This window comes from Lontra canadensis, unplaced genomic scaffold (assembly GCF_010015895.1).
Source record: "Lontra canadensis isolate GAN:19392208 unplaced genomic scaffold, GSC_riverotter_1.0 scaffold1, whole genome shotgun sequence".
In the NCBI taxonomy this organism is placed as follows: Eukaryota; Metazoa; Chordata; class Mammalia; order Carnivora; family Mustelidae; genus Lontra; species Lontra canadensis.
The window spans coordinates 106000297-106221984 of NW_022630995.1; the positions used below are offsets into that span (position 1 = coordinate 106000297).

At 39.3% G+C, this 221688-nt stretch overlaps 4 protein-coding genes across 10 annotated transcripts; 2 read left to right on the top strand and 2 right to left on the bottom strand.

The window, feature by feature from the left end:
• The first annotated feature begins 49931 nt into the window (after positions 1 to 49931).
• Positions 49932 to 66591, top strand: CUNH4orf54 (chromosome unknown C4orf54 homolog). Its single transcript, XM_032861042.1, is given in 4 exon segments — positions 49932 to 51058; positions 51060 to 55322; positions 55324 to 55411; positions 66289 to 66591. Coding segments are annotated over 3 exon segments (5412 nt in total). The 5' UTR covers positions 49932 to 49960; the 3' UTR covers positions 55375 to 55411; positions 66289 to 66591.
• An 18259-nt stretch (positions 66592 to 84850) lies between these two features.
• On the bottom strand, positions 84851 to 140749 carry MTTP (microsomal triglyceride transfer protein). Of its 2 annotated transcripts, none has more exons than XM_032861064.1 (18): positions 140439 to 140749; positions 123288 to 123475; positions 121859 to 122002; positions 115671 to 115778; positions 114377 to 114493; positions 113928 to 114067; positions 111864 to 112014; positions 109586 to 109743; positions 105541 to 105709; positions 104607 to 104714; positions 99029 to 99241; positions 97297 to 97508; positions 94917 to 95014; positions 94671 to 94792; positions 93084 to 93311; positions 89018 to 89142; positions 86668 to 86838; positions 84851 to 85194 (listed from the first exon to the last, which is right to left on the bottom strand). In XM_032861064.1, exons 1-18 carry the CDS (start codon positions 140509 to 140511, stop codon positions 85023 to 85025), a joined length of 2697 nt encoding a protein of 898 aa, XP_032716955.1. In that variant the 5' UTR covers positions 140512 to 140749; the 3' UTR covers positions 84851 to 85022. The 2 variants fall into 2 exon arrangements, with proteins under 2 accessions (XP_032716955.1, XP_032716946.1); XM_032861055.1 differs by lacking the exon at positions 140439 to 140749 and adding an exon at positions 128967 to 129322.
• A 90-nt stretch (positions 140750 to 140839) lies between these two features.
• On the top strand, positions 140840 to 157462 carry TRMT10A (tRNA methyltransferase 10A). Of its 6 annotated transcripts, none has more exons than XM_032861105.1 (8): positions 140840 to 140949; positions 146561 to 146757; positions 147604 to 147766; positions 148932 to 149003; positions 150022 to 150096; positions 152361 to 152510; positions 154192 to 154297; positions 155493 to 157462. In XM_032861105.1, the coding sequence occupies exons 2-8, from the start codon at positions 146573 to 146575 to the stop codon at positions 155759 to 155761; spliced, it is 1020 nt and encodes a 339-aa protein (XP_032716996.1). In that variant the 5' UTR covers positions 140840 to 140949; positions 146561 to 146572; the 3' UTR covers positions 155762 to 157462. The 6 variants fall into 6 exon arrangements, with proteins under 6 accessions (XP_032716996.1, XP_032716986.1, XP_032717014.1 ...); XM_032861095.1 differs by having other exon boundaries at positions 140874 to 140949; positions 146552 to 146757; XM_032861079.1 differs by lacking the exon at positions 140840 to 140949 and adding an exon at positions 141149 to 141307 and having other exon boundaries at positions 146552 to 146757.
• An 8171-nt stretch (positions 157463 to 165633) lies between these two features.
• On the bottom strand, positions 165634 to 198765 carry CUNH4orf17 (chromosome unknown C4orf17 homolog). Its single transcript, XM_032861134.1, has 9 exons — positions 198520 to 198765; positions 191668 to 191887; positions 183676 to 183885; positions 181061 to 181125; positions 175580 to 175723; positions 170495 to 170576; positions 168929 to 169115; positions 167965 to 168008; positions 165634 to 166472 (listed from the first exon to the last, which is right to left on the bottom strand). The coding sequence occupies exons 2-9, from the start codon at positions 191792 to 191794 to the stop codon at positions 166285 to 166287; spliced, it is 1047 nt and encodes a 348-aa protein (XP_032717025.1). The 5' UTR covers positions 191795 to 191887; positions 198520 to 198765; the 3' UTR covers positions 165634 to 166284.
• Between the last annotated feature and the right edge of the window lie 22923 nt (positions 198766 to 221688).

The following is a 221688-nucleotide window of genomic DNA, read 5'->3' on the forward strand; positions in this document are numbered from 1 at the left end:
CCCCCCCCCCCCCCCCCCCCCCCCCCCCCCCGTGGAGGCCTGCCTTGGGCTCAGCGGGGAGTCGGCTTCGTCCTCCCCGCTCCCCGCCCCCCATGATTGCTCAAACTCTCTGAAATGAATAAATAAAATCTTAAGAAAAAAGGAACAAGGTAAAATTTTGCTCTAAGGAAAACTAAATAAAACATAGTATCCATCTTTGGCTTTTTGGGTAGAGTGCTAATTCTACATCTCAAGAAAATCCACTGGCCAGCTTAGAAAAAAGAGTGGTAGGAGGGTCTAAAATAGATATGCTAATAAAGGGGCAGCTTTCTTGAGACCAATGTTTTTCAACCTAGGAAAATAAAGGTTGAGAGGAGATATAATTTCAGTCTTCAATATCCTACAGGACATGGAAAAGTTAAAGAGGAATTGTGCAACTGCTGTCAGGGAGAATGCTTAGGTCTTTAGCAACATGGCCTTTGTGGCAGTCTTGTCTATATTTGGATTAAAAAAAAATGATCCACACCAGGAACTAAACATATTTTTTAATCCTACAGAAGTTGCAGGTTGAAAATATAAGCAGATGATTGTAAAGCTTACAAAATCACAGGCTTCAGGGAAGGTGACCTGTAAAGGTCATAGCCCTTCTCTTAACCAGCTCCCCCCAGTCTCAGTGTACTTGAGGATTTTTAAATTCTTGCAATCGCCTCATCCAAAGCAGCCTTCTAACGAGCGCTCTCACCTTCTCTCATGCCCTTCCCAATCCATTCTCCACAAGGCACCTGGCATGCTCTTTTTCAAATATAAAACCCATCATCTCTCCTATGCTATGCCCTTCAGGGCCCTCTCATTGTCCTTGCCAGAAAGTACGACTCCTTACTGGGACAGCTCAGGCTCCGTTGTCCTCGTCCTGTCACTTCCCCCATGTCACCCCCTGCCTCCTCTCTCTTCTGCAGTATCCCAGCCCTTTTCTATCTTGGGCTTTGGCAGTGGGGGTGTGTCCCATGGCTGACTTACTATTTTCCTTCGGGTTTTCGGTCTAACTCCCACGTCCCAGAAAGGTTTTTCCCAAAAAGCCCTTTGAGTACATGGTTGGTTTCCTTTGCAGCCTTTATCATTATCGGAAAATAATTTTTTTTCTTGCTTGTTTATTGTCTGTTCGTATTACTAAGCCCTAAGTTTCAAAATGTCTTGTTCGCCCTTGTACTACCAACACCTAGCACTGTGACTGGCATCTGTCATCCTCCTCATTATTCGAACAGTCAAGGAGACAAAATAGACAAGCGAACAGCTGGCTCTCTCAGGGCAAATTTCCATAATCAACACCATTTCACACACTCTTCCCTCCTTTTCCCTCCTCCCTCTGTCCTTCCCCCACCAGTCCACCCCCTCTGTCTTGGTTTCCCTATGGCTTGAAACAGGTAAACAGTCTCAGCTTTCTACTTTGCTGCTCCCGGCAAGTGCAAAGCAATTATGTTCTGCTTTTTGCTTCCGACTGAAAGATTGCAAGACTGGAACGGGGGGCTCCCTACCTGCCTGAGTCTCTCTTTCAGGAGAGGGAGCATGCGTTTCCTGTTTGGGAAAGACTTTTGAACATATTTAGCTCAGTGGGGCTTTTCTGTTGAAGTGTATTACTCCTGTGTGACAGAAAGTGTCCAGCGAGTGAAGGAAAGTGCTGTGTGCAGCAGCGCTATTAATAGCAATTTGGAAACCCGACTCCTGCAGGAGAGTAAGCCTCATGTCCAACCGTCCAACCATAGAACTTAGTCTGCGCCAGTCAGGAAGTAGCAGAGCCTCCTGGGAGCATCGTCCTATAAACAGAATTTATTGAAATGTCTTCCTTTTTCATTTTATCATACTGTCTGTGAACATGACCATGATTAACGTAACACAAAGTAAACCATACTACTGTATTTGTTAAGTTTTTTGTGTTTTTTACACATACTTTAGTAAATACTCATTTAGTTACCATTTTCATGAAATTGTGTATATGCTTTTACATTAAAATACAGAAGGAATTCATTTAATTTTCATGTTTGTTCATATTTTTCTCATCACATGTATTACCTGGGATAATCATTTTTGAGTATGATAACAAAATAGCAGAATAAAAATCAAGGCCCAAGGCAATGCCTAGTGTGTTAGCTTTGAAATAGGAAACCAAGAGAATAAATACTAAGAAAAGTCCTCTTACTTTTTTAAACAAAACTCTTATATCCCAAAATGGTTTTAAAAAGTATACCCAAGGCTTATTTAGCAGACTTTACTTCCTTATAACAGGATTTATTAGTGACTTACCAATAATCGAAATTAAGTGCATACTGAGAAATGCATTTCTGCAATTCTGAAGTCTAAAGTGGTCTGAAAACCAAGAATGGTTTCTGTTTGTTGGCTTTTGTGGCAAAAAAAAAAAAAAAAAAAAAAAAAATCGAACCTGAACTGATGCTTTTCTGTTAATTACCTTTAAGTATTTCACGGAGTGTGAACAGCCATACATTTTACTACAGATATATTAATGTTAATGTTAAAAAAGAGCGTAGGCACTTTATTATCTTTGAAAGAATGTGAAAATTCAGTAACATATTCAGTAACATATTCAATCTCCAGGTTTTCACCCAGGGCACTGGGAACCTGGATCACAGAATCATAAATAAATGTTCAACTTGAAGGTACCTAGGAGACAATATATTCCAACCTCTTCGTTTTATGAATGAGGACGCTGAGTCCAGAGAAGTGCAGTGACCTGCCAAAGGTCTTACTCCTCGGTTAGTAGCAGAGATAGAAATAGACTCCACTCCCCAGGTACTCAAGTCACCGGCTCCTTCCACTCACTGCCCTTCAGTGAGCTCCTGCCCTGTGGCTGGGATTTCTAAACAAGGGAAATAGACAGGAGCGTGCCTCCTACCCTAGATCTGCTGCTGCCGTGGGGAGGGAGATCGACACTGTACACATACCTCCTTTTGAAAGAAACCATGTCCCTCTTCTCTTCCTAAATTGATCCCTACAGAATTGTGCTGATTCTACTAACCGGCACAAGGACAGTCACTGTCACAGCCCTCCCCAGTTAGGTAGGCACCGTTCCAAATGCTGAAAAGGCCAAGTCCTTGACTTTATACTCCAATTTAACTTCATCTTCTGATCAGTTTCTATTAAAAACATGCCAGAATGCATATTAGCTTTCCATCACCAGGAATTTACTGGGCTTCGTTTATGTGTCCAGGATTGCCACATGCTAAATCAGTGATTTTCAATCAAGGGCGATTCGCCCTTCAGGGAGAATTTGGCAATGACTGAAGGCATATTGACTTGTCACAACTTGGAACGTGCTATTGGCATTTAATGGGTAGAGACCAGGATTGTTACAGAAACTCTTCAATGCACTGGACAACCCCTGGTCCAAAAGGTCAATAGTGCTAAGGTCGAGAAAATCGGGGACTAAACACATACCATTATTCTCTGTTTTGGAGATTATATACTCTAATTTTGAAATAGGGACTTCGCTAACATTCATGAAGGTACAAAGCATAAATAAATACTAAACTCAGTGCTCTGAGAGATTCAGAAACAGAAGACTGAAGTTCAAGCTCCACCTTGCCATTTCTTTTCCCTTTGATCTTTGGACCATCATTTAAGTGTTTGGTTCCTTAGACTTCTTATCTCTAAAACAAGGCTATTGATAATTCACCTACATATTTTATTGGGCTGTTAAATCCAAAAAGATGGTGTTTTTGAAAAACCTTTGAGAACTGTAAAATATTAAATAACTTGTAAAGCAATAATACCACAATTCTTTACAACATTGTCTTTAACCAAATACAGATAGTGCTGTTATAGACGTGTCCTCTACTGACCTCAGTGAAGACTAGCAGTATCTCCTGGTGGTCCAAGTCAGGAACACCACATCCTCCTTGATCCTTTTCTTTTCTCACTCCCCAATCAGTCAGTGACTCCTGGAGAATGTATATTTTTTTCTTTGTTAAAGGGAGTAAATGCAAGAAAAGAAATCCAAATTAATATTCCGTGCAGGTACCCACTCATGAAATTAACATCGAATCACAGACTAACAGTTCAGCATTATTAAGTTAAGCTAGGTTGCCCTCTTCTTCTTCTTCCATCTTGCCTTCCTACCTTTTGAAATTTCTTCCCTTATTCTTTGGGAGAAAATATCTTCCTCGAGACTCAGTAACAAAGCTATTATTCCTTATATATTGCCACCTTTTTTTTGGGTGTGAGTAGACTTAAGGCCAGGTGGATAGGCATGTTTGGGGTGAAAATCAGGATGTGAGCAAAGGCATGGAAGAGCATCATTTGAGGTCTAGTGAAGGGGCTCAGAGCTTTGGAATCTTTGAGGATCTCTGGGCCATCTTTTTGGCAAGCATGAGCTAACTGACCAAATTGAGAATACCTACCCCATATGTAAAGGGTACCACAATCTACTACTTTGTGTGGAGGCTTTTGTACTATGCACATTTAGTACATGAATTCCTATTTGTGTAAAAGATGTACTACAGTTTAATTATTCACTCTCTAAAAGATGTTTTATCTGTGAAATTATTCCTAATAGTGTAATAAAGACTCTCCCAGTGTGATTAAAACGTATTTTTCATTGAAGTATAATTCACATACAATGTTATATTAGTTTCAGGTGTACAACATAGTGATTCAACAATGCTATACATTATAGCATTCAACAATGTTATACATTACTCACTGCTCTCCGCATGTGCAGTCACCATCTGTCACCACACAACGTTATTACAATATTATTGACTATATTCCCTATGCTGCACTTTTCATCTTCGTGACTTATTTAGTTTATAACTGGAAGCTTGTACCTCTCAATCCCCTTTCTCTATTTCACCGATGCCGCCACCAACCTCCCCCCTGGCACCCACCAGTTTAAAAAAGAATTAAAACATTTTGATTTACAAACAAATGCTTTAAACGCACATCTCTTCTGACTGGTCGAATGATGTACACAGAGTGGAAAAGAAAGGACAAATGGAAAGTCTTTGCATTGATGGAAGAACTGTAGAGGTACAATCAGAAAACAGACAGAAAACGACTGCTTTCAAGAAGTGATTAGTACAGATCAGTTCATAAGGTACCAATTCCCTTTTCAAATCCATAATTTCTTCACTGCTTATTGCATACAAGTCTCACACTATGGTTTCATGGGGGTATAAAGAAACATGGTGAAATGATTTATTTTTATTTTCTTTCTCTTGCTGTTTTGAGCTCTATGGTGGCAGGAGACCTCAGCATGCACAAGTTCTGAAATTAAACATCTTTCACAAATTTTCAGTGTCGCTCAGTGGAATATCCATGAGTATGATTCAGTTAAATAATATTACTAGCTGGCTGTTAACAAAAACTACAGATTTTTTTTTTCTTCTGTGATACTCAGAAGGATTATGTTTTTCCATGACACAGGTTTTCCCTATTACACAGGATCGATCGTGTACATTCTGAGTTGACCCCACCCCTAAAGCAAGGGAACAGTCTTGGCTGGCTGTGGAAATTGGTTCTGTCATCATCACACCACCACACAGGGCCAGACTGGAAACTTCCTTCTGACTCTACACACTAAGTTGCCTTTCTTTTCCCAGACCGTACATCTTTCTGACTTCAGCTCGCTTCATGCCTGAACACCAGAAAGTCTCCTGGTGGCCTGGATGACTGAGGAGCAGAGAGATGGAACAGACTGGATTAGAGTTCGTTCTACACATTGTAGGGAAATCTGAGTTTGCTGGTGTTCTCTAACCTCCCACATGATATAAACTAGATTGTTGGTGGTGACTTTGAGGTCATTTCCTGGGCCCGGATACTTCCCACCTGTCAGTTTCCTCTCTGCCGTTCTCGCAGATGGGTTTGCACGGGTATCACTAATGTCAGAGAGATGTCTGCTGAGCTTATATGGAGTTTTACCCTGTAAAATCATATACCAGAATGAAACGGGCTCCTTTAACAGTGCCAGTAGATTTCCCAGGAGAAAAAACCTTTCCTACCTGGAAAAAGCCTATCTTCTGTTTTTTCTTTCATTGAGCTCCATCTAATGGCAATTTCATGCTTTTCATCAGGGAGGGAAATGCATGATCTCCAGGTAAAGGTAAAACTGCCCCCCTCACCTTCCGGCCTGTCAAACGGAGCTGAGTTTGGCCTTTTTCCAGTAACAGTAGTAAGCCTTGAGCTTTATCATTTGCCGCATCAGGATTTTAGTGATTGGATTGATTTCAGTTCTGGGCACAGAGAAAGTCAACGAAAGAGAAAGCATATGCTTTCACTTAATCATGTCACAAGGCAAGATACCATGCACCCCACCCCCCCCCACCCCCGCCCCACCACCACCACCATACAGCTCCAAGCAACATTTGGCAAGGGCTGGAGCCATCCAGCTGTTCAAAATGCCAAGTCAGATAAGAAAATTGCAGGCTTGAGACCGAAGACCACAGGAGGCCTCTCTCATGGCCCCTTACTGCATTACTTCACAGCACTGAGGCAATGTAGAGAGGGGCAGAACATGTATGCCATGGTGGGGAACAAAGACACAATGCCTCATGGGTCGCTGTGCAGTTCTTGAGCATAGAGACCCACAGTAACTGTTTCCAGGGTGTCATTCAGTAGCTGCTGGAGGCACGCTCTGCTGAGTCACTGGCCTTGGCAAGGCAAGCTGGCCGGGACCTGGGAGGCAGGTGATAGAGGAAGAAAAAACTGCTCTTTAAACCAAGCAGCAAGGCCCTTGCCTAAGACTCCCTTTTCATTTTAGTCCATTCACTTCTCTTCTATGTTTGTCATATTTCAGCTACTCAGAGAGCACTGTCAGTATAATTATTTACAAACGTCTTAGGAATTGCAAATACATCGGTCTTCAGGGAGCAGGAGGCTCTTTCTTCCCACCCCCTTTCCCTTCTCTACAAACATAAGTGTGTTGCACACTCATGCATGTGTACACACACACACACACACAGCTGCAGGAATGGAGCAGTATTTGTGATGATGACTTGGAAAAATCAAACACGTCCACAGCAGCAATGGCATAATAAGGAAAAAAAAACAAGAAGGACCCCATCCTAGGCACCCGGCCCCATGTCTGTGACCCAAGGCGTCAAGACATGCCTGGACCCCCTCTTGCCCTCTGCTTCGACTCAGGCTGCAATTCGAGGCGGGTTCCTCCAGGAGCTCTGCCAGCTGCCACCTTGAGCCTTTGCACCAATTTGCTTAATTGGAGAGATTTTGTATTCTGTGAGTGAGCCGGTAAATATTGCCTCTGAAAGGCTGTGAAAGGTGGGAATGACACATCGGGAAGCAGCTGTTTGAGTCCCAGAACACCCAGCAGGCCAGCTGGAGGTCCCTCGCTATCTCTTTGTTATTGAGATGAGGTTGCTCCCTATGGAGGATGCTGGCTTCTCAAAGGCATTGCATTGCAAGTGTCTTACTATATTTACCCGGGGCCAGTGGCAGTGACTTTGCTTTTCTAGTCAGAGGCGAATGATTTTTACAAAAGATGATCTAAGGGTAAAGGTGACCTCAAAAGAGAGGCGGGAAATGCAATATTATATCTGTTTCAATTCATTTAACATCACCCCTCTCCCCAAAGCAGATACTTACTCCTTGGTGGGTTATTTTGGCTTCTAGCCATAATTTGTTTGCTAATAAGGAAATTCTTGTCTGGATTGCCCTCTCTTCAAGGGCGTAAAGTGGCAGTGTTGGTAAGGAAATCTGGATTTAGAAAACTAGAAAATGGGGCACCTGGGAGGCTCAGTTGGTTAAGCGTCTGCTTTCAGCTCAGGTTATGATCCCAGGGTCCTGGGATCGAGCCCCACATTGGGCTCTCTGCTCAGTGGGAGACTGCTTCTCCCTCTCCCTGCTGCTTTCTCTCCTTGTACTCTTTGTGTGTGTGTGTGTGTGTGTCAAATAAATAAATAAAATCTTAAAAAAAAAAAAAAAAAAGAGAGAGAGAAGAAGAGGAAGACAACGACGACTAGAAAATGCCTCTGAGTCCTCCTATAATGATCATGTTCCCTCCCCTGGAAGGGCCAGACTGTTGCCCAGGGGAGTTTCACTGGACTATGGGTACTGACCCTTCACTTATAACTGTACTTCTTTACCTGTCCGTAGAACACAAGCCCCAGCTGGATTCATTAGTGTGATGCTCCAAACACCCACACTCTATCTCAGGCCTAAGGGTCATACTATGGCCCCATAATCCACTCCCTTCCTTAAAACAGGGGAAGGTGTATTTCTTCAATTCTTTTCATTCAATCCCCCACTAAGAAGATTTCAGAGTAGTCTAGAAATAAAAGCCTCAGGATATGAGATGCCAAATTTAAGCCCTATCATTCTTCTGGCAGAGAAGTGTCACACTTCAACAGTACTTGGATTTGCCTTGCTGTAGCGTCGGAAGTTTATTCAGCTGCAAGTAACAGAGAACCGTCATCCAAAATAACTTAAATTTATAAGGTTGACTTCCTGTAAGCCCTCAGTTGAGATCTCATTGTGTGCAAGTGTGGCTTTGCCACACCCAATTATGACAGTCTAGGAAGCTTGAGATTTTTTTTAGCCAGGCACGTTTTTACCCTGATCAGAATTAATAAGGAAATGGAGGGCGGGCAGGAATTGGATTTGGGGTAGGAACCAGTGGTGATTGCTACAGTCCCAGCGTCTAACACTGTGCCTGGCAAACAGTAAATTATATGTATTTGTTGAATGAGGCCTGAAAACATTAAGATAAAGCATGGTTACATCTTAAAATCCCTACTCCCTTTCAGCGACCCCCTCATATATGTGACTAAGCAAAGACACCTGAGAAAATGTCATGGTCACAGAGATAAGCGTACCAAGCAAAGATTGATTTGCTTCTAAGTTTGATTCTTAACCTTCTTGATGAAATAGAGAGAAAAAGATAGAAGGTCCTTAACATGCTCTAGCCATATTTTATAACCATCATAGTTCTCAGAGTTGCAAGGATCTTGATATCCAGACTTCCTGCAATAGTTTTTTATGAATTCCAAGGTCAATGTTCCTAATAAACATCATGTTACAGATGTGAGACTGTTTTGATAACTTTATAGAAAACCATCCCAAAGATGGGATATCATGTATAAACACTGTCTTGGGATGATCTTCACTTTTTAGCACCTTGATCATGGGTAAATTTTCATAAAACAGAGGTATCTGATGGTGTCTTTGATTTCAATAGAGCCTTAAGTGGATTCAATAAGGATTAATGGAACATTGATGGTATTCCAGGGATTATATGGGGGAATACACAGGCTCTGAGAATACAGAAAAGAATCATGTACTGCTTCTCTCCTAAACAGAGTGTAATCCAGTGTTGAGAGACATTTCTGAGATGGTGAGTGCTGTTCTAGATGGGCATACGTGATGCTGTTGGATATTTAGGCAGGGCGGGATTAGATTATCCATCTGGAGAAGATTCATCATGGTTGTTAGAAGGATTTGAGTTGGGCCTTGGTGGATAGTTGGACTTTACCAAGTAGAAGGATGTGGTTGAAACGCCTATCCTTTTGCATTCGATTTATATTAAAAAAATTACAGTGGCATAAGGCAAAAAAAAAAAAAAAATTAAACAAATATGAAAGAAGTCATCACTTAGGAAGGTTGCAGAAAGTTACAAAACCTGTTTGGCTTAGAGTCATTAAACAATTCACAGTCCTTGGAAATGGAATTTTGTAAACTGATCAAACTTTGCAAAGACAAAAGAGAGAATGTTCCTTTTCTCCTGACCATCCTTTTCAATTGATAGAAAGGAAAGTTGGGAGTTGAGTCACTGGCAAGCTTCCCATAAGTTTAAAATTGTGGTCTGGAAACTGCCATTTGTCTCCTTGGAGAACAACATATTCCCCAAACTAGGGATACGCAGATCATAGCACCATCTAAATGATCTCAAAATACTTAAAAATTAAATCAAAGTTGTAGTTATTTTCTAGAGCAATGCAAAATGCATACAGATGTTTATAGAATTCAAATAGAAAGTTGGAAGAGAGGTAAAAAGCATTGTGACAAAAATCTTCAGATGGAAATTCAGTCCCTGTTAGGAGGGAAGAGCTGCTTACCTGCCAGCCCGAGAAGAAATTCATGCCCCTCCAACCTCCACTCTGCCCCCCCCAACCCCCGGCTACCTTGCAGGGTTGGGGAGAGGTGGGGTAGAAGACAACTGAGCTTAGAAGTCACATGGAGGTTGATGTTACAGGAAACCCAAATATTCAAACTGCTCAGTCAAGTAAAGCATGTGGTATGCTTGCAGATGACTGACTAAATGAGGCCTTAAAATGACAACATTGATGAGGTACTTGGCACTTTGTGTACCCTAGATATTTTCTTCCTTGTTAGATACTCCACTTTGTTGGTTTTTTAAAAACCTGTGTTAGCTTGGATATCTCAGGTTGTGTGTGTGTGTGTGTGTGTGTGTGTGTGTGTGTGTGTGTGTGTGTTTTTCAAAGTTCTTTTGTGTGTTCCACATGGGAGCATCAGAAATGTTGCTCTCTGGAGGGGCTATAAGTACTATTTTTACAGCATATTTGCTGTGGTGTTACTTTGTGTTAGTTGTGGTTGCCACTCAGCATGCCAAGGTTGCCTATCTTATTATTTATTTTTTCCCTTGCACTGTTCCTGTCTTTTTGAAGAAAATTTAAACCTGAACCACGTGGATAGTTGGTTCTTCAATGAGAGCAGCTCCCACTCTGCTCTGGTAGAATAGCAACATAGTACAGTCTGCTAGCTGGTTGATTATTATTTGATTTCATCTCTACCTGAGTCTCATACATAGTCAGAAAATATGCAGAATGTTTCCATCCAAGAGGTGTCCACAGCAAGCAAATATTTGAATGTCTCAGAATTAGTGGCTTTCTAAAGATGTTGACTGAGGTGCACCTGGGTGGCTCAGTTGTTAAGCATCTACCTTCTGCTCAGGTCATGATCCCAGGGTTCTATGATCAAGCCCCGTCTCAGACTCCTTACTCTGAGGGAATCCTGTTTCTCCCTCTCTCACTCCCCCTGCTTGTGTTTCCTGTCTTACTGTGTGTGTGTGTGTGTGTCTCTCTCTCTCTTTCTCTGTTAGATAAATAAAATAAAATCTTAAATAAATAAATAAATAAATAATTATGTTGACTGAAACCACAGTATCTCTGAGCTATATAAAACTTAAAATTACTTGTTGAGAAGCAGATTTCTATTTTTTCATAAATACTCAATTCCTAATATCAACAAATAAGACAATGGGGATTTCAGAGAACTGCCATTCTATCTCAAGTTGTTTATTTAAATTAGGATGTCATCTTTAGAGTTATAGTAGATGGCTAGGAGTCCATAACAAAATACCACAGACCGGGGGGCTTAAACAGCAGGAATTTGCCCATGATTCTGGAGGCTTGAAGTCCGGGATCAAGGTGTCTACAGGGTTGGTTTCTCCTGAGACCTCTTCCCTTGGCTTGTAGATGGCCGTCTTCCTCCTATGTCTTCACCTCATCTTGCCTCTGTGTTTACATGTGTCCTCTTCTTTTTTTTTTTTTTTAAAGATTTTATTTATTTATTTGACAGATAGAGGTTGCAAGTAGGCAGAGAGGCAGGCAGAGAGAGAGGAGGAAGCAGGCTCCCCGCTGAGCAGAGAGCCTGATGCGGGGCTCTATCCCAAGAACCTGGGATCATGACCTGAGCTGAAGGCAGAGGCTTTAACCCACTGAGCCACCCAGGCGCCCCTACATGTGTCCTCTTCTTAAAAGGACACCAGTCATCCTGGATGAGGCTCTACCCTTATTCCCTCATTTCAACTTAGTCACCTTTTCAAAGGCCCCATCTTCAATACAATCTTATTCTGAGGTATGGGGGGAGAGGGTCAGGATTTCAACATATGAATTGGCTGAGGGGGGCACACCTCAGGCCATGGTGGGAGGTATTAGCAAGAAAAATATATTTGCCAAGGGTGCAGATTTACTGAAGCATATTACACGCCAGGCAACAAGATAACTGTTTTATACACATTATTTCATATACTTCTTACAATGACCTTTAAAGTTAAATTATTAGAATTTCTATTTTACAAATGAGAAAATTTGGGCTCCAAAATAAAGTAACTTTCCCAAAGCTACAGAGAACGAATTGTTGAAACCAAGTCTACACACTGTCTCCAGAAAGTGACCATGATGCTTTTCTGTGATTTATGCAAAGGTCACAGCCGGCCGGCAGCAAAGACAGGTCTCCTAATTCCCAGGACAGCATTCTATTACACTCATGCACTTGATCTGAGAGAAATGTAGTGTCCACTACTCCACTTGTTAAAAATAATGATGTCATTTTGCCTTGTGTTTGTTAGGCTGTTCTATATTTCAAGGGATAGAGAGCACCGAACAGGATGAGATGTTAAAATCCATCCATGCTTTGCTTGTGAACTCAGTTAATTGGGACTATTAAAGGGATATTAATAGGTAGGGCCACCGACCATCCTGGTTTGCCTGAACTCAAGGCTTTCCCAGGATATGCGAGTTTTGTGTTAAGGCTCAGACAATCCCAATTTTAAAAACAGAAACACTTTCAGGTTATTTGTTTGTTTGTTTGTTTTTAAGATTGTATTTATTTATTTGAGAGAGAGAGAGTGCTCCAGTAGCAGGGAGGAGCAGAGGGAGAGAAGGGGGGAAAGCATCTCAAGCAAAGCCCAACTGGGGGCTCGATCTCACCACCCTGAGATCACGACCCAAGCCAAAATCAGGAGTGGGGTGCTTAACCAACTGAGCCACTGACATGCACCCAGAAACAGTTTTAAAGCAGAAAATATAGGGAGCGATTTCACCAACTGCAGAGGCAGGCCCTGTGGAGAACTGGACTACCAGCTCAGACACCACAGCTAGAATCCTTAGAGACTGAACATACAAATGGACAAGGGCTAGACCATATATAAAAATAGACCTTTGACCCCCAACCTGCAGTGACCGGCCCAGGCAGACAACCCCTTGCCTGCAATGAACAACCTCCTGTGTCTCACTTTCAAGAAATCAGATTGCTCTTTCTGGGGGCAACCCAGGAAGCTAAACAATAACTTCTACAACACTCAGCCCAAAATGAACAGGGCTTGATTAATGACTTATAGCTGCCCAATTTTTATCCAACTTGCAACTTAGGGCCAATCAGAGAAAGCCAAATAGTCACCCCTAACTAATCACACAGGATGGTCCACTTCCAGTTAGCCCACCAGTAGCTTCCCCTCCCCAATGGTCTCAATTAGCATATACCAGAAAACTTCTCTTTCTGCTACTATAAAGTCTCCTACTCCTCTGCCTGCGTTTGAGTCTCTGTCAAAATGCAAGTGACAGTAGCAGACTCCCTTGCTATAGCACGCATAAATAAATAGCCTTTGCTTGCTGTCATTTGATTGGCCTTTATTTTCACATTCCATCAACAAGACACACTATTGGCCCTCTACTCTAGTGTTCTACCATTTTGGTGACTCAGCACTTTGCCTCTACAGCTCCCACCCGCTGCTACCATTGATAACTGCCTCTGTACCCCCTGTGGTCTCAGGCTTCTGTTTACTGCCTTATAACTGCACCTTCAGATGCGCTTCTTTTCCATTAGCTGCATCTATCTTTGAGTTAAACTTCCTGAGAGGGGGCAGTACACATGGGGTGCCCAGGGAACACCCTTATCCTGGATGGTTATGGCTCTAGCCAATTCATAAGCTGCTGACCAGACTATAAGTGACTGCCTTTGGGTCAAAGGGTTGTCCTTGGCCAAAGGAAAGCTTCACTCATGGTAACACCATCATGTGGTAGAAAGCATGATAATTTATGTATAAAAGATTATTTTATTCAAAAATGGTCTATGATTATGGCTTCACTAGAAGCCATAATGGCTTCACTAGAACTAGAGTGTACATTAACAAAATTGGCCAAGAGTTATGTCTGAAAATGACATTTGGTCCTTACTGAAAAGGTAGACTTATATTTGAACATGTGAGGCACATACAGCAAAGAATCCTACATAATCTTCTTTATTTTTCTTCTTTCCAAGAGCTTCTTTTCCCTTTGTAACTGGAAGAAAGAGAAGCTTTAAGTTAAGTGCTCAATTTGACTTGGCAGATTTTTTATTCCTGCCATGTTACTACTGGACAGAAAGTCTTGCAAATTAGATTCTAAGTGAACAATGTGATATTCCCCCACCTTAATAAGTGGTTCCCTTGCATGTGAAGCATTTCAATAAATGATTTATAAACTGTTATTCATTACTAGTTCTATAAAACACTTTCTCCTCAAAAGAATTAGAAACAAAGAATAGCCACTTTGAGTCAATTTTTCATAAAGTTCTTCAAAGGTTTTTAGTTAATTTTGAATCATTAGTAAATTTGTTTATCATTTAATTTTTCATATTTCCTGAGGACCTTCTACCTTTCAGGCATGGCAGGATTATTTACCTCATATGGATAGTCTGATATCCAAAGCAGAATTATTATGTCTAAATCCCCAATTTCTGTAGAGATGTCAATAGATTAATGCTCAGAGAAACATAATTTCAATATCAAAAGGTCAGAGGCTCAAAGAGTAAGTCATTAGGCATGAAAGCAGCCATTTTAGGATCTGATCTTCATTGTCTATGGAGGTAAGAACTGCTGGTTTGTAGCATTTTCATGGTAAGAACTGCTGGTTTGCAGCATTTTCATTCATCCAGATTACTAGAAAGATGAGTTCTAGAAGCAAAGTCACTAGATTTTTGTCTTATGCTCACAGAATATCCCTTACAAGCCATCCATTCTCTTAAATTTGGGCTCTAACCAAACAAATCATTGACCATGCTTTCAGATGGTTTTTCTAACGGGAAATGCAGCTTGCCAACCAGTTGACATAAACGTTTAGTCTTTTTTTTTTTTTTTTAAATAAAAGCTTAGTTTATTACAGAATTCTGGATTGACTCACTATATCTTCCAGCCTCTGTTGCTCATGATAAGCCTATAGCCAGTCAGAGACTTTCCATTTTTTAGATTCTGTGTTTCCTCCTTATTTTTGCTTTTTATTTTATTTTTTTTAAGATTTTAGTTATTTATTTGACAGAGATCACAGGTAGGCAGAGAGGCAGATAGAGAGAGAGGAGGAAGCAGGCTCCCCACTGAGCAGAAAGCTCAAAGCGGGGCTCGATCCCAGGACCCTGGGATCAATACCTGAGCCAAAGGCAGAGGCTTTAACCCACTGAGCCACCCAGGCACCGCTATTTTTGATTTTTAAATATAGAATGTATTATTTGTTTCAGGGGTACAGATCTGTGATTCATCAGTCTTACCCAATTCACAGCACTCACCATAGCATATACCCTCCCTAATGTCCATCGCCCAGCCACCACCCTCTGCTCCAGCAACCCTCAGTTTGTTTCCTGAGATTAAGAGTCCATTATGGTTTGTCTCCCTCTCTGGTTTCATCCTGTTCCATTTTTTCCTCTCTTAACCCATAATCCTCTGCCTGTTTCTCAAATTCCACATATCAGTGAGATCATATGATAATTATCTTTCTCTGATTGACTTATTTTGCTTAGCATAATACCCTCCAGTTCCATCCATGTCATTGCAAATGGCAAGATTTCATTTTTTGGATGGCTGCATAATAGTCCATTGTATAGATATACAACATCTTCTTTGTCCTTTTACTTGTCAATGAACATCTAGGTTCTTTCCGTAGTTCAGTTATTGTGACATTGCTTCTATAAACATTGAGGTTCATGTGCCCTTTTGGATCACTACATTTTAGAAATTGAGGAAAACACCAAAAAATGGAAAAATGTCCCATGCTCATGGATTGAAGAATGAATATTGCTTAAATGTTTATGTTACTTAGAGTAATCTTTACATTTAATGTAATCCCTATCAAAATACCATAAACTTTTTTCATAGAAATGGAACAAATAATCCTAAAATTTGTATGGAGCTAGAAAAGACCCCAAATAGCCAGAAGAATATTGAAAAAGAAGACCAAAGCTGGTGGCATCACAATTCTGGAGTTCAGTTCTATTACAAAGCTGTAATCATCAAGGCAGTATGGTACTTGCACAAAAACAGATACATAGATCAATGGAACAGAATAGAGAGCCTAGAAAGAGACCCTTAACTCTACGGTCAGCTAATCTTTGACAAAACAGGAAAGAATGTCCAATGGGAAAAAGACCGTCTCTTCAACAAATGGTGTTGGACAGCCACATGCAGAAGAATGAAACTGGGCCACTTCCTTACACCACACACAAAAATAGACTCAAAATGGATGAAAGACTTCAATGTAAGACAAGATTCCATCAAAATCCTTGAGGATAACACAGGCAGCAACCTCTTCGACCTCAGCCACAGCAACTTCTTCCTAGAAACATCGCCGAAGGCAAGGGAAGCAAGGGCAAAAATGAACTATTGGAGCTTCATCAAGATCAAAAGCTTTTGCACAGCAAAGGAAACATCAACAATACCAAAAGACACCAGACAGAATGGGAGAAGATATTTGCAAATGACATATCATATAAAAGGCTAGTATCCAAAATCTATAAAGAACTTATCAAACTCAACACCCAAAGAACAAATAATCCAATCAAGAAGTGGGCAGAAGACATGAACAGACATTTCTGCAAAGAAGACATTCAGATGGCCAACAGACACACGAAAAAATGTTGAACATCACTTGGCATCAGGAAAATACAAACCAAAACCACAATGAGATACCAGCTTACACTAGTCAAAATGGCTAAAATTAACAAGTCAGGAAATGGCAGATGTTGGTGAGGATGTGGAGAAAAGGGAACCCTCCTACACTGTTTGTGGGAATGCAAGCTGGTGCAGCCACTCTGGAAAACAGTATGGAGTTTCCTCAAAAAGTTGAAAATAGAGCTACCCTATGACCCAGCAACTGCACTACTGCCTATTTATCCCAAAGATACAAATGTAGCATTTAATCTTCTTGCCAGTAGATTTCTCACAATGAGATGACAACTGATAATCTTGCTACAAATTCATATTCCTTGGATGCAGTTTGCTTGTTCCAAGTGTTACTCAAACTTGAAGGAAAGTGGTTTTATCATCCTAGATGTCCACTGTGACCAGAGAAAAGACTCTCCAGTGTGGGGTAGACACATTCTTCATGTCTTTCTGTCATACTGAATGCACGTGCTGAGGCATGTAGTCACTATGAACAACAGTGATCAGCAACTCATTCCTGGAAGCAAGTAGTATCATGAGTGTTTTCGAGACTGACCCAGATAAAGCAGGTCTGGGAATCAAAACTGGGCTGAGGCGGTTTGCGATGAGAATCAAGTTGAGTCAAACATTCAGGTAGCAGTGTGAGGCAGAGAAAGAGCATGCATGTATTGGAGAGGTGTTGTGTGGGTGTAGAAAGTAAGAAAGGGGTTGGGGAATGACTGGGAATTGGGAAAGGGGGTTTCACTCTCAAAAGTCGAAACCCAGAGATTGGGCTCAGGAGAGCAGGCCAGGAAAAGCTATTTCTTCCCTCTCAAGGGCTGAGAAGACGCCCTAGCAGGTAGGCAGTTAAGAACGGCCTGCCCTTCCCACTCTATACAAGACATTGTCCTGTATTAGGATCTCAATCGTAAATTCATTATCCACATTTAACGTCTTTACTGGGTGGGCTTAAGAAGCAGAGTATTATTGTGCACCAATGCTGTGTTCACAAAGCAGCCACTTGCATAAATTCCCTTTATCACTGCTAAGTGATAAAGTATCCACTGATAACCTCTGAGAGCTTTAACTTCCTACTAACTGCTGAATATGCAAACATATCAACACATCTACAAGAGAAAATTTCAGGTTGGATGAGGTTAAACATTGTCCAGCTGTTCTGATTATTTCCCTCCTCTATTGCACTTTTCATTTCCTTACACCACCGCCTTTTCCCATCATCCTGAGCTAGAACCGCCCCTGGCATCCATGCACAGTAGCCTTATCCACGTGTTGCTCCCTCTACCCCATCTTCACTGTCACCAAGTTAGGAAAATTGCTTCATCTCTTAGTTCACCTGAGGCAGGGTCAGCGTTTGGCTCAGCATAGAACTGGCTGACACAGAAAGCGTAGATTTCTCAACCTAGTTTTCCTAAACTTAATCACATATATCTTAACTAGCCACGCTACCAGAGCTCCTTGTTATGGACTTGACTCTGTGTATGCTAGACTAAATTAAATAGACCTGGATGAGCACTGTTAAAAACATGGTAACTGTATCACCAAAAGTAGATTCCAAACATCGTCTCTAGGGCTGGCTCCTGGGATGTCCAGTCATTGTGTCCTTAGTCCAGCCCTTAACACTGGTCCCTGGGGAGGAAGACATTTCTCCGTGAGTCTGTGTGTCCTCAGGCATTCTGTCTTGGGGCATCACCATTTTATGAACTTCATTCAGCATGCGCTCCATGACACTAGGGCCTAGATATCTAGACTTAAGCCCTCATCCATTTCTCTACAACTTTTATGATGTATTTGACACATATTCACTAGCTAGTGAGTTGCTAAGGTTCATTTCAACCTCAAAATAAGCCTAGTTTTTTCATCTACTATCCCACGTTAGCACTGGATCCTAATCTTGTTATTTATTTGTCTTTGATGACAGATCCCAGCTATCCCCATTTCAAATCTCTATCAGTTACTTCTAACCATGAGAAACAGAATTTCTGTCTTTTCTTTTGGAAAGTATCCATTTTCATCTGGGTCTCCCACTGAGTTCTTAGGTCATCGTCAGAAGAGAGAAGCTTTTCATGAGTAACAAAACTCATGGAGACAGCTCCACTCCTTGCCCAGGTTCTGCTGGGTGACTCACCTCTGAGGAAACTCTTAGGTGTCATTTTCTGGAATCTTATGCGCGTCACCGTTTTACAACCGCAAAACTATTTTACACTGGCTATAAATGTAACAGATATGGTTTCCCTCAAGGGAAAAGAAGAGTTAGTAACTGACAAATTTAAAGTATCAGTTACCTCTAAGATTAATATTCGAAAAAGCTCACACTCTCTAGTTTAAAAGTGGATTTCTTGCTCACAAAACACATGAATATGGCCTCCATAGGGTACACTGTAGCTACAAGAATTTAAATAATTATCATACCATGATTCAGGAAAAGCAAGAAGTTACTTTTTAATAGTTTAGATCTTTGGCACACATTATTGGCATCATTTAGACATCATACCTCATTAAGTATGTACGGCTTTAATTCACCTTTAAGCATACTCTATAGTTCTAAGACTTATTTTCTACTGGAAAATTTATTTTGATGGTTTCTTATGTATTTGAAATTGTTTTATTCAAAGCACATTCGGTATTGCTGCATTACCTTCTTTAAAAAACTGGAGGATCTATATCCTGATGAGTCAACATAGCCAGTCTGGGCAGTCAGAAATGAGTCCGTGTCCATCAGTGTCAGCTGTGACAAATACTCATGTCAAAGGGCAGCCATAAGCATGTGTGCAGCACCGTATTAATCAAAGGAAATGTGTAGCATGCAAATGGTTAAAGGATGCCTTCTAATGACAAATTTTATGAGTGGTCCTATTATTTCTGCTTCAATATATATACTAGCTCCTTGACACACAATCAAAATAATCCTTTAGTTCTGCTGGAAATGTGATTGCTTACCTTGGTTTAGCATTTGAATTTTTCTCTTAGGAAATATTATGGTAAGACCCAAAATGATTGCAATTGAAGATCAGGACATGTGATCTGTTGAGGCTCACATATGACATAGTCTGAATTTTCTCTTCTGCTCCTCTTCAAACTCAACAACTTTCCCTGTACAGTTAGTTGTAAAAAGTATATTTTGTGAGGAAGAAATACACTGCAATATATGTTATTGGGATAAATATTTTTGCATGTCGTAAAACAACAGTAGTCACAAGCATTAAAAAAAAAAAAGAAGAGGAAAGAAAAAGAAGAAATTGGACCTTCACCACATACACTGTAGTAAAAATCAATACCAAGTAAAGATTTCAACGAAGAAGACAAAACTACAAAGCTTTCAGGGGAACATGTATTTGACTGTCTTTACAAAACTGGAGTAGGGAGGGATTTCTTAGGTAAATGAAATCCAAACCATGAAGGAAAATACTGGTAAATTCAATTATGTAAAATGGAAGAAATTTCTCTCCCTCCCACCTTCCCTCTTTCCCTTCCTTCCTGCCATTTTCTCTCCATCCCCAAACCTGTTGGATCAGAGTCTGAGATAGGAAGGCCTATCTGGTAAAGGGACAGCATCTCCGAGGTATGTTGGGGCTCTTGTGAGGAAAGTGTACCTAGTCCTGGGGCAGCTTGGTGGGGGCAGTCAATTGTTTTCTTATGAGGACTGACCATATAAGTAAGACTATTGAGGATAATGGGAACGAGATTTCTCAAAGTTAGAGAAAGAAGTCACAAATATTAAAAGGGGGAAAGCTAAAATAAAATAAGTCTTGTAGTTTCCAATATAGAAAGGACCTAAACATAGATATAAGTGTATTTGTAACTGTATGTATATGCGTGCATGTTTCTCTCTCAGCAAGCATTCCTGTATTCCCTAGCTCTGGCCACTGAGAAGTTCTGGAAGCAGCAATACCCCAATAGCAATAGGTATACCTGCATCTACAGCTTGGTTTGTAAATGCCATTTACCATGAAGAAGGACTCTGGACCCTAGAAGTGACCAGTTTCTAGGGCTGGGTCAGGAAGACTGCTCTCTTAGTCATATGGTGCCAGGAAGTAACGAAGAACGCAAAGAATGATAAAGGCATGCAAAAAGGACACAGTAGCTAACTTAAAACTTCTCCTATTGGCCAAATCTGGGACAATTCAAGCATCAAAATAAATCATGATACTAACAAGTTATAAACTACTGACTTAAATAGGAATCTCTGAATCCATACTGATGTATATAAATAAATGGGCAGATAAATGAAGAGAAAAGAAAACTTCTTACAATATTTGTAACAATAACATGGCAGGTAATTCATGTAAAAGAAAGGATGAAACTAAAATATATTTTGGCAAACATCATTGTAATTAATTGGGCAAGAAACTTTAATGGAGGTTAACATTTTAGCGGAAGGAAAAGTTTGATGAAAAGCAGGTTGTTTCCATAGCTTCAAAATATCTTTTCACAAAATACGTAGGAGATACAAGGGAAAAAGATTAAATTTATAGTGGACAAAACTGAGAGCTGGTAGACATTACCGTAATCAAATGATCAAAGCTGGCGTAAGTAGAAATGGGACAAATCAGAATCATGTACCAACTAATAGGATGCAGTGAGGAAAGCATAGCATCAATTCAAGGATATATACACCCTAGAATATACATATTATAGGTAGAATTATATATATATATTCTAGTTATATATTATATATATTCTAATTATATATTCTATATAAAAAGAACTAAATATAGGATATATGTTTATAATTTATAATATTATTATATTATAATATATAAAAATTATATAATATAGTATAAATTATAGAATATATAAGTTTAGAATATATACTATATAATTAGAATATATATAATATTATTATAACTCTATAATATATATATTCTAGGATGTATATATCCCTGAATTGATGCTATGCTCTCCTCACTGCATCCTAATAGCTGGCACATGATTAGAGCCTAGATTACTTCTAGGATACATAAGAGTTCCCCTAGAGAAGCATTTCTCAAACTTTTTGGTTTCAGGATCCCTTATATCTTCAAAATTACTGAGGACCTCAAAGAGTTTTGATTTTTGTAGATTGTATCTATTTATGTTTGTAGTATGAAAAAATCCAAACTGAGAAATTTTTTGAAAAACTTCATCAATTTATTTATAGCAATGATAATAAACCCATTATGTTAACATAAATAACATACTTAATGAAAAGCAATTATGTTTTCCAACCAAATGAGTAGCATTATTTTTCATTTTTGAAAATTTTTCTAAATGTCTGGTTTATTAGAAAACAGATTGTCCAGTCTGCTTCTTCATTCAAACAATTGCTTTATGTTATTTTGGTGCAAGTTATATAGGTGCGAGTATATGAACAATGTCTGGTCTAACAAAAATATGTGGTAGGAAAGGAAAGAGTACTTCAATAGCCTTTTCATACAGTTGTGATATTCTTTGATACTGTACCAATATTTGACAAGTGGCAGTTTTCTAAATATGAGTTGCAATGTGGAAACTGAAATTATGTCTTCTTACTCTATTACATTAAAAGACTTTCTCTATCTTGGATTTTCAGTCATCTTTTACCCATTCATAATTTTATAACATGGTGATCGGTCATTGGGAAGAGGTTGGTTCACTGAGACACATGGATCTTCCAAATGTTGGCACTTTCTTATTATACAATATTAAACAAACACATTGGTTTTACCAATCTAATCAGAAAAGTCTTTAAGTATTTGGAAAAACTTTAAGGATTCCAGTAAGAGGAAACTGCCTGTTACTGTGCAGATACAAGTTGTCTAAAATTCTAAATTTTGCTTAAAAGCTTGAAATTGAATTTTATCATTGGCAATAAATGCCTGGTACATAATAGGACAAAGGTTATATTCAGTGAAGAGAAAGACAAAAAGACATTTAGCTTGAAAAAAAACATTATCTCCTTACCATTCTAATACACCTTAAATTTATATCCCAGTTGATTTTGATGCGGGTATCATCTACACCATCTTCTATCCATACTTGATCTACTTGATCCCACAAACTCTGATCCAACTTCCCTGTAGAGTATACCTCCCTGCCCTTCTGGGTGGACAGGGGTATGCACCAGGCTATGAAGGGACATGGCAGCTACCTAGGAGTTGACATGCTCTTGATACATATTTTTCCTATTTCTCTTCTCATTTCTCAGAGTTGCCTTCCAAAGTAACTGGTTACGTCCAATTCTTGAGACTCTCCATGGTTCTGCTAAATGAAACAGTTTGCTTCTTTTCAACATCTTCCTGTGTGTCTCAGATGCTTACATTTTAGCTTTCTCTGCTCTGCTGGAGTCAGTTACCACCAATCCACTGTCTTCCTGGCTTCCAAAAATTTGTTGACAATCCTCATCTCCCTTCATCTATTCTTTTTTTCTTTTATTGTGATTTTAGAACATTTTTATTCCATTATTGTTGTTTTAATGGATTTGGGAGGGAGGGTGTAGAGATAAATATTTGTGCTTAATCATCATGGTTTACCAGAAGTCAAGACTCCTGCATGTAGAACAGAATTTTCAAATTTGTCCTTCTCTTTACTTGGATCAACAACATCCAAGCTTGGAGATTTCATATCTTAGATTTCCCCCCATAGATTAAGCAATATAGCCCATCGTCCTTTGACAGAGAAGTTGTGAGACTTCTTGCTTACAGTAAGCAGTAACAGAGGTAAGGAGTATAAATAGTTATTTTTATGAGTGCTAATTTCTCCTTGGACTAATGCTCATTTTGGGGTGTGAATTGTCTATGCAAATGATTTGCCCATTTTTTAATTGGATTGCTTTTTTGGGTATATATAGTCTGGATACAAGTCCTTTGTTAGAAATATACATATGAATTAATATTTTCTCCTAGTTTATTGTTTGTTCATTTTTTAAAATGGTCTATGACCTTTTTAGGTCTATGACCCATCTTTAATTAATTTTTATGTACAGTGTGAGGTATAGTTGAGGTTCATTTTTTCCCCATATATTCTAGTTTTTCCAGCTCCCTTTGTTTAAAAGGCTTTTCTTTCTTAATGAATTGTCTTAAAACCTTCATAAAAAAATTAACAAATAGTTCTGTATATATGAGTCTATTTTCCAACTTTCTAATCTGTTCCATCAATTTATTTGTCTGTACTTATGATAATTCTACAATATCCTGATTACTGTAACTTTATAATAGATCTGAAAATCACCTTAAAAATTGGCGAGTCCTCCAGATGTTTGTGGAATCATGTTGGATTCATATTGGAGTCAATTTCTACCAAAAAAATCTAATTTTTTAGTTGAGATTGTATTTAATGTACAGGTTTAGGGAGACTTGCTATCTTAACAATATTGTGTCTTTTGATCCAGGAAAATTCAAAGTCTCTCCATTTATTTAGATTTTTTTTATCTTTTCCAACAATGTTTATAGTTTTCAGTGTAGAGGTCTTGCACATCTTTCATTAAATTTATTCTGAAATATTTTATGTATTTGTTCCTATGATTAAAAAGTATTTTCTAGGTGTTTTCTGCAAGTACACAAAAGAAAATTAATTTTTGGTACATTGACTTTGTATCCTGTGACCTTATAAATTAATTTAGTAATCCTCATAGTGGTTTATAGATTCTTTGGGAATTTCTACGTTAACAATCATGTCATCTGAGAATAAAGATGGTTTTACTCTTTTCTTTTCAATTTTTGTTAGTTTCCAAGCCCTGTTGGAGGATTTCCCTCCCTTGGCCCTACTGACACTTTGAGCCTGTCCTATGCATTATAGAATATTTAGCATCATCCCTTCCCCACCAGATGCCAATGGCACTTTCCACCCACTCCCCGCCGCCCTCCACCCTTCTGCCCTTCTAAATAACTTCCAGACAGGGGAGGCTGGTGAAGTCTCCAGGGGGCAGACTGTGCCACAGCAGGAAGGGGGGCAAAAAGAAAACAGCTCGAGCCTGGGAGACTGAAGAAAAACACAGAGTCAAATAGACAAGAAGAGAGTTCCAGAAACAACAATTTGGCCAGTGTGATGGGAGCAGAAATGTTTAAGAACAGGGATTGTAGTTACAGGAGAGATGATGTCTTGGGGTAAGTTTCTGAAGGTCCAAAAATGCCAAAAATAAGAGTTTAGATTTTCTTCCTTAGGCCAATGGCTTTTTTATCTTTTTCTCCCTCCCTCCCTTCCTACTTCAATCCCTTACTCTCTGTTGTTGTTTTTTTTTTCTCATATATCAGAGCAGAGCCCTGAAGAAATCATATTAAATCTTAAATAGATGACTGGTATTGAAAATAGATGAAATCAGAGAAGCTTTATCAAAATGTGCTCTGCAGGAGGAACCTTGGAACCTTCCCCATGACCTTGCCCTTGAGATGGCTCCTGAGGCCCCTCCATGGCACGTCTCCCCTACCCCTAGTGTTCTTTGAAATACGGATACCAACAGCAACTTTAGGTAATGAGAAGTCATTAATGGGTTTTGGAGCTCAGAAGGCAAGCCTTTCCCTAGGTGGGAGCCTTAAGAAAGTTATTTAGCCTCTCTGGGGCTCATTTTCTTTTTTGTAACGTTAATATAATACCTTCTAGAGAGGTTGTAACAATTAGAAACAAAGTACTTGGCACAGTGCCTGGTGTGTAGGTGTTCAAATAAATGTAATTGCAAAGGTAATGATCGTGACGATAATAATGGAAACAGAGGGTGTCACCTGGCACTGAGCTCCAAATTCCCAAAGTCATTATGAGATCTGTGTTCGTGATTGGATTCTCTGCTGACTCCAAAACCAGGTTCAGACGACTGCTCACGCTCTGAGCCACCACCTTAAGGACCTACTGCTTGTACATCTGTGGCTGCTCCCGGGTCTCTCTGGGCAGTGCCATCCGGCCCCAGGCTCTCCTGAGCCGTGAGACACAATGATTGAGCTTGCAGCGGACTCTCTGCAGTGGCTCTGCGTCCCTCGGCATGCCGCCAGCCAGAAGTGCCATTCTGGTAAGAGCCTGGTACGTCTGCGGACGACGCAAGGAACGCCCTCCTCACCACCGAGCATGGCGAGGAGCACATTTCCTACTCCAGACGATCCTTGCTCCAGCTCTGGAGTGCCAGGAAATGCAGCGAGTTACCTTCTTATCCCTTCAGACTCCCCATATGCCCTCTTACGGAGATAATAAACTTAAATTGTGTCCTAGCTGTGTGCATGTTATCTGTGGATATTCACCCTTTATTTATTGATTTGTTTTTGTGACAAAGAGAGAGAGCACAAGCAGGGGGAGCGTCAGGCACAGGGAGGAAACAGGCTCCCGGCTGAGCAGGATGCCAGATGTGGGGCTCCATCCCAGGACCCTGGGATCATGACCCGAACTGAAATCTTACACTTAACTGACTGAGCCACCCAGGCACCCCGATATCCACCCTTTAGAAATCACTTACCATTTGTTTATCATAAATACAACAAACTGATATGGAATGCCCAGCATGTGCCAAGCACTGGGTTAGGTAGGCACTGAAAGTACACTGACAGACCAGCCTGAAAAGTAAAATCATAAAAATGCTAGTGATAGATATACATATGAAATATACCATATATAAGAAATATATATTATATATAAAATATGTAATATATAAAGTATACATATTATATTACTATGTAAGAAATATATATTATATAAATATGTAATATATAAAATCTGTGTATTATATATAGAAAATATATATTTATCAAACTCAACTATATATATGTATGCATATAGACTCAAAAGATATTTAATGTGGAAAGTCAAAGCCCACTTTTCAATGTGTTTGTCTTCCTAGGGTGACTTCAGTAGCCCTGCCAATACCATCTGCTCCAGCACAGAAAGACTACTTAAGAGCCAAAAGCAGCTGCCAGTTCAGGCTTCAATGTGCTCTTTCAGTTCCCTCCAAGATGACCTGAGTTGACCACCCTTCTAGGTAAAGAGGATTCTATCTCCATTTGACAATAAACCCTCCACCTGGGGAAAAAGAGGTCACATCAGCCTGGATGACTTTAAGTCACAGGAGGGTAGGATTTTTACATTGTCCTACCTCTAAAAGGCAAGTGTGTCAATCTCTCAGAGGGTGACTAGGTTTTGGTTTGATTTGGGGTCTGACTGCTTCAGTACCACTGATGCAAGGAAAGATCATATTTCTGAAATTCTAACATAATGGTTTTTCTTCCCCTGATATTTTGAATTGCAGTAGAACACGGTGGCTAATCCCTAGGAAGAGGGTGAAGGCGGGGTAAAGGTGGGGGCGGGCTGGGGAAGAAAAGGGAGTGAAATACATTGGCCTTGAGACTTTTTCCATTCTTAAATTTGAAATACAAATTTGTTTTGTTATAGGGAAAAAAATTAAATCTCCCGCATGCCTGACATTGTGGGGTGAGAGTTTAAGGTGCCTCAGAAACTTTGGGGGAATTTAGTCTGCCAAGAAACCATCCCAGTGGTAACTGCTGTACAGTGGACAACTTTGGCAAACTGCTTAATAAGGAAAGCAAGATCATGGTAAGGAATTTGGGAAATGCTGAAGTGCTCAAGTAAAGAGAAAAAAACGTTCATTTTCTAACATGGGTACCCATTTCCTTTCAATATATTTTTTTCTGCTTTTGACAAAACATCACTGAAATGATACTGTATATAAAATTTATCTTGCTGTCTTATCTGACAATTAACATTGCTTTAAAGAACAATTTTGTCATTAAAAACAATTACATGTATTTTTAAACTAATTATGTTACATCACAAAATTAACCCATGTTCATTGCAGAAAATTTAGAGAATAGAAAAATAGTCCTAACTCGAGAAGATTGCTATTACCGCAGTTGTTAATGTAGTTATGATACTAATATAGAGCCACAGGCAAGTGTTCTCCCTAGAGATGCCTCATTTTCTTTAAGATGGAGATAACAGTGCATGCATAACACGCCATCCCATGTATGTGCTATAATCTGCTAACACTGGGTTGTTGTCTGTTACAATCCAGCTACCTTGGGCCAGGGAAGCCATGTTAACAGTAGTAAAATATATTTCTCTGACTCTTTTCCAACTTTCTCTTGCTGGGAAAGACTCCTTCTCTTCAAAGTCTTTGAAGACTCCTCTTGTCTTTTCTAGGAGTCCCCAAGGGATTCATCTCTTCATTCAACCAACAAATATTGAGCACGTACAATGTACTGGACAGTGCGCAGAAGACATGATCATGAGAAAAAAGACACAGCCGCTGTTCTCTGGATGTTTCCAATCTAAAGGGGGACACCAGACCTTAATCAAATAATCACTCAGGAAATCAAATGCAAGCTACCTTAACTGCTAAGAAGAACGAGTAGAGAGCTTATGAGAACAATGGCAAAGGGACTTGACCTTGGCAGGGGCACAGGGTAGGTCTCTGAAGAAGTTCCTGATTGAGATGAGATCCGGAATGTAGAGAAGCTCCTGGGGTCTGGGTAAAGGGCTTCTGAAGAAAGAAGGCCATTTCTGGCAGAAGGAATGGAAAGGGCACGAGCCCTGCAGCAGGAGGGCGCATGGCGTGCTTGGAGAAAGCACCTGGGGTGTGAATGAACCCATGCCGGGAACAACATGTATGTTCTGCGATGGCAGCATAGCAAGAATGTCTTTTAAAATGTGGGTTTATGGTTTTTCAGGTATGGAGGGGTCAACTGATCAGGAGATGGTTGTCACTGAAAAGGTCATATCCATAAATTCCAGGAGGAAGGGTGCTATGAGGGAGCACGAGGGTCAGTCAAGAAGGTAAGGGTGTGAGGGAAAAATGTGAGCAAGGGTCGCTGTTGTGGTTTCCGTGGGAAGGAATGTGCAAAGCAGGGAACGCACTTTAGAACTGGCAGGTCTGAATTTCAGGGTGCTCTAAGGCAAAGGAGCTGCCTGGAGTTGTCTGGTATCTGGTTCTGGGGGTGACTAAGGCAGGGAAATAGTGGCTCTGAGTGTGAGAGCCTGTAGGGGAGGTGGGTGGTGGTGTGGGCTCTGGGTTGGCTGGTTTGGGTATGAAACTCACACTCACAGGCATGTTGTTCACTAGCTCTAGTAACTGGCTAGTCTTGGGAGAGGAGTCTCTCCAGGGTCAGCAAGCCCTGAGATGTCAAAGGATCCAAAGTACAGAGTAAAAGACACGATTAATCAGTACATTGGAAGAATATCAGGCAGAAGAGTGGCCAGAGTTAGCAAGAGGGACAGATGATGAAGAAGGACACCTTTCTCAGTGTTTCTGCAAAACTTCAGTGAAAACAGAGCTTTCCAGGTTTTGTAATCCTTTTCTCCTTTAGGCACAAACATACAGCTGGACCGGAAGTGTAATCTGGCTAGCAGGAACATCTGTGCTCAGAAGTGTCCCAGCAACTTACCTTCCAATTAGTCTTGATATAAATTACATTTCCTCCAATATGTCTTGGCCACATATTAGGCTAAGCCCAAGTGCTGGGTCTCTTCCTTGGGAATACATTTTTTCTTACATTCTTTGACCAAATAGGCCCTAGGGCAGTGGTTCTCAACTAGGAACAGTTTTGTGGGATATAGGACATTTGGCAACATCTGGAGACATTTTTTGTTGTCACAACTTGGTGGAGAGTCCTACTGGCATTTAGTGTGTGAAAGTCAGGCACGCGGCCAAACACACTAAAAAGCATGGGACACCCCCCCACCCCCAACAGAGCAGCATCTCTCCCAAAATGTCAGTAGTGCTGAGACCGAAAAATACTGCCCTAGATATTTGTATCCTGGAAGTGAATCAGGCCAGAATTTAAGCCTTGGCCCTTTGCAACAGAATTTTTCATTAATGATCACCTGACACTGGATATATTATATTTATTATTTGTATAATTTTTCTTTTAGTCTCAAGAAGTATCTGATTTTCCTCCTCCCTGTTCCTTCCTATGTGTTTTCCTGGAAGAGAAGGCCTGAAGAGCGTATGTGGAAAGAGTTGCTTAATCTACTCTCTTAAAGCACCATTCCAAAGCTCTTTCAGTGATGGTCTCCTATTTGCTTTATTTATTTTTTGAGTGTCCCTGTTGCTTTATGAGATTGAGTCCAGTCAACAAGTCTTTAATGATTGCCTGCCATATACTTAGCATGTGTCATTCTCTGGAAATCTAGCACAGTGCCTGACCCAGCAGTACATATAAGGACCTGGTGCATGGGAAAATACATTATCTTATTTACTTCTCCCAGTTGACCTATAATCAGGGGATTAATATACCTCAGCTTGCATATGAGGCTATAGAGGCTTGGAGAGTCAAATCATGCCTAGATCCCATGGCTAGTATGTAGTAGACTCTGGATTTGAATCCAATCACATGGTCTAACCCCAAAGCTAATGCCCCTCTTGTGGCACTCCATGATTCCTTCCTCTTGATGAAAACTGAGGACCACAACTATTTACCCCATTAAGAACTATCCTCCAATTGGCTCTTTTAATTTAGAGGAATTTAATTGATAAATCTAATTTAATTTAGAAGAATCTGTTCAGCTCATTCAGCTGAAAAAAAGGAAGCACAGTCCTGAACGAAAGGAAAATTATTAACCAAGGGAATAAACAGGCCTCATAATGGCCTGACTCCCATTCCACTAGAAAGTCTGACCTGCAAAAATTCTGACTCCCACCTAATTAGTAGCTTACTTGAGGTGCTATAAACTAGCAAAGATTTGTTAGGGATAATGACGAAGTTGGGGGACACTTCCCGACATTACTCCAGTTTTATTCTACAGATTGTTCCCTGGAAAAGTAAACCAGTTCTCCCAGAGCCCGAGGTGAGCCTTGAATCTGACAGAAGATGGAAAGTCTCATCAGAGCAGGCTTATTCCTGCTCCTGATAGAAACTTCTTATCCTCAGATATTAGCCCCCTCCTAGCCCTCAGATGATCTCTTGTACCTCGCAGACTGTCAGCAGTTTTTCTTTGTAAAAGTTATATCTTTCTGTATTGTTTTAATGGGTTTTTGTTCCCTATTATGTCTATATTACCACTATAAAGTAAGACATGAACTAGTTAGCTAAATAATCTTTAGAAAATACATAGAACTTTACCTTATGGTAGAGCTTTAAAAATAAGATGCATAAAGAAAGTTGCAGAACAGGACATAAGATGTGATTTAAACTGTGTTATAAAAAGAAAATATATTTAAATATATTTTAGATTTTTTATTTTTTTTATTATTCATTTGATGGAGAGATCACCAGTAGGCAGAGAGGCAGGCAGAGGGAGATAGAAGCAGGCTCCCTGCCGAGCAGAGCCTGATGCAGGGCTCCATCCCAGAAGCCTGAGATCATGACCTGAGCTGAAGGCAGAAGCTTAACCCACTGATCCACCCAGGTGCCCCTTTCAATATATTTTAAAAGGTACAAATTTTCTGGACTAAGACAATGGCCGTCACAGGGAAGAGAGTCTGAGGAGGCCAGAGAGAGGACAGACAGCAAACATAGGAGAAGTTTGCTTTACAAAAATGTGAAGACTTAGTCCACCTTCCCAGGTAGAATTATACAGATGACAAGATACATTTTGAAGGCTTATGCCTGATCTGTAATTTAAGGCATTAGGTTCTTGATTTTTACTAAGGGTTGTGCTTAACTACAGATCATAGAGACTCCTGATAAAATACTTAGTCTATCCCAAACTGTTTTGCACCCCAGAGATCCACATTCTGATTTCAGATGGCTATGCCTCCTACCAAAGTAACACATTTTCCTTGCACCAACGTATTACACTCTTTATGTCAATGCCCACCCAGTCAGCACATTTCTGTTGACCCCTAGCAATGTTAATTTAGTTGTATGTCATTTCAGCGACCACTGGGCACAGAGAGATTTGTATTATTGGCATCCAGTCCCTACCCAACAAAAACAGGACAAGTCATTCAGCAACTGATCTCAGCTGAAAGCAGAATCGGTAAATCTCCATAATGGTGGGTTTGCCAAGCAGAGCTCTCTGGCCCTCCGAATGTACAAACCAGGTACAGAGAGATCCTCCAGGTCACACCATTCACTCCGCACCCCTGACTATCCTCCTCCTTCTGGTCCAACCTTTTTTTTTTTTTTTTTTTTTTTTTTTTTTCATGATCATACTGCAGTCTCTGCTGAAATTTAAGAAAGACTTCAAATCAGGGACACCTGTTGTAGTTGGAAATGACCATGTTGTCTGTGTTATAGTGACCATTGAGCCTGACAGCTGCACAAATGCAAAGCCAGTCAGGGTCCCCTTCAGTAGAAGTGACTTCTCTGTTTGGGGGGAAAAAAAGGTGCCAACAGAAGCTCAGAGCCTGGACTGTTGCTATGAGTTTGTTTTTCTTGCTTGTTCTCTTGTTTGTTTTTACAGAAAGAACATTTTCTGGTCTGTCTCAAAGTGGGGAATCATAAAAATAATATGTATGTCTATCTATCTGTCAAAACATTTTATTTTTTCTTAAAACATAAATGTCTATTTTCCAGTGACTACTGTAGGGCCAAGGCTTGATCTGAGTGTGGACACACTGTTTGGAGTGAGGTCATTGCCCCTTTTTAGTGAATCCCACCTTCTGATATGCCACATACAATTTCCAGATTGGATTTCTTTACAGCGGAATAAGAATTCCAAGATACTCGTGAAACAATCTGAGAGTATATTCCATTTAGATTTTTACAATCTTCCCCTACAGTGTTGACTTCCCCATGCATCATTCCACAGCAATATTTTTAGTGACTTATTTTTTATTAAGTTTTCCCAAAGCCTTCTCCTTAGTGTTCATAGAAAAGAGGACTCTCATTTCACTGGCTTATAGAATATGTGATTAAAAGAATGTCATCAATGAGTACAGCTGACATTGAGTGGTTGGCGGACAAAGCCCAACTGATCCTTGACTGGTCAGCAGCCTAGCTGGAAGGAGCAGAGCAGGTAAGTGACAGTGGGAGCAGCCAGAAACAATGCCCCATTACCACTGAAGTATCGTCAACAAGTCTTACTCAACTCCAGGAGAAGGTGAAGCATATGAAGAAGGTTCATGGCATATCTACTGTTTATTAGTCTCCATTAGGATCTTGCAATGCTTTTGAAGCAGCACTGATAGAACTTTATGCAGAAGAACAGAATATCGGACAGAAGTGGAGGTGATCTTGGGGAATTGGGTTCATCGTCTTTCTGCTCCTTCTAGTCCCCTGATGTGGCCCTTGAAAAGCATCTGCAACACCTAGAGCTGCGTGAAGCATGATATGGAAACTTTGGACAGATCATAATGGAATGATCATCAGAGGTCTAAAGACATGGTGGCCAGAATTTGGTTTTTCGGGTTCCCAAGCTTCAACTTTTTCTGCTCCATTTTCTGACTTTTATTTCCCATGCAACTTGAGGCTGCCCCTCCTGGAACCTTTCTGCCATTTGGTCACCTCTGCGTGTTGGCCAGAGACCAGGAAGGAACAGAGTAGAATAGGCTTGGCATGGCCCTTACTCTGTGGATAGCTCTCTGAACTTCTTGCCCCTACCATCTAATCCCCTACAAATCAGGGTGTGCTGGGAGAGGCAGCACTTTCTATCTGACCTTTCTGCAAGACTGTTACTTTTCAACACTCTGCGGGCTGAAGAAGTGTTTTCATGCTAAATACTTGGTCCCACTTCTGCCTTCAAATTACATCCAGAGAAGGTGACATCTGAGCTGGGCTCGTTCAGGAGAAGGGGACAGAAGAGTGGAAGGGCAGTCTAAGCAAAGTGAATATAAAATGCAAAAGCCTTGAGTTGAATGAGCCAGTACATTGTTCCAGAAGCAGAAGATGAGAGCAGGGGCCAGAATGATGAAGTGTCCTATATCCATGCTCTGAAGTGTGGAGTTTGTCCTGAAGGCCATAGAAAGTCATTAAAGGGTTGAAGGCCAGGACATGGCCTGGCCAGCTCTGTGATTTAGATGGCTCGCCCTGTCAACACGAGAAAACTGATAGTGGTGAGAGGTGGAACTGAGAGGAGGGAGACCAGATAGGAGATGGGTGGCTATAGCAATTTTGGGGAAAGATGAAGCAGTCCCCCACTAGGGCTGTGAAAAGATGGATGGAGGGGAGGAGGCAGTTTCCTAGGGATTAAGAAAGCCTATACTTGGAACATTCGCCAATGTTGAGGAGAAACTTAGATTAAAATGACCAAAATAACTTGCTGGAGCATGGGAGAATATGGATGTGATTGAGCTTTGATTCAATTGCAAGGAATATTCCAGAGCTTCTAGTTTTCCTATCAGGGCTACCCCACAGATGGCCGGACAAGCTGTATAGTACCAGACGCTACAGAAGACGCTACTGACACACACTGCCCCGTATTCAGACCACAGCCCCTTCAGGTTGTGCAGTGCTACCATCTTGCTTCCTATGGCTGGGCAAATAAAAATTTCCAGAGGAGGTCTGGAGGAAGCTTCTCGAGAAATGTCATGCGAGGTATTTAAGCCCAACTAAACAGAAGAGATAAGTGTAAGGCAAGATGGCTAATGGTAGCTTTTAGGATCTAATGCAAGACAGAAAGAGTCCTTGCTCCACACGGGCGGGCGTGGGGAGATGAGAAGAGTGTGGATGACAGCAGGACCTCAGGCCGTTGGGGCAGGACACAAAGGAGGTTGTATGGAGCACTAGACATTAGAATGTCCTGAGACAGAACAGCCCACCAATGTGGCGTGGCTCCGGAACCTAGACACCAGCCAGCCCCATAACGGACATACTGCCATGGTGCCCCATTCAAGGCTCTGGGAATGGGCTACAGGGCAACTTGGGAGAGTCTTTCCAATGCCAAGCTCCTCAACAGCATCAGCATCCATGAACATCAGCATCAGCACCCCACACCATGAGGCACTTTCTTTCCCTCCTGTGTGTGGGAAAGGCTGCGGTTTGCACACCGCCCCCCCCCCACAGATACACCGTTTGTGCACCATTCCTAGTGCATCTGAATTCTGCAGTCAACGAATATGTGTGTCATTGTCCCCCAGTTTACCCACTTGATAGAGTTCTAAGAACTTGTGGGTGTACGGCACAGAGACCGAGTTTCAACACAAGCTGGAAGTCCCTAACAGATGAAAATCACAAATGAAGGTGTCCCGCACTGTGTAGAACGCAAGACCGGTGCCGAGCAGTGCCTGGCACGGAGCAGATGCTGCCCGAAAGTTCCCTGAATTCACAAATAAATGGGTTGTGTGAACTAAGCACTTCCACACAAACTACCTCATTTGATCCTAACAAGTCTGTGAAGTAGGTGTTGCTTTGTTTTATAGAAGAGAAAACGGAAGCTCTGAAAATTCACTCACCTCCGTGCTCAAGGTCATGCAGCTACTAAGTGCTGTGGCTGAGACATTAATTGAGATCTTTTGTTTCCTTCCAACGCTGGAGAGCTGTTTGTAAAAGCTTCAGTCTGCACAATCCTGATTTAAAGGAACTTACTGAACATCCTCTGGTAAAGAAGAAAACCATGCCCAAGGCATATGTTGTAAGTCATTTTGGGGGTAGTATTTTGGATTTTCCTGGAGTAGGGCTCTCCATCTTATAAATGCACAAATTCCTAGTTTACACTCATTTTAAAGATTGAGTAACCGAGCACATAAAGGATACACAAATGGCTGGTAACTACAAAAGGAAAAAGGGGGAAAAAAGCACAATGAAAAAAATATAGACTTCTTCCCTTCTTTCGTCCTGTTAGAATCTACTTCTCTTGTATTCAGCTAGCATTACAAAACGTTTTATTTCTTTTTTTCTGTCTGGTTCAAGGCTGAAATATTTGTTTCTAAAATTGGGACCCTAGTTTGTTGGGTTGACTAGATAAACTAATGAAGAAGAAACTGGTGTGTGGAGAGGTGAAAACCTGCTCCTCCAAATCACCGATGCTGAAAACCATAGATGGATGAAGTCCTAAGCTTTCTTCTATGCAAACGTGGAGGCAGCGGAACCCCATGGGGTAGGAAGCTCCTCTCGAAACTGTCTCCGCTCACATGCACCGCAGCGGGTGGGCTCTGCCCACGGGTGTTTATTCAGATCCCCACGCCTCTCCCCCCTGCCTGGGGGCTCAGAAGCCAAAGTCTGTGCAAAACTTTACACCCTCTGGTGGTGACCCCCAGGCCTCCCGTTGAAGACAGTGTTTTCGGTCCCTGTCCCCAACTGCTGTTGAACTTTGCGTGGAGGGTGTGCTTTGTCTCCTGGTCTTTTTTGAGGTGAGAGTGAACAGAAGCCCAAGGATCGGGTGCTGGCTACAGAACAAAGATGTTGACTTCCATCAGGATCAAAGGTAAACATAAACCAAAAATAAGTATCACACCTTGACCATCAGAGTCTTCCAGACGAGAAAACAGAACATGTTCCGGCAATGATATCGGCAGACACCACTCAGGAGAATTTGTCTAAAGCAACGATTATCTTCGCTCCATCTCCCCAGTCCTCATCTGACTGACAGAGGACTCACTTCATGGACACAGGACATGGATCGTGGCAGCCTGACCTAAGGTGGTATTTTTAAGAATGGCCAAGACTTCAGCCTTGTCTGTGGTTAAACTTTGTTCATTCAGCCCTCCCCGATTCGGAACTCTTTTTTTTTTTTTTTTTTTTTTTAATTAATTTACCTAAAGCGCTGAGCAGAAACGATTGAACGTCAAATTTTAAAATAAAGAAGAAAATTCGCTTTGGATTGCAGTCGATCAAAGAGTATCCAGGAAGATCTAAACACACCCAGGCATGCATCAGATTTTGATGGAGGTGGCGATGTATTCTTCAGCGGGCAAACTGCATATTCACAATGGTGTTTATTGACATGCGCTATGTTTAGCAAAGGCAAGTCTGATGGAACTTGGCTTTGAGCGAGCTGTTTGATCCTTCCTTTCATCGCTGCGTGGTGGGGAGGACCTTGGCGAGGCCTGGTGGGGGGAAAAATCACCACCCAGCCTTCCACCGCACGAACCACTGCTCTTGTGACCAAACATAGCCCTGCTGCCTCAGGAAGGTTTGCATAAAAGGGATTGGTTTTCATTTGATTCTGCAAATGAACTCACTGTGAGAGCCTGGCAGAAAGGAAGAGAATAAGAAAGAAAAAAAAAATTTAGGCAGCTCTGGCCAGGTTCCAAATGCTTCAAGCTGACAGCACAAGTGGTTTAATCTGCTTCTTTAGAGCTGAAGACATGCTTCACTTTCAAGGCCACAAACTTGGGCCTTAATGACTGATTGCCTGAAATTCTGAATTTTTTTTTCTGGTAAAACGAAAACAACAAAAACAAAAAACAAGATATGATGTTTGCACGATCCTGCATTAAAATGTTTTTAATTGTAGAAATGGTGGTCCCCCTCCTTAAAAAAAAATTTTTTTTAATTATAAAAATGCATGACTTCTCTGAGAAAGAAACATTTTGCATCTGTTGTTACCATATGATTACATTTGAACTGTTTAGAGCAAAAAGATATCCCTCCTTAAGATGGAATGTATGGAGCTGGATCTAAAATAATTGTTATTTATTGGCTGATCATTTACCATGGGCAGGCATTAGTCTTGGTTTTGTTACAAAGATAAGTAGCAGTGAAACATATTCACTGTTCCAAGGGGCTCAGGACCTACCAGGTGAAGCACAAATTTATGGCTATGAAAAGATACATGTTCAAATTTTCATACAGTGCAATGCGCATTACATGAAAGGTATGGGCAAGATACCGTGGAAACAAGGAGAGGTAGTGAGGAATTCAGCTGGGTGGTTTTGGCTTCACCTGGATATGAACATTGGAGCCAGGCTTTAAAGAGATGCTATCTAACAAGACTTAGGAGTCAGGCCAGGACCAGATGGGGACATATCGTACAGCACTCACTAACGGTGAGGCCAGCTCTGTTCAGATAAGGAGACTGGGCCAGAAACGGGATTACTCAGCTACTACCACCTGTCCAAGTGCCATCAGATCTCACCTGAGCTGGAATGCTAGGCTGCTTGCTGTCTTCTTGCTTCACCTGTCACGCTTCTGTAGAAGTCTTCTCTCTCCAGAGCCTCAAGACTCACCCCTTTAACTCTTTGCATCACGTATTTCTTTAACACGTCCTTATAGATACCTAGCTCATAGCAGACCCTCTGCTAGACCCTTGGAATACATAAGTCAACAAAACAGAGAGGAACCCTGACCTTGTCGAGCTTATTTGCTTACAGTGGAGATAGTCACAGGTGAAAACATAATGGATGAGTGTAAAGGAGTACATTTTATAATATATTAGAAGGTAGTAAGTATGATTTAAAATTTTGAGCAGTGAAAGGACATCCGAGTAGTGGTGTTGGGAGTAGCTTGGAATTTTAAATAGCGTGGCCAGGGTAGACCTCATGAAGAAATTGACCTTAAGCAGGAACTTAAAGAAGTCAAAGGGAGGTCGTGGATAATTAGGGAAGAATGTTACAGGCAGGGGGAATAGCCAGTGTAAATAGCAAAAAGTAGAACAGTACCTCCTGTTTTCTAAAACCATAAAGAGGCCATTATGGCTGGACCAATGAGCAAGGGGGAGAGAAATAAGGATGAAGTCAGAGAAGTAAGGGGGGGGTTATCTCATGTAAGGTCTTTTGAATATTATAAGGAATTTGGCTTTAATTCTGTGGGAAATGGGTTTTGAACAGGAGAATGACATGCTCTGACTTATACTTCCAAGAGGAAACAAATCTGGCTGTCCTGTTGGAGTTAGGCTGTAGGGGAAAGGTTAAAACAGCACAAATGCTTGGGATCCAGCTTTACTAATTGGGACAGAGAAGCCAGAGACTGAGAGCAGAGGAGGGAGTGGAGAAAAGAGATAGGGCTCTAGATGTATTTGGAGGACAGAGCCAATAGGATTTGCTGATGGATTGGACAAGAGGTGAGAGAATGGGGGGTTCAAAGATGACACCAAGGATTTTGGCCTCAGCATCTGGAAGGATGGAGTTCCCATGGGCTGAAATGGGAATAGCTATGAGTAAAAGAGATTTGGGGATAAAATAAGGGGTTCAATTTTGGACATATGAAGTTTGAGGTGTCCATTAAACACCCCAGCAGAGACCTGAATAGGAGTTCATGAGAGAGGTTAGACTAGAGATATTCATTTGGGAATCACCACTATCTAAATTATACAGAAAGTACTGAATATCATGGGTGAAATCACAAAGTGAAAGTGTAAACATGGAGAAGAAAAGAAGACCGTGTGCTAAGAAAAAAAGAACAAACATAAAAGACTGAAGGAACAATTAATGAGGTAGAAGAAGCTCCAAGCAACATAGTTTCCTGGAAGCCAAACGAAGAAACTTACAATCAAGGAAGAAGGTGTCCAATGCTGCTGAAAAAAGTAGAGGACCGAAAACCACTGCTCAATCCAAGGACTCATCTGTAGCTCTTACAAGAGCAGTTTTGTTGGAGTGCTGAGAATAAAGTGTGATTGGGGCAAATCATTCCCAGCCTCTGTTTCAGAGCCCTGTTCCCCTGTCTGCCCTGCATCTTAGCCTTCTATATACTTTGCTGTTTTCTCCTTTCTGTCTTCATATCTGGTTTGGATTTGGTGCTTAGCTCCTTTTCTGTAGTTATAACTTTGAGTCCTTTAAATAATGACTATGTCCCAGCCACAAGGCCTCCAGATGCCGCAAATATAAGTCCTTCCCAGCACTCTTGGGCCCAGAACCTTTCTACTCTGATATTACCCTCATGGTTTATTGCGACTGGACTTAGGTTCAAGCAGAATAGACACAAGTGTCAAAGAGCTTACCACAGATTGGGTTGTTGGCAAAACTTCCTTGGTGCACAGATCTTACCATGCTTCTTCTTCTCTGCAATCCAGGCTTTCAGTTCTCTTGAGGCCTGGATATGACAGTTGGCTCTCCCCTTCTGTGAGGCTGGAAGAGTCTTCATGTCTTGAGCTGACCACATGTCTTGAGATGACCACAAGGCCTAGTTTCTCTTAGAGGGCGTTATGGCTTCCAGAGAGTTCTACTTCCCTCATAGCTTGTCTTCCTCTGAATTCTTTGAAGCTACTTTGGAACTTTCTCTTTCAAAGATCATCAACATTTGCAAATCAATCAGTGTGATAGAAACAAATCAATAAGAGAAGAGAGAAGAACCACTTGGTCCACTCAATTGATACAGAAAAAGCATTTGACAAGATATAGCTTCGTGGGCTTAGCCACATCTCCATAGTAGGATTAATTTAAAAGACTACATAAAGTTTGCTTTCTTTAAAGGAGATTGGGCTGTGTTTCAGTTTCATGGTTAAGTGTGATTTTGGCTTTCCTTTCTCCATGGAAATTGACAAATGAAGGGAAAATACCTAGTGTAGGATAGACCTACTGATGGCGACAAGTATCTGTTATTTTGGTGCATCCCCTGTTCTCCATTTTATTGGCCTTACACCCAGTGGGTTGAACTAAATGACCTACATATTCATTCTTCCTGCAGATCTCTACTCCTCCTCCAACAGGGAAATGACAAGCCCACTGCCTTTCCCCCTGAGGCTATCAAAGACGAAAGGCTTGGCTGAATCTTTGTTTCTAAATGAATATCTTGTATTAAGGATGATCTCTGCTTGCCTTTTGTATATACCTTTGACATATCTTGGGCCAGTAAGTTATGAAAACTTCACGAGATGGTTCCAAAAAGATCGAAACTCGTTCCCAGGGTGCCTGGAGTCATGAGGCCACCCATGGAAGCAGCACCAAAACAGCAGAGGCCTCCCTATATGCTGGACAACATTTTAAGCACTTCACATGTCTTATCTCCCTAACCCTCACCCTGACCCTATTAGCTATTATTACCACGGTTGGAGAGCTGCCTGGTGTCTAATTAAGAGTGCTCTACATTCTCTACTCACCAGACACAGGAGAGAACATTCTTACTCTCTCCATGGAGTCTTCAGTACGGTCCTCTTTGTGCGAGCAGCTGTCGGAGCTGAACTTTGAAAAGTGCAGCTCTGCAAAGTGAGAACTGAGGAAGACACACCCATCCATAGCAAAAGGGTAACTGTGAGGTCTAGAAGTGCATTCTGAGAGGGAAAACACTTTGCTTAGAAGTTGGAACTCCAGGGGCACCTGGGTGGCTCAGTGGGTTAAAGCCTCTGCCTTTGACTCAAGTCATGATCCCAGGGTCCTGGGATTGAGCCCTGCATCGAGCCCTGCATCGGGCTCTCTGCTCAGCAGAGAGCCTGCTTCCTCCTCTCCCTCTCTGCCTACCACTCTGCCTATTTGTGATCTCTGTCTGTCAAATAAATAAAATAAAATAAATCTTTTTTTAAAAAGGAGTTGGGAACTCCAGTCCTCCCCATGCCCACTTGCACTGCAAATATGAATACACACATATGTGAAGTGTTCACTTCAGCCATTTCAAATGGTTTATTTGTACTGCATGCCACAGTACCAGAAATGCAACATATTTTAAATGTCATGGCTTAAAAAAAACTCAAGTACTACTCCAAAAGTCAACCATGTAAATGAATCATTTCATAGAGGAAAGGCAACAAATAACAAATAGAAATTTGAAAAGAACGGGGCTCTGTCTTGGAAAGAAAAACCTGCCAGTCTTTCTAGATAATCAGGTGGGTTTCAGGTGACCATTTGATTTGTCCAGTTAAGGTTGTTGGTATTCATTAAGCTTTTTGCATGGAAACCATATCTAAGGTCTACAACTGGTTCCAAGTGGGCTCGTTTTGAGCCCAGAATGGGGAGCAAGCCCTCAGAATAGAACTCAGAGGCCAAAACGTGTCTCTAATGTCTGAAATACCATTCTTCAACCCAAGTGCACTTGATTTATGCAAATTCAACCACTCTGTGGGGGTGGGAAATAAAATGTTATCAAATCTTATTTTGTATTTATTATATATTGAATACACACATGCACTTTTATATTACATATTTTATGTAATTATGCAGATTCACATATTATCTAAGTTGTGTACTGAAAACCCTGAAATCAGACTTTACGAGCAACTTAAAGGATCTCCAAGGGTAATTTTGATCTTACTTGCTGTCCACCTTGAGCACAGTCCTAGAATCCCAACCAGTCTGTGATTCTTCTGAATTAAATGGGCCTCCAGAAGGCAAGAAGGCCCATGGGATGGGTGTCTTCTGGGCCCAAGAACTCATTAATCCAAATCTGATTGTTACTAAGGTGGGGTCTCTATCTGTCAGACCCTGGAATTCACCAGAAACAGAGAAGGAAATGAGGTTCGAGCGATTCTGGACTATTTTTGATCAGTCTGTTAGGTTTAATCCAGATCATATCCCAAAGTCAGTAAGAGCGTGTTTTGTGAGCTGCTGTGTTAAAAGTATGTTGTGTTGAGTTAGAAATGGTTTTCTTGCCCGTGAGTTGGCTTCTGTAGCCACTATAGGCATACAGAGAGGACAGTTCACCAGAGTTAGCTCCCCGCTATTTCTATTTCTATTCTTAGAGGCCGTGTGTGTGATAATTATACAGAGACCAACTCCAGTCTTATGGAAGGGAGTATATGTTTACAGGGACTAAAATAGTAGCACATTAAAATCAGGCAGGTGTTTGATGGGGGAATGCAAAACCATCTTCTCAGAGAGGCTCTGGAAGTTTTTATTTAAATGTTTTCAGCAAAATAAACTGTTACTAGGAAAACATGTTGTTATAAATATAAGAAGGGTCCACAGGCTTGAAATGTATCTGGCTGATTTCTCCTTCCTTGTAATTCCACTAAGCCTACATGCTCAGCAGTGAAAGTCGGATCTCATCGCGCCCTTGATCACCCTGTCTGCTGGCAGAAAATGGTCACTTTCTGATTACAGCCAACAGTCTTTCTTGATTGATGACCCTCACCTTTTAAAGATTATGTATTCAGAGATCTCATTTGACCCAGGAGTCTCTTGCATGATATAATGGGCCAGTCTCCAGACATCTTACATTCTCCGTGGGAGAAAACACACACACACACACACACACACACACACACACACACACACACACGAAAGTGGGAGTAAACAGCAAAAGAAGAATCAATGTATTTGTCCAGAGAGGAATTAGTGTGGGCACTGAAGTAAGAGTCACTTCATGATGGTGACGGTCGCCCAAGGACCAGAGATGGGGGGCTGGACCAGGATTCAGGGGGATTGTGAAACCTCCAAAACAGGATGATTTGTATATAAGTACATATTTATTTCCAGGATAATTGTCAGATTGAAGGTGTCAGATTCTCAACTGGTTTTGTGAATTAAAAAAGATTAGAAGCATGGCCATAGGAGATCAATTTAGTCAGTCTTAAAAGATTCATGATGTTAAGGAAGGTACAGAGGAGGAAGGCTGTTTCAGATAGTGGGGAGAATGCAAGACAAGCAAAGAAACCCTCTGAGAGAGAAAAGCACAAGGCATAGTGGAAATGGTTTTAGACTTGTAGTGATAGGAACAGGCGATTAATATAGAATAGTGAAGAAACTGAACCCGGAGAATAGGTAGGAACTGAAATGAAACTGAAGAAGATTGGACTTTCTCCTACAGACTGTGGGGAATCACTAGACCCAATTCAACTGAAAAAATGTTGAGCATCTGATACATACAAAGCAATGTGTGGTGTCCTGGTTTGGGGGTTTGGGATGGGAGAGACACATGTGAGGGAGAAGGATTAAAATCTGCTCACAGCCTAACAATAGTTAGCAAACATTAACACTTGTTCCCATGCTTACTATGGGCCAGTCCCTGTACTAAGTGCTCTAAATGGATTATCCCAATCAATTCTCAAACCCCTATTGAGGTATACCCTACTGGTGTAAAAGGAAGTTACATTACTTGTCCTTAGTTATACTTCCAGGAAAGGTGGAGTCATTATTCAAACTCGGACAGTGTAACTCCACTGCCCAAGCTCTGGAACATTCTGTTGACTGTCCCGGAATATCCTGAGCTACTGCCGCATGCCAGAGACAGCCATGACCCAATGCCTGTCATCAATTCCAGGGTATTGACACTTCTAGAGACTCCCAGAGTTTGCCGAGTGCTAGGTAAAGTGGCAAAATGAATACTGCATGTTTCTATAAATAGTCAAGTTTATCTCAAGACTTGAAAAAAATATATATGTCAGCAGATACGAGAATATAATGCATGTAAAAATCACATTAATTTTTAATGAATACTGTGTAACATGCATGCAGAAAAGCGAATGATCATAAGCATACCGCTTGCTATACTTTGCACAGGAGATGTGTCCCAGCAACCAGTAGCCAGATGAAGAAACGGAGCTCTTCCAGAGCCCCCATCTGCCCCTTCTCTGACACTACCCCCAGCAGCAGCCCTCCCTCACTCAATACGTTTCCCCTGCAACTGGCTTCTTATCCTAACGTCGCATTTGTAAGATGTGGCTATATTATTGCATGTAGCAGCAGCTAATGTAAGTTAACATTAGTTTGTAGGATAAAACTTGATGCCACAATGAAGTTATTTGCTTGTTTAGGGAATATTCCCCCATTTTGGGGGGGTATGAGCTTGAGTCTCCCCTTCAACTTGAGCACTCCAGTGACCGGTTTTGAGCAATACAGGAGAAAGCACTACATCTGGCGTCAGGAGAAAGGATTCTAGCCTTCGTCCACTACTCATAGCTGTGTGACCTTGGGCAAGTCACTAAAGTTCTCTGAACTGCCTTCCCTACATTAAAAATTAAAGAAGTTGGTGGGGGGGGAGGGGGGCAATGTCTAGGAGACCACACTGAGAGAGGAGAGAGGGAGGGCAGAAGGCAGTGACCATCTCTTGGTTTATCCCTGTATGAGTTATCTTTGCTTCAGTTGAAAGCTAAATGGGCTTCACTTAAGGAAAGCATATAGAGGAAATAAGTTTTTTCTAAAATGAAATTATTTTTTTCTATTATAAAAGGAAAGCATGTTTGTTGTTTTTATCCAAACAACACCAAGCTGCGTAAAGGAAAATTTGATGATAATTGTTCAATCTTACCTTCCCAGGATACAGAAACAATTTTAGTTTTGTGTTTATGCATCTATATGCCTCCAGTTGCTTCAACTCTATGTTCCCTTAATGAGTTTTCTTATTGTTGCCTTTGAAATGGAATCATGCTAATACATTTTCATCTGTAATTTTCTTTTTGTGGAAATTCGTTCAAGACCGGAACATTGTGGTCCTGTTCATTAAATGTCTGCAGAATTACTGTCTGCACAATGTACCATAGCACGCATGCACTGTAATCAATCAACCATGCCTCTTCTGATGAATATTAGGTGATTTCCAATTTTTTGCTATCACAACGTGTTGCAATAAACATCCCTGCACATATATTATTAAACCCTAATATTCCTATTCTGTGTGATAGATAGAAACCATCAGAAGGTTTTTTAAAAAGTTGCTTAATTTGCATCTCGAGACTTGAGTTTGGAGCAGATTGGAATGTGAGATTTGAAGTGAGGAAAGAAATGAGATCTTAAACAATTTTCATAATATTCTAAGTAGTCATAGAAAACAGAAAGCTGAAAATAAAATATTAAGTGTATCTTTAAAAGCTCATGTTTGAAATCACAGAAGTCTGAAATCAGAAATGTGGGAAGGGGAAATTGTTTCCAAAGGAACACAAAACAGAAAGATGATTTTTGCCCCCAAAATGCCGTATGAAGAATTAAAAGACAAAAAAAAAAAAAAATCCTTTCTAAAATCACAGAAATGTCATTCGTGTCATTCTGTAGACAGGCAGCTGAGCTGATTGGTTATTTCAAGTCTGTTTCAACACCAACCTGGAAAAACTTCCAGCAGCTTTTAAAGCCTAATGATGCATCTTCCCTCACCTGCTGCTATTCTGGATCCTCAGCAGCTCCCCTCTCGGGGACCCTGCCTCCTGCCTCCTAGCATAACGGAGAACCAAGAGCCGAGTCTGGAGAGATGGACAGTGCTAGGCTATTCAAAATTGTCATATTACACAGAGAAAGATTTATTTGTCCCATCAGTGTTTCCCTTTGAGACAGGTCTGGAAAGGATAATTTTCCTGTACCTAGTAAGATCTGAAACACTAAAATCTGCACTATTCCCTAGATGGAAGCTTCTGTCAGGGGCCAGGGGGAAATGGAGGTGGGAAATGGAGGTGGGAAAAGGAGGGCAAAGCCTAGACCACTGAGAGAGGAGGTGGGGGCGGGGGCAGGAGACCAAGGAGAAGCAACTCCTTGACACCGGTCCTGACAGGAGGGGAAACAGTAGGAAATCGCTTCGCACCACCTCTGCTCTCTGTGTGCAGGCTTGAGAGTCAAAGTTTTATTTCTGGCGGTGAACTGTTTCTTCCTGTCCTTCCAAGTTTTAAGGGCATAGCTAAGGGGTTGCCTCTACAATGTGCATGGCACGCTCCTACCACAACGTGCTCTTCTTTGCACAAGTCTGTAGTGCTACTTATTCATCCTCAGGGTACATGCTGTTTTTTTACTCGCAGGGAGAGTTTTACACTAATCCTTCCACTCCGTTTCCTTGGACTTCATGGTGACCAGTTGGTCCCCCATGCAGGCAGCTGCTCGAGGCTGTGGGACAGCGAATAAGGACAGCAATAAGCCTGTGACCTCCGCCTCACACACCGAGGGCTCGATCACCGACGGAACGTGGTGGGCTTGAGACCCTCAGAAACGGGTGGTCAGTGCATAGGCATGATGAGTCATGACAAGTCATGCCTTCCCGTTTTTTCCATAAAATGGGAACAATCGTTGCTCTCTTGTAGTGTTTTTGAGAGGATTAAACAAGCCAAAGCACATACTGACTTCAGTAACGACAGAAATAAACTCTTTCTGGCACCCTCAAGAAAAAATAAATAAATAAATACAAATAAAAATAAAAAATAACGTGATGCCTTTCCTTCCGATGTCATTCTTAGGCGCGCCCACCTAGGCCGGGAAGCGGAAACAGCTGGCCACACTCCAGTATTAAGCAGTGACCAACAGAGAAGCCTCCTTCCCATCAGGGTGTGTGACCAGGTGTGCAGGGGTTTATGGGAAGCCTTACATAGAATTTAAAGTAATCAGAAAATCTCTCCCAGCTTTTGCACGCCCCGAAAATCCTGAGAATGTCTGTGTTTGGTAAATCTTTTGTCTGACTTCTGGTTTGAGCCCACGTCGAAACCTATCTCTAGTTCCTTTCTAGTAGTCTGTATCTGCTAAAGGGTTCTTCCTTTTGAATGATATATTTGTCTGTTGTATTAGGCCACTGTCAGGGACCTGAAATATAACCATAACCTTTTTCCAGCTGGTGGATAGCCTGGTCTTCATTCTCAATTTCTTTAATCATGTTAAAGTTTCTCATACTATGATACATTTCACAAGACTTTCAGGGAATGCTAAGAACTTTCTCTGCAGAGATAAAAATAATGACACTGAGTCATTTCCTTTGTTGCTCTTTGAAATCCCATATAAAGTTACCTACCAAGTATACCTTGCCTGGTCTAGCAAGAATGCTTGCTTAACATGGGTTAATGCTGGTGACATTAGTCACTGTTAATTGCTCAAGAGCTGAGATCAGGTAGGCAATCACTGAGTTCATCTGTAGAAAAAAAAATGACTATAGTCATGTTAAGGAATAAAAGGCTTGACGGCTACCAAATGAGTATTTCTTGGTAACATATACCAACAGAGAAGTGAAAATGCAGGGGGCAGGCAATTTGGAGTTCTTAATTGTGTTGACTTTACCTTAAAATGGGCTATTGTTTTCCATTTATGAGTTTCTTTTTCTTCTCCCTTTTATCCCCATCTTTTAATAGAATCTGTCTTATTCTGAATTCTCTGTTTGTCTGAATTTTAAATAGAATTCATGGTTTGAATGAAACATTACTTTTTGGAAATTGACTTTATTTAAGAAAGATTTTCTTACAACTTTTTCCTCCACTGGTGTTCGTTTAATTAGAAAAGAGAAAAAGAGCTGCACAGAGAATTTAGAGGTAAGTACCTCTTTTAGGATAACCCTTTCTTTTTGTCTCTTGGGGAGTTTGGGCTAGGGCTATGCTCTCTGGAGGGAGCTAGACTCTGGAAGCAGGTTTTCATAACTTCAGGCATCAGGCAATTATACTTTAACCTACACCCAGGGCATCTGACCTTCCAATTTGGTACTTTGCCAACTGCAAGGAGAAACTGCTGAGATACATTGAGTTATCATGACAGACAGGGCCATATGGAAAGTGCTGGAAAATTCCTCCTTAGACTATAATTGTCTTGATGGGCAGACATTCTGCCTCGTATCCTCTTTGGAGTGTGTATGGCCCACAGTGCTTGAGGTAGTGTTCAGAATTTATTGTCCAAGGTCCCCAAGAAAGATTAAAGCGGGGCATTGAAATTACTCTGCTTGCTTGAAGCAACCGATTATATTTTATTTTGTTTTGTGTGTAAGGTCATGTTCCTTAAGCCCTGAGTATATAATGTATACACAGGTTGATAATATTAAAAAAAAAAAAAAAACAGAAACAATTATGTGGTTAGTTTGCAGTCAGGTGGATGGAATTGTCTAATGGACGCCTTACTCTCCTCTAACTGTGCATTTGGTGCCACAGAGAGCATTTGGGCAGAGAAGCCAGCAAGCCTCTGTAGCATCACAGTTCAGGTTCAAGCTCAGGAGCCAGACTGCCTGGGTTTGAGTCCTGCTCCCTAATTTCTTAGCACCTCTGTGCCTCAGCTTTCCTATCTATAAAAATTGTACCTCACTCATCAGGTTGTTATGAGGATTAAATAAAATAATACATACACATGTAAAATTGCTTTGCATTGTGCCTCACACATAAGAAGTGCTATATATCTCTTAGTTGTGATTATCTCTTTTAAATTTTTATTATCATTAAAAATTGATGATTTTGTGCCATTACGTCTGGCTCCCCATAATCAAAAAAGTTGTTCGCAAATTTAGCAAATTCTCTCTTTTCTTCTTGTTCTTTCATTCCCCTTCTCTCCCTCTGTTTCTTTCTGTTTCCTTTTCTCTTTTACTCTCCACCTCACGCTCTGGCTTATATCCACGCTATGATACTTGATATTTCCAGTCTTTCCTTATGTCATGTTTTTAATGGGAATGATGTGGGCAGAAGCAAATTGTCATGGGGAGAGTGGGGCTGTCATCTCCATATCTCAAGTATGGGAAGGTAAATGCTTCAGTTGTTAGGGGCTCCCACTCCATACCTACCCCCACGCCTATCCCGAGGAAGGAACATTTTTCTGTGCGGGGGTGGCATTCATGTTGGAAGGGGATGGGTGATGATGTTATTTTTGTTCCCCACAAATGTGGATGTTTAAAATAGTGCTTTATTCAATCGGCATAAGTGACACATAGACTATGTATAGTGGGGAAATTGGGCCTGGCAGGTGATGAGGGCCAGATCTCACCCAAACCAAGAGTCGTGGTTCTCCACTGATAGCACCCAAGGACCTGTGCTGAGGGTGGCCAGCACAGAACCCCCATCGTGGGGCGCCTGGTAAATCCCCTTGCACAACTACTGAATTATCTGACATGGATGAACCTCAGAGCCAGTGAACTAGGACTTTGGCTTCATGTCCATGGGGCATGCCAGCGGGTCACATTTCCTCTCTGAACCTCCCTCCAAGCCACACTGTACTCATGAAGGGTAAGTGTATTCCTTGTTCTTTTGTGCCTTTTGACTCCACGCCCTGCAGGTCTGGAATTCAGCCAGCCAAAACAAATCATGAGGCTGCAGCTCAGACTGTATTAAACTGAAAGTGTATTGTCTTGCCACAGTTTTAGAAGTTTAAGGAACTTTTCTCGAGATCGATTGGATATGTATGAATTTGAAGCGGTGTTCGTTTTTTGACCCCACGTGCTCCTTTTTAGCAACTATACATAAAGGAGTATTTAAAGTGTTATGTCTTAAGTCTTTGAAAATTGCCCTTTTATACTTCAGGTCAATGCAGTAAGGATTCTATAAGGGATTCTAGTTTCAAACAGATTTTGTTGTATGGAGTATAACTTCGGAGAAAAAGAGGGATGGAATATTTTATTCCTCTGAAGGTTTTATTACCAGAACTGATCTGATTTGAGATGAAGGAAAAAGAAAATGCATAGATTTTTGAGGCAAGCAGAGAGCCTACCATATGTCTAGGAGAGATTTTGAAATCTTTCTGGATCATCCTGAATTCGTTTGAAATGCAATGCAAAATTTGGATTTTGTGTAAGAACAAGGGGACGAACCCGTTTAATCACACTTGGGAGTGAAAGATAGCGGTGAGTAAAGAATCCCTTCACACCAGCTAGACGTCTCTACACCAGATTACACAGAGCATGTGGCTGTTGCCAGTGAGAACCCACATGCCTCCCTCCACACTCAACCTTCCCTTGTCATCTCAGAGCCTCTTCTCTCTCCCCTCAAGTGTGGTTTCAGTATGACTAGGGAATAGACACTAAAAATATTTCTGGAATGACGTGACCCACTCTCGCCCCATCCAGGAAAGGGACAAGGCTTCACAAGAAACAGCACATGCTTTCCTTTCATTTCTGGAAGTCCCTGGGTCGACCTACAGATGCTGCTCCTTCCGTGGCCGATGGCATTCAGACTCCTCGCCGCCGCCGACGGTGCCAGGCAAACAACTGGACAGAACAGCTCAGCCACGGGAAGCTGGCCACGGTCTCGGCCGGAGCAGCAGCCCCCCGGCCCCAGACCACCTCTGCCACCACTGCCGGGAGCCTTCCCCCCGCCCTCAGGCTTGTCCCGGCCCCGCCAGAGGGGCTGAAGAACTGGGAGGTGGTGGCAGCAGCCGCAGTGGTGCCTGTAGCCTTGAGCCCGGTCCAGGCACGTGGGGCCCTGCTTTGGGCCACTCTGCAGCCCCTCCAGGGCCAGCGAGGGACCCGGGCCAGCCCCAGCGGCGCCGCTCACCACTGTCTCCTCCTGTCGCTGCAACTTGGGCGAGGGCTCAAGATGGAAGCCGCCACTCCTGAGCTGAGTCCGCAGGCCAGACTGAGGGAGGTGGGCGACCGGGGGAACAGAGCTCAAGATAGCCAGGAGCCGAAGCAGCAGCTGCCACTGCTGCCCAGGCCACCGGCCTCCTCCCAGCGAGAAGCGAAGTATGTGGAGATGTGTGCTTCTGCCGCAGTCTCAGGGGTGAGTCCCCGCACCGGGAGACTCGCTCTGGAGCACCACCCGGGTGAGCAGAGGACCCCAAGGAGTCCCAGGGAAGAAGCCCAAGAGGAACGGAGCAGTCAAGAGAGGAAGGCTCCGACCCCCCAGAAGAATCCTGCTGCCTCGGAACTCTCCAGATCCCAGCTCTCCCGCACTGATGAGCACAGCAACCTCTCATCTTCCTCCTCCTCCTCCCCAGTGGACAAAGCAGAAGAAGGTGGCGTTTCCAAGATGGATGATACCACCACATCAGCAGGGGCTCTGGCCACCTCGTCTTCGTCTTTAGGCTTTGAGAGTGACAGTGGTGAGAGTGCCCTGAGCTGCCAGCCCAGGGGAGGAGGAGAAGGGGGAAGAGCAGGAGGAGGAGGAGGAGGAGGGGCAGAAAGAGGGGGAGGAGGGGGAGAGGGAGATGGAACAGAGTGCAGGGACATTATTGCCAAGTCTCAGGGCAGCAGGGACCCCCCCCAAAAATGAGGAGGCTCACTACATTACCACCCACGAGATCCAGCTGAGCGAGGTGGAGCAGGACATGGATTTTGATGTGGGACTGGCCTCCCGCTGGGATTTCGAGGACAACAATGTGATCTACTCATTCGTGGACTATGCTTCCTTTGGTGGCAGCGACGAGACCCCAGGGGATGTCACCACCCCGACCGAAGAGGACGACGACAACAGCTGCTACCTCAGCACCACTCCAAGCACCCATGCCACTCAGACTCCGAGCCCCACCAGCAGTGACCCAGCCCGTCCCAGCGCAGACAGCAGTGGTCGCCACACCAGCAGCACGGAGGTGGGCAGCGGCCCCTCTGACAGTGACCCCACTCCCCCACCCACTGGGCCTGGCACTGCCACCCTGAGTGAGCCCTTGCCCGAGCCCCCGGAGGCAGCTTCAGGGGCAGCAGCCGTGGCCGCCAGCAGCTGTGGGAGTGCAGCAAGCCAGATCCTCCTATCAATCAAACCGACTTCCCGGGCTATAAATGAGCCTAGCAACGTGCGTGCAAAGCAAAACATTATTTATGCTGCCAAGCATGAAGGCGACATGAGCCTCCGCGTCTCTACAGCTGCTGAACACAATTCAAGTTCACTGAAGCAAGACCCGGCTGTAGCCGTGGCTCAGGACCATGCAAAGAAATTCATCGCTGTCCCTGCTCGCCTGCAAACCCGGTGCGGGGCCATCCGGGCGAAGGAGCTGGTGGACTACTCCAGCGGGGCCTCCAGTGCTGTGAGTGAACTGGACGATGCAGACAAGGAGGTGCGCAACCTGACCTCCCGGGCCTTCCGGAGCCTTGCCTACCCCTACTTTGAGGCCCTGAACATCAGCTCCCGGGAGTCCTCCACACTCTCTGAGGTCGGCTTTGGGCGGTGGTCCACGTTCCTGGATTTAAAATGTGGGGGTGTCGGAGCCAGGGTGGAGCAGAGCCTCCTGAGGAGTAGTGCGGCCTCCGTGGCTGCGGGTCTGAGGAAGGGCAGTGGGGCCAGGACGACTGCAGACCAGCTCTACATCCAGTCCAGGAAGTCCCAGACCAAAGCCTTGGAGTTCGTGGTCAGCAAAGTCGAGGGGGAAATCAAACACGTGGAGACACCTCTGTGTTTCCAGAAGCAGGTCCAGACGGGGTCCCGCGTGGTCACCCTCCTCGAGCCCCTGAATTTCCGCAGCGAGAGCAAAGCCAGCTCAGCCACTGGGCCCTGCAGAACCGCCAAAGGCTCCGGCAAGGGCCCTGGGTCGGTGTACACAGACGATGGCTCGGAGGCCTCTGAGAGCAGCAAGCCCGCCTCCCGCACCGAAGGCCCCCAGAAGAAGTCCAAGTTTGCTTCCAGTCTGCTCAAAAATGTCATCTCCAAGAAGATGCAGCGGGAACACGAGTTCAAAATGGAGAGGGGAGAAGTCACTGACACGTCCCACCATAACCCCTCCAGCACCTCCAAGGAGACGGAGGGCCCAGCCCGGGGGGAGAAGCTACGGGAGAGGGGCCTGCAGAGGCAGAGTTCTCGCCACTCAGAGGCCGGCTCTGAGTACACGGTGGTCAGCGTGTCCGACGCAGGGGCTGAGGGCTCGGTGGCCGAGTCTAAATCGCCAATTTTCAAAGCCAGTGCTCCTCGGGAGAGCAGTGCTGCCTCGGGTCGAAATTTCGCAGACGGACGCACTGAGGAAGTCTGTGAAATCAAAAAGAGTGCATCCGAGACCGTCAAAGGCATCTTCCTCCGCAGTCAGAACAGTGCATTCCGTTCCTGGAAGGAGAAGGAGGCCGAGAAGCGGGAAGAAAAGGCCCCTGTTGGGAAGCTGAAGCTTCCCAAAGGGGGCGACTGGAGGGCTGATCTTGGAGAGATCTCTGCCAGCAAGTCCACCATCATGTCACGCCTCTTTGTCCCCAACATCCAGCAGACCCCCAAGGACAAGCAGCCGGGGAAGCACGCTACCAAGTACCCTGCCGCCCAAGCCACCTCCACGGCAGTAATCCGGCCCAAGGCTCCCGAAATCAAGATCCGGCTGGGGAGTGTGCAACAGCCGAGCTCGGACTTCAACATTGCCAAACTGCTCACGCCCAAATTGGCCAGTGGCAGCGCCTCTAACCTTTTCAAGACAGTTGAGGACAACAGCAGGGCGCAGCAGAAGCTCTTCCGGGGAGACAACCTGGAAAAAGTGCCCCAGTTCCAGGTGAGAGACGTCAGAGACAAGTCCAAGGCCCAAGGCCCCCTCCATCAGGTGAGAGATGTCAGGAAACTAATCAAAGGGTCCGGGGACAGCAGTGACAAGGGCAGTGTTACCCCAGAGCAGGGGCTGACCGGGCCCAAACCCAGGCAGCTGTCTGCGGCAGGGGGCGGATCCAGATCCCTTTCCCCCATAGTGATTACGTGCCAGGCGGTGGTTAACCCGAGGGAAGAGAGCATGGACGGAGAGCCGAGAGAGAACGTAGGCCCAGGGGGCAGCACCAGGTTCTTGAATTTGTCCTCGCCAGAAGGGACAGTCTTGGTTCACAGGGCGTCTGGCAGGCTGCCTGTGGCCACCATTGCCCCCAATAAGCCTGAGCAAGGCTCCTACCTGCCTGTGCTCAAGATCGTCTCTAAGGCTTCTGCTCAGAAGACCCCAGAGAAGGCCAAAGAGGAGGAGGTCAAGGAGGAAGGGAAAGCCCCAAAGACTTCTCGGAACGCCCTGGAGAAGCTGACCGCAGCCGTGAGGTCCATGGAAGAGCTGTACAGCTTCAACAGGAATGAGTGGAAGCGCAAAAGTGACCCCCTGCCCATGATGATGGACAGCCATGTCCTGTCGCTCATTGCCAGTGAGGAAAGGGAAGGGGCTGCAGGGGCGGAGGGGGACCCAGACAAGCTGGCCAAACGACTGGGTGAGCTGGAGGAGCGGGGCACCGGACACAAGGGAGGCGTGGTGCTGCGGGGGGGCCCGCTGGAGCGTCTGCAGCGGAGGAACTCCAACCCAAGTGCTGAGAGTGTGTCTGCCCGGGCAGCCGCCTTTGAGAACATGGCCAGGGAAAGGCCGCGATCCCTCTATATCCCCCCAGTCCACAAGGATGTGGAGAGAACCCAACCCCTGCAGCCCCTCCCACCACTCCCCAGCAACCGAAACGTGTTCACGGTGAGTACCAGCAGCACCCAGAAAACTGGGGGTGTCGCTGGCAAGTTTCCCCAAGGGCCTTCTCCAGAGAGTCCTTCAGCGGCAAAGGGCATCAAAACCCAGGGACTCCGGTCCCTCAAGATCTCTCCGGCCACTCGGGCACCTCCTGATGAGGTGACCACTAGGAAAAACAGCAGCAATTTGGAAAAGAACAATAGCGACTGTGAGAATTACCTGTCCATCCCCCTTAAAGGAAGCTCTTCAGCGGGAGAACTTCCTGGCAGGCCCGGGGCTGGGAGGGAGGGGCCCCCAGCCCCCTCAGGGGCCACTCTCTGCAGCTTGCCCCCTCTGAGCGCCCGCAGCCAGGTCCCCAGCAATCCCAAAGGCTCTCAGGTCAGTGGAACCAGCCGGCCAGCTTGGCGTACCAAACCTGACAACCCCAGGGAGACAGTAGCTGCCACCACAGGGCCACAGAGCCCGGAGCATCTCCCCACTGCCATCTACCACCAGCAGCCACTGCCTTTTGCCCTGCAGGGAGCCCAGCCCCAGGTCCTGTGCTTCTCCCCACCCAGCATGCCTGCCACAGCACCTGCAGGCCCAGCTTCAGTCCCCACAGACCCCTTCCAGCAGCCACAGCCCCAGCAGACCCAGCGCAAGATGCTCCTGGATGTGACGACCGGCCAGTACTATCTGGTGGACACACCAGTACAGCCCATGACCCGAAGACTGTTTGACCCTGAGACAGGGCAGTATGTGGATGTACCCATGACTTCCCAGCAGCAGGCTGTGGCTCCCATGTCCCTCCCTGTGCCTCCCTTGGCCCTGAGCCCTGGGGCCTATGGACCCACCTACATGATCTACCCTGGGTTTCTCCCCACGGTGCTGCCTGCCAATGCCCTTCAGCCCACGCCGATTGCTCACACTCCAGGGGGAAGCGAGCTCTCCTCCATGGCAGCAGACGCCCCTGGCAAAGAGGCAGCTGCGACATTCACTGAGGCCCCATACTTCATGGCCTCCGGTCAGTCTCCTGCTTCCTCTTCCTCCTCGGCCCCGGCAGCCACATCCCAGCTTGTGGGGGCCAAAGGCTTCACCCAGCTGCACGGCAAGCCCGTCATCAGCATCACTTCGCAACCCCTGGGGCCCAGGATCATTGCCCCCCCCTTCCTTTGATGGCACCACCATGAGCTTTGTAGTAGAACACAGATGATGCGCCATGACCAGAAAGCAGAACGGAGCAGCTGCTGGTGAGTGAATGTTACTTTGATAATCAGTTTTCAGGGATTAACAGCAATCCTATTGCTTTGAGTTTGAAGTGGCGGGGGAGGCGGTATGTAGAAAGGGGCATCTTGGGAGAACAGAACTAAAACCCCATCCAGATGATTAAGGAGCTAATTTTCTTGCCAAGTTTCCTCTTCTTCCCACTCCTCAATCCCCGCAGCCAGCCTCTCCCCCATTGACCTTTTCAAACTGCCTGAGTGTTTTTCCCACCGGTGAGTAGGAGGGAAGTGAACCTCAGATCTGTCAGGTTAGCCTTTGGCGAAGGTTGGCAGGGAAAGGAAAACCCGGTCTGGATTTTGTGGAGTGAGCGTCACTCTGTTCACTCTGTCCCCCTCACATCCCCCGTGACAGGAGGCACGAACATCCAGAGAGATCCCTGGGACACTGCGAATCTGGTTGCTCCTCACAAGGAGGGAGAATGACACGGACATTTTCTTGTTTGGAGGATTTCCAAAATCCATAGAAAGGCTTCTTTCCCCCCACCACATCTTCTTTCTCTTGACTTTTCTTGTTTGAAGGGACTGTATATTTTAAGCTCTTGTTTTTGTTTCCAGACAGTTACCTTCTCCTGGGATGAGGTCAAGGTCTTTAATCTCTCTCTCTGTGTCTGTCTCTGTCTGTCTCTGTCTCTCTCTTTCTTTCTCTCTCTCTCTCTCTCTCTCTCTCACACACACACACACACACACACACACGACATCCACGAAAAACGGGGAGATCCTCCACCTGCAGTGGCTCCTTGGATGGGCTGCTGGGTTTGATCCAGTCTGATCAGACTGGATCCACTGCGCTCAGCGGCTAATCCCTGTAAGATGCTCCTTTTTATCTCTGCATTCTATCCCTTCAGAAAATAATCGACCGCCACTTGCCCCCTCTAAAGAAGTCAGATAAAGTAGATCCCTAACACCTGAATTAATCCACATTCACAGACTGGGATCCTCCCTGTAAATAAAACCATGGAACTTGACAGGAGAAGTGAGCTTGGCTTGTCTGACGGGACGTTTCAGGTCAAACACCTAAGACAGGAGTAGCCTTTACATAGGAGCCCAAGGTGTCAGCAGTGTGGGGACAAATCTGCCCCCTCGTTTTCCTGTTCTTTTCAGATTAGGATGTGTTGGCTTCATATATCCTTCTAGGACTTCACTTTTCAATAAGATTGTACTGAACCAAGAAGGGAGATGGAGTTCTTTTCTGATCTGAAAGGAACAGAAGAACATTGTTTCTTTGTGCAATGAAAGAGCCTTAAATTAGGAAGTGGGGTCACTGGATTAGAGACACAGCTTGGTTTTCTCACCAGTGGTGTGTTCTTGGGCACACACATTCTCTAGCACTCATGACACTTGTGTCGATAGTATCTACTCCTCAAAATTTATCTAAATGTCAGATGACATCAGAATATATTTTAAAGTATAAAACCTTTTCCAAATTCAGGGACTATTACGGTGCATTATGTTTATTAGACTTCTAGACATTAGGCCACTGTTCAAAAATCCCTGGGTTTTGCTCTAGAAATTCAGGTGGGAGCCCAAGCCTCATTTTCCTTGCACTCTAGAAACAGATAATTCGAAATCTTCTTCTCTAAGAGTTTGCAACCGAAATCACAAAGAGGGGTTGTGGGGACTAAAGATATATAATGCATGTTTTATACAATGTAAAAAAAAAAAAAATCCAATATGCATTGAAAGACGCTCAGAATTAGACACTTAGTCCTGCAGGAAGAAAAGAGTAGCCTCTCAACAAAAATATTATAATCTTCCAGACAGGTGGTATGTTTACCTAAAGCTATTTTGGGGTAGCTAATCCTGTGAGGCCTTTGTGTGAGCTGTGGAGGTGCAGAAGCAAGGGGAAGAGAGGACAGGGCACAGAGGAGGGAGCAGCCAGGCACACACTTGTATGCCGTCCCTCTAGCAGCTGCTTTTGGCTTTTCTCCTGTCTGCTGAGTCTGGAGAGATTAAGCATGGAGTTGTTGCCGTCAGACACAAATATAAATCTGAATTTTGAATGTTCAAAATTTGAACAGTAATTTTTTTTTTTAAGTTTTTCCCCTTTGAAAGCATAGTCTTTTATTTTGGTCTATGGCCCTAAAGATAGAAGTACAAAAGCTGGCTTCTCAACTAGGAAGACTGGTCAGGAACTAACAATTAGCATTTTGTGTACAAGCAAAAATCTACCATCCAAACTCAGATAACTAAAATCCTTCAAAACTCACCTTCCTGAGAGTTTGATACTGCTTTCCAAAGAAAGATCATTTTAAAAAAAGTGTGCAGTTCTTTCTCTTGTGGGCAAAAGATTGGAAACATTGCTCGGATATATAAAAAACAATTACACTCTACACACTCATTGATCAACGATACTCTCATATAGATGGTCAGGGTGAGAAGACTTGGGAGCTGGTTTCGGTTCATGATTTCCTTTGAAAACCAGACTGACTTCAGAGATATTCCTTGAGGTAGGGTAGGAGTTTATGTGCCCCTTTCTACTAAGAAGTCACACCAGTGATTTGATGCAATCACAACATTTCACAGAGAAGAAAACTAGGGCTTAGAATGGAATGGCTTTGTCACAATCCCCAGGGAATGAGATAAGCCAGCACCTGCAGAAGGGGCTCTTGGCTCCCGGGCCACACTGCAAGCTCCTTGATAGGAGGCCTGGAGCCAGGGAAGGATGGCAGAGAGCATAATGAGCTCTGCACTGTGACAGCCAGCACACCTGGGCTCCCCTCTGTGTCTCTCTGGACTTGTGTACAAAATTAATGTTCTAACGAAATGCACTCATCCCTCACTCATCCAAAGAACACAAATTACATTTTTACACTCCACCAGTCACAATGTACTCTGCGGCGAGGATGTCAACCCACGTGTGACCTGGTGTCACACACCAAGAGCCCACATGCCAGCAGGAGGCCACACAGACCCGTACGCACAGAACTGCGATCCCAGGATTCAAGTCCTATCTTAACCTTTAAGATTTCTTCCAGCTCAAATAATAAGTATTTCATCGCCTATTTTTAGCTGCACGTTGTAACAGGGAGCTTTGCTTTCTGCCCCTGTCTCCCGGAGCATAACCAGCTGCCGTGCTTGCTCGCTCATGGTTAGGTTATGAATTTCCCTGTGGTTCAGCTCTCACAGGTGGGTCTCGCTGCTTCTTGCCTTCCTGTGGTCCACTTCTCAAACTTGGCCAGATCACAGCCCAGCTAAGAGGATAATTAGCAATATTGCTTCCTTTATCCTTCCTTAGTAATGAAGTCGCACATTGTGGTCAATGGATGGAGCAGTTCACAGCCCGTGACCCAGCGGCCCGGAGTCACAGCAGGAGCCTGGGCATGACACACCAATGTGCTGGGCACACCGGTTTGTCGTTCGTTGACTTCTGCGTTGAAAGTCCCTTTTCCACAGAATCTTTGATGCTTTTTCTGATAAGATTGGTTTTGGTTGAGCTTTCTGTCATTCAATACACGTAGCTGTATTTTTCCTTCCCCAACATATTCACATTCACGATTTTTCCTGCCCACCCACTTTGATAACGTATTTTGGGTTTGTTTGTTTGTTTGTTTTTTTAAGATTTTATTTCTTTATCTGACAGACAGAGATCACAAGCAGGCAGAGAGGCAGGCAGAGACAGAGAAAGGAGGAAGCAGGCTCCCCCGGCTCCCCGAGCAGAGAGCCTGATGCGGGGCTCGATCCCAGGACGCTGGGATCATGACTGTCAGGGCCTATTGAGCCAGAGCGCCTCCACCTCGGGTGAACAGCCATTTTGTTGTTTATGCAGTAAAACTTAAACTGACCCTGCCCCCCCTCCCGCCATGGAACTTATTTAAAAGCAAGTCCGGCAAACCAGTAGAATGTGGTCGACCAGTCCCTGATAACAGAGCCCAAATACGAGGGCGGGTCAGGTCAGGTGGAGATAACAGCCCTAATGCAGGGATGAGTCGGGTCAGGTGGCGACATCCAATCAGTGGGGCACTCGTACTGCCCCAAGTACTAGCGTGGGCCCGGCCTTTTAGGCGCCTTTTGGGCGCCAATTCTGACCAAGGTGATAGGCTAGTTCAAATAGCTACTATGGGGTGAACTGTAATTCACTTGGCCACCCGTGTGGGACCTAGCATGACTGCAGCTTTCTCTGTGTGTTGCAATCTCATTGGCCACCAGTGTGTGGCCAGGCTCAACCACATGGCCTCTGCTCTATAAAAGTTAGTCTGTGAGCCTGGGGGTGGTCGCCCTCTCCGTAAGAGGCGGCCCCTAATGGTCGGTTTGATTCTTGATGCTTGGCGCGAAATAAAGCTTTGCTTGACCTTTGCTTTGTATCAGTCTCACTCCTTTGATTACGGACCCAACAATGACCTGAGCCCAAGGCAGAGGCTTTAACCCACTGAGCCACCCAGGCGCCCCCCCAACCTGTATTTTTGTTTTAAAACATTCATTGAGACTTGATCACCAATGCCATTTGCAGGGCATAAAGATAAAATAAATATGTGATAATAACAAAAGGAAACTTTTTTTTATTTCTTCATTTGAGAGAGAGCATGCCCAAGTAGGGGGAGAGGGAAAGGGAGAAAAAGGTTCCCTTTTGAGCAGGGAACCCGATGCAGGGGCTCGATTCCAGGACCCTGGGATTGTGACCTTAGTCAAAGTCAGCTGCCCAACGGACTGAACCACCCAGGTGCTCCAAAAGAAAACATAAATGGGTACCACTCCTGCACCACAGAGGGTCACACAGTTGTTTCGTTTTACTGAATGTCTGATTTTTTCCCTGTAAGACTTGATCCATTTGTCTTTTCATTTCTGAGTGTGCTTTACATTGCTCCTACACGTTGGTCTCTCTCTCCTCCTCACTTCCACCGGGTTCTTTCTGCCCCTCAATGGAGCCCCACACAGCAGCAGCTGAAGTGGAAAGAGAGTGGGGCTGGGAGCAGAGGCAGCCCTCAAGGACTCCTCAGATCATCAAACCCTGTCCCTTGCATTCAGATTCTGGAAGGGAGGAGGGTGAGCGGCTGGGGTAACTGGGTAATGGACATAAGGAGGGCACGTGATGTGATGATCACTGGGTGTTACGCACAACTGATGAATCATTCACCTCTACATCACACACGAATGATGTACTATATGTTGGCTAATTGAATTTAAATAAAATTAAATTAAAAATAAAATAAAATTTCAGGAGGAAATTGGGGCTCAGAGAGGTTAAGTGACCATTTTTATATCACAGTGTCCCTGAAGGCAGAGTTGGGACTCGAAACCCCAATTATCCTCTACCAGAATCTCTTCCCAGCTAGCTTCCTTCAGGCTCTCCATTTTTGCCTCCTCTTTTTCTCTCTAAGGCCACTCTTCTCTGGTGGCCCTCCCTCCTGGTGTCTGTCTCACCTGTTCACTCCCCATCCCTTTCTTCCCTGACCATTGGCTTAGGAATTTAATTTTCACTGCCCTTTTTTTTTTTTTTTTTTTTTTTTTTTTGCTTCTTTGGTGATTTCAGTCCCTTTCAGGGTCTCCGTTTTCCCATCCACTTTTGCTGCTTTAGTGTGATGCTCCAGCTGCTTCTTCCCGTGTTCACCTTTTCTTTTCCTCGGTGGGTTTTCATCACCCACTGCATGGCCTGAAGGACAGGAGGCTGCGGTCTGCTGCCCCACCTGCACGTTCTCTGCAGCTCTGTGCCGGAGGCGGGGGGTAGGGCTGCCGGCTACAGTGCAGCGTGACTCTTCATTTCTAGTGCATTTGATAATTATATTCCTGAATCACTTTGTTTCTGCTTTTCCCCTCACTTAGCTGTGGCTTCCTCTCTCACTGATTATCTGTGGCTGCTCTTTTATTATCTTCCTAATGTCTTCTTTGCCTTTTCTCTCTTTTTCTTTTCCTGGATTGTAGCTTCCCTCCAGCTTATTCTTTTGTACCTTTCTCTGCCATTGGATTGCCTTTATATTTTCTTCTCTGCCGTCTATAAAATTAATAATAAATGAAAAGTAATAGCTACTGGGGATTAATCACTTATTACCTATCAAGCCTTAATATCACGCCATTTGATTCTTAAAATAAGGTGGTACTATTTCTAATTCCTGTTTGACCCATGAAAAAATCACCTCTCCCAGATGAACAGATCAGCTGCAGTCCAGGCCCTTCCAGCTCCCTGGCCCATGCTCTCCCGGGTGACCCCTCTGTGCCTGCTTTTTTTGCTCTCTGGCCTCCAGGCCTCAGTTTCTTATGGCAAAGTGTCCCTGTTTCCTTCCCTGGGAAAACAGGGAAGAGAATCAGGTAACAAACCGACCCTGAATCTGGCAAGATCTAGCAGATACTAAGTCTCCGTGTTCTCCATCCTTAGTTATTCGAACATCTTATGCCTCAAAGAGAATTCAAGGCAGGTTCAGAGCTTCCAGGGGTGGCTGTGGTGCCCAGTGGGTGGGGGAATGGAGGTAACTGTGATATGTGGCGAGGGGGCGGTGTGGCATGTCCAAGTAAGTGGAATGGCTTCATGCACTGTAGTTGAAGGAGAGCTGTAGGGCTTTGACTAAAGGCCAAGTGTATGCACCTTGAAGTCGGGCAGCTCTGGCTCAAATTCTAATGCTCATATTACTTTGGACAAGTGACTTTTCCTCTCTGGCCTTGGTCTCTTCAACTGTAAAATGGAAATAACTTGCAGGAGTGTTTTGAAGATTGAGTTCTAAAAACATTACAAAGGACATAGCAAACAGCTGTGAACTTCCTAAATGCCTCAGAATCCTTTAAGAATCCTGAGGGGCCCTTACCAGAGAAGAAAATTGGCCCTTATCTAGGCAGATTTCCAGGGTGCCATCAGGGGCCTGCGTCCAGGATTGCTTTATATTTGCTTCAACTGAAGGCTGTGCCCTCAGCCCTGTGGTCCCCTTTGAGCTGGCTTATCTTAAGGGGCAGACCAGTTGGCTGTGGGTCAGGGTACTCTAGGACCAAGACCTTCCAGAATGTTATACAACTCTGGATATCGTTTGCCAGCTGCATGTAGAGATTTTCCTCTGTGTCTGGGCACAGGTCTGTGTGGAGCAAGGGAAAATCTGACCCAGCATCCCTGCTGAGCTCTGTCATGTTCTGGTCCTATAATCATGGGAAGTCATCGAGGCCCAACTGCCTGGTGACACAGTGTCATCACCCCTCTCATCTTTACTGACTTCTTCATGATCCTCGGATAGGTTAAACTGGTGGGTCTTGTTATTTCATCCTTAATAGAAGTCGGGGCAACTTTATTATTTTCAAAATTTCAAGTAAAATTCCTTGGAAGTTAATGTAGACAGAACCCGTGTCCTGTGAATGAAGGAAAAGGCAGTATCCAGACTGTGATTCCCTAAAAATGATCCCAGTAGATTGTATAAACAGATTCGTCCTTCATTTCTCAGACTGTTCTCACCATCCTGTAGTTTACCTCCCAACCCACTCCACCACTGTCTGGAAGCCCCTTCCCCTCCCCCGCCCCCACTACCACCTGTGTCCTTCTCACCCTGCTCAGGGAAGCTTCACAAAATCTTGCCCCGTGATGGACTCAGCCTGAGCTGTTGTCAGATCGTTGGGTCCTTGAATCTGAAATTATTCTTCTTAGTCTTCTATTTTCTTCTTCTCCCCTTGTAGTTATATTTTCCTTTCCTGTTGCTCCTTTATAGGTCCCAAGGTTCAAAAACTTAAATTTAGCAAATGAGACGTCTCCAGACCTACGACAGCCCCTTTTATCTTGAAGGTCATTCCTCAATACATAAAACGTAGAAGAATAAAATAAACGAACATGAGATATATACCCATGAAATCATAATTATTCTTTTTTTTTTTTAGCACTCACCATAGCACATACCCTCCCCAATGTCCATAACCCCACCCCCCAACCCCCCTCCCCCCATCAACCCTCGGTTTGTTTTGTGAGATTAAGAGTCACTTATGGTTTGTCTCCCTCCCAATCCCATCTTGTTTCATTTACTCTTCTCCTACCCCCTTAACCCCCCATGTTGCATCTCCTCTCCCTCATATCAGGGAGATCATATGATAGTTGTCCTTCTCCGACTGACTTATTTCGCTAAGCATGATACCCTCTAGTTCCATCCACGTCATCGCAAATGGCAAGATTTCATTTCTTTTGATGGCTGCATAGTATTCCATTGTGTATATATACCACATCTTCTTTATCCATTCATCTGTTGATGGACATCTAGGTTCTTTCCATAGTTTGGCTATTGTAGACATTGCTGCTATAAACATTCAGGTGCACGTGCCACTTCGGATCACTACGTTTGTATCTTTAGGGTAAATACCCAGTAGTGCAATTGCTGGGTCAGAGGGTAGTTCTATTTTCAACATTTTGAGGAACCTCCATGCTGTTTTCCAGAGTGGTTGCACCAGTTTGCATTCCCACCAACAGTGTAGGAGGGTTCCCCTTTCTCCGCATCCTGGCCAGCATCTGTCATTTCCTGACTTGTTAATTTTAGCCATTCTGACTGGTGTGAGGTGATATCTCATTGTGGTTTTGATTTGTATTTCCCTGATGCCGAGTGATATGGAGCACTTTTTCATGTGTCTGTTGGCCATCTGGATGTCTTCTTGGCAGAAATGTCTGTTCATGTCTTCTGGCCATTTCTCAATTGGATTATTTGTTCTTTGGGTGTTCAGTTTGCTAAGTTCTTTATAGATTTTGGACACTAGCCCTTTATCTGATATGTCGTTTGCAAATATCTTCTCCCATTCTGTCAGTTGTCTTTTGGTTTTGTTAACTGTTTCCTTTGCTATACAAAAGCTTTTGATCTTGATAAAATCCCAATAGTTCATTTTTGCCCTTGCTTCCCTTGCCTTTGGCGATGTTCCTAAGAAGATGTTGCTGCGGCTGAGGTCGAAGAGGTTGCTGCCTGTGTTCTCCTTGAGGATTTTGATGGATTCCTTTCTCACATTGAGGTCCTTCATCCATTTTGAGTCTATTTTCATGTGTGGTGTAAGGAAATGGTCCAATTTCATTTTTCTGCATGTGGCTGTCCAATTTTCCCAACACCATTTATTGAAGAGGCTGTCTTTTTTCCATTGGACATTCTTTCCTGCTTTGTCGAAGATTAGTTGACCATAGAGTTGAGGGTCTATTTCTGGGCTCTCTCTCTATCCATTGACCTATGTGTCTGTTTTTGTGCCAGTATCATGCTGTCTCGATGATGACAGCTTTGTAATAGAGCTTGAAGTCTGGAATTGTGATGCCACCGACTTTGGCTTTCTTTTTCAATATTCCTTTGGCTATTCGAGGTCTTTTCTGGTTCCATATAAATTTTAGGATTATTTGTTCCATTTCTTTGAAAAAAATGGATAGTACTTTGATAAGAATTGCATTAAATTAATTATTCTCTTTTTAAAGATTTTATTTATTTATTTGAGAGAGAGGGCACCTGTCTGAAAGACAGCATGGTGGGGAGGGGCAGAAGGAGAGGGAGAAGCAGGATCCCCACTGAACAAGGAGCCCCAGTGGGGCTCAGGGCTCAATCCCACCACCCTGGGATCATGACCTGAGCTGAAGGCACACAGGTAACTCACTGAGCCTCCCAGGTGTCCCAATAATCAAAATTATTCTTATAGACTTTTTTTCTTATATAGTTAACACAGGTCAATTTTTTAGATGACAGGATTAAAATATCCCTTGCCAAGCTACTCTGATTGCATATGATTGATTAGATAGCTGTTATTTGATACTTCTCAGAAATTATTTTTCACATGATAGAGTCCTCTTAATCCCTAACAAATATTACGTAGGAAAGTCTGTTTCTATCTTCATAATATTGTGTTCAAATATCAACTTTCAAATGTTTTTTAGGCAAAGTGTTAGTAGATATATATAGAGAGAGATCTACAGAAAGGGCTCATTTTCAGGAGGCCTTTGAACTTGTCAATGCTTGTATTAGAATGGATTTAACTAAGTTTTAGGCTCTAATCTGTGTATTTCATTTTTTAAAAAGATTTTATTTATTTATTTGACAGACATCACAAGTAGGCAGAGAGGCAGGCAGAGAGAAAGGAAGAAGCAGGCTTCCTGCCAAGCAGAGAGCCCAATGCGGGGCTCGATCCCAGGACCCTGGGATCATGACTGAGCCAAAGGCAGAGGCTTTAACCCACTGAGCCACCCAGGCGCCCCAGAATATCTCATTTTAATCAAAATGCAGTGTACAAAATCCTACACAATTTAAGTAGTGATCATTCACTTTTAAGAATTCCCAGTATATAGAGGTGCCTGGGTGGCTCAGTGGGTTAAACCTCTACCTTCAGCTCAGGTCATGGTCTCAGGGTCCTGGGATCGAGCCCCACATCTGGCTCTCCTCTCAGCAGGGAATCTGCTTCCCCCTCTGTCTCTGCCTGCTGCTCTGCCTGCTTGTGTTCTCGATCTCTCTCTCTCTCTCTCTGTCAAATAAATAAATTAATTAAATTAAATCTTAAAAAAAAAAAAAAGAATTCCCAGCATAGAGTTTACTCCCTTAACTAGATTACTAACTCATGGTAAATTTCAGATATTTCTCTTTAGCTTAAATATAATTTCTACGTGCTTTAGGAACATATCTATTACACTGTTTTATCTCTGCTAGGGATGATTTCAATGAAACTAAACATTTAACTCTACAATCATTTTCAAGCAGTTGCTTGAATCTAATTCAAGTTCCAAAGAGAGGTTCCACTCTGAGTACTTTCCTAAAGTCAATATAATGTCTAAGCAAGTTCAGAAACACGTTTGCCAAACACATATGAAAATGTGAACATCATTAGTAATGTTGAGATTAGCCAAATAGTTAAATAAAATGTATCTTGACATTTTTCTTGCTTCTTGAAAAGTGCGATTTACTTTTAGAACTAATGATCTTTTCTTTGACTATGTTTGTCTACAGGAGCAAGACAGAAGATGGACTGTTCTATAATCGGAAGGTTGCGTCGTAACAACACTAAGAATTCAGCTGAAAAACTTCCTCTACATGTGTTATTCTTAGGTTTTGCTTCTTATAAACCAAGTGTGTAAGTTTCTATATTTTCCTGAACAACCCTGTTAAGACAGTTTGTGTTATTTTGGTGTTACTAAGCTGAGTGAATTGTTGCAGTTTTTCCCCTGTAAAAGGATTTCTTTTTATACTTTAATACAGAAGACAAACTCTCTTCCTCTTTCCCTCCTGTACTCATGACTAGGCAAATCATCCCTTCAGCATTCTCGTAGTTCAGTCAAAACACACGACAGAATGAGTTTGGTTCTTTTGTAAAGCGCGCCGGCAGTCAATAATTTGGATCACAGTTCTTCTTAGAGCTTCTTGGAATATGTGAGGATTAGATGGCAGAGTTGGAACACATGTTCGATTTTAAATACAAGGGGTCTGCATTTTGAATCCTATACCAGCCAAGCCTAGTCATTCCCTCGGTTACGTTCTACATGTTCTTTTATTGGGTTTAGCATGATTTCAAATGTGATTGTGAAAACTAGTGGTTTTAACACACCTTGTTGCCTTCACACAGAATGGCTCGAAACACTGAAGAGCCAGTGATTGTGTTTAAAATTAAGTTCTTAGTCTCAGAAAGGTATGAAATACCTCTTTTCCTCTAGGAATCCAAACTTTGTTATGAGTAGATAGCCTTTTTTGGTCTTCCCTCCCTCTGTAGTTGCATGTCCCTCTCTCACTGATTATTTGGAGCCCGAGGAGTGGTCTGTTTGGGGCGGGCGGCAGAGTGGAATGCACATTGATTCAGTGGTCCTGATTCTCTCCAGCCCCCGCCATACCGAGAGCAAGGACTAGAACTGTATCACTTGCTCTTTATGGGCTTACGATGCATCGAGAATCCAAATCACAGAATCTTTCAGCGACTTTCAATACTGTCTCAGTTGTAACTCAATTCTGAAGGTTATTTTAGTGAGTGTTCACAGTCTTGAGTTGATTGAACAGATAAATATTTAGATCATCATCATTAATAAGTGTGTCAACATATATTCAACAAATGACACATTAGAATATTTCTTATTTTTAAAGAGAGAATAACTTGAAGGTTCTCCCAGACTTTCTTTAAGGAATCTCATCTTATCTATTTATTTATTCGAAGACAACGCATCCTGGTAAATTTCTTTTAGATCCTTATTTTGATTTTAATGATCATCAGCCTTTGGTTTCTGCTTAAAATTTAAAAAAATTTAAAAAACATTTTTTTTCTCAAAACCACTGCATTTTCTGCTACTCACAACTGAAGATGTGAGTAAAAACCCAAGACTGGTTTTTGTATGATTTATATAATCTCATTACTTTGTAGTTAGGCTTCCTATATCAATCTCCTTTCGGAAAAATAACTTGATTTCACTTTTAGGGCCTTTCTTAAAGGGATCTTGCTCCAAAAAGAAATACTGTTGGGTAGAAGAAAAGGGCCGAGGCAGGCGTAGTCAGCTCTGGTCACAATTCAATTAATGCCCTGATACGTGACGAAATGAAGTGCAAAATATAAAACAGCCTCTGTGCATAGATAAGATGCCCTTGTCCTGTATTGAAAAAAGCCTTAGTCCTTGGCCACAGAGGTCTTCTCACCTAGGTAGAGCAGCAGCTTCACCCCAGAACTGACTTCATTTTTCACCACTGGAGAGCTCTTACAGCATCAGCCGTTCCTCATTTCCTGTAGAGACTGGCTGGGTATAAGGTCACTTAATATTAAACGAAGAAGGTGCGATCAATTTCAAAGATCTCCAACGTGTAATACTCAAAGCAGCACCATGAATTCTCAAGTATTTGAACACATCTGGCAAAACTGACTGAGGAATCGGGTGGAGACAGTACCAGAATTGACAGGACTGTTTTAAAACCATGTGTGATCTTTAGGAAAAGGTTGATCATGCTCATATTGAGGGAATTGTCATCCGTGATCATACTGAGTAGTCAGCTGCTTGCCAGGTCTTCAAAAAGAGACCTTTCTTTCCCTAGCCGATGTGGTAGAGTTCTTACCTACCAAGGGCCTGGGGATCCCAGAAGCTGTTAATCCTTATTTATCACCAGCAGATCTGAGCCTTCAGTTCTCACATTGAGGTAAACTAGTACAGAAACTAGGAGAAACTAGTATAGAAAATACCAGAGAGGCCACATCCTCTAAGAAGCTGTCGAGGACATAGGAAATGTCCAAGGGGTTATAACTCTAACTTTAAAAATAATATTCTAGGAATACCACATTGTTTATTGATAATTTTATGGTTCTCTCTTTCATCAAACCAAAAAACCCAAACAAGCACTGCTGGCCATTTACTACCTCAAGTGATGGGGAGGATCATGTTTAAAGACACAAGGTAAATCTAAATCCTTATTTTCAGTGTTTTATTATTTCCTGAGGTTGCCTTGGTATTTGAATGAAGTGGTTGTACCCTTCCAATTTCAACAGAAGTTAAGTGGAATAAAATAAGAGTCTATGAAGCCTTCTTATCCATCAAGCTATTACCCTGACACTGTCCCTTTAGGTGCTGAACTACGCTTTTTGTTTTGTATACACAAAACCACAGATAACACATGTAGCGTTTCCTAAATAGTGCCTCAAACTGGAGTTGAAACAGAATTGTAGAGTCTGGTTTTGCCATTTCCTCTCAAGGTTATATATCAAGGTTACATGTGCAACTCAGTTTTCCAGAGGAACCGTGGGGCATTGTCTGCAGAAACCTTGACCCATGGCCTCTTTCCCCCTGTTGGTTAAATGGTCAGGTTGAAATGGACTCCATTTGAGTTATTTCTGGTAAACTGAACACATTTGTAACCCGTATGAAAACTTTAATCCCCTGGAATATCTTTTCTTAAGAGCGCTCACTGAAATTGCCCTCAGGATTAAATGAAGCCCAAATACGCCGTTAGTGACTTTATAGTCTATCTGTATGTCTGTATATGTCTTTATACGTTGGCGTATATGCAGCTCTCTACATCCACTGAGTAAAGAAGCTAAACCAAATTACACTTGGACAGCTTTATGACAAATCTCACATGTTAGCGCACGTTTCAAATTCATTCTTATAACACTAAGAACTATCTAGTGATATAAATTTCTTAATTTCAGATTTGACTTCATCATTCTTGCCTCTTAAAGAGATATCATGCATTTTAATGGTTTTCATACTTCATAGAAGTGGGAGTCTGTGTTTGCTATAAACTGAATGCTCATGCTACCTGAAATTATACTTTGGACTGCAGGACAGTGTTAATTCTTAAGTAGATTGACTATAATCTCATGATAAGTATATATATATGTGCACAAAAAAACACATTCAGTAATAGTCTCTGTGTTTAAAAACTATCATGGTATACATTTTCCTACGTGGTGCTGAGGAGTTTCATTCTACAGTTTACAAGGTGTAGGTTTGCACCCCAAATTCTCAGGGTATACTATTTTACCCAAATACTTGAAAGAAAAAGGTGCCCTGTATTTTATCAGTACTGTTGAGGGGAAAAATTATGTGTAGGCTTGTTTTAGAGAACTACTTATAAAAATCAAATTCATAAACTACGTTAGGCTTTTTCATAATTTCTGAGAGGATATACAGATAGCTTTGATATATATATTTTCAAGAGACTGTTTCTATATTCTTACCTAACTTCTGGGTCCTAAGTAGACCTCACAGGTGCATAAAATCATTAATAAAGCATGTAGCATTTGCTAAATTGTACCTTGAGTTTGAATCTAATCAGAATAGCATCCTCTGGTTCTTTGGAAGGAAAGCACATCCAGCTGAGGCTCTTGTGACTACAAGGCCCAGAGGAAGATTCTGCAAATTGGACTCATTTGTATGCCCCGTGTCTCAGAAGAGAACTAAGGGTTCCCAGCAGTGTTTGTAAGCTGTTAACATTCTTGTTTCGTGTTGCCACGAAAGCGTATTATTAGATTTATTCCTATTTACTTCAAAATGGTGCAGAACAACATACACACACACACACACACACACACACACACTCCACATCTAATTTGATTTCTTTTTTTAAGTTTCACAATTGCTTTTTATAAGCTATTGTTAATGGCAGAGTCCTTGCCAGGACCCCTGAAATTACTTATCGTACCTGGATCTCTGTTCTAGCAGGTGGTCCTTTCTTTTTCTCCCTCTTTGAGGTTATAGGTTTCTATATTTACATGTAAGTCATATTATTGTATAGTAAAAGGCCGTGGTGGTGGAAAAGAATGTGAAGACTGTGGAAGTTATGTCCCAAGCAGAGGAGAGGAAATCATGTGGTAAATGATGAAAGACATTGGGTAATGCCGAATTGTACCTCTGCCTATGAAAAAAGCCAGAGGTAAATGGAAAGAATGTGAACATTAAAACTGCTCTCAAGACAGAAGTCTTGGTGGAAATGTTCCTACCTGAGGTCTGATTCAATTAGAAGATACAGTGAGCTTGGCCAATGGGACTGTGAAATCAGCCCAGCAGCTCTGAGAATTACATTCTCGGTGTAATGCTGAAGGAGAAAACTACTTAGAAAAGGACTCTGTGAGACTGGCCTACTTACCTTTAACTGTGGCATTCATAAGTGATTGTGCAATCTTGTGTAATGGTCTTTTATTTTGACTCTTTGGGGAAAAAAATGTTTTGTTGTTGTTGTTTTTCCAGTAAAAGCAACTGCAAAGAAAATATGCACTGTTTGTCTCTATTTTGACTCAAAAAACCAAGCGGTGGACAATTTGACTTTCTTCTGTATTCTAATTTAAATCCTCCACTTAACTAAAATCCTCTGTTGTAATGGTTCACAGCCAGGTTGTATCAGTTTTCCATTGCTGAGGTAAGCAGAAGCATCGTGGCTTCAGACAACACAAATCTGTTATCTTACGGTTGTAGGGCTCGAAAGTCTGGCATGAGTCTTTCCCTGTACCAGGGTATTTCACCTGACCGACCAACTGAAGGACTCGAACTGCTTGCATCATCAAGCAGCATTGTGAGGAGCGCCTGCCAAGGGGTGTGATGTTCTGGTGACACCAGAGACCAACCTAGACAAGTGTCCCTGAGGGCCCACTCAGAGGCCCAGGAAAATAATTGTGCTTATGCCCCTCAAAGCACAAATATTAGAGGCACACTTTTCGGAGACCCGGAGCATGGCGAGAATCAATGCTGTAGCTTGTGTTCCATAAGTCAACCGTTAGTCAACCGAAGTGACTATAAACATTAAGATCAAAGCCCCCCAAAGACTTGAGTCCACATTCCACAAAGAGAGACATTGCGGATCCCTCACATATGTCCAGGGGCTGGGGGTTATGGAGCGAGAACGAGTGGAGGACAGTTACAAACCTTATGTTTTCCTGAGTCACCTCTGGCTTCCGGCACTTGTTTCCAGTGACTTCTCAAATTGCACTGGAGATTTTGCTTCAAGTGTTCAGTGTTACTTGGCACAGCATCGCCGTGTAGGCTTTAAGGCCGTACACTCATTGAATCCTGAGTATTCCAGACTCGAAACTAGTACAGCAGGAACGGGCAGAAGGTTTATGGTGCATGGGATGGAGATTAGCAGATGCTCCCTCTCATGGCAGCCAGCAGCCTTAGCAAATACCTTAAACCTGAACCACGGATATCCCTGTTCTAGATCATCTCTGGCATCTCTGGCGCTAGATAAGTTCACAGGCTTTTGAGTTCATTTGTGCATCAGCCACTCTCCCTGTTGCTACAGCCCTCTCCCTCCCTCCATCCTCTGCCTCCTCTGTTCCTTAGCTTGCTGCCTTAGAATTGTCCAATAGCCTCTTAGTTCTTACACAGAGGCATTTAGCCACCTACAGGAGCCCCACTAATGCAAGCCCACTACAATATGTGCAGAAGACCTCACCCTCATAACTAAGTACATCCATTGTTAAAAAACCATCTCTTAAACTCATGAATCTGTAATTTGGGTGGGGCTCAGCATGGAAGGTCTGGGGGATCTGCTCTACCCAGCAGCTCAACTAAGGACCAGAGAATCTACCTCCCAAATGGCTTACTCACATGACTGGAAAGCTGATGCTATTCAGCCTGCCCTTTCCAGGGGCTGCTTGGGCTTCTTCAAAACATGGTGGCTGAGTTCCAACAATGAGTATCTCAACAGACAGTGGCAGATGTTGCCAGTTCTCGAGGCCTAAATTTACATAGTGACGTGGCATCATTTTCTCCATATTCCATTCGACAGGCAAATACAGAACCCAGGTTCAATGGGCTGGAACACTGATCCCACCTTCCTCGACAGGAAAAGTGTCAAATAATTTGGGGACATGTTTTAAGACCAGCATCCTCATTAAGGTATGTTTTTAAACAGACACTTTCTTTTAAAGGAATCCTAAAGTTGGTTCTCAGGTTAGTATAGGCTCAGTCAAAGATTCTAGAGTGAGAGTAGCCTATACAAGGTTTACTGGGCGTGAATTTTCTGTGTGTGCTCAGTATATGTCGGAGTCTCATATGGCAGAAATCACTGTTGCATTTCTAGTGTGGAGGGAATCAACATTCTTTAAGAATGAATGAACGCCTACCGAATGCCAGGTGTTATGATTCATGAAAAGGTTAGGATTTCAGGAAGCCTTTAAATATGGTGAGAATGCCTGATACTCTGATGAAGCTATCTAGTCTAAGCCTTGTCAAAGGCATGGAGAATGAAAGAGGAAACTGGCTGACAGCCACAAAGAAGAGATCCATGCCAATGACCCAGCATGGGGCGGGCAGGGAGCAGAGGGCTAGGTGTAAAGAGAATCAGGAAAACCAGAGCAATAGCAGGAGACCAAAAGTGAAGGAATTGTGTAGTTGTCCAGGGGGCATGGAGCTACAAAAGAGATAGTATACCTACACTGAAGGAGATAAGGAGAGGCAGCCTGGCCAAAGTCCTTTGATAGGAAGCTTACCCGATAGAAGTGGTGAGAAAAGGTAGTCATCAAAGACATACCCAAAACTAGTATTTCTCTCTGCCCCTTGAAGTTACAACCTTGATCAACAGATTGTCCCTTGAGTGTTGTCTCCCCTGCACCGTTATGTACTTCAGTACCATCAGATACAGAATAAGAACAGGTTTTATTACATACATATGTTTATGCATGCACAAACACACTCTAGAAATAGAGTAGAAATAGAGTGTTTCAGAATAACATTATTGGATTACACATATTATTATAATGTGAGAATTATAAAGAGATACTATGTATTACCTCTAGCATGAGGTTAGCACTCAAGAATTATTAACTGCTACAATATGCATCTCCACGGCAGTGTTTCTGCTTCTGAAAAATTCAAATTCACTGCTTTACAGGTTGCTCAAAAATACTCAAACCATTTATTGGGACACATTCTAGTTATAAAAATAAAGCATGTTCTTTGAAGGAAATTTAGAAAATGTTAGAATATTCTAGAAACTAGTTAGGAAAATTTGTAATCACCCAGAGGTACCCACTACACAAATGGCCCCCTAGAAATAAGTACTTGTAAGTATATGTGATACTTTACATGCTATTTTATGGTCTACTTTTTTGCTTCATGGAATTATAAACTGACCTCCTTATCTTCCTATATTCTTAGATGACTAATTCTTAACAGCTGTATCTTACTTCCTCATATGGCTGTATCACATCATGTTTAATCAATTTTACATTTTTAAGTACTTAGTTTTTAGTTTGGGGCTACGAAAATGACGCTTCAATGAACATCATTGAACACAAATTTTTCCAAGCATCTCTGACTATTTCCTTGAGATAAAGTCCAAGCCCTGTAAGTGGAATTACTAAATAAAAAGGCCATGAATATTGTTAAAACTTGTGACACATGGGATTTTGAGATGTTTTCCTACCTCTTATATTCCCCCCAAACATACATTCATGCTCTCTTGAAACTTCATATTTAAGTATTTGTGTAAAATTATCCTAAATATGAGGGGTGAGAGGCTCCTAATGATTTGCTGAAATACATTTTCATTGTAGAAACTACAAACTCTTACACACACACAGTTTACAAACATTAGGCGAGATCAATATTTTACTTGATGTTAAGTCTCTTCCTCTTTCTCTAGAGCAAGGATCTCAAAGAGTAGCCCCCATACTGACAGCATGGGCTTCAGAGAGCAGACATCACCTGTTCTCAATGCAAATCCTCTGCCTACCTCAGGCCAGGTGAACCTGAAATGGGCAGGAGAGGGCAGCATCTGTGTTTTAACAAGCCCTCCAAGAGAGTCTAGTGCACACCATATTGGGAACCACTGCTCTGGACTCCAGTTCACCAACAACCACAGGCTGACACTTGGAAGGAAGCAAGAAGGTTGATGCCGCTGAGTAGAGAGCTCTGCTCTTAGCATACCAGTTCCCAGTGGAATACTTCCTTCAAGATCTTCATTTTCCTCAATGACTTTTTTTTTCTAGCAGAGCCAATGAACACCTGCTTCAAGGTTTTTGTGAATATTTTTAAAAGATAGTGCTTCAGAAATATTGCTTTCTTTCTTTTTAGGCAAAGTCAATCTAGCCTTTATTTCTTTCTCCTTTGTTTTTTGTGTTGTTGTTGTTTTTGAGGGGAGTGTAAAAGCACTGGGCCATGATGAAAGGGGAGAAATTTGATCTGTTATGGAGGATCTGACTGAAACAGATCTATGTTGAATAACTCTTTGGCTATCCTGAAAGCAGTCTGAACATCCTGAAAGTTACAAATGCACTCACATCCATAGGGAACACCTCAGTACTTACTGACCATCACACACTCTGTGGAGGATACTAAGGACTATATACATAGTCCTGAGCTTGAGAAGCTCATACTGTATTTGGGAAAATAAGATATTTACATAATGAAAGTAATTTTTTAGTAACATGAGACAATGAAGAAGGGTAGTCACTCATGTCGGTATGGTTAATTCCCAAGTGGGTGGTGTATGTAATAAGCATACCTGGGAAGCAGGTGTCCCAGCAGCTGGCAGCCTCCATGTGCAGGAAACGTGGTGGGAGCTGGGCTTGCTAAGATCCCTTTGGGCAGAAGGCAGAGGGAAAAACAAGAACAGAGGAAATGAAATAGTTGAATGCTGGTGTGTTCAGAGTGTGCACACTAAAGGAACAGGAGGCATATTGTTCACGAAGAGCAGCACATATGAGGCTGCAATGAAATGTTGACCTGAGTGTGGAAGGGAATGGATTTCCAGGCTTAGGGACTCAGACTGAACCCCAGGTAGTTAGCAGAGTGCAGTAGATACACACTTGAACTCTAGAGGGAGATTCCTGATTTAAATCCTGGCTCTGCTCTTGACCAGCTGTGAGGTCTTAGACCTGTCACTGAGTCTTTCTGTGCTCCATGCCCCAAGGGTGGATGATAATAGTTCCTACTTTATACGGTTGTTATAAGAATGAAATGATCGGATACCTATGAAGTGCCTAGAACTATCCATGGCACCTAACATAAAACATTTGGTAAGTCATAAAGGGAGAGGGAGACTTTGGTTAGGCATAAATAATTTTAATTTTTAGAAAATTGTTTACTCATCCAATAAATGTTTCGTATTCATGTCCCCCTTGGATTTCTTTAAAGGGCTAATGTCTTCTGAGAAATATATTAGAATACCACTGCTAAGCATGTTTTCATATCTCAATAATTTGAAAGATTCATCTCACACATCTTATTCCATGACTGTGGTTACATGGTTAATCTTCAGGCAAACTAAGTGTGAGAAGTATAAAAAAAGAAGTAGGGCTAGGTACCCCAAAGTAGAATGGTGACTCACTTCTACTAGTGAAAGGAATTGGATAATTTATTCTTTTAAGTTTTCATATAAATTCTGGTTAGTTAATATACAGTGTAGTGTTAGTTTCAGGTGTACAGTATAATAATTCATCACTTCCATACATCACCCTATGCTCATCAGATCAAGTACCCACCTTAATCCCCATCACCTATTTCCCCCATCCCCAACTCACCTTCTTTCTAGTAAACATCAGTTTGTTCTCCACAGTTAAGAGTGTCTCTCAGTTTGGCTCTCACTATTTTTCTTCCCCCTTTGCTTGTTTGTTTTGTTTCTTAAATTCCACATATGAACGAAATCATATGGTATATTTCTTTCTCTGACTGACTTATTTCACTTAGCAGAATACTCTCTAGCTCACCCATGTCATTACAAATGGCACGATTTCATTCTTTTTTATGGCTGAGTAATATTCCTCTGTGTGTGTGTCTGTCTGTCTGTCTGTGTCTGTGTGTGTACCACTTCTTTATCCATTCATCAATCAATGGACCCTTGGGCTATTTCCATAATTTGGCTATTGTAGATAAAGTTGCTATAAATATCAGGGTGTATGTATCTCTTTGAATTGGTATTTTTGTATCCTTTGGGTAAATACCTAGTAGTGTGATTGCTGGATGGTAGGATAGTTCTATTTTTAACTTTTTGAAGAAACTCCATACTGTTTTCCAGAGTGTCTGCACCAGTTTGCATTCCCACCAACAATGCAAGAGAGTTCCCCTTTCTCCATATCCTTGCCAATACCTGTTGTTTCTTGTGTTGTTGATTTTATCCATTTTGACAGGTATGAGGTAGTATATCATGGTAGTTTTGATTTGCATTTCCCTGATGATAAATGATGTTGAACATCTTTTCATGTGTCTGTTAGCCATCTGTATGTCTTCTTTGGAAAAATGTCTATACATGTCTTTTGCCCATTTTTAATTGTATTATTCATTTTGGGGGGTGTTGGGCTTTTTAAATTTTTATATATTTTGGATACTAACTCTGTATCAGGTATGTCATTTGCAAATATCTTCTCCTACTCCATAAGTTGCCTTTTAGTTTTGTTGATTGTTTCCTTCACTGTCCAGAAGCTTTTTATTTTGAGGTAGTCCTAATATTTATTTTTGTTTTTCTTTTTGTTTCCCTTGCCTCAGGAGACATATCTAGAAAAAAGTTGTTATGGTTGACATCACAGAAGTTATTGTCAGGAATCAGGTAGTTTAAACCTAGATAGAACCTATGCTGGAGAGAATACATCCAAACTTTTTTTATTGAAGTATAGTTGACATACAGTGTCATATTAGTTTCAGGTGTACAATATAGTGATTCAACAATTCTATACATCACTCAGCGCTTATTACAACAGGTGAACTCTTAATCCCCTCACCTAGTTCAGCCATCCCCTTACCCACCAACCCTCTGGTAATGACCAGTTTGTTCTCTGTATTTAAAATCTGTTTCTTTGCTTGTCTCTTTTTCCTTTGGTCATTTGTTTTCTTTCTTAAATTTCACATATGGGTGGAATCACATGGTATTTGTCTTTTTCTGACTTATTTCACTTGATATTATACTCTCTTGGTCCACCCATGTTGTTGCTAATGGCAAGATTCTTTTTTATGGCTAAGTAATGTTCCATTATACATACACATATATAATATATATGATTTATATATATACACATGTGTGTGTACACACACACACACACACACACATATATCTATCTCACATCTTCTTTATCCATTCATCTATCCATGGACACTTGGGTTGCTTCCCTATCTTGGCTATTGTAAACAATGCTACAGTAAACAAAGAGGTGCATGAATCTTTTTAAATTAGTGTTTTCATTTTCTTTGGGTAGGTACCCAGTAGTATATGACAATTCTATTTCTAATTTTTTGAGGAACCTCCACACTGTTTTTCACAGTGGCTGTGCCAATTTGTATTCCCACCAACAGGGCAGGAGGGTTCCTTTTTCTCCACATCCTCACCAACACTTCTTATTTCTTTTTTATTCAAACCATTCTGATCCGCGCAAAGTGATATCTCATTGTGGTTTTGATTTGCATTTCCCTGATGATTAGTGATGATAAGCATCTTTTCATTTGCATGGTAAAGGAAACCACAAACAAAATGACAAGGCAACCTACTGAATGGGAGAAGGTATTTGCAAACGACATATCCAATAAGGAGTTAGTATCCAAAATATATAAAGAATTTATACAACTCAACACCAAAAAACCCCAAATAATCCAATCTAAAAATGGGCAGAGGACCTGAGTAGACATCTTTCCAAAGAAGACAAACACATGGCCAAGAGAGAACAAACTTTTACATGTAATCCTAGAAGATTATGGCAGGAATCTTTCTAGTAAAAATAGAAGGATGAAAATAGCTTACAGGTTTTATGTGATGTTCCAAGTCAACTGTGAATAAATTAAACTTTTATTAATAGGAGGGTAGCAAATGATTACAAATTCATTGTAGATTAGCTGTAATCCCATGATGGAAGGTAAATGATGAACTAATGTACCACCAATGATGGACTCGTTATTGATCTAAATTTTTATATTCCTTTATAATCTCATCAATTAGAATATGGAATTACACAGTAGGTTCTCTGAGAGCGAGAATTGTTTACATTCTCTGCACACTCAAACTGAAGGTACACAGAACACACTTCACTTTGGGGTTTCAGATATCGTGGATAGTAAAGGAATCTGATACACAGCCAAAGGAAGAGGCCAATTCTGGTTGACTAGTGGCTGGGATAGAAGTAAAGAAATCATGTAGCTCCGCTCAAATTTAAACTCCTTGGTCTTTCTTCACCTCATCTTTCTTTCTTTATGTTCTCTTAAGATATTGAACACATTTCTTTCACAGCATTTATACTATTGTGCTAAAACTATTTTAGCCATATTAATTCCCTCACCTCACTTATTTTCTTGAAGTAAGGCAACATATTTTACTTTTTTTTTAACCTAGTACATTTCTTGATCCAAATAGACCCACCATGTTGTATAAGATGATGGATTAAATCAATGAATAAATTATATGGTAGGAATTATCATACAAACTTGGGCTGGAATTTTTCCCATTCTTCCTTCCAAACCCCTCTCTACACCTTATACTATTATAGATTGTGTGGATCAATAGGCACTCTTGCCTCTGCTTCTGGTTGGTTTCAGCCAGTGGGTACCACTGACAGAAGATCAGAGGGAGGAAAGAAAGTGAGGTCACAGTGTTTGTTCCCCTGGTTCCTTCTGGGGGAATGTGGTGAGGGCTGCTTGTGTTCCTTAATTTGAAGCCATAGCTCCATAAAGTTTATGTTCTCTGGGTTCCAGTGACCTTGACCTTTCAGGCTTCCTATTGTTATGAGCCTCAGGGTGCTGCACCATCCACTGTGGCTTCCCTTCATCCTCCTCCTATCTTTGTAACATTTATTGAGCTCTTCTCAAATTACCCACTTCAGATGTGCCATCCATTTCACACAGCGACTCTGTGCCTGCATGGTCCCTGACAAAGAAAGAGAACCTGATAGTGGCGGGGTGGGGTGGGTAAGAATAGACAGAAGCTTAGACACAGGACATTCTGTTCAAGTTCCTGAAGAAGGATGAGGATTGAGCTGAGATGCAGTCTTCTTCCCAGTGTTTTCTTCCCTCTCAAAATGCTATCCATCTCATTTATGATGTGGAGTCCTCTTACAGTTTTCTCCAAGAACTCTACTGGAACTTGTTTATTTTATGGCTGAATTTTAGATCCATTCTATGTTTTCTCATGAAAATACTCTTTCTTCTTGGTAATGATCAGTCACACAGAACAAAAGCAAAGCAATTTGGTAAAGAAAGAATCAGTGAAATCTGAAGTCAGCTTGGGCATGTGGAGAAATGGGCAAAAGTCACGTCATAAAATATGAAAATGATTTTTATAATGTGAAACTAGTGATTTCATGATAAGCAAATAAGCAAACCTGGTAATCTTCCTGATCATCCATGATGCCCATGGGTGAAAATACAGAAAATAGATTAGCTCCATGGAGTCAGAATATAAAATGTTGCTTTATTCAGGAGTTCTATAGGACCACATATTAAAAGTTAATATTAGGGAATGCTTACTAAGTGCTTGCTACATGCCAGGCACTAGCCCATTACCTTAACTTCATCTTTACAACATCCTATGAGTGGCTGCTCATTTTACAGATGCAGAAGCTGAGAGGCTGGGAGGTTTGTATAGCAGGAGCACATGGAAAAGGTGAGACTGCAGGTGTGCAGGAGTATCTTACTCCAAATTGCCTTCACTGCTGTACTGCTCTACTTCCTGCCTTTCTGCATGCTCCATAAAAGAGGTTTAGATACCCAAACCATACTGCACTAAGCCCTGAGAGTTAGAGGACCACTGTGCTCCTCAACTAGTTGCAAGGTAAAGGCAAAATAAAGCACCAACGAACCTCGTTGCTAACAAATAATAAGATCAAAGCTGATTGTTAAGTGAGAACATTGCTCACCACCTCTCTAATATTAAAAACAACATTCATGAGAGTAGAAAACATTTATCAAATGCTATTGTATGCTTGGCACATGCATTATCTCAGCTTAAAATAACCCAGTGAAAAAGAGATTATCATACCCATGTTATAGATGACGATTGAGTCACATGCCCAAGATCATTCAAACAGTAGGCGGTGGAACTAGAATTCCAAACCGGGCCTCCTGTCTCACTCCCTGCCATCCCCACTGATCTTTAGTTAACAACTAAACTGATGAAGAGTAGTGAAGCTTCAGTTGATCTGAATCTGGAAGATTCTTGATGCCAGGATAGATGCTTTCCTCCGCCCCATATTTAGGGAGAGCACATAGACTATTTAAATCCTTTAAAGTTTCAAATAAGATTTTATGAATTTTCAAATATATTACTTAGTGAAAATAGAACTAGAGCCGTTCCCAGATGATGTGAGCCTGCCTTTTATGTTCTGTGATCATGACTGTCTGTCTGCCATTACTCCTCATCACCGTCTTTACCGGCACTATTCTCTTGGCTATGACTATTCTCACCACCCTTATTCAGTGGTGTCCTAGAGATTCTAGCCAATGTAGCCATAAGATTAAATTAAAGAAATTCAGATTGGAAAGGCAGAAGTAGAATGATCTCTGTCTCCAGACGGCATGATCTTTTACATAGAAATTCCTAAGTACCTACCAAAATTAGTAAGTTCAGTAGGGTTGCAGGACTCATGATCAATATATAAAAACACTTGCCACAAACAACTTAGATTTGAAAGTAAATTTGAAATTTGAAAATAATTTCATTTATAATAGCATCAAAAGGAATAAAACATGTGGGATAAATTTAACAAAAGAAGTGTAAAACTTAGATCCTGAAAGTCGTAAAACACTGTTGAAATAAAGAACATTTAAGTAAGTAGAAAGATGCTCCATGTTCATGCATTTAAATTTAAAGTGGCAATATTCCTAAAACTGATACACAAGTTCAACACAAGCCCTATCAGATTCCTAGCTAGCTTCCTAGCTAGCTTTGTAGAAATTGATTGGCTGATCCTAAAATCCATATGGAAACTCAAGGGACTCACAACAGCCAAAACAATCTTGAAAAAGAACAAAGGAGGTGAACTCACACTTCCCAATTTCAAAACTTACCACAAAGCAACCGTAATGGAGAGAGTGTGGTATTGGCATAAAGATAGACATACAGATCAATGGAATAAAACTGATATCCAAAAATGATTGTTTATAGTCAATCAATTTTAAGCAAGGGAACTACAAACAATTTAATTGGAAAGAATCAGCTTCCAACAAATGCTGCTGGGACAATTGGATATCCATTTACAAAGGAATAAATTTGGATCCACTACTACACACATTATATACAAATTAACTCAAAATGGAACAAATACCTAAATTTAAAGCTAAAACTGTAATACTCTTCATGGAGGAAAGATTGGTTGGCAAAGAAAATAGAGGTCTCTAAGTATACAAGGACTCCTGGTACTATCAGAGACAGAGACACAAGACCCACAGAGAAAGGGCGCTGGCTCTAGAATTTTGTAATACAGCTTAAAGCCTTATAGTTGCTGTCCCACATTGGCCATTTTCATAACTACTGTCTGGCTTCTTCTAGCAGCAAATTTTTAAAAACCAAAATGATCTGGAAAATATAGTATGAATATAGAATTCACAAAGTCAGAGAGCAGGTCTTGGAAAAGACCACTTATATTTGAACCCTAGTTTTACCATTATTTAGCTGAGAAAATGTCTTCTATGGGGTGAATTGTCCAAATGTCTTCTATGTCCCAGTTTCTCCATTAAATTGTACAGGCCAGTTCAGTAACCACTAGCCCCACAGGGCTATCAAACACTTGAAATGGGGCTAATCCAAATTGAGATGTGCTAGTGTATGCAAATTATATAGCACAACTCAAAGATCTATTCCTCCCCCCCAAAATATCCCATTAGTACTTTTTATATTTATTACATGTTGATACAACACTTTACATATATTGGATTAAAAACATATTATTAAATTCATTCCACTGGTTTCTGCTTATTTTTTTAAAGTCACTGCTTGAAAGTTTAAAGTGCTTCTGTGGCTTGCCTTATAGTTCTATTGGACAGCAATGGTTTATAACATGGAAATAATAATGCTACCTACTCAATATAGTTTTGGTGAGAATTAAATAATCTAATACATATATGATGTTTAAAATACCTGCCACATAACAAGCACTAAATAAGTGTTAGCTTTAAAGATATTTCTGAAGGCGGCCAGGTTCAGAGAAGCAGGGAACAACTTGTTGTGTGCAGAGATCTGATGAGGTACAGGGAATGGCAGTAGGCCCTCCACAGCAGAAATGCAGCCAGACTAAATCCTTCAGGTTTGCAGGAAGAAGCTGACAGGGCAGAGGACTCATGTCCAAGGGTTGTGCGTTTGCCCGGCAGACACCTTTGCCGAGGACAAAGCTGTCTGGACACTGATGTTTGAAACAGGGAATTGTCAGAATTAGAGACAGCAAGCGAGGCTTATAGTGGTATTTTTGGCTCCAGTACGTCATTTCAAAATATGGATTATCACTCCAGCCCTCTTAGACTTCTACCTTGTTCATCCAGAAAGGAGTCAGTGTTTGTCCTATGCTTCAGGTTTCTTATCTCTCTGGAGCAAGTTAGTCAATTCTCCAAAAGGGCGACCGTGTTTGATGGAGCCAGGCAGACAAGGGGTTGGGAAGTAGTATAACACTGATGTCTAGGACACCACACACATCACTCTTGAGTCAATTACTATTTTGCATTTTACAGAAGCAGTTGTGGTGTGTTAAGCATCACCTGGCTGAGGTTCCTTGGCCTATGACATCTTTGGCTTAGTGCCCGAGGTCAACTTGCTTTTGTTGTATGTAGCATGAGTGTCTTTACAGAATGCTTCTCCCAAGACCAATGCCGCCACCCATGACACATGGCCCCTTCTAGGTTTTGATTCCTGTCTTTCTTCTCATAACACCACAATGAAGGTGCCAGTCCAGAGCCTTATGGAAACTGGAATTAGAGCTCGTTTTCAAGTTTGCAGGTCCTGACAAGGTTCTGACTGTTGGTAATCTGTGGCTCATATTCCACAGGGTTCTGACCTCCTATTAGAGAATCCGTCCTGTTCTATAGAGTGTCAGAGGCCTACAGTGTATGTGTCTGAGCTCAGAAAGTGGCAGAAAGAGAGAAATATGGTGTTCAAAGTAATGGAAGACAAAGACAACTCAATAGGATGTCCATATATTTATTTCATCACATATCATTTAAAATTTACAACCAGTGGTGGGCTAGCTAAACTTCCATTGCATGTGTGTATGTGTGTGTGTTTAATGGACAAATGAGCACCTGTTACCTGTTTTGAGTTTATCACTAGCAACACATACATCTTGTTTATTAATAGGTATTTGAAAACGTTTAACATGGCTCTTTTAACTTGTACAAATAAAGACAAACTTTTCTTGATTTCATACTTTAGAAGTCCAAATCCATCAGGTTCTTAAAGCAGTAGTAAATTCTCTTGGCCATTCTGGGTTTTGTACAAACTGTAGTCAAACAGACTAGAACTTCCACCACAAAACACTTGAATGAAAGAAAAACTAATGAACATATGAAAATGTCCCTTATAAAGGACAGTGTCCCACATTGCAGTCTCAAAGAGACACAGCACAAGTACAATCAAATGGAGTTTTTGAAGTTCGTATTTCTAACTCATACTGCTAAGTCCGATATCCTTGCAGGGCAGAAGGCAGAGGGCAAAATGGCGTTCTTCTAGCAATGTGACCATGTGGTCAGTGGAAAGATGATGCTGTGTTTGAATTCTGTGTGCCTTCTACCTCAGTGCTTAGTAAAACTAATGACAGATAAATATCCAACTTTGAAGCTGTGACAAAAGTCTTTATAAAGTCTTATCGCCTCCCCCAACTTCCCCTCAAAAAAAAAAAAAGGTCGTTTTTTGTTTGTTTGTTTGTTTTGTTTTGTTTTTGTTTTTTTCCCCTGATTAGGCAAGATATTTGGTAGAAACAAGCATGTGTAAGGTCCTATAGAGGGCTTCACAAACACTGACTGAAAATCGTTGAAACAAAGTTGGGTTCTCCTGAGGGTATGTGTGTTTTGTTTTGTGTTTTACAGACAATTGTTTCTCCTCGGAATAACACTCTTACCACTGTACCAAATGGGATGGACAGAGGTACCAGAACACTAGGAATGCTGCTGGAAGTGTCACATACGTTGGCTCAAAATGACACTATCAGTACTACACGGAATTGGGCCCATATTTAATCATTTGAGGTTTTTCAGAGGTTTTTACAAAAATCTTAAATACAGGTAAATATGTAAACACTGTGCTCTCAGAGAGCAAGTATATAGGCATGTCACATCGTATCCCTTCTCAGAAGACAGATCCAAGTGAAACCTTACCAATCAGTCTCAAAACCAACCGCCAGAACTACTCTCAGGCTCAGGGGCAAACACCACCTTGCACATGTCAGAGTTCTCTTGGTGGAGCGGGAATTCAGATCCTGCTATGACGCTTTCTTTTCTTCTCCGAGAGACATAACCTCTGCCTGTGGATAGCCTTTCATACTTGGTCTCAAATTGCCTGCATAACGACAGCAACAATAGTAAAATTACACACATATTAAAGGGACCCCACACTCCTCGGAGCCAAGCTACTGAGCGTGTGCACTTGAAGCTTACGTTTCAAAGCAATTTGAGAAAGGACAGTAGTGCCAAAGACTACCAGCTTCCATTCCCATGAATGGGGTGATTGTTTTCTTCCCATTTCTTTCTACACCGACAGATATACTTTGAATGCCTGGAATATGGGAGTCCTGCCATATATTTTTCTAGAATGAAGGACCAAATTCCTCTCAGCTTTTTGGAGATGCTGTTAAGCTTTGCAGGCCTTGCTATGTCTCCCACCCCTCATTCCAGGAGCCCCACCTTGGGAGCACTCCCCTTTTGAGTAAGTAGCTAGTCCAACTGGATGTAGGCTGAGAATGAGGACAGACAAACATTTCTAGAGCTCTGGGCCAAGTGGAATGTGGAATGAAACCAGTTAGTCATGAGCCTGGCTTGGTGGTCACTGTATTTCGACCACTGGAAGGCTGATTTTTTTTTTAATTCATTTATGGAGATTTATTCTAAATATAAGCTAATATAAGACAACAGCTTTTATTCTGTAAAAATATAACCTATTCATATTTGTACTGATATTATTTATACATTCCTCATATGAGTCATGAAATATCAGCACAATAAAGAAGGTGCTCAACTCTGGTCTACTTATTGAAGGAGATGATATAAGATATGCTTGCTATTTTAAATATCCAGTTGCCTTCATGGTTAACAATGTGTGTTGGGGAGACCTCTAGAACTACAGAAGAGTTGATGCTAACCAAAGCTTCTATTTCCATGTGATAGTATTGTTATAAACAACTGTTACAAGATTCAAAGGACACAGTGTAAATGAGAAGCTGTAGGGTAAAAGAGGTGATAGGAAGCTTCAAGAACAATCAGGTGTTTGGTATTTGAGACTCTAAGAATTCTACTGAAAGCATTTTTTTTTTCAATTCCAAGTCCCAAACTCTCAAGCTTAACCCAAAACTTAAACAAGACCAAGTTCCTATTGTATGATTACCTAAGAATTATGAATTAATTTGGGCTCTTAAACCAGGGTAAATGATTGCCAAGTATTTTGTTTTGAATTTTTGGTCTAGGAGATAGTTGTGAAGTTAGCTGATAGTAAGTACACGTCCACTATTTTTGCTGAAACTATGTGGCAACTCTTAGGTTAATTCAAATCCCTTTGTTACCTTGAAAAAATAATTTCTGGACAAGAATACAATATTATCCCCAGAATCAAATGAATTAGTCCTCATATTTTCTTGGTATCCTAGAAACTGAGTTTTAAACCTTATTAATTATTCTTTTATTTATTTAAAGGAAATTTATGTTTCACTGTATTTTTACCATTTTCTTTCAATTTCTGAAACTAAATGCTCAAAACTGGGTGTACGTTCTTGGAGAACTGGAGACTTCCCAGGAACATTCCACGAGCACTGCCTCTTACCTGAATGGAGCTCCATCCTTGTCCATCTGCATGCAAACCAAGAACGGGTACTGAGAAAACTGCACCGTGGAGATAAACTCGAGGCCTGCTTCTGTTTCTGCACTGATTTCCAGGCCAGCTTTCACAAAAGAGGAGTCGACAGTGATGCTGCCAACTATTGCCAGAGCCACCCTAAAGATTTAGGCCAAAAAAACCCTGTTACTATCACATTTAACTGATCTGGAATCTGGACCAATAGCTCTAATTTCACAGGGTCTGAACTCACAACTGGAAGGAAACATATAAAGGACTACTATAAGACCTAAATGTGCTCAGAGTTCTGCTAGGAATCAGGGCCTGGTTAGTCCGCTGGATGAGGCCGTGAAGGTCTGCCCTTCCCCTGTACCCACCCATGGCCTTCAATTCCAGATGTCAGAATGAAGGGTCTAGCAGGCACTACTGTGTGATACCAAGGGCCAAAGGGAAAACGTGCCTGGAACCTGATCCTTTCAAGTCAGAACTACCTGAGCTAGCTTTAAAAAAAGTCCAAACTCACAAAGACAGCTGACATTCAACAATTTTCTTGGTAACTATCTCTCTGTGGGCTTCTATGGAGCTATTTTGGTTCCATTTCATTACTTTCTCTAAAGAGTCTTCAGAGACATAAGTCTATGGTTGTCAAGATATTTGAAAAAAATGTTGTGTCACCAGAAACTATTCCTACAGTGAGGCATGTACAATGAATTGCTCCAGGAAGGACAATTATGGTGGGTTCCCCAGTAGTCGCCTAGAGAACTAGACTGGCAGATTGGGTTGACAAGGGAACATGGCTTGGATGACAATGAAGGGATAAACAATCCCAGTAGAAGGTTTACCTCTAGGATCACTCTAATTTAATTGTAGACTTTAAATGAAATTGTGCGAAATTACTCCCCCAATTAAATCAGAGCTCTATGCACAGGCTTTTCTGATAGAAGGATACTATCAAAGTTGGCTGTGAAAATTAAAGTCCCTCTTGCTGTTGTTGGTGTAAAAGTAGGTCAGAGGTGGTTTCATGTAAGTCCCTGAATCCCTTACCATATCTTCTAATATCTTACACTCAACAAAGGCTTAAGAGATATTTTTTAAATGAACAAATGAAAAATTAAAGATAGTTTGGCTCTAGCATGGATTCTGGTAAACTCTTAGGGATACTGTGTCCTTTTTAAAAATCCAGATAATTTTGGGTGTGGATCTTGTTGTTTTCTTTCAGCAAAAATTCAATTCCATTTAATTTGGGGGAATTTCTATCTAGAAAATAACTCAAAAAAGGAGAAAGAAGATGGATTCACTGGGAAGCCCTAAATTAAACTGCTTATCCCTCTGATGGCCTGTTTAATTTCTCTTCTTTGGTTCCTTTTAGTAACACTGTGGGTCACCTTTCACATTAAAATGTGCTGCCTTTTGATTTCTCAATTCCTTAAGTACAGTTTCATAGAAATCAAAACTTTGATTTTACCACTCCTATCTCACTTCTGCCCCACCGTATTTTTAAATATCCAAAAAGGGAAACATCAATTGCACTTCCATTTTCTTTTCTTCAATTCAACAACAAACAGAAGAATAATTCTCCTGATTATCACACTGGTTCAGAAACATTGTCTTATTCTCAAAATAAAACATGTCCATTTGACTCAACATGTACATAGAAAAACTAAAGGAGTTGAGAATATTTTATTTTAAAAAAAGAATACTAATGAAAAAACTTAAGGACTTAATATATAAGACTTCGATTCTGCAACATCTTTTTATTTTTCTCCACTGAAGATAGCAAAGGAGTAAAGATTTAAAATCCCAACAAGATGGACACCTGGGTGGCTCAGTTGGGTAAGTGGCTGCCTTTGGCTCAGGTCATGACCCCCAGGTCCTGGGATTGAGTCCCACATTGGCTTCCTTTCTCAGCAGAGAGTCTGCTTCGCCCTCTGCCTGCAGCTCCTCCTGCTTCTGCTTTCTCTATCTCTCTCTGACACACAAATAAAATCTTTTTTTAAAAACTCCCAACAAGAGGGATAAAGTAAAAAGTTTGCTTTGAAGTCACATTTCCTGACAACATTGTCAGTTACCAAAGTGGAATAACCAAGAGCAGATGAACTTCTCATTCGTGAAGCAAGCACACCAAATACCAAGCATGATGATTCTTGGCTGCTGAATCGATCAGATAACTGGCCTACTCATGAGAAGCTATGGAAAGAATGACTTCCTATGGTTTCTTCCCACTCCATGATTTAATAATTACAAATAGAAAACATAGGTTTTGAAAAGTCAGAGAGCTAAACAGTTCCAGAAGCATATCTCTGCAGTTCATTGAATAGAATATTATATATATGCTTACCGATTTTTCACCCGGGTTTTAGACTCCCGATACCACAGGCTAAACTCCATTGCACCTGAAATGTCAATAGCTAGACCACCCTGGACATCCATATTGGCCTTTAGTCCAGATTGCAACTGAAGCTCCTAGAAGCAAAAATATTTAATAATAGTAATAATAACAATACACAAATTTAGTCAACCCCTTCCCAAAGGCATGTTCAATCTCCTGCTATAGATAATAACATTTGAGTTGTGCTAAGGTTGGAGTCTTTCTTGAGGCTTGGAAACACATTATCCTAATCTTGATCCCTAGAAGCAGACTGTGGATTCGCTGAAGTATTTAGTCAATGTGTTCGTCAGTATTTAGCCTTTAAGTCTTGCATTTTCTGAGGACATTAGCTGGGGTGATGTTGGCTAAAAATTTCTTCAGCTGGATTGCCATCACATTGCCTGAGGACAGTGTTGGAAAAGATAATGGCTCTGGAGAAAAAAAGGCTCAGTATCTTTAATTTTGATATCCCTCCACAGATCTTAGGCTCATGGTAGCTGGCAGCACGACTAACTTCCTTATGTAACTGCCCTACTCAGACCAAACAAGACATGATTTCCCTAACTATAAATGCCACAATTTTGCTTTCTAGAAAGGATCATATTGATCTTTCTGAATTCTCTCCGCTTTCTGAAAAAAGTGGCAAGAAATCTCAATCAAAGGCATTGGTTTACAACCAGGTATACCAAAAAGTCTCCTTGTGGCATGAAGCTACTTTCAGTCTAAAAGACACTTGGATGAAAGTGTGAGCTTCTTAATATAGAACTCAGGACACATTAGGAGAGAATCTTAAGAATACTTACAGCTACATTTAGTCTAGAACTAAATATGGTTATAGTAGGATGCCAGGTTGTCTCATGCATCATAACTAATATTGAAGGAACACAAATTATCCTGAGAAAGCTAGAATAATTATGCCCAAATTTTAACCAATGCCTATGAACTACAGAACCAAGATTTCAGAGTTCTGCATTTGAATTATAACCATGATTGTTCCCAAATGAGCCCTACTGTGTGCCCTGTCTTAGAAGTATTTCTTTCTGGGGTGCCTAAGTAGCTTAGTCAATTAAGTGTCCAACTCTTCTTTTTTTTAAAATATTTTTAAAAATTTATTTATTTGACATAGAGAGAGAGACAGAATATATGCAGGGGAGTGGCAGGTAGAACGAGAGGGAGAAGCAGACTCCCCGCCAAGCAGGAGCCCTATGTGGGGCTCAATCCCAGAACCTTGGGACCATGACCTGAGCTGAAGGCAGATGCCCAACTGATGGAGTCACTCAGGCACCCATAAGCCTCCGACTCTTGATTTCAGCTCAGATCATGATCTCAGGATCATGAGATTGAGCTCCATGGTCAGCATATAGCCTGTTTAAGATTCCCTCTCTCCCTCTCCCTCTGTCCCTCTACTCTCACCTGTGCTCACTCATACATGCACACACACTCTCTCTTTCTCTCTCTCTCTTCCTCTCTAAAAAGAATAAAAGAAGAAGTATTTCTTTCTTTGGATCTTCTCCTTTCTTCCCTATTTGAAAACTATCATCTTGTTAGTCCATTCAATAAAAAAAAAGCTCTTTGATGTGGACTTTGGCTTTCCCACTGGCCATATATTAGGTAGATGGCAAAACACACCAAATACCATGGAAAAGACTATTTCACAGCTTTGAGACAATGTGCCTTTTGTGAAGAGAGAGCATTTCCATTGCAGTCTGGGTTTTAAGGAGTGCCTTGACTTTCTGGGAAGATTCCATTTCTCTCATGCAAAGGGACCATGACAGAACTCTTAGATGTAGTCACAGAGGAATTTTTCTGAGCTCCTATTGAAGGTCTAAACATTGATCCCTGTAGAGGGACACACCACTCTTTCTTTGTGAAAGGGTCTTAATCACATAGTGCATCGGTTCTCATTTTTAAGGGTACAAAGTAAGTGGAACTAACAGTTTTGAGTACCTACTGTGTCCCCAAAGCTCTACATTTGGTATGTCATTTAATTCCCATACTAATCTTCCATGGTCTACTTACATCTGAAGATTGAAAAGGAAATCAGGCCTGGTAGCCACACATGGAGACAGAATGAATACCCAGACTGTCTCTAGGGAGGATACTTTTCTATTACCACACATGGCTATCACACAATTATAACTCTCTTGTCTCCTGGTGTGCAAGAAATCATGTTCTGAGAAATATTGTAATAAAGATCATGGGCTTATGTCCTCATTTGACCCAGAATGCATATTTATTGAAATTATTGCCTATGAGCTACAAGAACAAGATGCATTACATTTGTAGCTAGTGTGACCCCTTGATCTTGGACCTCTGGTCTCAGAGGTGTCTCTTAGAGTTCAAACACTGGTATTTTGAAAACTTATCCCATTGTTTCCATTCAGGAAAATATGTTCTTTGCTGGCTAAAGAGGATCTCCCTGTTAAGCTGACTTTATCAGACATCCTTCTCTGAAGAGTAATCCAATTAGCCAAAAGGAGAGAGTGAGAGTAAGCACAGAGTAATTCCATCTGCCCTGGAGGCTTTGACAGGCTATCCACTGCCAAAATTTCCTTCACTGTCAGCATTTGACCTAGAGTGGTATGTGCCTCTGAAGCTGGGATGGCATTACTGGATTGCTCGGCAGAACCTGGGAGCCTCAAACAGCTTATTTGTATAGTAACCCCTGATCTGCCAAGTACTCCAACAGGAAATACACAGACATCGGGTTATGTTTTAATAGCCACAGGATGATCTTTGGCTTAGAATGCACCTTAGGTACCCTCTCTTAATGAACAGAAGAACTTTACAAGATTATCTAGATCAGGAGTTGGCAAACTACGTCCTGCAGGCTAATCTGGCCCACTTGCTGTTTTTGTAAATACAATATTGTTGGAGCACTGCCACACTCATTCGTTAATATATTGCTGAGGGCTGTTTTCACTCTAGGGTGGCAGAGCTGAGTAATTGCAATAGAGACCATATGGTCCACAAAATCTAAAATATTTGCTTTCTACCCTTTACATAAGAAGTCTGCTGAGTCTGACTTCTAGATTATTGTGTTTTCATCAAGTTTTACAGTCCAATTCTGACCATCAGAGATTGTTGATGGGTAGCTGGGCACACACAGATGGGGCTGTACTCTCATGATTCCTGTGTCTTAAAATGTAGATCACTTCCTCAGCACTCTTATGCCTTCTTCAGAGATATTTTTCATTAAGAATCCATCTCCCTTTCAGAGCGCCTAGGTGGCTCTGTCGGTTAAGCACCCAACTCTTGATTTCAGCTCAGGTCATGACCTCAGGGTCGTGAGATCAAGCCCCACATTGGGCTCCATGCTGTGCGTGGAGCCTGCTTAGGATTCCTTCCCTCTCCCTGTGGCCCACCCCCATGCCACATGCACACACATGCTCGCGCTCTCTCTCTCTCTCAAAAAATTCATCTCCTCAGAGTTAATACTGCAATAGATACATGCAATGCAAAATTCTGATATAATCTGAGGACTGTTTCTTTATATGTGACCTTGAGGATTAAGGAATATGACAGGTACTGCTGATTGTCCTTCTCTTCATTCATATTTACTACAACACAGACTAGTTCAGAGTGACAATGCACCCTTTGCAAAACTACACTTACCAGTTTTCCTCGCAGCTAGGGATATCCATAAGACACAGTTTTGACCAACAACAAAAGGGCTTAGGTTATTTTCTCCATAATTTCTTGTTTCTGTTAGCATCAGTATTTTCTCTTTTTTTTCCTTCTAGTTTTATTGAATTATATATGACGTTACTGTACTCATGTTATATTGATTATTTTCTCTTTTTCCCCAACAGTGAGGAGGTGTCTTCATCAACTAACAAAGGTGAAAGAAAACCCTGCTTCCCTATAACAAAGGGGGAAAGGAGGAAGGGCAGAGATACCAATAGGGTGAGTGCTTAGAACGTGAACTCCTAGATAGGCTGAACCTTGTCCTGTATCCTCTGAGCACAGAGTACATTGCAAATGTGCCTACAAAAGGTTAGGGATTCCATAAATACTTGCAGAATGAACAGATTACCTGGGAATGATCTATCAGCAGAATGAGTCCCTTCACCACACTGACAGGGTCACCAGATGCTGACAGCATTTTGGACATCAAATCACTGTATCCATTGAAGAAAGTGACAGGTCTGAGCTGAACATCAAAGAGGATGGCTGACATGCCAGCGTAGGAGTCAAGGTTCTCCTCCCCCTCGTCAGGAGTAGCTGCAATTAAGGCCTCCAGCCCCTGGGCTTCAATGACCACCTGGGGAAAAAAAGGGAGAGAACAGTCCTGACTTCAGCTCCTTGCCTGCCCTGTAAGTGATGGTGAGGCTTCTGAGCTGTGGCTAGAACTTTCCTAAGGCTCAGAAATTCAGGCATCTGCAGCAGCTAGGCAAACAACAACAACAATAACAACAACAACAACAATCTCCATGCCTGAACACAAGGTTTTCTTCATTTAATGCTTACAACCTTTTATCCCGTTTGTAGATGTCAAAAGACAAAAAAGTCAAATGGTAGAGGTAAAACTCATACCCCTTCTGTCTGACTATAGAGGCCATGAGCTTTCCATTTTATGATATCATCCTTGAGACTCCTAGTCCCTCTCCCTCCAGGACTGTCATACATAATGGGTCAGCTGTCTTGCAGAGCTCCTAAAAGGAGATGGAGAAATGTTGGGACAGTGGCTATAAGGCTGCTGCTATGAGAGGGTGCAGAGCACTCTAAGCCATGACTCACACCCTTCCTCTCCAACTTCTCTCTTAAGCTGAAAGAAAAGATGATGGAGGCTCGCATCAAGATCTCTCCCATACATAGGAATCATATATATTCTCTGTCCCCCGTACCCACTGGGTGTTTGGCATTTCCGAGTACATATCAGCAAACAGATGGTGATTCCTCAGGACGGAAGGGCATAGTATTCTAACTAGAGTCTCATCAAAGGCTATAGTAATATAATATGGATGAGAACTCAAGTTTGTGTGGCACTGGATCATTTTAATGCTTAAATGAGCTTATTGAGAAGGTTATAATTTGATATACATAAAAACTAAAAAGAAAGTATATTTTATGATTAGGAAGCTTTTATAGATTGTAACCAAATTTTGGATAAAACTAAAGAGATGGAATTCAGCCAGTTGTCAAATGCCTACACTTTATTCTTTTTTCTTCTGGTAGTACTGAAGAATATAATGGACTCTTTAGAGAGTCAAAATTTTTATTATAGGGAGTCAATTTCTTCATAGAAACACCCAGAGAAGGAAAACATATTCCAGAGTTAGATACATGGAACATTAAGGACTGTATCTATGAATAAAGATACAATATTTTAAAAAAATAACTGAAAAATATTAGCACAATTTCAATGTTGTGAATAGGTTTGCTTTGAAATGACAAACAGATGTTTGGCAAGTAGAGTAAATCAAATTACTTAGGTTTCAAGTTCATACTTGGAATTAGGAACCATACAACCTCCTGCAGATGATGGAATCGTGAGCAACTTAAAGCAGAAGCCACCGTTAACTTATGCATTCTATGGTGTTATCATTGGTATATATATTATTTTACTTTGGACTAAGTTTTTACATACTTTATGAAGCAAAACTAATGGAAAATGAGTTACCTGGCTACTGTGAAGATTATCTTTCCCAATGTACTGAAAGATGTTGAGGTTACTTCTCCTTAGGATGCCAGAACCAGAATAAAGAATGTCCAGGCTGTAAGTAGACGCCGAGTGGGGAGCACCTAATCACAACAACAAAAAAACAAACAAACAACAAAAACCCAAACCCCTGTAATTTAGCAACAGTTCCAGCAATACCAACTTGGGGAAGGGAAGAGAGGGAGAACCACTTTTTGGGTGACATACGTTCTATGTAGCCAGTGTAGGCAGAAGAGGACCCACTCTTGGAGAAACGGTCATAATTATGAGCAACCATTTCCTTCAGAACTCGACGGACCATTTTGCTGCAACACAGAAAAGGAAAAAGCTGCACATTCTTTGTAATGGCTGCTTCCCAAGTCAGATTTGGAAAAAAACAAAAACAAAAACAAAAACAAAAACAAATCCTCAGTAGAAAGAAGATGGGGCCTAATTTTCCTCACGCACTCCAAGACTGGGGAGGTGCCCACCCGAGTGCCAGCGTTAGGATTAGGGCTTTCCCCTTCATGCCTCAGATATGTGAAATTTGGGTTGGTATCAAAATGACAGCAAGGCGAGGACACCCAGCTATGAATGGCTTCAGCCAACTGGTGGACACACCTCAGGAGTGGAAAACACATGTTGTATGAATCATCATGGTTTTATTGTTAAGTACTATATACTTTCAAGGAAAGCTGTACCAAACTGGGGGTGGGGTGGGGGACAGTGTTCCCAATATATTTCTTTAAACATTTTTCTATGCTCTCTCACATTATCAGTGGCTGATGACATGCCACAGTTCATTTCCAGGAATTTTTTCTACTTACGGAGTTTTCAATTAAAGAGACATCTCAGTAAAACCCATAAATAAATGATTATCTCCTCTAAAGTAAGTCTGAAATCTTACCCCTATGCCTCCATCTTGTCTGCTATCTAAGGAGTGTTGAGCTCTTCCAATCCTGACTACTAATCATATCAGTATACTGATTAGTATACTAATCATATCAGTAATAATAAAATTATAGTAATAATACAAAAAATATCAAAAGAATCAAAAGAATCAGCTAAAGAAATCTGGATCTCAATCTGAGGTAGAAAATTATTGAGGGGAGGGAACAGTGACCCTATAGGTTCCCCCCTACACTATCACTAGGTTATAAGATATTATTAGCCTGGACAAGAAGGGATGAAGAGGTCATGATGGCTGTCTTCAAATATTCAAAGGGCCTGCACGTGGATGAATGATTTGACCTGCTCTTCTCTGCTCTGCTCCAGGGATTGGGGCAAATAGGGCCAATAGGAAGCTTTCAGTTACACAAAGAAGTACTGATGATAGTCTTTGAATAATGACACAAGTTCCCTCAGAGGAGGTGGGCCCCCTGCCACTGGACTGGTGCAAGCAAAGACTGGACACCACCTGCCAGGAGACTAGATCCCACACCAGAGAGAGATACCAAGTGAAGTGGCCCTATAATGTTCTTTCCAACTCTAACCATTCTGGTCCCCAGAATCTGCCCTGCAGTGTTGCGACAGCTTCCTCACCTTTCCCTGGCTGCTCTCTACCCCAGTGCCTCCTCTTTTACCATCCCCTGCATCATTAGGTTCACAAGCCAAGAGCAGAAAACCCACCCAGGATCTCCTCCACAGAGTCTCATAAAAGCAAACAAAGAAACAGAAGTCATATCCATTCCACTTGTAATACCTGGCTACAGACAGACTTTGCTTCTTCCTCCCTCACTCACCTGCTCCTTCTTCCTTATCTGTCCTGCTCTTTTCTCCCTTCTACTCACTCCTTCTGTACCCCTTTCTTTCACTGCCTTTAATTTTTTTTCCTTTGTCTTTATCTATTTTCCAAACTCCCCCATAATCTGTTTTCCTTTTCAACGGAAAGTGCTCAAGTTTTATCTTTCCTGGGGATCCTGCTGTACAAGTAACTCAGGGAAAATGGAAATTTCTTTTCCAGCCCTCTCATTTCAGTGAGGAATTGCAGAGAGCTCTGGGGAAGCCCCACTTTGAAGGGAGACATCAGTGAATTCAGAAGAAAAGATCTGAGAATGAGAAGGAAGATGAATCCAGTAAAAGTTACTGAGAGTGATGAAGTCTGCTGATTCTCCTCCCCATAACTTGCATAGTCCCAAAACATGAGCCATGCCTGAGGCTTTTAACTTAAGTAGTAGATTCATTGATCTGTGATGGATGAGGCTTCAATGTTAGATCACCAACATTTGGAAAGTTAACATGAGAAACCACTTGGTGAGAACATATATCACTTTGTTGCACTATTGTTAAAAATAGTCCTATCAAAAATGTAGTTGGGTTTTAAAACATTACAAATGTTTGGCAATATATATTTACCAGATTGAACAGGAGACCTAAATAAAATCATAGAGGTTTCAAATCATAGTGCCAAAGTAAAGTTGTTTTATCTGGCCTGCTAAATAGTTCTCGGAGGAAATTTGGCAAATTCTGGTTTTATATAACATAACCTAGCATAATGACCACACCATTATTATTAGCCACATGTGTACTACACCAATGTACAAATAAGCTTGAACAAATAAAATAAGTTGGCTTAAATAAACAGGGAGACAGACGCACTCCATCATACCTTGCAGGCATTTCAAAACGTAGGATGTCTTGAACAACAGCGAGCATGTATTTATTCATTTCTTTGGGAAGCTCCCCAATAGAGAGCAGAATGTTTTTTACTTCCATGTAGGATGGATTGTTGTTTAAAATGATAGTGGCTGCAGTAGTGCGTACAGTCTTTTCATGAACTTTACGATTCTGGTGGTATATCCTGTTCAAAGTCTTCTTCACCTGTTCAAAGATGTTCAAATTTAGTGCATATCTAGATTTTTAAAGTTGATATTGTGATAGGAAGAGTTAGTGCTCTTAAAAATAGTCATGTGCTCTTTTATTTCCCAGGGTTCTTTGTGATTAGGTTGGGACCATAGTTCTAGCCAATGGACCATGAACAGAATTGCCGCGGGTGACTTCTGGACTGAGATAGTTAAGAGCTTGTGTGTCTTCTCTCTCTCTTTTTACTACTATTGTAGTAAGCTCCAGGCCACATTTTCCCTTACCTTCGTTAGGCATGGCATGAATGAGAACCTTTTCGTAAGCTGGGATTTTTGAAGTCCATTTGTTATTGCAGCATATCATGCCATTATCTAATATCGATTTTTAAAGATGGTACTGGGGAGCAATGGCTCTAGTAACTGATATTTCCTTACAATGAAGTCCCCTCAGGATCTTTCCTTATCCTTTTTTAAAAAATTAATAAACTTCATTTTTTAGGTCACATTTAGGTTCACAACAAAAACAAGCTGGAAGTACAGAAAGTTCCTCTATACCCCTTGCTTCCAGTCTCCCCCTGCCCAGTACACAAGCAACCTCTCCTTCCATTAGCATCCTGCTCCACGGTCGTACATTTCTTACAGTTCACAGACTTATACTGACACATCATTGTCACCCAAAGTCCACAAGTTACATTAGGGAACCCTTTTCTTAACAAAACATTAACACCAAAAAAAAAAAAAAAAATCTGCCAAAATGATGGCATTCTGTGGCAATAAATAAGGGCAACAAATGATTTTGTTCATTATCAGCATTGCCTAAAAATATGGGATATGACCAGGGGAGGTTTTATACTAGGCATTTATAAATAGTTCTTTCAATTTGACCTCTCTCTGCTTTTTTCAATCTCCCTGAAATACTGGCCTTGTTCTCAAGCATAGAGGAGTTAAACAACTCACCTGAGCACAAACAACTGGGAAAAAATAGCCAGAATGTATAGGTCTGTCTGTCTCAAAAGCCCATGATGCTGGCTGTCATGCTTTGCAGCCTACCAACTTTGACCCAAAAGTGGTAGGAAGGTGCTCAGCAGCAAACTGGAAATATCATTCTCAGCAGGCAGCCCATCTTGAGGTTTAAAAACTTTTCTGTTCTAACCCAAGTTTAATTTAGACAGCTTCCTGAAAATGCAGCTATAGGAACCAACACAGGAATTCTTAAGCCAGGATATTTCAGTGTTGAAACATTTAACAGCATCTTAAAACTTACGGAAGTAAAGGTATTTCTGGAAAGAATTTGTTTCTTAAAATAAGAGGATGTGCTTCAATATTTATGCTTTAGGATACAGGACATTATCTATTCAAAATGTAAGGCTGCTTCAGAATAGCCTTAAATTCAATTTATGAGTTATTTCTAAACAGGAAAGAGAGATCGTTAGTTTGCGGGGGAAAAGAGACTGACTTCAGAGAACTTTGCATTTGACTCAAGTTTAGACAGGCTTCTTTTCCTTCTGTGAATGTTGCAAATACTCTCAGGGAATTTACCTCATCAGTTATGAAACGGACATCGTATCTCTGGAGCGTGGTGGTGGCAAGGTGGCTGATGGGCCCTTCCCCTGCCTCTGCGTACTTCAGAAGGAGTGGGATGCCTTCTGGGAGCAGTGCATTCTTCAGAGACAGGAGGTACATCATGGTGTCCTCTTTTTTCTCTGCTCTTTCAAGTCCTCCCAGGATTAACTTCTTGGCTTCTACCACTGCCTAAAAAAATCACATACCACTTCAGACATACGTATAATCATATATTAAATAAGGCTTGGACAAGACTGGCTTCACTCTTGGGTCCAAGAAAACAACCCAAAGTGTTAGAAAGTTTTGCACTGGTTGGCTGACCAAGACACACAATGAAAATGGACAAGTATACTTGATGAAGGTGTTGTGTTTTTTTAAAAAATGCATACACTAAAATATTCTTATGGACGAATGAGTACAATAATTGATATATCTACTTGTGAACACATTCTGAATGTATAAAGTCATTTTTAAGATTCCTTTGCGATTGGTTAGTCATAAAATTGTCTGTTCATTGAATTTCTAAAGCAGCAATTAGATGTCACCTAAGTGATGCCATGTACATTTTCTTAAGTAACAATTTGGTGAAAGTACTGAACTTGACCATAAGGTCTCATTCTAAATGTTTAAAAAGTGTTCATTTCCACTTGAATCCAAATTTGATTAATGCTACCATATAGTTCAAAAAATATTTCTTGAATGCCTTCTATGTGGCATACACTTTTTTTGAAAAGCTAAGGTACTTTTCTGGCCCAGGGTAATAAAAAGAATTGAGTATAAGTTAATAATTTAATGGAAAAGCAAATTACAAATGGAGACACCTAGATTCTGGTCTTTGCCATTACATATGTTTTAGGGGATTCAGTTTCATCTTTAAAGATTCTTAGGGTCTAATCCATCCATAGGGTTTGCAAATTCTGAAATTAGGCAGCAGGTACACAGACACACACACATAAAATAGGGGAGAGAGAAAGAGAGTGGGAGATAGGGGTGGGGAAAGATATAAAAGGTCCCCAAATAGAAGGAAAGATACTAAATTTCATGTGTAATCAGAGAAATGTTATTTCTCAACTATCAGATTGATTAAAAATTCAAAGGTTTGATAACATACTTTCCTATTGAGGCTATGGGGCAATAGGCATTCTCTTGCATTAATGGTAAAAGCATAAAATGGTACAATTCCAAAGGAAGATAATTGGCAAAAGCTAACATATCTGCATTTTGTTCCAGCAACCCTAGCCAACAATAAGAAAAAAATCTCCCAACAATAAGAAAAAATGCCTACATGCATTTTCATGCAAGATCATTCATCTCAGCATGATTTTTAATCACAAAATAGTAGAAACCATCTCAGGACCATATGCAGGAGATTCTGAATACACTGGTCCATAGACATAGTGGAATACTAGGCAATTATGAAAAAGAATGAGAAAGATCTCTGAGGACCGGTATGGCATAATTTCCAGGGTATACTGTTAAGTGGAAAGAATAAGCTACAAAAGAGTATATATAGAATGCTGTATTTTGTGAAAGAAAAAAAAGGAAAATGTGTGTGTACATCTGCTTACTGTTGCAAAAAGAAACACAAGAAGGAGAAACCAAAAACTAATGACAACAGGTACATGGAGGAGGCAGGCGAGAAAGGGTGAAAGGGCTAGGAAAGAGAACGGGACCCCTTTGAGAATGTTTTTAAAACGCAGTTTTGACTTTTGAACCATGTTAATATTTCACATATACAAGAAATAAAATTAAGTCAACAGGGATGGAAGATTGCCAAAATTGAATTCAAAGAGAAACAAACAAAGTATATATCAAATATAATTAATTAATTAAACAGAAGAGAATAACAAAGACTTGATGCAAGAGACTTAGAATATAGAACTCTGATGGTACACATTTAGTGGGCTACATCCTAAAAACAAAAGAGTGTGATGAAGTCTTAAACTTTATTTAGTTTGACTTTTGTAGCAATACTGGTGTAGCAATTCCAAAACTATTTTGTGTGTGTTTTAGGTTTGAGCAAATGAATTTTAATATATTGATGTTCTTGAACACCAAAGTTCTCTCTGTAGGAGAAGGAAGATAAGCGTATGGAATGGAAGGAGAGAAAGAAGCTTGTTGCATTGGACTGGAATTAAAGATAGCAGTATGAACTCACCAACTAATAAGTATATATATATGTACTTTGTCCATCATAAGGGCCTACATGCAACAGTATTCACGTAGTAAGAACTAAAAGCATGTAGGGGTCAAATGCCAGATGTCTGCAACCCACTCTCACATAGCTGAATCAAAACAGAAATAAATTGAGATAAAACAATGAGATAATGGAAATATGTAAGATGTTAAAAACTGGCAAATCTATGTGAAGGAAACACAGATGTTCATGGGATTATGCTATTCTTCTTATTCTATCCTTTTCTGTAGGTTTGAATCTTTTCAAATACACATTTAAGGAAAAATGAAATTACGATGCAAGGAGGTCAAGACATAACAAAAACTAATAAGAAAAAGAAATAGGGGACTTTGTACTCAGTGAGTAAACTTGTCTAGCTGTCACTCCGACTGCCATGAGGTAGGCAAGAAATTTCATGCTAGTAAATGCTCAAAAACTTTAGCACTCGATAGGATGGCAGGTACCTTTTGGGCAGTCAGAGCATTGTATGCCCAGTAAATACCTTAAATTTTTGCTGAGAATACATCATTTTCTTTCTATTCATATGTCTTCAAACTAAGCTATAGGTAGATGAATATTCCACAGCAGAACACTGAAACACAAACGTGAACATTTACAACAATTCCATCTGGTGGTTAATTATCTTCAAAGATGCATTTTTTAAAAAGTTGCCCCAAGATATTAACAAAATTGAATGACAGTGAAAGGGGATAGTCTTAAGCTCCCTACAAGATAACTTTAAAGATGTGATGAGAACTTGGCTATCCTGTTTTCAGCCAAACTTTACATTTAATCCTTTGTTCAGTTTCCTTCTTATTCTACATTCTACTCTCTTCCAAGGTTGCAGCCACTCTGTTCCTGACCCTAACTCCTCTTCTGGGCTGCAGGTGGCTACGGCCATCCGTCTTTTGGACAATTCAACTTGGTGACCCAGAAGATTTAAAAATTAACATGATGAAAACAAATTCATAGCTCTACCCACCTCCCAGTCCCAAACTATGTTCTATAAACCGTACTAGTACCACACCTAGTACCCTACCCTGGAACTTTACTAGTCACCCAGCATCTTACCTCTCTCACACTCCCCACATCCCATCAGTCACTGAGTACTATTAAATTACCTCCTAAATGACTCTTGAGTCTGTCTCCTTCTCTCACCTTACTGCCACTGTGTGAACTTTACTACTTCTTGTCTTGTTGTTGCAAATATTTCTAATCAGATCTCGCTGGCTCTAATCCAGTCAACAGCTGGTCCCTGCACTCTGAATCTTTCTAAATAAGAAAAAAAAAAATCTGAGCATCTCATTCACCTGTCTAAAAACACACCATTCTCCCCTCTCTCTGCGGAGTGATGGCTGGACTCGTTAGCCTCTCATTAATAAAGATCCAACTTATTTTCTCTCTTCCCTTCTTTCCTGTAGCTCTGCTCTCACCTATCTGCCCCACTAATATGAATACTTTGTGCTCCAGCTCCACAGCATTTCTCACTGTTCTCAGGCATACCCGACTCATTTTGACTTCGGGCCTTTTCATGCATTGTTATATTTCTCCTAGAATGTCCTTCGTTCCATACTATCATGCCTTTACCTAAAAAGCTCTTCTAGACAAAGCTCAAATACTACTATTTTGGCAAAACCTTCCCCAGCAGCCCCAAAAAGAAGAGTTTGCTATATATTCTGTATTCTCAGAGTACATTGTTTATATTTCAATATTATTTTTTTGTTTCTATTTGATAAAAGGACTGGGAGTTCTCTGAGGATGGTAGAATATTCTATGTATCTTTATATTAAGTGACTAATAATAAGCACAGAGTAGATGCTTATTAAATTCTGCTGAATGGATGTTTCATATATGAATTCTGTCTTTAGGCAAGATATTTGATATATGATTACTGAAGTAAATCAGCTATTCAAATAATTATAGAAATTGAAAAAATATCTAAGAGGTCATAGTTCTTTGATGTCATAGAAGTAATACAAATTTGGTCTCTGCCAGAACTCAACAGGTTGATGTTCAAACATTGTCAATGCCATTTCTTTTTTTAGTAATCTTTCTCATACTTAATTTATATTCTAGTTTAGGTTGCCTCTTTTGGCACTATTTCAAGAATGTTCTCCCTATTATTTTTAAGAGCAAACACTCAGCAAGGAAAATAATATAGTGGTGTCATTTTTGAGAGAGAAGAAAAATGCTGACTAGAAGCTGACTGTATAATAAATGTGGACCAAAAAAAGATTTTTTATATATTCAGCATCTTTAATCTATTTGCATTATAGAAAGATAGGCTGCTTTGGATATTAATCCATTTGGATTTTCTATATCTAGTTATGCTTACAAAGTAAGGTTTTGGTTTTCTATGAGAAAGATGTTAAAATTAATAATCCACTCAGACCAATGGAGAAGCTTTGAGTAAATGAAATTAAAAACAAAATGTAAAATTCTGGATAATTAGAAGTAACTAAATTCCCTCCATCAAAACTCAAAACTGCACACCACACTTATTATAAAGCTCTCCTCAGGGCACCGCAGTCAGTCAGTTAAGGATCTGACTCTTTGTTTCTGCTCAGGTCATGATCTCAGGATTGTGAGATCGAGCCCTGCATAGGGGTCCATGCTCAGTATGGAGTCTGCTTGGGATTCTCTCCCCCTTTCCCTTTGCCATTTCTGCTCGTGCTCTCCTTCCCTCTCTAAAATAAATAAATAAACCTTTAAAAAGAAAAGTTCTCCTCAGGGACCTGGGTGGCTCAGTGGGTTAAGCCTCTGCCTTCGGCTCAGGTCATGATCTCAGGGTCCTGGGATGGAGCCCCGCATCAGGCTCTCTACTCGGCAGGGAGCCTGCTCCCTGCTCTCTCTCTACCTGCCTCTTTGCCTACTTGTGATCTCTCTCTCTCTCTTTCTCTCTGTCAAATAAATAAAATCTTTTTAAAAAAAGAAAAGAAAAGAAAACTCCTCTAGGAGATAGCCCTAGAGTCTAATATGTTTCTGAAGAAAAGGACTATACCATCCATGCCACTGAAAGCCACATATGTAGTGGGCACTCAATAAACATATATTGGTGAGGGAGTAATGGACTATTCACTCTTTAGGAAGTATTTGTTGAACATTATCTATGCATCAGCTATTATTTTAAGCAAGTGGTATTAATAAGACAAAGATCCATTTTTGCATGGAGCTTACATTTCAGTGAGAGACAGAAAAAAAGCAATAAATGTCATGAATAAATGAACTGTAAAGTATGCTAGATGACAATAACTGCTGTGAAATAGAGAAAGTGGAGTAGGGTAAGGGAGATTAGGAGTGCCGGTGATAGGCAGCCCAGTGAGTACGACATAGAAAGATATGGAACTGCACAACACATGAGACTGGATTTGCACTTACTTTGAGTTTGCAGCCTTCATTCTGACACAGCTTCCTGACGAGGGCCCCAGCGATGATCATAACAGTTTCTCTAATGTCATTGCTCCCAAAGGAACCTTTGAACTTACTCTATTAGCCAGAGTAATTGGTAAACAGAGGTAAAATAGGTTATCAAAACATTTAAGCATTTCCATGGGACATTTTTAGAAACATTTTTTTCAAGAAGCAAAGTAACCACTGTCTAAGGAAAATGTTTTATGTTCCTTGATAGCAAATTCAAAATTTTGATTTGGCAACACATACAAACTCACTTTCTAACTTTGAATTGAAGAGTTAATAGAATCTCTTCTCTCCAGGTCTTCTTAACATGAGTCTATGAACTCCCGAGGGGTTTATGGACTGTGTTCACTGCGTCAGTGAACCAAAAAAATAGTCTTTAAAATTTTGCATATGGGTGAAGAGGAGCTTCATGGCTTTTATCAGGTCCTCAAATGGGTCCCATTTTCCAAAAAGATTATGAATTATTCCACTAGATTGTAAGTGGATAAGTGCACATTTTGTTTTTAAATCTTGGACCCAAGAGAAGTCTAGCTTTTGTTTCCCATACAATTTTTTGTATTGGAAGAATTGTATCTCTTCAACATATTGTGTATTAAATGCCAAGAAGGATTTTGAAGTCAAAACAGATCTTTTAAAATCAATTTCTGAAGCATAACCAAGAATCATATCCTCTGAAATTTTGTTCTATGTCATATTATATAAGTGAATATAATCTTTTAATTTCCTTTAATACAGTTTATGTTATTTTAAAGGAATTGCAAAGAAGACACTATGTGAAACAGCTTACTACAGTTAATGGATTAATGGATAGAAAATAATCCAATCATTGCCTAGATTCTTAATGAAATTTTTAGTAGCTGAGAGCCTTTATTTTCCCAGTGTTCACTTGACTTACAATGAGGGCTCTCAGGAGTTCTTCATCGGGATGGGAGGCAAATCCACAGGCATAGAGAAACCTCTCCTGGAGGATAACACTACTGTCACTTTTGAAATCCAAAAAGTCCAAAATAGCATCTAATGAGTCTGAAGTCTGAGCAGAGGTGACAGCGTCCACCAGTTGAGGCCTACAAAAAAAGGAGAGTCATGGATATCAATATTTAGTGTGCTTAAGGAATTATTTAAATCTCTACCAGTCACAGACTCTCCATTGATTTGAGTTTCCTAAAGAAGTGAAATTTTTTAATATAAACAAAAAATGATGGGGTCCGTGGGTGGCTCAGTGGGTTAAGTCTCTGCCTTCAGCTTAAGTCATGATCCCAGGGTCCTGGGATTGAGCCCCATCAGGCTCTCTGCTCAGCGGAGAGCCTGCTTCCCCCTCTCTCTCTGCCTCCTGTTCTGCCTACTTGTGACCTCTCTCTCTGTGTCAAATAAATAAATAAAATCTTTTAAAAAAATAAAAAATGAATAACTTCCTCAAAAATATCTCCCATTTTATTTAAAACCTTTCCTTTAACAACTCTCTAATTCAATGTAAACTCAGAATATAGAAACTAATTTTACTGTAATAGCCTAAACCAAACATAATTTGGAAATTTATATGTCAAAATTATACATACAAAATTATAAATTAGGTTCAAATCCTTTTCTCTATGAGTAATACATCAGAGTTATTGATCTCAAACATTGATTCTCTTTTGTCTAATTAGCTTTGCAAATGTACACATTTCTCAAATGCCTAGTTTAACTCAGGCAGTATTATTTAAAGAAAAGATGGGAAATCCTTTTAATTTTAATTTATATCTGAGGGAAAGATGTTGTTCATTTTTTCTAAAAATAAAAAATACCATGGTATAGTTACCATGTTCATGTTCAATGTTCAGCCATAATGGCTATGTGTGGACAGAGTAGAACTCCTATAGGCAAGTTCTAATTACATACACCGGTTGTCAGGAATCTGGTTGAGTCTGGACGCTAAAATTTCTGAAACTATTTGTCATACTGATGAATATATTACGAATGTAAGTTTGTTCCACATTGTATAAACACACCATACATGTGTTTAGTGCTTTATACTTTAAAAAAAAAAAAAAAGAAAGAAACACTTGCACTTTATCATTTTGTTCCTATCAAAAACCTAGTAGTGAATGAAGGAGAGACTGAGAGAGAATACTTATTAGGTGCCTATTACACAAGTACTGCACCAGAAATTTTAGGTGTGCAACTTCTCTTTTGCTTTCATTTCTTTGTCTGTAAAACAGGGCTAAAAATAGTGGTCACCTTAGAACTGTTGGGAGGATTAGATTACATAATCTATGTAGAGCACTTAAAACACTTGATAAATATATGCTGTTAATAATACAATTATTCCATTTAACCCATGAGACATCTCTGTCAGTTTAGTGCTAATATTTCCCCTTACATATGAGTAAACAGACTCAGAGATGTTAATAGCCCCTAGCTGTTAAGTGTATAGTTGGGGTTGGAACTCAGGTTTTTCTGACTCTGGAATCCATGATCTGTTAAATACATTAGTGTTTCCTAAAGTGTTTTTTTTTTTTTTTTCCATGTGATTCTATTCCTATGAAATTCAGTAAGGAAAGGGATCTTCAAGATTATTTAAGTTTAGAAAATGTTTAAGTAAACTTATATGTAATAATTTACAATTGAAGATGTTGAAAATTTCTGCACCCAAGAGAATAATTTAATTTGGTTTCACCCAGCATTTGTCCAACTCAGTTGCTCACAGAATTATTTCCTCTTGGCATACTTGGTAATATTCTGCAAATTAACAAGGTACACACAATGGACACTTTGAGAAATGTTATATTCCACCACCCTGTCTTCCATTATGCTATAATAAATAGAAGGAATCATTCTCCATATTATACAGACATTAGCAGTGAGGATTGGAGAGGCTAAAAGTAAACAATTTGCTCAAAGATTGTATGCTGTTGGAGGTCAAAATTAAAAACCAGGTCTCCCAAAATTAAAAACTTGACTGGGTGGCTCAGTCAGTTAAGTATTGACTCTTGATTTCTGCTCAGGTCATGATCTCAGGGTCCTGGGAATGCACCCCTGTGGGGCTCCCTGCCCAGTGCGGAGTCTGATTGAGACTCTCTCCTTCTGCTCCTCCCCCTGCCCACTCTCTCTCTCTCTTTCAAATAAATAAACATTAAAAAAAAAAAAAAAACTAAACTAAACTAGGTCTTTTGATTTTAGTTCATCCTAGTATCCTTTCTATTACACTACGTTACCTGTGGGTTCATATTATATAGTACAATATTACATAAATACGAGTATCCCCTGCTTTTCCAAAGTTTGTGTTAGGCTACTTTGCTTTTGCAAAAGACCTACGTTAGTACCTGTTTTTGGTAACCAAAATAAATCTGAAGAGGATTTTTGATTTAAAAAAAAAAAAGGTTAAAAATAAAATAGCCTTCAACATGTTTTGTAGCAAGCCCATTATAGAGGCAGTGTGCCCCCTGAACAGCAAGTATGGTCACGAACCAATCCCCTTCCCTGGGACCTACACTGAGTATCTCAGCATCAGGCCACCATAGCTTAGAACTGTGCCTATGAGCATCTGGGCTATATCTCCTTTTATTCTGTGTATCCATTTGCAAGATGTGTTCTAAGGTATCAGAAAAACCTAAGAGAGATTGTTTTTTTCAGTCTGAAAATGCTCAAAAAATTTCCATCTAAATTAATGGTAATTCTTTGCTTAACACCATTTTGGGTTACAAAGGTTTAATAGGAAGTCTTCACTTTTGGGTAGCAGAAGAAACCTGTAATCTGATTTAGAAGCTACATCATGAAATTATCCAAATAATTGCTATCTTAAGGTTTTTAGGGTACAAATAAGGTTAAAGTTTAATTCAATCTCCATTCTAAACTAATAACAATTTTTTAAACTTTTCTTGTCAGTATCTTTGCCTTTCCTATAAAGATAAATCACCCCACAAATATATTTTAAAGTTCTATGATTAAAACAGGAGTCTGAGAATCTCTGATTTTGTGTATTTTTCAACTTCTGGTTTAAATATTTATTTTTTGAAGAGAGCAACCAACTCCAGTTAGTCATATGGAATTCCTATCAATTTTAAAAATGTCCTTGAGGCAAGTAAATAACAAATAGAATCAAGAATGAACAACTTCTTGAAAAAAATCTCAATTCTCTTCTTGGAGAACTGAGTTCTTTGAACTCAGTGACAACAGCTACTGGTACTGTGTGTATGTGTGTGTGTGTGTGTGTGTGTAAGTTGGCCAATTTCCATTTTTTATTATGTTAATGGCTATTTTTGACTGTCAGATTAATTGAGCCATTTTCTGTATCATTAGGGTAATTAGTACCATACAGCTAAATTTGTATGTACAAATTCTATGTTACAGAAAAAAAACACTTGCATTTACAAAGTAAATCTGAGAATTAAGTCAACTCTCTTTATTATGCATGTCAATGAATCACACTTGCAGCAAACATTCAAATAATGCACAGATTTCTTTTTTCTAGATCCTTTTGACTATTGCCCTAATTCTCAATTTTTCTATGTAAAAAAATGGCTTTGATGGGTATGATCTTTAATAAAATCACATTTTTCAATTGAAAAGTCATACTGTTTTTATAATCAACTCCAGAATCTTTTCAAATGTAAATTAATAGGTCCACACACAGGGAGGCAGCACATGCATACTGGGGTCAAGATGAAGCCCTGCCCTCCGTTATCTATGTACCAATTTAGACCTGATTTAAACTCATAAACACTCAAAAAATGTTCATTCTGACTCACTGCCAAAACTTTGTTCTCATATATTTCTGGCCAAGTGATTGTTAAATTATTGTATCGTGGCATAATAACTCTTTGGTGAAAATGCAAAAACAACACAATAATTGATTTGGAAGTTGGGCAGTTGGTTAAAAGGGGTCTTTCTTGCTTAAGAAGAACCCAATAACCCAGAAATGCTTTTCTACAGACAACCCCGCACCAGATTCGGGAACTTACAACACTTCCTTGCTTTCAGCCTTGAGGATCTGGAGGATCTCTTCTCTTCTTGCCGTCCGGAGATGCTGAATAAAGGCCAGGAAGCTTCTGACAGCCTCAGCCTTGGAGAGGTTGTCAGGCTGCAGGTGTTTTCTGGTCGACTGCCAGTGCTCTGCCAGCTGCAAAGAAACCAGGCTGCAGGCTCATACCCCGTTCGGGATTCTGAACATCCGCATTGTCAAGGGATGCTCTCCCCAGAAAGAAAGCTTGCCTTGTAACTAACAAGCAAAAGAAGCTTTTTGTGTCTTATCTCCATATCCCTGATTGGCACCTGCCCCTCTCACATTCCTGTGACTCTCAGAGACAAATCTAGAGGCCTCCTGAACCCCTGAACGATTCCTCTGCAAGAGGACCATTTTTGTCTGTTAGTACTTAGCTCCAAAGAACAGAGGCTTCCAAGACTATAAGGTCATTCATTACACCAAGGGAATTAGACCCAAGGCCAGGCTTTGACGACCATCCTGCAATTGTGCAGAATTTTCTTTAAGGGCAGGAGATGTTGGAAGGGGGGAAAACATAAAACTGCTGAATAACTGTGTCAGGTTTCTTATGTACTGAGACCTCACTAAAAATTAATCTTAGTAATAACTTGAGCTCCCTATTCTATCTCTTTATTTTATTGTTTCTATGAAATGCAATGTTTAACTATGCTAAGGTCTGAACGGTTCATTATTTGCATGTTAAGTAGAGTAGTATTTAAATGAAAGTAATTCTCATACTATTGTTATTCTATTATGATTTTAACAATAGTAAATAATTCTAATTACTGATATTCTGGCTTTGAAATATGCTAAATAATTGATTTTTCATAGTTTGCCATTTTTCCCCTCATTGTAAAAAATGTGTTTAATTCTGTTAGTGACCTCCAGCTCTCTAATTCTGGGGTAGTCAGCATTCTACTAATATTTAAATTATTCACTCCTAATAAGCAATAGACACATATTTTCTCCTTTTCAAATCCTTTTTGATTATCTAATCTTAAGAGGGTATTCCAAAGCAAAATTCCAACTATTCTTAGCTAAAGACCAACTGGGTCATTTCTGAGGGCAGAGAGCATACTAGTGTGAATTCAGATTTTTTTTCTTAAAAGGGTTGCAATGGTGACAATGTGCTGAAATTGCAAAAGCAATTCCTCAAAGACAAAAACCCTTCCTACAATAATGAAGAAGTAATTATCAAATCTAAAAATGACTTATAATTTTTAATAACCATGGGGAGAGAAATGAATAGTTCACAGCATTAAAAAAGATTATTGGCTTCATCAGTCACTTTCCTAAATAATTTCCACCTTCATATGACACATTATAAAATTTACTCTGGAACATTAACTTATATATGGAAGAAAAACAAACAGAAAATGAGATTTAAGAATGATGATTCTTACTTTTTGTTTTTTCCTTAGTTCAATTTTGATAAATTTGAGAAATTAGCAATGACTTAGTGTCTTATACTTTAAGCAAATTATGATATTAGTTCTTGATAATTCTACTTCTCTGCCAATAATATCCAAGGGAATGGCATTTTCCGGTAGCTACCAACAGAGCATGAAGCCAAGGGTTTGTTCTCCTGACAAGAGGCTAAGTATTAGGAAATGCTGGACCCTAACGTCCTATATATGGCCACCATCACAACTGAATTATGCAATAAATGAAATTTCTCTTTGTTGGACTTAAAATGTTATAATGACCTATGCTTTGCCTTGGAGATGTGCTATCTCATTTCTGTCTATAATGGTAAGGGAGTTGGGGCGTGGTAAAGAAAATTTTCCTAATTTAGCAGAGAGCTCAGTATCCTTTTTTAGTCCTCATATCAATACTCAGAACACTGACCTCAGTAAAATATTTCACCTGAGGACTTACTGCTACTCAGTGGTAGAACTTTCAGGATTCAGATTCTTGTCCATGCTCTTCACACTACATGCTTTCCCCGAATTTCATTAGGCCCTTTGCCCCGCAACTGCATTCTAAGTATTATTATTCAGAAGCTGCCCTTAAGTCATAACATTTTTTATTTGAAATGAGTGGACGATAATTATTAGTTAATTACTGTTGAATTACACATCATCTCGGGTGCATACTGTTAAGTGCTAGTGCCATTAGAATTCAGTGGTGGCTGGTAGCTCTTCATAAGCTTTCTTCAAAGAATTAACTGAAGCTTCCATTGGAGACAAAAGGAAAATTGAATTTTAAGCCATGATTATTCCCCTATCTGACCACCCCACAAAGTTGTTCACACTTACAGAAGGGCATCCTTTACACTCGCTCTGTAAGTTCTGTCCCACGATGGGAAGGGCCCTGTACTCTGAATCAACAGCTTTAATTATGGCTGCCACCTGCTTTCCGGGTATCAGTCTTGGGCCTGCCTCAGTGGTCTTCAGCTCTAATTTCTGCCTGCACAACCAAGGAAGAGAAATATCACATTAGCAGCTTTCTTTTGAGTGAACAAGCTACCGATTGCCATTCTTTTGGCAAACCAGATACAAATTTCTTCACACTATGTGAGTCCGTGTCTTTCAAACTGCAGAAACCTCAAGATAATTATGAAATCTTCCTGGAACAACAATTTTACTTAAGGGCTTCAAAATCTGGGTCTGGATTTAAGAGAACACAGGGAAGAAAACTTGCTCAGATGCTGAAGAAGATACTTGCTGTCACTTCTTCTAAATTTAGCCCTGCTTTCTGAAAATATCATCCATACAACCATTTATTAACTAAGATAATTAGGAAATCGTATTTACTGAAAATGATTTCCATGATATTTTTTGCCTGAAATGCTTTCTCCCATCAAGATGTAGACTCTGGGGGCTCCGGGGTGGCTCAGTGGGTTAAAGCCTCGCCTTCAGCTCAGGTCATGATCTCAGGGTCCTGGGATCAAGCCCCACGTCCGGCTCTCTGCTCAGCAGGGAGTCTGCTTCTTCCTCTCTCGATGCCTGCCTCTCTGCCTACTTGAGATCTCTGTCTGTCAAATAAATAAAATCTTAAAAAAAAAAGATGTAGCCTCTGCATGCCTATCCTTGATCCTGGGCAGGACTCTGTGATTTCCCCCAACTAAGAGAGGGACAGTGGAAGGAAACTATATGACTTCTAAGGCTAAATCTTAAAAAGGAAATTCAGCCTTCATCTGGAATGCCAGCAGCACATGTCCCTCTGGAGATTTGAGCTGCCATGTACAAAGTGTGACTCCCTGAAGCTGCCATTTTGAGAGGCCACGTGTTGATAAAGAGAAATGCTTGGGGAAACCATAGTAGTTTCAGTCTTCCCAGTCCAGATAGCAAATAGGTGAGGGAGCAACCTTTGAACCAGCTCTGGTCAGTGACTGCCACTGCAGAATAGAGGCCAAACAAGGCATGCCTCGCTGAGCCAAGGCAAGACCCAGAATTCCGAGAGAGAGAATAATAAAATGATGGTTTCTTTTTGCACCACTAAATTGGGAGTGGTTTGTTGTAGGGCAATGGAAACATGATAGACCTGATAAATAATTTAAAATATCTATTTTATATGAAAATACATGGAAAGAATATGGTGTAAAGCAAAATGCAAAATTCTATCCAGATGAGACTTCAAAAGAGTTTTCAAGCCTTTATGGTGTGAAGCACTTTTCCCAAGACTTTGTATCCACTGCACTCTGATATTAGAGCTACTTGAGAGAAAGCATTTGATAAGTGATGGCATAAGATAGAATATATTTAATGTTAGGAAATCTTCTAAATTAAAATCTGAAAATAACATATACTCTTAGATTTGAAAATTCTAGTCCTTAAGCCCCTGAGAACTTCTGACCAGAGAAATTTTCTCACACTGAAATAATGGGCTTGAATACAGTATTATAAATCAAAAATACAAAAATCCTGTCATATCACTTTACGATGGAATTTTTATGTGTTTCTTAACAACAACAACAAAAAGCTCAAAGAGAGAACATGCAAATGCCACCACTTTTTAACCTTACCATTGGAAAGATCTGACAGAGAAATTAGAATATAAACTAGAACGAATCAAGTAGTTTGCCTTTTTAAAATGTATTTCGATTCAATAAATTATTGATACAATTTTAAATGAAATTCTATTAAAAAACAGTATTTAATGTATGCCCTATATTATTGTAGATGACATGAAAACTAATGGTGAATAAGATATAATCATAGTTCTCAAGAAGCTAACAGTCAAAATGAGAAAACTCTATATAATAAATACATATATAAAACATACATACATTCAACATTTCTAACATGTATATTTAAAAGCCAAATATAGTAATATATCAAAGAATAAGAAAGAGAATTTAAATTTCCTCATTATCTTACTTTGATACTATATTGCCTGCGATGGTCTGTAGAAAATTCATCCGAAAAGCATGTGTCTCTTCTGCAAACACAGCTATAACAAAGCTGTCTTCTATCTTATAGGCAGTAACAGATGTGGCTTTTGAAGTGACACCCAAGACCTAAATAAATAAATATGTAAGTAAATAAATATTTGTAGTTGCAACAATCAGCTTTTTATCTCTGAATCAAGTCAAATAGCAAACTTTCTTCTAATTTTCAAGAGCTTCCTCTTAATACCTTTCCTTCACCACCCAAACTTGTAACATATGAAAATAAACCTTTTCATTTGGTATGTGTGAAACAATACCCTAAACTAAAAATTATAAATGTTCCCCAATTATTTGTTACCTTATTCTTCTATTATTTTAAATTAATCTCTATAAAATGTAATTATTTGGATGCCTTAAAGAGTGTCATATCGGTCATACCTGATTTGAGGTTGTAAATCCAGATCTCTCTATTTTGCATGAATCCAAGGCCTTAATTTTAGTCACTTTGTCCTGATGAGCCTGGTATGTCACCTTACAATCCCCAGAGATATCTACCTAAAAAGAAAAGTAAAAATACATCTTTAAGGATTTTCACATGGACCACTTAAATTCCAGTGGGAAGCGGCCCAAAAACTGGGGTTCCTGATATTGTGATGGGGGGCTGCTTTTTTGTCCAGGCTGACAAGGCCAAAGGACAGGAAGAATTCAGTGTTTCCTGAAGTGTGTGGATTCTTTTTCATCCTCTTTTGTTGCATCTTACGAGCCCCAGTAATAATAAAGGATTTCCTACTTCTCTTTAACATCTAGGAAGAATTAGACAAATGACCTGGTCATAATCAAAACCTCTGGTAAGTGGATAATTACGTGGGAAAGGGATCTGACTTTTAATGCTGTATCTAGATGTGAGTATGGGTGTGCACTGGCTTTTTGACTAGCTGAATATAATTAGAAATCCTTAAAAACTTGTAGGATTAATTCAACTCATTATAAGTCACGTTAACAATTTGAGTGTAGGCAAATGTATGTCTGTACAGACTGTTTAGCTTCTCTGTCCCTTCCCTTGGGTCTCAACTGGCACCACACGTGACTTTTATTCTAGTAAACTACCCAATATTCCCTTGGCCCAGCCCTGCCAATTAGATTTTTTTCACCCATTCCTGGGTTGGCTGAATTCAGAACAGGTAACTCAGACTCAGCCCCGCCTTTGACCCAAAGTGTGATACTGGGAGAGACACTTAACTTCTCTAGTTTAACCCCAGTTTCTTCATCCGTAAAATGAAGGGGGTTGGTATAGACCCTCGTTCCCCAAACTGACAATGCATCCAAACTCTCTGAGAAAACTGTTATAATACAGATGCTCAGGTCCTCCCTGATCTATTGAATCAGAATCTCTGCAGGGAATCCATATCTTAAATAAGGTCCCCATGGGATAGTGATGTACAGTGATGCCACTGAAATGCTCCCCAATGTTTTCTGCACCTCTGCCATTTAGTCATTCTGTAAGTCTCCTTGGTATAATAGATTCGAATTTCCTTCACCCTGTATTTGGGTACAAATTGGGATAAATGGCAATCTGTTTCACATGTAAATGAGACTTAACCACCCTAGTCACCCTTTCTGAGCATTACCACAGTAGTAAATTTTTATTGAATTTCTTAAAATAGAAATCCATATAGGCACCTTCTGTAACTATTGACAAATAATATACAGGATCCTTAATATTAGTAAGTACCTCGTTGGTGGTTCCAGAGCTTAACTGCATCTGAAATAGGCTAGCCAGTCCTCTCTTGAGATTTTCTATAGCCACCGGTTCATTTGGATATGAGTAGAATTCTTTGACCTGGGGTGGGGGGGAGACAACCATATATGAAGCAAAAATGCATCATTTATCAATTTGGTTAAATAATTAGTGGGAAAGATCAGATTTTCACCCTTATCAATCTGGAAGACAGAGATCTGTTACTCCAAAGCTGGGGATTTCTTTTTTTGTAAAAAGATGTTATTTAAGTTTCTACAAAGCTAGACCATGAAAATATAAAACTTTGGGAGGCAGATAATTAAGGCTCTGAACATGATGGGCATAGCCTAGGGAAGGAAAAAGTGCACTGATTTAGACTGAGATTTCTGTGAAAGCAAGAAGGATGCCCAAGGAAGAGAAATCAGGAATATTTTCTTTGGACATATCAATATGTTCCCTACCTGCAACACTGCTTGAAACAAAAATGAACCAATGTTTAAAACAAAGAAATCAGTTCTGGGAAGATAATATCAATTAACATACTTGATACTCATAAGCTAGCACAACCTCTAAGGGCTATGACAAGGGCCTACACACGGCCATAAGGTCCATGGACAAAATTCCACAGGAGTGATTTTCTCTGGCCCTCCAGAGCATTCATGTAGACCCTGGATATAAGGAGATAGAGATGGTGGGAGGATTTGAGGTTGAGATTGCTACCATTGCATGCCCTGACACAGGCACTGCTTTGAGTCCCTTCAGAAGGCAGGAGATGAGGTTGAAATGAGGAGGATAACTGTGATTTGTCTGTAATAGTCAATGACTTAGCTTTGTTTTATCCTTGACATTTATAGGCCCAGGGGTGATAACAATGTCTCATACCATTTTGGTAATTTAGGTTATGTTTAAGGAACAAGAATAAAAATACAGAGAATATTCTGGAAGGTCTGTCACTCTTCACCCTGTATTAACTCCAAACACCTCACACAATTTAGAAGTAGAGCATGGATATGGCTTCCTTGTAAAAATCCTCAAGGTCTATGGTAATTATAGCTGAGCATTCCTACTGGAAATATCCTGAATGCCTTCCTATTCTCTTGAAAACCAACCATGATTTCTCAAGTAAAACAGAAAGCTCAGTAATTACATAATGAATTCAATTAATACCAATTGAACAATTCAACTATATGAAAACTCTCTCACACCTTAGAAGAGAATATTCGACCTGACTTAGCCAAACAAATGCCTCAAATCTCTATTTTTATTTTCTACATATACTCTGCCTAGTGACAAATTTACTAGGTACTTTATCCAGCAATCAATTTTAGTCATTATACTGAACGAACTTATAAATGTTGGAATTGTGTTTGTTCAGGTTAAAAAGGAACTGGAATGGTGACCTCAGCATCTGAAAATCCATGGTATCATATTCTCAAACAAATCACTGGCAATTTCTCAGTTCCAAAGCTGAGTTTCTGATGTTCTATTTTGTAAACTGGGTCTTCCTTCCTTTTCAGAATTACAGTGTAACTTCCTTTTCAAATTTCTGGAAGTATATCTCCAGATAGCATGATTATTAAAGGTTCATAAGTGGATCGCTTAAACCCAGACACAGCCAGAAGGACTCACATAGTGGCAATACACATAGCCTACGACATGTCATTTTTGTGGCTTGAGTCTTAAGTACTTCAGAAAGAAAAGAGGAGCCATTAAATGGTGAAAACACTTGTATGGTCATCAGTATCCTCACTTTCCTTCCAGGCTATAAAATGTGCCTGAAGTATTTATATGAAGTTTTACTTAAAATTTCAGGCAACCTAGTTCTCTGATTTAATCTTTGGACTACAGAAAAGATTAAATGCTCTTTTATCAATGGCCCATGCCTACGGATCAAGCTTTGATCTTGACTGCTAGATCTCTAAAAAAATGGTATTAACAACTTTTTTCCCCCTAACAGATTGAACAAGATAAATTGGAAGACAAAAAGAGTTTTTTTTTTCATTCTTCTATTAATATTTATTGTTTCCCTAAAACTAGAAAAGTGGACAAATCTGTTTTTCCTCACTTGTATGGCTGCTATCTTTAGGGCTTAAATACTGTTCTTTTAGTGCAGGCCAAAGAGAATCAAAGCTCTGGTATCCATACTAGCTAAACGCCAAACTGTTAGAATTGAGTAGGCTCTCAAAAATTAAAAAAAAAAAAGTAAGTCAGGGGGCGCCTGGGTGGCTCAGTGGGTTAAAGCCTCTGCCTTTGGCTCAGGTCATGATCCCAGGGTCCTGGGATTGAGTCCCGCATCAGGCTCTCTGCTCGGCGGGGAGCCTGCTTCCCTCTCTCTCTCTCTGTCTGCCTCTCTGCTTACTTGTGGTCTGTCAAATAAATAAATAAAATCTCAAAAAAAAATAGTAAGTCAGAACTTTGCAGTTCAATGCATTTGGCTGTCACAGCAATAATCTTAAATTCATTATTTTGCAACAGGAACCAAGTAAGCTTTATTACATTCAGGCCATAAAGCTGATTTTCTTCATTCAGTTCTGAAATGAGCTCTGAACATCTGAGAGCACAGGACTCTTATCTAAATTCACAGTACCCACAGCTTCTGGAAAGCAACAGTGATACCAGCTAGTTACAAATTAAGTCTTAAACCCAAGAAAACCAAACATACAGGAAGACGGGTGAGTTGGGGAAAAGGAGATGTAGTGCCTCTTTTTGTCAATTTTTTTTTAAATATTTTATTTTTTTATAAGACAGACAGCGAGAGAGGGAACACAAGCAGGGGGAGTGGGAGAGGGAGAAGCAGGCTTCCCGCTGAGCAGGGGGCCCTATGCAGGGCTCGATCCCAGGACCCTGGGATCATGACCTGAGCCGAAGGTAGATGCTTAATGACTGAGCAACCCAGGTGCCCCTCTTTTTGTCAAATTTTGAGGGCCAATTTTGCCTTGGAATTTGTAGGGATTCATCATATTCTTTTCCTTGGGGGAAAAAATGTTTCCATACATCCCCTTAATTTTTACATTCTTTAAGAATAAGAGAAAGCAAAATTCCATTAACTGGCCCAAAGAGCAAAAATAAACAAAAAGAATTCCAGCCAACAGACTTAGCATTTTATTTAATCTACTTAGCTGGAGCGATGTCTCTACATACATCTTTGTTATACATATCTAACAGAGCACAGCTAGGCAATGACACGTTGGTAAATAGACCAGTGAAGATATATATGAAGAATTGAAGGTTTTCAAGGTGTCCTATTTCTTATGTGTGTGTGAAGGAGCCAAACTGCCAGATTCAGGGAACAAATCAATGCCCAGAAACAACACAAAATAAAGCGCCATCTCAGCAGCCACGAGGTTAATTTAATCAATAGTGACAGTGAAAACCAGAAATGGAAATCTGGTAATTATCCAGTTAATTGGATTAGCATTTCAGGCCCAAAAAAGAATCCATGCATCTTTCGCTTGTCAGTGTTAATCAACTTAACCAGGAAACTGTCATGTTTCCAACTTCACTTATGATTTGTAGACAAAACTAGAGCCATGCCCAAACACCTATATAGGGAAGATGAGTGGGCATGGAAAAAAGATTATGTGCAATAAATATGCATCTGAGTGTTTTCATGGGCTCTCGTTTATAATGCAAATGTAGGAGCTTAAGACAGGGGCTCCGGAAAGACAAAAAAATACATGCTGCTCAGCATCCTTGAAATCACAGAAATTTCAGGGGGGTAAAACTTAATTCAAACCTGGGGTAGAACATATTTTTTAACAACACTGCCAATCAGTAGTTCAGATTTTCCTTTCATAATTCCCCTCATAGTAAATTGAAGTGATCATTTAAATAATGATTTTTCTGACAGTGATGTGGCTGAAAATTCCACATGGCATCTTAGTCTCCAGGGTCATATTTTTTTTTTCCAACAAGTACTTTAATCATATCATTGATAGAGAGCACAATGCACTTTAACCTGAGGCTATCGTAAATCATTACAATCACAGCTCATGTAGAATTGGCATGTTGGAGTCACTGATATAATGATGTGGCAGCTCCAGCCCAGCCTTTGAACAGTGAGGGCATCAAGTCCTTTTGTGTGTGTAACAAGACTTTGTACTCCACTGCTACCCAAGGGGCTATAAAATGGTAGGCTGTCATTAAGATTATAAATGCAACTAATATTTTACAGGCTCAAGTGTATTTACACATTGGAAGGCCAGAGAAGAAAAAAACAGTATTTCAAGTTGTTGTGCCATATGAAAATCAAGTGAGTTACTAGATACATTGAAGGATCAAATAGGAATATTACAAGTCCTCCAAAGAGGTGGTACTTCCCCAAAGCCTTACCGCTGGAAGACAGTATAATGTAGAGGTTTCCAACCTAGCCTCTGAAATTAGACCTTCTGTTTTAATACCACCTCCACTGCTTGCCAGTTGTAGGACCCTAGGCAAGTTTCTTTACCACTCTTAAATTTGGTTTCCTAATCAATTACAAGATGCTTCCCAGAGCTGTCATGAGGACAGAAGAGATAATTCGTGAAATGCCTTCGGCCTCTGGTGCACAGTAAGTGCTCAGTCTGATTTAGCTTTTATTAAGCAAACAATAACCAAAGCCACTCTCAAAGTTCAACTCATTTTAACCCCAGGTATCCTTATACATTCATTCCTTTAGTTTACAAACATTCATTGAGTGGACACTATGAGCAAAGGCACTGAATATAGACAGTTAAAGACACAATTGCGCCTATGAGCTTACTCTGAATACTGAATGCAGACAAATACAGAGAGAATCTCAACATACAGTGATAAACACCAAATATAAGCGAGCCTAGAAGAATATGGCGTTTGGGAGAATGCTAGGAAATTCTCCCGGAACACCAAGTCAGTCGGTAGAAGGCATGGTTCTGGGTACTCTGGGGAGGAAGGGAGTGGAAGTCCACAAAGGAGAGAGGGAGGGACTGGAATATAAAGAGCAATGGGAATTTTCTCTACTGAAACCCATAATCTAATAATGAGCACAAATGACCTAAGGACAGTGATAAGGGCTATGAGTAAGCTACATGGTGCTAAGCAGGTTTTAAAGAGGGGTGGTGATTTCCAACTGGTTAGAAGGATATAAACTTTATAAAAGAAAGGGCCTGTGAGCAAAGCCTGAGGCATGATAAGTATTTTGACAAGGAAAAGAAAAAGCATTCTTAAGATGGGGATTCATATTCAGTTGTAGAAATTACAACACAAGAGTCCTTTTTTAGTACTTCCTATAAAAATGCATATCATTATTAGCAATATATCACATGTCTGAAATTTATACTTTAAAGTATTTGTTTTTACCTTTATTTTGAATCTAGAAAATTTTAATCTAGAGACATTTTGGAGACATATGGCACTTAAACTCTAATGATCTCTTATTATTTTTCTACTTTGGTACCTAAAATTGATCATCTTTACAGATGCGTTTTTAGGTCTGTCAATATAGTATCTATGCTTTTCATAAGTCCACATATGTAATGTCTAATAATTCACTGATCACAATTGTATCTTAATTCCAAACATATTTAGACCATTTTTAATAGACTACAATCAAATCATAAGTAATGTAGACTTATAGAATTCTCTGAGCAAATTTCCAAATGGATATTATAGTGTTCATACATTACTTTAATAAATAAAATGCTTTTCAAAATCATAGTTTTTAAATAAGCTCTAAGTACTTTTTTTAAAAAATCAACTCAACCTTAGGAATTCCATGCCCTTTCCAAAGCTTCAGTTTTGTACATTAGCCAGATACTGATATTCTTATGAGTTAACATCATTAATCTAAATTAGATCATTTTAATCTCATAATTTCTCTACTTTCCTGAATGATATAATCACCTGTGATGACCTAGTGAGTTACAGTATTTTTCTAATCCTTCTTAATGTAGTAAGGAATATACCTTTTAAGAATGCCTCTCAATAAATACTTGATTCTACTATAAAGATTTTCATAAAAATGGGAAACAAATGGCTAAAAAATATGAGTGAATTCAATGCCTTGATTTACTTCTGAAGTATTTAACTTGCAATCTCTACTTATTCTTGAAAAAGTTCCATTTACTATGAAAGTGATGATATCATGATTACTTCAAAATAATAACTACTGACAGGAAGAAAAATTTGAAGTAGGAAAGATGTGGGATCCCCAAAATCACTTTTACCTTTCCATGGACTAGATGAAGGAGCACAGGTCTTTGTAAAGCTTCTAGGTTTTCTTTTCTTATGATTTTGGGTGGGTTTTTTCCTTTGAAAATGCTCTTCTCTCCTCTCTGCTCATTCACATTTTCAACATTTACATCTTTCATCTGGAATCATGGAAAGAAACCTGTTAGAAAAATTTGCTGTGTGCATTTCCATTACAGTCTCTTAGAAAATAAAATGATAAAGCAATAAACAGGGTTGTCCATAATGTATTCTGTTGGTTTTCAATTCACGATTCATAGGACTTAGCCATTACCTTTAAAAGAATGGAGAAGGTACCCAAAAATTGGGTTTTTGAATTAGGTAAAAATTCTGATTCCTAAAGAAATCTGTGAATTCAGGTTTACAATAATTATGAATGGAAGGTGGCTCTTTTTTGTCAGTTACTCCCTTATTCATGTTGACTGTTGCTGTCAGCCTGGTCTCTTTACCATTTTTTTGAAAGGAATACTAACCCATCGTACTTCATTTACATATGCAAAATTAAAGATGAACAGTCTGGTTACTGAAAAAGGAAGTACATATGTTTTCTACAAAGTACTTTACTGTCCTATTGAGAAATGTCTCAGAGAGGTGGATGATGAAGTTTTGATCCAACTTGGAAGATACAACAACTATGAGAGACATCTAAAGAAGCAAAGATCACTTGGGACACGTATTACACTGACACCTCATTATAAAGTTTATCAACAACTACTTATCAGTTACAAGGGAATGGATCTTGGTCCTGTGTACCTGTTTCACACTAACATGGAGAAGAATAACTGACTTTACTAGAGAAATCTATCGCCTTTAGGCTCTTAAAAGCAAATATGGAATCACTATATATTAAAACTGAAAGTTCAAGGCCCCAGAAGCCATCTAATTTGACCTCTTTCTCAACACATAAATCTAATTATCATAACTGACCAAATACTGCGATGCAGGCCAGTGAGTGGTTCTTACCTCAGGAAGAACACAGAATTGGTTCACTTCCTCATTGGTAATTCTGTTACATGAAAGAACTCAGAAAAATTGAGACCTCCCTATTTATCTCTTCTTTATGCTAGAATGGTCTTGTTTTTCACATGACTATGGATTCCAGACTTCTCATTCCTAAAACATCTCAAGTGAATTTTAGTTTAAGTGTGCCTATTAAGGCAAAATATAGAACTGAACATCATGCTATAGTTGCTTACCAACATATATCTTCTTTTGCTTGATTCAACAACTTGGAGAGACCAGATCACTTTTGATTAGCAAAAACTTCAAAACTGTAGATCTACTTATTTTAGTTATAGATAACAGACTAAATGGATATATAATGAAGAGCACAAAAACATTGAATGATACTCTTCACAAAGACTTTGCTGACCTCCAATCTTCGCATCTCTGGTAGAGGATACCTACTGTTATTTGGATAAGTTGGTCATCATCGCCATCAGGATTCCTCCAGAGTAAGATGACATCCACATTAGATGAAATTCGGTAGCCTACACTGTCTTCTTGTTTTCCTTTGCCCCGATCAAGAAAAACTTCGGTGGAATATGTGAGTTTGTACAGCCGGTCATTATTTAATGAGAGACCAGTTGTGTGACCTGCATAAAGATTGTGACACAAGTCAAGTTTCAGTTGTAAGGGACCTGTCAGGCCAGGAACTGTGCTTTCTTGCTATAAAGCATTGCTCATCTAGCACAGTGGTGCCTGGTGGGAGCTTAGTAATATTTGCTAAATGAAAGATAGTTCTACTCTCCATCTGCTGAAATTATAGACTTGAACAACAACAAGAAGAACAACTAACAAACAAATAAGCTTCCCTTCCAGAAAACTTTTGTTTGTATCCCTAATCAACAATCAGATTATTTAATTTTGCCCTGATTGAACCATAGAACATTTTTTAAAGAAATGTCATCATATTGCTTTTAAATTATATGATTTCTCTTCTCCCCCCAGCTTTATTGAGGTATGATGAATATGATTTAAAGTAAAGGGTTAGTCAGGAATTGCTTTACAAAATTAATAAAAACCATTTGTAATTAAGATATCATTTCAGTTCAACAGATCAATACCAAGGTAATTTTAAGGGCTACAAGGCAATTCCTTGAATTGGATATTTAAAGACAATCCCCTGCAATGTAATTTACTCTATTAATTATAGTAAATATATTTATTTAAGTTTATTTAACTGTAATAAACTTTAGCACAGGGGTGCCTGGGTGGCTCAGTGGATTAAAGCCTCTGCCTTTGGCTCAGTTCATGATCCCAGGGTCCTGGGATCGAGCCCCACATCGGGTTCTCTGCTCAGCAGGGACCTTGCTTCCTCCTCTCTCTTTGCCTGCCTGTGATCTCTGTCTGTCAAATAAATAAGTAAAAATCTTGAAGAAAAAAAATTAGCACAAAGGTACATTTCAAAGCTACACATACATACGTAAATTTAAATTAGCTGAATAAAATAATGTTTTATACATAAAATCTTAGTACAGGCTTTAATATGGCAGGGAGTTTAATGTCAAACAATATAGTGAGCCAGAATAATTGATACATGGAGCAATTCACCTACTCTCTAATTCAGGTTAACTTAATCCAAAGAAATGTGAAGGAGTAGGATCAACTCTTTCAGACCTAATGGGGTAGGTGCCATTATTAGTTTCCTTTTACAGATAAGGAAAGGGAAGGGCACAGAGATTATACATTTTATCCAAGGTTACCCAGACAGTTAGTGATAGAGACAGGACTTGAACCAAGCCTGTCTGGCTCTAGAGACCATGCTCTTCCTTTATTACATACATCTAAACCTTGGGTTGAACTCTTTTCCATTCCTAGGGAGTGAGCTAGGGATTCACTCATACATTCAATAAAGATATACTGAGCACCTACTGGGTGTTAGGCACTTTTCTATTTCTGGGGTTATACCTGTTATAAGCAGACAGAATATCTGCCTTTGTGGAGTTTACACTTGAATGAGGAGGAGATGGGCAATAAAAAAGTATATAAGCAAATTACAAAGTGTTAGAAATGCTAATGAAGAAAAATGAAATAAGAAAGAGAATGGGAATGTTGAGGGAAAAACCTTTCTGAAAAGGTTATATTCTGGGCAAAGGCTACTTAGGCTAGCCACATGGATATCTGTGGGAGGAGCATTTCCCTCTCCTTTATCCCAACACTTTTACCTTCCCCTCCAACCCTCCCCCTCACAAACACACACACACACACACACACACACACACAGGTAATAGCAAGTTTAAAGGCCCTGGGGAATGCTCAGCGTAGGTGTAATGAAGATCAAGAAGGCCAAAGAGGCTGCAGTTAAGTGAAAGACACTACAAAAGATGACATCAAATAGCTACCTATGGGTGACCAGGAGACCTGCAGGGACATGACAGAATTTGAGTGATATGGGAAGCCCCTGGAAAGTTTTGGGTGGTGAAGTTACATGTTCTGACAAAGCTTCAAAGAAAGGAGATAAAGAAACAAGAAATAGGAATCTACAAAAGCCATGAAAAGGAAAGGTGGGAGGTGGGTATCTAAGAGTATACATATAAAAACAGACACTGTCTAAGCACCTATCAGGCAGAACCTCAGGTATAAAATATAGAAGATAGAAAAAGTCAGGAAAAACCTTGAAGGAGATAAAGTCTGTGACTATCTCTTGCCTCCCCTACCTCCACCTCTTCTACATTTTAATTGGGGACACAGCTACAAGTTCAAACATTAGCTTTCTGGCCAGGAAAGGTATTTTGGTCAGAGAGGCCTACTTTTTATGATGCGTATCGAATTCCACAGAGGGCATAAAGGAAATACATCTTATCTAATCCTCACAGAAATTCTGAAAGGTAAGCATTATATGACAAGCTGAGGAAAGCTGACTCTGCTATCAATCCAACATAGCAGATAGAATGCAGAATTTGATGTCTAAATTAGTGAGATCCAAGTTTTGTGCACTACACAAAGATGTCTTCTGGTTAAAATAACTATGAAAATTTTGTAGGGAGGTAGTATCTCTTAAATTCCAGAGATCTCCAAAGTATCATGCTGATCATTTTTTTCTTACTTTTACTTTACCAATCAAAAGAATGTGAAAACAGACAATATATTACAGGTCAGTTCTTGACTATGATTTGGAAGTGATAAAGCATTGGAAAAAGTAGGTCTCATTCCATATCTTTTTCCCACTTTTTTTTTTTTTTTCTTAGAGAAACAGAAAGGGATTGGGGAAAGGCAGAGGGAGAGGGAGAAAGAGAATCTTAAGCAGGCTCCACACCCAGAGCAGAGCCCAACATCTCACCACCCTGAGATCATGACCTAAGCCAAAACCAAGACCCAGATGCTTAACCAACTGAGCCACCCACGTGTCCCTTTCTTAACTCTAATAGGAGATAAAACCTAAAAGGATTCAAATAAGTGGACTGCTGTAATATTGTCCCTGTTATCCTTTCCTCTTTGAAAAGTATTCCTCTGTTTATGTTATTCAGAGATCTGGCAACAATGGGCAATGGGAGCATATTCTATTCATACTATTGACTTATTTCTTTCTTAGGCTATTGCTCTATAAAATATGCAAAATGGCACTTTTTGGAAACTAAGTTTAGATAAAACCTCTTCAATATGCTCCTTCAAATGCATTTAAAAATTTTAAGTGACTTAAAAGCAACAAAACTCTCAGTTTTGAACCTGTTAAGAAATATCTTAAAATATGCATTTACCAAAATTAGGTAAATTCAAGGTGAGACTTAAAGACAAATGCAGTATTGATAAGGATAGGTAATGGAATTTAGGATTCCAACAGAAAACTACAAGGCAAAAAGTAAAAGAGTAGAATGAAGGATAAAGGCAAAAGGTTGGAAGATGATTAATGTGAACGGACTGAAAAGTGCAGGTCTGGCTGGGGACTGAGAGAAAGACTGGAAGTGAAGGGACAGTTCATGTATAGAGGTAAGAAGATTAAATAGAAAACTCATGCCTGGGTTAGCAAAAGTAAAAGTACTATCAAGAAATCTTGAGGAAAGCACTGAGAATAGACCCCGGCATGACAAAATACAATTGAAAAAAAGTAAGGAAAACTTGAGTCTTTAGGACATTCACACTCAGCCTATCTCTTCTAAGTAGACCCTAGTCCATATTAATTCTACCCTTACTTTTCTTCAGTCCAACCTGCACTCAGAATCCCCCCAGATCTGGGGATTTGCTAAGCAGTTGCATTTATAATTAGGTTTGAGATGGGTTTTGAGGTTATACATGAGATCCCAAAATTTATAATGGTCTGATTTTAAAATAGACTTTTACAAGTAGTTTGTTTCTTAAATGTCAATCATTACAGAGGGCAAGGTATCTATAATGAAATCATGGTACCATAAGACAAAAAGTTATCACATCCAGGTAGAGAGAGCTGTCAAGTCCTCTACTTTTTATTTATGATATTTGACATAAGCAGCTTGTAGCCTGAAGCTAATGATGCTTTGCTTTGGGGCTCTCCCACCCCCAAGCTCTTTCCAAGGACTTGGAAGGGGACCCTAGCAATGTGTACACATGCCATATCTTTTTTTACGGTAACATTTGCAGAAGTAAGATGTTTTTGCAATCTTTTCTCAAAGATGGCTCCTAAATTGCATAAGCTTCAGGTTCTAAAACTCTGGAGTTGCCACTGAGCTTGTATACAACAAACTGTAGCTATCTGTCATGTTCTAAACTGTATTTCTGTATGTCATTGTAGTGTGTGTGTGTGTGTGTGTGTGTGTGTGTCTGTGTGTCTCTGTGTGTGTGTGTGTCTGTGTGTTTTAGAGTCTTCAGAAGTGCATGTATTGGAAAACATCAAGTTATCCAATTTTCTCCTTTATAAAGTGGGAAAAAATAGAAGTGTATAATAACTACTATAGTTCAATAATTTTTCTCAAAATAATAAGGGTATTAGATTTGATACTACGATATATAAATCCCTCATATTTTAAACACTATAAACAATTTATTTGGCAGATATACCACATAAGGACTGTATTTTTAAATAATCAACACTTTGGAAACTGGCGAAAAATACCATCTTTAGTTCAAGAACTTAAATTTAGCCTTGCATTTATTGCTTCAATAACAAAGATTGTCTCTCAAGAAAAATCTTGAGACTAATTTTATCTTAAGATCAAAAGCTACTTATCCCAAAAGTGTTTTAGAACTTTATAAGTGAATTGTTTTACATCACTTAGAGTACATAGTTATTAAAACTGGACCCTATCATGCTAAGTTATGTGTTAGATCAATTGGTTTTTTACAGTGTGTGCGATTAAGAGACTCTAAATGTTTATTTTACATCAGGTACAACATGTAGAAATCCAAGGAGTTTGTTTATATACTAGGTGATTTAAACAAAATTCCATATTAATACATTTCATTCAGCTTTTAGAAAACATCCCTTTTAAAATATGTTTGTTCTGAAAGGTATCAATTCCTATGTTTTTTAAAATCAACTTTTCTTCAAGTAGAAACTATAACTGGTAACGCTATTAATCCAAACATAATAATTCTTATTTCTGAAATCTATACCATGTAGTTTTATTTTCTTTAATTCACCAATTATGATAATTCTCACTTTTGAATGGTAATACAATTAAATGCATGCTTTACCATTTCATTCATAACTCTTTGGGAGATCAAATGCCTTTTTCATTGGGTCTAATTCTTCTTGATGTCACATTGCTAAGCAACTAGAAGGAAATTTAAAAACTGGGTTTTTTTTTTTTTTAAATCCTCTTTTACAATTCAAATGAAGGAGCTGCATTCAGTTAGTGACCAACAACAGCAGGTAACAATAGCTGGCATTTCTTTTCTCTTTTAAAAATAGACCATGAATGAGAAACTGAAGCAAGGAGCACATTAATCTAAGGGGCTGAAACTAAAAGGAACCTCTGTTTTCTTAATGTATGTAGGAATTTGAATTTGGTTTTCATTCCAACCCAGGCATGCCTTCACGAATATTCCAAAGTTATGTCGTTTTGAAGATGGTTTAGTTAGGAACTCTTTCACTAGTCACACACACACACACACACACACACTTTTTCCCTCAATGATTAAAACTAAGGTTTAGCAAAAATACAAACTTACCTTTAACTGAAGCTGAATATGAGGAAATGAAGCAGAGAAAAAGCACGGCGAGGAGAATCATATTGACTAGCTACCCTCTAATGCATCCAGTTCCCAGCCAGGAGTCACTGAGAAGTGGACTCTTCTGATGGCAGCGAGGGAGTGACCCTCCTCAGAACCTGCAACAAGCATGTTTATCTTTGGGGAAAGGTCAGATTCCAAACTCCAAAATGAGGACCTAAGGTCACCAAAGAACTCACTATTAATGATTAAACTTAGGTGGGCTGCAGTTTTCAGTCTCTCACTCTACTTAATTATTTTTTTTTTTTTTACTTAAGAAGAAAAATCAAGAAAATTTTCACTTTTGAGAGCTAAACCAGTCTGCCTTCCTATCAATTCAGAAGTGTGGAAGGACACTTGAGAAAAACTGGTGGTGATACTTCTCTGCTCAATACACAGTCATCATCATCCTATGTTAAGTGCTTTTCTGTGCATTTTCCCACTTTATGTGGGAGGGTGGTGAGGATTCTCAAACTAAGCTAAACTTAATTGAATTTTATTACATCCTTGGAATTTTTTAATACTATGTGTATGCTATTATTTAAAAATCATTCTGAATTTTAAGATTTATTTTTAAATTTTTAAGTTGTACCACCACCAACCACTTCAAAATAATGTTATAGCAGATAGAGCTTTCCATTTTGAAAACTAGACTGTTCTCTTTATGTGTGAAATTAATGGGGTTGTAGTAAATCAGCACTATCACTAACATGCTAGCAGGTCAAGTGAGGATATTATAGCAGAACTCTAGCTATTTCCATGACAGGAAATACTTGTCTGAGTCCTCAGATTGGCTAGGTGTCCCCTGTGCTTTCTGGATCCCATTTCTAGGAAGAGATTCAGAAGGGAAATTCTAGCCCTTAGCATTTTTGCTACAGAAAATTAATTAGGAAATTTCTCTAGAATTAAAGTGAATATTCTAGTTTGGTTAAGTGAACCAACTCTTGTCCTTGAAAACTCCTGCAAGAGAAACCTGCTATGAAGAAAACCTACTAAAATGAGATGGTTGGTGGGGAGTCCGGGTGTCTGTAGGGATGTTTTGGCAGGGAGTAAAGCACTGGTGAAGGGCTTTATTTGAATGAATTTCAAAATACTTACAGCTATCTTTAAGTATAAAACGGGTTCTTAAATCTTCCCTCCTCTTTCTCAAAGCCCTCTTCTAAAATCCTAACCTTAAACTTATATCTTTTAGACAAACCAGATAAAAGACAGCTAACTTAATGGGGTCACAAAATGAAATATAAAATTTTTAAACTTCCAAAGTTAAGCATATTACCTCTTGAAATATATTTTGTTTAAAGAATTGAAGGATGAAAATTGCCTTTATCACCTATTGATATTAAAACTTAATTTGCTATCCTAAGTTTCATATACAAATCAAGGTTAAAGTACCTATACAAAAATAAAATGTTCAGCTGTGACTACCACCTCAAAAGTATAAATAATAAGTTTTCCTGGGGTAAACAGAAAAGGCCATTCTTAGAAAAATGTTTGTTGAATAAATATAGGTTTTTATCACTAGCAGGAATTATAAGTACAAGGTAATGTGAAAGTGCTTTGCTGCTTTACATTTGAATGGATTTCTATGTCCTCTACAATATCTGCATTACATACATAGTGATATGAAGCTATTATAGACACATAAACTTTACATTCTTATTTGTTTAAATTAAAGATTGGTTTGATTCATGTGATTCTATGAAAACTATCTTTTGTATTTCCATTTGAGGCTCACAGTTACATAGAACTTTAATGTTTGTGGTTAGACTATGCTATGCATGCATGATACGTGTCTCTTTGGGTAAAGTACCATTTGTTGTCAAGTGTTTGCCAGAGTCCAACCAATAAAAGACATATCAGTATTGCTTAATAAAATAAATGCTGTTTCACTTGAGCATTTGCTTCGGACTAGAAAGAAAGCTTCTGTGAATCATAGTATTAAACAAACATTTCAGCATAGGATGTTCAAAGGAGCCTGTTTCTGTTAGTAATAAATAACATCATCCTTAAATAACATCATCCTTTTATATTTTGCTTATAACTTTTACTTTGTACAAAGACATTTGAAAGACTTAAGACTGTTTTACCAGAAATAAAATAAGAATGTCAAACTCTTCCATATTCAGTGAATTCTGTGTACTGAAGAAGCATTCTTCTCTGTTGCACGGTTGATCAAGTAGAGCAAATGTGGTATAACATATGTGGAAGATACCTCCCCAAACTCTTCACCTATTTTACATGGCATATGAAGCAGGACAGAAGCACAGCACAGTATAAAAATAGCAAAGCTGCCATCTATGAAGGAATTACTATGTATAATACCCTATGCTGAGCACTTCAGATTTTTTTCTACTATAGCCTAACAATCAATTAACATATTAGAAAAATGAGGCTTGGATTGATTTAGTAAAAATAATTTATGAAATACAGAAAAATAAACCTTAAAACCTAATCACTACTCTATTCAAAAAATGTTAGAGATAGGAAGTGGAAAAATTGATTTCTTAATGATGACAGAGAAATATTAATTGAGACTGTCATTAACTTTAGCAAATCCATCACAATTTTGTACAGTGGCTAACAGAGCACTTGACTGTTGTGTTTAGATGTTCCAGCCAGAACATACAGGGGAAAAAATTGATTTGTGTTAAGCTGGTCAAAATCAAATAATAGATTTTAAAACAATTCTCTTGCAAAGAAATTCTATTGATAGTACATAATACTGTGGAATATCTGCTACACAACTCTTTTGCAGTGACAAATAAGAGACTATGACATAAAGATGGATGACTAATTCCAAAGTGCAGTTGTGTTTCTGTTGAGTATCAGGGGTTATTAGGAGTTAACTCAGTTTTGTAGATTGGAAGATAAATAAACTTCACCCACTAAAGGTTGGAAGGAAGTGTATTACCCTACCAGATATAGATAGATTAAGTTAGGCTATAAGAGAGCTATAGAGGGGGGGAAAAAAAAAGTCTTTATAACATTAGAACATTAGAACACCTTACTCTTTTCTTAGGGGAAAAAAAACCATGACATTAATAGGGGAAAAAAATTAGGACATTTCAAATTACCCCAAAGTGGTCATAATAAAGTCCAATAGCATTTTCGATTCAGTGAGGGAGTTAGAATTTTCAAGAGGTCTTACAAAAAATAATTCTGTTAGGTTGAGAATATTCTTATGATGTAATGATCACTTTTATGCCAAGGCAAAAGTATAGGAGAATACAAAAACTATTTTAAAAGGTATATCTTAAGAATTCTCTTGGGAAAAATAAGAACCTAGTTGCCTAACACTAAATGTCTTTCCTTAACAAGAATAAACTTGAGACTTAGGTTTCAAACATTTGAAATCTAGGGCTCTCTGAAAAGGATAGTAATTTTTTCAAAATGAAGTTATTAAACTTTACCCTCATCCCACCTACACACACACATATATTTGACAACAATAACAACAAAAATCCTTATGGTTCAGTAGTAACCCAACAGCTCCCTAAGAACAGTCTAACTACATTATCTTTGGCCACAAAAAAAAAAAAACCCTGAATTTCTAACATTTAAAGGAGAGAAAGGATGACTCTCTTTCAGTAGACTATTGTAAATAAAACAAAATTTAAATTTGGATCAGATTGATTTTAATTACTAAGGCAGTCCAGAGATTTCCCATATAGCCTACACCGAGTTATTCCTATTATCTTACATTATTTGTAAGATTTGTTTTGGGTTTTTAAAATTAACAAACCAATATTGATACATTATTATTAACTAAGATACATGCATATCTCATTTCATTGCACTTCACTTTATTGTGCTTTGTAGATCAAATTGGTGCCATTTTTCTAATAACATTTGCTCACTCTATGACTCTGTGTCACATTTTGGTAATTCTTGCCATATTTCAAACTTTTTCCTTATTAATATATTTATTATAGTGATTCGTGACTAGTGACCTTTGGTGTTACTATTACAACTGTTTTAGGGCACCACAAACCACGTCTATATAAAATGGAGAATTTAATAAATAAGTATGTGTGCTCTGAGTGCTTCACCAACCAAGCTCTTCCCCCATCTCTTTCCATCTCCTTGGTTCTCCTTATTCCCTGAGACACAATATTGAAATTAGGCCAGTTGATAACCCTACAATGACCTCTAAGTGTTCAAGTGAAAGGAAGAATCACATGTCTCTCATTTTAAATAAAAAGCTAGAAATTATTAAGTTTAGTGAGGAAGGCATGTCAAAAGCCCAGATAGGCCAAAAGCTAGGCCTCTGGTGCCAAACAATTAGCCAACTTTTGAATGCAAAGTTCTCAAAGGAAATTAAAAGTGCTAGTCCACTGAACACAAGAGTGGTAAGAAGATGAAACAAACTTCTTGCAGATATGAAGAAAGGTGGAGAGATCTGAATTGAAGATCAAACCAGCCACAACATTCCCTCAAGCTAAAGCTTAATCCAGGGAAACTTCCTAACACTCCTCAGTTCCCTGAAGGGTGAGAGAGGTGAGGAAGCTGTAAAGTTTGAAGCTAACAGAAAAGTTTGAAGAAAAGTTTGAAGCTAGTAGAGGTTGATTCATGAAGTTTAAAGAAAAGAGTCATCTCCATAACAAAAATGTGCAAGGTGAAGCAGCAAGTGCTGATGTAGAAGCTGCAGTAAGTTATCCAGAAGACTTAGATAAGTAATTCATGAAGGTGGCTACACTAAATATAGATTTTTTTGGTGTGGAAGAAACAGAAGAGGATGGCATCTAGGAATTTTATAGCTAAAGAGAAGTCAGTGCCTAACTTTAGATCTTCAAAGGACAGGCTGTCTTGTTAGGTGCAATGCAGCTTGTGACTTTAGGTTGAAGCCAATGCTCATTTGCCTTTCAGAAAATCCTAGGGCTCCTAAGAATCATGCTAAATCTACTCTGCCTGTGCTCTATCAGTGAAACAACAAAGCCTGGATGACAGCATATCTGTTTATCTGTTTCTAACATGGGCTACTAAATATTTTAAGCCCACTATTGAGACTTACTACTCAGAAGCCTTCCTTTCACAATATTATTGCTCCACATCCTCTCCAACACACGTTGTTTCCTGTCTTGCTAATTTTGGCCTTTCTAACTGGTGTAACGTGGTATCTCAATGTGGTTTTAATTTGAATCTCCCTAATGACTAGCGATGATGAACATTTTTTCATGTGTCTGATAGCCTTCATTGGATGTCTTCATTGGAGAAGTGTCTGTTCATATCTTCTGCCCATATTTTGATATGATTATCTGTTTTGTGTGTGTTGAGTTTGAGAAGTTCTTTATAGATCCTGGATATCAACCTTTTGTCTGTATTATCATTTGCAAATATCTTCTCCCATTCCGTGGGTTGCCTCTTTGTTTTGTTGACTGTTTCCTTTGCTGTGCAGAAGCTTTTGATCTTGATGAAGATCAAGATCAAGTGATTTCTTGAAATGGAATTTACTCCTGGTGAAGATGCTGTGACATTCACTGAAATGACAACAAAAGATTTACATAAAATTAACTGATGAAGCAGCAGCAGGAGGGTTTGACGGGATTGACTCCAATTTTGAAAGAAGTGTGCTACTGTGGGTAAAATACTATCAAACAGCATTGTTGTGTGTGAGGTGTGAAGTAGTAACTCACTGTGGTTTAGATTTGCTGATGATGATTAATATTGTTGAGCATCTTCTCATGTGACTATTGTCCATCTTAATGTTTTCTTGGTATAAAATGTCTACCCAGGTCCTCTGCTGATTTTTTAATCTAGTTGTTTGGGTGTTTGATATTAATTTGTGTATGTTCTTTTATATTTTGGATATTTACCCTTTATTGGATATGTGATTTGCAAATATCTTCCATTCAGTAGGTTGCCTTTTTATTTTTTTGATGGTTTCCTTTGCTGTGCAAAAGCTTTTTAGTTCAATATAATCCCTTTGGTTTGTTTGGTGTTTTTAGCTTCCATTGCCCTTGGACCAGGAGACTGGTCCCAAAAAAGTATTAAGATTGATGTCTGAAACCTTATTGCCTATGATTTCTTTTAGGAGTTTTAAGGTTTCAGGACTTATATTCAAATCTTTAGTCTATTTTGAATTTATTTTGTATATAGGGTAAGATAGTGGTCCAGTTTTCCCAACACCATTTCTGGAAAAGACTGCCTTTTCACCATCGAATATTTTTGCCTCCTTTGTTATAAATTAATTGACTATATATGCATGGGTTTTTCTCTGGGCTATATATTCAGTTTCATTGATCTATATGACTATTTTCATGCCAGTACCATACTGTTTTGAATACTGTAGGTTTGTAGTATAGCATCAGATAGTGTGATACCTCGGCTTTGTTCTCCTTCTCAAGATTACTTTGCCTATTCAGGATGTTCTGTGGTTCCATACAAATATAAGGTTTATTTGTTCTAGTTCTGTAAAAAATGCCGTTGGCATTTCAGTGGAGATTGCAATGAATCTGTAAATTGCTTTGGTATTTTAACAATATTAATTCTTCCAATCCATGAGCATGGTATACATATTTATCTGCGTCAATTTCTTTCATCAATGTTTTACAGTGTTCAGAATAAGGTCTTTCACCTCAGTTAAATTTATTCCTAGATATCTTATTTTTGATACAATAATAAATGGGATTGTCTTAAGTTCTTAGATAGGTATTAGCGTACAAAATGCAACAAGTTTCTGTATATTATCCTGCAACTTTACTGAAATCATTTAACAGTTCTAAATTGTAATTTTAGTTCTTTTTAGTAAATAAAGCCTTTAGGGTTTTCTATACACAGTATCGTGACATCTGCAGCTTGTGACAGTTTTCATCTTCCTTACAAGTCTGGATGCCTTTTATTTCTTTTTCTTGTCTGATTACTGTGGCGAGGACTTCCAGTACTACGTTGAATAAAAGTGGTGAGAGTGGCCATCCTTATCTTGTTTCTGATCTTAAAGTTTTCAGTTTTTCACATTAAGTATGATGTTAGCTGTGAGTTTGTCATATGTGGCCCTTTTTATATGGAGACATTTCCTTCTGTGCTCACTTTGTTAAGAGTTTTTTTTTTTTAATTAATTTTTAAAAAAAGATTTTTATTTATTTATTTGACAGAGATCACAAGCAGGCAGAGAGGCAGGCAGAGAGACAGGGTGGGGAAGCAGGCTCCCTGCTAAGCAAAGAGCCCAATGATGCGGGGCTCAATCCCAGGACCCTGAGATCATGATCCAAGCCAAAGGCAGAGACTTTAACCCACTGAGCCACGCAGGCACTCCAAGTTTTTTTTTTTTTTTTAATCATAAATTAATGTTGAATTTTGTCAATCTCTGCATCTCTTGAAATGATAATTTTACCTTTTGTCAATGTGGTATATCATATTCATTTATTCGTAGATGTTGAATTATCCTTGCATCCCAGAATATATCCCATTTGATCATGACTTATGATTCTTTTAACATATTGTTGAATTCAGTTTTCTAATAATTTGTCGAGAATTTTTGGATCTGTGTTCATCCAGAATATTGATGGTGTCTTTGGTTTTGGTATCAAGATAATGCTGGCCTCATAAAACGAGTTTGGAAGTGCTCCCCCCCTCTTCAATTTTTTATGGAACAACTTGGAGAAGGATAGGTACTAACTCTTCTTTCAATGTTTGGTGGAATTCACCTGTGAAATTGTCTGGTCCCGTACTTTTATTTTTTTATAGACTTTTAAAATTACTGTTTCAACTTCATTACTTGTAATTGGTCTATTTAGATTTTCTATTTCTTCATGATTCAGTCTTACAAGGTTATGCATTTCTATGAATTTATCAATTTCTTCTACGTTTTCCAATTTGTTGGTATATATTGGTCTAGTAATCTCTAAGAAAACTATTTCCTTTTCTTATCTTACTGCATTAAGACTCCCAGTAAGATGGTCAAATGCATATATGTGTACTTTTTGTATTTTGTATTCTCTGAGTTCTGTCACTCCTCTTCAAATCTTTTCTTCAGTTACCTTATTTCTGAGGTTTTTGTTTGTTTGTTTTATGTTGTTCGATCTTCTATCATTTAAAAAAATCTTTTGGTTTGAAATATTGGATTATAGTTTTCATATGCTTTTTTCTCCATTTCATATTTTATTATAACAACTTGAAAAGGATTTAACTGTAATCCTTTTTGTGGTATATTTTTAAGCTAAATAAGTTATCCTTTACCTTTAAGAGGAAGGGATGGGTGTAATAGATTTCTAGCCTCATGGTTTTAAAGCTTCCTTTTCTCATGTTTTCATACAATGACACCTATGTATCCTTGTCATTTCTGAGCTCTGTCTCTTCTCTCCCACTTTGATTTGGACCTGAGTTCTTCTTTGCCTCTGTTGTCCCATTCCTGTTCAATTTGGATTATATTCCCAGAAGTTTCTTCTTAGTATTGGGCTTTGTTCAACAGGGGAGCTCAGGTTTGTTAAGTTTTATGAGTTCATAAACTTCATATCTCTCCATCATTTTCAGACCTTCCTGCTCCTCCCTTTCTACTCACCCTGAGATTACAGACAGCCCGTTTTGCTCTTGATCTCATATTGGTCTCCCTTGCTTTTCAGTAAATACTTGTGAGCAGTTTGGGGGGCCTTCCATTCTCATGGCCTTCAGATGCTCTGTTGTCATCCTGCTGTTTCTTCCTACCCAGAAACTGATATTAAGTTGACAGTTTGTTCCCACCTGTTCATATTATGAGCTTTATGAGGCTTCTTTTTCACTTAGTTATGTTATAGTCATGGTCTATATTTGTTATTGTTATTGTTTTGCTATCCAAGATGTTCAACCTGTTTTTAAAAAGAGATTCAGACTACAATGCCTCCATAGTTATCTTCACAGAGCTTCAATATTCATGTATTAATTGGAGAAGGGGTACGTTATATCTTTTCAAGTTTTAAACTTTTCCTATATTTCTGAAATCAATCAAAATACAAGTTGAAATGATTATAATATATTATTCTGCCTTTTAGATAACTCCAACTAATTTAAAAATTAATTTGTTTTGCTTTCTTAGCCTGAAATTAATGTACTCACAGGATTAATCTATTCCCATACCTCCCCACTTCCAACTTGCTGAAGGACACTCTTAGACTTAATGAAATAACACAACTAGGCTTAAAATAATGCAATTTGTGATGACTGCCCAATGTTCTCAGGCCAAACATTTGGAGGAGCTCATAATTGTATTTATTACCATTTTGTTGTTGTTGTCATCGTTGTTGTTGTTACAAATTTCTGGTTCTATCTGAGCCCCTTTCTCACCCTACAAACTACAGTCCAACTTAACAAACTGGCTGCTAATTATCTGACTGTGGTCCACATGTTTTGTTTAGTCTGCTCACTATTTTAAAAATGAACAAAATAGTTGCCAACACTTAAAAACCAGATTTCACATAAAAATCCAGTTTCCTGGCTTCTCTTTAAAAATTGAGATCTGAGGGGTGCCTGGGTGGCTCAGTGGGTTAAAGCTGCTGCCTTCGGCTCGGGTCATGGTCCCAGGGTCCTGGGATCGAGCCCCGCATCAGGCTCTCTGCTCAGCAGGGAGCCTGCTTCCTCCTCTCTCTGCCTGCCTCTGTGCCTACTTGTGATCTCTGTCAAATAAATAAATAAAATCTTTAAAAAAAAATTGAGATCTGGTGTAATGAAGCCCATATTCCTACTTGGAATCTGTGCCCTGACTAAACAGAGAATGGCTTCTCAGGTTTGTACTTTTCTCCCAGATAGTTTCTCTCATTGTTATCTTCTAGTCCTCATAGACATTATAGGTTTGCAACCCATGAACTTGAATCTCTTTCATTTCAAACTCTTATTTTGGCTTAAACCACTAAATATTTGCTAATGATTTCTAAATCTGTTTCTACTTAGAAATCCCACATACTCCCCAGAACCCACATATTCAATATCAAACTATTTTTTTCAAAACCTAATTTTCTTCCACTATTCCCTAAATGACCCAGTTAACATAATTGCATTCCTATAGTTGTCCAAATTAAAAAACCCTTAGGGTTATTCTTTCCTCCTTTTTCTTCATCCTATCCACAGCTTTTCAATCATGTGCCAAATTTTGACAGGTCTTTGCTTTTATAGCTCCCAATATTTGAATACCTTTTTCTTCTTTATACCTGGAAAACCACTTACTTTCCAACATGGAGCAAAATTATTCAATTTCTAAAACTGTATTTCCTGTCTCCAAGAGCATTTAGTTGCTCCTTTTCATGTATAGGTATCTCAAGTACATTGTATGTTGTGTGGGTATTTATTTACTGCTGGCTTGCCACTAGTCTATGGATTCCTTAAAAGGACACAGATTATGATCTAGTTATCTTTGTATGAACAGTACTAAGACAAAAACATGAACTCAATAAACACATGAATTTTACAAATCAATGAAGATTATTTCATATCATGAATTTACTTTCCTATACTTTCTATATTATGCTTCAATTTCTGATTAAATCCCCCCCCTTTTTTTGCTGGCACTTTTTTGGTGCTTGATAGTAGAATCATTGATAGTAGAATCACTTAAATATTTGCACCACATGGCTATATCAAAAGAAAACTTATTGACTCTGCCATGAAAATATGAAGGTTTTTAAGGTAACTTTAAAAAATCCTGCTTTAAATACATAAGGATGCCAAATAGTAACACTGAAAAAATATATTATTACTCATAAACAGAATCCTGAGAGGCACTGAACAGCTGTTGAGAAACTTGGCACGTCATTATGCCAGGCTGAGTTTAATGACCTACATGTGAAGAGCTACATATCCAATTACTAATCCTCACTCAGCTACTCTTTGCCCTGATATAGAGGTAGCTGGAAAAGAGATGCCCTACTAACATCAGAAATGGATCCAGAGTTTGTTGTCAATGTTCAGTTAAGAGATCTTTTAGATTTAAGATGAGGAAGAAACAGGGAGTAACCCACAACAGTCTTATAGCTGACCTAGTTTTTCAAGTAAAATTTGAGGGTTTAAAACAAGAATGCTTTCAGTTTTGTGATTAGAGAACTCAAATTTTGAATTTAATTTCTATTCATTAAAGCCTTTAAACATGTTCAATATGTTTTCTTCAAGTATCAATAATTTACTTCATAATTCTTCCCATACCAGTATGGCAGTCTTCTAGTCATCCATTCAAATCTCATTCTTATCTTCAAATTCTGCAATAATCACCAATAGAAGAAGGCTAAAAGAAAAGCTAAAAATGACAGTCTACTAGATTATGTTTCAGTTCTCCCTCAAGTTGACTTGGTCTATATATAGCAAAAAGATCACATAAGGTCGTGTATTATGAACAATGAAACGTCACATGATGTTTTGCAAAACTGTAAGAAAATTAGTTCAAGGAATGAATGGAGAGTTAAGACTTAGGGTATAATGAAGAAAAAAATTTAGACATTCTAGATTTAAATGCATCTTATTGGGAATTTGACTCACTCTTCCAATTTGATTTTCCATTTGAGTTGTGTGAAATCATGTGATACTGACAACCTTCTTCCGTATACATCATAGTTCAGGCATAGCTATGCTTTCCTTCCAACTCCAGTAGAGAATTAAAGAGCTCTCCATCACTGTTTCGCATTTAAAATTTATAAAAGTAGTTATGCCTTACACCCCTCCTCTATCCCCATAGGAATATATAAATGAATACATGCCTGCAAGCATACACTTGCTTTGAGGTGCAAAAGCAGATGTCATTGTAACTACCGCCCCTCCAAAAACCCTCACTCCAGACCCCGCCCAACATGAACTCCCTCCCCTTTCTGCAGGTCCAAGTGTGGCGCAGTTTGATGACGTAAAGGCGTACGCGCCATAGCCTCCTACGCGTAGCAGCCGTCCCTGCCTCTGGGAGTTGAAGTTTCCTAAGGAAGACTCGTGAGCTCTATGAAGACCACCACGAGAAGGCTCTGTGTTGGTGTTCTCAGTTCCCTGACAACTCCTCGGCTCCGTAAGTCTCTTGGTACTGCCTCTGGCGCCTGCCTACTCTCTGGTCTTCTTTGGGCGCAAAAGGGGCTCTTGGCGATGCCATTCTCGACTAGCAACACGGCTTCCGGGGGAGAGGGGAGTGGGGCTGTAGAAATGGAGCCGCGACCTCGTTTCCGAAGGAAGTGATGTCAGATAGAGCGCGTCCCCAGAGCCACGCAGCTCCCTGATTCGCTGGCTGTAGTTTAATCCCTCCTCGAGTGCGTCCGCCGACGGGTGCCCTGGAGGGGAGTGTTGGGCGAGGCTCTGCCCACCCGCTGTGGGAGTGCCTACGGTCGGCGTTTGTGTGGGGGTCGGGATCCGGTCCCTAGTGTATGAAGAGAGTGAGTTTCCAAATAATGAAGGGAGAGGGAAATCTCGACCCCGAAAGGCTGGAAAAGTGACCTTCTGCCACTTGGTGCCTAGAGACCGCGAGCTGTCGCTTTACCTCTTTAAACCCGCCTTACCTCGTTTCTCCCAGCGAGGGGCTGACGTAGCTGAACGCTCTGAAATGCCGAGAGCCCAAGGGAAAGTTGCTTCACGTGCTGTTAGCCCCATGGTGGTGAGCCGAGGATGGTTTTTAAGAAGACAGGCGTTACTTGATTTCAGCGAACTATTTTAAGTGTTAAAATTCGGGAATTTTTTCTAAAAATATAAAGAGGATAGCAACAGATGACTTTTATCCCTTTTTGTTTTGGTGGTTTTAATTCCTTCCCCTCTCCCTATACCAGCCCAGCTAAATCATGCGCTTTCGATACTGCAGATCTGGCCGGCGCCTTTTAAGAAAGGTTTTCTTTCCCTCTCACTTTTCTTAAATGACCTGTCATTGTCAGGTCATTCAACTCCATTTTGCAGTTATTCCAACATTCGTTTGGGTCTTTCAGGAGGGGAGGTTGTCATAAGTTATGAAGACTGTTTATTTAGCCCAATCGAAACATTTTTTTTTTTTTTTTTTTTACTTTTGACTGATGTATGTCTGTGTTCCCTGCTGGAAGCTGTGCTGAGAACTGGAAATACAAGGAAGATTGAGATGACTTTTACTTACTTGTTTGTTTATTTTACTTATTTGTCTCGCACCAAACGGCCTTAGTCACCTTTATCCAGTTCTTGGTGTTATCAGACCATCTGATAACCTAATTCTGTAACTAAGCGAACCAACTTTGTAAAAATTCTCTGTTAAAGCAAACTAAATTTCACACAGATGTTTCTATACAAAATACTCTTAAATATTTGTTGAACGTGGTTGAATAAATGAAAATATACTGTGTCACAGCATGGGAGGGAGGAACGCGAAACTGCTATGGAGCTTATAAACTGGCACAAACTTTAAAAAGCAAGTAAACCTAGTAAAAAATGCCACATTTTGCTTCAGGTCATCTGAACAAGCTAGTATATGGTGAAATACTTATTGTATGGAATCGGAAGTGAGAGTTGATACTTATCTTTGAAGAATGTGATGTAAGCAGTGATATATTGGGTCTCAAGCCAGCATCATTTTTATTTTGTGCCTCAATGTATCTAGCTTATCAAAGCTTAAAAAAATTCACTCGCTGCAATGTATTTTCTTAATTCAGAATAGCTTTAAAAATAATGAAAATGTTAACCAGCTCATGACCTTTAGGCCAAGTTAAATTTAATTTAGAGTACTCAGGTAGGAAAGACAAAAGCTCCCCCTGGTGTACATGATCTGTAAAACATAGCTATATATTGCTTTTTTTTTTTTTTTTTTTTTTTAATTTTCACATTACAGAGCCAATCAACACTTTAAGTTTTTTAACAGAATAAAGAACTAGCAAAACACGATGCCGCTGATGAACAGAAATGTTCTCTTTTGGAATATGAGTCATTATTTTATGAAGGGATCAATTTGTTTCCTGTGAATTTTAAGTTTGCGTATTTAGCTTAGTGGAGCGGGTTTAACTTGTTTTCTCTACCTTGTACCGTTTTGCATACATGCATTGCTTTTATTTAATGGACTATGTATATAAAGGAAGTAAAATAAAAGTGATTCTGGGAATCAATATATATTTTAAAATTTTCTTTCTTATAATTTTTTCAGGCTTGCTGATGTTCCGCATCTCCTGTTTCTTAAGTTGAATGCTTATTTATTTTCCAGCTTTTTAAAAACACTCTTTAATGAGTGAACTCAAGGTTGTACATTGATCTCCAGTTTACCTTTTTGCTTGTATCTCTCTCATCCTGCTATTAAGTCTTTCATGTCATTTTGTTTCTCTGAATTCTGAGATTGTCAGGATGTCTTCTAATTCATCCATTACCTCTTGGGCTCCAGGTAATCTGGAGTTTGTCTTACATCTTGAAATGTTTATGTCTTTATTTACTGGTTTCCAAGTAGGCTCTTTTCCATAGATTCTTCTTTTGCTTATTTTATGCCTGCTTTTGTGTCCCAATTTCTGGTTTTGTTTTTATCGTTCTATTGCTATGAGCTCTGAAAGATTCCAACCAAATTTATTTTAAGTCTTTCACATTGTTCTCTTATTTTCAGTTTGTGAAGAGTGGTTTTATCTCCTGATCATTGATTTTCCTGGGGTTTTCCCATCATTTCTTTGTGTAACTTTGCTTTGCATAGTCCTCTTATAGAATTATCACTACCCACCCCTCAAAACCATCTTTCTATGTGCTGCTGAATTTGTGGTTGCTCCTATCCTGGCCCTGTTAAATGCTTCCTTCCACGCACAGCTTGCAAAGGTGATTCAGAGTTCTAATTCTATAGTGTTCTAAGTTCATATGTCATCTCGTCGTTTGTCTCCGGTATATTATAGCTGAGAACTAGACACGGCTTCCTTCAGGTTTCCCCAGGTAACCAGTGTGGTATAAGCCTTTAGTCTAAATTTCATCTGTTTTCAGGCTTTTTTTCATGGAAAAAGGAGCCCCATCCCCAACACTAGTTTAAGGTTCATCTTAAACCCTCTTCTAGGGGCACCAGGCACTCAGTTGATTAGACTCTTGGTTTTGGTTCCTGTCATTGATCTCAGGGTTGTGAGATTAAGCCCTTGCTCCGTAGGGAACCTGCTTCTCTCTTTCTCCCTGACCCTCTCCCTGCCCGGCCCCCACCAGTGCATGTGTTCTCTCTCTCTTTCTTTCTCTCTCTCTCTAAAATAAGTAAATAAATCTTTCAATAATAATTTTAAAAAGTGCTATTCTCTCTCCCATCCTCTTTAAAGCTAGGAGAACTCCCAGTTGCCTCTACATTGCAGACCCAGCAGGAACAACATCTATTTTAGTTCTTGGTTTTGAGAGAAGCTATACCTTTTTTGTTTCCCCTTGTATTTTATCTACTGTTGTCACGTATTTCAAGATTGAGAGACAGGATGCCTCAAAACATGAACTTTTGGCAATTATCTCTAGGAATAGTCTGTCCCATTTTTGTATTCAGTTGCATAGGAATTGAACTGGAGCTATTTTTTTCTCCTCTTTCAGTGACACAGTGTTCTCAGAGCCTTCCAGCAGTAGGGGTGAAGCCGCACAGCTCTTTTATATTCTTTGGAAACCCTCATTTTCTAAATAAGATTTTGGATTTCTGGGAGAGAGTAGAGTTGAATCTGGGTTTGAATCTTAGCTCCATCATTTCATTTGTCTATTCATTCAGCAAGTATTTAGAGGACTTTGTCCTAGATTTGTTCTAGATGCCTTGTTTCTTAGGAATTAATTAGTACTTTTGTAATTTGAGGCAAGTTATTTTTTATCTCACAGTGCCTTCTTTGTAAAATACACATGATGCTCTCTACCTCATAGGGTTGTTGTAAGGATTAATTTAGACAATATTATTTAGCATAGTAAGAATTAACAAGTTCATTATAACCACTTTCATTACTTTTTAAAACTTTTACAATATATTCACTCATTTGTTTATTCTGAAAATATATAGTAAGCATCTACTAACTGCCAGGCACTCTGTTAGTAATGTAATGTGGTGATAAATGTTAGGCAAAAGCAGACCTCATCCAGGCCCACAGGCATTTTCCAGTATAAAATCAAATTTGGGTTGTCATTTCTAAGAGATATTTACCCCCAGACTAAGGGTACTGTTTGGTTGGTGGCATAAGGAAAACTTGTGAACTCCTCCTTGGATTATCAGATGGTTCTTTCCCCTTCAGTAATTTGTGATTTAGCAAAACGCCAGGGTTTTTGCTGTAGCCCCTAATACACACATCTTAAAATTCATCTTTCAGTCAAAGTCTGGTAACCTTTGTGTTTTCTTAGTTATCCCCATGTGTCCTGTTATAACATTACATTTTTAAAGAAAGCGAGAACCCTAATAAAACTGCGTAAATTATCTTCTGCAAGGTTTTGTCCTTTCCATTATCTGAATTGTTGGGATTTTTCTCTTAGATTCTAGCTTCTCTGCACGGACTTGTTAGCCATCTCTTTAAGAAGGAAGAATCATGGAGTTTTCTCCAACAGAACATTTGCAAATCATGCTTAGTCTTTGCTAGGGATAAATAAATTTTTAAGTTGTAGTGCTAGTAATCTATTAAAGAGAAAAGACATCTTAGTATTTTTAGCTCTTTCCTAATCTGAAGGTAAATTCAGTTCTGGACTACAGATATGAAGATGTGGGTGGTTAATCCAATTAAATATGTTTGAGATGGTCTTGCACCTCCCATGACTGATTATAAGATCAGCTTATATATTTTGTTTTATAGCCAAGACTAAGGTGGATATTTATAATTATGTATTTACAATGAAATATACTGAAAGGCAACCAAATTTGTTTTCTTCACTGTCCAAAATATATAAATCTATAGCATATCTTTTGTTAAAAATCATTTCTGAGTGTACACCCAGATAATGAAAATAACCTTTCCCTTGTACTGTAGCATTAATGACAGGTTCTTCCCATCACTTTTTTTAAAGTATTTTTTCTTTCATAAAGCAATATATTTTCATTATATAAAATACAGAAAATGCAAAAAAGTGGGTAAAAATTAAACATGATTATGTGTACATATTCTTTTTAAAACCAGGTTGGACATAATGTTTATACTGTTTTTGGTTTTTATTTTTTTTCTATTTAGCATAACCATTTCCTTTTATCACTGAATAATTTTGGGAAACAAGATTTTTACTGGGTGGTTAGTATTCCCAGCCCATGTTATAGATGAACTGTAATTTATTTACAGACCCCTCTTGCTGACATTCAAGTAATTTCTAATTTTTCATTGTTAAAAATTATACTCTGGTACATATACTCTTTTGCATTAATTTTGTGTATATATCTAATCCATTTACAGGATTTTATTCTAAGGAAATAAATTACTGGGTCAAAGGGTATCGAGACATTTTAAAGCTCTTGAAACACAGATCTGCTTAACTTTCTGGAAAAATTGCTGTGACTGCTAATAGTATATGCAAACACCCATTTCATCAAATGGTCTTTGCCAGTAAATGACATTTAATTGTCTAAATTTATATTTTTTTCATTATTGATAGGATTTAATTTTAATTACATCTTTTGGTCTTTTTTTTTTTTTAACTTTCCGTGTGTGTGTGTGTGTGTGTGTGTGTGTGTGAGAGAGAGAGAGAGAGAGAGAGAGACTTACCTGTTCCCATCGAAAGTTGCTTTTCAATTTTTTCAGAGGCATCAAATAATGTCTTCTGAAATGTTGCCAGCATTTACTGAGTCTTCTAATGTTGAAAGAAAGCAAAGCTTAAGTGAAGATCAAGAGAAGAGCCAAAAGCCAAGATTAGGGGAAGAGTTTGAACCAATATCTAAAAGACAAATGAAGAAGCTAATTAAACAGAAACAATGGGAAGAACAAAGAGAACTCCGCAAGTATGTTTCAAAATGTATATATATGCTTCACCATTTGGGAGTGCTGAACTTTGCATAGCCTTTTGACACATCAAAAGTAACTGTGATAATTAAAATTGGGGCTATGTATGTTGTTAGCACTGTCAATTGGCTGTTAAAACTGTATTTGTTTCCATCTTGGTAGATTTACAGTACACTTTTTGTCACGCAGAGCCTATTGTGAGTAGCAGCACAGTTTCTGAAATAACTGACTTAGATAAGGGATATAGTTAGCATCCGTGTCCTAGATATAGAACAAAAATAACCACCTCAGAAAGATCAAATTTGGTCCTAAGATTGATTTTGCTAGAAAAACCATTGTAGGTTTTGGTGAGAGCAGTTAAGCTGAAGCTGTTATTATATAATGCCAACATTTATTGGGAGAAAATAAACTATAGTTGGTGTAGATTATAGGAAAAGTATGAAGTGTTTTTTAAAAAAAAACACTCTTACTTTGCTTTATTCTATATTAATGTTGTTTGAAAATCATGTAGGAGAAGAATGATAAAAGTAAAAATTCATCCTTAAGTCCAAAATTCAGTATTTTACAAAGTCTTAGTATAGTGTAATACTAATGATAAATGAAATGAGTAGTGAGGGTCTGTGTAGAAAGTATTTTATTGCTTTTGCAAAATAATATTCTTTCTATCTAAAGCTTTTTGGTGGACGATACAAAATCGCTGACATTTGATCCACAGAAGTAGCAGTTTTATATGGTTCAGCCTGCTAATTTAAAAAAAATTATTGGCTTTTTTTGTCTATTTAGAAGAGTCTTGTAAATATCCGAATGTGTAAATAACAACAAAAAGTTTCAATTCCTAATTTTAGACAGAAGCGGAAGGAAAAACGCAAGAGAAAACAATTAGAGCGACAATGTCAACCAGAATCAAACGTAGATGGAAATGACAGAAAACGCATTCGAAGAGATGTTGTCCACAGTACACTCCGCCTTATCATTGACTGCAGTTTTGACAGCTTGATGGTATTAAAGGTATCATGAATCATTGTCAGAAAAATCCTGTAGGTAAAGTAGGTTGAGGGGCACTTGGGTGGCTCATTCGGTTAAGTGTCTGCCATTGGCCCAGGTTATGATCCCAGGATCCTGGGGGGAGACCAGAACCCACTTCTTCCTCTCCCTCTGCCACTCCCCCTGCTTGTGCTCTCTCACTCTCTCTCTCAAATAAATAAATAAAGTCTTAAAAAAAAAAGGTAGGTTGAATAATTCTTATTTTAATAGGTAATATCACTTTAATATAAACTTATGTATTAAAATGTATCTTAAATAAAGTTTTTCAAGATCATGCCCCCTAAGTTAAACTAGCTAATAAATTGCTCTTTCTTATATGCATAGAAGAGAGAGACAGACACTGTTATTAGATTATAAGACTCAGTAACTGTATATTAATCATAAAGATCCAGGAGTGTTTTTGTTATTTGTCCTAATCAGAAGAAGAAAGTAAGAAATGTGATTGGTTTAATAGAATTATTTCTAAAGTAAGAAATGTGATTGGTTTAATAGAATTATTTCTTATTTAGTAATTTGAGAAAACTGGCTATCTGAAAAATGTTAGCAAAGAAAACATGCTTTACTTACTTTCCAAACCGTTAGTAAGTTATGAAAATAGCAGTAGAATGGCTCTACGAGAGTTTTTCTTCTTTTGTTGTCTTTTATTTATTTATTTATTTATTTTTTAAAGATTTTATTTATTTATTTGACAGAGAGAAAGCACAAGTAGGCAGAGAGGCAGGCAGAGGGAGAGAGAGAGAAGCAGGCTTCTGGCTGAGCAGGGAGTCCAATGTGGGGCTCGATCCCAGGACCCTGGGATCATGACCTGAGCCAAAGGCAGACTCATAATGACTGAGCCACCCAGGTGCCCCCGTTTGTTGTCTTTTAAGAAGGGTAAATACTTTCATGAATTAGCATTTTAAGTGGATACAAAATTGAGTTACTGATCAGGGTATTGACTTGACTTATAGTAATTATTATATCAGTATGTACAGAAGTTGAATGGAAAATGTCACAAAGGACCTGTATTTCCAGAGGAAAAAATGTACCTGTCTAGTCCCTCTCTTTTGCTTATTTTATTCTACTAAGATTATGGAATGGCCATAGGTGATTTTCAAAGTGCTGCTTTAAAAATCGCACTCTTTTATAGGACATTAAGAAACTTCATAAACAGATTCAGCGATGTTACGCCGAAAATCGGCGAGCACTCCATCCTGTGCAGGTATGTTTGGGGAATTTAAAACAGATTCCAGTTTCCTTTTATAACTTCCTCTGGAAAAGGCATAGATAATCCCAGTTGCCTATACAAGAATCTTACAGATGCTTTTCCTTAAAGAACAAAATGCCTATTTGAAAAATGTTCTAATTTGCTACAAAAATAAAGTATTTTCAACATTTATTCCTATGTCAGTCTTAGTCACATGCTGCACAGTCATTGTGTTTTGTACCCACTGACCTCATTCCTGTGTAGTTGAACATCTTTGCTAAAGGATATATATGTATTTTCATACCAGTTTCTCAGCTCTCAACTCTTTTCCTCACAGAAAGTGAGGGAACTTCCCCCAGCTTGATGTGTGCCATCGTACCTGTTGGTTAGGTTTCTTCTACCTAAAGGATTTTGAGTCTGTGGCCATTTGGAGAGGTATTCCCACTGTTAAGAGTAGATAGGGTCTTTTTTCTATTTGTTTGAATTCTAGGTGACCTAAAAATGAACACTGGCTCACTGATGTTAAGAACCAGAAATTCTTAATATATTTCTGGTTAGATATTTATTTTCTTTTTATCAAGTAATAGTATTTTTATATTTTTACATTTTATATTCTTCTCACCCCTGATTAGACTTGGAATAGGTGTCAGGGTTTAGAATCAAAGGAAAATGATGAAGACTTTGGACTGGTAAAAAACAGTGGTGGCAAAAGAAACTGAATGAAAACTTGACATAAATGTAGGGAGTTTGTAGAGAAGCGATTATTAAGGGAGAGTCAGATTGTAGCTGCTTGTAAAATGGGAGAAAAATGTGGAAGGAATACTCAAGGTAGTGGGTTATGAGATACACCAAACGTGTCCCTTTTATCATACATTTATTCTTGTATGTTTTAAAGCATGTCACAATTTTTTTTTCTAAAATGGCTATATTTTATGGTTCATTGATGATCAGATGATTTTAGAAGAAAAATAAAATACTGGACTCTGATAGTTATTTGCTCTTTCTTTCTGTGTCCATCAATCTCTTTTATCAGTTTTACTTGACAAGCCATGGAGGCCAATTGAAAAAGAACATGGATGAAAATGACAAAGGATGGGTCAACTGGAAGGTAATTAAAATAGATGAACTCTCACATAATTCCAAGTATTTTTATGCTTAAATTTTTTACTTAAATTCTACATAATGCCAATAAATACAGGAGTTGACAGTCTCTAAACCCTGTATATCACTATACCTAAATCTAATGTTACTAACGGTAGAAGCTAAAGAAACTGAAATGCCTATTCACATGTTCTCATTAAGTCTCACTTATTTTGCCACCAACTTCATCTTTTTATTTTTTTATTTCTTTTTTAATTTAAATTCTAGTTAGGTAACATATATATATATAACATATATCTAGTTAGGTAACATATATGGTGAAATTGGTTTCAGGTGTAGAATTTAGTGATTCATCACTTACATATAACACCCAGTGCTCCTCACAACAAGTGCAGTCCTTAATTCTCATCACCCATCTGGCCCATTCCCTGCCCACCCCTCCCTCCAGCAACCCTCACTTTCTTCTTTACTGCCAACTTTAAAACAATTTTTTAAAACAGGAAAAATTTTAAAGTCTGTGTGTATAATCTCTACCTAGCAAACTGGTAATACAATACCAGAGTGAGATCTCTTTAAAACTTGGAAATGTACTTATATTCTGTTTCTCCTAAATCTGTGCTATCCCATATGGTGACCACTATCCACCTGTGGATATTGAACTCTTGAAATGGGACTGGTCTGAATGGAGATGTGCTATAAATGTGAAATGTACATTGGATTTGAAAGACAGTACAAAAAAAAAAGAGAATGTACAATACCTGCTTGAAATTTTTTAAAAAATTTATTATATGTTGAAATGATAACATATTGGGTATAATGTGTTGGGAATAATATATTAAAATTAATTTCACCAATTTTTGCTTTTTTTAATGTGTCTACTGAAAGATTTAAAATTACATATGTGGCTCACATTTTTTTTTTCTATTGGACTGAACTGTTCTCATTTGCAAAGATGACGAATAGATTGGCTTTAGTATTAATCCCTGAGGAACCTTGCCCTATTCAGAGAAGTACTGGGTTAGTCCTATTTTTTTTTTTCTTTTTCTGTCTCAGAGCCAGTTTTTACATGATAAACTTTCCTTCTCACACTCACTAATCCCATAATACTGCTTTTTTTTTTTTTTTTTTTTTTGGAGAGGTGGGTGGGGAGGAAGAGAGAGGATCCTAAACTGGGACATGGGGCTTGATCTCATGACCTTGAGATCATGACCTGAGGTGAAATCAAGAGACACCTAAATGACTGAGCCACCCAGGCACTCCTGAATTTATTTTAATAATAGCCTATGGTGTGAAACATTTTCTTCAAAAGCTTTCCTAAGTTTTAAAGTACAATATATTTACCAAGTTTTATACCCATGCCTGTTTTCCTAAGAAATAATGTAATTTGTATAGGCATACTTTCAGTTATTTTCTGGCTTGTTAAATTTATTATTTATACCACCAGTTTTCCAGAGACTCACAAGTTAACTGGTCTTTACTCAGTCCTATTAAGCATGGCCATCAAATTAATAATACCATTTTCCAGAAAAGCGGCTATTTATTACCTAGTAGCTTATACATTTAAGGTGAAAAAGCTTCTTCATTTTTTATTTCTTTAAAAATTACTAAGTAAATGCAATCTGAGTCTGGTGATGCATTGTCTCTTATTCTATCAATGTAGTTTGCAAAATTTTGACTGCTGACTTTTGTTCAGTCTTGTACCTCTGACCTGATAATTTTGGTGAAGATTTCAAATGTGATCTTTATAGAAACAGATGTGTAGAATTTATTAAATCTGTAATCCTTTTGTGATGATACAGGCAGATGGATAGGAAGGGTTGGAAGAGGCATTCTTTGGTTAGAGAGAAGTTTGAGCCGATTGTGGCCAAAAAAATGCATTTGTTTTGTTGGAACAGAGCCAAAGTTAGAAAGCTACATTAGTGCCATATTCAAGAAAGAGTTACTAAGTACAAGGGTTTAACTTTCATCCTACAGGTAAAGATAAATCCTTGAAAGTAGGGTTTTTAGAAAGTGAGTCTGCCATTGGTATGTAGAGGTAAACTAGAGGGATCTGGGGCTAGAGACAGGGAAATAGCAATAGGAGACTACTAAATAATTGGGGTGTGAGGTGATGAGGAATTGAAGTAGTAGGTTCTCAATAATTGTAAAATATTGTTTCATACTTCCTTTCATATGCTGTTGGGTGGCTTTGCTTAAGGAAAAGAAAATAATCCTTTTTAGCCAATTTTTACAAAATCTTATTAATAACATCTTTCTACTTATGTCTTAAAGGATATCCACATCAAAGCAGAGCATTATAGTGAATTCATAAAGAAAGAAGACCTAATTTATCTAACATCAGACTCACCTAATGTACTGAAAGAATTAGATGAATCAAAGGCTTATGTGATTGGAGGGTTAGTAGATCACAACCATCACAAGGTACTATTAAGTTTTTATTTTTACTTTTGCTCATACTTTAAAATGGATATACCAATTTTCTTGATAGTATCAATAATACTGATAGCTGATCATTATTGAATGCCTACTATAATCCAGTCACCTTTCCAGCTAAGAAAGCATTTCACATATATTATTAGTTTGCTTAATCCTCCCTACAATACAGTGAGGTTAGTGTTGTTATTATCTATATTTTACAGATAAGGAACTGGAGGCACAGAGAAACTAAGTCTAAGCTCAATAGTAGTAGGTGATAAAGCAGATATTTGACACCAACAGATTGTTCCAGAGTCCACATGCTTAAATGATATGCTGTGTTGATAGTAGATGCTGCTGATGGTAAAATTTATACCAATTTATACCAAAATTAATGCCAAATGGTAAATTTATATGAGTTTTTAAGTATGTAATTTTCATGGGGTGTGTTTTCTTTTCTCTTGTATTTTGTACTTTTGTCTCTTCCCACCACCTCCTTACCCTCATTTGAATGAAAAATTATAGAAATTTACTTTCTAAAAGAAAATATTATTTTGTACTTGGCCAGCTACTTTGCAGTATGCTAAATTCAACCCAACTCAAGAAAAACATCTTTACCAGTTGTCTAGGGAAATGCTATCAGAATAATATGAAATAATTCATTATTCTTGTATAACATCACTCTGAGTTAGAATTGTCTGTAACGTTGGGATAGTTTATATCATCTTGTCCATTATAGCCATGTGCTGTTGAGCACATGTAATGTACATAGTTTGATTGAGAAACTAACCAATTTAAACTTAAGCAGTCACAATTGTGGCCGTAACTGGGGAGTGCAGCTCTGTAGCATCACAGGAAATTTTTATCAGAATGATCTTTAGCTTCTTAAAATTTTTTTCATAGTGGAAAAATTCTATTTTGTTGTTTGTGTAGAACCAAATTTTTTTCTCTAATGTTGTATGTTTTTCTGAACTACATTAAGTTTGTTTTCAAAAGCACCTGTCTCAGTTGATTATTTGTCCCTAAAATTTGCAAACTACTGGTTAAGAAATTTAACTCTTCTTTCTCCTGTACTTTGTCTTTTGGCTACTTCAGTTCTGTTTAGAACAGGCTTTCAGAATTTTAATTTTGAGGAGAAAATTTATATTTAACAATCTTTTAATTGGTAGGGAAAATAAAATTTATAGGCAATTTAAAATTTTTTTCAAATCAGGTTTTCATTTACTTTGTCTTTGCCATTTGTGCCTCTTACTGTTATGTAATTGAAACATAGTTTTATCTCTATATGTTTCTACATTTACGGGAAGAGTGATGATGCTTCTCTAGGAATTCAGTTTGAGTATTTTAAACTGAGAGGAAGGCAGTGTGGAATGGTGAAGAGCTATCTGAGTCAAAAGGCATGATGAGCCAGATTTTTCTTGTGGTTCTTCCGCTGAGGAGCTTTGTGTTGGGGTAGGAAACACTAAACTAGTCTTTGGTTTCCCCATTTGTAAAGCTGTTAAAGCAAATGCCCTAAACATTCTGACGATACTTTCTCTCGAAAGAACGCTTCCAGATTAGCAATTACACACACAAACACACACTTTGTCAGAAATGTTTTCTGAACTAAAGTTGTTTTTTATTCTGTTGTAGACTTTAAGTTAAAATAATCTAATGTTCTAGTCAAGTAATTGTATCTTTGTTTTAGGGACTCACTTATAAACAAGCATCAGATCATGGAATTGATCATGCACAGCTCCCCCTTGGAAATTTTGTGAAGATGAATAGTAGGAAAGTTTTGGCGATTAATCATGGTAAGCTATAAGTGCATTATGAAAATATGCTTGAGTGAACAGTGTGAAGAATAACATTACCTTTGGACAAGTAGAAAATATACATCTTGCTGGAGACAAAATTATAAAATGTAATCATTTATAATTTGTTTGAATATTGCTTATTTTAGAAAAAATTAGAAATGTAGAAAAATACGCTATAATTCCACTACCCAGAGTTACTTGCTATTAACTTCTTGGTTGTGTCCTTCCAGTTCTTTTCCTATGCATATATAATATTATTTGTTACATAATTGGATTTTTACTCTGTTGCATAAAATATTATAAATTTGGATGTTTTCTCCCATTTATAATTTTATTTTCTGTCATTGAATCATTATTAATGGCTACATAATATTCCATCATCTGAATATACAGTAATATAACTGTTGATTTTTTTTTTCTTTTTTACTTTTGTAAATAACATTGTAGTAGATACTCTTAGACCTGGGTTTTGCCTGGAGTTTTGCTAAGATTTTTTTTTTTTAGTGGAGATTTTTGTTAGTATACAACTATTTATTTGGCTCTTTTTATGTGCTAAATTAAACACTTCTCTACAGCACACTCTAGGGAATTACAGAAATGAATTTATCAATTCAAGGAATGAACTTCTAAGACCTTTGATAGTGGAAATTCCTTTTTCATAAAGAAAGTCAAATTATGCCCATCAGCAATATATTAAAGTGAGAGTACCTTGCAGACAGTATTTACATTCTTTATCTCTAATGTAAAAAAAAGGGGGGGGGGCAAGATACTCCCCAGAGTGAGTGACTCTTTATAGGAAAGACAGAAGAAATTTAGATTAATGCTAACCGGTTTTTTTTGTTTGTTCCTAGTTTATGTTAGCATATAAAGGATATAGAAGTGAAACAGATAAGAAGAATACGAAGGAAATGAAAATGGTGCCCTGCCTATTGATTATAATTGACAAAAGATAATGGTAGATCTTTGAGTGCTCAAGAACTGAATTGAGGAAAAACTAGAGATGAGGTAACAGGCCTAGTGGGCCTTGGGGCAGATTGGCTCTTAAAATGCATAGGAGAAGGAAGTGATACAAACAATGTAGTTACTAGGACATCTTAGCACTCTTAATACAAAGGCAGTGTATTTTAAAATACAGAATGCAACATTGTGATGAACCTGGCCAAGAAATGTATGGATTTTTTCTTTGTTGCAGTGTTTGAGATTATTCTGGAATATCTGGAAACCAAAGACTGGCAAGAAGCATTTTTTACTATCTTACCCCAACGGAAAGGAGCTGTTCCCACAGACAAAACCTGTGAAAGTTCTTCGCATGACAAGACATCTGTCAGGGTTGAAGATGGATTGGACAGTGATTCTAGTGAGGAAGAAAGTAGCAGAAATGAACTAGAATCACCACATGAAGAAGAAAAGCAAGATAAAGAAAATAGTAATGAATCTACAGTGAACTCTATGCCACACTAATGTCATCTGTTGTTTTTTGTTTTGTTTTTTTGGTGGTTGTTGTTTTTTTTAGTTTAAGGAAAGCCAGAGAAAATGAGGTGCTTCATAGAATATTCTAATTGGGAGAAAATTTTATTTCCTCTTATTTCTGTTGTCAATTTTTAAAACTTTTTTTAGAGCTAATTGATAAAAAGCCCTTTTAAGAAAGTATTTTTTGTTTTTACATAAAATTTAAATGCATAATTTTTTAAATAGTTTTCTAAGTCTCAAGAGTTTCTCAAGAATTTTACTTTATTGGTAAACCTTCATTCTCTCTTAATTACTGGATTATATTTTTAAGAATGTGCCTTCTGACCTTTCAGTTTTATTTTTTTATGTTTATATCAAGTGTCTTTCTGATTTTTGCCTACTTAGTTGTGGAGGTAGATATTCATCAGTCTCCTGTAAGTCTGCTGAAATGTTCTGTCTGGGAGGTTACCTCCTATTTGCAGCTTTTTTATTCAACTTAGTTACTTCAAAAGAATACAGTTATCTTAGGAAGAAGTATTAGATTGATAAACTCAACAATTTATTTCTTTTGGACTATGGAGCCCATCTCTGTTCCTCCTCTGTGATGCCTTTTTGTGGCTCTAAAGCAATCACCGAAGAGTAAAGAATCTCTTTAATGTTCTTTCCTAAGTTCAATAATGGTGGTAACTTATTTCAACTACCAAATGTAATTCTTCAGACTAGATTATTTTAAAAGGCCATTGAGTATCAATTTTGTCTTAAATTTAAAAGGAAACAGCTCTTAGCTGTCCTTTCCTTCTGTATGTACTTCTATTAAATAATATATTTCTTGGTTCTTAAAGTGAACAAAGTTAACTTTATATGTGCATCTGTCTACTAGCATATAATATATAAGCTAATATAACTGTATGTTCCTATAAATAAGCATGTATGAAAAATATATAATTGTATATATATCTGTCCATAATCATGTATGATTCTCAGTTAATAACAGAACTGAGTTGCCAAATATCTGTATAATTGCCTCAATGACTGTGTTGAACAACACTAAGAACTTGAATTTCAGAAAGTGCAAAAATCCATAGCTAAACTTTTATATGAGGACATTGGCAAGGTGGGGCTGAAAGGAAATGTTTTTATTTTCTCCTGGTAAATGTAGAGCAGATATGTTTAAAATAGTGATTATTCTTTATCATAGCTAAAGCAAGATTTCAGAAGCCTTCACTGAGTTTGGATAAATTTTCTGTTCTTTTTACTTATTGGCATCTCAAGTTATGTACACATTTGGTAGAAAGTTCATTAGATTTAGTATTGATAGTCACGGTCTCCTAATTTTTGTTGCTTTATTCCTAGTAATATAGTTATCCGTTTAAAATAAGGTCTGTAAGCAAGGTACAGAAATAAAAGCCCCTACCATTCTAGAAGAGCAAAGCATATGTCGTAAGTTGTATTTCTCAAAGGTTCAGGTTTTCCTAAGTATGGTTTAGTAGCATGAAATCCAGTTAATCCTTGAAAAGTGTGGGGATGAGGGGCAGCAACCCCCTCACACAGTTGAAAATCCATGTATAACTTTGTCTCAAAACTTAATAGCCTACCATTGACCCAAGATCTTACTGATAACACAGTAAGTGTATTAACATGTATTTTTATGTTATATGTATTATCTACTGTGTTCTGAAAATAAACTAGAGAAAATGTTAAGAAAATCATAAGAGAAAATACATTTACAATACTGTACTGTATAGAAAAAAATTCACATATAAGTGGACCCATGCATTTCAAACCTGTGTTGTTCAGGGATCAACTGTATTAGGCCTTTTACTTAAATTATTTAATATGGAATGAGGCACAAGTTAATTTTGAAAGGAGGGGGAAAATCATTACAGGCACTGTGCAGTTTGTCACTAATTATGAAAGCCCTGTATTATTTCCTAGCGCTGCCATAACAAATTACCACCCGGTGGCTTAAAACAACAGAAATTTTTTTCCCTACAGTTCTGGAGGCTAAAACTTAGAATCAAGATGGATCATGTACCCTCTGAAGGCTAAAGGGAAAAAAGTCCTTCCTAGCCTCTTCTTGGTTTTTGGTGGTCCCAGCAGTCCTTGCTGTTCCTTGGCTTACAGCTGCATCACTCCAGTGTCTGCTTTGTCATCAAATGGCTTCTGCCCCCAGTCTTCCTTGCCTGTGTCTGTGTCCCTCTTATAAGCATAGCAATCACTGGATCAGTGTCCAACATAATCCAGTATGACCTCATCTTAACCTGATTACATTTGCAAAGATCCTATTTCCAAATAAGGTCACATTTAAAAGGTACAAGATACTAGGACCTGAACATATATTTGAGTAGGCACAATTCTATCCATACAAGTTTATATCTTGGGCTATTGATGACAAGGAGACACAACCTTCACCTCAGGATAAGATTACAATGAGAAATAAGTAATTGCTGAGGTATTTAAAAATCTTTTTTAAATAATGATAATCTTTCATTTTAATGTATTACTTTTACATTGTTTTGGCTTATTGAGGTGCCTTATTTAAGACTTCATTTGCAGTGAAGTCTCCTGTATTGGGACATAATAAAGGTAAGGAATTCAGTTAGTATTTAAATAAATGCATCCACAGGAAATATGTCTCCTGAAATAATAAAATTTTCTCTCACTTCATTTCTTCAAAAACCTGCAGTGTTAATAAATCAAGCTTGTTCATTAAGGAAGGAGCGTTCTTTGGATTGATCCCCCAGAAATCAGTGTGTTGCCATCTGGAAGGATTTGAAAATACTTGAAATTGGGAAAGAAAACAAAAAAGGCAAGCAATTCTGAAAGAATGTTAAGGTGAATGAACAATCACAAAACCTATCAATTATTGCCAATTAAAAAGTAAAGTGATAGACCATTTTATAGATGGAGAGAGTCACAGATGATACAGGTAAAAGGCAAGAATTGTCCATAGATCACTGAGAATACATACAGCCAACAGTTGTAAGAAGAAAATTTTAAAAAGGGGAAAAAATGGCAGAGATTAGAATTAGACAGCAGTGGGGTATGGTGCTCATTAAACTTTGACCTCAATTGGCAGAGAGATGCTTATGTGTGTTTCTAGCTCCTAGTCAAGCACATAGAATAGGCGCTTCATAAATGTGAAGGAGAGCAGCAGTGTCACAATGAAAAGACAACAGAGTTAGTGGGAAGAATAGGCTTAAATTTTGGCACAGCCACCTTTTGGTTATGACTCTGGGGGAACTTAATGAACTTCTGTTAGTCTTTGTGTCCTCACTTGTGAAATAGGAATGTTACCCATTTATCCTTTCTCTTAGGGTTGAGCAATCAATTGATTTGAAACTGAGCAGCAGCTAACTTCATAATACTTTCTCATTAACATTCCTTCATATCTTGCCTTGTTTCCCTTGTTTCACATTGACATTATATGCACCCCCCCAAAATGAATAAACCATATATAAGCCTTTGTTTCAGACTCTGCTTTCTGAGGAACCCAGATGTAGAGAAGATTTTAAAATGTGAACTTCTAAATTACCAGAATGAGCACTCGTGAAACAAAATATGGATATCATGGATCATTTAGTGAATTATTTTAAAAGACACTGAAAACAGAATGCTAATATAAAACACAATAACCTCACAAAACCAAATCTCTCCTATGAGCAAGTATAAATGTTGAAAATCACCAGTGTTGAATTAAAAAGAATAAAGAAGGGCAGATTGGGCTAATGAAAGAAAAAGAAGTCACAAGTTTAACATTAAGTAAAGATCAACACATTATAATTAAAAAAGGAACAGAAGGGCAGGTTGTAATGTTCAAGAATGCAATCCTTAAGGGCGCCTGGATGGCTCAGTTGGTTAAGTGTCTGCCTTTCACTCAGGTCATGACCTCAGGGTCCTGCTCAGTGGAGAGCCTACTTCTCCCTCTCCCTCTATCCACTTTCACTGTGCATGCACGGGTGCATGCTCTCTCTCAAATAAAATCTTTAAAATCTTTAAAAAAAAAATAAAAAGAATGAAATCCTTAGTTAAGATTTGACAGTTGTGAATATCTATGCACAAAGCTTAGTATTCAAATTCACTGAGGAAAAACTGGGATTACATGAAATGCTAAGAAATTCATTAGTAGAAGGAGACTTTAAGGCATACTTCACAACCTATGAGGCTGAAATGGACAAAAGATAAATATATGGGAGATGTAAATGCTATAATTAATAATTGATATATATCAAGTTCTCTAAGCTGAAAGTAGTTTCCAGCATCCATGTAATGTTCATCAAAGTATCTATATATTAGGCCACAAAAGAAAATAAGTTCCAAACATAAGAAATAGGCAGCTTCTCTGATAATATATTAAAGTAGGAAATAAACTTGTGAATGGGAGGAATGCCTTACTACCTAGAACGTTTTTTAGTAAAAAATTTTGTAAAAATTAGTGTTAGAGATAAAGTTGGTCATGACTTCATTATAAAATTCTAGACCATGTTTGAACATCATGTCAAAATGTATGAATCAAAATGGACAAAATTACAAAGACCACAGAAATACAGAAATTTTTATTACACATCTTTCTGATTGATAAATACAAAGAAAAGTTAGATAGTATATATAAAATTTGAACAGTACAAATAACACATTTGTTCTAATGGATAGATCTGCAACTTTGCATCCAAAAATTTTTAATTTCTCATTCAAGTCATATGACTTTTTATAAAATTGACCATATGCTAAACCTCAAAACTACCCTCAAGAAAATAAAAGGATTGGTCATTTCTACAGATCACATTATCTGACCACAATGCAATTAAATCATTTAAAAATATAACAAGATTGAAAAACAGTCTATATTTGGGAATTTAAAAAAAATTTCTAAACAACTTGGTCACAGAAAAAAGTAAAAATTAGAACATATTTAAAAGTAAATTTAATGAAACCGTGAATTGAAACTTGTGGAATGTAGCTAAAGCAACATTTAAAGGAAAATGTATAGTCTAAATTACTTAAGTTAGAGAAAGAAAGACTATCTTTATTGAGTTATGCATTTAACAAGTTAAAAGAAGGACTGCAGAATAAATTCACACTTGAAAAGGAAAATAATAAAGATGGCAATAATAATTAAACATCATAAAGAGGCTCAAGGAAAAAATTGACTCTTTGAAAAGACTAATAGACTAACATCTGGCAAATTTAAAAAAAAAATTTTAAGAGGGAGGGAGAGAGAGAAGACATAAATATGGAAATTAATAATGGAGATATTAGAAACAAATATTATAAAATACTTCATGTTAATACATTTGAAAGTTTATATGAAATAATTAAGTTATAAATCAAAATTACCAAAATAACCTTAAAAAATTAAAACTCCAAGAATTTTTTAACTCAAAAGTAAACTGGTGTAGTGTTTTAAAATCTAGACCCATATGTTTTATGGGCATATCTGTGAGACATACCAAATGTAAGTCAGCTTACACAGACTCTTTGTAGATAATTAAAAATGAGGGTACACTCATCTTAGGATGTTATTAACTGTGCTATTGAAGTCTTTATATTTTCCCATGTATATATAATTTTAATTATGATAAAACACAATATTAAATTTACCATCTTAACCATTTTTAAGTGTACAGTTTAGTAGTGTTAAGTATATTCACATTGTTGTGCAACAGATCTATAACTTACTCATCATGAAGGACTGAATTCTATGTCCACTAAACACCCAATCCCACCTCCCCTATCCCACCTGCCCTTGGTAACCGCCTTTCTATTTTGCTTGAAATTTTGACTACTTCAGATACTTCAAATGGTGGAATCATACAGTATTTTGTCCTTTCGTGACTAAAGTCCTTTTGAGTAGAATAATGTCCTCAAGGTTCATCTATGTTGTAGCATGTGACAGGATCTCCTTTTTAAAGCTGCATAATATTCCACTGTATGTAAGTACCATACTTTTTTTATCCATTCATCTGCTTCCACTCTTGGCTATTCTTAATAATGCTATGAATGCGGTATGAAAATATCTTTTTAAGATCCTGCTTTCAATTCTTTTCCATATGTAGACTGAAGTGGTATTGCTGGATCATATGGTAATTCTATTTTAGTTTTTTGAGTAGTCTCTAGTGCTTTCCATAATGGCTGTACTATTTTACATTCCCACCAACAATGCATAATGATCCAACTTATCCACATCCTTCCCATATTTATTTTCTGTTCTCTTGATAGTGGCTCTGATGGCTGTGAGGTGGTATCTCATTACAGATTTGATTACATTTCCCTAATGATTAATGATGTTGAGCATCTTTTCATGTGCTTCATGGCAACTGGCATATCTTCTTTAGAGAAATGTTTATTCAAGTCCCTTGCCCATTTCAAATAGCAATGTCTTCTGTCATTGAGTTCTAGAAGTTCCTTATATATTTTAGGTATTAACCCCTTACCAAATATATGATTTGCAAATATTTTTCCCCATTGCATAGTTTGTCTTTTCATTATATTTTTCTTTTGACAAAAAGTTTTAGAGTTTAATGGAGTCACATTTGTCTGTTTTTTTATTTTGTTGCTTGTGTTTTTGGCGTTATATCCAAGAAATCATTGCCCAATCCAATGTTCTTAAGGTTTTTTGCTCTGTTTTCTTCTAAGAGTCTTAAGTTTCAGGACTTACATTTATGTCTTTAATCAAATTTGCGTTAATTATGTATATGGTATAAGGTAACTTCATTCTTTTGCATGTGGAATCCTGTCTTCCTAACACTATTTGTTGAAGACAATCCTTTCCCCATTGTGTAGTCTTAACACCTGTCTTGGGAATCATTTGGCCATAAATGCAAGGGTTTATTTCTGAGCTCTCTATTCTGTTCCCTTGGCCTACATTTCTGTCTTTATGCCAATACCATAATATTTTAATTACTGTTGCTTTATAGTATGTTCTGAAATCAGTGAGTGTGAGGCTTACAACTTTGTTCTTTTTCAAGATGTTTCTGGTTATTTGGGGTCCCTTGAGATTTCATATGACTTTTAGGATTTTTTTCCTATTTCTGCAAGAATTGTCATTGAGATTTTGATAGGGATTGCACTGAATCTACAGATCTTTTTGGGTAGTGTTGACATTTTAGCAATATTTTTTTCAATCTGTAAGTTTAGGATGTCTTTCCATTTATTTGTTTCTTTGATTTCTGTTAGCAGTGTTTTGTGGTTTTTAGTGTAAAAGTCTTTGACCTCCTTGGTTAAGTGTATCCCTAAGTATTTTATCCTTTATGATGCTATAGTAAATGGGATTTTTTCTTAATTTCCTTTTTGAACCAATCATTGTTATTGTTTAGGAATGCAACTGATTTTTATATCATCAATTTCACTAAATTTGTTTATTAATTCTAACAGGCTTGTGTGTGGTGTGTGTGTGTGCATATAATCTTCAGAGTTTTCTTCAAGTTTTCTTCAGTTTGCTTTTTTCCCAATTTTTTTGCCTTTTATTTCATGTTCTTGTCTGATCACTCTGTCTGGAATTCTGTTCTGGTACAATATTGACTAGAGTATAGTGAGAGTGGGCATCCTTGCCTTGTTCCTGATCATAGAGCAAAATCTTTCAGTGGTTGCCCTTATCAAATATGGGGTTAGCTGTGAGCTTTTAATATATGGCTTTTATTATGTTGAAGTGGTTTCTTTCTATTCCTGGTTTGTTGAGTATTTTAATTATGAAGGGTATTGAGTTTTGTTATCTTAAAAACTTATTCAAATACATGAGAATGAATGAATATAACTGTAGTAATCCAACTCAAGACATTGGAATACTAATGAATCTAAAGAAACTAAAATATATAATGCAAGGATATATTAATGAAATAAAGTATAGGAACATTGTGGAAAATAGCACTAAATCCATCTGATTTTTTTGAAAGTAATAAAATATAAAAGCCATTAACTAGCTGAATCAAAAAAATTAAAATACATAAAAATGAGATTGTAGAGTAAATATAGCAAGGAATTTAGAATTATAGTAAATCTGTCCCAACTCTAGAAAGATAAGTTTGGAAACATGGATGAAAGGCTTAATTTTCTCAGAAAATCAAATCAAAATTTCCAAACTCAGTCCTCCAAAAATACAGAAAACATAAACAAGGCAGTTACAACAGGAGGAATAAAATTTTCAAAGGGCTAAACACCAAACCTACATGGTCTGGGTGGGTGAATTTTACTAAGTTTTCAAGGAAAAGGAATGTGCAGTATCATTGTAAATTCTCTGTAACAGGAAAAAAAAAAAGAGAAAAGCTTTGACAATTTTATGAAATGAGCCTGGTTTTGATACACATCAGTAGTGCCTAGCGGTTAAGCAGATAGGTTCCAGCCACACTTTGAGTCAGCCACTAAACCTTTGTGTCAGAGAGAGTTAACTATCCACCAGAATTCAATTTTCCTCTCCATAGAATATAGTTGTAACTGGAATATGATTCCCACTTAAGAATTTTATCAACCCCCTTTCAGCTAGACCATTTTCCAACCATGGAATATGACTAGAAGTGATGTTTGCCATTTCAAAGCCAAGGTTTTAAGTAGATGTACCCTCCTTGTGGAAGGCAGAATAATGTCCTGTCAAGATCCTAATCCCTGGAACCTGTGAGGTTACACAGTGAGGGGAAATCAAATTGCTAATCATTTGTCCTTAAGATGATCTTGATTAAGCTGGATACCAGGCAGGCCCAGTGCAATCATAGGGTCCGTAACAGTGGAAGAAGGGGGCAGAAGAGTCAGTGCTGGGGGGAATGTTGTGGAAAGACTCCACTGGCCATTGTTCGCTCTAAAGATAGAAGGGAGCCATGAGTCAAGGAGTGTGGGTAACTTCTAGAAGTTGCAACAAGCAAAGAAACAGATTCTCACTTAAAGCCTCCAAAAGGAATAGACCCCTGCCAACACCTTGATTTTAGCCCAATGGGACCCATTTCAGGCCCCTGTCCTAGATATGCAAGAGATTAAATTTGTGTTGATTTAAGCCACTAAGTGTGTGGTAAGTTATTACAGCAGCCAGAGGAGGTCAAGACTTTCCTCCACTTCCCTTTCCCTCTCTTTTGCCAGCAGGATGCAGTTGATAGTGATACCCTGGGTGATGGTTAAGTCACAAGATAGAAGGATCCCCGGTCCCTGAATCACCAAGTAAAGCAAAATCACCTGCTGACTAAAAACACACACTCTGTTGGGTTTATTTATTTATTTTTTGTTATTATGTTCAGTCAGCCAACATATAGTACATGGTTAGTTTAAACCAGGTGATGGGTATTAAGGAGGGCATGTGTTACAATGAGCACTGGGTGTTATATGCAACTAATGAACCATTGAGCACTACATCAAAGCACACACTTTGAACTATTACATGAGAAATAATCCTCTACTGTATTTGGAAGATGACATTTATTACAACGATTTGTCCTATCCCGATGAGTACAACTCTCAGCACCTCAGTTTTCTTATTAAAAAAAGAGAGAATAGCAATAGTATTTATGTCAAATAGTTATCATGAAAATTAAATGTTACTATATGCAAAGTGTTTAGAATGATTCCTGACACACAATTAAGTGTGATATAAATGTTGTCATTAAATTTTCAGAGACATGGGGTGCCTGGGTGGCACCAATGGTTAAGCATCCAACTCTTGATTTTGGATCAGGTCATAATCTCTGGGTCATGAGTCAAGCCCCATGTCAGGCTCCACGTTCAGCACAGAGTCTGTTTAAATATTTTCTCTCTCCCTCAGCCTCTCCCCCCACTCCTTCTCTAAAAAAAGAAAAAAAGTATTGCACACACCCATGCACACATACACAAAATTTATAGTATCTCTTGAATATCGTCACAAACATTCTAAAAGATTGGCTAGTTGGTAGTCAGAATCCAGAAATACACTGAAAGAATAATAGCTATGGCCCAAGAGTGGTTTATTTTAAAAATACAAAAAAGCTAAGTATTAGGAAATTTGTTAATATCACAATTAGCAAAGAGTAGAAACTAGTTCCACTCTGGCTCATAAATTAGTGATAATTTTTGTATCTTTTTTTGGGACAAGGCCAGTATTTTTCCATATCACTACAGAATCCATTCAGTGTTCTAACAGCACTGAAACACGGTAGACTGTGAAAATTAGCTCAGATGTTAAAATTCTGTGTTTGTTTTTGTTTTTATTTTTCTCTTTTAAGAGTTTGGGACATGCATCAAACTGCAGCTGCATAATTCTGTTATGGATGGCTTTTCTAGAATCAGGACCTTATGACTCAAATACAATTGTACAAATACAATCAGTGCAAGACTAGAAATGTAGCATATAAGTAAACATACTTCTTTTACACATGGTACCAGATTAACTACAAATAGAAATACTGTCTCCATTATTATTTATTTAGTAGTGTTATATACAGGTGTTTTGAGATTTACATGTGCCACCAACTATTGATTCTCTGATACTGAAATATTTTTTAAAAATAATTTGATGTTGTTATGAGTGAAGCTCATGTCTGTGAAAGAAATAACTCAGTCTAGAATTTCTACCTTTGGAATGTTTAAGGATAAAATGCTCTCTGGGGAGAGAGATTGAATCCTTGTTGCATACTCCTTATAGACATTGGTTTTGTTGGTATGTTTTCCTGAATTTTAGGCTTGGGAGGAGATTTTGGTTTGCTGAAGTATTCTGCAATGGGCATTTTCATATTATTTCTTCTTATAAACAATGGAGGCCTGTCCTCAGCCTCTGAAATAGAAAAAAAAAAAAACAAAACAAAACAAAGAAAAAAAACAAAATAAGACCAAAATTGAGACATCAAATATAGCCTCTGCCACGTTTTAGTAGCAAATGACTTACAAAAAATATATAATGTTTAGGTGAATCAAATATACCCCAAATTCATAAAAGAATCTATACTTATCTTTCTCACCACCAGCACATTTTTAATGTGTTATTGGTCCTATAACATGTAGGATATGTTCTATCCTCTTAAAATCAAACATTATTTTGGAAGGAATGAATTAGAACTGCTGATCTGTAAAGGTGACAGGCAGGGATGGGACAAGTGAGAGAAAGGAAAAGGATCTATGGTCTTGATAGACAAAAAATAAAATAGACAAACAGATTAAAACAAGATATTTATAAGAGCTTCGCAAGACCTATAAGGTCAGACCCAAGCAGGAATTAGGATTTGGAGAGGTGCTATCACCACTGGAGAACAAGAAGTGTGATTGGGGCTTCTTATACAAAACTTCTCCAAATATCTAGACAGGGGCCAACAGGTAAGACATAGAATTGAGTAATGGAAACCATCCCTGTCATGATTTTGTCGTCTTGGGTGAGGAGTTTGGTGGAAGTCAGACACGACAGACTATCAGAGTAAGGGAGTATTTTCTAACTTCTCTACTGTATTTCTTATTGCCTGTGAGCACAGATAGCCTCGTTTGGGTTTGGTTAACCCCCACAAAAGCTGCTAGGGCTTAGAGTGACCTCAAAGAACTCTAACTGATTACCATGTGATTCCCTGGATAAGAGAAACTTGTAAAAACATCAGGATAGACTTTTGTTTCAGGCTTAAAGACTTACTTCCTAGTTGTTGTTCTATGGTCATTTTTGTCACACATGTTTTAAAGTTAGGAGCTGCCAAACCCACAGGGATGTTTCACTTGGTCTATTCTGGACCAAAGTAGGACATTCTACAATTCTTATTTCTTCTTGGTTCAAATTGTGGAATGTGGCTGGGTTTCTGATGGGGACACAAACTGCTCCTCTCTCTCATACTTCACCTGTCTCGTAGAACATCTGCTTGCAGCCAATTGCCATTTTACTGTTTTCTGTGATCGACTTGGTTTCTAATTAAAATAGTTGAGCTTGATAGTTAAAAGCTATGAAGAACCAAACTCTGAGATCACTGTCCTTTTGTTAGGTCAGTGCAGAGCTTCTCCTGTCACTGGATTGGTGTGACCAAACTTAAACTTCCTGCTACTCTGTTATCTTACTTCTAAAAGAGTATCCATTGGTCTCTGATGAAGCACTTGGCCTTGCAAAACAAAGTTAAGTTTATGTCAAATTTATCTCAGTAAGAAATTCAGCAGACACTGTCCCTTAAAGATAATTAGAAATCAATATTGAATTTTACTGCCTTTAAAACCACAGATCCTTGTCTGTATCCCTAAAGATTTAAATACTTACTGGTTTCCCTATACCAATTCAGTAATGATCACAAACTGTACTTAACCTTTTGGCACTTCCTTATTTCCTTCAGATCCTTGACTTGATACTCTAAATAATTGGAGAAAGAGAAAATGAAATTCACAGGTATAAACAAGTACTTTCTACTGACTGCACTATCATCAATAAGCTAAGTACATATATATTTTAAACATTCTATCCCGATTCTTTGTTTTTCAATGCAGACAGTATTAAGTATACTTTCCAATGAAAGATTCTTCTGACTTTGAGTAAACATCTAAACAGTATCATACATTATTCACTAACATAGAGAGACTAACCCTATTTCCCAGTTTCCAATTTTATGGAAACTTTAAGTTGGAGACAAATTGCAACACAAAACTCTCTGTCTCAGTGATTTTTTAAGTGATTTGGGTTTTGAATATTTAACTTCTCTTGATTTAAGCTTTACCTAACTTTTAATTTTAAAGCAACAAGATTTTTTCTTCCGACTTAAGTAACATCTTATTACATTTTCACCACATTGTGAATGCATATGTATTTTCTTCTATCATTGAAATAATAACATTTAAGAAAAATTTATACTACAATAATTCCCAATTCCTATAATACTTGTTTTCCCCCTAGCAGCCTCCAGGAGTGTGCCAGAGAAAATTAAGTGAAACAATTTATTTTAATCTAGCATTGTGCTACACAAGAAAAGTGATACTTGTGTGAGATGCTTTTAATAAAATATATAATACAATTTTGGTGTCCTTTATTGCTTTCATGTTTAGATCAAATGAAAAAAACCAACATTTTCTTAGATGTCTGGATGGCTACAATAGGATTTAGAATGATTCTCATATCACATTTATGAAAGTGAAAGAAAACAAATACACATTGTGGTCATTTACTGAATAAAGAAGAGACTGAAAACATCAGCATGTTTAGTGTTGAAAGATAATGAAAAGGAAATTAAAAGTCTTTCTGTACCACATGCCCTGTAAATAGCCATTATATCTAATTACCTGGAGGGTTGATGTTCTTGCCTCGTTCTGGTCATCACTTGCAATTTTGCAGGTGAATTTGGGGGTGATTTAACTTTGGGTGGCTTCCTAGTCCCTGCTGCTAGGTTTGCTGTGATGTTTCTTCGTTGGGCCAACAGGTTTATTTCAGCCAGTTCAGCATGAATCAAAGCTGAGACCCACTCTTTCTCTGATTAAAAGAAAAGGGGGGTAGGCATGAAGGTTATAATTACCACGTTGGCTAGAAACACAGGATTCGTTATTTTATCTGGCACTGTAGTGTGAAAGGCTGGTGATATGTTTGCTGAGTGGGCATTCATTTGTGAGTCAAGGTTTCTGTGGACAAGTTAGGTCACATCACCGTGATATCTGTGGACCTGTGATATTATGGACTGCCCCAAGTAGTTAACTCACTGAAGGACTTGTCCCCAAATGGCAATGGAATAACCTAAATATTGAGTACAAAATCTCAGGTTGTTGCCAAATAAAAAAAGAAAGCATACCTATTCAAAATAATAAGCTCAATATGACCTCATTAAAATATAGACTGATAAATAATAAATAGTTACAAGAATATCTGTAAAGATAGATACCGAAGTCATCACTGAAATGATGTTTATGATGATTTGATTCATTATTGTTTTTCTTTTCTTGTATTTTTTCTGGTTCATCTGGGTTCCCCCCTCCCACCCCCAGCAGTAAGCACTTATTATTTGTATATATTTTTTAAAGTTACATTCTTAAAAAGGAAAAAAAAAAGTATAAGAAGTAAAGACTCCTTACCCCCAAATACTTCTTAATTGCTTGCCAATAGTCTTGAATTTCTAGGTAAAGGACTATTTCCAAAATGCTCCCTATTCAAAAGTATTAGTCTACCCCTAACACGCTGATATTTCCTAACCTTATTAGTGCAAATTCTCAAAGAGTGGCCCCCAGACCAGCATTATCAGTATCACTTGGGAACTTGTTAGAAATATAAATCCTCAGACTCCACCCACCTCCGAAGTTTTGCCTCAGTCAGTCTGAGGACCAGTTAGGTCTCAGGACAGCTACTCTGCCAGTTATGGTTGCCCCCCTGGGACTGGTGCATGCTTCTATGGAACAGTCCACAAAGGCCCCAAAGGAGCCTGGGAGAGGACTGAACTGACGGTTTTGGTGGAGGAGTTGGCAAGGCTGTTAGACTCCAGAACTTGGAAGGCCATGATCCCGCCATCATATCAGAGAAAAGAAACAGACTCTGAGCTCAAGGTTCACAGCCAGCCAGAAAATATGCTCAGGGAGACCCCTGGTTGTGTAGACCTTGAGAAGCAGCACAAACCAACTCTGGACACAAGCCCTTCACATCACCCTAAGAAGTTTCAATTGGGACATGCCAAATTTGGGGTCATCGAATGGCCAGTTGAATGCAGTCAGAGAGGGCTGCTGAGACTCGGATACTGAATCAGTAGGGAAGTAAGAGTGGGGCAGTATGTTTGCAAAGCCAAGGTCAAAAACTTCAGATATTGGCACGTTCCAATTTTCTGAAAGGGCACTGAGCTCAGCGTTTGCAAATGTTTCTTTTAATCTCACCTTTTGAGCTTGCGTGAAGCAGCCACTGTAGAACTTCAGCCAGGGAATCAGTGCGTAAAATGTTACAGAGCTTCGCCAGAATCTGACAGAGAGTATTAGAGTCACACAGTGAGCAAATAAATGGCACACGGGCTCTAAGACTTCCTTTACCTCCTCCACGATCTCATCTTCCCAAAAGTCACTCTGCACATGACGCTCAGTTAAGTCAGTTGGGATGTTAGCCTGGGAGCCCCATGTCAAATAGTACACAGTGGAATCTTAAAACCTCTCCAACACAAGCAACAGTTCGGGGAAGGTGATACAGCATTCCTCTGGTTTTGTCTGCTCAGTACCCACATTTTCTGGAAGCAAGATTCACTTTTTTTCTTTTGGGAATGGATCTTTCCCCGCTGTACCAGGGTTGTATTTTTTTTTCTTTTTTTTTAATTGTTGTTTGTTTGTTTGTTTTAAGATTTTATTTATTTGACAGAGAGACACAGGGAGAGAGGGAACACAAGCAGGGGGAGTGGGAGAGGGAGAAGCAGGCTTCCCACCAAGAAAGGAGCCCAATGTGGGGCTTGAACCCAGGACCCTGGGATCATGACCTGAGTCGAAGGCAGATGCTTAATGACTGAGCCACCCAGGTGCCCCTGTACCAGGAGTTCTAACTGAAATTTTCCATAACTGTCTAGACTGTCCATGACTGCACTGCTCTTCTCTGTAGTGTGTGAATCTAGCTGGAGTCATTTTTCCTCAGTTCTCTGAACACAGTGGTTGGCCCAGTGGGGGTGGGGGGTATATAATTCCCTTTTGTCAATCAGAATCCCTCCTTGACATTTTTTATCTGAAGCTAAGGGCTGATGTGCAGATGATAGAGGAGATAAATATATGAAATAACTGTAATAAGAATGGACTATAATAAACATCAACATACAAACATGAAGCATGGGTAATGATGATTTCAGTTTGATCTTAAATTGTGTCTATTCTTAGAATTTAGACCTTTCTGAAATTCAGCCTTATATATATATAATATATATTTATAATATTTATAATTTATAATAATAATTACAATATTATATAATATAAAGAACCCAGGTTATCTAAAACTAAACCCATCTTTCTCTTTCTAGAACCTGCTCCAATTGGTTCCTCCTCATCCCCCTGTCTTGGTGGATAGCATTTGCATACACTGAAGAGATGTCCAAGCCAGACCCAGAGATCCATCTTGGACAACTCCCTTGCATCTACAACATGTTGCTGGACAACAAGCTCAGTAAATGCTTCCTTCTCGATATTTCTCAAATTTCTCCATTCCTTTTTATCACTACAGCCCTGACCTTGTCTAAACTATCATCAATTCTTGCTTAAGCTACTCTGCAATATCCTTTTCCCTAGTCTGCCTGAAATTTTTTCTTTTTTTCAAAAGATTCCCAAAGCTACTTTGCCTTTAATGGTTTTTTCATCAAAACGGTGGTTACCCATTGCTCCCATCTTCTTTTAACTTACAGATTGCTCAGTGATCAACTTTGAGAGAATATAATTATCCCTTTAGTGAGAGGAAGTAGAATAGGTCCTTTAAGGAACTCTCCTGCATTCTTTTCATTTGAGGTTTTTTTTTCCTGGAAGGTAATTCAATATATAGGCAGGAGGATTTGATCTGCTGAAACTTGATTTTACGATTTGAGAGGATAGATCTAGAGTAGTCTCTCCTGTAGGGCTAGAGTACACTCTTCTCTTCCTGGGGTTTCAGTGGAATTCCTGGTGTGTTCTGCAAGGTCCCTCCGGTCTGGCACCTCATGATGCCTCCATCTCTAAGCGATGCGCTGCCTCCCGTTAGCTCTCTTCCGCCCAGTCTCAGACTCTTCTTCCCTTGCATGCACAGTTTATGCTGAACTGAAGACTCATGGAACCCTCTACAGATTTCTGGAGCTCATTCTCTCCACAGATTCATCTTCTCTTCTGTATCTTATTTGTGAATTCCAGCCACCTCAGAATTCCTAAACTCTAAGCTCTGTTTTCTCTCCTGAGCAAAGGAAGCTGCTACTCTCTGTTTGGGCTCCACTTCTCTGTGCCACCATGAGGAAGGTGTCCCAGGCTGAAATCTAGGTTGAATGTGGAAATCATCCCAATTGTTTCTCCTCTCTGAACTGTCATACATCTGTACTGTCTGTTGCCTGATGCCTGAAAACAGTTTCTTCATGTGTTTTCCCAGTTATGTATAGTTGTTTACAGCAGGAAGCTAAATCTGGGACCTAATCTAACATTTGGAAGCAGAACGCCTTCCCTGCCATTTTGCCTCCACCTTCCATATTAATTCTGCATATTGTATCTAGAGCGACTTTTCTAACGTACAAATCTGGCCATGTAATTCTTATACTTACAAAGTGATTTCAGTATAAGTCAGTGTTTAAAATTCTTCACTAGGGGCGCCTGGGTGGGTCAGTGGGTTAAGCCGCTGCCTTCGGCTCGGGTCGTGATCTCAGGGTCCTGGGATCGAGCCCCGCATCGGGCTCTCTGCTCAGCAGGGAGCCTGCTTCCTCCTCTCTCTCTGCCTGCCTCTCTGCCTGCTTGTGATCTCTGTCTGTCAAATAAATAAATAAAATCTTTAAAAAAAAATAAAATTCTTCACTAGCTTCCCACAGCACTTCAGATGAATCTGAACACTTATTTCTGGTCTATGCATAAGTCTCCAGCCTCAACCCTTGAAGCCTTCTCCTTGCACGCTCTGAATCAGCCTTAATGTTTTTAGTTCCTTGAATGAACAGTGCTCTCACTTCTTAGCCTTTAGATATGAAGGTCTTTGTCTGGGAATGATCTCTTCCATACTTCTCTTCATCTTTTAATTATATCTTAAATATTCTTTAGGTTTCTTTCCCTTTGAAGAATCTCTCAGCAACAACATCTCCTAAATGTTCTTACAATGCCTGTACAATCCCTCTCATAAGCTATTTGAATAAAGGAATGAACTGTATTCCCAAACTCTGGTATTTTGTCATTGATAACAAAATAAATGAAAGTATTTGGCCGACTTTCCATGTCAATAGTAAAGAGACTATTATTTCTGTAAATTCAAGATTTTTGAGAGGAAGTCTAAAGACAAGATATCAGGAGACACAGAATTCTGTTTTTCTTTTCCTTTAAAGTAATAATTGTGAAACCATATACTCTTTCATACCCAGCCCTGCACAAACATGTCTTGCCTTCACAGCTATTCAGAATTACCAGCCTGGATTACAGGAAATAGAAAGATAGTTCAGATTTTTTTGTAGAAGGTATGAAAGGTTGGAATACCATCAAAATGGATCTATTTTTAGGACTCATTTATACAAGCCAAAAGAATTTGGTAAGACTTATATTCTCACTTGACCCCCTCTGTTTTCATTTATTTCACAAATAGCCACCAACTATTTGATAAAACGCCGTGCTGTGTATGCAGGAGTTAATAGTTTCCAAGCAAAGCGATGAGTGCTGATGATTGAGTTGTGAAGAAGATAGAAAGGATCCTTTCCGTCAAAGAATTTACATTTTAGTGGATTTTATATTAATGTCCAGTTAAGTCAATATCTGTGAGGTAGAAGATGCTTTTGAGAGGAGGGCTCTTTTATAGATGCCCAAAGTTCAGGTCTGTAGGATCATGTTGCTGGCCCATTATTGATGTGCCTAAGGAAGTAAGACAGCCTGACTCAAACTACACTCAGTTTATGGTTTGGTTGTGTTTATCAGATGTGAGCATACCAGATGACATATAATAGGCAGGACCTATGTCAGTTAACTGACTGCCTACAGTTCCATTCTGACCTTGGTAAAACTTTTCTTTTTAATTTTTGTATTCAACATTCAGTAAACGCTTATTAATGATTACTAGAGGCCTAGCACTTATCTAGGCATAGGAAGATAAAGCAGGAACCAAGACAGAGGAGTATGAGATCCCATAAGACTTAAATTTTAGTGTGAGTGGAGTGAGAGGCAGAGACATTATTGAAACAAATAAATACGAACATATCAAATAGGACATATGCTATGCAAAGAAGAACAGAGGGTAATAGGATAGAGGGTAAGTAGGTAGCTACTTTAGACTGGGTGGTCAGGGAAAATATTTCTGCGTGATATTTTAACTGAGACCTTAATGAGAAGACGGTGACCACTGAAAGGATCACGGAGAAGAGATTTCTTATAGGGAAGCAGTGGTGCCAGAGTGTAGCAGTAAGATGGACAGTGATTCTGAAGCCTCTATATAATCAGGAGTCTTTCACCAGAATCATCAGGAACACATGTATAACCACAACTCTTGTCTACAGATACTCTCTTCTCTTCTCCTTTCCTTTTATTTTCTTAATTTTAATCATCAGCATAATTATACCCAACACCACTGTTATGCTTTACTTTTAAAGTAGTTCCTTATCGGGATTATTCAAGAACAATCTTTATAATATGCTCTTCTATTTGTAATTGCTACTACAGAGGACTCATTTAAAACTGCCATCAAAGTCATCATTATAACACTTTCACCCTTAATTCGTTGCAGTGGGTCTTACTGTGAAGCAATGTGGAGGTTACCAAAAGGATCTAAAGAAGGAAAACAAATGAGGAAAGCAAACATCAGCTGATTGATTCGTTCTTCATTTTATGTCATTCTCAGAAATAACCGTGGTTGGAGAGAACCTTCCAGTACTCTGATATGACACAACTGTAAATACAATAATAACCCCAGGCAGAGTAGGTTTGAGGAAACAGTTTTCCACAGATAAGATGGAGAGATGGAAGTTGATTGGAGGAATCTCTGCCTTAAAATACGGGAAGGAAATGTATAGATAACAGCCAGTAGTGCCTCTCAAGCACTAGGAAGATGATAAAGAAAAACATGGGGAGAAAGGGCCGAGTGTTTGGCAAATGCCAAGTTCTTCCTTATGTCTAAACCAAGGGTTGTGCTTCTGTAACAGTGACTGGAAATAATTGAAGTAGGCCTTGGATTTCAGGCTAAGGGGGTTTAAATCAATTTGGTTGTTAAGGGAACCACTAAAGAATCTGAAGGATGCTAGTAATGTGATGTTTTGTATGTTCATGCTCTCCCCAAGTTATGGACTTAAGAAACCTGCCTCTTACTTTGATTTCCTGGTCCAGATAATTTGGTATGCAAACAGTATTCTCTTTGATGTCAGTCTTGGTACTCATCACCTCTGAAGAACAAGAGTCAGCAGTGGAGCATGCTTTTGGAGGAGACAGTGGCTTTTTTACCTTTATTTCTTCCTAAACCAAAGGTATAATATAATCAATATGCATATCCAGCCCCTTATATTTTCTATGAAAGTTGAATATAAAATGAATAAGAAATATTGTAGCTAAATAAAGGGACATACATGAAAGTAAAGAGAGGTTAGTTTTAGTCTTCCCATAAAAATCTAATTATCAAATATTTGCATTTGTAGACAGAGCACATAGTGAGATATTATTTACATTTGGTGAAGCCATTTTAAACCCTTGGTTAAACACCAAGATAGTAATTTTTGAATACTGTGTAGCCTTGGGGCACCTGGGTGGCTCAGTGGGTTAAAGCCTCTGCCTTCAGCTCAGGTCATGATCCCAGGGTCCTGGGATTAAGCCCCACATTGGGCTCTCTGCTCAGCAGGGAGCCTGCTTCCTCCTTTCTCTCTCTCTGCCTGCCTCTCTGCCTACTTGTGATCTATCTGTCAAATAAATAAATAAAATCTTAAAAAAAAAAATACTGTGTAGCCTTTATTGTCTTGCTGCTCCAGATAACAACCAACTCATAACACATGAGACTGTTCTGTCAAGTTAGGAAGATTTATGACAGGAAGAAGACAGTCAAAAGATTTTATGCAACATCTGTGAAGACAGACACTACATGCTGCTTCCTTGCTCTACTGAAGGGCAGCTGAGAGCTGCAGAACCAGAGAGGTCAACTAAATTACTTCCCCTGATCAACTGGAAGAGGAAAGAGAAAGGCTGTTTTCTTGTTCTAGGAAGTAAAAGACTCTGTAATTTAAAAATTAAAAAAGGTTATAAGAGCTCTAAGTCCAAGAAGAGTTATAGAAGCCTTAGATCTATGTGCTTATTCCAAGGAAGGATTTTGACCTTCAGAAGGAAGGGATATTTAACACATGCAGAAGCCAGTGGCTGAATATGTCAACAGCTGGAGACTGTGATGATTGAAATTGATGGAACAATATTGAACTACTGACATTTAGTGAAGATAAATCTATGCTGTATATAGATGTATTCCTCTGTTAAAGTTTATCATATAAGAAGACTTCTTGTTTTAAGGAACAGCAATATATGTCTTTTGGTTCAACCTTCCCACTAGGCACAACTAAAAATGCACATCAAAAATTTGAAAAAAAATTATAACTGTCAAGGAGTGAATAAAGTAGGAATTAATAGGCCAAAGTAAAGGGGAAGTAAGAAGCCTCAGTTGTGGGGAGTATAGTAGTCATTTTTGCCCTGAAGTCATTGTAAGATCCTGGAGAGTGAGAACTTTTCTTGTGACAGTTTCAAAGGTCCTGAAAGAGAGAACTCAAAGCTCAGGATCCAAATAAGGGCCAACAAAGGGCTTCCCTCTGAGATGAAGGTGATCCAGAAGTGCAATGGTCCTTCAAGAAATATAACCTGAAGTCAAGATTTGAGCTTGGCTTAAGTTAGTCGAGGCTGGTAGGCCTCTGGGTTCCTAAAGAAATAAACACAAAGTTCTCTTTGGAAAAAAGTGCTTTTACCACGAGCTTCAGATTCCTACATATAACTTTTCATACATAATGTCCAGCAAGTAAGTCACGAGACAAAAAGAAATTATAGGGCAAATTAGAAAAAGTTTTAAATTAATGCTGAGAGCAAAAACTATGAAAGCAGTTAAAATAATCCTCAAAGAAGAATTTACAGCTAAATATATATATTAGAAAGATAAAAGAAGTCAAGAACAATAAAATAACATATGTGACTGGAAAGAAGGAAAAGATAACATAACTCAACAAAATAGAAAAGAAATATATAACATAGAGAGTCAAAAAAACCCACAAAAACTAGTTCTTTTTTAGACTAATTGATAAACTACTTTGGAAACTGATTGAGAAAAACAAAGACATAAATTAATAAATCTGATTGATAAAAGGGTATATCTTATAGATACTGCATATATTTTAAAAAGAATATGGGGTTATTATGTATAACATTGTCAATAAATTTGAATGTTTCAATGAAAGGAATAATTTCGTAACCAAAATAATTTCAAGAAGAAATAGAAAACCTGAAGAGTTCTATAATGAAACAGATTTCAAATCAAAGGATGTTAACAGGATTGAAGAAAGTAATTTTATAATGATAAAAGGGTCATTTTATCAAAAGGACATAACAAATCTAAATTGTAATACTCCTAATAAGAGAGCTTCAAAATACATGATTAAAAACTAGATTTAAGTACCATGTACTAACTGATTATGCCACTAGAGCTCTGAAAAAGATTGGTATAAATTAAAAGAGAAATACAGAAACCCACAACTATAGTCAGGGATTTCACCACCTCTTTCTCAATAATTGATAAAAAAGTGGAGAGGAAATCAATAAGGCTACAGAAGACCTGAATGACAGTGTCAACCAACTTACCTGATATTTATATTACATTCTACCCAACAACAGCAGAGTGAGCATTCTTTTCATGATACATGGAAATTTTATCAAGGTTTACCATATTCTGGGCCATATAACAAGTTTCAATAAATTTACAAAGTTTCAAAGTATACAAAGTATCTTCTTTAACCACAGTGGAATTAAATTGAAAATCAACCACATAAAGATATCTTTAAGATACCCAAATACTTGGAAATTAAATAACATAATTTTAAGTAACCCATGGAGAAGAAATTAAAAAGTAAATTAGGAAGTACTTTGAACAGAATGAAAATGAAAACTCAACAATGTAGGGGCGCCTGGGTGGCTCAGTGGGTTAAGCCTCTGCCTTCAGCTCAGGTCATGATCTCAGGGTCCTGGGATCGAGCCCCGCATTGGGCTTTCTGCTCAGCAGGGACCCTGCTTTCCCCCTCCTGTCTGCCTGCCTCTCTGCCTCCTTGTGATCTCTGTCTGTCAAATAAATAAAATCTTAAAAAAAAAAAAAAAACCTCAACATTGTTAAATTTGAGGCATGCAGCCAAAGCAGTGTTTATTTAAAAATTATAATAATATATGACCATGTTAGAAAGAAAAACGGTCTCAACTCAATGACCTAAGCTTCCATCTTCTATAAAGACAAGAACCAAAATCGATGAAATAGGAAAGAAAAACAACAGATATCATCAATGAAATGAAAAGTTTATTCTTTGAGAAAATCAATAAAACTACCAAACCTCTAGTTAGATTCATCAAGAAAAAAAAGAAGACACAAATTCCCAATGTCAGGAATGACAGGCAGAACATCTCTACAGATCATATAATCATTAAAAGGATATGTTATGAATGACTTTATATCAGTAAATTGAACAACTTAGATGAAATGGACAAATACTTTGAATAACAGAAACTACCAAAGCTCACTAAAGAAGAAACCGATAACCTGAATGTAGACCGAATGGTCTACATCTATATGAAAATAAGAAAATGAATTTGTAGTTAAAACCCCAACTCTAAGAAAACTCCAGGCCCAGACGGCTTCACTGAAGAATTCTTCAAAATTTTAAGAAAGAAATAGTACCAATTCTACATAAAATCTCTCAGAATTTTAAAGAGAAATTCTGAACTTACTCTATGAAGCCAGGGTTATGCTAGTACTAAAACCACAAAAGACATTACAAGTAAACTGCAAACTCATATTTGTTATGAACGTAGACACAAAAATGTTAAACAATATTTTATGAAATTAAATATACAAAAAGAATAACACAATATGACCAACTGAGTCCCCCCCCCAAGCAATGCAAGGGTAGTTTAACATTTAGAAGTTAACCCATGTAATTCACCATATTAGCAGATTTAAAAAGAGTGATCATTTCAAATAGATGCAGAAAAAGCATTAGGCAAAAACCAATCCCTATTTCTGATACAAACTTTTAGAACACTAGGAATGGAAAGGAACTTCCTCAAGCCATGTGAAGAGCATCTATAAATAAAAAAACTTACATCACATTCAATGATGAAAGTATAAGGTTTATCCGTATAATTAGGTGTGAGGCAGCAGTGTCTGCTCTCATCACTTCTATTCAACATTGAACTAGAGGTTAGCCTTTACAGTAAGGCACAATAAAGAGGCAAACATCATGTGGACCTGAAACTATGATAGAAAAATTTTAAATTTGGACTTCATCAAAGTTATAAATTTTGGTCCTTCAAAAGTCACTGTTCTAAAAATCAAAGTTAAGCCTCAGACTGGAAAAAAAATTTGCAAAATGTATATGTGACAAAATAATTTTTATCTAGAATATATAAAGAACCTTTACAACTTCATAATAAAAGACCCACAACCCAATTTACAAAATGAGCAAATATTTGAATACACATTTCTCAAAAGAAGATATATGGATGGCAAGTAAGAACATGACAAGAGATCAACCTCACTAGTCATCAGGGAAATGCAAATTAAAACCACAGTGAGATACCACAACACACCCACTAAATTGGCTAAATTTAAAAATACTGACCATCCTAAATTTTGGCAGGATGTGAGGGAAAGGAAATAGGTAAACTGCTGGCGGAAATATAAAATCATACAACCACTTTGGAAAACACTTTGGCAATTTCTCAATAATTTAAACCCACACCTATAATAAGACCCAGTTGTTCCCCATCTACCTATTTAACCAAGAGAAAAGAAAATATATACCCATACAAAGACTTGGACACAAATGTTCATATCAGCTTTGGCAAAAATTGGAAACAAGCTAAATGTCCATTAATGGGTGAGCATGTACACAAATTGTGGGATACCCACTGTGGGATACCCTGATACAACTGAATACTACTTAGCAATAAAAAGGAATGAGTTATTGGTCAACATAACAGCATGGGCAAATTTTAAAATAATGCTGCTGAGTTAAATAAACCATTTTGAATGTTTCTATTTAAATTCCAGTTGTTAACATACAGCATTATGTTATGTCAATTTACAACAACATGGATGGAACTAGAGGGTATTATGCTAAGCAAAATAAGTCAGAGAAAGAGAAATGTCATATGATTTTACTCATAGGTGGAATTTAAGGAACAAAATAGATGAACATAGGGGAAGGGAAGGAAAAATAAAATAAGATGAAAACAGAATGAGGCAAACCATAAGAGACTCTAGGAAACAAACTGAGGGTTGCTGGAGGGGTGAGGGTGGGGGGATGGAGTAACTGGGTGATGGGCATGAAGGAGGGCACGTGACTGAATGAGCATGGGGTGTTACATGAAACTGATGAATCACTGACCTCTACCCGGGAAACTAAAAATACAGTGTATGTTAACTAAATTGAATTTAAATTTTAAAATGTTTTAAAAAGCTGTAAAAAATATTGTGAAATGTACCTTTTCAGAAAGCTATGTGAAGAAAAGGAGAGGAAATGACAGAAATTGAACTAAATAGATAATTGTAAATAGTTGTTTCTTTACCTTCTTAATTGCTAAGGGATTCTCACTGGAAGTTTTGAAGCACTCCTTGATTTTTCTACAGGGCTCTAAAACGATATTGCAGGAAAATTATATTTAGATCAAACTGAAAAAACTTCTATCACATGACACAGACATCAGTTGCTGAAATAAATGAGAGTATACCTGGATTTCAAATAAGGTCAACTCAGAAATATGTTTATAAATATTGGAAACCTTGCAGGTAAAGTTATACTACAATAACATAATAAAAGGATCTTTATGTTTACAAAACTAATTCAATGCCCAAGAAGATGGTACAAAGAAAAACTGGAAGAGCTTTCTCCATCTGGGTAAACTAATTTTTAAAAGTACATATTTCAGTATGACATGTTTTTCTCTATTTCCTGTCCATATAACCAACACCTTCTCTAATCAAAGAGATTATATGTGTGCTGTTTGACCTGTGGCCAGAAGGAGATGTGTGCTGAGTTATAATTTCATTTTTTATTTTATTTGTTATTTCATCAGTCTCTCACCCCCACACATTTCATAGATTCATCTTACAAAACCACCCTAAAACCATTTTAATGTTTACCTGATTCCCTTTTGCATTAATTTTAAGTTATATTCTCCATAAGCAATGTTATCTTTTTTATGGAAAAACAGTTAACACAATTTCTTAAAAGATGAAAAGATTTGGTGCATTTCCCAAAAGTAACTGAATTCATTAGTCCTAGCTGTAGCATGAAAAATATTGTAAAGTTACCTCCCTCCAGAAGAGAGCAGGGAGGAAGTAGGAAGAACGGAGTTATGGGCTGTGAGTCTATCAAGTTAGTGTTCACCGCTGGGAAACAGAAACCACTCTATTTTAAACTAGACTGTAAATTAGACAGAGAATTCAGTGTTTGAAATTTCACTGGAAGGGCTGGAGCAGTGAACTCTGGTGTTGACTGTCACAAATCACTTCAAGAGCATCGCCTTGTCCCTGGGCCACGGAGGGGGCACAGCCTTTATCACAATCTGGAGGAAGGGGAGTCAGGATGCCCCTCACACTTCAGTTGCTGTCACAGCATCTGTGAGGCTAAAGATTAGGCACTGGGTGACTGCTATTGTCAGAAAGCCACCATATCTGGTGACTTTGCCACAGACACCCATAACTCCAGAATCTGAGCACTGGGATATCATAGTGGAGAAAGGGGGGTGCCCTTGTCTCCAGTCATGCCTGAGGGCAGACAGCAGCCAAAACAAAGACCTGAGCCCCACACCTGAAATGTAAATCTTACCAGATGGTGACACTTCACTCCCATCAAGGGGCTCTTACAAACTGTTAAATTTCTGGGTTTTATGGTATGAGAAGGAACACCAGAAAGGTGGCGGCATATATGGGGTTTTGATTCCTTGTTGCTAGTGTGTAAGGAAGAGGAACTCTTGAAAGCATGAAGTGAGTTAACAAGTGTGAAGACCTTAGATTGGAATCACATGGTAAGTACTAATGGTCCATCTTATGGTTATCCTTTGAAGGATAATATATTTTCCCACATTATACAAAATAATTTTCATGTGCCCTGAAACTTTCAGTAATAAGAGAAAGAGAGGGGCGCCTGGGTGGCTCAGTGGGTTAAGCCTCTGCCTTCAGCTCAGGTCATGATCCCAGGGTCCTGGAATCGAGCCCCACATCGGGCTCCCTGCTCAGCAGAAAACCTGCTTTCCTCTCCCACTTCCCTGCTTATGTTCCCTCTCTTGCTGTCTCTCTGTCAAATAAATAAATAAAATCTTAAAAAAAAATCAGAGAAAGAGAACTGGATACAATTTCCACCACCCAGAATTCCTTCTGTTTTACCTAGCGTTTTAGATTTTGCCATACTATAATTTTTTAAAATATATTAGTGTAAGACATACAACATAATGATCTGATATGTGTATATAATGCAAAATGATGATCACAGTTAAGTGTAGTTAACTATTCCCTCATAAAATTTACCAACTCTTCCTTGTGATGAAAAATATTAAATCTCCTCTTGTGACTTCCAAAAACACAATATTGTTAACTCTTTGTTCTGCTGATTACAGAACATATACTTTTCGTTTCAATTCAGTAAACATTAATTAATTGATTACTAAAGATCAAACACTGTGCTGGGACCTGGGGAGACACCAAGAATACCAGAAACACAGAAGGCAGTAACACTGGGCCGGGAGCTTCAGGAGCTGACCGCCTGGTGGGGGAAGACGGAAGCACGAAATCCCATCGCTACTTCATTTCCCTGACTCACTTTTTGTTGCAGTCGTTTCCCAATCATGTTGGCTAAACATTCATTTTTAGTACCTCTTAGGTACTTTTGTTGGCATTAGAGACAAGAACCACACATATATGTCCTGGACATAATAAAGACAATAATATGTATTAACTTTACTGAGTTTAAATGAGATTAAATGAGTGAAATGAGATTAAATGAGTGAAAATTTTTCATAATGAATTTCCTATTTCATAGTGAGAAAATTTCATGACTACTTAAAAATCACTGCAGCTATATTAACAATCATAGAGACTATCCTCCCTGCCCTCCCCGCAACCCCCCCCCCCCATAGTTTGCAGGAGGCCTCAGGAAAGATTTCATGAGTTGCAAGGGACTCACCAGAATGAGGCCTTGGGGGCACCTTGACATTGATTGGGGCTGGCGAGACTCCTCTGACGGGGCTCTCCGGGGCTACAGCGCTGGGTGCATAACCGCATTTGGCAAATGGTATCTCGTCCTTCTCCAAGTGGTTGAACTGGCCAACACCCCACAATGCTCCCAATGAGCTGTCATCATCATTCACGGTACAGATGGGAATGTTATTCAAACCTAGGTAAGGATAAACAGACCAAACAACCACATTAGGTTTGGGGCAGATTTTCTTCAAATGATCAGCCATTTCCCAACCAGATATTGTTAAGTGTACACAAGATGTCAGACTATAAATTATATGAACCAGTGCCAGGTGGCTATTCTTTGAAGGTCAGTGTAGCAAATTTTGTTTGCCATACATGCTTCCTGAAAATGTTCTACCATCTTTTTAGCCTTGAGAACCAGGCTCACATCTTTGATCTCGGGGTTAACCATCAAGTACAACAGATCTGCCTCTATCCCAGACAGACCTCTCATTTCCCAAGTCTTGAGGATGACTGAGGAACTATGTTAGCCCTCTTCATGAATATCACATTCAGGGGTTTGGAAGCATCCAGAATGTCTCAGTACACGGCCTCTGAAAAGACATACATTGGCCCTGTTTTTGTCCTCGCAGAAGTTTAAACGGCAATGGGAGCTCGGAATAGGAGGCAGGATGAGGTAGATTGTGGTGGAGGGAAGGAAGGAAAACACGGTACAAAGGAACCTCCTTCCTCATGTCTGAGCTTTCTAGGCTCCTTCACTCTCTTGTAATAGTTATTTGCCTTTGACTCATTTATTGTATTATAGACAGATCCTCTTCCTGGTATCAATGCCATGGTCATGACATACTAGACAGCTTAGGAAATGAAGGTATACAGGACTTTGTTCTATGTTAAACACTGAGAAGTTTTGAGAGATAGGAATGGATGTCTGCTTTGTTTCCAAGAAGTTGCACAGGAAGCTTCTGAATAGTGTTTTTCATACTTGCCCATTTTTCTCAATTTCCTTCTAGGACTATCAGTCTTATCTGCTCAAATGACATCAAAAAGTTCTTTGCTGGAAACCCTGACTGAAATTTACCCCCTCACACTGTCCCTTTGAGTGCTTTTATTCTTCCCATAGCATTTGTGACCTATCATATCTGTTTGCACATTGCTGGGCTGAGCTGCCCTCGAATGTAAGCTTCATGAAAGCATGCATTTTGTCTGTTTTGTTTTGTTTGCCACTCTATTCCTGGTGTCTAGAATAGTGCCTGGCACAAAGCTGATGCTCTATGATTATTTATCAAATGAATGAATAACACAACCAAATATAAACCTTTTATTTAGTCTGATACTTAGAACTTTACTGATATTAACTGGTTCCAAATAGAAATGAGAATAATATTTTTGAAGATAACATCACATCTTACCATTTTATCTTAAACACCTGAGATAATGATTGACCCAGGTGCATGGTGAAACATTACTTACCAAATGAAATAAGATATTAACATGGAGACATGAATGATGAAATCCCTATTTTCTCTGTTATCTCCTTTAATTAAAAAATGGTAATAAGTAATATGAAAGAATTCAGATTCTATCTATCCCAGAGTTAGGAAAGAACTACATAAAAATGTAGAAAGTGCAATGTCATTAAAGTGGCTCCAGAGTCAAATGGGACAGTATTAAACGATTTAAAGGGAAATGTGAAACCCAACCCAGCAGTGAAGGAGATCAGGACAACATGAGTGGGAATTTCATTAACTTCCTCAAAATACAGGAGAATTAGGTAATGGAGTCTGGGGCTCAGGAAGGACCAGCTCCCCCTACTGGACATCAAATTTCTGTTCTGCAGGATTCCAAAGGTCTCGCCTTTCAGAGACTGCTGGGTGAAAATTCAAAGTTCACATTTCTGCCTAATTTTCTGATTGATATGCAACCCCAGTTTAATGCGAAAGTAACTCTAATTTTTTTTCCTTTTTTTCTTTTTTTTTTGCCCAAGGTAACTGTTTCCCTACTTGATGGTGTGCTTTTAACATTGGGAAGGTTTCAAATAAAAGATAGAAATTATAAAATGTGAGAACTACATACTATTCTTATTTGTGGGTTAAGTTTAGTAAAAACCATTGCGTATGTGTTTTTAAAATGTATATAATATTAAGCAGAAAAGCACGAGAATATAATTAAGTTGGTAAACAGTATAGAAGTGTTTTTAAATAATGTATTTGTCTATATTTATGCTTAATTTATTTAATTTATAGGAGTTATTTATAGCTTAGTGAGAATTCACACAATAAAGATGTGAAATATTTTTAAAAAATCAAGTCTACTTAATGCATAATTGACATTTAAACCTTTAAAGGTATTCTTTTACTAAGTTTACGAATGGGACTAAATATTAATCAACGATCCCTTTGAAGTGATTGTTAAAATTTTCTAGATGTATAAGCAAAATAATAAAATTTATAAGGTAAATGTAAAATTTAAGTTTAAAATTTAAAATTTTAAATATTTAAATATAAGTTGAAGTTTAAATTTTAAAGTTAAATTTTAAAGTTTACTTTAAAATAACAAGTAACTGCATTAATCTTTATTGTGCATAAAACTTTCCATCAAGAATGCCAAATACTTACTATCAGGATAGCAAGTGCTATAAAAATATTACTACTCCACATCACACCCTCCTCTCCAGGCCAAACATGATCCAGCCTCTACAGACCAGCAGGGGAGTGGGGGTATGGTCTGTTTTTCCTCCCCCTTGCTCTTCCACTCTTCCTTCCCCACTCACTGCTGTCAGCTCCTCTGGAGTTGGGGTGGAGGAGGAAGGAATAGTGAAGGGGACACAAAGTCCTGCTTGCTTAGTGGTTTTAATTTAGTGTTGAGGCATCTGTGAAAACAGATTTGCGAGGCAGAGAAGAAAGGCTGGCTCTTTCTCACATGAGATATTTTTATGGGTTCTTTGGAGACCCCTGGCTGAGGAAATCTCTGACACTGTTCATTGTCATGGATAATGTATCTACCAGATAATTGCTAACATCTCTTCCTTCCCACCTTCGCCCCAGGTGAAACGTCACCAGCCTCTTTGGGCTGGAGTTGTCCAATGAGTTAGTCCTCTTGGGCTGGGTCCTTGCAAGACAGTTCTCGACCAGCTTCTTCCGAGTGTCCGCTCCAGCCCACAGGAAACAACACTCTTTGCCTGGTCTTCTGTGGGAGAGCAACTCAATCCCAGTCTGTGCCACTGACACAGTGAGCTTCAGCCAGCTCCAGGCAGCTCTTGTCTTGAGATTTTAGAGGAGAATCAGACACCATTCTCTGTGTCCTCCATAACACAGAAGAGACAGAACAAGTTCACTGTGTAGTCTCCCCATGATCCACTACAGAGACAGGGTAGGGCAGACAGGAACAGCATGGGCAAGGAGCGAGCTAGCCTGTGAGACCTGTGTCCTCTCTGGACATTCTCCATAAATGATTCCCTGGAAAGGCCTGCACGTTTGGTGAAGGCAACGACTGCTGCTCTTCATGGAGGGGAGGGGAAGGGAAGGACACAGCACCCCAGTGACTCTTTTCGAAGAAATCTTCACTCTCTCTCCTTTCTATCAAGTTTTCTCTAAAGCAAAAAAGCCTAGAGGTAGGCTACCATCATAGGGCTAGTTTCTAAATTACTTCTTAGCAAGTCATGCATAAATGATCTCAAAACATGGCTTTAGCAAAAGTTCCAAAAAGCCTCATTTAATTCCATGACTAAATATAATGTTTTTTTGCCATGAAGTAGGGGTACTCAAATTTCTTTGGCTATTGTGCCCTTTGTTCAAACACATTTTACCCCATCTTTGTCTCTTGCCCAGATCTCTAGGACTCTTCTGAATATAGCTTAAAAACTCCAGACAACCAAATGTAATTTAAAACCATTTCTCTCTGTTTTCAGAGATTTTTCCTATCCCAGCTTCGCTGCTATTTGTTTTCAGTCTCTTTCTCTGGATTTTCTGTGTCTATCCATCCCTGTGTTTTTCAGAGTTCGGTTGGGATTTCTTTCTTGGGCGATAACATTACTGTTTTAACCTAAATGCTCCTGCTTTTCACATCTACTTTACCCTCATCTAACCCTTAGCCTCCAAGTCCTTCTATCCATTTCTCTACTTGGTCATTTACTCCTGAACGTTCCATTGGCATATCAAGTACAACAAGGTTGTCTGAAATGAAGCTTTGAATCTTACCTCTGACATATGTCCTTCATCCTATATGCTCCAGATTAATAGTTGGTTCACTATCCACCCAGTTAACCAAGTTAAAATAAAACTGATAATAATTCTAGACTTTTTATTCCATCCTTAAATCCATTAAATGCCCAAGTGCCACTAATTGTTTCTTCTTAATTTTTATCATGTATCTTCCAGTATAAACCTCTGTGAAATGCATTCTTGACACTCCTCCAGTGGTTTCCCTATCTGTGTATTACATCTGAACTTCCAGCATACTTCTATCATTGCCCATAACACGATGTATTATAATTATTTCCTATTATTCCTATCTCCTCCAAGTACATTGTGAGCAGAAACTGGCTTATGTTGTGTTGCTAACAAAGAGCATATATGTATCACAAATAGAGACTTTAAATTAACATTTCTTAGAATGAACAAACTTACTGATGATTTAATTTTTTAAGGATTTATCTACTACAACAGCATTAGGTCTCACAGACTTCAACACTTGAATGCTGGTAAAAATGGACCATAAGAATTATCTTTGGGGGGAAACTAGTGAAACGAGTTGTAGTATCCTTGTGCTGAGTGTGGGTTCAAACTACATATCTGTTAACAGTCAAAATAGAGCAGGTTGCAGCTCTTCTCTTCCTCATGCAATTCCAGTTACTAGGCTTTCTAGAATTAGCATGGATTTCCTTGAAAGATTTCCAAAGAAAATTTTCTATTCAATTGAACGTATATTTATATGTGGATATACACTACTATAAGCAAGGCTTTGTGGTAGGCATTGCAGGGGGGTTGAAGACATAAAAGTCAACCCTTTGCCTGCCAACAGTTTTATACTGTATTATAGGTATAAGATAATTCAAGGCAGAATGTGAATTACATATACAGGAGTTATATATCAAGTACTTTCAAGTATTTGGAAGTCAGAAAAAAATATTACACTCAATTTGGTAATATTTGCCCTCATAGAGAAAAAAACGTTCTAATGAAATGCAACATTTTTCTCATGTGGGTTTTAAAAACCTGTATCATCAGATTTTGCCAAGACAACAGATTCCAAGCCATCTATGACTTCTTTATTGTAATATCTGTTTCCTCTCTCCTGGCCTTCATTTTTCTGATCTTCTTTAGGAATTTGTTTTTGGTGTTCACCCAGCCATTCTCATTCAATCTTATTTTATCTCATAACCCTGTGATGGCTTTCCCTATACTGCTCATCTGGGCTTTTCTCTTGCTCTAACCCAAAGTTCAGTCTTCATTTCTTTGCCCTGCTGTCTGCCCTGGCCCATCCTTCATCTCTCTCACTTGGATGACTGGGTCAGCCTTTCAACTGATCTCCTAACCTCTTCTAAGGCCACTGTTCCCCTTCCACTTTCTACAATACAGCTAGAATGAGTTTTTTAAAGAATGAAATCACTTGCTCAAGGACACACAACTAGATAGCTGAGGTAGAACATGAACCCTCCTTAAAATCTGTCAGAGGCTCTACATTTTTATCTGGGTGTAATTTAAGCTTCCTTCTTTCCTTCCACAAGAATTATCTAGTACCTCCCACATCACAGCCACTCTAGGAAACTGAAAATAAGTGGTGAGCAAAACAGACACATCTTCAGCTTTCAAGGAGCTCACAAATTTGTGGAAGATGCTTGATAATAATCAAATAAAAATATTTAGTCATAAGCTGCAATAGTTGCTGTAGTAGATGTGGGAATGCACTACCCAAACCATGCCTTCAGGACTAGCACGCTCATCCGTCCACCTGACATGTGTCAGCGACTGATGGCTCATGCTGAGTCCCTCTCTGGAAACTGCTCTCAGCTGAAGACTGCTTTCATGCGTGATGAGACCATGATGAGACCATGACCAATAAGTGGTTGATGGGGGTTACAAAGGCCTGACTCCCTTGCACGATGGAAACTTGACCAGTAAGTGGCTGATGGACATTACAAAGGCCTGACCCCCTTGCTTTAAGCTGCAACACCTCTACAGAGCTGTCCATGGCTCCTTATGGGACTGACTGAGGCTTCTTTTATTTACATTACTGCTGTCCAGTCCTGCTTCCCTGGCCTCCTATATGTGTTGTTCCGAAGAGCAGTTCCCGATAAACCTCCTTCACACAAATCTCCATCCCAGAGTCTGTTTCCAGAGAACCTGATCTAAGACAATTGCCCTGATAGAGTACTATGAGAATATACCTTAAAGAAAGTGAATTTAGATTGAGGATGTGGAGCCTAGAAGTCTTTTTTAAGTTACACTTAAACCAAAACCTGAGAAACAAGAAAAAGCAAATAATGAGGGGATTTTTTGGTGAGAGGAAATAGTATGAGTGAAAATCCAGAGGTGGGAAAGGTCTTATTATACGTTCAAGGAACTTAGGCAAGTGCAGTATGGCATATGTATAATGAAAATGGGTGGGTGGGTGGCTATTGATAGGAGATGAGTCATAAGAGGCAGAGGCCACAACATAGTGAACGTTTTAGTCTACATCAAGATAAACGTTATCTTAGATACCTGGGAAATCTCTGAAGGGTTTTGAGTAGTGCATTGAAACAGTTAAATTTACATTTTAATATGATCTTATTCTGTGGAGAGTGGATAGGATGAGGGCAGGGGTGGAAATAGGGCAGTTAGGAGGCTACGAATTACAAAAGTAGCAGTCAGACCAAGAGATAATAATGGCCTAGAAAGGAGCTGTGACAGTGGCCATGGAGAGAAGTAGCTTAATTTGCAAAATATTTAGAAAAGAAAGTAACAAGATCAAGTTAAGTATTGCAAGAGGAAAGGAAGGAGAGGAAGGAGTTCAAGAAAGGCCCAAAATGTATGGTACCATTTACTAGTTCAGGTAGACTAGTTGGAGAAATACACTTTTGAAGGAAGATCCAGAGCTCTGTTTCAAAGCGCCAAATTCAAGGTGCCCATGAAGCATCCAATGCCTCACATATAGGTCAAGCAGGCAACTGAATATGGAGGTCTCAATTTTAGAAGAGTAGTCTGAGTCTAAGACACCCATTTGAAAGCACTTGGTCTATACAGTTTTTGGAACTTGTGAATGGGTAAATTGTAGTAGGGTCACGGTATAGATTAAAAAGAGAAAATGGCTAAGGACTGGGGTTTGAGGGACTCCAACATTTCCTACAGAATCAGGGAAAAAAAAAACAACTCTGGGAAGGAGCAGTCAGAGAGATAGGGGAGACAATTAGCAGTATATGATGTTACAGAAACTAAATTTTAAAAGAAAGAAAGAAAAAGAAAGAGAAAGAAGGAAAGAAAGAAGGAAGAAAAGAAGAGAAGAGAAAAGAAAAGAGAAAAAGGGGAAAAGAAGACATGAGGCAAAGATGGAGGGAAAGAGAGATGGAAGGAGGGAGGGAGAAAGGGGAGAAAGAAGAGAAAAAAGGAGAAAAAGTAACAGAAAGGGAAAAAAGGCTAGAGGGTAAAATGTATGCTTCTCTAGGGCTAATATTTAGCCTGTAAATGCTAGCACGAATATGCAGTTTGTTAAAATATTGAACACTTTTAAACCAATTGGTCAGTTGTTGCTGTGAGCTCTTTGGCCCCCCTCCAGGTCCCTTTCCTAGCAGTCAGGAAATCCCAGGGTTAATGCCTGGCACAGGGGATGCTTGCAGACTCTGCTCTAACCTCAAGTCTGGCCTCTGGTCTCGATGGTCCATACCCGTGCCTCACCATTAGATAAGTATTCTGAGTAGTATCCCTGTGTTTACCCACCAGAATCATCAAGTAGTCCAGATGCAAAGACAGAGAGATTCTAGGATCTTGAGTTCCCTTACCTTTGATATGGCAGACCCTTCTGGGGTGAGGGGTGTGCCGGACTAGAAAAGAGCTTCCACTTCTAGCCATGATATGGCTGCCTTTGCTCTCAAAGGGAAGAGCAGACGCTGGGGACTTGAGGCTCATGTTCTTGAGGTATTGGTTTGCTCCTCTCCGCTGTTGCCCCAAAAGGTCCTGGGATTCTACCTTGTTAACCTCACTTCCAGAGGTGCTTAGACCCTGAAATCATAGAATGACATTCATTCTGACGAGGGGTTCTTGACATTTCCTTACACATCAAACATTTCTTCTTTGTTTGCACTGCATTATTTCTCCTGTTGAACAACGTGAGGCTATTTTACTTTGGACCAAATTTTTGTAAACATTGAAATGAATACTGGCATGGGTGGAACAGAGGCATTTTTCCCTGGAAAACTCAAAACCTTAAAATATGTTCTATATTTAATTACGTTTAAGGTCACTTTGTTAGCTTACCAACATAAAAATACATAACGTAGCTATCAATTTTGAAATAATAAATGAAAATGAGAGCTTTAAACTATAATACCCACAAATGTGTTTTACATTGATGTACCTTTCCTATTATGATGTGATACATATAACGAGGACCTTCCCTATTATGCTTTAAGACAACCAGCTTCTTAAATTTGTATCATCTTCTGAGAAGATGGTAAAACCTAAAGGAGAAAGGAAATCTGATAGTTACATCTACAAATGATATTGCATCTACAAATGATAAACTAGGGAAACTGTGGCATTCGTTAGTTGCAATTTTCAGTAATATTTAATGATTTTCTCTCAATCACTCAGCAATCATTTATTAGACACCTACAGTGTCATAGGCCTAAGCAATCAAAGATAATGTTATGGCTCTTTGGGAAGTTACATTTATGTGGGGAAATTTTCTGGATGAGAAACACAGGAAAGAGTTAAATAAACTTTCTCTCTCTCTCTCTCTTTTTTTTTTTTTTAAGATTTTATATATGTATTTGTCAGAGAGAGAGAGAGAGAGAGAAAGCACAGGCAGGGGGATGGCAAGTGGAGGGAGAAGTAGGCTCCCCACTGAGCAAGGAGCCTGATGCAGTACTCAGTCCCAGGACCCTAGCATCATGACCAGAACGGAAGGCAGTCGCTTAACTGACTGAGCCACTCAAGCGTCCCTAAGCAAACTTTCTTAAAGATGGCATAATATTGGGGCGCCTGGGTGACTCAGTTAGTTAAGCATCTGCCTTGGGCTCAGGTCATGATCCCAGGGTCCTGGAACGAAGCCCTGTGTCCAGCCCCATGTCGGGCTCCCTGCTCAGTGGGAGCTTCACCCTCTCCCTCTGCCATTCCCCCTGCTTGTGCTCTCTCTCTCTCGCTTTCTATCAAATAAATAAATAAAATCTTTTTAAAAAATGGCATACTATCTTGAAATTTGAAGAAGGATTTTTTTTCTGGTGTTATATTTCCTATCTTACATGGAAATCTTATTCATCATAGCAGTACTGGGAAATACACATTTTACTACTAACCATTGCAGGGAGTTTTTCTGGTTAGAATAATTTTCAGCATTCAAATACATCCGTGTTCTAGAAACTGATCTCAAGATTGGGGCACACATTTTTAGTTTATTGACTACCTTTTTAGACCATAGAATCTGTGTTCAACTTTTTCATGGTATATACTCAGAGTCTATGGTATCTAAATTTCCAGCCCTGTTGCCACAAAACACCTAATATTAATAAATTCTAAACTTATTCTAGGCTAAATAAAATATATTAAAATATTTGGAATTCATAAAATACTGTTATCTAACAATAAAATGTGTATTTTCTTCTTGTTCCTCATAAATAATGAGGAGTTAGTTCTAACCTCTTTCCTTAACTCAAACTGTAGAGTTACTGATTCTTTCTGTGTGAGATCTTTCATACAATTAAGTTAGTAAATTCATTTTATCTCTATTGGGGAAAAAGGATACAGTAGGCAATTTGGAGAGTGGAAAGGACACTGACCTGAAATTTAAAAATGATATATATATGGTCCTAACTTTGTCATTAACAAGCTAAGTGACCAAGGATAAATACCTTTATTTCCTAGATTTTGATTTGCTCATCTGAAACTTGATGGGATTGATGGAGTGGTCAGCTAGAATATTCACCTGTTCTACTATGTGTGTCTTCCCCACATCAATCATTCTCTTAGGTTAATTTGAAGGGTAAGGATATACTTTAAATTCTGGTGTTATAGGTCAATAAACAAACAATGAAGAAAACGCTTCTTTTTCCTCTTATGAAAATTTTGGTGCCTCCAGGAAGTTTGAAATTCATACATTTAAAAAAGTGCTATAGGATTTACTCTGGGATTACAGAAAACTTAATTATATGATGTTGTGACTTTTATTGCTTCTATTGGAAGTTTCAAAATAATTTCAAAATAGTTGAAGAGATAAAGGCAATATGTAAATATTTTATCCATATATATCATTAAAATATTTACAAAATCAACAAACATTATGGACTATTGAAAGTCTGATTTAAACTTAAATTTTTAGGGCCACCTGAGTGGCTCAGTTGGTTAAGTGGCTGCTGAGGTCATGATCTCAGTGTCCTGGGATCGAGTCCTGGATCAGGCTCCCTGTTCTGTGAGGAGTCTGCTTCTCCCTCTCCCTCTGCACCTCCCCTTTGCTTATTCTCCCCACCCAAATAAATAAATAAAATCTTTTTAAAAAACCTTAACTTTTCAGAAATGAGGTAAATGAATAACTCAAGACAAAGTTGTACTTTGAATTGTTCTAACAAGTGATCTAATGATGAAAAAAATAAAACTACCTCGAACCTGAAAAAAAGTGAAACTATATTTCACTTTGTGAAAGACATTGTTAACAGAATGAAAAGGCAGATCACAGACTGGGAGAAAATATTGTGATACACATATCTGATAAAGGACTTGTATCTAGAATAATAAGGAACACTTAACACTCAACATTAAGAAAACAAATAGCTAAATTAATAACTGGGCAAAAAAGCTGAACAAATATCTCCTCAAAGAAGATAATCAGATGGCAAACAACAATGCATATAAAAAGATACTCAACATCATTTTTCATTAGGGAATTGCAAATTTAAACAATGATATACTGCTACACACCCATTAGAATGGCTAAAATCCAACATACTGACAATGCCAAATGTTGACAGAAACGTGGAGCAACGGGAACTCTTATTCATTGCTAGTGAGAATGCAAAATGGTATAGCCACTTTGGAAGACAGATTGGAAGTTTCTTACAAAGCTACACATATCCTTACCATATGATCCAGCAATTGCACTCCTAGATATTCACCCAAAGGAGTTGAAATCATGTTGACATAGAAACCTACACATGAATGTTTGTTCATAATTACCAAAAAATGGAAGGAACCAAGATGTCCTTCAATAGGTGAATGGATATATAAACTGTGGTACATCCATACAATGGAATACTATTCAGCAGTAAAAGACGTGAGCTATCAAGCCATGAAAAAACATGGAGGAACATTCAACGTATATTGCCAAGAAGCCAATATGAAAAGGCTACATACTGTTTGATTCCAACTATATGACATTCTGGAAGAAACAAAACCATGGAAACAGTTAAAACATGAGTGGAGGCCAAGGAGCTCCCAAGGAGACGTGGGGGAGTAATGAATAGGTGGAATGCAGGAGATTTTCTGGGCAGTGACACTAACCTTGATTATACTGCTCTAGACTGTAACTGTGGATCCATGACATTATGCATCTGTTGAAGCCTACAGAACTGTACAACACAGAGTGAATGCTAACTTAGAGTATGGACTTCAGGGGCACCTGGGTGGGTCAGTGGGTTAAGCCTCTGCCTTCGGCTCAGATCATGATCTCAGGGTCCTAGGATCGAGCCCTGCATCAGGCTCTCTGCTCAGCAGGGAGCCTGCTTCCGCCCTCTCTCTCTACCTGTCTGCCTACTTGTGATCTCTGTCTGTCAAATAAATAAATAAAATCTTTAAAAAAAAATAAAATAAAGAACGGACTTCAGTTACTAATAAGGTATGATATTGGTTCATCAATCATAACAAATGTACCACACTAACACAAGATATGAATAATAAGGAAGACTAGGTAGGCAAGATACTCCCTGTGCTTTCTGCTTAATTTTTCTGTAAGCTGAAGAACTACTCTAAAAACTAAGGTCTATTAATAAAACAAACAAACAAACAAACAAACAAAACAGAAACTACCTCAAGTCTAAAGAAAAGCAAAACTCTTTCAATTACTATAAACAATGGCCACATCTTATGCTTCCACCTGTTGCTGATACTGATTTTAACACTCTTTGACAATTCATTCCTCAGTTATTTTAATGTATATCATTCTAAAGTTCATGAACTGGCTTAGAATAATTTTTCTCTATTAAGATATCTCTTTGTTATAAGCACTGATTTTGGACTATAACTTTTTAAGACTTATAAACTCAAAAGAAATGAATGAATCATTAATTCTCAGATGTAAGAATAGATTTTCCCCCCCAAAGATAAGAGAAATATGAAAAGAACATATTATTAAAATAAGGAATTAACAGAAGAACAGAAAATTATTTACTCATTGGTAAACAAAGATTATCTTTATTATACAATCAGAAATATCACTTATTTTATAATGAAGTGACTAAAAATTTTTCTAAATCAATGTTAGAGATACCCTTCAATGCAAAACTGGTCGATGTATATCATGGATTGATTCTGTAAGACTAAACCAGTTATAATAACTTCCACAAATAAGCCATGGATTCTTTACTACACCCAAATACAATTTTATGAAATAATATTTTTTAAAAAACCCAAAACAAACAAACAAAAAGCAACACAGAGAAAACAAAACACACACACACTTGTTTCCACTATTTTAGCTTGCTAGGTTTTTACTGTATAATATGGAGTAGTTCTCAACCTACTTCTCCATCTTGATGCACATGACAGGTGGTGTTCACAGGAAAAGACACATCCCCATCTCATGTTCCAACTTTAAAGAATGCATTCCACAGTTGTGGAGAAGCAAAGTACTAAAAGCATTTTCAGTCACTGCAACTATGGTGTGTCAGTAACTGTTGTTCAGAAAAGCTGTAGGTATTAACAGGTTTTAACTCCAATCTTTCCAAACAGGTAGGCAAATGACATTGCCACTAAATACCAAGAGACAGTGTTGAAAAACTTACCCTTCTTTATATTAATTCCTTTTAAAAGCGAAATGATTTGCAAACATGAACATTTTAGCTATTATTAGTAAATATGTTGTGTTTTGCCTCACCACCTGTGTTGCAAAACCTTGGTGGAGCCCTCCTGACTTAGAGGCTATGCCCAAAAGATCTGCTGAATGAAAGTAGCCAACTTCTGTTTATAATTCTATGTTGCTTGTGATGCCAGCATTCTGCTTTCATTCTGGAGAAGGGGAAAAAAAAAACCTGTATAGTGGTAACTGAGGGAAAATCTAATTAAAATTACCATTCGCCATCCAGGGAATTATGAAAGGGCTTCTGAGAACATTTTCTTTCCTACAGCCTCTTGAATTGACCTGTATATTAGCAAATCACTGAATTTTATGTAGAATACATGACACAAAATCCTCAAATCTATGTTTTAAAAACATTAGTAATCATCTAGTCCTAACTTTGGTCATTGTTATTTTTAAACTATGCAAATCTGTATTAAATATTAATAATCTTAGTCCAAAATAACACTTATGTACGATGTGTGTTTAAAACAGGAGAACACAATATATGATCGAGAAGAGCTGAAAGTTACTATGAATTCCCAGAGATGCAGAGATTACATACATAGATGATGAACGCTGAAACATTTTGCATTTGCTAGGAGTAGCCTAAAATGTACACCACTCAGATCTTCACTTCATTGCTCTGCCTAAATGAGGCTTTCTCAAAAAGTCTTCCTTACCCTTCTCTGAAGTAGTTCCCTACCATCTCCCCAGCCTCCATAACTCTCTATCCCTTACCCTCCTTAAGCTGTCTTCATAGCACATGTCACTTTCTTTTTTCTTTTTTTTTAAAGATTTTATTTATTTATTTGACAGAGAGAGAGATCACAAGTAGGCAGAGAGGCAAGCAGAGAGAGAGAGGAGGAAGCAGGCTCCCTGCAGAGCAGAAAGCCTGACACGGGGCTCGATCCCCGGACTCTGGGATCATGACCTGAGCCGAAGGCAGAGGCTTTAACCCACTGAGCCACCCAGGCGCCCCCACGTCACTTTCTGGTTTTTTTTTTTTTACCATTTCTATGTTTATTTTCTGCTTCTCACCATAAGATATCATAATTAAGCAGGCAATGGTCTGGTGTCCAACCTCTGTATTCCCAGTATCTGTCTCATAGTATATGCTCAGTATTTGTTAAAGTTAATGTTTTCCTCAGAATAAATGTGGAAATAAATTCCACAACATTAGCTCATTTTATTTATATGATCTCCTCAACAACAGATGGTTTACTTTAAAAGATAATACACCATTACCTCAAATTAGATTTATTTAGCCTTCACATGGTCTTGAAAAGAAGATGAACCTGAGGTTCATTACCTAAACCATACCAAACCTTTTTGAAATTTTTTTTTATTTTTTATTTTTTTAAGATTTTATTTATTCATTTGACAGACAGAGATCACAAGTAGGCAGAGAGAGGCAGGCAGAGAGAGAGAGGAGGAAGCAAAGCAGGCTTCCCACGGAGCAGAGAGCCCGATGTGGGGCTCGAACCCAGGACACTGGGATCATGACCTGAGCCGAAGGCAGAGGCTTTAACCCACTGAGCCACCCAGGCGCCCCTTGAAAATTATTTTAATGATGAATTTAAAATTATACCTGAGGACAGTTTTCAAAGAAGGTAATCTGGTTGACAGGAACTCAAGGTTGTTGATACCCTCCAAGCCCCATTAATGGGTCTGTATTGAGTTGTCATTGATTTCCTTTAATCTTTGTACTTGAGCTGGGAATTTTTAATTGGCAGAGACAGACTAATGTCTAATGCTTCCAAAAGAATCTCACCGTCTCCCTCCAGTTTCTCCCACTGTTACTCCAAGGAGCCCACGGGGCTCCCTGGTTGTTAAGATACACTACACAGCTTAGCAACGTTGTAACATTCCTTAGGGAAATCTGAATTCCAGAACCTCTTCACCTGCCATTCTTCTCAGAGCTTCACTTACTCACAGCTTCACAAAACCACATGGCACTGGCGACTTTTCTCCGTTTCAGACATAGCACAGTGTTGAATGGAATGCAAGAGAAAGAGAAACAAGAAAGAGAAAAGAGAGGGCAAGTTCAGTCATATTGATACTTCTCCCCATAATTCTGCTCGAAGAAACATACTGTGCAGATGTACAAATGTAATCAAACTTAGCTCACCCAAAACATATGGGGAGAAAGTGTGAGTGATTTTAAAGACATCCCAGTCATCCTGCTTGGTAGCCAGGATGTCCATGATGATGGCTTGTTCAAGAGCCTTGAAAAGAAATCGAAATGTTAACTAAAAGTCAATAAAGAAACATTAATACAGTTAAAGTCATAAAATTTCCTGTCAAAAGTGAAGGTGGAATCATATGCAGTAATTCCTTATATGCATACATGTGCGCGCACACACACACACACACACACACACTCTTGTTTCCAACTATCAGGATTAGATATACTGGGACTTCCCTATATTTTTCTTTTCAGACCATATATGATTTTAATTTCTGAATTACAGTCTCTGAAATCAACATAAATAATTTATAAAAGACAAACACTAATTGAAATAATACAAGGATAGCACATAAATGAGTCTGTTTCTTTCTCTTTTTTTTTTTAGATTTTATTTATTTATTTGACAGGCAGAGATCATAAGTAGGCAGAGAGGCAGGCAGAGAGAGAGGAGGAAGCAGGCTCCCCACTGAGTAGAGAGCCCATGCTGGGCTTGATCCCAGGACCCTGGGATCATGACCAGAGCTGAAGGCAGAAGCTTAACCCACTGAGCCACCCAGACGTCCCTAATTGAGTCTGTTTCTTGACTGGCTCAAGAATTAAAGGCTAAACATCTCCTCGTGCCTATAACTCATTTAGGATTTATACCACACCATTTAACTGTATTTTATGGAGGATTTAAAGGATTTTCTGAGGTAATTTTGACATTCTGAGTTTTTTTTTCTATACTTTATATCAGTTAGGCATTTGCTTTATGCAGCAAGTCACAGAGACTTATTTCTCTGTCACATGAGAGAGTCCAATGGTCCAGGGTTCATATAGAAGCTTCATGGTGTCATTTTGGACCTGGGTTTGTTCCACGTTTTAGCTCCATCTTCTTTGACATGTAGTTTCCCTCCTTGAAGTTAACTCTTATCCAGGATGCTTCCTAAAGTTCCAGTCATGCAAATGGCTGCTCTATTTCCAGACATCAAATGCATAGTTCAGGCAGAAACAAAAGGAAAGGGGGTAGCACAGACAAGGACATGTGATGGCTCTGTGCTTCCTCCATAAAAGTCTTCTCATGAGTCCCAGACAATAATCTAGATGCACTGATCACTTCTAGCTGCAAGGGGGAGATAGAAAATATAGCTTCTTCACTGGGCACGTTGCCACTGATTTCTAAAATAGGGGCTCAGTTACTAACAAAAAGGGGAGATAAAGTATATTGGGTTGTAAACATTCATTCCTAACCTCTGTGAAAGAAGTGTCCATGCTTTCTGTGTGGTCACACCTTTCATTAGACAGAGCCTAAGGTCCAACAGACATTTGGGGGAGACATATGCCTGGCTATGGAACTATGGGTCTATTATAGTCCCTTTAAGAAGACCTATGGGACCTCTCTTATCTCATTACTGGGAAAAATGATACAACTGGTTTGTTTGGGCACAGTTTGCAGTAATTCGATCAGAATTAAGGGATAAAAGGTTGCTCTGTTGCTCCGCTCAGGGCACATATGTATCTTTGTTGCCTTGGTAACAGACTATCATTCTGAGATACTATTATTTTCAACAAAGACAGAAAATAGATGGAGAGATTTCTTGGAATATGTGCATGAATTTTTGAATGGTGATTAGTAATTTTAAAAAACACTGTCTGGGGCACCTGGGTGGCTCAGCTGGTTAAACATCCAACTCTTGATTTCCGTTCAGGTTATGGTCTCAGGGTCGTGGGATCAAGACCGGCGCTGGGCTCTGTGCTCAGCATAGAGTCTGCCTGTCCCCCTCCCTCCACTCCTGCCCCCACTCATGATCCCATTCTCTCTCAAATGAATAAATAAATAAAATCTTAAAAAAAAAAAAACAGCAATGACTCTATCATCATAAGCAAGCTGAACCCAAGTTGTTCATCGTCCACAGATATTTTGAGTATTATATGGACTGAACTGTGTCCCCCTAAATTAATATGTTGAAATCCTAACCCGCAATGTGACTACATTTGGAGGTAGGACCCTTAAGGAGGTAATTAAGACTAAATGAAGTCAAAAGGGTAAGTCCAAATCTGATAGGACTGGTAACCTTGTAATAAGAGGAAGAGACACCAGAACTCTCTCTTTCCATGCACACATAGAAGAAAGGTCATGTGAGGACACAGCAAAGATGTGTCTGTCTACTGTTAGGGTACATAATCAAAGGAGTGAGACTGATACAAAGCAAAGATCAAGCAAAGCTTTATTTCACGCCAAGCATCGAGAATCAAACTGACCGGTCAGGGCCGTCTCTTACAAAGAGGCTGACCTCTCCCAGCCTCACAGACTAACTTTTATAGAGGTAGTTGAGCCTGGCTATACACAGGTGGCCAATGAGATTGTGATACACAGAGAAAACTGCACAGTCATGCTAAGTCTGTAACACACAGAGAAAACTGCACAGTCATGCTAGGTTACACACGGGTGGCCAATTGAATTTCAATTTACCCTAGTAGATATATGTGTGCCCCACTGATTGGATGTCTCCACCTGGCCTGACCCGCCCTTATATCTGGGCTTTGCAAGTAAGTTCCTCTGGGAGGGGCAGGGTCAATCTAAGTTCACTGCATAAACACAAAATGGCTCCCTCTAGCTAAGTAGGCCCTTACACATACTAGCCAGGAAGAGAGGCTTTATAAAAAACCATCTTTTCCAGAATCTTGACCTTGGACTTCCAGCCTCCAGAATTGTGGGGGAAAAAAAAAAAAAAAGAACTTCTATTGTTTAAGCCACCCTATCTGTGGTATTCTGCTATGGCAGCCCTAGCAGATGAACTCAAGTGTGAATAGCGGGACACTCTTAGGTCCGTTTTCTCCATATAATAAAAAAAATGTAGCCACATCTAGAGCTGTGAACTGCTTAGATCTATTCATCTTTATCCTCATTTTGCATTTTCTATATCTATATCTATAGATATGCCACTGGTGTTTGCTTAACATATAAGAAGGTAATGTAAATAATTTATGAAAGGCAAAAATGCTTATTTTAAATAATGCAAGAATAAAAGCTTATTTCATCTTGTGTCTTGTCCACCCTCCCCTTTGTTCTGTCAATTTTGGAAAAAACGTGATTGAGCCTTAAATTTGCAACAAGTTTCTGCAATCACAGAAAAGGATACCTTGTCATCACCAGAGTGTAAAAAAAGTATTGATGTTAAGTAGAAAGAATTCTAAATTAGCCTCTCCATTTCCTCCCCCCTGGTGTATAATTCCCATCCCTTGATTGTGGGCACCCCCGGTATGTGTAGTATATGGTATATGGTAGATGTCGCTCCTGTGATTAGGTTATATTCTATGGCAAAGATGAAGAGATTTCACAGATATAATTAAAATCCCTCATCAGAATTGCTGTGAGTTCATCAAAAGGGGATTGTTTGGGGGGTGAGTCTGACTTAATCTTTAAAGGAAGATTTAGGCTTTCCCTAAGATCAGATAAGCTTCCCTGCCAGCCTTCAAAAAAGCAAGCTATCGTGAGTTCTACAGCTGCAAAGAAATGAATCTGCCAACAACCCTGAGGGTCTGGGAGGACCCCAAGCCACCCAGAAAGATCTCAAACTCAGCTGGTACTTTGACTGCAGCCTTAGGACACCCTGTTCTTAGGACCCAGGTAAAGTTAAGCCGTGCCTACACTCCTGACACATGGTAACTGTGAGGTAACAACTTTGTTTTATTTTAAATTGCTAGGTTTGTAGTCATTTACTAGGCAGCAGTGGAAAATTAATACAGTAAAATATTACTTAAGAACACTATTTACAGATGATACTCAAATATATAAACAATGTCTGTTTCATGTATGAGATTGTGATCTCTTCAAGTGAGGCAGGTTGTGAAGGTGGTTAACAGGTTTTTTTTATATTTATAATATAAAATATATCTGCATGTTCTCAGGGGCGTGTTACAGTTGTGGGCTGCATGCATGTTCTTGGGTAGCAAGCCAACAGGGTGAAATTCAGCTGCCCTGCCCTGACCAGGTGTACTGACCATTTTCAGCTATGTCCCCTCCTGTTGGTTGGTATCCGTGCCGCACGAGTTGTCAGATATTTTGAATATCATCTCTCATTATAGGACAATCTCTGTCTTCTCAATTTTTTTTAAATTTTATTTATTCATTTGACAGAGAGAGAGATCACAAGTAGGCAGAGAGGCAGCAGAGAGAGAGGAGGAAGCAGGCTCCCCACTGAGCAGAGAGCCCGATGCGGGGCTCGATCCCAGGACCCTGAGATCATGACCTGAGCCGAAGGCAGAGGCTTTAACCCACTGAGCAACACAGGCGCCCCTCTGTCTTCTCAATTTTGACAGACTGTCTAAAATGGCCCAAACAAACCAGTTCCTTGAAGGGAGAGGTGATCATTGCCTAAACTTGACATTTGAAATGCCTCAGGTGGGAGCTTATCGGGAAAGCACGGGTGATATAGTGGGAAGACAGAGCACAAGTTAGGCCAGTGCAGCACTTCACGGGACATTCAGAGGTTCATGACCATCCCAAGACCCATGGCAAAGCCTGTCACAACTCCAGGACCCTTCAGTTTCAGCACACTACTGATGCTATTAGTAATGCAAGCAGGAGGCTGGATGTTCTCCAGACCCGTCTGATAGAAAAGAATCTTAGCAGGAAGCCCAGCCCAGCCCATGGAATTAAACTCTTGAGTGAGCGAGAGGTAACTGTCTAAAGAGGGGTTAAGCAGAAGCCTTTTCTTTTGACTGTTTTTGCCAGGATCTGTGTGTGAATGCGGGCAAATGTGAGTGTGTGTGCATGTGTGCGCACGCACGTGCACATGTAGGACGTGCAGGGACAGGCAGCAGGTGTTCACTGTGATCGCTTCGCTCTTGCCATCCTGCACGTAGTCTGTGTGCTCTTTCGCCCTCAAGGACGTTGTGAAAACAAGTCATTTTCATTGGGGAATGTCACTGGGCAGAATGGGAGCGTGATGAGAAAGATAGTTGTACAGAGAGAGATGATGGAAAGAAGTCAGTCTTCTGTCTCCTTCTCAGTATCAGTCGTGTCCATTGCTATCTCTCCCTCACTCTCCGCTTTTATTCTCACTGCAGCTGAGGTCTCTGTGTTGCTGCATTTTAGTTTTGCTGTTACTTTTCCTCTAATAGTGTTTTTATTTTATTTATTTTAATTTAATTTAATTTAATTTAATTTAATTTATTTTAATTTAATTTAATTTAATTTTAATTTAATTTAATTTTTTTAAGATTTTATTTATTTATTTGACAGAGAGAGATCACAAGTAGGCAGAGAGGCAGGCAGAGAGAGAGGAGGAAGCAGACTCCCCTCTGAGCAGAGGGCCTGATGTGGGGCTCAATCCCAGGACCCTGAGATCATGACCTGAGCTGAAGGCAGAGGCCTCACCCACCGAGCCAGCCACCCAGGCACCCCAATAGTATTTTTATTTTAATTAATGTCTCACTCCACAAGCTGTATATCATTCATTCTTTTCAGAATCTCTGAAATTCTATGGGCCAAGCATTGTGCAAGGTGCTGGGCACACAGTTTTGAAAACAACAATGACAAAAACCTAATGGCTCCTTTCTTCAGAAAGCTCAAACACAGATTCAAACACATAAATTCTATATCATCTCCCAGCTTGTCCATTATCTGATGGACAAAATGTCTGAAATGCATGTCCATATAGGAATTAAGGTTTGTCCAACCAGGTCATTCTGGGGAAGATGGTGGAGGAGGAGTATCCTATGTTCTCCATGTCACATAGGTATTCCTAGTGTAAATAACCCAGAAAACAACCTGCAGAGTGGAGAGACACTCCACAGCTAAATGTACAGAAGAGGCCACATTGAAGAGGGTGGGAAGGGCAGAGACATGGTAGGAAACAAAAATGACCAGCATGACTGTCCATGGGAGAGAGGGACACTATGGGTGCAGAGAGGAGAGAGGAGCAGGCCTCACAGTAGACACCCCAGGTATGGTGGACCCACACTGGGAAGACAAATCCTCATAACATTTGGCTTTGAAAACCACAGGGGCTCAATTTCCCAAGTTTTTATAATGAGTGGACCTTAACACCTGGAACTTTAAGGCTCATCAGGCTCAACCAGAGAGTGCTAGGAAATAATCCCTACCCTTACAGAGATAGCAAAACAAACATCCCTGCTGAGATACAGCATCGAAGTAGCAGTTTGAAAAATACCCGGGGTATAAGAAAGGAAGATTTGTTTACTAATCCCAGAAAGTGCTGGAAAGGTAAGGATCTTTGGGAGACTTCTCTAAGAACAAAAGAAATAGCAGGCACCATTTCCCTTCACCCCACCTACCAGCCCAGATGCACAGACACCTGCAGGAACCAACACAGTGCAAACATTCTCCACCTAACTTGCTAATAGTGTGCCCTCTCTATCTCCACTCCCACATTCTCCTGCTGACCCAACCCTCCAACCTGGTCTGGGTAGGAATTCTCCAAAGTGGCTACAAGTCTCTTCTCATGTCAGACCAGCACAAACTTCGCTAACACCACGCACCCCGCCTCTGGGTTCTCCCACAGAATCCCCAGCGTGCCCTTGGCAGGTATCCATCCAAAGCGACACAAGCATGGCAGTGTGCAAAGCAGCCCTGATGGTGATCAACACCACTTCAGAGTGACTCTTGCCCTGGGGAGAAGAGAAGATATCCACACACATCAGTCTGACTGCGGCCCCAGCAGTGGGCTGGGGGATGACATTTGGTCTGACCCCAAGCTTCTCAGGGCACAGCACAGGGGAAAGAGTCTTGCACTTTGCTGTTACTATATCTCTAGCAGACACCTGGTCTGACCCAACTGAAGCACAAGGTGATTCCAGACTGGCCCCAAACCCTGCCCACAATAGGCAAAGAAAGCCATTGCAGACAACTGGGCTAAAGACAAATGTGGCTCAGGCACAACAGTGGGGTACACGTGACACACAGAAGAGACATCCCTGAAATGTAATCCCTGAAATGTAACAGAGGACATTGCATTGCAGGGCATTACAGGATTTCTTCCTAAGACCACTATGTAGGAGATGTTGCTGACTTTCCTAAAATATAGGAACAGACACACAGTGTTTGACAAAATGAGGAGACAGAAGAATATGTCCCACATAAAAGATCAGGACAAAATCACACCAAAAATAGCTAAATGAAATGGAGATGAGTAATAATGCTTGATAAAGAATTTAAAGTAATGGTCATAAAGGTGCTCACTGGACTTGAAAAAGAGTGGAGGACCTCAGTGAGACCCTCAACACAGAGACACAAAACATAAAAAAGAACCAATCAGGGATGAAGAATTCAATAACTGAAATTAAAAATATACTAGAGGGAGGGGCACCTGAGTGGTGGAGTCTGTTAAATGTCCAGCTCTTGGTTTCTGCTCAGCTCATGATCTCAGGGTTGTAAAATAGAGTTCTGCATCCAGCTCTGTGCTCATCAGGGAGTCTGACTGGAATTCTCCCTCCTTCTATCCCTCCCCCTGCTTATGCCCTCTCTCACTCTCAATTAATTAACTAATTAACTAGTTAATTAAAATAAAATTTTAAAAAACTAAGGAAGTAGTGAAGAGTAATACAATAATCATAGGGGGCTTTGGCACCCCACTTACATTAGTAGATAGATAAGCCAAACAAAAAATCAACAAGGAAAGAGTGGCTTTGAATGACACATTGGACCAGATGGATTTAGCAGAGATATTCAGAAAATTCCATCCTAAAACAGCAGAATACACATTCTATTCAAGCGCATGTGGAACATTCTCCAGATCAGATTACATGTTAGGCCACAAAACAAGTCTCAACAAATTCAAAAAGACTGAAGTCATACTATGCATCTTTTCCAACCACATTTCTATAAAACTAGTGTTGGAGGTCACAGCACGGTTGGAGTCGTGGATCAAACCAGGCCCTGACTTGTGTCTCCTTTAAAGTCCAGATGCCTTGATAAAGGGTTAAGGACAGGCAAGTTGAGTAACACTGAGAAAGGGTCTGTGCTATGTGTCGTGCACTCGCCTATGTGACTTCCCACACGTACTCCCTACAAAAGGGAACAATGTGGTCAGGGTCATAAATTCTTAGTTAGTCCTTGTTGTTCCTGTACCTCCCATAATCTACTCCCTGGTTGATTGTAACTTCTTGTATCAATAGTAGCTAATGGCATTAGCCATGACTACCTGGCATCACAGATTTGTTTGTAGTTAATGTAAAACTTGTTATGGGAACTTGCGGTTACTCCTTCTATTGTGATCTGCCTTATAAATGCTTGTAAGATGTGGAATAAAATCGGCACTGTTGGACATCCTTCTCAGTGCTCCTCCTGCCCCCATCTCTTTGTCTCTTAATTTCTTTTCACCATCCTTTTACCCTCACATTCCTGGTCGATTTGTCGCGCCGGCTGCGACAAACTAGAAATCAACCTCAAGAAAAAATCTGGAAAGAGCACAAATATATGGAGGTTAATTAACACACTACTAAACAATGAATGGGTCAACCAAAAAATCAAAGAGAAATAAAAAATACATGCAGACAAATGAAAATGAAAACCCAGCAGCCAAAAAAATGGGATGAAGCAAAGGCCATTCTAAGAGGGAAATTTATTATACTAACAAAGGCCTACTTCATGAAACAAGAAAAATTTCAAATAAACAACCTGACCTTATACCTAAAGGAGCTAGAAACAAAAAGAACAAACAAAACCCAAAACCAGTAGAAGGGAGGAAATAATCAAGATTAGAGCAGAAATAAATGAAATAGAAACTTAAAACAATAGAAAGGATCAATGAAACTAGGAGCTGTTTCCTTCATAAGATCAACAAAACTGATAAAACTTTAGAAAGACTCATAAAAGGTGGGGGACTCAAATAAACAAGATCAGAAATGAAAGATGACAAATAACAACTGATATCACAGAAATACAAAGGATTATAAGAGAATTTTATAAAACATTATATGCCAGTTGGGTGAGCCTGGTGGTGGGTATTAAGGAGGGCACGTATTGTATGGAGCACTGGGTGTGGTGCATAAACAATGAACCTTGGAACACTGAAAAAAATTACAAAACAATAAGTTAAAATAAATTTAAAAATTAAAAAATTCATTATATGCCAACAAACCGAACAATCTAAAAGAAATGGATGAATTCCTAGAAATATATAAACTACCAAAACCAAATCAGGAAGCAAAAGAGAATTTGAACAGACCTATTGCTAGCAATGAAATTGAATCAGTAATCAACAATTTTCCAACAAGCAAAAGTCTAGGCTCAGATGGCTTCACAGGTGAATTCTACGAAGTATTTAAGGAAGAGTTAATACCTACTCTTCTCAAACTCTTCCAAAAAATACAAGAGGAAGGAAAAACAAAACTGGATGTGTCAAAATCCCAGATTTCTAGATAGTAATTAAGTGTAGTAGTTAAAATAGTATGGTACTGGCACAAAAACTGACACATAGATCAACAGGACAGATTAGAAAACCCAGAAAGCAACCCATGATTAATCTTTGATGAAGAAGGAAAGAATATCCAATGGGAAAAAGTTTCAAACAGATGGTGTTGGGAAACTGGATGGCAAGATACAAAAGAATGAAACTGAACCACTTTCTTAGACCAAACACAAAAACACAAAAATAAACTCAAATGCCTTAAAAAAAAAAAAAATAGAAAAAGAAAAAAGAAAAAGAAAAAGGGCGCTTGAGAGGCTCAGTTGTTAAGTGGTTGCCTTTGGCTCATGTCATGATCCCAGGATCCTGGGATTGAGCCCTGCATTTGGCTCTCTGCTCAGTGGAGAAACCTACTTCTCCCTCTCAACCACCCTGCTTGTGTTCCCTCTCTTGCTGTGTCTTTCTCTGTCAAATAAATAAATAAAATCTTAAAAAAAAAAAAACCTCAAATGGATTAAGGACCTAAATGTGAGACCTGAAACCATGAAAATCCTAGAAAGCAGTAATTTTTCTAACACTGGCCATAGCAACATTTTTCTAGATATGTCTCCTGAGTCAAGGGAAATAAAAACAAAAATAAACTATTGGGACTCCATCAAGATAAAAAGATTCTGCACAGCAAAAAATACCATCAACAAAACTAAAGGACAACCTACTAAATGGAAGAAGATATTTGCAAGTGACATATCTGATAAAAGGTTAGTATCCAAAATATATAAAAACTTATACAACTCAACACACACACACACACAAATAATACAATCTCAAATGGGCAGAAGACATGAATAGACATTTCTCCAAAGAGGACATACAGATGGTCAACAGACACATGAAAAGATGCTCAGCATCATTCATCATCAGGGAAATACAAATCAAAACCACAATGAGATAACACCTCATACCTGTCAGAATGGCTAAAATCCAAAACATAAGAAACAAGTGTTGGAGAGGATGTGGAGAAAAAGGAACCCTTGTACACTGCAGGTGGGAATGCAGACTGGTACAGCCACTCTATAAGACAGTATGGAGGTTCCTCAAAAAGTTAAAAACAGAATACCATATGATCCAGTAATTCCACTACTGGGCATTTACCTAAGGAATACAAAACACTCATTCCAAGAGATATGTGCAGCCCTATGTTTACTGCAGCATTATTTACAATAGCTAAATTATAGAAGCAGCCCAATGTTCATCAATAGATGAATGGATAAAGAAGAAGTGGTGTATATACCATATACCAGTGTATATGGTATATACAGGTGTATACGGCAACAACATGGATGAATGTAGAGGCTATAATCCTAAGTGAAATAAGCCAGAGGAAGTCAAATACCATATGATTTCACTATATGTGGAATTTAAGAAACAAATGAAGAAAGAAAGAAAAGAGACAAATAGATTCTTAACTATAGAGAACAAACAGGTGGTTACTAGAGGGGAGATGGATGGGGGGATGCGTGAAATAGGTGAAGACCCTTATCACAATGAGCTCTGTGTCATGTACAGACTCACTATATTGTATATCTGAAACAAACACAACACTGTATGCTAACTATAGAGGAGTTAAATTTTTTTTTCATTTGTCCATCGACTATTAACTGTCCTTAATGCAATGTGGTATCCTTGAGTGCAATAAAAGGTTCAGAATGCATCTTTTGGGGGAATTACTCCACTCTTGGTTTTTCCTTCCTATGCTTAACTGTCTTCTGGATAGGTCCACTTGAATATCTCATAGGCACCAGAAAAGATGATTCCTACTCAGCCAACTAATAATAGCATAGTAACAGCATGTAAAACAGCATGCTGTCAGGGGGTCTAACCCAAGTCTGTTTGAGGCAAGACCTGTGTGTATGTGTAAACACACCTGCCTGCCTAACACTGTTAGTGATTACCTCTAAAGCTATTTGAAGCCCTGTGCACTATGATTAACTGGGAAATGTGATGCAGACACTTAGAAATGAATTCTAACATTCTAATTCTGTTCTTGACTTACTTCACTTAGCATAATCCCCTCCAGTTCCATCCATGTCAATGCAAATGGTGGATAGTCATCCTTTCTGGTGGCTGAGTAATATTCCATTATGCATATGAACCACATCTTCTTTACCCATTCGTCTGTTGAAGGACATCTCAGCTCCTTCCACAGTTTGGCTATTGTGGACATTGCTGCTATAAACACTGGGGTGCATGTGCCCCTTCTTTTTACTACATCTGTATCTTTGGGTAAATACCTAGTAATGCAACTGCTGGGTCACAGTAATTTCTTACAAGATATATCTCCAAAGGCAAGGGAAACAAAAGTGATAATGAACTTTTGGGACTTCATCAAGTTTTCTTTATCTTCTTAAAGCTAATTACAAACCAGTGCTCTTGTTTATTGGATAAATTAGGGAGCCACTTCTGTTCATAACTTCCTTTTTGGTTGACAAAGATGGGACGGCCGATTATTATTTTGTTATAAGCTTTCAAGTTTGTAATATCTCATATCTTTACCATAGTTTTCCTTTGACAGTAAGGAAATAGTGAAAGTTAACTCCTAAACTTTTCATTATTTTAATAATTCTTATTAATTTTTATTTTGGAATAATTGTAGATATACAGAAAAAAGGGAATGTCCTGCAGAAGAGTCTGATAGGTGGGGGAAGCCGAGAAAGGCAGGGCAGGGGAAAGGGGAGGAGTGGGAAAGGGTCTTAACAGGAGAGTGAAAGAGACAGGAATAGAGTCTGCAGTGACAGAAACAGGCAGAGGGGAGACAGGGAGGGGGAAGAGCCGATTAGTAATGGACACAGAGAAAAGAAGCAAGGAAAAGTGCAGAGGTTGTTGCTGGGTGAGAGGGCACCTCTCGCAGCTCGGGCTGAGGAAGTCTGTGTCCCCAGAGTAAAGAGACGGTAGAGGAGAGACAATGGAACATGTGGTAAATAGACCCCATTGATGGTGCTTCATCGGTGCCAAACCTTTAATCTCCATCAGGGCATCTAATCCTTAAGCTACTTTAGGAAGCAAGCATTGCTAGCTACATTGTACAGAAGAGGACACCGGCAGCCAGAGACAGGAAATTATTTGCCCTGAGAGCAGAGATGTTAAACCAAGATCTATCAGATGCCAAGTCCGGTGATCTTACTCCTGACCAGTGGGCACCGAGTCAGGCCCCCCAGGGTCTGGATTCCGCTAAAGCAGGAAGAATCGCTCATGCTGTGTGCGAGTTCACCCTGAGAGTGTCCCCTGCGGGCAGTGCAGGTTTGCATGTGTCTCACAGCTTTCTCTGTACCCTGAGGATTCCACAAGGTCAAGAGAAGGGCCGTTGGGCCTGGCACAGGCACTCTGATGGCTAGTCACAGGGTGACTTCACACTTGAGCACTTTGCCACTCGAAGTGGATTTTCACATTAAAAAAAGGGATGTGAGAGGCCCAGTTTCATTGTTTTGGCTACAGAGGGCCAACGTCTGTAAAGAGCAGAGCTCGAAGCCTGCCCAATACAGAGCTGCCTTATTATAAATACCACAACCTTCTTCCCCCATGGTCGGCTCCCCGAACTTTGAGGCAGCATCGATCCTGTCAAAGCAGAGGTCCTGCTTCCAACTACTTTGGCGCCACAGACCCCCCAGCCTCCCGTGGGGGCTGCAAGACAGGGAGGGCCAGTGCAGGGCGCAGCGGAAAACAGGGACGGGAAACTGGGGTGAGCCTCTGAGGTGAGGTCAGAGCAAGGGCGCGGCATGAGTTGGAGGGGAAAGGCAAGGCCTGCTGCAGCCGGTCTGCGACTGGGGAGACACAGATACACGCCAGTTAATGGCCTCGGTCTCGCATGGAGTTTGAGAGTGTAGGGAGGGTCAAGGTCAATCTTGAGAGAACTGGCAGAGTACAGAAGCCGAACAAGGAAGTTAGAACTGCTTCCTCCCTGAACACCAGGACGGGTGCTCAGTCATGTCACGGCTGTTGTTTCGCCGAGCAGCAGAGGCAAAACTGAGTTCCTAGATAACCATGAACAGATTGGCGGCCGCCAGAGGCAGGGGCTGGGGTGGGGATCATATTATCCACACTATTATGCAATTTGCTTTCCGCACTTACCATGGGATGTGAGAGCCTGTGTTTCACTCGTTCACTGCTGCTTAAGAAACTCCCTTCACCCCCAAAACTTAGTGGCTGTAAAACAAGTTATTTTTTTCTCAAACTCCTCTAGGTTGTCTGGGAGGTCCTGCCAGTTTCCCCTGGGCTCACTCATATGGCCACGTTCAGCTAGAGGCTGGGCCAGCAGACCCCACGGAGCCTGGCACATTATTTCTGGAACATTAGTGCTGGCTGATGGGCGGGTGTCTCTGTTCCTGACCACATGGGCTCTCGCCATGCAATAGGCTACAAGAGCTCCTTTACTGGGCAGTTCAGAAATAAGGGCTCAATACAGTTTGTTGCAAATAAGTACTTAGTATTACAGTTGTTGACTGAACACTTAGCTGCAGACTCTTTTCAGTGCTATTTGCTTTTTTATATTGATATCTTGTCTATCCAACTAAGTCATACGTTTCTTAAGGAAGAAGAATCTTTTCTTTCTTTCTTTCTTTTTAAGATTTTATTTATTATTTGACAGAGAGAGACACAGTGAGAGAGGGAACACAAGCAGGGGGAGTGGGAGAGGGAGAGGGAGAATCAGGCTTCCCACCGAGCAGGGAGCCCGATGTGGGGCTTGATCCCAGGACCCTGGGATCATGACCTGAGCCGAAGGCAGAGGCCTAATGACTGAGCCACCCAGGTGTCCCAGAAGGAGAATTTTTCTATTTCTTTTTTGTAGCTCAAGAAGAACTTAGCATTCATAGTGCTGTCACGGGCTTTCTTTTCCTTTAGTGCCCGCGGTTCCTGGTCACACTGCTTAGAAGAATGAGGAGGTAGAGCAGACCAAGAGCGGTGGGCCGCAAAGTAAGGTTTATGGAGAGCACAAAGCTCCCAAAGAGGAGGGGGACCTGTGAGGGTTGCCACCAGAGTGTCTAAGTCTAAGGGTTTTTATGGGCTTGCTGGTGGGCTATTTAATTTGATTAACCCTCCAGGCGCCTGTCACCCCATCAGGTTTTTGTCATCTACCTGTCACATAGGAAAGGGTGGAGGGCTCCTTCCAGCATGGTGTAAAACCCTTTTAAGGGTGGTTTCCTCTTGGTGGGGGTTTCTTTGTCCCTGCCTACCTTTCTTCCAACTCTCCTTCATTAGTGTCTTGGACATGGATGCCTTTAAATTAATAGCTTGTTGATTGGTTGATAATGTTTTCAAGAGTTGACGTTAAAATACCCATGTGAGCTGGACTGACAAATGGTAAAAGTGTGAAGTGCGTGGAGCACAAAACCAGATGGAGTGTTGGGGAGCACAATAAACTGGGGAATGCAAGACTAGTCTTCAGAGAAAAAAATGCAGGCGTATCTGCTTGTCTCAGAGTAACGTGTGACAGCAAGATCAGTGTTTTTCAGTGTGGTCCACATGCCCTCCATATCAGAATCATGCGGGAGGGTGTCTGTCAAAGGCACAGCTTCTTTTTCACAATCACCAGAACAGCTAAAATGAAAAAAGTCAATAAAACCAAGTGTTGGTGAGGATGTGGAGCGACTGCCTCTCGCCTACTTTAAACACACTTTCAACAAAAGCTGAAATGTAATTAAAATTATTTTTCTAACGTAAGTAAGTATTTCTAAAGCTAAAAACATCTTCTTAATAGCCTTGTTAATTACTAGTCTTCCTGGTGAGTTAAAAATGGAGCCCAATACAAAATCCCATCTTTTTACACATGTTTTGTTTTGATTTTTTTTGCTTATTTTAGGTTTCAAGAGCAAAGACAATAACCTTAAACTTGTGTCTGATTTTATGGCCTAGAAGATTAATGTGGACCTATTGAAAACTCAGGTATTGCACATGGAACAAAATTAGGAAAGAAGTGACTTGCATCATTCAGGAAAGAGGTGTGTGTTAATATAATACATTTTTTAAAAGATTTCTTTATTTTAGAGAGAGAGAATGTGTATGTGTGGATGGAGAGTCAGAGGGAGAAAATCTTCAAGCAGACTTCCCCACTGAATGGGAAGTCAGATGCAGAGCTTGATCTCACCAACCATGGATCATGACCTGAGCTGAAACCAAGAATCTACTGAGCCATCCAGGTGCACCTTAGTACATTGCTTTTTAATTTAATTTTATTTTAATTTTATTTATTGATTTGATAGAGAGAGAGAGCACAAGCAGGGGGAGTGGCAGAGGGAGGGGGAGAAGCAGCCTTCCCACTGAGTAGGGAGCCTGGTGCAGAACTCGAACCCATGACCTGAGCTGAAGGCAGACATTTAACCCACTGAGCCACCCAGGTGCCCAATACATTTTGTTTTTAAAAATTTTTATCATTTTTATTTATTTGAGAGAGAGACAGAGAGAATGAGCAGGAAGGGCAGAGGGAGAGAATCTAAAGCAGATGCCACACTAAACACGGAGCCCTACAGGGGGCTTGATCTCATGACCCTGAGATCAGGACCCAAGTGGAAGTGACCTAAGTCGGCCACCCAGGCACCCCAAAATATTTCATTTTTTAAAAAGAAGAGGAAGGGGCTCATTTTGAACTGAAGTTGAAATAATATATATCAGTATTATTTTCTTACGTGACCTCTATTCCTACATTTCTAACCTATGGATACTTTATTCCTAAATTATCACAATAGTTAGCTTTTATTTTATTATCAATTTATACCCAAATAAAGTATTTTTCTATTTCCTCTAGATTTACATCTTCCTAATACAGAATGTTCAAATTAGGGGGTCCAAGCCTAATAAATCTTCAGGCAAAAATATTTTCATTTTCCATTTGCCACATAATATTAAATAAGCAACTGTAATTAATACTCTAATCACTTACTTTTTTAGTATCTTGAGATGTTTTGAGACATTGTTTTTCACCATCTAGGAGAAAGGGGAGGGGTGTAATTAAGCTCCAAGAGTTTTTAAACTGCATTCACACCTGAGTGCACCTGTTTCGAAAACTTCCATGGTTGATTTGATGTGCAAGAATGCCTTCACAAATCTTTGAGTGACAAGTGCTGGTTTTTTCTGACAAGAAAAAAACTCAAAGAATAGGAGTCAGTACCCATTTTAGGCTTTAGAAGGTAGGGACTATTAATTTTGCAATGATTGTAGCAGTCTTATTGGCGAAAGAAAAAACAAGTTTTGTAATAATAAGACATGGCAAGTCTATTGAGCTGGAGATTCTTCTGCTTTCTGTGATGCTGGTTGCACTGACCGAGGGTAGGCCCTAGTGCGATGCGGGCAGACAAACACATGGTAGGATACACATGTAGTTGTGGGATCTGAAGTGTTACTTGGTACTCACAACCAGGCAGCAGGCCATCCATCCCTGAACTGAGGTGACTCCTAGGAATAGCATTGCATGGTCAAGTGAAGCCAGAATTCTCCTCAGGAAGAAACTTTGGTTTGCTCCAGCATAGGGTGGGGGTGTATGTGTATGTATGTGTGTATGTGTATATAGGACACACAGAAACACAAATATAATATTTTACAAATGCTGTGAAGAGATGAGAAGGGGAAGGTGATGGAGAATAATAAAGTTGGAACTATAATATGTGTCTAAAAATTATCATAATCAAAGGGGTTATCAATCCTTGATAGGATTGTGTAATGGATAAAGTAAAAGCTCTCTGGATTCAGGGCCCTTGGGTTCAACTCCTGGGTTCAAATCCAACGTTGTCATTTACTCTCTTATTAGGCTATTTTCCTAACCTCCCTGAGTCTGTTCCCCATCTGTAAAATAAGAATACTATTTATTGCATGGGGCTATTATCTCAGATTAGATATAGGACTAATCTATTTAAAGAGCATCTGCAGGGGCACGTGGGTGGCTTAGTTGGTTAAGCGCTGCCTTTGGTTCACGTCATGATTCTGGGATCGAGCCCTGCATCTGGCTCCCTGCTCAGCGAAGAGCCTTCTTCTCCCTCTTCCTCTGCCTGCTGCTCCCCCAGCTTGTGCTCTCTCTCCGTCAAATAAATAAAAAAAAATAAAAAATAAAAAACTTCTACAAAGAATCTTGGAAAATAGTACAGCCTTATTTTGTCCATATCATAATGCACTGCTAATGAAATGTTCTGGAAGCTTTGTGTACTGATTGTCTCCATTTTTATATTACAGTGGTAAAGTTGCATTTCCATTTTCAAAACCTTGATGACAAGGAGTATGAAGTCTTTCAAGAAAACTATCCTGGAATTTTTTATTTAGTCATGGCACTATTCGCCAATTACAATTAATTTTTTTAAATTCCTCCACTGAAACCAAATCTGAGCTACTCTCAACAAGATTCAAGATAACTCAGCCTATCACTCCTAGATTATACAAACTTTCTATTCAGTCAGAGCCCCAGTTTAGCCACATCCATCAATCCCAGATTAACCACATCCTAAAATTCTTCCTAACCACTGGCAGCCTCAGATCCCAGTATATCTTCTTCACACTTCGCCACCCCTAGATTCTTTTTCCCTGTGTGCTATCTCTAACTGGTGTTTGCCTCTGAAAAAAATAGCGTTTTCTAATTGAGTTTACTAAGAGAAGGGATCTGTTGCATTATTTCATGCTATTGATACCTATAATTGTAATGACATTATACATTTCTTTACAGTATTCAGAAAATAACTTGATAAAAATGAAAATTTGTGGGACACCTGGGTGGCTCAGCGGGTTAAAGCCTCTGCCTTGGGCTCAGGTCATGGTCCCAGGGTCCTGGGATCAAGCCCTACATTGGGCTCTCTGTTCAGCGGGGAGCCTGCTTCCCTTCCTCTCTCTCTACCTGCCTCTCTGCCTACTTGTGATCTCTGTCTGTCAAATAAATAAATAAAATCTTTGAAAAAAAATGAAAATTTGCAAATGGATAAAAGATGGAAAAAAACACATCTCACAGAATAAGCATGTTCTGTGTAGTTTCCAATCTGATCTATGTCTTAAGAATAAAATTCTCTAAAGTTATTAAAGGAGAAGTCTAAAATCAGGAGATGTATAATTACTAATATGGAGCCAATAAGTTTTCAGGTCTACCACATTGTAAGGTGCACGATTATAAAATATTTATTTATTAATTCAACAAACACTTACTGGGCGTCTTTTGTACCAGCTCCACACAGAGTCATTCCTATTCCTTGTAAGATACCGCACAGGGACAGCACATCCTTGGATTAGAAGCAAGTGGTTTTGTACAGAAGATTTCCTAGGGGCTAATTTATTCAGCAGAGAGGTGGTAAAACGCAGTGATTAAAAGCACAGGCTTTGGAGTCAGGCAAACTTGGATTTTGTCCTGCTTCCTGCCCTAGCTACGTGATTTGGAATCTGATGACTTCACACCTGAGGTTTTAGTTTCCTTTACTGTTAGTTGTAGATTCCAAAACTACCAGCCTCAGGGATTTTTTTAGGATTCTATGTGATAATGCCCAATATCTGGAATATGGTGAACATGCTATAAATGTATTTTCTGTAAATGTAAGAGTAGTTTTTATCACTGAAGTAGCTGAGCAGGTGCTCTATGTTTCTTGGGAGGGGCAAGGAGAGGAGGCGGGACTAGAGCTCTATAGTCTCAGCTCCCCCCCTTCCCCCCGCAGCCTCCCCACCCGCCCTGCTTCTGGTTCCCACCCATTTCAGATAGCTTAAAGATCTCACCAGTGGTTTTGTTCCAGGATTCTGAACCTTCCCTCTCTCCCCGAAACAGTTTTCTGTGAAAGAAATCATCTCTTCGTCCCATACCTCCATTAAAACAACACTCAACAAAGCAGGCTCCACACACCACTGACCCTCCAACAAGACACTAAGCTACAAATTAAACATGTCATTTGTAAGTAACCTATTGAGATGTATGTTACTAAAGTTCTTTGAAATTGGCCTATTTCTCAAAAACTAACTCACAAAAGGTCAGTGTTTGCCTTGGGAAGAGATGGGGATTTACATGCTCCCCCACTAACTTGAGTGAAGATTTAGCCAAAAGGTGTTGTGGGGGGATGCAGGGTATAGATGCTGAAGTTGCAGCCAGACCTGGGCTGATCACCATCGGTCAAGGACAATTCCAGGCATTAGCCAGATCCCCAGGAAATTTAGGAGGAAGTAAAGGTGTCCAATATAGGTTTTATCCAGGCAAATAAATCACAGAATGGCTAAAAAGATCCAAAATAATGCCCAATATTTAGACTACACATGTTCACAGCAGTGCTGATTTTTATAACAAAAACCTGGAAGCTGTATAATTGAAATGTAAGAGGATGAACTAAATATTTGTAGGTAAAGCTATAGAATAATATGCAATAACATGGAAAATACTATTATTCCACGAAAAGAGCTTATGGAACAGAGAATAGCAGAGCACTTTTCATTTTTTAAAAATATTTGTGCAACCCAGATTGCCTCAAATTCCCTAAACTTCAGGGCCACCATTGAAAATAATAATCACTGCAATTTCTATTCCATTAAATGGCCAAGAAGTCTAGATTTATTTTGTCAGTTTCCTTTCCATCTGGGGGTCACCAGGTAATTCTAAAACTATTTCACAAATGATTCCTGATTTTTCCTTGTCACTTTACCTAGCCCTTTCCCTCACCCCAGGCTGCTGCTCAGGGCTCCTCTCCAGATCCTGTCAGGCCGCTGGCTGCAGTCGGAGCCCTCCCAGTATTCTCTGGCCCCAAGTGTAATACAGACCCTCCTAGTACCAACTAAAACATGATCACTATCACACTTTCTGTGGACCAACTTCTCTTCTGAGCACTTTATATTTATTCTTCACAAAGCCTAAGAGCATGGTATGGTTATTTACATTGTTTTTAGATGAGAAAGTCAAAGCAGCAAAGGTTTCTGTAACTCTGTCACACACCTAGAAAATATCTACATCAGAATTCACACCGGGGTATTCTGACTCAAAGGCTCTGCTCTTATCTAAGAAGCTAGCGTGTCTTCACTAATTCCCCAGAACACAGCAATGAGGTGGTAACAATCCACAAAACTTTGCGGACGAGCGGGGAAGAACAGGAGAGAGTTGAATTGAGGAGCACGAAACTGAATTTGGCATTTCATGACTCCTTGATAACCAGCATAATCCTTACTCTAGGACCTCGTGATATGTCCCAGCGCCTCACCCACATCTCCTGAGCCCTACACACACACACATACATACACACACGAACACACGCACACACACACATGCACACACACACGCACGGGCGTGCGCGCAAACACACGCACAGAGAGCAGAGGGCACTGTGCTGACTGCATTTCCAGTCTCCTCAGTCCAGCGCCTGCCGAGACAGATTGGCTCTCATACTGATACTTCACATTCACACACTCTCGACTTAAGAATTATCTGAAGGAGGGCACCTGGGTGGCTCAGTGGGTTAAAGCCTCTGCCTTCGGCTCAGGTCATGATTCCGGGGTCCTGGGATCGAGTCCCACATCGGGTTCTCTGCTCAGCGGGGAGCCTGCTTCCCCTCCTCTCTCTCTGCCTGCCTCTCTGCCTACTTGTGATCTCTGTCTATCAAATAAATTAAGAAAATCTTAAAAAAAAAAATTATCCGAAGGAATAATCTCTGTTTGCCTCCTGAAGCCTTTAGTGGCTGCAGGTATTCCTTAGCTTATACTTACGAGGCTATTTGTCATTGGATTTAGGACCTATCTGAATAATCCAGGATGAAATTATCGTGAGAACCTTAACTTAATTATACCTATGAAGACTCTTTTCCCAAAAAGGTCGCATTCACAGGTTCCCAAGATTAGGATAAGGACACATCGCTTGAGGGGCTACCCTATAACCCAGCACAAAGTGACTGTAGGGTCATGGGTCTTATAAACAAGATACTGTGGCAATGGAATCAGCGTTGTGTGTGCGTGTGCACATGCATATCTGTGTGTGTGTGTGTGTGTGTGTGTGTGTGTGTGTGAGTTAGAAGCAATCTTAGCATCTATGTCAAGGGTTTTCAGCAGAAACCCTGAAGACGTGAGCAAGTTCCCCAGGGTCACGCAGAGAGCTAGCTAGTGCCAGAACTGGTCCCATGTGTAGAAGAACCAAAAGAAATCCAGCATTTTCAGTCTGAGACTACTGGCAGCTTTGCAAAATTCAGACTTAAATGAATGAGCTATTTGTTTCTCACATTTCTGTCCCCTCATTTGAATAAAAGGGAAAGCTAGCAGAAATGTTAATTGAGTTCCTTGGAAAGTTTAGGATGGACAACCTCACTTCAGTTCATCAATCAAAAAAACAGAAAAAGGGAGATGATAAATTTATTTTTTTTCCAGCTTGTGGATCTTATTTCTATCAACTCCTATCAAATGATCTGTCTACAGGTGAGATATTAAAACTCAAAGCGGAGTGCTTTTGAATTGTCCTTCTGGCTCTGAGAAGAGAGAGGACATTCACTGGAGAAGTGCTCTACATCAGATGTTTAAGTCTTCATTAAAAAGGCTGAAAGAGCATTCTCTGTCTTGTGCATAGCCATATTAGCTATTTCACAAATATTGAGAAGTTAAGATGATAGTTTCTTCCTAATTTTTTTTTTTTAAGATTTTATTTATTTATTTGACAGAGACACAGAGAGAGAGGGAACACAAGCAGGGGGAGTGGGAGAAGGAGAAACAGGCTTCCCGCTGAGCAGGGAGCCCAACGAGGGTTTGATCCCAGGGGCTCGATATCATCATGACCTGAACTGAAGGCAGACACTTAATAACTGAGACACCCAGGCACCCCCTTTAAAAAAAAAAAAAAAATCATAATATGTGAATAGAGGAAACAGGGGAAAGGAGATTTGGTGCGCCAATTTAAAATATGCTTAATTACAGAATACTTAAACTTGTCAAAAAATATATCAGGGTGTCGTTGTTTGGGGGGGCAGCGGGGAATTCAAAATTGTTTTCAAACTGACCTTGAGAATCATACTGTACTTAATGACCGCCCTGCAAGGGATTTTTATTTCAGTCACAAGTGTTAAATGCCATCTTTACCACTAGGTGGCGACAACAGGCTATACTGTGCACAGCCTTGGCTGTGCCCAGGTCAGCGAGGGTAAGGGGCAGCCTTCCAGGCAGGATCTGCTATGGCCATTCAGTTCCCTCAACTAACAAACCTCTCTGAAGGAAGGAAGGAAGGAAGGAAGGAAGGAAGGAAGGAAGGAAGGAA

Excerpts from the sequence above, each read along its gene's own strand:
- MTTP (XM_032861064.1), bottom strand. The coding sequence starts at position 140,511 with ATGATGTATACGGAAGAAGGTTGTCAGTATCACATGATTTCACACAAC. Across the intron at positions 114,068-114,376 it reads GATTTACAACCTCAAATCAG|GTCTTGGGTGTCACTTCAAA; the intron begins GTATGACCGATA and ends TTATTTATTTAG. Across the intron at positions 93,312-94,670 it reads ATAATCTTCACAGTAGCCAG|GTGGTCATTGAAGCCCAGGG; the intron begins GTAACTCATTTT and ends TTTTTTCCCCAG.
- TRMT10A (XM_032861079.1), top strand. Across the intron at positions 149,004-150,021 it reads GAGCACTCCATCCTGTGCAG|TTTTACTTGACAAGCCATGG; the intron begins GTATGTTTGGGG and ends CTCTTTTATCAG. Across the intron at positions 152,511-154,191 it reads TAGATCACAACCATCACAAG|GGACTCACTTATAAACAAGC; the intron begins GTACTATTAAGT and ends TCTTTGTTTTAG.
- CUNH4orf17 (XM_032861134.1), bottom strand. The coding sequence starts at position 191,794 with ATGAGCCTCAAGTCCCCAGCGTCTGCTCTTCCCTTTGAGAGCAAAGGC. Across the intron at positions 168,009-168,928 it reads CAAGAACATCAACCCTCCAG|AGTATCAAGTCAAGGATCTG; the intron begins GTAATTAGATAT and ends CCAATTATTTAG. Across the intron at positions 166,473-167,964 it reads AAATAAGGAAGTGCCAAAAG|AGGCTGAGGACAGGCCTCCA; the intron begins GTTAAGTACAGT and ends TTTCTATTTCAG.